Source organism: Melozone crissalis, unplaced genomic scaffold (assembly GCF_028551555.1).
Source record: "Melozone crissalis strain CALT ecotype California unplaced genomic scaffold, PUWL_Pcris_2 ptg000005l_1, whole genome shotgun sequence".
In the NCBI taxonomy this organism is placed as follows: domain Eukaryota; kingdom Metazoa; phylum Chordata; class Aves; order Passeriformes; family Passerellidae; genus Melozone; species Melozone crissalis.
In genome coordinates, this window is record NW_026535783.1 from 1908993 (window position 1) to 2197350 (window position 288358).

The following is a 288358-nucleotide window of genomic DNA, read 5'->3' on the forward strand; positions in this document are numbered from 1 at the left end:
CAGCCACAAAATCTGCGGGCATTTGTTTTTTGTGATTAATTTAATAATCTTTTTGTGTTTTAACATGTTTCCTCCACTGAGAGAAAGAAAACTGCAGAAGATAAATGCTTGCAGCAGTATCAGCCCTAAGCAGCCCCCTGGCTCTTACAGCAGTGCCATAATTGTGCATTTTTAGGTCTGTAATTATTTTCCCCTGTTACAAATAGCCTGTTGTACATATTTGTACTTTAGCTCTAACACTCAAAGGTTCAGCAGTGGGTAGAAAGATAATTTTGCTCAGCCTAAAAGCATGTAAGTGGAAGCATTGTGCAAGGTAAATTAGTGAAGAGCAAAGTTGTATATTTTACCTGAAAGCTCTTCTGCTGAGTGCTTTTATATTTCTTTTTGAACAGAAAATTAGGTACACACATGCCATTGACATGTTGTTGTGTATTTAAAATACCTTTAAAAAAAAAAAAGAATCCAGGTGAGAAAGGCCAAGTTAAACCTTGACTGAAGCATCCACACTCAATGGATTTTCAGAGGATGTGGTAATTTACAGTTGGAGTTTGGCGTGAGAAAATCTACAAGGAAGTTGCCACCAAAATAGTCAAACTGGTCAGAAAAGTGTCTCAACATGTACGTATTTCTCTATAATCTTATTTTTTAATCTTTTTATGCTTGTAGGTCTGCAAAATGCTTTAACCTAAGACCAGTGTCCCACTCATATTTTGCAGTTAGAAAAATAATTAATAGTATTGAAAATGCCAGAAATTAGTCAGTGATAGTTACCAGTGGAAAAAAATATTTAGGAGACATCATCAAACACAAGCATGTGCTGTTTGCAGCACGCTCACACTTTGAGCAGTTTGCAGCTCAAATGGGTATTTGTGTTTGACAGGTCTGCACTTGCTTTTCTGGGGCTTGGATTGGTTTTTGAACATTCAGAAAGCTTCATGTGCACAAAACTGGACAAGCAAGAAGTTCCATGCCGAAACTAAGGGAAAACCATGCCAGGTGTGCTTTACTTAATCCATCTGCCACAAAATTACCCCAAAATACACAAGTACAGTGGAAACAGCTTTTATTCAGGCTCCACATATCTCCTGCTTCGATGTGGGACATTATTTGCCGCACAGAAATTGTGCAGGTTCTCCCCACTGCATTCCCTGCAGAGGGGGTAGCCTGCCAAGCCCTATTTTTAACTCATTTTAATCTTCAAATCTCTTCTTCCATTAAAAGTGCAGCTTCCTCTATGTTCAAATTAAATCAGAAGAGGGCAGCATTTCATTTATTTTGACAAATTTTTTCTGGGGACACTCAGAACATTCTCTCTTTAGCTTCCAGAGCATGATTTAATCAGTTTTACAAGTATTGAACACATTTTCCCTGTAGCTTACTGAAAATAATAACTTCACCACATCACCTCGAATTGAAAGAAAAGATAATATCCTGGAGGATTTTTACTGGGTTCTGGGGGAACTTTACAAGACCACTTTCTATCTGCACTTAAAATTTCCTGAAGTGGCATCATTTTATGCAATTGCATAGAAATATATCTCATTTACAAGCCTTCCATCTTTAGGGCTGTAAAATAGGTAGGGATAAGAAGAGATAAGAGTTTAATTTGTAAAAGCTGTAGTGCTGTGCTTATTTTTTTCCTCACTGTTGTTTCATCTTTATATCCCTTTATATATATTTGTGTGTGTGTGTATATATATATGTATACATGTATGTATGTATATATATGTAAATATATATATAGGTATATAACTGAAAAGTTGCCTTTCAAGTCTCTCATTACTGATAATTTATCACATTTTCTGAAGGAATGTGCCTCTGGCAAAGAAAAATAAAGTAGGTACAAGAGCCTTGGAGTAGCTATTTCACACAGCAGGTTTAAATGGAAGGTGTAGGTGAGGTTTACCCCAAACCTGTTTCATGTCAGATTGGTTTGTAAAGGGCTTTGTGAAACTGACATCCCATAGGGGAACACGCTAGGCTAGCTCCAAAAGGAGGGATTTTGACTTTCTGAGATGAAAGTATTGTTAATTAACTAAATAAGAGCACAAAGGAATGCTTGAGTTATAAAGAGATGCTAATTTTTTAATATAATGAAACTCTTTCAGGTGGGAGAAATAGTTGAATTGCTTCATGAATGGGACAAAGTGGCCAAGCTTTGGGAAGAGGTATCACAAATGCTGAGAGATTAATCAGCATCTTACACTAAGATTACCAGGAAATCTTTCTGTCACTTAACAAATCACTTGGGAGCATTCATCTCTACAAGGATTTTCATTAAAGTACTGATTAACGAGATCTAGGGAAATTTCATGTTGAGTGTTCTGGCTTCTGATGCTGTTGTAAAGGGAAATTTAAATACTGAAGTTCACAATCCTGCCCCAGGGAGACGGGGAGGAGGTGATGCAGAGAGGAGGAGAGGCTGTGCTCTGGTAAGGTCTGAGGGCTGCTGTTTTTCTGCCCTGGTGGGTGGGGGTGAGGAGTTGAATTTTGTCATTAGATTTTCCTTTATCAAAAGAGCAGTTCTCCCCACTTGTTTGGGTTTTTTGGTTTTTTGGTTTTTTTTCTTTTCCCCTTTGATTCTGCAGTTTCTGTGTTTGTAAACAGAAATAACTCCAACATCACCCACTTTTAATTTCGCCGCTGTTGATTTCTTTCAGCATCTATTTCAGCCTAATTGTATCTGTGCTCTACAGAAAGCACACAGCACACTCAGAGAAATCAGAGGAAACTCTTTCACCTCGAGCATCATGGCAAGAAACAGACAGACAGTGAGGTAGAGCTAAAAAGGGCACAAGGAGGCACAGAGATAATTAATTACTTCACTTCCAGAGGAGAGATTCACCTGATCAGATTGCTGACCCTGTATAGCCTGCAGTAGGTGAGTCCAAAAAAAAAAAATGTGGGATGCTTAACAACTCCTAAAAGATGCCCAGCTGTAATTTATGGCAAGGTGTTTTGAAGCAAAAGAGCTGCAGAGAGATCTTTGTGGAGGTGTATTCTGTATCTGTACCTTGAAAATATTCTGCTTTGTGATCACTTTCGAAACACTGCAGCTGCTGTTGCATGCACAGGGTACCACACATTCAAATACAAAGGGTGTGCTTAAAGGTTTTGTGTCCAACAGTTATGTAATGGTAGTTCCTGAAAGAAAGAATCCAACACGGAAAAAAACCCCAAGAATTAGGAAGGGAAAAATTTATCTCGTTTCCAGGGAGTCCAAAGTGAGCAGCAACAAAGACAACACAAAACCCACAATAAAAGAATTGCAGAAATGTGTGACCCTTGCCTAGAGCACATATTCCAGATGAGCTTTTTCTGATGTAATTTGAATTCTTTATCAATTTCTTTATCTCAAATCAAGGCCAGTGTCTCTCACACCCCTTGCTGAGTGCTCCACAGCAAGAAAAATAATCTCCTAGATTATTAAAAATAATCTTCACAGCTTTAGGTCCAGTTAGCAGATGGAGTGAATCTCACTGTCTTTGAATCCAGGTGCCTGAAGTGTCTTTTATTGATGACTAGAGTGCTCCTAATAAACTGAGACATGGGTTTATGAAATTCTTTCAAGGTACAGCATTTTAGAAACTGGAAAAAAAATAGGTGCTGGAGTCCCTAGGGCAAAGATTGTAAGATATAATCCTTACATAGAGAGGCATTACTGTAACTTCCCACTGACTTGAAGACACACAGGAACTGGAATGCTCATAAACAAAGACATTTTTACAGCCCCTTCTCTGACTGTAACAATAATACAAGATCAACAGTTTAAAAGTGCACTGGGATGTTAATTTTTCACTGATGTGTAGTGTAATAACTAAAATATTCCTCATATAAATACACATGTGTAAAATAAACAGATGGACTAACAGACCCCAGCAGCATATTCCTAATTTTTATACAAGAATGTATACACATGTACATTAAGCACATTAAAACACTGTATGAAATATTTGGGGATGAAAAAAAACCCAATTCTGGGGTCAGATGACTGTTTGTACTAAATGAACAAACCAATTAAACTACTTTGTAAAAAAAAAGATTTTTCGCATAGTGTATTTTTTCTTGCTAATAAACTTTATTTCAAAGAGGGATTGCAGCACTGGGTTTATTGTTTGGGTTTGACTAATGGTTAGTTTAAAGGGTCTCAGTTTTAACAAAATTCAGTAACTACTTTATACTGTCACCATTACAAGGCTGTTTAGCCTGATTTTCCAACAAAGTTCAGCCATGGAAGAGAAATATTTGGCTCAGTTAAGCTGTAATGAATGTAGAGATGGAGAAAGAATAAGTACAAATACACCGGTGGCTTAACACTTAGCTAATTTTGCAGGCAGATAAACCTTGGGGTGAGGCTGAAAATCACTCGAGAAAATTTTCCCTTTTGTAAATTATTTTTTTCTGCTTTCCTACTATTGCTTTCTGGTAGTAATTTTCAGTCATACTACCTGCTGTGTAAGCACACACCAGGTGTATGGGACTCCAGCTGGTAGCTCTTGTAATCACTGAAATGGAATTATCAGCACACAAATTTAGTTGCAGCAGTCCTTTTCTGCTTCATGCTTTCTTGAAAGCACAGAATATGAAAAGAGGGGGGGAAAAGTGCTAGATTTGCTTCTTGCAGCAGCAGAAAAGAAAGAAATTTAAAATTTTATTCCTTTTAACATTGAAATTAATCAGCTGATGAAGTGAGTCCTGTATGAGCATTACCTGTTTTAAGTGGTGTTTTGAGCCTCACAGGGAGGCAGCATTTGCTCTGTATCATTTCATATTTCACCTGCTCCTGATTCACCTGCTACTGCTTTACTTTATATTTAAGATTAATTTATTATATTTATTATATTTATTATTATTATTTATTATATTTAAGATTAATTATATTTAAGATTTATATTTAAGATTACTCCTATAGTCAGAAAATACTCCATTACTCAGAAAAGCACTTTATGTGTGAGAGGTTCAGTTAGAAATGAGAAAATAATAGCAGGGTTTTTTTGAGGGATAACCCTGTGATGCCAATGAATGTAAACACAAATCCAGATGTTTTGGCAGGCCAATATGAAGAAAATCTCTTTGGTCTTCATTTACATTTTAAAGCAAATATTTTACTAGGAGAAAGTGAAGAATGTTGACATTCCACCACTTAGACCCTAGTCAAGGCCGTGTTCTCAATGCCAAAATGTCAATATTTGTTGCAGTTTGCTTCACATTAACATGCTATAAACACATCTGGCACATTTATTTCTCTTTTTCCCCCCTTTTTCCCTCCACTGTCTGTTGTAGACAGGAAAGTGGGAAGGCAAGATAATTGTCATTTCTCTCAGACAGCCATCTGCACTCAGCTGTTTTGAAAAAAGAATAAAACCCAAACAAAACAACCCAAAAAAGCAGAAGGCAGCCATCTCAGGTGCACATCTTGTGCACAGAGATCCATATTTATTACCTGTAATCTATAATACTTACATCCCTTTTAGGATATATATTTACTTATTATAATTCCCACTCTTTATTAGGGTTTTTAATTCCTAGGGCACCCATGACAATTGCTGTAGATTACAGGCAAATTAATTTCATCTGTTTTCGTCTGCCTGGTACTGTCAGCAGAGTTTATTTCACGGCTGGACTGCATCCTCCAAAGCTCTCAGGGAAACTCTTTGGTTTTGGCCCAATTCCTCTTCAACCATTCCCCTCTTCCAGACACACCCAGTAGCAAATTGAGGCTTTTTTCTCCACCCACATCTCTTCTGTTTTGGAGAGCATTTGGCTTTCCTGGCTTGCCCTGATTCTGCACCTTTTTTCTGAACAAAAGATTTTGTCACTGATTCTTCTCCTCATCAGAAGGGGAAAAAAAGAAACTTCCAGCTTCAGGAGCCATGAAGTGCAGACACAAGGCTTGGTGTCCTTGCCCAGCTTTTCATTCTGAATTTATAAAGGATTTCATAATTTCATTATGAACTTGTCCATATTGTCCCTTACAATCTGACTGCCTGAAGAACCACTCTCTAGTATCTGTGTTCCTGATATTTCATCCTTCCATTTGCCAACGGAAGTAAAAAAAGTCCCACAGAATCCACAGTTGTGCTTATATTAATTATTGTGAATTGGCTTTTGTCGTTTTCCAACTGCAGGAAATCTCCAGGAAGAAAAGGAGATCCAGCTGTGACAGTCAGACTTATTTATAACATTCTAGAAACAGAAAGTGCTGCGGGAAATATTTAAATTTTTCTCCTTCAAAATTTCATTAACACTTGTTTTGCTTTGTGTGTCTGTGCTTTTAAAAAAAATTTACAATATAAGCTACTCTCTCACGTGCAGGAATTTCTGTGTGAACTAACAAAAAACCCCCCAAAAATGCACCACCAAAAAACCCAACCAAAACCAAACCAAAAACAAAAAAAACCCCACCAAAAAACAAAGCACAAAATTTAAAAACAACAACAAAAAACACCCAAAACCCACCAAAACACTCAAAAAACCCCATTAAAAATAACCACACCATACCAAAGGCAGCATCTTGATTTGCATTTTCTGATTTGGCCTAGAAGACAATTGTGTCAATGACGAGTGGTAAAAGCAGACAGGGGATCTCCAGTGAAAATAATGAAATTGTTTTTTTATTTCCTTTCAATACAAACTGTCTGGATGCTGAAGGATGATGTGTCCCATCCAACAGTTTCCCAGTTTACCTGGGCCACACTGTACTGAAATTGTGCAGTGGTTGGGTGTTTTCAATTGGAGGCAAATTTCCATAGAAGTTTCCATTTATTTATGAATTTTTGTTACTTGAGGGCTCCAAAACTACAACCACAGCACCTGAGAAGGTCACAGGCTCATTTAAAAAGGCCGAAATGTGAATTATCAGAAAAAGTCATGAGAGCTACTAAATTCAGTCACAAGTCCTGGAGAAAATTCTCACTGGATTCATTAAGATTTCACAAAAGAAATTGAAATTCAACTGCAATTCCTTCATTTTTTTTTTCCCTCACATTCCCTGTTTGCCAGAGCTAGCAGAAGGACAAGAAATTTTGAGAGCTTTTTTAAACTTGTATTTGATATAACTATTGCTATTTTCCTATTCCATTGGTGATGTTCACAAAGTATTTTTTATTTGCAGGATTTTATTAAGGTCTTAGCAAACTGGACATTTAAAAGCTCAAGGACCTGCTTCAAACCTTCAGCTCTGCTTACTTTGTCTTCTAGAAGAAAGCAAAGTCAGGCTTCCCCCACTTCCCTATAATATATTTATATTTTTCAAAATTTCAGGTATGATTGTTTTCCAAATACAGATTGGGCCTTTAATTCCCATCTTGTAGATAAAAAAAACAAAGCAAAATCACATAAAATCTCTAGAGGTGTAGAATGAAACCTCTCCCACTTCTGTAATGGAGAGATATGTTACATATATCTGTTTAGGAGAATGGCTACAGTGGCCCTTTTGTTTGCAATTTTTCCCTCTCCCGTGTTCCTATTTTCGAGTGCAACAGGGATAGAAGTGAAATGCAGGAAGAGTTATCCCTGCCAGCCAGGCTGGTTTGGAATCACGCACTAGAATCTCTCAGAAGTTTACTGAGGAGTTTATTTGAGGAATTTACCGATGTTTACCCAATGAAACACACACACTTTCCATGGCCCCAGACCCAGATATGGCAATGAATTCCCCTCGCAACTCCTTAGGGTGTCTTGGATTCTTTTAATCCATTTTTCCATCCCAAAGACACCACCACTCCCCCCCCCCCCCCCCCCAGTTTTTTTTTAATGTCACTTTAAGTCTTTTTGATCAATAAAGGGTTCAGTTATTTTTTCCTATCCTCTCCAAACAAGAAAAAGAAAGTAGAAGAATAAGAAGGTATCTCTGGAATGGCTATCCCACTTGATCCTTTCTTTTTCCTTGGAAAAAGATACCCAGTCCTGAAGGAATGCAGAGAGCAGTAGGGTTCTCCCATTTAGCTATGAGCAAATCTGGGAAGGAACTCGATAAATCTGTGGCCTGCTCAAAAAAAAAAAAAAAAAAAAAAAAAAAAAAAGGGCAGAATTTGTACATTTGCAGTTTTCAGTGTGTGTTCTATCAATTGAAATTAATGTGTCATTTTCTCTTCTGCCACCACAAAAGTCACTTGAAAAGGAGCTCTAAACAAAAAAAAAAAAAGGCAAAACAAACAAAAAACCACCAGAAACACAAACCACACTTCTAGAATTTTGTTCCAAAACACAGAAAAGGGTTTTTTTCCCCCCCTTTCTGTGAATAGAAAATTGAAAGGTCACATCATCCTGAAGGCCAGCACAGCGAACCCGACCAATTCTGACACCAGCCCTGTTGGCAACTGCTTCAGCAGCTTTGGCAGCCAAAGGTGGGGCCAGCCTGGAGCATGAGGAGATCCAGGCAGGCAGAGAGCCACAGTCCCACACACCAGTCCTGGAAAAAGCATCCCAGGGCTTGGCATCTGTGCTGCAGTGCCTGGGGAGCACAGCCCAGCACCGGCCACACGTGTGCTGGCGTCCGCAGCACAGAAACAAAAGGCAAGCAGGGAACACGCCAGAGCCCATTCCCTTCTTCCAGGAAAAAGAAGATTCTCTGAGAAGCCAAAAGTGAGGCTGCACATATTTTGTCTAAGCTACAGAAGGAGTTTTACTTCTTATTTACCTCCATAAGTTTTGTCCTCTGTTTCTGCTCAAACTGTTTTCACCCTCTGTTATTTACAGGGCATTATCTCACAACGCTTCTCGGTTATCCCAAGTCATTCACAAGGAAATTAGGATGAAAATCCACACCTGACAACCCACAGCATGCAGACAGCATTCCAAATCTCCCCGTTCTGTGCCATTAACAGGATTCTGACTTTTTCCATTTTTTTTGTTGTTGCTTTTTTGTTTTGTTTTGTTTTTGGTTGGGTTTTTTTGTGTGTGTTTTTTTTTTTGTTTGTTTATTTGTTTTGGGTTTTTTTGGTGTTGTTTTGTTTTGTTTGGGTTCTTTTCCTGTATATGGGCCAAAGATTCTTCCATTACATGATGAGCTCTTGGGAAGACAGGAATTGTACTGACTCAGACTCAGGAGGGTTCCAGTGTTTGGGCTGAGGCTGGCTCTGAGCTTCCCCCTGCCAAAGGGAAGGCCACCAGATGTCCTGGGAAGACATCCTGGGCACAAATGGACAGAAATACATCCTAACACCAACTGCAATCCGTGATTTCCACGTTGGCTGGGATCAGAGGCTGCACAATTGTGTGGTGCAGTAGGAATTCCAAGTGTTTCAGATATCCTTAGGGAGGCTGCTCCAGCCTTGATGATCCCTCACCCAGCGGTAAACTGCAGGACTCACCCAGGAATGCAAAGGCATAATAATGCTGACTTAGAGGAAAACTGTCCTCACCTTTTTTGGGTTACAGCTGCTGGCTGGAGCTGTGAGAGACACCAATGTCACAGTGGTCACAAGGGTCTTCAGGGAGAGAGAGAGACGAGAATGTTGACCTCATGTTCAGAAGGCTTGATTTATTATTTTATGATATATATTACATTATTACTATACTAAAAGAAATAGAAGAGAAAGTTCTCAGAAGGCTAGCTAAGCTAAGAACAGAAAAGGAATGAATAACAAAGGTCTGTGTCTCAGCAGAGAGCGAGACCCAGCTCTGCCGTGAGTGGTCAGTAAATCCAAACATCCACATGAGACCAATCACAGATGCACCTGTCGCATTCCACAGCAGCAGATAACCATGGTTTGCATCTTGTTGCTGAGGCCACAGCTTTTCAGAAGGGGGAAAAATCCTAAAGAAAGGATTTTTATAAAAAGATGTCCGTGACACACCAACAGCAGGTGATCGTGGCAAAAGCAGTGTGATCCCAGGGAAACAGAGACACCACACGCTTCTGACAGCCAGCCTGTGAAATCTGGGGATGAGTTTGGCGATTTTGTGAGACCAGCCCATGAAATCTGACCATTTCCTGGAGATGAATGTGCTGGTTTCATGAAGATTATTTCTGGCTGTTTTATTGTTTCAATAACATTCAACCATTACTTCGTTTTCATGGGGCTCTCTGTGGAACCAGTACTGGAAATTTCCAGTAAAGTACTGGAAAACCTGTAATTGCTAATTTTAGACCAGTTTCCTCATTTTCATAGACTTAGCTAATTAAAGCATGTCACTTCCATGTATGGTCAGCTGCATGCCTTGGTCAATTATTCCACTGGGGGCTACACACCAGATTGTCAGGATTGTTATTAATAACATTATTAATATGGAATTTCATCATTATCAAGGCTGTTTCACTGAATTTATGGACTCTGAAATCTTATTCTGTGTATTTCTCATTGCCTGAGATCCCCAAACACTGAAGATATGACATGAAATTCCCACCACAAAACCAGGATATAATTCATCCCTAATTTTATGTGTTCTACTGAACACTTTATGCCACAACAAGTGGAGTTCTAGTCTTGAAAAGGAGTTTTCAGAAATGGCAAATAAAAAAAAAACAAAACCAGAAGATAGATCTTTACACATTTCCTAGAAAAATTCTCAACCTGCTCAATTTCCAGAGGCCTTTTTACTCACAATGGCACTTCAAGTGGCTCTGAATTTGTTTCCTGCAAATGCAGGAATAGTAATTTTTCTTAAAAATGTCCTTCCTGAAGCTGAATTTATAGTCCTTTAACATTGGATGTATCCTGGGATATAAAGTGGATCTCCCACCTGAAAAAACAATGCATTTTTAATTATGTAGAAGCAGCTGGAGATTTTGAAACCTTTGCTTTAGTCTGCTAAATTTTAAAACATTTAATTTTTAGAATTCATTAGTAGAGAGTGCTAAGTAGAGGCTCTCAGGACCTATTATGCTAAAGAAATTTGACTTTTCTGCTAGCAGACAGGTATGAGTTATTCTGCCATTTATATTTCAAGCAAATGCTGATAAACCTTAATCAGAAATAGGTGAAGACGGGATCTATCATTTCAATTGCAGTGCACTGAATTTTATACCAGTTTTACTGTGAAGCAGAAATGGCTGCATGTGAAGAATTATGCTAACAGTCCTAAATTTATGACCATTGATGACAACATTGGTGACAATTTTGTGGTTTTGTAAGTGATAAATATTTGGTGGGAGATGGTCACACGAATCCTGAAAATTGACCCCACCCCAGCCTTGCACCACTAACACTGACAACCTGTAAAATTTAAATTTCTCTTGACTAATAAGAGATGCCTTTTAACAAGATGACACTCACTGGCACGAGTGATCACCCCTCCCAAATTATTATGCCTATTTTAATTGAAATATTTTTAATATTTTGACTGCTACATGCAATAACAAGTGTAAAATACTGTCTGTCCTCAAGAAATCATCACTTCAGGATCTCCTGTCAAATGAACTGTGAGCCAACAATTCTGGCAGATGTCTGGCGCCTTTTCCCTGACTTCCCAAAAGCCAGCAGGTAGGGAAAGCCTCTGCACATATTTGAGAGCTATAAATTAATTTTACATGTGTCTATAAAAGCAAAATGTGTAAACAGAGCATGCCAGCACAAGAAACCAGTGTAAGTTGAGTGAGTGACAATTGTGGGGTACAAAATCACATTCTGATAATTTTCACAGAGGTTTTTATGGTAACAGCTGGATTTGGCAGCCAGGTTGAAGAATTGGCACTTGGAGTTTACATTAATCAAGTTTCTAGAGTGTCAATTGTGGTGAAGGTGATACCCACACAAGCTTTCTTTCCAGCCTTATAGTCACTAACAACATACAGGAAAATCCTCATATCTAAAGCTCCCTATAGGATAAGTTAGTATTTCATTGCTTTAACAAATCCAATTTTAAAAGACTATAAATTCAGCTTGAGGAAGGACATTAAAAAAAAAAAAATCACCATTCCTACCTTTGCAGGAAACAAATTCAGGGCCACTTAAAGAATGTACAGAACTTCCTGCAGTTTATTTCGATTCACATTTCTCTGCTTCAGCCCACTACAGCATTAGTGCACATAGCTTCCACATTCAACACCCAATTATGTGCAGAGGGGATAAAGTCATGTACACAAACACCACCACTGCCCACCTGTTTGGGTCATTTATTTTCTTCATGTTGGCCATAAACAAGGCGCTGTTTCTCCAGATTTCTGCAGCAAGACCAGTTCCCATGAAGAAAGTGAGACTCAGCCTGTGGTTTATTGGAGAATTCCAGCTTAGGCTTCACTTTTTTGTTGCTTTCAAGTTTTGATTAATTATTCCAGCATTTTCTTGTTAGAAAGAAAGAAAATTACAGTAAATTATTATTTTTTTTAACAGATGAAACAGAATATTTTCAGTAGTATTAATTTACATACATACATACATATATATATATATATATATATATATATATATATATATATATAAACAACATGTTTCAGTTTTGGGCTTGCTTAACTTACGAATTCCAGGTTTATTTATTCAATCCTGGAATATTTTATCAAAAGGAATATGGATTTACAGAACTGTTGGTGATGGAATTGGTTGCTTGTGAGATAACAGAAGGAATGGGTAGGGCTGTGTTATGCAGTTTGATATGTTTGCTATGGTATGTCTCAGCTAGGCAGATTAACTTTAAATTACGTTTTTATCGGGGGACTGATTTTTATCACAGGGGTTTAAATTCTTAAAGACACAGTATTACATTGTAGTTTTTAAATTCTATTTTAACTTCAGAAGAATACAGGAAAGGAAACAGATAAATAAATAAATAGTGAAATAAATTGTAGGTTTATGGTAAACTCTTTTCGGTGCAAATTGAGAGCTGTACCAGTCCTTGTCACTGTGCTGTATAAGTAATCTGAATGGCAGAAGTAATTTGCTCACAAAGACAGGCTAAATGCCATGAATAATTTGTTTATTTGCTTCTGACAAAATTATTTCCCTGATTCCACATCCTACATGATATCAAATTCAGGTTATGTGACCCTGCTTTGTAAGAATCTTTCAGTTGCTGCTCTTGAGATGAAGAGAATCCCTTTTACCGGCCTGTGGAACCAACTCTCACAGATGAGGATGTGTAAAATCTTTATAAATCTCTGCCTTCTTCTTTTTTCTCTTCTGGAAAGTATCTGCAAAGCATCTTTTTCCCCCCCTCATCCATATAGCTCTAGAATTTCAAGTACCTATGCATCAAATGCACAATGAATCCACCTGCCAAGCTTACCAGCATCTCTTCTGTGCAGTCCCTGATAGACAATTCCCTCCTCTTTTATATTGATCATAATATTTTGTGATCGAGAAATTCAATGTTCGTCCCATGAAACAAGAAAACAGCCCCAATGCATGAACAAAACCCCTAGATGTCAGTACAATAACACACACAAAAAAAAAAGAGTAGCAGCTGCAAATAGCAGCAGAATTCTTTTAAAGTTAAGATGGTCCTGAATGACATTCAAGGAACTTGATAAAGAGATTTCAATCTAGGATTTAGGGAGAAAAGAAAACATTTTTTCTTCACATTCGCATGTATTTTCCTCCAGGTTCTGTGCCAGTGGAAGTCAGTGGAGAACATGCCTTGGTTTTAGCTGCTGCTCTGGAAAGCTCTAGCATGGAAGCCTTATTTTGTGCAGAGAACCTTCTGGGCTATGTAAGAACAGCCACATTTTATGTCAGGTTTGGGTGTTTTAGTTCTCCTGGGCCAAGTCCTTCGGAAAAATATTAATGTTACATATATAAAACCATATTTGTTCACTTGCACACCTATAAAAATACAAATATATGCTCTTTTCCTAAACAAAGGAAGACATCTAAGAGAACAAAAATATTCCTTTTCTTTGTGTTTGCATGTTGGGAAAAAACCCATCTTAACCCCAAAAGCTAGTTTTTTAAATTGTGGGGGAAATGAATATATAAAATAGATAAATAAATACACAGGTATGAAATCTACGTGAATATCTTTGTATGAAATAAATATGACACTTGAATTAGCAGAGATCTGTTTTTCTCTGCGTGCAAGACACACATGCAATCTGTGAAATGTCCTACCGTAGGCTGAAGGGGAAGGGGGTGTAACCAGCATTTCCTTTTCCGTCTGAAAATTTACAGGACTGCAGCAGGACATCTGTATGGAATTAGCGTGGCTTCTGCCCCTCAAAAATTGAGATTCATGTGTCTGCAAACTGAGACTTTGCAATCTCGAGTCCCAGTTTGTTCTACCTAATAAAAACATCAGGACTGATTGCACCTTAGGGTGTAATATTTAGAAAGGCTGAAATGAAGTTTTTAAGGAAGTAAAAATAAAAGCAGACAGTTTCATGTTGCTTTAAAGTCTTTTAATCTTTAGATATCTTTAGATGTGTGTAAGGGGTTGTGTGCAGCAGCCTATATATACACCAAACCCTATCCCTATATTTGCAGGCAATATTTGGGAGCTGAATTTGGGAGCTTCAAAGGTACTCAAAAAATCCTTATTTCTGGAAAGCCACGTGACAAACAATTCTGCCAGTTTTCTTATGGAATTTGCACTGGTGCATGACCTCTTATTTTTCCTTCCTATAGTGTATAGGAAGGGCATGCTGTACATAACATTTCATAATTACAACATGCTGGCCTAGAGCTGCTGAAATACATTAATGCAAACTTCTAACTGTTCTTAGTGTATGCAGTTCCATCACAGATGTTTTAAACATTCCATAATGATATTATAACATATTATACACCAGAATTTTATACAAGACACGGAATAGATTTTATTTCTCCCCTTGAACAGTGAGATGGGACCAGCTGTGTGGTCCCTTGCCTGAACCATTCTGGGATTCCATGAACTCAGCATTTGCACAGCCCTTACTGCCCTGGTTTAGGGGAAATTTGGGAGAGAATCTCCAAAGGGGCCCTTTCAGAAAGCAAACCCACACGGCCCCTCCCCACAACTGGATCGGGAAGGATTCCTTGGAGAGAAGTGGAAAGAACCTGTTTATTGAACAGGCACAGCAGCCCCAGCACACAGAATGAACAATACCAGTGACACCGCTCTGTCACCGCTCTGACAAAGGTGACAAATTCAGAAAGTCTCCCCGGGGGTGGTTGCTCTTTTCTCAGCCCCTCCGGCGCTGGGGCAGCTGCTGCAGCCACACGGTGCGAACTCTTGGTGTTCCCAGGGCCCTGTCCGGAGCAGGTTCCAGTAGGTACAAAAACGGGAAAGGAAAAACAGTCCAGGGGAAAATTTGGACTGCTTAGCTAAACTAGCTAATGAGCCGAAGCAAAAGCAAAAAGCCAAGCACAAAGCAAAAGCAGCACCATGCACTGCCCCATCTCTGAGTCCCGCCAGCCATGGGGAAGCGGCTGATAACAAAACCAAAACAAAACTTTCACTCTTCTGTTGGAGAATTTTGCTCAGAAATGTCTTATAGAGTTTTGTTCAGACATGCCATAATCATATACAGCTGATGGAAAAGTAACAGGCAGCTGTGAGGAGCAAACTCTCACAGCCTGTTTCTGTAAACAACAAGGTTCTCAGGCACATTTATGTAAACAGCAGAAGTTCTCAGGTTGTTTTTTAATAACAAGTAAATATCTTGTCCTTGGATAAGTTTTGGGAAAGCAAAAGTGACAAACATGGAGGCCTTGAGAACCGTTCATACCAGGGTGAGAAAACAAATCTTGGTCTCAATAACAAACCACAGGTATTGAAAACAAAAGGAGGGGTTGATGTTTAATCTGCAGCCTATGATGAGCTCGGGTTTTGCAATATGTATGAGCTTAATTAACACTGTTATAAAATGTGCCTGGTAGACCAATAAATTGGAGTTCGATGCTGATCAGAGGATGGGTCGTCTCCCTTCGCTTCTACACTCTTCAGAGCCAGTCTTGAAGGCACAGAGCATCATATCCTGCATAAACAGAACACACAAATGGGGATACAAGCATCCTAGGACAAGCATGAAATGAATCAAAGTCTACCTTTACTTATATTCCATGAACCTGTTTTAATTTGGCAAAAAAATGAAGTTTTGTTCTAGTTTTGCAAAACCAATCATGGAATCACAGAGCTGTGAAGGTTGGAAAAGGCCTCTAAGATCAATGGGTTCACTGGACAGGAAAAACACAAGATGATCACCACAGAAAACTGTTACTACTTCTTTTGTTTGGGATTATTTATATAAAACATAAATAACCACATATATAGATATATCAAGATATTACATATATAGATGTATCAGGATATTTATATTGCTTAATTCAGGGGTGATGAGAGAACATGTCATCTCAGTGAGTTTTAGAACAGCTGAATCCTATCTTTCTAAATATGTTATTTAAGAGAAGCTGAGTCAGAAAATGATGCTTGCAGAAACGTGTAAAATGACTGCTACATCCAGCTATAAAATTATTAATGTGTTTAAACAACTTAAAATATGTTGACTGAGTTTAATGCCAGATGAATTTTCTCCTGAGTAATTGAGCCCTTTTATCTGCTCCACCTACAGACTCCCAAGGGAAGAGCTTCCTAATAAGATAAATCAAATTAATTATTAATTATAGACATATTCTTAACCTGGGAATTACTCTTGCAGCTATGTTGGGGTTTTCTTGCCAAAAATAAAAACAGAATATCCAATAATTTCTACTGGGGTTTTTATCTTGTTTAACTTGAATAATTTCAAGATAGACACTGAAGTGTTTGAGGTCTAACTTACAACCTCCTGTTTAATTTTACCTCTTATTTATATTCATAATTTTGCAAATACAATTTGGTTACCTTTTTCTAGAAGAAAAGAGAATGCTTTTGTTTTTTAAACTCTTTCAACTCCTTCATTTTGATGACAGATTTCAGACCTCAAAGTAGGATTTGCTTGGTGGTAGTTAAAATGTCTAAATTAGGAACATTTCACTTCTGTTTGCTAGCACTTAAAAAAAAAGAAAAATCAGTAGAGTGGTCCACCCTACTTCTACTATGCTAAAAAAAAAAATCCCAAATCATAATGAGGTCTTACAGGCAGAACACACAAATCAGCTCCGGAATGATGTGCTAAAATATCTTGCCTTGTTCACATTTTTATTTGTGTCGCAAAGGTAAAGAATCAGACATTCCAAGCTGGGTAATCCTTTTGTAGATGATGCTTTGCATCGTTGAGAGATCTTTTGTTTAATTGCATGGAACAGTTCCCTCATGACATCTTTCACCCCTTTTTTTTTGGCTTTTTTCAAATTGTCTTGTGTCTTAAGTTCCTTTCTCTTCTGTTTTTTAAGCCTCACTTAATGTGTTGCTCCTTTTCAATATGCCTCAGGCAACATATACATTTTTTTCCTTCTACAGTGAAAGCATGGCTTTGAAACCACTATTGAAATATTTTTGAATTTTATAGGTTATAAAACCGAAACTGTGGAATAATTGATCTATTTGTTGCATATGCAAGGGACTTTATGTTGAATAATATATTCACTTATATAGGTATGAAAATTAATTAATACAAAAATGTGAATCAAAATTGTTTCTTAAATGGCTGTAATACCCTTCATATGCATTGAAGTTTTACAAACAAGCACACAGAGAGGGGAGATCATAACTCTTTACTTATTTCTTTTTTATTGAGAATAAACTTACAGTGGGAGCAAATTAGTTTTAGCTCTTTTTCCTTACTAGTTTTTATTTTTTGTTTGCTGAATTATGGCATATACCAAATCAATGCCTATATTTAAAGGGTGGGAGAAAGGAAGTTAGACCAACTAATCTCATTTCCTGGCCTGAAATAATGCTGAAAATTGAAATAATTCAAGTTTCTATGTGAAAACAAGAAAATCAAAGCTAATCAGAAGATACTCCTCTAAAGCAAGGAAAGAACAGGCAGAGAATGAAGCAGACAGGCTGAATAATAAAAAAAAAAAAAAAAAAAAAAAAAAAAAAAAAAAATTGATTACCTAATCTCAGCAATGCTTTTGAAACAGTCTCAAATTACATCCTCTAAGTAAGAAAAGCATCACAGTCTAAAGTATTTCATTTCATATTATTTATTCCATTTCCAGATTAACGACGATCTGGAGATAGCACAATTACTTTGGAGGAAAGGATTGGAAATCAAAATGATTGGTCAGATATGTGGTCAGAAATAGTACACAAATGGTAAAAAGAAAAGAAAGCACAGGTAAAAATCAACCAAACAAGCAAAAAGAGGATGCAGCTCAATCCTTCTTTATGGTGAAACCACTTTAATCTACAGCAGATCACCTACAGCTGTGCAGAATTCCTGTGCTTGAGGTACAGGCTAAATGGTCTATTTTATTTTTGCTTTAGAGCACAGAGGTTTAATCAAATGAGTTTCCAAGGTCTTTGCCAAAAATACTTTTAAAAAAGATCTATGGTAAAGATACCAGAGATATCAAACAATATTAACAAATTATATTTAACAAATATTTAACAAATGAAGTTCAGGCCCTCACTGAACATGCAGATGTGTGAATTCGGTCCACTGGGGAAAAGGGAAAAGCTGAAAAAAAATTTTTAGTCCTGACATTGTCTTGTCACTTCTACTTTCAATATCTGTACTGGGTCTAGACATCCACCACTGGGTGTTCTTGGTGATTCAAGCAATTAAAGGCTGAGAATGCTTTTACTTGTCAAATCAATGTGGCCATTGAGAAACATCATTTTCAGAACTGTAAGAAATTATTTACAACCACTGAGTCTAGTTTAGTTAGATCCTACATTAGCAAAATGATGGCCTATGTTTTTACCCTGTTTCAAAGTGTCAAAATAATATGATTGGTTTTACTGAAATTTATCTCTCACCCTTGTTTGGGAAGAAATTTAATCACTTGGGAAAATTTCAGATCAAAAAATAATCCCATGAAGCATTATGAGCTTTTCTCTGGAAAAAAATTTATTTATGCAGAAGTACACTTGCATGCTTCCTGAATATTCACAATAAATAACATTTTGAACGATTGTTATTGGAATTGGCCAGACTTGAGGTGGAAGTTCAAGTAGAGCAAAAGAGGCATCACTCATCCTTCTGCATCAGCTACATGATGCCAATATATCACGGCATCGTCTGTGAAAGAAGCTTTTATATTTTATAACACTCAGGGAATATAGAATCTGGATCAGCAGATCCGAATGTGTCCTAGGCTGATAAGAAGTGAGTTTTTTTGGATGCTGTGGTCAGACCAATCAGTGCTCAGATTTGAATATTGGCACCTGGTGTGGCCGCTGCAGACAGGGACACAGCTCTGAGAACACAGGGGGTTAAAAAGCAGCAGAGCACTCCCAGGGCAATTCTCTCTTGGTTCCAGCTGTGAAAGATGTCAGCCTTCCCCTGCCCAGCTGCAGGATGGAAGGGTGGAGGAGCACTGAGAGGCACTGGGCAGCCTCTCGGGGTCTCTGCTGCTCACAGTGACCCCGAGAAAAGTTCCAAAGTCTCTTTTCCCAGCCCAGCACTTGAAGAAGGAGTCAGGGCTCTTCATTTCTCGGTCTCAAGGTTGTTTATTGTTCCTTATCTATAAAATTCTCTCTCCTGTCCTGGCCAGGTCAGCTCAGCAGGACAGTTCCAGACACTCTCCCAGCCCCCAGGGCAGTGCTGTGTCTTTAAACTAAAAACTTTGTATACAATATTTACAGTTACTTCCCAATACCTATCACCTATGTTAGACAGTGAGCTTCTACTCTAAACCAATCCAGAAGTGCCAACACCACAGCAGGAGATGGAGGCCAAGAAGGAGAAGGAGAAAGGCTGGACACACTCAGATCTCTCTGTCTTGCCCCCTGAACCCCCATACCAAAAACCCCAAAATCTATTTTTCCACCCCACGATAACTTCACTATCATTCTACCTAAACTGTTGTGGCTTGCAGATCTTCATCTGAGGTTGGTAATTTGCTCCATGGGTCATATTCAAACCCACAGGGGCATCTTGGGCTCCGTGCAAGGCTCTCTGAGCCCCTGGCAGGGGTCCTGGCCATCCTGGACAGCCAGAGGGATGTCCTGGGTTCCTACAGCAGCCACCCAACTCCCCCCCGGGAGAGAGAGAGAGAGAGAGCCTGTGCTTGTGCTTGTGCCGTCTTGAACTTTGATGTCATGTGCTGGCAGCACAGGGGGGCTGTGGTGAGAAAGTGCTCGACATTTTACGTGTTTTCTTGGACAGGGGAAACTTTTCAAAACACGAGTCCACCTTGGTTTGAACGAGAAGAGAGACAGACATGAAATAGGAGGAAATGGGCAAGTGTGGTGAAAGCCAGAGCAGGTGAAGGATGTCAGAAGAAGGTGAGGAAGAATCCTAGGTGGAAGAAGATGACGGAGTGGCCTTTGGCTGGACTTTTTTCTTGCATAGCCATGGATTGAACCAATTTTTCCTGTAACACAGAGACTACATTTTAGGGGGATGCAATGGCTTGAGCCAAGACAGTGACCTGCCTCAGTGACTGCCAGCGCAGGAGTGAACAGAAAAAGCTGAGGAGAGTGTGGTGGTGCCCTCTCTCTTCAGGGAAGAAGAACATCTCTATTCTCAAGACCCTCAGCCCTAGAGGAGGTGAGAATGGGGGAACTGTTGTCCCAAAAATGAGAAACTGTTGGTTTTTGGTACTTATAGGAGCCTTATAATGAGTTTTCGTCCATGGATGGTGGTGAGAGCACTGTACATGGAAGGAGGATGTCAGGATGGCAGTGCCATGCGTGACATGGAAAACAAGATGTTTCAACTGTGTTTCCTGGGGAACTATGGTACAAGAGAGGCTGCTGCCTCCCTTGATGAACTGAGAGTTGATTATCTGAGAGGTGGTAACTCGATTGAGAATCTAAGATGATATTTCATGTGCTGGTGGAAATTGGGGGGAGGAGGAGGAGGAGGAATGCTTTTGGAAAGCTTTCATTCTGAGTCCTGTGTGCTCCTTTTTTCATACTGTAAGTTAATAAAGTCCTTTTCCTTATTCCGAAGCTGGAGCCTGTTCTGCTCTATTTTTGGTCACATCTCACAGCAGTCACTGGGGAGAACATATTTTCATGGGGCACGCTGGCATTCCGGAAGCATGGAACCATAAAAAAATGCTTTCCAAAAGCTGTGGGAGACAGGATCAGGGCTGGGATGCCTTGGAAGAACATCCTGGTTTAATTCAGGGTGAAGAAGTGAAACACTTTCCTACGGCTCCCTGCGCCTCCACGAAATACCGCCAACTGTTGCTCACCTTCCAGTTCTGGAAGGTTCTACGCTCCGAGTTTCCCCATTGGCTCTCCACAGAAGGCCACTCCCTCCCTTCTCTCTGATTGGTCCAGCCTGTGTCACTCCACTCTGGCTCCTCCCCTGGACTCTTTCCCTGTTGGACTGTGGGAACCCACAAAACCAGAGGGTTTTGGGAAAGCTGCAAAGGGCAGGCCCCAGAGACAGCGGGACTGTGATGGGAGCTAAGCAGCAGCCATGAGATTGGTCAGCAGAAAAAATATTTAAACTGTAGAAAAGCAAGGACAAATAGAACAATGGTGTGTGTATTAACGCTTGTCTGAATAACTCCCTAAGCTACAAAAAAGTTTATCTAGCAAGATATTAGGAAGTTTGAAGCTTAATAATGGAGCTCTGTGCATTCTGTTTGAAGGCTCACAAGCAGGTATTGTATTTGAAATAAGCAAGCATTGTTTAACCAAAGGTACGTGTGCTTATAGTGGTTGGATAGAACTACTGTCAATGTGCTTTTGCTTTGTGTGATTGGTCAAAAATCTTATAAAGTGATTTGTGACATTGAGTTCTGTGTCTGCTGCCTGGGATGTGAGCTGCTGGCATCTTCCCATTGCCATAGCCATGTATTGAGAGTGATGCTGGAAAATCAAACAGCTCGAAGCAGTTCCTCAGCAGCCCCGTCCCATTTGTGATTTGTACAGAGACCCCCAGCTGATGATAAAGGGGAGCCACCTGCAGCAGAGGTATAATATTTGTCCTAAAAAAATCTAGTTTCATCTCACAAGTAGTTGTAGTCTTGCGTTCTGCTCTTTGAAACGCAGAGCTGTGTTCCTGTCTTATCCAAGCAGCTCTCAGTTGTAGTACTGATTTATCATGTTGTGCTTTTTATTCTATGAATTTTCTTCTGTATTTTTAAGAGAGCTGCTGCTAGCTAAAGAACCCAAGCCTTCTGGCAGTGAATTTTCTCTCCTTTACCACAGCAGTGGCTTTTCTGGGCAGCTATTGGAAATTTAACATGCGTAGTTCTAAGAGAAATGATCAGAACATAATCATTATTTTAAATCATGTCTGGTCTTTTACCCATAGAGTATTTGTGATGTCCATTCTAACAAAGACAGCTTTCTTGGGAAGCATTAATTTCTATTCATATTTACAAGACCGGACTTATAAAAAGTAAGACATCTTGCCCAGTGAATGTTTTATAATTTTGTGTGCTAGCGCTTTCTTGAGTGCAAGAAGGTGTCTTGAGTCTTACAACCACTTTACAAATAGTTGGTAGCTGCTGACTTTGCTTTTGATACTCTACACATTATTTCCAGTTTGAAATTATATCTCTCTTGGCTTTAAATTGTAACTTTCCTATGCTCTAATTTCTAGCCCACCCTTGCTGTGTAATCGCCAAACATTTTTGGGGTGTTGTTTCACTGTTTGGGGTTTTTTCCCCTTCAGGATTTTCTAGTGTTGTCTTTTTCCAGATGTGCTGTGTTTACCTTCTGAATTGCTTTTTTATTGCTGTGTTTCCTGATATCCAAGACCCTGAGCTTATCTCAAATCAGTTCTTTCCTTTTGATTTCTTGTGTCCTATCTATTTGTTCCATGTGTTTTCTGGAGGTAGTTATTCACACGAAGTGGCATGGAATCTTCCTCTTTCCTCAGCTGCACTTCATTCACGACAGGTTTAACAGCTTCTGCTTGAAAGAAATTCCAAATCTCACCCACAATCAGGAGGTTGCTGAACTCTCCAAACCCAGTTGCCTTCATAAATACTTTTAGTTTCTTAAGGTCTTTAAAGACTGAGGTTCTCTCATGCAAAATTGGTTCTGCTAAATTTACAAATTTAAACAAAATCAGCTTCTGCTCTGTCAGAACATGGGTCAATAAATGGAGCTTCTGTCAGAACCACTGATGGTCTGTCAGGACCATCAGTGCAGGGCAGTAAATGGAAAAAGAGAGTTGGCTGCTTGGGTTTTATTTCAGAGATAACAAAATCTGGCTCCTGCTTCTCACCCCTAGAAGTGACAGATAAAATGCATGTGGAGGTAAATGAAGCTGTGACATGTCCCAGTTTTGTTGCAAAAGACAAAAACCCTAAAGTTTCCAGGTTGCCACACTATAACCATGGGCTGTAGAACATGAGGTGTTCACCCCTAGAGGCACAGCTCAAAGGGATAAAAATCTCAGACGACAAAACCAGATTGTGCCGTGTTATCGCAATGACAAGCACCCAACACTTGCGCACTGTCAGCAGGGCCGCGGTTTTGTTCTCACTTCTTTTATTTGTTCCTCACGGATGGCTAACTATTCGGCACATCTAGCTAAATGCATGCTCTCGGCCTTAAAAAGCAAGCAGGAAAATCCCTAAGCCAGAGGCTTTTTTTGGGATGGTTATGTAGGGAGAAACAGCAAGCAGAGAACAAGCAAAAATTTTGCTTGTTCCTGAAGGGAACTGCTCCTGAAGGTAAGCGCCAGCTCTTCCAGCACCACACATTCCTGTTCTTGATAGCAGAAGCGCCGTAAGACGCTCGATGCTGAGGCGATAGGAACGGGGAAGGAGCTCTCGGAGGAGCCCAGCGCTCCTGTGCCAGACGCAGCTGGCGGGGCAGGTGTGGGGCTCCGGCTCCCTCCCCTGCTGGCTCATCCTTGCGACCAGAACCTTTTGGGGAGAACGGAAGGAATGCGCAGAACCCGCTTTGGGACCAGCTCTACCCGCACCGCTGGCTCTCCGAGAGCCCCGTTCCCTCCAGCAGCCGCCAGCCCTCACTCCCTCCTCCTCTCCCACTCCCTCCTGCCATCCCCTCTTCCCGGCCCCGTCCCTCCCTTCCTCTCCCCCTCCCCAGCCCCTCACCGGCACCGGCTCCTCCTCCGGCTCCTTTCACTGTAAATCCGCCCCTGGCGCTGGGCAGGGGCTTCTCACTTCCCCCCTCTCTCTCTGCCCCAGCACGTTTATTTAGCCGCGGTTAATTAGCGTCTGGTTCTTTTTTTTTTTCTTTCTTCCTTTTTTTTTTTTTTTAAGGGAAAATTCAGCGCGGTTCCCTTAGATTTCCTATTGCGGCGGAGTGGGCGGGGAGGGGGAGAGAAAATCCAACTCTGCTTTTATTCACCTCTCTTTTCCCCCCTCTCCGCAGAGGGCTGTCTGCGAGCACAGTGGAGCCCGGGCTTTGATGGCACCGGCCGGGCAGGCTGGGAAGGACACACGGCGCATTTCCCGCGGCTGAAGGTTCTCCCCGCCCGGGGGCCGCCCCGTGCCCGCTGAGGGCGGTGCGGGACCCGCGCTCCCGCCCGCGGCTGCCGGCCCGCTTCCCGCCGGAATAGCCGCAGCATGGGCAGGCGGCGGCGGCTCTGGGCACAGCGCTGGTGCTTCTTATCGCTGTGCCTGGGCTGCCTGGTGCTGTGTGCGCAAGGAGCGGCCGGGAGGCAGCAGCGACAGCAGCAGCAGCATCGGCCGGCGCTCCGCGCTCCCTCAGGAGCGGGCGGCCCCTTGGCCGCTACCGCTGCGCAACGGGAGGACGGGGCCGGGGGCGCCTCCGGTCGGGTCCGCAGGCGAGGACAGCACGACGGGCTCCGAGGGTAGGGACAAGGCTGAAACCCCCTTCCCCGCCGTGTGCGTGCTCCCCAGGGCATGTCCCCAGCCAGAGCCCCTTGCCGGTGGCGCCGGTGTGTGTGCCCCCGGTGCCGCTCTCCCTCCCGCCTCTCTGAGGCTGGGGACTCGCCGTTCGATAAGCTGGGAGTTTGGTGCTTGCCTGTGGAATCTGGCTTCCTAATTAGTGCGATTTAATTAAACGCTGACCTTGTGGGGGGCCTAGATTACAGCTAATGAATTGACACCATTGGGCTCCTTGGTGAAGCGTCTTCCGATATTGAGACGCTTAGACGCTCACTGTTTTGGAGGGTTTCTACAAAGAAATGATGCAGAGTCGGTTTGGTTTTCTTCTGATGTTTCAGGGACTTCTCGGTATTAGCTTATCCTTATGAGAGGGCATCCCTTCTGTCTAGTGTCAGATGACAGCAAGAAGCTCGTTTTTATGGCAGTGCTTCTCAGACTTTGAATGGAAGCAGAATCAAACTCATCCCTTCCATGTCCTCAGTTACTGCAAGAAGGATGAATGTTACCCACCCTTGCCTCATCTATCTCTCCTCTTTTGTATTAATCAGTTGAACTAACCCAAAAATAAAATCTCTTGGAGGAAGATTTTTTTTCCCCCTTTGGGGAGGATATTTTTGTAGACAACTTCGCTATGCAGTTTTTTGTTTGTTTTATGCAGCTATATTCTTCCCCTGTGTGTATGTAAAACATTAAATTCTCTTTGGAGTGCTTCCTATTTTCCTGTACACATTTATTGATTTGTCTGTGTTGCAGGCCAAATGTGTGTGGTTCTAGATTTCGCTCCTACTGTTGCCCTGGGTGGAGGACCCTTGCTGGAGGGAATCAGTGCATTGTTCGTAAGTGTCTGGCTGCTTCTACTGCTCAGGGCTTAATAAGGAGAGTAAATATTCTTCTACGAGTCACACTTATCCTTCAGCACAAGAAAAGTTACTTCCAGTTCTGTGTTTCACGTTGTTTTTAGACAATAATTTAATTTTTTTAGGAAAAATAAACCAAGATGGAATTGCAGGTCCACATTCCTTGTAGCTGAAAGGGGCTGTATGTTGATAAGAGACATGTCTCCACCTAGTTTTTAAGGAAAACCCGTGACAGCTCGGGAAAAAAGTCCGAAACTTTGTCAAATCAAATGCTGAACTGTAGTAACAGGGGACAAAAAAAGCCAAAAGGTTTTGATATAGGCAAATCAGATCTTGAAGTTCTCTGAAGCTTGGAATTACAATCAGATAGAAAGCTCCTTTACATCTGGGATGCTTACTGTCTTGGCTGTTATTTTTAGTTGTGTTTTGATGGCTGTCAGGCATGTAGACTGGCTGCTGGCTGGTGCTGTGCTGACAGATGTGACTTTTGACATACACGGTATGGCAAAAAAATAAAAAGGAAAAAAGTTGTGTGTCAGGGGAATGTGCTCAGAACTCTGGTGGGATGATGTCTTTGGGGGTGTTTACCGTGAAACAGAAAATGAAGTTGAGATTTCTCTGTGTTAGGTAACGGCTGATAGCAGACAATGCCTCCTTCACCTTAAATTTTTAATCTGTTGCCATTACATTTAGCCTGTCGCTGTCTGTTTTGTTAATAAGTATGCCCAGCTTCAGTGTGGAGGTCTTTGTCATTCTCCATCTGACTAACTGCAGGTATGCAGGACAAAACTGGGCAAGGGAAGGGTGATAAGTCAAGGTCTGCCAAACTCTTGCCCTTTGGTGGCCTTTTTTTATGATTCCAGGCCTCCCTCACCTGCTCACATCTATTGGTTTTACATGGTTAGACTTGACTGGCTAATATTGGGGATAACTGTGCCATGTAACACTTATTTTCACCTCAAGCTGACCCAGAATTTTCCAGCAAAGGATTATGGTGCCATTCAGAGGAAGATCCTTTTATTGATGTTGCTGTGGAATAAAAGGAGTTCCTCAGAATGTTCTTTTCGCGTTTATCAAATCTTTCAATACTGGCTGCTTTGCTTTAATGTAAAGTAGAGATTTTAAGAAGGGTTTGGGCTGCCTATTATGTTGTTGATAGGCTTTTCAGATTCAGCTGTGTGTCTGGCTCAAATGTGTTTAGGGGCTTTCAACAATCCCTTTCAACAATCAAGATATCCTTTAAATTGTCTCTCAATGCCTCTTAAAGGCCTTGCTCTCAGGTCTGCCCACACCCAGAATAATCTGATTTATTTTTAATTTATGTGCACAAGAGACATCTTTTAGCTCCTGCCTGCTTACTGCACTCTAATTGCAGTTAGCAATTGGAAAGAAAATTGCACTTTGTAACATGTTTATAGGGTGAATGATTTTGGCAGAGCAGTATTGCCTGTGACACTTTTCTGTTCTGCTTTTGGTGGAGGTTTAGGTGTACACATTTCTGTGCTGACATTTAATGTCTGTGGAGATGACATTCCCTTTAGCTAGAGTTTTTCACCTAGAAAAAACCTCCTGCACAGGATGCTGGACAAGGTATCAAACTTCTTATTGGAGATGTACTGATTATAATTGATGCATACTTTAACTGGTGATTTTAAAGTGGTATTTCAATGAGGAGAAATCTATGAGCCAGTGGTAGGTGAAAAAGAAACCATTCTGACCTGACAGCGTTTCAAGCTGGTGATGTGGTGGTGGTTGTTGGTGGCCTGTGGCACATTTATGATTAAAAATGATCTTTTGTCTAAAAACCAAGATTTTAGACCTTGGTCTAAAAGGTCTACTTACTTTTACTCTTTTGTTACACAGAGTAAACTGTTCTGATGAAGGCATATTTAGGATATGGCCTTAAAGTCTAGGGCTTTCAGTTGGTAAAAAAATTACTCCTTAGCGGATAGAAAATTAAGAAATGGACTAAATGTAAACCTTACTTAATCAAGAGGTTGACATTGTTGTAGTATATAAAGATGGACTGAACAGGAATATTAAAAAACAACCCCATTTCCTGTGCTCGCCAAGTGCTCTAAATCCACATCCTGGCTCGTGGAATCGTATTTTAAGTCAGCCCATGGCTCGTCTCTAATTCCAGTTAAACAGAAAAATCCCATAAACTCCTTGACTTCTCATGCCTTCACATTTGGGACATTATTGTAGCGTGTAGATGATGCATTTTGCATCTTTTTGATGCCCAAAGAGTGGCGTGTGATCTTCTCAAGGTATTTGTTTCGTTGTAGTCCTTCAGTGGAGATGTGCTGCCAGATTATTTGGTTCTCACAGAACTCTAGGCCAATTTACAAAGAAATTGTGATTCTCAGGGATTTTTTGGTGGTGGTGTTTGCTTGTTTTTGAGGGTTTTTTACTAAACAAGCTATCTGTTGCCCAATATATGTCTTTCTGAAGTCCTCTGTGGTGCTGTAGTGACTCTGACTGTTTCAGGCTCTTTTGATTCACTTGCTGCTTGAGCAGATGGATTTGATGTATTAATTTGCATCTGCTTTAGAATAATTTATACTTCTAGCTCTTTTTTTTTTTTGTGGTTCTGTCACTCCTTGCTCCTTTGGAGCTGTGCTGGATGGTGAGTGAGAAGGAAAAGCAGGAACTTGGGGGTCATCATAGGGATGGCACAAGGTCAGGCATGCGACACGCAGGTGTGGGCTCAACAGGCTTTCCTGGGCTTTTTATGGTTTTTAAATAAAAGTGTGGGAGCTACCTGAGTGCAGGAAACTATATTTAGGGAAACACTACAAAGTTGCAAAGTCCAGCATTTGCACATTGACTTCCCGCCAAGCTTCTTTGGGCAAAGGATGGATAATCGTGGGAATAGGAAAAAAAAAAAAAAAGACCCTAAAATGCTTTTAAAATGGTGATTGTAAGAGTGAAGCCCATAGCGCAAATTGGCATTGTTTATATTTCTTCAAATCTTGGGTTCTTGGTAATGTTTTCTCACAGGTCTTGTGGTCTAAAAGACATGTTTCTAATGATTTTACATTGCTTGCATAATTGGCTGATACTTCTAACTGGGCAAAGAACTGATTACATGATTTCAGTGGTCAGGTCAGTGTTTGAATATGCCTGATTTAATTCTGATTGTCTTCAAATTTGTCAAGAGATACTAATTATGTCAAAATTCAGTTCACTTTATTTAACTTAAAATTACTTTTGCGTGCGTAATTGCTGTCCCAATGAAGGGAGTTTTCAAGAGTTGGTTTGTTGTTTTTTTGTTTTTTTTTTTTTAAAGTCTCAGGTTTCTGTTAATCCCTGTCACCTTCTTTCTGTGTTCTTCCTCAGCAATTTGCAGAAATAGCTGTGGTGATGGATTTTGCTCCCGTCCCAACATGTGCACTTGTGCCAGTGGGCAGATATCACCCACCTGTGGATCAAGACCTGGTAAGGACTTAAGTGTGTTTGCATTACAGATTTCATTGAAAGTCATTCTCTTCAAGTTTCAGTGACAAAAATGCCAACTTCCTTAAAAATAAGTTCTCATTACTGCATATGCAAGTGTAAATTATGCTTAGGTAAGACACCTCGAGTTTGTTATTCCACACGTGCCTGTTCATTCTGTGTGACAAATCTAAACAAAATATGCTTAAAGAGAGAAGGAAGTTTACAAATGAATGTGTGTGGTGTTCACATTTTCACTGAGTCCATTCTGGTAAGAAATCAAGATTGTACAGTTTTCAATGCAATTAAAAGTTCCGAGTTGCAACATAATCGTGGAAAACTGTAGAAAACCCCTCCATGAGTACACACCTGAAATATGCAGCATAGGTGGTGCAAAGCCCACCATTCAGGTCTCATCTCAAAGGCTGTGAAAGGCCATTCCTTGGTGGTGTTTTTGGCTGATTTTGGGTCTCTCCCAGCAGCACAGCAGTGCAGCATCAGCTGCAGGAACGGCGGGACGTGCGTGGACGAGCGGTGCCAGTGCCAGAAGGGCTTCTCTGGTGCCCACTGTGAGCAGCGTAAGTCGCAGCCGGTTTGCTTGAGGCACAGTGAAACCCCTGAAGGAGATGCTTGTTTTGGGGTATGGTGTTCAGCTGACAGTCATTTCCTGCATGAGCTGCTTTTGCGTTCTCTAAAATTCAAGTTACAGTTTGGAATCACAGAGCAATTTTGGGGAGCAGCATGACTGTGCATCCCCCTCTTCATACCAGATGTTCGCCAGTTTTTCATTCTCCCTTAACAAAGTTTTCTCTGCCTCAGAGCAGTAGTCTCACTGCTGAGTTGGAGAATGTTCTTCTGTTTTCTACTTAGTCTAAGGGAAAAAGGATTGAATATGGTTCAAGCTATTGGATACCTTTTTGGGTTGGCAGACAAACTAGAAAGTGAATTATTTGCCAGCTTTACCTTATAACAGCACACTGTTTACAAGCTGCAGCAATTTAGCAAACAATAAAAATCCCTAAAGGCTGCAGAGATGAAGAAAGACTCAAAAGTGTATTCTGAGGCCAGCTGACTACTAATTAGGAGATAAATTAATTCCATAAAGCAGGCTGAAAGAACTAGAGACAGACAGAGGGCAGCTCTGCAAAAAACAGATGGGCTGAATAGTGTGGAAGATAATTTGTTTTGCCCTAGTCATTTTTATAAATGCTGGAAAAACAGTCTTGTTCCTGCTTTAACTGGACAAAACTCTCTAAAATTTTAGCAAATAGTTGTAATCCTCACCTGTGACCCCAGTGAAGTTTTGTATTCAGGGTTGCTGGTCCCTTCCTGCTTTTGTTAAAATATATTAAAACATATTGTTAATATATTCAACACCTGAATGTTCTCAGACAAGGCAAGTTTCCAGTGAATAAATAAAAAGATGATTGAATTTTCAAGTGGTGACCCTGAAGCTGTCCAGAAAATCTGAACAAACCCTGGAGATTGGTTTCACTGTATCATGTAGTTAAAATTTCAAGCAGGATTATGAATATGTGTCTTCTAGACAGTCTTAAAAATGTAAATATGTTTTAATTTCTATTTAGAAAAATTTAATTGTATATAATCGAGTTGTCTTGCTGAAGTGCCATCCATTAATTCAGTAATGTAACACATGCAGCAAAATATCTTCATTTTAGGTGTGCATTTTCAGGAAAAGGTAATTCTGATTGGTGGTTCTTGGTAAGAAGTAAGGCTTTATCACATTTCCACCCAGCAGTTATGCTCTCCACTATGATACAGCAGTCATGTGTACCTTTTTTCAGTTTGAAATTATTACCTTCTCTAGGTTTCTGAGGTTCTTTTGACCTGGATACTCAAATGTGCTACAAATACCACATCCAAACTGAGGAGACACATTTAGGAAGGCAGCCTACTGACTTTGAGACCAAAAATGGAAAAGTTTAAAAATATTATGATTGTCCTGTAAGCTGAAATATTTTGATTTGGAAACATTTCATGTGCAAATTCATTGGACAATTTTGAAGCAAAGACCCGAAGCGATGAGTCAGAAAGTAGCTAAAGTGATGGTTAGTTAAGGCACTCTTTTAATGGCATTTTTCAGCCTCTCTGAAGAGCTCTTCCTCTTCCTCTCCTCCTTTTGAACTGAGAAATTTCAGTGGTCTGGCAGGAAGCTTTGTTCTTGATTTAGACCATTGGTAAAGAGTATGAGTGGGTGCTCTGAAGTTCCATGACAGTAAAATAGCTTTCTCATCTAAATGTGCTGTGGATTTATAACCCTTTCACCCCACTCTGCTTCCTCCTTCACCACAAAAAATTTTATTTTTTTCGGGATCTTTTAAGAAACACAGGAGTTTTTTAGGTAAAACGTGATGACTTAAACAGGTAATTCTTTACCTTTGCTTTTAAACATCACTCCTCCTTCCAGCAGCATCGACTCTGAGAGATGCTTATCTCTCTCTTGGACTCCTTTCTCTTCTCAAAAGGTTTGTTGCTGTTGTGACTGAACAACACAATATGCCCAAAAAATACTTGAGGTTTGATAGATAGGTAACTTCAGTGAGGGATAATAAGTTCCTACATAGTTCTTATGAGTGGCTGGAGCTGCGCAGCTGATTGAAACGCACTGAAGTTGGACATGTGCTGTTAATCTGTGCTGAGCAGCTGTTTGCAGTTAATACCCGCAGGTGCTGATGGAATTTGGTGTGCACAGTCATTGCTGGTGGAGGTGGCAGGAGGGAGATCAGCTCCATCCTCAGGCCTGGAGAGGCTTGGAGCAGCGGGAGGAAAAATGAGAATTTTTTAAATGGCGCATGTGTCGCTCTGCAGATGCCATTGCCGTGGCATCATTAACCTTTCTGTCTGTTTTGTTAATTGAAGCTGTCTGTGAGAGTGGCTGTCAGAACGGAGGGAGGTGTGTCGGGCCCAACCGCTGCGCCTGTGTCTACGGCTTCACTGGCCCTCAGTGCCAAAGAGGTAAAGGGAATTTAAGGAAGGAAACTGTGAGTAGTTGTATACCAAAAAATGCTCTGTGTGCATGTCTATCTGTAATTTTAGAAAGTGTCTTCTTTTTATTTCTTGCTTTTTTTTTTTTTTTTTTAGTTTGGCAGACACATTGAGCATTGACATGTACAAAGCCTAATTGGTAGGAATTTCAGCTCATTTAGGCTGCATGTTTTGTCACGCAGTAGTTAAAAGATTAGATGCCTTTTGCTCTCTGCTACATAAAATTACAATCCAGCAGCATTGGTTGGTGGTGTTGGGATTGTGTAAGGTCTAGATAATTGAACATTTTTTTCCTGTGTAACATCTCTTTCATAAGAGGAACTTTGGAAGTAATTTGCTCTGGTTAGTTGGGAAGAAGTCAGAGAAGGACTGAAAAAAATAACCAATTACCATAGTACAGGGTTCAGTTCCTAAACCCATTCTTATTCTAGAATGCATCTCAGAGATGGCTTCTGAAAGGAGTCCTGTGGAAATCCCTTTTTCAAATTCAGCTGTGAAATGCTCAGTGCTGCGTATAAATTTGGGGAAATACCTTGAAAATATATCTTGCACCTTTTTATGTTTTTAAAATTTTTTTTAGCATTTGTTTACTGGGAAATGGGAATAAATTCCATGGAGGTAAAGGAACTAGAAAGCCACACACTGAAAAAGCAGGAGTTTCTATTTGCTATTCCAGGCTAGTTTATGGATCCACTAGGTATCACAAGAGAAAGAGGAATGTAAAGGATCAGTTTTTTTGTCTCTAGCTTGTCGTTGTTTGCATTCTTAAACCTGATTTGCAGTTTTCCGTTTATCCCATTTCCTGTAGTTATTTCTTCTGAAACAGGCACAAGGACCCAAATCTTGCATAGTTTGGTTAGTGGAGAAATAGGAAGTAGTATTTTGTTAAAAATGTATTAATACTTACAGCCGTTTTGTAGCCATTCAGAGGTATGTCTGTGCACAGTGTATACGTGTCTAAAATAAGAGGTTACCAAGTCTTTCTGTTTGGAGTGGATTTTCAAGGGCTTGGACAAGGTTAGGGTAATTTGTAGTTTGAGCCTTGCTTCTAATGGATCTTAACACTGCAAATTCTGCAGTCTGGGCTGAGTATCTAAGGTGGATTATAGTTCTAGCTGAACTATGGCATGATTAAATTGCAATATTCAAAATGGTTCCTTTTTAATTTAGTTGATTGCACTCAGAAATGCTTTCTATTTATTGCCAGACAACTTGGTAAGCTTGCTTTTTATCCTAGAAAAAAGAAATCATTCCTAGTTAAGATTTGCTTCTGTTCCCTGACTACATTCAGGGCTGTGGAATCATATTGATGCATATGACAGACTCCAGCTGTGATGATGGCTCAGAGTTTTTAGTAATGATTTTTATACTTTAAATTGTTTGACCTTCAAAGCTTAAAAGATTCTACTTCACTTGGGTGTTGCAGCCTAACTTTTGTGATGTTGAAAGGGTTCAGGTTTGCTTTCTTGCCACTCACTGTGAAATCTTTAGCTGCAGAATTCAAGCCCTGTACAGGAATTTAAACATCAGTGTTTTGGCATCCATATTTCCCTTGAAAGTCCTAGGTTTTCAATTTTGTGTGGAGTACTCTTGTTCTGCGAGAGTTCATCTGCCTTATGTGGGTATTTGAAAATTGAGTTATTTCAATTCAAGGTTTGCATTTTATTGCTTGAAATTGGAGGTAGTAACACCAATTTCCTTCTGTCACTGTCAATAAAATATAGCATATGTAATTGCATATATAATAGCTATCTAACCTAATATCTAATATAGCATGCTTTTACAGCTTTGATAGGGCTAAGTACAATTTGCCTAACCTTGGTATTGCATAGACCTTCTCATACTCAAATAAAGAAGTTACTAATTTATTTTTCTATTATTGAGTTAAGGAAAGGTGACTCCTATAGTATATCTTGATAATAACTATAAAAAGTATCTCAGTGGTCATTTTGTTTATGCATTACATGAGATGGAGTATGTGAAAGCATTGTAAAAGATGCCTTAGATGCCTATTTAGTTCAACAGTAATTTGTAATTTATGCTTTTAATGTAATAGTTTATTCTTTCCAGTAAATAGCAGAATGCAGTGGTTTCTTCATCTGTGGGTTGCCATAGTTGCCTGAAATATTTTACAGCAAGAAGTGTCTCAGTGGTTTATTTTTAAACTGAATTTAGCAGCAGTTCATAACTCTGAGTAAAATTTTATAGTTTAAGGATATGTGAACTTCCCTTGCAAATCACCTCAAAGTTATAAGAGACGTTGTTTTGTAAGTTTTATTTACATCAGTGTGTTTTAAATGCACGCTTTTTATGGTTCTGTAAATTAGGTTCTTTAATATTGGGTATTTTCTTCCTAACACAGAACATGTGTGTGTTTCCTTCAGCTTGGCCTCCCAGCCTAAGCTGTAGATAAAATGTGGTTGGTTTTTCAGCTATCTGGGCTCTGAGCAGACCAATTTCCGGGCTGGAGACAGGAGGCTGAGCAGTAACTGATGACTGGCATGGTCAGAGGATTTAACTTGAGGCTTTCTGCTGGGTTAAAAAGAGAGAAAAACCTGTTTGGGAGTTCCTGCTTTTTCTGATGTGTATGCTGACCTCTTATATTTCCTGTCAAATCTGGTCTCTGGTCAGCAAGCACCCAAGATCCAAGTTTTTTGTGTGGTGTCTTTAAAGGGAAAAAAAAAAAAAAAAAAAAAAAAAAAGATGTTGAAATTTCTGCAGTTGAGTTTTCCCAGACAAAAGAATGGAAAAAAAGAAAGAGCAACAGAAAAGGAGGCCTCATTCTCAGTTGTTCATGTAAGGACAATTTTTTTCCTGGCATCACCAGTTCTCTGGTTTCTCAACACTGTAAATGATAGTTGTGTCACTGCTCATGGTTTGTGTGCATTTTTTAAAATTGATAATCTTCAGAGATACGAAGCTGTGGAAAAGCAAGGATGTTTTCTTCCTTCTTTGTCATGGGATAAAGGAAAGAAGTAGTGAGAAAAGCAAATCTTGTCACTGATGTAACTTTGCCTCCATCCCATACAGAGGGAGGAAGAGCAGTTCTATGAGCCCCATATTAAGTGGCTCATAATGGGAAGCAAAAGGGTTTGGAATGAGTAGAAATGCATAGCTTAGGAAGAGCATCCTTTTCAAGAGGGACGAGAATTTCAGATAAAGCTATCAAGCTTTGACAGGTAAGAAATGGGGAAAAATAAGGAAGTACAGTGTTTGAATAGCAACTTTCCAGTAGCTAAAGGGAGCCTAAAACAGATCTGGAGAGGAATTTTTTACAAGGACAGGTAGGGTTAGGACAATGGTGATGGCTTTCAGCTGCCAGAGGGCAGGGCTGGCTGGGATCTTGGCAATGAGGAATTGTTCCCTGGCAGGGTGGGCAGGCCCTGGCACAGGGTGCCCAGAGCAGCTGGGGCTGCCCCTGCATCCCTGGCACTGCCCGAGGCCAGGCTGGACACTGGGACAGTGGGAGGTGTCCCTGCCATGGCAGGGTGACACTGGATGGGCTTTGGGGTCCCTTCCCACCCAAACCATTCTAGGAGACTAAAAGTCTATTAATATAACATGAGATAAAGAGTTTTTCTTTAAGCTGGGCAGTGGATAAAAAAGCTGTCAACAGCACAGAGAAGCAAGTAGGACAAAGCAAAAAGCATCCTCAGTTAAAGTGTTGTTAGTAATTGAGGCAGAAGAGTAAAGAATAATACAGAACTGAAGTGGACACACAGTGAGGCAGCTGATGGGCACAGGGGTTATAGAGATGTTTGGGGATAATGCATGTGTTTAAAATTAAGCTAGCGTAGCAAACTGACACAGATTTGTATAGTAGTCAATACTTCTCAAATACAGTTTTATTATAAAGAAGAAATAAAATATATATTTAATCTGTAGTGGTGCTGAAGATCTATGTGCTTTAGTGACAGTCTAAATGAAGCAACAGAAAATGCAGTTCCTTAAGAAACGTTTTCTTCTGACAAGTATTTAGAAGGCTTCTTAACTTGACACAGCTTTTCCTGGCTGTTGATGCTAGCAGTACCATGAGGTGCTCAACAGCAAAAATGTTTTTTGATCAGCAAGCTCTTCTCTTTTTGTGGGAGTCTTGGGAAGATAGTTTTTTAACTTTGCTGTGAGGTTGTTGGGTTTTTTTTTTTTTCCCTTTATTAATGGCTGCTATCATCCTGAGCCAGAGTAGAGGTTTTTTTATGGTCTTCCTGCTTCTTTTCTTTCAGTGTACAATAAATGAAAGAGTGACCTGCTAAACATCAGTTTAATTCATCTTCAGTCTAATTTTAGCCTTTGGGAAGTGCAGCATGTGGTCCTGGGTTATTTTGTACAGGTTCATAAAGAAGTTGTGCAAGGCCTGTTGAGTGAAGGAAAAAGTAATTAGTTTACTGTAGCATGCTCAAAACTACATGGCCCAGTTCACAGGGGATGTTCCTCCTCCCTAAGGGAAATAAAAGTGTTAAATCATCAACTTGAAGCCTAATTTAACTACAATAAATTAGGTTCCGTTTAATAAAATCAGCTAAAAATAAGTCAGCAGTAGTTTAAAACTCCAGAATGTGAAAATCTTCCTACAATTTGCAACTTTCACCATTCTTGTCTACTTTTATCTTAAATTTTTTTAAGAAAGCATTTCTGTCAGCTTTTTCAATGCTTAGCTGAAGGCTGATTGCAAGCAAAATGCTGCAATGGTCATGTTTTGTTAGAGCAAAAGAAGCTTCAGTTTAGACTAATAAAAAACCAATGCTTCTATTTCTGTTGGAAATAGTAGAGATAAGAATTGCAAATACCTGCAGCAGTAAGAGGCAAAGCTTCATCTGACAGGTGAGTACCTGAGACAAGAAATATAGTGAGATATGGGGGAAAAAAATAAGTACAGTATTTGAATAGGTTCTTCTGTGTTGGAAGGACTTGTTAGATATTTTGGAGGGGTTTTTTTGAGGCTAGAGGTGCTGTCAGGTGTTAATAACACACACGTTTAAGTGCAGTCCCTGCTCACCAAGCTCCTTTTTGTGCCGCAGGTTCTGGCGTGTAGATATTGGCCCACATCATCCCCTGATGGATCCCAGCAGGGCAGATTCAAAAAGCTGCTTTCCTGCTCACAGATGTCAATACTTAGTTGTTGGAGATTTTTGCTCAGACATGGCTTGAAGGAAAAAGGCCATGAAAAAATACAGCTGATGGAAAAGTAACAGGCAGCTGTGAGGAGCAAATTCTCACAGCCTGTTTCTGTAAACAACAAGATTCTCAGGCATGTCTATGTAAACAGCAAAAGTTCTCAGGTTGTTTTTAATAACAAGCAAATATCTTGTCCTTGGATAAGGTATGGGAAAGCAAAAGTGACAAACATGGAGGCCTTGAGAACCGTTCATACCAGGGTTCTCAGGCAGTTTTCTCATAACAGGTGGACATTCTATCTTTGGCTGTTTTGGGAAAGTAAAAGTAAGTTTTGAGAACACAAATCTTGGTATTGAAAACAAAAGGAGGGGTTGATGTGTAATCTCTGACCTATGGTGAGCTCGAATTTTGCAATATGATGCTGATCAACAAAGATGGGTTGGCTCCCTTTGCTTTCAACACCTAGTGATGTTACAGGGCTCTGGCAATGCCTTCCCTGCTTTTGTTGTCCATCATTATCCCCAGAAACGAGGTTTTCAAAGGGAAACATCCAGAAAAAGCTGCACAGAGTGTGTGTTTGCTTGTTGTTAGCTGGCACTGGAAAATGTCTCCCTTCTAGGTCTGCATTTAGAGAAGGTACAACATTTAGCAGTTTTAAAAATGACACAGGTAATGCTGATCATTGTCGTAGGAAGGGGACCAGGACACCAGGTGGTTCATCACAGGTCCAGTTTATTAAAGAAAGCATCAAACACTTACACAGCAAATAATAAGCTCATGAATATTCTGTAAGCCAAGCAATCTATTGGTTAAACTATACCATCAACTCATCCACATTCCTTTGGGCCTACGTTCTCTACTTCTCACACCTCGCTGTCCATTTCTTTATCATCCTCCACTAGGCCCAAGGAGACGTTATCTGTGCAGGTGCAAGACTTGGAATTAACCACTGTCTTGTACTTTTCCATTCTCTAGTCTCCTAAATTTCCCAACAGATCATGCTGATTGCAGTAGTGATGAAGGAAGTACTGTGATTCCAGTCAGTGTCTCTCCCTTACTCCCTTCTTTTAGTTTTCAATGAAATCCCGGTATTTGAATGACTCTTTGTTTGGCAAAAAGGTAAAAACCCTTAAATGCAGCAGTTTTTCTGCTTTTGAAGCGCTTGAAATCTTCAAAACTTCTCAGTTTGTTCAAGCATAGCACAGGAAAGTGTGATAGACGTGGGGTTGTTGCACTTTGTATTAGGATTAAAAGCAGAGGTTTTATGCCTTTAAAGTAGCTATACAACAGTAAAATAAAAATATGGATTGAAATTACTTCTTGCAAAGGCTTGAGAGTTTTCACCAGAGTGCAGCAGCTCAGGCACAGGGAATGTTTCACTGGTTTAAATAATTTAAAAGGCAAGCTCTGTAGCTGTGCTGCCCTAAACTGTGAAAAGAGAGAAAGAAAGAACTGCCAGAACTGTTACACCTTATACTTAGAGCCAATATTTGTATTTTTTTCATATATCTACTTTTTAAAATCTGCACTTGAAAAGTAATTTTTTTTCCTCTTACCTATAAGAGGAACAAGTCTAGGGCAGCATAAAAAAATTGTGTTTTTTATGTGTTAGGTAGGACTTAGACCAGCTTATGCTCTGCATCTAAGGATTGTTCACTGAAAAGTGAAACGAGGGTCTGATAATAGGGAGCAGTGAAGCAAAATAATGAGTGAGAAACGTTGCAGAGGAGAGGGAAGATGATGCCTTTGAAAAATTCTGTCTGGTCTTATCTTTTCCCTTCCTCAGTGAAAATTTTGCTGTTGGTCAGTAGCACTAAAATGTCACCTTCTTTTTTTTGTTTTACTTGGGAAAGAGAAAATACAAGAGCTGAGCAAGGCCATGATGGCTTTGTTAGAGTTTCAGAAGAAAAGATTATTCTGAAAACTAAAAAAAATTATGAATCTTATTAAACTATTTAATTTGTAAGATATCCAGGAAAAAAAAAAATCTTGATCTATTTTCAGGTTATCTAGGAAAGTTAGAGATCAGAAGAAATTGAGACACTTGCCCACAGGGAGTGTCTTTAACAAAGAAAATGCAAAAATATCTGAAATACTCATGTAAACACTAAAACTTTCTGTCAAATTCAGCAAGTACTAATGTAATATATTGCTTATGTGGGTGTTCTAGGAAAAATTGGAAAAAGCAGAAATAAGCTGAAGAATCCAGTTTTGAAGTTCTGGAAAGAGGAAGAAATAATCAAATTTTTCACATTTTTTGACTGTAAAATATATTAGAATAAGTTAGACAAGTTTCCTCTTAAGTTTACAGGTATTGTGTAGAGGAGGCTTGAGAGATTATCTGGGGAACTTAGGAACCTTGGAAGCTTATTTCTGTAATGGTTATGAATGCCTGAAATTGTTTTTTTTTTGTCCTTGATTACATGTTCTGTGTACACAAAGGTTCCATATTAGATCTGAGAGAGAGAGTGAAAGAAGGGTTTTGGATATTTCTTTGAATATTGCAGTGTTGGAGCAAGAAATAGGAGAGGGAAAGTGCATATTAATCGATAACACCTGCACAGTTGTTTGTGAAACATTGAAAAATAAGAAGTGGGAAGATTTTGTTGTTGTTGTTGTTTTGCTTGCTTTTCTCTCAAAGGGCATTGTCATTCACCTTAGGCTTGTTTTGATTAGTAAGAAAGGAGTTTGATAAAACTGTCTCAATGTTGAGCCAGGAGGATGAGCGTGGAGACCCCAAAACTCTGTGTGGCTTTGGTTGAAGGTTAGAAAGATGACAGATATTTGGAAGGAATTGTCTTTCCTGTATTTTCTCCCCCTGATATTTTTCATTGTGTCTGTTATGCTTTGAGCTCCCTTACGGTGAATTAAATGGTAAGGCCTAAAGTTATGTAAAGTGGATCTTCTTTAAATTTTCAATCATATCTGTCTTCATAAGCATTAATCATTTATTATGCAGTATCTTAAAAGCTGTAGTTGCTATAGTAAAATATGTATTGAAAAGAGTAATCCAGGTATTACCAGGAGTAGTTTACTGAAGCCAGTCAAGAGCACATTGCATCCAGGGTTGCAAAATCATGGAGTGCCAAAAGTAAACTGGTTTATTTCACCTCAGACTAATAGCTTGCTATATGAGAAACATGATTAAATTATTTCTGTATTGAGAGGATATATAAATGATCTTCCTTCCTATATTTTGGTTGTGAAAAGATACTCAGCTTTATAATGTCTCCCTGAAAGTCCTGTATGAGCCCAAGAGGGAAATTTCTAAAGCCCTTTGGTTTTGCTGAACACACCCAAAAGATCTGAAGAACAGAAGCTGTGTTTCTGCCTCTACACAGACAGAACTCCAGTAAATAGTAGCAGGCTGGGTTTTAGCTTATTCTGAACTTAAATTGTCACATCAGTCTAGACAGTCATCTGAGGAAATGTTTCTTGCAGTTTAAATAGACATATATATGTTTAATTTTTTCTCCAAGGGCAATGTGTGAAACAGTTATTTTTCCTACTTAGGTTAATAATTAAGGAGATTGTTTTCAGCTCCAGTGTCTGTGGTTTTATTAGTGTTTCTGGTCCACTGAGAATGCCTTGTGCCTTTTTCCATGCCTTTGTAATTTACACAGAAGTTGGTTATGAAATATTTTCCCTCCTCACTTTGTGAGTGTGGGTGCATTCTGCAAGCCTTGGCTTTTGCTGTGGGGAATTACTCTGAGCTCCAGAATGGGAGGGGAGGGTGGAATGTGCTCTTTTTCAGGAATACTCTAAAAAAGATATCCTGTCTTAAAATGTAAGTCCTCCTCTTTGCTGATTCTGGGGTTCTGTTCCTTTGAGGTTGAACTGGGTCGCACTGGCTGCGTGGAGCAGGGAACCAAAAGCCTGTGGACAGTGGAATTCAAGTTTGCATCTTAAAAAGTCAAGGAAATTAGCATATTTTTGCATGCACAGATTGAACTGTTGGCATCTTAATTCCTGGGATGTGAAAGGATTAATTAAGAGTTTAATGTGCATCTACCTGCCTTTCCAGCATCCAAGCTTTGAGGAGTAAGGTATTTTTGGAGGAGAAGCATGAGAGGAAGGAGCAGCAGGCAGCATGAAGGAGTTCCTTCACTGCTTTAGATATTGTAAAGCAAACATGTACAAACATCATATTAGGGTAGTTGTCATAGACTGCTGAATCTTAGAAAAACCCAAAAGAGATTATTTTTCTCTTTTTTGTCTGTTATTTGCCCAGGGGTGATTCGGCCTGTAACTTCCTGCAATGACTGATGATTATTATTCCATTGTGTGCCAGGCTGTGTGCTAGGTGTTGGGATTTGATTGAGTCCCACCTCAGGACATCTTTATATAGTAGCAGGCCCTGTGGAAGCATAAGGAAATATGTACATTTACAAGGAGCTCCAACCAGACCAAAATTGGGTGTCTTGCTGAAACCAAAATTCGGGAGTACTTCTCTCTCCCAGCTTTTATTCTGTGCTTGAAGTTTTCTGTCAGTCAGTGTATGATACTTCAGTTACACGTGGAAACGTTTTGTTCCAAGAAGTTTTTAAGGAAATACTTCAATTCTGGAAGGTGCTGAATTCCATAAATGACAAAAGTGAAGTATTTCCCTGTTTCTCTGTTTCTGTGCTTTTTTTTTTTTTTGTGTGTTTGTGTGCGTGTACTTTTCAAAATGTTTTGTGTCCTGAAGTAATAGGAGCATTCTCTTCAATGTTCAGATCATTTAGACAAAATTGCATTTTATTTCAGAAATACTGTTATCTGCTACTTTGCCATTCCCCCCCCCCCCGCCCCCAGGTGCTTAGGTGTGCAAGAACGAATTACTTTTTAATTAATAAGAGTATTAAGATACAAAGTTATTACTACGCTAAGACTTTATCTGCTTAAAACTGTCATAATGCCAATTATATCAAACTGTCTGTCAGTGAACCATGGAGTTGTTGCTTTTGGAAAAGAGCTGCTGCTGCTTCTGTTCCAGCCAGAGGAAAACGAGAATATGCTTAGAATGGACGTGACAGAAATATTGGTGGAACCTGGAATTTTGCTAAAAGCTGCTAAGCTCGCACAGATTCCTGCATTGAACCTGTGGCTTTTCCTTCTTTCATTTACAGGTGCCCTCCACTTCCTTTTCAGCTGTCAAGTGTGTGTTTTTGCAGGAGATTGTGTGATGGGAAGTTTTGCATCACAGGAGCTGGGCAGAAAAGGTCATGTGGGACCACTAGAACAGTAATAAAATTTCAGCCTGAAAATGAAAGCTGTCAGCTGTATGAAAACATCCAAACCTTCATGATGTGTTTAACATCAATTTTCCACTAAGCTGCTTTTCTTCTCTGTTACATGTGGGAATAAACTTTATAGACCCCTTCAGGTAATGACTAAAGAACCAGCTGGGGATGTGTCCCAGCTTCGTGTTAGCGGCAATTTTAAATGTTTGAAAGGCTATTGTCATCATTATTTATGTTAACGATAAATGTGATGCTATTAGATACTTAATTGAGACATTTACACACAAGCTTCTTAGGAAAAGTCAAGAAATGGAGGCTTTGATTTTACTATTCAGGTTTGTAAGGAAACCTCAGTCTAAATAGCAGTGCTGCCCACAGATTATTTTCTCCAAGAAAATTAATAGCATTGCCAACTCCCTTTCATATTCCAGGAGACTCATTGTTCATTTCCAGCCAGCAGTCTCTTTTACCATAACTTTTTGGATGTCACCTTTGAAAAAATTGTTTTCGTTTATATCAAGTACAATTCACCTACCTTCTTGTTACCTTTGAAATGTCCCTCATTGTGTACTCTGTGCTGGCAGCTAAGCATTTGCTGTGAAAATGCCCCCCAAATTTCCATATAAAGTTGATCAGAACATTAAAGGAAGATAAATTTTAGATAACATTTAATAAACATACGCACTTTAAAATGTTTAAATAGCTTTTTGCATTACTGTGACTTATGATCTGCAGATGTTGGAGTTGAGTAAGAAGAATAATATTTACATATGCATAAATTTCAGATTTGTGCTCTGAACCCAAGGATGGTTATGAGTATTGCCAGCCATTTCATACTCACATGAAAAGTTTGTCAAGGAAAGCCCCGATTTCCTTTTCTTTGGAAGGTTTGGGCAATGCTGTAATTTATCCAGAATCAGTGGGATAACTGGGCATGCCTTGCTCCTCCAGTCGTTTGTAGGAATCCTTGGAATACCATGGAATTTCCCCTTGCAGGAAGATGAAGCTTGACTAGACTTCCATTTATCAAAACATGAAGATTGCACACTGCAAACTGGAAAACTGTGAGAGTTCCATTGAAAAATCTCTTCAGTACTCAACTAGCAGGTTCTGCTGCGAGCAGCCAAAAAGAATTTCCGATGTCTGGAGACCTCTGAGTGTTCGCAGAAACTATGGGGAAATTTGCCACCTATCAGAGTTGTAATAAAGACAGTTGTTTCTCCATCTTGCTTCCTGTTGGAACAACTTTTAGCAAGGTGAATTCAGCCTCAGGTCTTTGCCAGGACAGATTTAATGTGTCCACCCTGAAGGTTCCCTGACATAGAGTGCAGTCTCTTGGGCTTTCTCTCACTGTGCTGGTTTTTCTTTCAGGAGAAAGTGAAGTTCCTGATAATGCTGGCAGCATTTATTTCCTTCCAGCATTCAGGTCCCATGCATTAGATTATTAATTTTAATAATGCTGCTGTATGAAATGGATTTTTCAGATAACAACAACAACAACAACAACAATAATAATATGTTTGCTGACCTTGAGTCTGCAAATGAGGTGATGAAAGTTGAACTTACTTATTTTCTCAACTATTCCTTAATATTTCCTAAACCTTGCTTAGGAGAGTGAGGTTCTGTAAAAAGTCCAGTGAAAGGCAAATTTGCTTTGTAAGGGAGTGAAACACATTAATTATTAGGTCTCGTTCTTTAATTGACAGGGGCTGTGAAGGCCTATCTCAGACACTCACTCCTGATGTGATTTTGATGAACATGCTTAATGTTTTCAGAATTTGATTTTAGTAATAGAAAGATCAGTCGTCTAAGTAGCTTCTAGTTAAAAAATGCTTGTTTCCAGATGCACTTCCTTACGAGGATATGGTTGTGTGGTTTTTTTTAAGTAAAAAAGGTGGAAGATACTTCACTGTTCCTTCCTGCTAAATCTTCCTAGTGCTCACAAACATGAAATACAGTGTTTGAGATAATGTACTTTTTCCCTTCTGCAGGCTGGGTGCAGGAGACTGGCGCTGCACCCCTGCTGGATTTCTCATAGGAACTGTATTTTGGCATTGGGAGCTTTCATTTAAAATTTCAGTCTCTGCTTTCCCATGAAAGAAAACTCAACTTTTAGTGTCCTTCTGGATAGCTTGCAGTGGACATTCCAACATTCTTTACGCCTCGCTTTTTCTCTTTCATATTGCCTGGGAAGAGGTGAAAATTTTAAGGGCAGGAGTTGTGACAAAATTCAGTTAGAAACTGGATCCTTACATGTGTACCACAATATTTTAATGTTTTGTCCTGAGTGACAGTAGGTGGTATTTGGGATGTTAAACACTGTGTTTCAGGTTTTTAGCTAGTGGGTGTTAGACACAGAGGACACGTGGCAGACAGACTATCTATTCCATATCTGCTTACAGTGGTTTTTTACACCTTCATCTGTATCATTTGTTTGGCCGGAGGAACAGGAAGAAAACTAAAATAGATGGATACTGAACCAAGATTAGAAATCTGAATGTTGCAGCTCCTTGTCTCAGGCTCCTGTAAACTAGACTTCTTAAATTACAGGTAGAGTTAGAATTTTGGGAAGGAACTAATGGAAAAAAAAATCCAAGAACTGAAATTTGAATAGTTGAATGGTTCCATTTGAGAATACAAAATACACACTTTTATGACAAAATAGAAATGTTGCAGCATAGTTAAATACTGAAGTCCATGGTATGATTTTTTTTTTCTTGATGCCAGGAAAAAATATTCCTCATTAAATTTAATTATATTAACAACTTGAATTGTTGATAAAGGTTGTCGTTCTTCAGGTCACTGTGCATATTGAATATAATTTTTGAAGTTAAAAAATAAAACTGTATAACACATGTGCTGAAGATCATCTCATCTCACCAAAGCAGTTACTCTTTCTGGAGTAACAAATTATTTATAACTTATGTTCAACATATGTTCTTTCTGGCAAAATTATTCTGTCAGCAGTGCTGGCAAAGGAACAAATGAAGAACCACCTAAGAATTAAGACAAGCAAACCCATATGGAAAAGATGACTGATTCATAAGTGAGGGTTTTTAAGGTCTGATCAGCCATTATAATAATGTAATTTGACTGGCCGTGTGAAACAAATCCACAGCTTCATTTGAAGCTATCAAGTATCTTCAGAGTTGCATCTACTTTTATTGCATTTGTTTCCCACATGTAAAATTTACTGTGTGACTACAGATCTTTGTGTAAACAGCTGAACTTTGCCGTTAACCTGAACGTGCTTGCCTTCACTTTGTATTTTAAAATCTTGTATTTTCCTCGTGGTATGGAAGAGCAGCCACTAATCAGTCTCTTTACCTTTGGGCTTCATGCTGGATAAACCAAATAAGTAAAGATTTTTGAAATGAGTGCACTTTTAAAGAATAATATGTTAAATTACAGTAATATTTTAAAATACTAATGTTATTATAAAACATATATCTGAGTAGACATGCAGCAGGTTTGTGCTGATAAAAACTGCTCGGTTACAGAATCTGAATATTAGATTAATGCATATTCTGTTCATTAGGCCATGGGTAGGCACCTATGCATAGGTGGTTTCCAGAGCATGTATTTCTATTTGATAGGATACAGTAAGCAGTAGGTGTATTGGCATCACTCCTTCTTGTACCTGACTCGTTCATATTCTCTTGAAACAAACATGCTTTGGTGTCTGGTTATATTCTCTAATCTCTCTACTGAGCACACTCTCTAAACTGAACTTTTCATTGCTAGTTTTGACAGAGTTTACCCAATCATTTTGTGTCTTATTGGATGGTAGTGGAACTCAGAAACAATTCACAACTCTAGTCTGAGTTTCAAGGTTAATTTTCCTCTGATTGAATTCCAAGCTTCTAAATGCAGAATGTCTTTGGCCAGGGTATTCCTGTGGGTCACCAGCTGTTAAAGGGAGAAATACATGGTTTGGATTTCTACTCCTACTCTGATTCCTTCCTGATATCCAGAGATTGCTCCTACAAAAAATTGTGTCTCAGGGAATTGCTGCTGTAAAAATACAGCACTGCCAGCAGCACTACTTATTTCCTGAATAGGAATTGCTAGGTGAGCTGGGATTGCTAAGGAATTCAGACCTGCTGAATGCAAGTTTTGGGAATTTGAAGATGTGTAGTAAGTCATTATTTGATTTCACTGTAGAGGGCATTCACCCATGGAGAGCTGAACTCTCAGTGTGTGGAGCAAGGACAGGATTTTCTTTTTATCATGTATTTATTTTACTAGAAGTGCCGTTTTTGTGGCTTGGTGGTCACAGGGGAAGCTGGGAGTGTAACTTTGAAGAATGTTTTGTATTGATAATCAAGAAATAGTAAAGTTCACAGGCCTTACTGAGTATGTAAGATCTTTTAATCTTCTTTTATCATCAGTCAGTTTGGTACTTGTGTACTTGGTTGACTTTATTTAAAGTAAAAATCCCAGCTGAAATTGACTACCAGTGTGCATCAATAACTGCATAAGTCTTTCCTAGACTGGTACCTGAGTGACTCTTTCCAACGAGAGGGAGCAGAACATTTATTTCTGTTTGAGCTTTCATTTTAAGAGCCCGGGAAGCTTAGCATAAAATCTCACTGGGAAGACCATTTTTTTGCTTTCCAAAGATGTCAAAGCTCTTATTTTTTGGGGGGTGAAAGAATCAAGTTATAGAAAACATGGGTTATCCCTTTTGCATGTGGGACCAGCTACACCCTAATGAAAGTGTGGAAGACAGTGTGTTATCCACATATTGGTGTTGGAGCCCTGCTTTTGATAGGAAAAAAAGAGGATGGAATAGCAGCTTCAGCAGCCATAACCCCACTGTTGTGCCTTCCTTCATGTGACTGAGTCTGAGTAAAAACTTTGCATTTTCTTCTTTTTTTCACCCCTCACTCTTTTTAAGAGTTTCCATAAGGATGTGAAATCTGGCTTAGAGCAACAAGCTGTTTCTTATTTATTCCTAGAGAATTTCAGTTAATTGTTGATCCCAGTTGATGTTGACTCATAACTTAAAAAAACCCTCTCTTTATACAGATTCAGTGTTAATGAACTGAATTTTCCCAGGAATTCTACTAGAAGTGTATTTTCTATGCTTTATTCAGTGTACTGCATACAGCTTGGATTGGTTGTGTTGTCTCATGGCTTCCTTCTGAAAATAAGTGGTGGCTTGCCAATCAGTCCTCTGTCAGTAGCACTACTTTGCAACAGGAATTGCAGCTGGAATGATGATTCTGTGACTCTCTCTGGCATGCATCTTGATCAGTGTGGAGTGAAAAAAATGTGCGGCTCCTGTGGCCTGTAGCTCCTTCCTATAAATCACCATGAAGTAGCTTAGAAGCACGAAAATCAGTTTCCGGTCATTGCTTAATCTCGTCTTCTATTTGCTTGCTTGTTTGTTGTTAAAATTCTTTTGCTTACTACGGATTTTGCTGGATACGTTGTCAATGCTCAAGAGCAACTTTGTGTCCAGCTGCCTTTCATTTAGCTGTGTCTTTTTGAAAGAAATAAAATGAATGATAACCTCGTGAAAGTCACTACCTTCAATGGAAGGTGTCATGCGACTTCTGTAAGCAGTAATATAGCTTAAATTTCCATGGAATATTCTTAATATATTAATTTTCTCTAATATATTAATTTTCTTAATATTTCCATGGAATTTTCTTAATATATTCTTATATTTCTTTTCTTGATTCAAAAACAGTTCCTTCTACAGCTACAAGTACAGCGTCATGTATAACACAGCGAAGCTTTCCTTTTTTTTTTCCCCTCCAGATTACAGGACAGGCCCGTGTTTCACCCAGGTGAGCAAGCAGATGTGCCAGGGCCAGCTGACGGGGATCGTGTGCACCAAGTCCCTGTGCTGTGCCACCGTGGGACGGGCCTGGGGCCACCCGTGCGAGATGTGCCCTGCGCAGCCCCGGCCCTGCCGCCGCGGCTTCGTCCCGAACATCCGCACCGGGGCCTGCCAAGGTGAGCTCTGCCTGCACTTCTCCGTGTGGCAGCCCTCGCCTCTGACAGTCGCCCTGGAAACCTTGGCAGGGAGTGAGGTCGCTGTTTTCCCCGTGAGTGGTCTGTGTTTGAAACCCGGGTGTGCTTTGCTGCCTGTGGCCGTGTTCACAGGGGTCCCAGGATGAGGGTAGAGATGAGGATATGACTCCATGTTTCAGAAGGTTTGATTTATGATATATATTTATATATATATTATATATATTATATATAATATATATATTATATATATATTATATATATATAAAATATTATATACATATAATAGATATTATATATATTATATATATTATATATAATATATTATATATAAAATATATATTATATATATAATTATATATATTATATATTATATATAAAATATATATTATATATATTTATTATATATATATATTTATGATATATATTACATTGAAACTATACTAAAAGAATAGAAGAATATATATATATATATATAAAAATATATATACTATACTAAAAGAATAGCCTTCATCAGCAGGCTAGCTAAGAATCAAAAAAGAAAGAATGATAACAAAGGTTTGTGGCTCTCTCTCTCTCTCCAAGCCAGCTGACTGTGATTGGCCGTTAATCAGAAACAACCACATGAGACCAATCCCAGATGCACCTGTTGCATTCCACAGCAGCAGATAACCACTGTTTGCATTTTGTTTCTGAGGCCTCTCAGCTTCTCAGGAGGAAAAAATCCTAAGGAAAGGGTTTTTCATAAAAAGATGTCTGTGACAACTGCCTCCAGAATTTTGCTGCTGGACCCAGAGAACAAAGCTTAAGTGTCTGGAAAAAGTGATTATTAATCAATACTAAGGAAAAAAATACTTGATGTTGTTTTTCCTTCTGTGTCAGAGCTAGGCCTCTGCCTGCGTGCGGCAGTTCATGTTTTGCCATTTGTCTTGAAGTGCTTAATATGTTTTAGGCACTCTTTTCATAACAGTGTCAGGAGCAGAAACAGTGCAGCCCAGAAGGGGTGCATGTTGCAATAATCTCCAAGTCAAGCTCCATTGTATGACTTGGCCACAAACAAAGGATCCTTGAAGCTGCTCTGCCAGGCTGGCTGTGGCATAGCTTCTGGGGCTTCATTTGAATTATGTGAGAGATCAGTGGTGCTCTTCAGCACCCATGCCCACAATGATTGTGTTTTCTTTTTCTGGCAGTATATTCCCTGGGGCGAATAGTTTTGAGTTACCCATGGTCAAATTCCTCTGGGGAGCATAGAAACAATCTGGTAGTCTACTTTGTGTGATGGGTAAACAAAGGAGGATTGAACAGCTGTAATTTTTGCTACATTTTTGACATAAAATTGCTAAATAGGAAGCTTGGATTGTATTTCTGTCAGCTGGGTTAGCATACAATGTTACAAGGTGCTGGGAAGGCGTAGATGAGAAATGCTTGGCCTTTCTTTGGGGAAAAGGGAGAGACAGAATTTCTTTATTTCACAGAATCTTTGCCTTCCAGCAGTTGGGACATTTCCTTCTGAGCTCTGAGTATTGGTTACTCCTCCCAACCTGAGCTCTGTGCTGTGAGCAGGTTGGTAGCACCATGTCTGCTCTGTTATGAATTACCAGCCCACTTTGACGCAGGAAGGGGCTGGATGTGGCACTTTGTGCCTTTCCCGACTCCACATTGCAGTGCAGAGTCTGCTGAAATAGGATCACAGAATCTCAGAATGGCTGGGACTGGAAAGGACCTCTGGACATCATCCAGTCCAAGCCCCTGCCAGGGCAGAGTCACCCAGAGCACACAGAGACACAGGAGTGTGTCCATGTGGGGCTGAAATGCCTCCAGACCTGCCTGGGCAGCCTGTTCTGGTGCTCTGGCACCCTCAGTAGGAAGCTCAGGAGAAACCAGATGTCTTCTCTGAGGGTTTTAGAAGCAAACAGAGGGATCTGTCCTGCCTTTCAGTGCTCTTCTTTCTGTTGAGGACATCAGATTTGCAGAGACTTTGATATAAGGAACACAAACCCCTTTGGTATTCAGTAAAACTACTTTTGTCATGTGTCAGGGAGACCAGACTCGCTCAGTCCACACTTGAGATGTTTGGTAGTTTTGAAGTGAGTGCTTGCATCAGTAGATAGCTGGGTTTGGGAGCTGATATGAACAGCTCAAAACAGTGGAAGTTGCAAGCTTTGCTGCTGGAAAGTGAGTTAGGATTTCAGTATCTGCTAGAGGTCTGAATTTGACAAGATGTCACTCCCAAGTAGAAAGTTGCTCTGCCAAGGATTTGCATGATTCAGTCTTAAATGGGTCTTCAGGACCTTTTGAGGCTTAATTATGTTTTCTGGGCAATGTTCTTGTATTAGTAGATTACTACCACTACTACATTGTAGTAGTACTGTTAGCTTCATTATTACCATGAACAGGTTTAAAAAATCTAAGAGAAGAAGCAAAACCAATCCAAAATTGTTTGGTTGTGTTTCTTTCTTTTTTTTTTTTTTTTTTTTTTTCCCTGGAAGTTTATATTCAGTCATGCCTTAAAAAGGGATTTTACTGTTCAGACATCCCTCATTCCAAGAATTCAGGCAGGAGGAACTTCAGTGTTCTGCTTGAATGAGCTTTATTGCCACTGCTGCATGGCCTTGGGAGAAGCATAATGGCAGAAATCCTGTGCTGGATGTTCTCTCAGTTCCTCCCTGCATTCCTCAAAAGTCCCATTTCCCACCTACACCCTTTCCCTGCAGACAGTTAACTTTTTGCTCCATGGAGAGAAGAGTGGTCATGGCTGAGCAGATTTTGAAAATAGGAAGGTTCTTCTCCCTGCCTCTGCTGCTGACATGGTTGTGTGCATGTATCCATGACAGGAGATAAAATGCAAGAGAATCTGTTCTGTAGTAGGATGTTAAAGGCACTGAGTTGAACTGGACAAGAGAGAGAAGACAGAGGAAGGTTCAAAATCATAATGAAAAGTGTTGATTTCTTTTTGTAACCTGGTGCTTGGTATTAATGTGTCTGAGTTACTGAAAATTTTGACAGTGTTTTCTAGGGTCACGTTCCTGTTGTGGTGAAAATAATTACTAAAACAGGGAAAAAAATAGCATGGCGTTATTTCTGTTGTGTGCAGTATTTCTGCTTTCTGGGATGCAGAGGAGGAACCAACAGTTTCCCATTGTATTCATGACCAATTCAATTTTTATTTCCACATGCCAGATCAATTACAGAGAAACTCCCCATGCATATTCCAGGTAGAACTAAAGAGAGTTTCTTTAATTTGGATAAATTTTGTCACTACTATAATAAATACAAAACTCTGCAGAATTTGTGTCTAACATCTGCGTGGATTTATTTTTCCTGAGTTTCTTTGGTTTATCAGAGTTTTTTGAGGAAACAGCCCACAGATCAGAAAGGGAAGGTGCATGTTTAAAGTTAGCTGTGCAAATCCCACAGGCATTTTGCAGAGAAAAGTCTGCAAAAGCACAAAATCTTTTTTCCCTCATCAAATATTAGACTATGAACACATGGAAACATTCTGCTTAATCTGTAACATATTGAACTTTTCTATGTAGAACTGTATCTGCAGAGTTATTAATCAAATTTGCTGTTTATGGTAAAAAGTTTCTTGTGTTAATGTGCTTGAGGTTTAAAAGTGTGAGTAAGTGGATAATTAAGAACTCTGGAACTTCTGTGTGGTTTAGCAACTGTAAATGATTCTAAAAAAAAAAAAAAAAGCTTCATTTCAGTTTGCTTGTATTTTGAGAAAAAAATATATCCTAAAAGAGCATTTAGGAAGCAATTGATAAAATACACCCTTTTAATAAAATACTTTTGTTCTTCTTGACTTTTCTCAGTCCCAAAACACCAATAATATATTAAAACAAACTTAGGTTTTCAGCAAGAGATAGTACTGGCAAAAAAACCCCATCAGTCTTCTAGCATTAAGTTAGGATGACAGTTGAATCTGCTTGCTTTCTTATCAATTAAATATGATGTAAATACACTTAAATATGATGCATTGCATCATTGGGATTGGCTCCTCAGGCTTCAGCAAGGCTCAACATCTATTTTCCATCTTAAAAGAACTGAAAGAAATTAATGGAATTGATAGAGATTAAAATTTAGTTCCCCTCAGGCCTCCAGTGGTATTTTCCTGTTTCTGGGAGGTGTTTATTGCCTGCTGCTACTGCTATTAATTCACTATTCCTTGTTACCTTCAGCTCCTAAAACTGCATCACACACAGAGTGGATTTTAACAACTGATCTGCTGACACAGGGAACTTAAATTAAGTGTTAATAAGTGACAAAAGGCACAGGCACACTGTGTGTGATAAATGCATTTTGGGGCCCCAGGGTCAGAAGACAAACACCACATGTTTTACTCAGTAGGGAGCTCCAGGGTGGGATGTGCATTAGTAAATGCTGGAACCATCTTCTCTCTAGATGCTGCTAAGCCATGTCAAGAATAGTTGGGATTGGAAGGAATCTCTGGAGAGCAACCAGTCCAGCCCCCTGACTCTTTAAAATACTTCTGACATGAAATGTTTGATTTCCAAGTAAACAGGCAGCAAACACTCGATGTTACTATTATTATTTAGGGAAAAAAAATCAAATTAAACAAATAAATAATGAAGAAATTCTATGCGTTTGATAAAGTCCTTAATCCATTTGCAGTCTGACTGTTTCATTTTGGGCATGACAGTATGCTGTGTAAATCAGCATGGACTCAGGAGCTGAATGCAGAATTCTCAGCAAATGTACTTAAACCCAAGTCCAATAGTTACCAAAAAAACCCCCAAATCTGCAAAAAATGCTTCCCTTCTTCCTGAGCTGTGAGAAATTATACTTGCTTAAATTTAAAAGCAAGTGGCTGGGCAAGGCAAATACCACAGGTTTATCTATAGCACAAGCACCAGGAGGAATAAAAAACTGGAGAAGCACTGTAATCCACAAACACAGGTGATCATCCATCTGAAAAAGAGTTCATATTCTTGCCAGATGTTACCTGGGGGCACCACAACAGCTGGTCCAAAAGATTCTTGGAACACCTGGATGGTAACTCCATGGTACAGGTACTAAGGGAGCCAGCCAGGAAAAATCTCCTGTTGGACAGTTTTGTGTAAAAAGGTGGAGAAACATGAAGGGGGGGGGTTATGTGTAACCAAATTACAGCTGGGAAGAAAAAAATCTGAACAAACGGAAAAACAACAAAACAAAAACAAAAAAACCCCCAAAAATGAACAAAAAAGAAAAAAACAAAACCCAACAAAACCCAAATCACCCCAAAAATTTGAAGTGAAAATAGAACTTACTGAAATGAGACGGGAAGCTACTGAAAGTAACTTCTGTATCTTGTGTAGGTAATCAGATCTGGGTCTTTTTTCTGTGTTTGCAGATGTTGATGAGTGCCAGGCTATCCCTGGAGTCTGCCAAGGAGGAAACTGCATTAATTCAGTAGGTTCATACGAGTGCAAGTGTCCTGTGGGCCACAAACAGAATGAGGCAACTCAAAAATGTGATGGTAAGTGATTCTGTAGGAGAACACACCTAAAAAGGGGTTTTGCAGAGCATTACAGCACTTTGGGAATTAACATTATTAAGTAGTTGGATAGTAGAGGTGTCTGATCTGGGCATAGCATCACTGAACTTTGCTTTTATATTTATTTGCAGCATCCCATCTTTTCTACTTGGCTGTTCCTATTTTACATTAGATATTTTTTTTTCTGTGTGACTTTTGTGGGTATTTTCAATCAAGTGTTTATTTTCTTTGAAAATTTAGCACTTGATTAAAACTCTTATGTGTGAGTATAACTGCTGCTGAGTTAGTAGGATTTTCTTTGTTTTCTAAAAGGTATATTCTAGTTCAGGTAGGTATTTTTGGCCTAGTGACTACAGAGTAAAGAAAAATGTCTGGATGAGTCTGGGTCAGTGAAAAATACCAAGGAAATTCCCTTCTCTTTTGGATGAAAAATACACAGCCCATCTTTGTTATGTGTAGTTTAATAAACATAGGCCATATTTACTCAGTAAATGCGTTGATGGAATTAAGGGTAGGAATTCCATATAATTTAAAACAATGTGGGAGAAAATTGCTGAGTTTTTGTGAGTTTGCTGAAGACTTCACTGATTTTAGTAACTTTTTCATGCCTTTGAAAGGAATCAGAACTGTCAGAGTTCATCCTAACCAGTGGGTGCTTTCACATTTAAGTTATGCTGATAAGAGGATTTTGTCCTTAAAGGCTTTGACTTGTTATTTGCTGGCAGTTTAATTATGGTGCCAAATTACATTATGCTCAGTATTCAGTTACAAACAAATACATTGTTTGTTGCCAATTTTAGACATCCCCTCAGAGTTTTCTTGATTTGCATACAGTACAACAGTCACAGAAAAATTAAGTAATATAATCAGTTTAAAAATCGTGTCTTTTCAGTGAAAATCTTGCTTCTGGTGTTGTTGCAAGTAATATCTAAGTAAAAAATTTAAAAAACTGCAGAGATTTTCTTTTCTGGTCCTGCTCTGCACATTCTTCTGTTTTTCTGTGGTTTTGTTTATTTTGTGTTGACTAATTTTTACTCAGCACCTGAAAGGGGAGGGAGCAGGCAGGTACGTAGATGCTTGTGGTTGGAAAGGAACAACGAAAGTCAAAAGGTCCCTGAACACTTTAAAAATTGTATTAGGAAATTACACATTTGCTGTGGGAATTGGAATGTTTGTCCCTGATCTCCAGGTGTCAGAGATGGGGGTTGGATTTGAAATAAAGGGTAGGGTGAAAGACAAGAGAGGGGGGAAGGAAGGGAGGGAGAAAGAGAAAAAGAAAAAGAAGTCAGAAAGGAAAGAAAGAGGGGAAAAAAGTTCCTTGCATTGGCTTTTTACACAGATTAGTACAAGAGGTCCTTTATTGGTCTAGTCCTTGATTTTTAGCCACAGAATCTTTACCTGGTTGTGACTGTTTCTTACAGGCAGCTCTTGTCTATCTGTCCATGCCTGTAATCCATTCTTTTTTGTTAGAGGTGCACTTGGTTTCTTTTTTTTTATTCTTTTGATGCCAAAAGATGCATTCAGAGACATGTTCCCTTTCTTCTGAAAACAGTACTTAGAGCATTCTTTGCATTCTGTTTTAACAATCTAAATCTTTAAAAATGTTATTTTCCTTGATAGTTACCACTTGAAAAAGTGAATTTATTTTTAACACGGATCATCTTTAAAAGCTGTGGTGCTTATGGGACTATGCATAATCATCTGCTGTCTGATTTTGCTGTTACTTCATGGTTTACTAATCAGCAGCTCTTCATTTCCTGTTGGAAATGAACAGGTCATATGTTCTGGCTTTTTTTGTCTTTTAAGCCCTGCCACTTGTGTCGGTGGCAAAAGTTAAATACTAATCAGTCCCTGGTCACAGCTTCCCCAGTCAGATAATTCCCCACAGGGAATGGGGCAAATAACAGCCCTCTCCTCACAGTTTGTACCAGCTTTTTTGGGGAGGAACGACATTGTGAAGCTTCACAGCCAAGGAGGTAATGCCAAAATTATAGCAGGATAATGTGAAAGATAAGCCATGGTTCCGTTCTGGCTTTTTTACTTGTGTGCTTAATTAAATATTTGCAACCTCTCAGGGTTAAATTTATAGGAAAGGACCATAGCCAGTCCTTCAAACAATTGCACTTTCAGTTAGTAGGGCTGGTAATTGGAATGAAGTAACATATTTTTTACATATATCTAGGAATCTGTGGATGTGGTTTGGACCATTGGGAAGGATGTAAGGAGCTGGTGTCCTGTGAGTTAACAGAACCTGTGTACAGAGAAATCATTTAGTAGAAACTGCATTATTTTAAGGAGTTTTGGGTTTTTTTGTCACAAACATTGTGTAGAAATGATGGTATGGAGTATTCTGCTCACTCCTTTCCCTCTCTTAGGTATGGAAAAGCAGATCAAATGTTACTTACTGGCTGCAAGGGACAAAATCCAAGTTGGAGTCAGCAACAGTCAAGGCTCCAGTGTTCACAGGCTGGAGCCTTGCCATAATTATTCAGACCTTCTTTACTATAACAGCAATTCTCCTACCTGGGAGGGAGAGGTTTGAGGTCCCCTTGTACCCTCCTACCCTGAGCATCCAGAGGTATTTTGTGGGTTAGGGTTTTTTTTTGCTCCTGTTGCTCCTCCTGGAAACAACAGCACTTGTTAGAAAAAGTAGGAATGTCCATGTTGTGCTTTTTGTACCCATAATGGTTGAAAAAATATGCAAGAGACCAATATAGGGATTGTACCAAATTCCAGATATCCTGTCCACCAATGTGCTGTCTTAGCTAAACAAAAGAAAACCCCAAACCCTTCACATTTTTTTCCCCTAAAAATTCTGGTCTACAACACACTGAGTTTTCACTATCTTTTTAGGAATTAAATGCTGTTAATTTGTAGGATGTTGTTATCTCCCAGAGTTAATGGAACTTGGGTTATTCAGAAAATGAATTAAACGTAGAGAAACTTTCACTTATGATTGCTGCTTTACAAAAGGTGTGGAGTATTACTTACTGTGTTCCAGGGTTCTAATAAATGTGTTCTACTTACTCTTCTCAAATAGCATCATCATACTTGTTAAATAGATGTGGTTAGTTATGACACCCTTTGCAATTGAAGGTGTTCTAAAGAGGTAGGATGCCTCTGCTGCTTTTCCAAAAAGATATCCTACTACCTACTGTTGATATCAAAAGGTTAAGACTTTTGAAATAATATGAAACAGATTAAGGCCTTAAAAAAAAAAGTCCCACCAAAATAGAAAGTTCTATTTCACATTTTCTGGCTTCAGTGTATAACTTCATTAGACTGTATGCTATTCAGACTTGGTCCTACCAGGTATTACTACTTTCTAATATTATTTTCTAGACTAAAACTGCTTTTAGGTAGCCCTTTCCTAAAGTTTGGCAGTCGAGAGCCCCACTTCTCTGGTACTTGTAATTCAGTAATTTAAAAAACCCTGCTTTCCCTGGCAGTAAAAGTCAAACATTCTGAACTGCAGGCAGCTGGGCTGGGTCTTTTAGGCAGAAACTCACTTGGTACTAAAAAATCTGCAGCATTTTTGTCATACATATACATTCTTTCTCACATTGAGACTGGATGTCCCATCCTGCATGCAGCACTGGAACCATTCATGCCTCCAGTCTTCCTCTCCCTTAATATAGCATTTCCTGTTGCTTGTATTTGGAGCATTTTCCCTGAGACCATTAATTTTATGTACTTTGGAGGGGAGAAGGGAAGAAAACTAGTAAAATATTCAATCAGCCTTACTGAAAGTAGCCCTCCCTGAGATGAAGTCTCAGAATTTCCTGTCAGAGGAAATAGCAATATTTTGAAATAATTACACGTGCAAGAACCAGGGGGGTGGAAGGAGAGACAGAGATTTGGCTCAAAAACCAGTGAAACAAAAAACCAATTACTCATTACTGCTCCAGTAAGTTAAATTTATTTTTAAATTTAACCACCAGGGTTCTCCATGTTAATTGTTTTTTCTGTCCACATGGAGAAGACTGTGGAGTCTTCCTGCCACTCTGATCACTGCCTGGGTTTCAGGAAGGTGCTTTTTTACCTTCCCACCTTCCTGTCATTCTTGGACAAGCCCCCTGGACAGTGCCAAACTGCCTTGGGTGTAGCCACTTGGGAAGGATGGTCTGCATCCTGCAGCTTTGCAGAGGTGCTGAAAAACTTCCTTCATCTGCCCTTAACTTGCCAGCCACAAATGGGCTTTGCAGTGCTGCACCACTGGTTTGGCATCTGGCAGCCCCTGGTTGGACACAGCAGCTCCTTTATCAGCGTGGTCACGCCTCACTTTATACATATTTATTTACACACAAAATTGCCTTGCTGCTCCAGTAGGACCTCTGCTCTCAGTCAGCAGAAACATTTGAATGCATCAAAAGGTTCGTTTGCATTTGCAAGGGTTGGCCAAAATTCTTTCTTACAGCTGGGGTGTCAGGGGGCCAGAGAGCAGTCAGAATCTCATGAGCCATGAGTTTGTGTGGTCTCAGGAAGCGCAGAGATGTCCTGGCTGGCTGCTGTGCCATCCTCCTCCCTGCATCCTGGAGGCAGGATGTGTATTCTGGCATTCCATTCCACACTGCTCCGTGTTCCTCCTCGGAGGTGGCACTGAGTCATTCGGGAGGGAGGAAATCTCAGCCTGCTCTCTTGGAAGTGCTAAACACCCCGTGCACGTACAAGGAAAACCTCCAACAGGTGGCAAACAAAACCGTTTCCAGCAAGCAAGCAAGCACCAGCACTATTTTATTCAGAGTTGAATAACAACTTCATTTCAGAAAAGCTCTCTTTTCCCCTCCTTTTAATGCAGTGTGCTAATTATCCCGTGTCCTTTCCTTTTTGGGTAGATATTGATGAATGCAGCGTCGTCCCAGGGATTTGTGAGGGCGGTGTTTGCTCCAACACTGTGGGGAGTTATTTCTGCGTCTGCCCACTGGGTTTTGTCGCATCTGTGGATGGATCCTGCACTCCTGGTAGGTGCTCCAGCCACCTGGCACTTCCCCCTGCCCCAGGGCCTCGCTCTGTTGTCCAGGCAAACATAGGAATTGCTAATTTTGTTTCTTTCTCAAATCTGCATCTGATGAGCCCAAAAGTTAAGCTCACTTTGGTTTTAAAGGAGCAAACATTTATCCCTGCTTGGTGCTTCAAATCCCATTTCACACGGGTTAATTTAGTCTTTAGTGGTCAACATAGGGCACAGAAATAAACTCAAAAGACGTTAAGATGTGCCACTAATTTGTCAGAATCAGATGAAGCAAACCAAGTGCTGGGTTTAATTAGATTTCACCTTTTACAGGACAGTTTATTTAATAGCTATCCCTACATTAAAAAAACCTATTTTGTTTATTTCCACGTGTTGATTTCTTATATATAGGTGCATGTGTCAAGTATGCGATTTAAACATTTTGACCAATTAACTATAAATACTGCATGCCACATGTAAAAAGCCTTAACAATTGCTAACAGTAGTGTATTTTCTAGATCTCATGTAGTTCTTCTTACTTCAGATATCTCAAAGCTGCTTGTTCTCATATTGGGGAAGGGGTAGGAATTCTGAAAGAGTTTCTGACTTGCAGATAAATGATGTAAGCAAGCAGCAGCACATAACCTGCAAGTGATTTAAAATTAATAATTTTTTAAAGAATGTAGCCACCTTCTGTTATTCAGGTTCATCTGAGGGGTGCCAGCTACAAATACATTGTGGCTAGCCTCAGGAATACTGAAACCCTATGATTTCCAATGTGACCAACATTTCTGTGGATTTTGGCGTGTTTTACAATTTGATTTTTAAAGTCAGCTCCCAAAACCTGAGTCCTGCAGAAAAATCACATGCTCTAATCTGACAATAAAAGATCATCTGCCTTTGAAAGAGAGTAATTTTCACATGGCATTACTAAATACTCTGTTGTACTTTCTGTCAACTGAATAGCATTTTTCCAGTTAGATACATCTAAGCTAAGGGGAAAAAAATATCACTAAATTAATTTATTTACGCTGCTATTGCTACATGAAGTATCTCAGGTTTTGCCATAGTAGGGTTTATATATATAAATAGATATAGGGTTTTTTTTGTATTGCTTTGTGTTTTTCACATCATCCATATTTCTTTGTTGGATTGAGCAGACTCTAGGATTGCATGGTGGATTAATGCAAAGCAGATGCCACTGCACCTGTGTGATCCTGCAGTAAATCCAGTGTGGAATACATGGGTCAGATAATTATTGGGTGCAGTTTGGGTATTGTGGGGGTTTTTGTTTGTTTGTTTGGTTGGTTTTGCTTTTGTTCTTTTTAATACAACTTGTAAAGCATTTTCATCCTTACCTCAGCTGAACAAGGGAAGGTACCTTTGAGAGCTCATGTTGATGCCTTTTTCCCTGACCCTAAAAATATGTGTCAGACACAATTAGGGTGATAAAAAGGGTACCTTTTATGTGAGGGTCCTCAAGTACACAAATTCATCGGGTAGAAAAGGCCAAAGATGCTCCCACTGTGTAATGCATGTACAATTTTTATAGATCCTGCAAATTATCATATCTGACAAACCCCCTCACTCAGGAACCTGCCTGGTGAAGTAATTCCCTCAGTTCTAGTACCTTTGGGATTCTCCTCCCTTAGGATGAGATCCAAGCCCCGTTTACAAAAGTCGGTCTTGGAAAGCTGGTTTCAGCCTTGGTTCCTAAGGAGGACCAAGACAGCACAGGGATCCAGAATTTTTTTTTTTGTCTTCTTGCTGAGGAAAATGTTGAAACTAAGCTACAAGTGTATGTGTAAAGGATACAGAGAATGTGGAAACTCAGGGCACTGGGAATGTTTCTCTGTCTGCTCTGGGATGCCCTGACCCCCAGGGCAGCACTGACTTTGACCCTCATTCATGGAGAAAGTTTCCCAGACTTCAGCACAGACTGGGACCCACAAAAGTGTGAAATAGATTATAGAGAGCAGTGTAGGTGTATCGCTTGATGTGAAATTTAGTGTTTGGGATTTTTAGTGTGCTGTGGGTGACAGCAAGGTGGAGGGCACAGGGTGTCATCCTGGGATTCTTCTTCATGCTGCTTCTTCCTCCTTCTTCATGGGTTTGGGTGGCATTTTGTAATTGGGCAGAAAAGTCCCCATTGCAGCTCTTTGGGACCAGTTATTGGGTTAAAGGGAAAATAATCCAGGTGTCAGTTCTTAATTGGATGGTTTAGTCTTAAAAGACCTTGTAACAAGAAATTGTTGGCCATTTTGTGCCTTGTTAATGAAAAGCTGCAGAACTCATAGTGATGAGACTGTTTTACTGATCAGAAATAATAAACACCTGAGTCTGAACTTGAACTGCCGTCCCAAGTGCCTTCAATCCAGGCCCAGAGAAACCGACAGCTGGAACCCCCACAAGAGACTGCATAAAAGAAAGGTGAAACCAAACCAGCATCAAGGTCACCGTTTTTGGTGTTTGTCTTTTCCTTGGCTGCCAGATCAGCGAGCAGGCAGCTGTTTCTCCAGCTCTGCGAGCGGCCGCTGCGCCCAGGAGCTGCCCGGCAGGTTCAGCAGAAGGCAGTGCTGCTGTGAGTCTGGCCACTGCTGGGCCGCTGCCTCTGGCCCAGAGGTGTGTCCTGCCAGAGGATCTGGTGAGTGCCCTCTTGGTTTGGCTTTCAGTTTGGCTATTTAGCTATTGTTTTGGCTGTTATTTTCGTCTTGGTGTTCGTTCTGCTCTGGGTGGAGGTCACCGGGGTGCTTTAAATTGCTTTAAAATGTAGGCTAAACAGAAGAAAATAAGGTCATGGATTGCGTAATTATTAATTTCCGTGGTTTTAGTACTGACATTGCCATCTGTTAACCATTTTTCTTTTTGGTCTGTAGTTGTTTGGCACTTGGTTTTTTTAATGTCCTTTTGTTGGCTTTGGAAATAGGTTTTGGGAAATGGGAAAGACTTTGTGGTCAGGCTTGAAGAGGAAACAACTCTTAGGGTCCATAGTTAATTAAAGGAATAGTTCCTTTCTTGTTCCATTGTATTTTGGGTAACTTCGAGCTAGAATGCATCAATTTTAAGTTGTTCTTTCAGTTCTGCTCAGAGAGGAATAGTGCGCATCCCTAATGAAAGGTATTTTCTGTTACTGGGCTTGCAAGGGTCTTCAGGGTGAGAGAGAGACGAGAATGTTGACTCCATGTTCAGAAGGCTTGATTTATTATTTTATGATATATATTACATTATAACTATACTAAAAGAAATAGAAGAGACAGTTCTCAGAAGGCTAGCTAAGCTAAGAACAGAAAAGGAATGAATAACAAAGGTCTGTGTCTCAGCAGAGAGAGAGACCCAGCTCTGCCGTGAGTGGTCAGTAAATCCAAACATCCACAGGAGACCAATCACGGATCCACGTGCTGCATTCTACAGCAGCAGATAACCATGGTTTACATCTTATTGCTGAGGCCACAGCTTCTCAGAAGGGAGAAAAATCCTAAAGAAAGGATTTTTCACAAAAAATGTCTGTGACAATTTTCTTTACCAAACGAGAAGGTATTTTCTTCTCCTCCGAGAAACCAGGGAGTTACAGCGCTGCTGTCAACACACCAAGAAGACAGTTTCAACAAACACTTGAACAAATATTCCTAAATTACAGCATTCCTTTGCATTATTATTTCCTCGAGCAACACCTGCCACGACCAAGGGATGCTCAGAGCGGCAGGGGGAAGACGCGACATCGCGGAGAGGAGGAGCTGCCATCCTGGTTTTAGCGGGACACTGTGGGGAGAGCTGTGCCTGTCCTTGGGGCTGGCTGTGCGAGGCTGACCCCGTGTGCTGTGTGTCCCCTGTGTGACAGATGAGCACCGCAGGCTGTGCGTGGACGGGGCCCTTGCCCGAGGCGGCGCCCGGCGCGGCGGCGGAGCAGGAGGGAACGGCTTCCATCCCCATCCCAATGGCAACGGGTTCGGACCCAGAGGAGCTGGCTTCATCCCCATCCCGGGAAGCAACGGATTCTCCCCAGCTCTGGGCGGAGCAGGGGCAGGAGCAGGTGGTCACAGCCCCGCTGGAAGCGGCCCGATCATTACAGGGCTGAGTAAGTGCTCGTGTTCTGACTTGTTTGCTTTTTTTTTTTTTACGCTATTCCTTCTGTTTTTCCTTTATTTTTACTGCTCAGCCTGGATATGGTATGGTGTTCTTAACACTTAAAAATTATTTTGCCGTTCAAGCGTGTTTTAAACGCCTCAGGAAGGTCAGGAGCCCTTCCTGTTGTAGGAAGAGGTTTTTGCATGACTTCAGTTACAGAGTCCCTGAGCCCATGTTGTCCTTGTTGAGGTGTCTTTGTCAGCACTAATAAAACTCTAGCTTTCTAGTATTTTCCAAAAACTACCGAGGTAGTAGTTTAAAAATAAACATCTTCTGTATTTTCTCTTCCAACTGTAAAAGCTACTTACTCTGCAGAAACACTGCCTTGGCTGAAAGCCCAAACTGAATAATTTTCTGGCAGAAGTCTCCTGGATGTAAACATTGCTCATGACATGTGTAAACACACCCCTGACATCAGAACCACAGAGATCATAAAATGTAAGAAGCATTATTAAGACAGGTACACCAAAAATTGCTTTGACTTTCACACAAATTGTGGTTTATCCCCGAGTTCACTGACAGGCTCATCAGGCTATAGACAGAAATGGTAAATCATAAGAAGGTTTGCCTAATGCAGTTTTTTTATTTCCAAGAGCTGTTTGTTGTTGTTAGTTTACTGTCAGGTCAACAGATAGCGCCTTGGAAAAGGTTTTTTTAATGTGTTTGTGCACCTCACAACATCCTTTATGAAGCCAAGTACAATATTCACATTTACTTCCATATAAAAATCTGAATATTTGTCTCTCATTCTGATTTTTTTATATTAGCAATACTCAATCAGACAGTAGACAACTGCAAGCACCATCCCAACCTTTGTTTGAATGGACGTTGTATACCAACCCCCTCTAGCTACAGATGTGAATGCAACATGGGATATAAGCAGGATGAAAATGGGGATTGCATTGGTGAGTGCACATTTCAAAGTCCATTATTCTAATATTCTTCAACCTAAAATTTTTTTTACAAAAATAAATCATATTAATTTTAATGATGCTGCTCTTCAGAGAGAGTGCAAAGACCATGGTATTAGTTACACTAGAAAAATTTCAGTTTTCTATGAGAGCTACCTGTTTTCTTACCAAGAAAAAAAAATCTTGAGTTGCAAATATTGGTATTGAGTATTCCTACTCCTGTAGTTAAAGGCTATTGAGCATTTTTGTCACACTCAATAAAGCTCTGCTTCATTTTCTCTTCCATTAGGCTGACAAAGCTTGACTTTTGGGATGTAGTATTGTTATGATCAAGATGATGAAGGGTAGAATTTATGTTTTGCCTCCTCGTAAGGATTAATGGCAATTTGAAAGATATAAAATAATTCAAAAATTGCATTAATTAACTTCTGGTTAAATTTGCATTTCAGATGAAAATTGGGATCCTATACTTTGATTCAATTCCTGTGGACTTCACTCTTGCAGTGTCCAAAACTCATCAGTTATTTCAGAGGAAATACAGGATTTGGGCGTTCTTGTGGGGTGGTTGTGTGGAGAGGAACCCCCTATGCAGGACACACTGATTAATGTATAGGATCCTAAATAAAAACTCCTGGTTATGTTTTGGATTGAACCCTTTTTACTGAGTCTTTATGAAGAGATTGAGATCTGTGAATGAAAAATACCACACAAGAGCTTGTTAGCAATAGGTTTGCATCACAGCAAGTGTGGGTTGAGAATCAATTTCTAATGTGTCTGAGGATTGCAGGTCCCCTCTTAGTTCAGCTGTGCTCTTGCATCACAGAGCTTGGTACCTGCACCATTCCTGGCCGCTGCACTCCCTCGTTTTAAGAAAACTCAGTTAAAAGGGACGCCACCACTTCCCCAAGCACTTGCACTGCTCCCATTGTCGGATATCCAGAAAGTTTTCAGAACACCTAATTTAAACACTACATTTGCAAAAGATTCAGCTTCTCTGATTTCTCTTCTTATCCTCACTATACAAAGAAAGCAGCTCAGTACCTTCTTCATTTCACTTTTTTGTACTTGAAGGTTGATATAGTTCTTCTTCCAAGCTGTCCTTTATGATATAGGGAGCCTGAATCTTTTATACCTTTTTTATTTGGGGGAGAGTTTCCTGTACCTCTGACCTGTGACTGGGAAGTTCAAAGGGCTTTATCTCTTGCTGCATCCTTGGGTCTCAGGAGCCATAATCACATTGTGAGAGGGGAGCAGGAGTTCTGTGATGTTTGTTTGCTGTTCTTTATAGAAGATGGCTTGATGGTTCTTGATGGCTGTTCTTTAGAAAAGGAGTATGGAGAACCCTGGCTCCTTTGTTACAGCACTAGATTTTGCATCACTGAAATCAGTACTATTTTTAATTCTGATGGACCTTGACACTCAAGGACTAGCTGGTGTCTTGGAGTATTTGACCTTTTTGAAATATAGTTTATGTCTTGTATCCATATTTTTGTTACTCAGGGGTCAAGTTGAAAATAACATCTGAAGCACATAGGTTGTAGCAAGTAGAGCTGTATGAACTTCAGTTTTTTTAGCTTTTCAGGTGTCATTGGAGCATGGCAATAATCTGTGGTTTGAAAGGCTCTTCAGCTTTACTTAGCTGGGAGCTGGGACAGAAAAAGACAGTGTGTTCTTGATAACGTGGCTGTCATTCTGTCTCTGACTCCTCTCTGGGGTCACCGTGCAGGACACTTGCTTGGCAGCTCCCCTTCTACTCCAGGCTTGTGATAATCAGTGAAGTTGTATCTAAGTTTCAGCTTGGGGTCCCAGTAGGTTGATGGGTGCATTGAGGGAAAGAAAAAATTGACCTGGTTAATTATGTGGCTTACAGGTATGCGCCCAGTGAAAACGTGTCTTCACTTAAAGAACTTAATCTTGACTTTGCAATGCTTACCTCAGCATAAAAGAGTAAACTGAAAGCAGAGGAAATTTTGGATGCACTGGGATCAAAACAGAAATTTCAATTGGTTTCACGAAAGCTGAAGGTGCAGTGCCAGCTACAGTGCTGTCCCACATGGAAAGCATGGGAAGAGACCCCCAAAATGGCTTCAAGAAAGTTTAAGTGTCATTTTGCCCATTTTTTTTGTGGCATGAAATAAATCAGCCATTACTAATTTCAGCTCTGCAGTGGTTTGCCTTTTCAGTAGCTGCTTGAATTCAGATGTTTCATAAGAGAGTGAACTCAATGAATTATAAATAACTCTGTGAGCTCTATAAATAATACAGCTTTGTCTCACAGTTATTTTCTAATTGTGTTATAAAGAAGTAGCCAAAGTTCCTCCCTGAATCTGGGATTTGTGAACAGTAGTTGCTGCAAATTACACATAAAGTTTCTTGGAAATATAGGCAGGACATATATTCTAATTTTTATATATATGTATGAATTATAGTAGATGTCTATATTATAGTTCGAATATTTTATCTTTTTACTGACAGAACAATCTTGGGGCATTGGTAATGGGGTTAATGGCACATAAGTGAACACTATTTCTGTACTTCTCTGCCTGCTTCCAAAGCAATAAATTAAATCCAGAAATGGTTACATATTTTTCTATAGAGTTAAAGAAAAGCCCCGATTCAAGATTTATCCTGCCATACCAAAAAACTGTGGTGTTACTTACTTGTCTCTGACCTGAAGTTGCATTATGCTGTTCTCACAACAGAACGTGTCCAAGGACCATGAGTGTCCTAAGTGGTCTGACTCCAAATGGTCAGTCCTTTTCTCCAAAATAGACAGCTTTAATTTTATTACCTTTCTTTGTTCACTTCTGTTTAAAAAAAATCTGGATAAAACTGTAGAGACTTTTTAAAAAGTGGGAGCAAACCTGTAGGTGTGCTGTGTTGAATTTTAGTTGTCTTGTCAATACAAATAGGCGTATTTAAAATTTTAAAATTTGTCTCCAGACTCATTGCAGTAAGTCTTTCAAGGGGATTTTGGAAGTCTCCTACTGTGCCTGAGAGAATTCTGCCAGTTGTTAGAGATGAAAAACTGAAAAGTGGAGATGTGTGTGAGGCAAGTGCTGAAAAGCAAACATTTGACCTTGAAGGGGGCATGCTGGAGACAGAATGAATGGGTTAAATATCTCTGACTTAAATGTTTCCTGTTTATACTGCTGGAATATGCATGCTTTCAATGCAAAATCAAAGCCAGCAACTCCTTTATATTGACATACATTTGCCATTTCCCTCAGTTATCAAGAGCTTATAAAAGTAAGACCATCTTAAGAAGCATATTTCATGTGGAAGTCATGTGCATGAAGGATGCACATGTCTTTGGAAGGATTTTTGAAGCTTAAGTCAGCTGCTTGATAGAGAACCTCTGCATTCCTGCTGTAGAGTTTATAAACTTACAGACAGATCCTTTGGAGCATGAACATGGGCTTTTATTGAAGCAAGTTGGAGCCTGTAATGGTGAAGATCCTAAATGTCATTCTCTTCAGGAAAACTCAACAAAACAGTTGAGCACTGTTTCAACTATTTATAAGTTCCCTCTGTGCTCCCTTATAATAGGGCAAAATATAAATACAGTAAATTCATTTGAATTAGGGCACTTGACAAAAAAATTATTGTCAAGATGGGATTCAGAGGGGTGGTGTTCAATCCTCCTTCACCCCTTCCTATATCAGCTGAGCACTGAGGAAAAATCACCCCTGGTGAAAAATCACCCCACTCATGACAAAGAGCATCCCAACATCCAGGTATGGCAGAAAAGCTTGAGGACAGGAAACTACTACAGTGACACAGACTGGCATGTAAAAATTCATGGTTAAATACCTCTGTATTTAACACCCTGAATTCCTCTTTTCTTTATCTCCTCTCAGTTCCTGTGGTTTTACTGCAGTGATCAGTGGGCGTGCAAATGTGAATGAGCTAGTTACTTGTGAGGGGAGGTGTTTGATTCTTCCATTTGCTTTTCCTTTATCCATTTAGCTGTTTACACAGATTGTATCTGGGCACCAAGAGTGCTGTAACCAGGCAATTATATCAGTGACTTGTGTAGACACAGGTTCTTTTTGTATGGTGATGCTCTGGGTTTAAACTTTGTGTTCATTACCTCATTCATTCCTGTTAAAGATGGGGGTCTTATTTATGATGAAATTAGAACAAAAGGAACCTTTTGCCATCTTTTATAGTGATTTTAGAAGTTGTTAGTGAAACAGCACTTTCTAGAAAGTACACATAAACATCCTTATGATTTCAATTTTTTGTTGCATCCCAGTATTCTCAAGATGTTATGAGCTAAGCTCTAGGACCAGATTTGATAAGGAGTGAGTGGAAATGATCACGAAAATTGCCCTGGGGTTTTCCTGGTATTTCTGGAAGCATGCACTGCAAAATGCTTGGGAAAATCATCATTGTTAGGAACTGATCAGCTTCAGAGTTTCTTACGGCAGCTTTCAGCCAGATGCCAGAAACTCCTGCAAATCACTGCTGGCTTTCTGCTGTTAAAAGCCTGCCTGAATAAAGAGATGAGTAATTACAAGAGCGTTGTAAGTAAGTGAAGGGCCTAGCTGGAGGAAAAAGTCAAAGTAGCAAAAATTGCTGATTAAGAAATGGGGGATTTCATCAAGGGATCTATTTGTCACCTGTAAATTGAGCTCTAACAGAGAGCATCTGCCTAGGTCATCCTTTAGCTGCTGCTATGGGGACTGATCCAGCATTCCTGCCTTACCAGTGGGATACACCCACTCTGCTCCAGTGGATTACAGGGTTCTGGAGGGTTTACAGAAGAACAATTGTTATCTTAGATCTGGGAATAGCTATCGTGACCAAAGACACCTCTGACTCACTGGTAACTACTGGATATCAAATTTGGGAAAGGGCTCTTGAAAAGAACTGTGGAAGTTTTCAGAGCCCCATGTCAAATAAGAGCTGTTTCTGACATTTCAGCTGGTTAAAATGTGTTTGGTTGCACCCAAAGACCCAAAACTTTTGGAAAGGAGAGTAAGGTACATTACAGAAGAGGGTTAGGTTAAATCTGGCATTACTCAGTGCAAAGACTGGGGTTGAGGGTGCAGTGGGGCATAAATGTTTGAGATGTGGTGCACAGACTGTGGTCTCATTAAGAATCCCTCCTGCTGGTGTGCAGCTCCTCCTCAGTTTTTTACAGCAAACCTGTAAAATAATAGGGGTGGGTTTTGGATGCCGTGGCTTGCTCTCATTTAAAGTGCCTGTTTTGATTAGTATTGTTTTTTCCTTGTGAAGGAGCATAAATGACCATTGAGTTAAACGAAACTGGGTTGTATTAAATCAACCATAAAGGCAACCATCAGGTCTCGAAATCCTCAAGAAGATTCTTTTTCTGTTGTCCCTCAAGATGCTTACAAATGATGCAGTGCCACTTCAGTTCTTACAAATGCCTGCCTAGCTGAACCAGGAACGGCCCCGTGTTCCTGGCAAAGCAGTGATTTTGCACCAAGAACTGGCTTTAGTAATTAGCATTTGGCTGCTAGTTACCCTCTTTTTCACTCAGAAGCTTCCAGATTGGGCGGAAAAAAAAAATTGTAGATTTTGTGAAGTCACTAATGCCTCTCTGTGCTGCCAGCAGATGTTGATGAGTGCACATCAAACCCCTGCTCCAACGGGGACTGTGTCAACACACCTGGTTCCTATTACTGCAAGTGCCACGCAGGTTTCCAGAGAACTCCCACCAAGCAAGCCTGCATTGGTAAGGAAACTGCTCCATGGCTGCTGGCATTGCAGGTGTTCTGACCCCTTGCATCAGACTCCATTTGAATTGGGATTTGAAAGATAGGAGTGCAGTTTCAGTACATCCCAATGTTAAATCAGTTCTAGATTTGGGCTGCCGCCTCATTTGTTTTGTTGTTGTTTTTTAATATTTATCCATTATTCTGGAATATCCATTCGGGGAATTTCCCAGACAGGAGTTCTAAAAAAAAAAATGACAGGTGCTTTTTTGTGTGTGCATGCAGATGAAAGTATTAATCATATTTTAAAAGTATTCATGAAGAAATTGCAAAGCTTCACAAAATGTAGCATTTGCTGTACATGTCTGTAAAAATATTATTTTTCCCTGAAGTAAGCAGACTAAATTCTTAACTTACTTTTGAACTTTTTTCTAAGTAATGTTTGAGTGACATGCCAGTATTTTTCAAAGCACTAATTGCCTCTGAATGCATTTTTATCTTAACTGTAGTTCTCTGTTTGTGTAGGATTTCATTTGTTTGGCTTGCTTTGTTTTTTCTTCCCCTTAGATATCGATGAGTGTGTTCAGAATGGTGTTCTTTGTAAAAATGGGAGGTGTGTGAACACTGAGGGAAGCTTCCAGTGCATTTGCAATGCTGGGTTTGAGCTGACTGCAAACGGACGAAACTGTGTGGGTAAGGACCCTTCTAAAGAATGGGGCAGGCATTAGCTTGGTGGTTCTGGAAATTGTGCTTCATACTAGAGCTGAGGATCACTAAAGATTACCTTTTTTGAAATACTGTGAACTTACAGGCCTTTGATTCAAATAGTTATTGTACAGAATCATATGATCTCAAAGAAAATTTGAGATAAGTTTTGTTTTTGAAGCTGCACCTCTCCTCAAGAGTCCTAAGAATAATGTTTTTCCATAAAGCTTCACAGCAAATGATCCATAAATCAGCATTGCTGAAGAAAACATCTGTTTTTAAATTTGGCTGCACGGTGTGAAGAAAAACCCTTGCTAGATGAACCACAAGCTCAGTTCTCTCAGGCAATGGAAACTATTTATCCTCTCATGTATGAAAGAAAGACGCACCCTGTCCTTTCGTACACAGCCTGCTGAAATATGCAAAGCAACTGATCAGAACATGAAAAAAAAAAATTGCTGCTTTTTATGTGGAGTGAAAACTCTTGAGATACTTTATCACAGTTATGATCAGAAATTAATCTTCAAGTGAAGGAATATGCCACACCTGTCCTGAGTGATTATTTTCACTCTGTTGTCTTCTGGAGGGTGAGAAACTAAAATCAGTTTTCTTTGCAATATTTTGTAGACCACGATGAGTGTGCCACCACAAACATGTGCCTGAATGGGATGTGCATAAATGAGGATGGGAGTTTTAAATGCATCTGTAAACCGGGATTTGTCTTGGCTCCGGATGGACGTTACTGTACTGGTATGTGAAATTTGGGGGGGATACTGATGGAAAATGGCTTTTCCTGTCTGTTCATCCCTGCAGGAATGGCAGTCTGGTAACATGGATTGATTCAAAGCCATATAACACCTTGCTGCTCGCTAAAGTAGATTTCTTTAGCTGCCTGCAAACAGATCTGTAATTTACTGAAAGAAGTATTTCATAGTGTTAGGAAAGCCACAGTGATCAATAAACTAGCTTCTGAAAAATACTGAAGCGTTGTAAATACATAAAAATATTCAGGCCTTTTGTGAAATGGTAAAGTGAGCAGCAGTGTGGTAAATTTAAGAGGTTTGAAAGATTTTACATTGATGAGCCCCACACACACACACATATTTTCCACATCATTTTTCTAATAATTCAGAGCGCATAGCACTTGAGTCATTTTACGGGTCACACAGCATTGTAAATTTCTTAAAGTACCATCACTAAAAACTTCTATTAAACATTTTAAGAATACATTAAGTCTGATTTAGCTCCAGTTTCAGCAAACTAATTGAAAATACCTGTTGCTGCCCACAGAGGTGTATTTGGACTTAAGCCACTTCTAGTAAATAATCTAAATTGTAAGTCTTCTGATTCGAATTTTAACCATTTCTACAGTTGTGCTTTTCTTAATAACATGCAGTTGTGCTTAGAAATTGATGACCCCTTAATAGTTCTTTGAAATTAAAATTAACCATCATAAGGATATTTTGTGTCTGGTGCTCTTTAGCCATACTTTAAAGCAAAATTAAAATATGGGATGGACAAAGGGGAAAATTTATCATTGATTTTGCTTAATGTAGAATATGAAGTACCTCTAATCCTAAAGTTCTTCTGCATGTTTTGGGGTTATTTTATTTTTTTGTGCAGCTGGAATTTTGATTATTCCAAGATTAAATTTTTATTAGAAATAGAACAAAGATGCTGTTATCTATTATCATAAAGTAATTTGATAATGTTCTGAAACTATTAGCTGTAATCTTGCTTAAAAACAGATTGATTGCTGAAGTGTCTTGCCTCCTCTTAGATATTGATGAATGCCAGACATCAGGAATTTGCATGAACGGCCATTGCATAAATACTGAAGGCTCATTTCGGTGTGATTGTCCACCTGGCTTGGTTGTTGGAGTTGATGGTCGTGTGTGTGTAGGTAAGTCAGTTTTATTCTTTTCTCTTCATGGAAAAACAAGCAGAATTATTGGGTTAATTAATTATCAAATGCATCAAATTATTTACTGCTAAATAATGTTGACATCAAACCACAAACAAGAGGCAATCCCATAATCCTGTTGTTAAAAGACAAGAAATTAATTTTCTCTCTCCAATGAGGCAGTACCTCTTGTTTACCTGTTACTCATATAAATGTGTACTCATTAAAGTGCCTGCTCTGCCTGGCATCTTCTTTTGGTTTTGAGACATTCCCTTTCTAGTCTGATGAAAAACAGTATTTTGCCATGTAATCAGCCTCTTATCCTCGCAAATGGTACTGGTTGGAATTTCAGAGATTGTTTACTAAGCTCTGCTCGGAGCTCTAGCATATCTTCAGGAAGCTCGTGGGACAAAAAATAGATAATTTTCAAGCTGATGAATTAAATAAGTATAGAAGGCAAGAAGCATTCAATCCCTTCTTCTGTGTGCTGATTGCTGGTGAGGAGGGAGGAGAGGAATAAATATTTGACAGGGATTTCTGAGAATTATGATACTGTGTGTACTTTGCAAAGTTCCTTAATTTAATCCACGGGATTTTCCCTGTGTGTCTCAGAACATCAATTCTGTATCCCCAAAATGTCTCCTTCCCCAGCTCCTGCATGTGTCTGTCATCAGGCACGTCACTGAACAGAGACTCCACAAGAATCATATTTATTAATTGGTAATTAACAATTAATGACTGTTCTTGCTGATGGACTTACGGATGTTGTATCTGCCTTTGTCTTGTCAGCATATTTCCAGGTGAAGGAAAACCAGCATCACAATGCTTTGGAGGTTCTCACACCCAAGGGATGGGACATACTAAATCCTCATGCTGCTCATTTCAGATAACATTTCAGATGGTGCTGAAGTTCAAAAGTCTTCAAAACAGAATCTAGGACAAGTGTTTCTACCAAGTGCCAGCACAAGCTAGCCCCTTCTGTTACCACTTTAGCTTTAAAAATGCGTGATAAAAAATGAGGGCTGTCTTAAAAACATAGGCTCAAATAAAGCCACAACACATTCTCAGTCTCTCAGTTGGAACACAAATTTTGTTGTTTTAAGTAAATTAAATGTTTTAGTAAGCAAAGCTGTACTGAAGGTTGAACCAACAAAAGCAAGTTGTGTTCCCTCCTGTGTGGTAGCTGAGTTGTTTTCTTGTGGTTTATTAAAAGTTTGGAGAAAAGCAGTGAGAAGTAAAACAATGAGAAGAGGCCTGTAGTACTGTTTTAAATATTGGAATTTCACTGCTCAGTGGCACACCAACAAAAACAGATTTGAGTACAGGCTGTTCAGTACCTTTTTTGTGTTCCAAGTTGGCCTCATCTTTACCCCTGTCAGTGATACAGCTGCAAAGAATCAATACAGTACTCAATTTTCTGTGCTTTCATTTACCTAATGTTGCCCCAGTGCTAGCAGCAAAAGGCTTGACAGGTTGGCCATCATCTGTGAATACCATTTATTTAGAAGTTACGTGTTACACAGCTTTAAGGCTTACCATAAATGCTTACATTTTCAACAGGAAGTTCCCTTCACAGGACAAAAAAATCTTAAAGCAGAATAATGATCTAGTTGGAAAATTCATTAAAAAAAGATGATGTAATTATTCCAGCCATAAAGTAACATAGCAAAGTTCAAATAATGCATAACAAAATATCCTCACACATGACTTGAGAGCAGAATTTCCAAGCCAGTCCACTGTTCAGAATTGTGTATGTGTGTTTATATATAATCCACATGCTGTGTTAACTACAGGAATTCTGTGTCTGGCTATTCTATTCCATATATTGCATGACCTAAATAGTACTTTTCAGACATTCTGGCTGCTAGAAGATCATTGGTAGTTTGAAAATTAAGAACTTAAATTGGAAATCTTGTAAGAACATTCCCACAAGTCTGCTAGGTAACCAGCAAGGAACATAAAATCTGAGAGCCCACAGTCCAGCTGCCCCTTCTTTCTCTGAGCTCTATTTTACTTCTAAATAATGACCTTGATCCTGGTGGGAGTGCACACAGAAAGGAAATGCTGTTTTACTTAGTATTTATAAGTATGGTTGAGTCAATCACAGAATGTTATACAAGCTTGAAAAAGGTACAGTAAAGGGGAACAAATGCTTGGAAGAGGAACAGTTACAGAGTCATGGAACAGCTAGATAAATACTTGGAGCCAAACTTCCAATATTTGAATATTTGGAGGCTTTTTAGGTTTGGCTGTACTTCCAGCTGCAGCCCCATGCTTGGACACCTCAGCTGGCTCTGTGTGTGAGTGTGTATCACCTCAGAACTTGTGCTGAGCTGTGGCTCCAGCTTCACACAGTGCTGTTTGTTCTCTGCTGAGACACTTCTAATTACCTCTGCCCAGAGCCATCCAGGACAGAGTAACCAAGCTTTGTTTTACCCTGGTAATTTTGTAGAGCCAAATGGGTAAGTGTTTGTCATAAGCCTGATTTGTCCTTCTAAGGCTCCTGGGTAGGTGCAATGACTTTCCCTGAGTGTGGGTCAGGCACTTGTCCACCTGATACTGACCACAAATGTGGTGATCATCATTTTTGTAGGGGTTGAAGTGCTACACTGCCAAATTTAAGAGTGTAGAAGTGCTGTGCCGTGCAACAGAGTGGAGAGGCCCATAAACAGGTACACAGGTACAGCAGCAGCAATGCTAGTCTCTGATCCACGGCAAAAAATAAATTCTTGGTGCTCTGGAATGTGTAGCCAAAGGCTAATCAAACTAAACATGGGGAGAAGCAGAGCTTCATCAGTAAGTGCAGACTCAAAACTGTTGTGGAATGGAGAACTGAGCTTCATGAGGTGCCTGCAGCAATTGAACCATCCACAAAGAGGTTCCTGTCCTCATTCTTGCTCGTAGCACAGCCCAAGGGGAACATTCTCCTTGTCACACAGTTGCTGGGGGAGAGGCAGCTTGGTTCTTCATCTCTCACAGGCTTGGTGAATCACTGACTGTGTAGATCAGACTGTTTTCCTGTAACTAGGCATGACATTGTCCCCAGTTTCTCTGTAAAAGCACTGGTGTGCCCTGAGAGCACTTGCTCTCTTGTGCAGAGCAGTTGCTCAGTACGTCTGTAGCTTCCTTCAGCTACTTCCCATACTCCACATCTTTGAAAACCTTCCTCCAGAGTATGTCTTCCACACTTTCCAGCCTCCTGTCCTTCTGCAGTTTCCCTTGGTGCCATTTCCTTCCCTTGACTTGCTTCTCCATTCCCTCACAGGCCCATAACTAGGGGGAAGCCTCCCCATCTGTGACAGGGCAGTGATTGAAGTCCCTTTGTTCATAGCAGAACTTGTGGATGGCAACTGGACTTGTCTGAGATGGAGGGAAAGCATGTGATGCCACTAATTATTTTGCCAAGTAAATGAACAGAGATTTCTTGTGCAAAAGTCCTCGACTATTTTCAGGCATCATAATCTTTTCCTGATGTCAAGTGCAAGCAAGTTGTACTGGCTTCACCTAGATTCTTGGCAGGGAAAAAAACCTCTAAAATCTAGGACATATGTAGCTGTGCTCCAGAACTATGTGTTCCATGCGATACCAAAGGCAAGAGAAAACATTTATGTGCAGGCAGCACTGTTATACAGGAGCCAGCTTACAACACTCAAAGGGCCGACAGAACGCATAAGGAATTGCCAGTTCTTATTTAGATTGGCCCTGGATGTTCAACATTCACTGTAAAGCTTCTCATGCAACTTTCCTTTGTTGTTTTGGGGTCATACTTCAAGCAAGGAGCTGTCTGGATTCCCTCAAACTTGTTTCAGTTCCTGAGTCCACTCAGGCTCGTGTCCAGGCCACAGTGCATGGTGGTTTTACTGCGGGACTGTCAAGCAGCATGAATTAAAGCTGTGTTCTGTTCTGGCCCATAAAGATACCTGAAAAAAAGAGTATTTCTGCAGCTCCTGAAGAATTTTAGGAGTCAAAAGTAAAGGCTGATTATCTGTATCCTGCAGTTCTCAGCTACACGTCTTTAGAAGGACTGTCCAATTACATGCTTGTTCAAAGATCTCTGATACTATCCTGTAAGCAAACATGGGGAAAAGCATTCAAGTTTAGAAGGACCAAAACCAGAAAAGTACAACAAAACCCCAAAGAAATGTACACAAAGCAGTCTCAGAGACATTCTCATAGTTCTTGGATAAGTAGGGGAGATTAATATTCCTGTAAAGGTAAGTATTGAGGTATGTCTTGTAAGACATTTCTTGCATCTTACTGGCCAAGGCTGTCAAATTGATTTATGTGATTAAATCAGCTGTAAGACTGGCAGTGTGTACATGGTGAATCTTACACGTGTATGGTTGGCTTGTATAATTTTTCTGCTGTCTTTTTTTGGACTGGTTTTCAGGGTTGAAGAACCTTTCAGGTGTTCTGTGTTTTGCTTGTGTGACAAGTGGTGGTTTATCCGGCCCACCATTTCCAGGCCTCTTCCCAAGGATGGCACTTTAACTTCCAGAGTGTGTTTTTAATCACAAACCCCCTGAAGGTGCTTATAGTCTGGACAGTATCACTGCTTTCCTCACTGCCTAGTGTGTGTAAAATTTGTTAGATTGCTGTTCCCAGCTAGATTTTGGGGCTTCTTTGATGTGCTAAACCAGCACTGGTGCCTGTTTATGTATAAACCTATTAAGATGGTCATGTCACATAAATGCTTGTCTGCACAATCTGCTAAAATTGCACTTCTATTCATGATTTTGTAAATACAGCTGGAGACCATGCTCCTCCTTCCAGAAGCTGGTATAATATCCCATATTATAATATAATATGTATATCTCAATATATATATATATTTACATTATTTTGGGATATTATGGGTAATGTGGGATATATATTGGGATATATATATATATATCCCAATACACTATCCCATATTACCAGCCCTGTGCTGCTGATGGGTTATCCTACCTGAGGAACCATTCTGGAACTCAGAGATGTCTGTGGTACTTCCCAAAGGGAAGAATCAGCCACCCCATGCTGATCCAGGCTGTTCTGTGTTCCTTACGTCGGGACGTTTGTTGATGGATTTACAGAGCTGCTTTGGGGTGTGGGCCTTTGCTGGGTCCTTTGGAATGCCTTTGAATGTGGTCACAAAATCCTAGTTTAGGTGGTTTGAAAGTGCTTTGGGGAAAGCTCCAGGAGGCAACCACGCTGAGAATTGGCCTTGGTCTCATCAGGATTTTTAAGGCAGCGCAGATGTAGCCAGTGTGGCCTTTTTATTGACCAAAAATAAGGGATAATATGCATACATTTAATTTTCAGCCTAAGGAAATAATTATTTCTCCCCTTGTCCTTTATCTCTAGATACTCACGTGCGCAGCACATGCTATGGGGGCATCAGGAGAGGGCTGTGTGTCCGTCCCTTCCCTGGGGCTGTGACAAAGTCTGAATGCTGCTGTGCCAACCCTGACTATGGCTTTGGAGAGCCGTGCCATCCCTGCCCTGCTAGAAACTCAGGTACAAGTTTTGTGTTTCCCTGAGCGCTGCAGTGAACATACAGATTTTAAACAAAATTGTTGAAATCGCATTGTTGATTTTTATTTCATGCCCGAAAGAAGAGTGAACAGGGTGAGTTTGGGTTCCTGAATTAAGTGTTTGCTCTAAGTAATAATTGTTGCAAGAGAATAAGCAGAATTCTTCAATGAATCTGTAAATTTCCTGCTCCAGTCAATCCAGAATAAAAGAGCAGCCCATATTATTTCTAGAAATATGTATTTCATTTTATAAGAATCAATTCTTTAAGTAAACCTGGGAATTGATTGTAAAAAAAAAATCTCTTGGCTACAGAGCTGAGGTGGTGCATCTTGGACAGAATTTCCATTTAGTATTAATAGTATAGCAGAAAACTATTAAAAAAAAACAAAACAAACAAGTAAAATTGACAGTGTGATTATAAGCAGTAACTTGAGACCTTGAGACCACAATTGTGTCAAGATTGTAAAGAAATCACCTAAGTTTCTAACTCTGGTCATATATATATATATATATATATATATATATATATATATATTAAAAACTATATATAAAACCAAACTTTTATAGATCTATATATACATATAGATATATATATACAAAACCAAACTTAGATGACCAGAGTTAAATAAATAAATAAATAAATAAATTTTCACATATATATATATATATATGAAAGCTCAGGATGGAGTGCTACCTTACATAGATTTAACTAAATTATCTGTAAATGGTTATTTCATGTGAACATTGGCATTTCATCAGTTACATGGTAGAAAAATTACTTTGGGAAAAAAAAAAAAACATGTGGGTTTAGTTTAGAATGAAAGAAGGTGAAATACTGGAAATGACATTTTCTTTTCCCCAACATCTCCACTTCAACTGAGCAGCTGAGTTCCATGGCCTGTGTAGCAGTGGAATAGGTATTACTGTTGATGGAAGAGGTATGTTGCATATTTTTTTTAATATATACGATTGTCCTGGTTTAGGGCAAATTTTGGGAGGAAATTTCTCAAGTATTTGTTTCTAGAAGGCAGATGTAAGCAGCCCCTCCCCCAGGAAATTCAGGAGGTAAATTTCTTTCAAGAAAAGTGGATAAAATTGTTTATTTAACAACATTTTGTTGTTAACATTGAAATGTTGTTACATTGAAATTTTAACAACTGATTAACAATTTAATAATTCAGCATCATAAAATCACCCCAGGACAATGATTCAAAGTTTAAAAAAAAAATCCTCAGAATTATTTTTTTGATAACATACTAGAGTGGAGTTTTAACTTCAAGATTAATATGTTAATTTTAGTATTTTAATTCTCAGACTGCAGTATTTCAATGTTGTCTGGAGAAAAGGGTGGAATTAATTCTCTAGAACAGTGGATTTTGCCTGACCCTCTCAAGAAAAAAAAGTAATCTGTTTCAGGGTTCTGACCTACGATTTTTTTGTTGTTGTTGTTTGAGATCAGAAATTTTTTCAGATTAGGCATAAAACAGTTCTCTCTCATCTGACAGGAGTCACTTGCATTTGCAGTTGATTTTCAGTCAGCTGGGATAGTAATAGAGCAGTTTTTCACTCCAGATTCAGTGTTCACTCATGGACCGTTTCCATGGACAGACTGTTATCTCTGGAGAGTTAAAAGTCGGAAGGGAGCTTAACTGAAAAAAACATATCCTTATGAAAAAAAGTCCTGAAACTGACCACTTGCATTTAGTATTGGGAACTGTAAAGCTCCACATCCTTTTCCTAGTGCCACAGAGACAGGGATTTTCAGAAACAATGGCTGAGCCAGGTCTGAGGAAGGGGCAAAGCATGCTGCAGCTGCCAGACAAGTCAAATGGGTTGAAGAAGGAATAGGAGGATATAGGAGCATAAAATTTATTGCTCTGTATTTGTCTGGTGTGTTAATAATTATCCTTGTCAGCATTAAAGCTCCTATTCTATACAGCAGAAACAGAATAAGAGCTCCCATCATTACATTTAGCAATAGCCTAAATAAATTTTAAAAATAGCTCTTAAATAAAAGAAATTCTGGTTTTGTTCAGTACTGTAAGTATCTGCATATTTTTTTCTTCCTTGCTTAACATGCTGTAAGCTTGTATGAGTGATGTGAAATCCATGGAATTTATGAATTCTCTCAGTTTACTTTTCAGTGAATTATATAGGGTCCATGGAAGAATCTCTAAATCTCAGAGAAGTAATGTCAGCATTCATTAGTACTTAAAACAAGCAGCATCCTACCATAAGAATTTGCATGCAGCCTGGTGGAGAGGTTCATGTGTCCTTTTGGACACGTGGAAAATGCAGTTTCTCACTAAAACATTGAAACAACTGCGCTGTCTACCAAGTGCATGACAAAGATCATTCATGTCTCAGCTGAAGTTCTCTTTTGTTCAGGTTTCCAGAGCAAACACAGGGTTTTCTGTGCCTCTTGTACAGCAGCATTGCAGCCAATTTTCATGCTTCTGCTCCTGTCACTGCCTATACACTCCTTGTGTGGCTTGTCCTCAAGACCCAGACACGTCTAGTGAGCTACAGAATCCATTTTGCTCTAAAGAAAACACAAACTTGAAGTGGCATGCCAAATCGTATTTTCTTACAAAGTTTTTCGGGCGTCTCGTAGCATTGAGTTTTATCCAGGGGTAGCATGGTTTTTTTCCAAATGCATATGTGATTAAATGTATTAAATCAGTATCTAAACTGCACTGTGATTAAAGAGGAAATGTTCTTTACGAAAAGTTGGGCCCTACAAGTATAAAACAAGCCTTTCTTGAAGTCACAGCTAGGCCAGCACCCTTTCTTTCCAGGGTTTGGGAAAGGAGCTATTTAAAGTAATGGGCTTACCATATGAGAAGAAGGAAAATATTGAAAAACTCTCTTTTCCTCAGAGGCAAGAAGCATTAAAATTAGTCTGTTCCTCTTCTTACAGTTCATATGAATATATTGGACTTTTCCAACTACAGCAGAAATTTCATATGGAACTGTAAATTCAGGGTATATAACTCATCCATCATCCTGTCCTGTCTGTCTGAGAAAAAAATTTAAATTTCCAGCAAGTACTTACAGGACTTAATTTGCTGTAGTTTTGACCTATGTTTTACTTATGTATTAGGAAAATTTATGTGTCAACTAGTAATTTATAACTTCTTACCTAGATCCCTAAACTAGAGGCACTGGGTCCACAGACTGGGTATTTTGCATCAAGCTTTTTGTTACAAACATGTAGTTCCCTGTCAGTTTAGGTTGGAAAGGATATCTGGAGATGATCCAACTTAACCTTCTGCTCAGAGCAAGGGTATATTCAAAGTTGAACCATTTCTCAAAGCATTGCCTGGGGGAATTTGGAAAATCTCCAAGGACAAAGTTCCTACAGCCTCTTTGGGCAGCTTCCTCCACTGCTTAGCCACACTCAAGGTGAAGAATTGTTTTCCTGGTGTTTAATTTAAATTTCCACTGTTGCATCTTGCAAGTGTTGTCAGCTGTGCACCTCAGAGAGGTGGCTCCATCTTGTTTGTAATCATCTGTTAAAATCAGGCTAATGCTGTTAGGGGTCCCTCTGATATTCCCTCTTTTCAGCTGACCAAATCCAGTCCCTTCAGCCTCTTCTTGTACCACAGGCTGCTGAGGGCATTTAGCCACACTGACATGAGCTGCGTGTAGTCCAGGAGACACTTGGAGCACTCTGAGGGGAAAATTTCTTAATCCAGGTGATAGTTTAAACAGAGCAGAGGCATTACTGCACCTGTGATTATCAGCACAGATGAAATAATGAGTAATGAATCAATTAGTGATGTCCATACTGGTGGCAGCCTGAACTGCACTGGTCGTGCCCTGTTGGAACTGACGCTGAGTTGAGGGGTGTGGGCCAGGTGGAGAGTAAAGAGAGCACCCTGAATTTCATGAGCATGAACTTCCAGTTGCTTAAGGCATCCCAAGTGAATGGCATTCCCTGGAAACTGCCCTCAGGTTTGTAGGAGCAGAACAGAGCTTTGAGGATGTTTTCATGAGATCGCAAGAGCTCTCTGATCGCACATAAGAAATCAGGCAAAGAAGGGAAAGACCAGCGTGGCTGCGTAAGGATCAAACTGAAGTGTGAGAAGGAAGTGCAGTGTCAGTGCAGCCAGGGAGGAATGCTGTGAGGAACAGAGGAAAGCTGCCCAGATGTGTAGGCATGGGACTGGGAAAGCTGGAGCACTCTGGGGCTGAGTTTAGCACAGAGTACCAAGAGTTCGACAGGCTTCTGCAGGTGCATGGGAGGCTTGAGGAGTGGGCCCATGTAAAGTGGCCCAAATCTGGGGGCAGTGTTCCAGATTTGGCCCTCTAGAGTCAAATAAAGGAGAATAATCACCTCTTTCAGCCTTTGGGCTGCACCTGTGCTGTGCCTTGGCTCTGGCAGGGAGTCAGGTGTCGCCCACACCTCTCACAGGAGCAGGTTTGGGATACCTGGCAGTGCCTGACTGTCCTGTGTTGCTGTGCTGATGCAGATATTAATGAGTGTGCTTTGGATCCTGATATTTGCTCCAATGGGATTTGTGAAAACCTGCGTGGCAGCTATCGCTGTAACTGCAACAGTGGCTACCAGCCTGATCCTGCTGGAACCAATTGTGTGGGTAAGTTTTGGTTGGTTTTTTTATTGTGGATTAATTATTTATCATTTCGTTGATGCTGGTTTGACCTGACAGGATGTAGGTTGCAAGGCATCTGCTTCTTCAAGCTACAGTAAAAATGCAAAAAACTCGGGATGATGCTTTTCTCAATCTCGGCATAATTTTTATTCTTATTGTATATTTTGCATACTGTATATTTTTGCGTACTTTATATTTTACTGTGTTGCTGTTTGGGAGGTAACATTGCAGGTTTCACTCTCCATCTAACTAATTTTACTATTCATGACCATACATGAAATCCAGTGGGGTTTTGTTTTTTTCTTTTGGAAATTCTTACATCCAGAAAAAGTGTGCTACACCACAAGTGCATTGTATGATCATGTTGCTTATAGCCTTGTAATTTTAAGCAGAAAGGCGAAATTTGTTTAAACTAAAAGCTAATAGAAATCTCTCAGGAACCATCAGATGTCCAAAGTATTGTCCCTAAGTACTGTGTTTATTTTGGTAAATTATTGCTCTCTGCACTTAAAGATTTCCTGACCTGTTTGCTGGCAAAACTCCAGTTTTGCTGGGGAAAACCTGGTCTATAGCTGCAGTATAGTTTTCATATCAAACATTCCTTCCTGGTGATGCAAAGGAAACACAAAGTAAAGAAAGTGTCTCCTTTCATCTGCTTGAATAAAGGAAATTTATTTACATCTAGTCACTTCCTAAAGCCCTAAATATGACCTTCTGGCAGGAAAAGCACTGGTGTTTTTATTTTTAAAATTCTTCATGTATTCATTCTCCAAGTGGATTTTATTGGAAGGGGTTTTATTTAGCTAGTTACTCTTGGGATTAGGTAAGTGCTAGTATAATCTATGTATTTACTTAAATTAAAGATAAAGCTGACTGAATGTGAGGATGTGTTTATTCTTGGGTAGAATTTTTCCATAAAAGAATTTAAGTGTGAACACTCAGATAAAAAGTTGAAAGTTTATAATTAATGGCACAATTTATGAGATGCCAGGAAATAAAAATGGTCATCAGTCAGAATGCAGACAGAATTTTTGTCAGGTCTAAGTGGGTTTGAAGCATGAGCTGCATTGTTCAGTGTTTTTACAGAGCTTATCCCAACAGATTACAGTCCAAATCTGAAGTTATTCTGTGAGATTCTAATGAAATAATGCATTCATCACACTGCACAGTTTGGGCTAAAGCATTGCATGACAACAAGCTCAGAATCGCTCTTGAAAAAGTCAGTTTACAAATTTGTCCTCCTTTCCTTGGTTGAAATCAGATGAAGTTAGATTTAGGACAGGTTAGGAAAGAAGAGCTTTTTTTTTTTTAATTTATGACTGCCAGACTTAAATCTTGGATTCATCATCTGGGGAAATTTAGGCTTTTTTGTCTGAATCCTACAGGAATAAGCACACCTTGGAAAATCTGAAGAGGTTGGGGAAACCAAAATTCACCAGATTGTAGTTATATTGCATTCTCACTTTTCTTCTATATTTTTACACTTAAAAACTCTCTAAAAATCTGTTTGATGTAAGACTTCACTTGCAGTATTAGGTTTGGGAAATCAAGCAGTCAATAAAGAGGAGACAACCTGAAGCAGGATAAAATGTCATGTTTATCCTGACTTATCAATATTATTTATAAACATAGCTTATTTTGACATGTGATGGCCATTAAAGGAGGAGGCTTAAAATTATATTTTTTTTCTTCTTTCACAGAATAAGTAGTAGGGCAGTGAAGAAGACACATTACATTTTATTAGTATTATTTTCAGTTAGTTTAAAGGGAGTTCAGGGAATTATGTTACTGTACCTAGTCAATGTACTTGATATCCTGGTCTTAATCCTGTTTTCTTTAAATTCAGTGTTCCTCTGGAGGGGACGTGTATGTGTACTCTTGAGATGGCTGCCATGCACGAACTGTAGAGGACAGATTTTAATGCACTTCATTGATAACAAAAACAATTTTAGCCTATAAAAGAGAGTTAGAACAGAGTGACAGTGTTTGCAGGGGTCTTAGGATGGGGGAAGAGACGAGGATCTCACTCCATGTTTTAGAAGGGTTGATTTATTATTTTATGATATGTATTACATTAAAACTATACTAAAAGAATAGAAGAAAGGATCTCATCAGAAGGCTAGCTAAGAATAGAAAAAGAAAGAATGATAACAAAGGGTTGTGGCTTGGACAGAGAGCCGAGCCAGCTCACTGTGATTGGCCATTAATTAGAAACAACCACATGAGACCAATCCCAGATGCACCTGTTGCATTCCACAGCAGCAGATAACCACTGTTTGCATTTTGTTCCTGAGGCTTTTCAGCTTCTCAGGAGGAAAAACACCAAGGAAAGGATTTTTCAGAAAACATGTCTGTGACAGAACAGTAATTAACACACTGCTGTTTCTGTGCTTAAATAACAGAAATAATTGAAATACTGTTTTCAGACCAAGTAAACCTCCATTAGTTTTTATGGTGTGGTCATAGAAATGACAAAGATCATTGTCATTTGACCAAGGTCAAGGTCATTGACCAAACTCAAATGAACAGGGTCATTGCAGGAAAACATAATTATTCTTTTAAACCTAACCGTGAACTAATTTTTGTGTTTGCTAGTGGAAAGAACAAAACAACTTTAAAGGCAGAACAGAAATCTTTGCAGCAGAAACCTGAAAGTGAGTGAGAGCTTTGCAGGCCAGAGCTGTCGCTCTCGGTGATGGTGTGTGTGTGTGTGTGTCCCTGCAGACATTGACGAGTGCTCTGTGAACGGGCTGCTGTGTGACAACGGGCTCTGCCGCAACACCCCGGGCAGCTACAGCTGCTCCTGCCCCCGGGGCTACCTGTTCAGCGCCGAGACAGACACCTGTGAAGGTGAGCAGCCTGCGCCTCCTGTCACACCTGTTCTGCGTTCTGCCGCGTCACAGCGAAACCGGCACCGGAGCGGTGGCACATACCAGGGGAAAAGAGAGAGCTGTGATGGTGCCTAAATTTTCACATTTCTCTTTTCATTTCCCTGCTTTTTAGTGTGTTTGGTGTTGCTGTTGAATTTCTTTCAAAGTAATAATTTAATTTGATGTGATGATGTTTTCCTTTGCTTAGCTACAACATTTTTAACCTACAATACGTGGTTGCCTTTGATCACATAGCAGGAGCACCACATCTGCCATTTAGGGAAGTGCATCTGTCTTGATCACAGAGTCTCCTTTTTCTTTTCTCCCTTCTTCTCTCCCTTCAGTCTGGGGTGATAGTTAATTCTAGATCAATCCTATTATCTGTGATGCATTCCAGGACCTGGGTATTACTGCCCAGTAATACTAAAACTGTCCTTCATTTTTTCAGTATAATCAAAATTGATTTCTTCATAAATATAAATATTTATAAATACTAATATTTATAAATAGTAATATTTAAAAATAGTCTTTCTAAATAGTAATATTGCTATTAATGTTAGTTAGTACTTTAATGTTAGTTAATACATTACTACAGATGTTAAAGCAGCAAAAATGTCGTATAGCAGAAATTAATGAGCAATTTTAGTTACTAAAAGGAATACATGGAAAACTGTACCAAAAAAAGTAAAATTGGAAGTGTTAGCTTATGTGCTAACTCTTAATTAGTATTAGAAGTTGAACAATTTTTTTGGTCTTCTCCTTTTTGTTTAGTTCCACAGTAAATCTCAGTATTTATAATCATTAGGAAGTTTTTATAGTAAATGGTTTTGCATTTCTTTGAGTGATGGGGAAGCTGTAATTCTTTGTCGCAAAACACTTGTTATGTGAACCAGATTTTTCTGAAGTGGTGGAAGATTTTACTATCCTCAGCTCATTATTATTGATCAGGTAGAAGTTACTGCCATACAGCTAAGCAAACACATAGAAAGGGAAGTGGCAAGGTTTTAAATTCTGGCAGTATAAAATCATTCACATGTTCCATACAAAACGTCTTCACCCCTTCTATTCAGAAGAAATTACATTCCTTTATATTTTAATACTTGTGGGTTTCAGAGGACGCCTTTAGAAGTCAGTTCTTGCTCCTTTGGCATGTTCCAGATTGGTACCACTTGTTCAGAGTGGGGCTTTTCTCGTGCCAGCCCTCGTGGATTTACAAGACTTTCTGTGCCAAGCTGTCTCAGTGCCTACCTGCCCACAGTGCTCAGTAATCTGTTCTGCAGGGTTTCTCTCTGTGATTCGTGTCTGTGCACCGCAAGATTTCTGTCTGTGAAAACAGTGTACTGTGTGCACTTAATGCACATGTTTCTTGGGGAATCTTCCAGACAGAGAAACTGCTGTGGTGTGGTGAGGGGAGGTGCTCACTACCAAGAACTTCAGAGCATAAAACACTGACCTAAAGCTGGGTGGTGGGTGAGGAGCCAGAATGCAGACAGCCCAGCCAGTCCTGTTGAAATAAAACGTATCTGCATTTTCAAACAGTAAACTTGGATTTATTTCTTAATGGTAATGGTACTATTATTGCTAATATATCTTGAGTCTTGTCCTTGGATTGATGTCTAAATTTAGCCAATGAGGTAAAAAAGCTGGTCAGGAAGGGTTTTGTGTAAAAGTGTCTGTAAAAATATTTAATGTTGCGTTTTTACTCACGTTGGCTAGGCAGTAGTAATGCTGGGTTGGCAGCAGAGAAAGAAATTACTCTCTTTCTGCCCAAATCCTGTTTCTCATAATTCGTTTTGGAGTTGTAAGGTCACTGGTTGTAAAAACCTGCTGTAGTCAGGAGCTCTGCGTTGAGCACGGAAAATGCTCTGATGCTTATTAGTTACCAAGAAATTGTTCATATGAATCTCATCAGCAACTCGGAGGAAACAACAAAACTCTTGTTTTCTTTGTAGTTCAATTGAAATGTTATCAGTTTGTTGCACGGAGTAGATTTGTTTGAGGCACCAGAGTCTGTGAAAGTTGAGATTTTTATGACAAGCTCCATGGTTTAGTTTGTGTTTCCAGTGACATAACTAGTTAAATGTAAACCAGATGTGCTTTGAAGTTCATTTCCAGGAGTGTACAGTGGACTGTTTCAGCTTTTCTTTCTCTGACGTTTACAATGTACACTCACTTCACTTAGGAGAAAAAAAATTTAAAACACACCTCAATAAATATCTTCATACATAGCAGGTTTTATTTTACCATACAAAATAGTGTATGGTATAATATATAAAATATTATATAAAATATTTATTTATAAAATAAAATCCATTTGGTTTGTTGCTTGCTCAAATTTAAAAAATTTAAAAATTACCATTTTAGTATTATCATGAGAAGCTGTAGGGAAACAATTTTCGGAGTTTGTTTACATTGTGCATGGTATACTTTTTCACTTGATTCAGCAGTGCACTTAATATCATCTTTTAATTTTATTTTTCTTTCCTGGATGGCAATTTTGGGATGTAGTCAATGCAGTATTCTCAGCCTATTGCTATCGAAATTTATTTGGCTTGGGGTTTTGTTTCTTTGTTTTCTTCTTACTTAGTGTAGGGCTAAAGTATATCAAATGCAGAAAGGCCTGGAGCATGGCCCATGAAGCCAAGAGAGCTGACTCTACTCTTCAAAAGGTGATGAAAGGTTTTGTCTCTATCTCCACTTACTCCCTTCTTTGGTTGTAGTTTTGGGGACATTGGCTTCCACGTGTGGCCCTCAGTTATTTTTGTCAGATTTTCATTTAAACTCTAAAAATTTGAAACAAAAAGATGTCTTTTCTTAGAAGAAAATTGGTTGTAATCCTGCCTTGCTAAATGCCAGGGAAAAAATCAAAGGTAGGCATGATGACCTCATATTACTCCCATAAATGTGAAGGAGTTTAACTTTCATGTATCTTCTTGAAGCGATGATTTGGACAGTGACACCTGTCTGCTTTTCACTTTGTCTTGCACATTGGTTGTGTCTGTGCAAACCTCTGTGTGAGGGCAGCTGAAGCTCTTAAAGCAGTGTGACACCTCACATGAAAATCACCCATTTTCAGCTTTAAGTGCCTTCACAGATGAGGCCTGGTCCCTCATGGAAATTTCTCTCCGGTTGCAACTTATTTAAAGAAGGGAGTAACAGTTGTGATTGTTTGGATGGAGAATACATCACTTCTGTTTTGTTAGTTTGTCCTGTCTTTTCAATTTTTTCTCACTTTTTTTTAAAGCTAGACAAACTTCTGAAAGCAAGATGGCAGCGGGAGAGGGAGCAAAAGTGTCTTTGTCTCAGAGCATTTATATTCAGAGGATTATTTGACATAAAATAGATACTTAGATTGCTTTTTTTTCCTGAGTCAGAGTGATTTATGATTTTCAGAACCACTTTGGTTTCTCTGCAAAAGCAGCAGAGACCACTCTCCACCAATACCTATTGCTGGCTGGGGGAAGACAGAGAGTGGGAAGCAACAGAGGCAGGGAGCACTCCTGGGTACTAAAAATTGAGGTAATAGAGTATAAAATATATCCACAGGGAGGAGAAGGCCTTGGTGCAGAGCAGATAATTGCTGGTGAGGACTCCAAATTGCCAGCTTGGATGCAGAGGGACTTGGAGCTTTTTCTGTCAGAATTAGCAATGAGGCACATTGTCCTGACCTGATAAAGCCTCTTAGATCTTACATCCCTGTATCTGTGTGTGATTAATCTGGAAAATGGGCAATCCACAGTTTAAAATCAGGCTTCAGTAGTGTAAAGCTCAGTTGTTGATCAGAAAGTTGGTGACAGCCAAAGCCAAATCCTGTTTGCTCTTTGTAGATAAGTCCATTAAGTAAAAGATATGTGAAAGCTGGCTTTTAAATTAAGTGCTTGCTTTTGGCATGAAAAGAGATATCACAGTTTCCAAAGTGTACTGATTCTGGGCATTTTTATCTCTCTCTCTTGCTTTCTTTTTTTTTTTTTTAATTAATACATTCATATTATTATATATGTGTTAATACCTGTTGCTTCCTTCACCATGCACACCTCTGGTGAAAGGAAGGCTTGATGCATCATAACAAAATAGCAAATTGTATCTCTTAGAAAACTTAAAAAAAAATACAGAGGGCATTTCAGTTTGTCTTGAAAATGATCTCTACATGCTGCTAATATCTCTAGTGCTTAGCTAGATACTACATTAGGTTATAATTAATTTAAATTAAGATAGTTTAATTTATAGATATCACAAGATACTGCTGAAGCACTGCTAGCAAATATAAGCAAGCACTAAACATTTTTAACTTCAAGCCTGCCAAAGGGAACTGGTTGCATTAGAATGTATGGCTTGATTCAGGATACATATTAAAAAAAATCAGATTAGTTGAGTTGAGAGGGAAATGGTGGATATGCATCAACAGTCTTCTTGGAGAGAATGAAATGTGTATTGTTTCAACCTTAAAACTGATTCCACTTAAAAGAAAAACATCAGCAAATAATGCTGTCTGCAGGGGTCCTATTCTTGCATGTGAACAAGCTTAAAAACCTCACAGCGATGATAAACAGGATTTTGGGGCTAAAGAGTAGTACCATTTACAGTATTCCAATTGCAACTGCTGTTTCTCCGGCGTTTCCATAACTGGGGAATTGCACCCAGCATTGCGATCTTTTGCTTCTGACAGGGTTTTCTTAATTCTTCTCATGGGGCCATAAATGGCAGAAACAGTGAGGGCTTTGTTTGTTCTCTGCATGGTGTGGGTGGGAATGCATTTGCATTCTGTGAACAAAGAGTTGTGTTTTCTCACGGGACAGTTGTAATTGATGCTGGAGAACTTTATGGCCCATGCTGTTGGAAATTAATTGTCCTTGTAGAAAAGGGCCGTTTAATAAACACCTCCAAAATATGGGTACTTCAAAATACAGCCTACCTGTCTGTCCCTGTATCTCTTGATACAAAACTTCTGGGAGGAGAGGAGGGGCAAACACTTCAGGCAGTCTTGGCCCCTCACAGTCTACAACAGCATTTAGAGAATATAAATTACCGTGGAGTACTTCCCAGAGTCACTCTTTAGTCCTAATAATGCCTTTTGTTTCTGGATTACAGATATAAACGAATGTGAAAGCAGCCCATGTGTCAATGGTGCCTGCAGGAACAACCTTGGGTCGTTCCACTGTGAGTGTTCATCTGGCAGCAAGTTGGACCCTACAGGACTGATTTGTATTGGTGGGTGTTTCCTCCTTTCATTTTCCCTTTTTATTAAAAAAATTTATATATATATATAGATACATATTCTCCATGTATGTAAAAATGTTAGTATCCTTTGAGGATTCTTTTGGAAAAAAAGCAGAATGCTGCAGAGGTTTTATTGGAGTAAGCAGCAACAGTTGTCTGCAGGGTGTCGTTGCCATTGTCTTTGAAAGCCATTCATTAGTGTGGGGTTTTTTTTCCTTGGTTTTCTAAGACAATTCAGAAGGGTTGTAGTCTGCTGTACTTTGCAGGTGTTTATAAGCTGCCATTGTTTCATATCATTTGTGTAGCATAACTGAAATTATTGTAAGATATGTGTGCTGCTCCAACTAGTAAATGGTCATTAATAAGTGGGTGTCATTATTAAGTGGGTGATGCTAATCTTAAATGTTACTTTTGTTTTCATATGGATTTGTTTGGCATTTTTCATTCAAATTTTCTTGTCAGGATTTTCTTAAGGAGAAAAAATGAATGCAAAGACTCAACTCCTATTTAATTATGGTATTCTTCCATGCCTTAATGTGTTTTTTAAGTGAATGTTACCTTTTGTGCCTAAGCTTTCTCTTACATTTCCTTGTAGCGTACTGGCTGGTGAGGTTTATTATTGTTTTTCTAATTTTCATGTTGTGCTAATTTCTTGATATAACCATGCTAACATATGCTTGTTGTACCTCTTATTTTTAATCTTGTGTTCTTGCATCCAAAGGGGCCACGTGTTCACAAGGAGCCCAATTATAACAGTGTTCTGGATTTACTTTGCAAATGGTTTTTTTTGATTGTTTACAGTACGAGGTCCCATTTGGCCTGAAAAGCAGTGACAAATAACATAAAATATAAACAAAAAAATTAGCTGAGTAGTCAGATAAAAACTGAAGAATAGGATCCAGCTACACACTGAGAGCCTAATCATTAGTTTTTCATGTTAACAAAAACAGTCCCAGGAACAATGTTTTTCCACTAAAAGTGTGAATATGTTAAGACAGAAGGGTCAGAAGTAGAGCTGGTGCAAGACATACAGATTTTTACTGCTAGAGCCAAGTTTTTCCACCTTGGCCAAAATTTCATTGGCATTGGAAGCAATGAGAGGAGGGCAGGCTGGGTTACTGAAAAGTAAGTGAGGGGCTGGAGATTACAGATGACTTACTGTGTGGAAAAACTTAAAAGTGTTCTTATCAAATGTATGCCATTTTAAATCTCAAGCTGATTTTCCTCCATTACCCCTGTAGAGAAAAACTTGAATATATTTGTCCTGTTTTTTTTTAGCTGATTGCTTCTGTCAAGCACTGCTGTAGCAACAGATACCTTATTCCTAAATATAAATGAAGGGCTAAAATAATATTGAAGTTTAGGATTTTTTGTGTTCTGCACAGGAATGATCAAAATAAGGTAATGTCCGATTCTGACAAGTTTATTTTTTTTCCTTTCAAATTTGCTCTCCTGTCAGAACCAGAATCAGTACCACATTATTCAGCATAGATGTGAGCCATTTGTCTCTTTCTGTGAGCTTTCCTGGGCAGATAGAGAAAAATCCATTGCTCAAATTACAGTGATTTGCACTCAGATTTAAACTCAAGCCTTCAGCGAATGAGGGCTGTAAGTTCAGCAGTTGCAATAAAAACTTTCAGCAATGATATTGACATACTTTGCTTGCCCATGGGCAGCTTTTGCAATATTAAGACCATGCTCATGGAGGCAAAAAAAGAGTTGTTGTTTTTGAAGCATATTTGAAGTATACAAGTGTTTCACTGCTATTTTGGGAATTGCCCATAATTCAGATACAGCCATTTGTGCTTTTTGAAATACACACTTTTACATGCTTTTTGCACATATTTTAGTTAAGATTTTTGAAGTTCGTACAGTGCACAATAAGTAGGATGCCATCTGCCTGTATTATGCATATATTCTTCTTCAAGTCAGAATCAAAGAGATAAGAGCAGCAGAAGGAATGCTTTGATGTTGGATAATAACTCTTTCACAAAAGATTTTTGTCTGGACAAAAGAGATGATGCAAAATAAAGGAATAGCCTGAAAAGGATAAGACAAGCAGACTTTGGCAGAATAGCATGGTGTGAGCAGAAGCACCTGCTAATTTGTAGAATATAAATAATTTCTGAGGTATTGGTATTGATTTTTCGCTCCTATAAAGGCAAGGTGGCAAGTAAAAGGAAATAACGTTGAGCTCTGTATTTATGCACTTGTTCAAGTGTGGAGCTCAGTCCCACATGTTTGAGACCAATGTTAACCTAAATAATACAACTGTTTTACACTTAGCTGTTAATGAAATACCCTGCCCAGTTTCTGGGGCTGATTGCACTCACATTCTTGGGTGATGTTTTTTTCCTGTTGCTTCAACCTAAGAAAAGTCGTGCTCCTTGTGGTCTGCATCATTTTTAATATGACAACTTGGTAGAAAATGTGAAGCTGTTTGGAAGAAAATAAGTTGGAATGATTCTGTTTTGAGCAAGTTGTTCCTGAGCATGAGGTATTGGTAAAAAGTCCGGCTTTTTGCACATACAATGCATGTAAATCTTAAAGCCAAATCCTATTTTCCTTTCATTATTGATCAAACTAAATTTGTCTGGGTCACTTTGAACTGTTGAGTATGCACCTACTTCTAAACCCTGCCCAGCCTGAGCTTCCATTTTAGGTCTGACCTTACAGGCTGCTTTTGCTGTCTGATCACCAATCCTTAAGACAGGATTGCTTGTCCCAATAAATGTTGTACCATTTGAGGGTAACCTTGGTAAGGTAAGAAAGTGTAAAGGTGTTGAAGGTAAAACTTACAAAAGTATGTGCCTGATTTGATATCTGACTGACTTTCCAAAGTGTAGCTAATGCAGCAGCAGAACCAGACCCCTAAAATAGTACAGAACACTCTTACCCACCGTGTTTTTATTTTATTTTTAAACTTCCTTACAACCTTGAAGGCTTCCCTTCGAGACAGACAAGAACATCTGCATTTCAGAAAGGGTTCAGGCAGACACCCAGGAAAGGGAGTTCCACGTTGGGATCTCTGCTTTTGTATATTTTATATGGATCAGCCACTAGCTGAAAGAAATTAATAAAACCACTACAGTCTCTGGAAGACCTCTGCCAGCTGTGGGACCTGGATTGTAAAATGCCTCAGGCAGTGTAGTTTGTTGGTCACTTTCAGTGATAGTGCTATCCCTTTACACTAAAAGAAAAGATTTAGTTTAGATAAATAGCACTATTTATCTGAACTAAACTGTGTACAAAATCACTCTAATGAAAGTTTTTTCTTTTTAAAGAGAGCCTGTGCTCCCTTGGTACTCTGCCTGCTGGTGTGGCATGCCAGCTCTTCTGGCTGTGACAATTCTGTGTTGTTTTTGCTTTCTGTTCTGCTGCAGACAGCCTGAAGGGGACTTGTTGGCTTACTGTCCGAGACAGCCACTGTGAAGTCAACATCAACGGTGCCACGCTGAAATCTGAGTGCTGTGCCACCTTGGGAGCAGCGTGGGGCAGCCCATGTGAACGCTGTGAACTGGGTATGCTCCACCATCCTGCATCTTTTGGGAGAAAGGAATAAGTATCATTAGTAGATTCTTGTTGTCTCTCTGTATAAAAAAACCCCAAACAGAAAAACACCCCCAACAAAAAAAACAAAAAAACCAACCAACTGAACTAAACAAAAACCACCAAAACCAGCTCCCGTCCCAAAAACCTAAGAAAAGAAGTTGTCTTCTTTAGAAGTTATCTATTTTAGACTTGTAATCTGCACCATCAGGGATCATTCTAATAACTTTGAAGCATACCAGGAAATAACATGTGAATAGACCTCTTAATGGCTACAGTATGTTTCATCTCCACAAGGACTATGTATTGACTGGGATAGGGAGGTAAAGGACTAAAACAGTAAAGTGAAATATCTGGCAAAATTCATTTTTATGATGTGGGCTGTTAACACTTTTTTCCCAGCTCTTTTCAAACTTGTAGCTCGTGTACCATTATTGACTGCAGAAATAGTGCTGCTATTAGATTTCAGGGCTACTTACAGAAGCTGGGAGCAGCAATGCTCACTGTACTCTAGTTTATGGCAAAAATACTGATCCCCTTAAGGCTGGAAAAGTGCCACTGGCAGCTGAACTGGTGTCAAGATGTTTTAGCTTCTCATTTTTAATTGGAACAGTAACTGTGGGCACATGTATGCCTCCTAACAAGCAGAGTGCAAGCAGCATCCAGCAGAGCTCTTAACTGTGCAGTGCAACAAAGATATTCCTTTGGACTTCAGGAAGCAGATGGTCAGGTTAGACTGGTAAAACTGATCAAAATCTATTTAATCTAGACAGATAATCTGCTCAGATTGGGTGAGTTTGGCCTCTGAATTTCCTATTCTGCAACTAATTAAATTGCAGCAAGCTCTGAAATCATTATATGATGCTACATTTTACATGTATCTCCTCAAGTAAGCTCATTGCTCAGATCCATTATTCAGCTTTGGTGGGGGAAAAAAAAGCTGATAATTGACATGACTACAGTTTTAAATCTTCAGGCCTCTTGAAGGAATTTTACCTTTCAGTTACATGTCAGTGCAGGGACTGAATCTGATTAGGTGCTGATCATTTCAGTAAGGAAAGCACATGAGAAAGTAACAGTCTAAGATTAATTTCCTCAACTATTCACTTAGTTTAAACATGAGTCAGTAGGTTAAATATGAGTCAGTACTTTTCTTTATTGAGGCTAGCGCACTCCCCACCTTACAGAGTGAAATTATTAGCAAATTCTGAAGATACATGTATTTTTAAATTTTCTGCTCCTGCCTTACTGTCACTCTGAAGCAGTAACAATATCTCTCTGGCTTGATTCCAGACACAGCTTGCTCAAGAGGATTTGCCAGAGTGAAGGGTGTTACCTGTGAAGGTGAAGTTTTTGCTTCTTACTCAGTGTTATATGTAATAAATGAAAAAACCGAATTAATAATAACAAAAGATTTTATTTTCATGGCTGAAAATGCAGTCCTCGATAGCCACAGTCAGAGACAGAGGTGCTGGGTGAACCCTGATCCAACCTCTATCACACCAGATATCTCTCTGTTCACAAATGCTGTTTTATACAGTTTTTTCTGCCTGAGGCAGAGGTGATTTCTTTTGTCACCCCGCATATGCATGAAGTCTCTTTTCTCCGTGCAGGGCTGGACAATGCTGTTTCTGGGAGGTGGCTGGTGTTTGATCGAGTTATGGGAACCCGGTATTCAGATGTGTGTTCCTGAGACTAGTTCTCTTGGTTGAAGATATTTATCAAGTGTTCATCGCTCTTGGAGTGTTCCCCATAGTCCCTGGAAAGGCTCATCACTGCACTGGCCACGTCCTTTTGCTTGCTAATTAGGCTTTCTTTCCTTGCTGCCACCTGGAGTTTGACAATTTCGCTGTGGCAATCTGAGTGTCAGTGGTCTCAGGCTTTTGGATTTTTGTTTACAACTTTATGTTATACATTTTTCATACAAGCATGAATTACCTCACATCACGTATCACACTCAGTATGTCCCTTTCCCCCCCCCCCATTTGAAAATGTGATGAAAGGGGATTCACTGTGTCATTTCTTTCCTGTCACCTAAAATTCTCCATGAAGCTGAAGCTCTGCCCCCGGAGCGTGCCGGTAACCAAACCCTTTGTGTCCCCGGCAGACGTGAACGAGTGCGAGGTGTTCCCGGGGGTTTGTCCCAATGGGCGGTGCATCAACAGCAGAGGCTCCTTCCGCTGCGAGTGCCCCGAGGGGCTCACCCTGGACGGCACAGGCCGGGTGTGCTTAGGTAAGAGCACACCCCACTCTCTCAGCTGTGTCCCACAGCCCTCCAAAACCCTTCTCCAAGGGGCTGGAAAGAAAGCCTGGTTTGTTTCTGAACTGTCCCAGATGACGTGCCTGCTTAGATGTGGAATATCTGTGCCAGTTCAGAGAAGAGCTGTTGATTCCTTCGAGGATTGAGTTTGTTTTGAGGCTTGTTTTGCCCTCAGTGCAGTCAGTAGGCTGTGCTAAAGTGCTGTCCCTGCTCTGACTCCTGTTCAGGAGCAGCGGTGTCCTGGGTGATGGATGGTGAGCACAAATATGCTGGTGCAAATTAGTCTTTTTTTTTTTCAGTGCACAGGCCAGTGTGTGGTTCTTTTCCTGAAATTTGGGTACACAAGTACAAGATTTTGCCTGCACACTTTGTTGATTTGTCTTCTGGCTGACCTGCTTTGCTGCTAATGGGATGGACCCTGGAGTATAATAAGCATAATTAACTGTTCTAGAAACCTTATTGTATTTTCCTGGTGTTACAGTAAGCCTAACAACAGTCAGTTTTTTTGATTTTAATCTGTATTCACTGCACTATTAAATTAATTCACTAACATAAATATAGAGAGGATTTTTTAAAGAATTTTTTTACCATTTCTTTTTTTTTTCTTTTTTAACCACAAGAGCCACAAAAGGGTCATTTCATAAGTCAGAATGCCTGGTACAATAAAGAAACAGATGTGGCTGTCCCATCAAATAAAAGGGTCATTTTATAAGTGAGAATACTTGGTACAGTAAAGAAATACATGTGTCTGTCCTGTCAAATACACACAGAATCCTAAGAAGCACTGATGTGAGGGTAAGGATTTATCTTGATATGGGGAGACAACAAAATAAATTCTTGTACTTTTATGTGGCACAAGAAAGATCCAGAAATTTAACTATAGTGCAACATCAGCAACTTCAAATGGCTGAACATTGTGCAGAAATGCAGAGCCTTGAGCAGGAGCTGAGTGTTAATGTGTGCTTGTTAATGTTCTGCCAATTGACGGGGGTGATTTAAAAAACACAGACACCGATGAAAAGAACGGTGTCATTTTACTAAGAATATAAAGGCAATACAAAGGTAAAATAATGCATTCAATAAAACTACACACTTGGCTTTAGCAACAAGCAAAAGTAAGCAAGGTAGTGCACCTAATCATTACTGTGTGAGAGAAAGGATAGTGATGGAAAAAGATTAATCCCCAGTTGCCTAAATACTTTAGCATCATCCAGATCCTCATTCACAGCAAGGACCTGGACAACCCTTCCCAGCAATCCTGGAAAATCCTACACAGTGTATCCACCTGTAACTGGGGTCTCCAAATTCACCCCAAAAGTGAGTCCAGCTTTTATAGGCCCAAATCACCAAGTCAAACCAACTTGAATGTATTTTTGGCACAGAAACTCCTGGATCTGGTGGCACACATCCCATCCAGCAAGGGCTGGGGCTTGGCCAGGGCCCAGGCCTCAGCTTGGAGGGTTTCACCTAAAATACCCCACAAACAGGCCTCTATTCATGAAGAAACTGATGCCTTTTCCAGGGCTACCTAAAAGCAGAGGCCTGACAAAATTAAGGGAATAAAAAGTGGTTATATTTATTGAAGAGCCTTCAGGTACACTTCCTGAAGACAGACAAAGCCCCGCCAGGGGCTGCACCCAAAATGGATGACAGGTCCTGGGTTTTTATACTTTTCTAAGTTTGGTCCAGTTGTATACTGGGGGTTAATCTTCCAATTACATTTACAATTCCATTATAGCTTCAGGTAATGAAGTAATTTACCCTAAGTTTGCTCCCCCCCAACTCACTTCTGTTTACATTTCTTGGGGTCTGAGGCAGTGAGATTGCCAGTGAGACTGCCTTGATTCCCAGGCCTAGAGAGGAATTGTTTTGTCTGACCAAAATCTGAAGACAGTAGCTAGCACTGTATATAGAGTTTAGAGTTATACACTAAAGAACTTCAGGATGATATAAAATACATAAATGCATAAAAAATATACAAGGTAAAATCCTTAGGTGTCAATGGCGCTTAGGAAAGTTTCTTAAATTGATACATTCTTTGTAGATAACTACACAGCTAGCATAAGCACCTTTATAATCTGTTTTTAGCTAAATAACACTGGTGGTTTTAATCACAGAGTGCCCAGGATTCATCTCTTAAGTCAAGCTCAGCTGAGGCCTCAGGCCTCAGCATGTATGTGAAAAATGCCAATCACTTGTTATTAAAATTTTAAAAGTTTAATAGTAATAAAATGGTTATAAAAATAGCAATATAATCAGAGTAATAAAAATTTTGGACAGTTTGGATTAGGACAACATGAGACAATAATGACAATATGAGACAACAGAAACAAAGAGTTACGGATGTCCAGGTACCATTTTCTGGGCAGCACGAGCCCGAAAAAGGACCCATGTTAACAGAGGATTAACCCTTAAAAACAATAAGCTGTTGCATATTCATACATCTCATACATGATGGATAAATTCAATTCAGACACAGAATTTTGTCTGGGCAGTGTCAGCTTCTTCCTCTTAATACTAACGGGCGTGAGCGAGGTGGGAAGAAGTTAGTTTCTTCTGATAATGGGGCAATAAATTCTCTTTCTCTGAAAGATTCAGGCGTCCTGTGGCTGCTATCTCGGTGCAAGTCCTTTCTTTTGGAGAAAAGTATAGCATAGTTTCTATTTTAACATTTTGCTATAACCTAAAAATGCATAAGAGAATTCATACAGCATAACTCTGTAACGCATCACACATAATACTCATTTTAATATTTGCGAAAATATCATAAAATACGCATTTTTCACAACGTAACAGCCGAGAAGACGGATAAAAGCCTTGAAAAGCCCGTCGTAAAATACACCTTTTCCACAATGTAAGAGCCGGGGGGAGGGATAAATGCCTGTTTGCTGTTGCTGTGGAAAAGGAAGAGGGATGAAAGCCTGTTTGTTGTTGCTGTGTAACGCAGATATCCGCACGGAGCAGTGCTACCTGCGGTGGGAGGAGGAGGAATGCGTGCAGGCCGTGCCCGGCAGGCTCCGCATGGATTCCTGCTGCTGTGGCCTGGGCGCCGCCTGGGGCTCCGGCTGCCAGCGCTGCCCCGCTCCCGGCTCCCCGGAACACCGGGCCCTGTGCCCCCGCGGCCCCGGCTTCTCCAACAGGGGCGATCTCCTCACGGGCAGGCCCTTCTACAAAGGTGAGCCTTCCTCCCTCTGCCTGTCGGGTAAGTGAGGGTGCATCCCAGAGGGTATCCCGCGGGAATTCCTGCTTGAGAGGTGGATGAAGGCCTGAAAGAGTTGGTGGTGTTAATGGCTTGGAGTGTGTTGTGGGAATCTCTAATATTAGAGGGTTTTGAAAAAGCTGCAAAAGACAGGCAGAAAAGCTGTGGAAAGGTTTATTTAGCAAGATATTAGGAAAAAGCTACAGAAAAGTTTATCTAGCCAGATACTAGGAAGTTTTAAGCTTAATAATGGAGCTCTGTGCATTGTGTTTTAAGACTCACAAGCAGGTATTGTGTTTGAAATAAGCAAGCATTGTTTAACCAAAGGTACCTGTGCTTATAGTGGTTGGATAGAACTACTGTCATTGTGCTTTTGCTTTGTGTGATTGGTCAAAACCTTTTAAAGTGAGTTGTGACATTGAGTTCTGTGTCTGCTGCCTGGGATGTGAGCTGCTGGCATCTTCCCATTGCCATAGCCATGGAATGAGACTGATGCTGGAAAATCAAACAGCTCGAGGCAGTTCCTCAGCAGCCCCATCCCGTTTGTGATTTGTACAGAGACCCTTGTGGGCGATATGTGTTCCTAGAACAGAGGCTAGACAAGATTAAAAGGATTAAAGTGAGTTTTTTTTGAAGGCCTTCAACAGCTTGTCAAAATCGTCAGAAGCCTCCGAGAGAGGCTACACCCAAGATGAAAAACTGTTGCAGTGTTGTGAGGGTCCCCAGGACGAGGTGAAGGATGAGAATTTGACTCCAAGTTCTCAGAAGGCTGATTTATTACATTATGATATTAAAAGAAAATTATATATTAAAATTTCACTAAAGAAAGAGAAAGGAGACATCAGAAGGCTAGACAAGGATGAATAATAAAAACTCGTGACAGACCAGTTTTAACTTAATGACCAATCCCTGTTCCCAGCACAGCTGAACGGGGATTGGTCATTAAGTTAAAATAATTCACATGCTGGGTAAACAATTCTCCAACTCACATTCCAGAGGAGCAAAACATGGGGAGGCTGAGGTTTCTCATCTTCCCAGGAGAAGAAATCCTGGCAGAGGGATTTTTCAGAAAATATCAGGGTGACAGAAAGCGATCATGAGTTTTTCACCCAGTTAAAGTTTGGTCCATTTACATGTCAGGGGTTAATCCTCCAATTACAGCTTCAGGTAATGAAGTAATTTCCTTTAAGTTTGCCCCCCCCCCCCAATTTTGACATTTGTTTATGTCTCTCAGGGCCTGAGACAGTAAGGTGTCCTTCAGTTTCATGCCTAGAGAAGTATTGTTTTGCCTGAATAAAATGGGAGAACAGTAGATGACAGGCTATGGGGTTTTAGGGTTACACACTAAAGCAGTACAGGATCTGAAAAATATAAAACCTGAATCCTAAGGCATCAATTCTGGTGTCTGAGGATTAAATGTGGATGCATCTGAGAGGGTATCCTGAGGAAATTCCTGGGTTTGGAGCTGCTTGTTAAGTGTGCTTGAGAGATGGGATAAAGGTATTTGCCTGAAGGAGCTGATGGTACAGGTGGGGGATTCTCTGCTTTCATGGGTGCTTGAGAGCAAAAGCTGCAAAGTCTGAATTGGGTAAGGAGGAGAAGGAAATTCCTGAAGGGAGAAGAGCTCAGAAGTACAGGAATAGTGCAAAATGTGCATGTTTTTTAGGATAGTGCTTTGCAGGGAATGAGCCAAGCATCATACGGTATGAGAAATAAGTTATTTTAGATGTAAACATAAAATATTACTAAATTTTGACGAGGGCTCTCTGGGAGACTGAAGAAGGGTGGATTCTTTCTCTGGTTTGCAAAATCAGTAAGTGATTAAAAGGAGAGGGTGTCTCTTGTGTTATGATTGTGAGAGCAGTGACAAAAAGGATCTGCAGTGATAAAGGAGTAAATAAAAGTATTTTGTCCAGTTCTTGCTACCTTCACCTCTTGGAGGGCAACAACAAAACAGAGTAGGCTGGAAAGTGTTAACAAACCAGACCCAAGTTACTTCAGATGGCTAAAATCTGAGAAGAAAAACTAGTTTTCTGTGTCCAGAAGCTCAGGTGATCCAAAAATTTGTTAGGGTTTTTATTTTTCTTTAAGGATATATTCTGAAGCATTTTTCTTGGAATATTTTGAGTTGCTTTAGAAAGCTATAACAGGTGGGACCTCTGCTTCACCATAAATAAGCTCTGCTTTTTAGGAGTCATTACTCTCAGGCAAAGCTCTTGATTTTCGTTGGTGGTTTACCGAAGAAGTAAGGAAAATATAACCACAACAATAGCAACAATAATTTAACCAACATTTGTTTAATTTAAATAGTTAATTATTTCATAAATCTTGTCTAGGCTGAGATTTTCTGAGGTTTGGCTTCCTGTTTCTGTTTCTTAATGTGGACCACTGTTGTGTTCCATTCACAGAAATTGTTTTGTTGAAGATGATCCTCAGTTAGGGACATTGCCTCAGCAAATTATTTCACAGAGTGTAGGAGAGGTCATTCAGCCTTGTCCTGTGCAAGATCCTTTAACAGTTTGTGTTACTCAGCATTGAGGAGAGGTGAAACATTTCACTTGATGCTCTACAAAACAAAAAAAAATAAAATTTTCAGAACAGCTCCAGATAAAACTCTGGCAGTCTCAATTTGAAAACCAAACCAAATCAACCAGGTAATGGTTGCATATTTTACAAACTGGCTCAGGAGTGCCAGGAATATTGATTGTGGCACAAAGCAAACTTGAGCACCATAGATACATCAGAGTTTCAGCTCAGAGTATCCTGAATTTCTTTGACTCCTGATTAGTATAAACTTTTAATTATTGCTTAGGGTGTTGTGAAGCAAAGAAACCCAAAAATAGGCAAAAGATTGGGAAATGTTTCACCTGCAGTCAGGTCTCCAAGGATGTCCCATCTAACCCAGAGCCTGCCTTTTATGCTCAATGCAGTTGGTAAGAAATTCCTGTTCCTGGAAATTCCTGTTGATTCCATTTATCTTTGTGCTTAAGAATTTCTTAATTCTTAATTACTTCCTTTTTTTTTATTCCTAGATATCAATGAATGTAAAGTGTTCCCTGGCATGTGCATGAATGGTAAATGTAGAAACACAATTGGAAGTTTCAAATGCAGGTGTAACAGTGGGTTCACTTTAGATATGGATGAAAGAAACTGTACAGGTGAGTAAGCCTTGCATTTTCCACAGTTTTGCCTAGAATAATGGAATAGTCCTGCTTGAAAAAGACCTGGAAAGACCAACCTGTTCCTCCAAACTATTGTGGGGAAAGGGAGCCCAGCTGAGGTTATCTAGCACCCTGTCCCCCTTGGAAAGATCCAGTGATGGGGACTCTGCCACATCCCTGGGGCTTTTTAAATTGGCTTGCTCTTGTGGCATAGCTTGGTGATCTGGAGACCCAATGCCATTCATTTCCTTCAGTTTCTAAGAGCTTAATCTTTGGAGGGAATGGCAAACAGTCTCAAGTTTTCCTTTCAGAAACTGATTGGTTAATAAATGCAACACTTTCATATTTTTATCATTGGTGCTTAAGGTGCTCAGGTCATGCTGTATCTGTACAACCTGAAAAATCAATAAGGATCGCCAGCAAAGCCAAGTTTAATGCTCTAACACAGAGATTATCTTATGTTCCTTACTTTCTGGTCATTGTATGAATTTAGAGACTGCAAGTTAATTATATTCAGATTTGATGGCTGAGAACACACAAGGGCACCTCAGCAATTCTGACTCAAGTGCAATGTTAACTCAGGAAGACACAGACACGTGTGTTTAATTTACGAGTTCAGGATTTTGTTCTTTACTGTCTGGAAAATCTGAAGATAGGCTTGACAGTTGTGTGGCTGTGGGAACTCGGGTGCCAGCGTTGTGGGTGGCTGGCTCTGTGCTGAAAATGAAGGAGGTTTTGTTACAATATGCAGGCGTCCATGAGTGTGTCTGAGTAATAACCATGAAGTGTGGGTGGTAAGGCATGCTCACTGAGGTTGGTCTGGATGCTAATGTTGCCCTAACTGGTGATTTCCTTGTTTTTATAGTGATTGCATTGACAAAGAATGTATTTTACAAACTTTATTTCTAAACTAACCAGAATAGGTCAGAAAACTTGCAAAAACTTTTTTTTTTCCCCCTTCTGTTCTGTAATGACGAAATTTCTCCACTGAGCAGCTGCGGAGAAACAAGTTTTCTAAAATAGATTACTTTTTTGCTTGTTTTAAATCAGCAAGAAATTGTTTCATGAAGTGTGTAAGAGCCCAGATATTCATTAATGTGACAGATCTGCCATGTGGGTCTGACACCTCCACACGTCTGTGAGGAATCACTCAGCAGAAACCCATCATGGGAGGCGGCACAAAGTCCTCTCCTGCAACACTTACCTGTTTCACTGGCTCATATCTACATTAAAATTCCCCTTTAGATTTCTGACTTGCTACCAGTGTGATTTAAAAAGAGCTCGTCTGTCTTTTCTGCTGTTGTTTTCTGCAGTAGGTGTCATTCAAACGTAACTAACAAGACAGCCAGTGAACTGTAAATCTAGCTTTGATAGGAGCTAATTCCTAATGGAAAGGGTGTATGTAAACTTATAATGCTATTACTGGATAAGTATATTTATAATAATCAAATTAAAATCAATAGTATTGTAGTCATGAAGTCAGTTGATACCTCTGTAAGAATGGTATCTTGGAATGTCTTACACTTAGTAATTTCCTTAAGAATCTAACCTTAAATTACACTTAATAGAAGCAAACTTGTTGCATAGTTTGCTATAGCCTGAGAGCTCTGAAGACTCAGCAGACAAATCTTTCATTGTCTGCTTCACATAATCAGATGTTTCTATAAGTAATTATTTTTTCTCTGTTGATTTGCATACTGTATATGGTTTCTGTAGTCTTCATTTACAGTGACCTTTTTTTTCTGTGAAAGGCAGGATAACATTGAACCCAGTTTGATTTTCCTAACCTCTCCACTGCTTTGCAACAGACATTGACGAGTGCAGGATCTCCCCAGACCTGTGTGGAAGTGGCACTTGTGTCAACACTCCTGGCAGCTTTGAGTGTGAGTGCTTTGATGGCTACGAAAGTGGATTTATGATGATGAAGAACTGCATGGGTAAGCGTTGCCAGGATCCCCTGGAGTCTCCATTTGCTGTGCACAGCCTGGCTGTGGTCTGAGCTGAGCACTTCAGATGTGTCATTATTGTGGCTTCATGAGCAAATGAGTCAGATATGCAGTTTATAGAGGCAGATAACTGAATTAAGTATATAGCCTTGCTTGTTCTTTATACTAATTACTGATACCCTTAAGAGACACTTATTCTGTACAGATATATTTTAGGATGGCAGCAGCTCTTCACACAAGTCATTTAAAAACTGCTAGTGGGGTTCCCAAATATTTGGAATAGAAAGCTGGAGTTTCAAAAACAGTGTCAGTCCCTTTTCTTTGCTTCTTCTAGGACTGAAGAAATTCTCGCATCATTTCCTGAAAAAAATGACATCTCTGTAACCTGTTTAAAGTTGTAAGAATAGGTCTGGAGACACCAAAAGGTGTCTAGCCACCCTAAAAAAAATGACAGTTTGGCTTCAGTCACCTTTTCTTGTTTTCCTGCAAATTGTGATGCTTTTAGACTTTCCTGAGAGTCCAGAAGTGTGAGTGAATCCTCCACCTTGAACATCTTCTGTTTGTATTTCTCTCCATCCACACCTGTAGTGTTAGCTGGTTTTTTCAGTTTTGTGAGTCAAATATTGTTTGCCTTTATGAGCTGTAGCCAGAATATTTCCCAGCCACACCATGGCATACACAGGAGTTACCAAACTGAGGAGCCATTTAGGTAAAAACTGATACACAAACATCCACCATAACTGCATCCACAGGCAGGAATTTCAGTGCATATGTGAACAGGTGTTTGATTGCGTTAATCAATTTGAAAATATATATACATCACATTAATGCATTGTTCTAAAGGGCAGTATCCAAAAATTTGCTGCCTTTGCTTGTGTTCCACGTTTTCTTGAATATCTAATGATAAATTATGAATTTCTGGTTTTCTTGAGAGGAAAAATACCCATCTTTAGAGTTAATAATGATACATAGTTTTTGGTTTGGTCTGTTGTGCAGCATGAGTGGAGGAGCAACACCATGAAACAATTCTTTCATTTTGTCACTTGTAGACCCTGGAATTGCTTTTCTCTTTGTTGCCCCTTATTATGTGCCCATTTTATATCTGCAGATATAGATGAGTGTGAACGCAACCCTCTGCTGTGCAGAGGTGGCACCTGTGTGAACACTGAGGGGAGCTTTCGCTGTGACTGTCCCCTGGGGCATGAGCTGTCACCATCCCAGGAGGAATGCTTGGGTGAGTTTCAACTCAGGAAAATAACCTTTAGTTGGAGGAGTGGTCAGTCCCTGGCAAAGGTGGGGTCTCCGGGATCTCTTAAACAAATTAATGCTCTCTTAAACAAATTAATGCTCCTCCTTTATATCAAAAAATGTATGTTGAAATAAAAAACTAGAAGCCTGTAAAATCCTCAGTGCCAGTAATGCTGTTGATTCCAAAGAGAATTGTTTTATCAGGCCTCTCAGGGGTTATTTAGCTGTTGAAAGGACTGTACCACTCATGGGAGCAACTTTATTCAGTCACGAAAAGGTGTTGTCCTGTGTTACAATGCATCTCTCCTTTTGGCCCATAATCCACCAAAACAAGGAAGGGAAAAAAAAGCCAAAGAAAGAAAAAGTAAAAAAATAAGCACATTATCTCTTTAGCTTATTGTCTTGATGGAAAATAACAGACTTGGTAATTAATGCCCACCCCAGACTCTGTAATTCATTCTCACAGACCTGAGTAAGAGAAGATAAATCTTTTGACATTAATTAAAACGTGGTGTGCAGAACTCCATTCCTTGAACTGGAGCATGCCAAGAACAAGAAAGAAATTTAACAAACCTGAAAGCCACCAGTTTGCAATTTACCTCTCATTCTGCCTGGAACATGACCTGTTTAAGCTATTAAATATCCTGAGTTGCAACTGACCTGACCAATTCTTCCCCAGACGTAAACGAGTGCTCGTTGAGTGACAGCCTCTGCAGAAATGGCAAGTGTGTGAACATGGTTGGGACCTACCAGTGCTTCTGTGACTCTGGGTACCAGCCCACTCCTGACAGACAGGGATGCACAGGCAAGTGTTGGGCACCTGCACCTGGGGTTTTGTGCTTCAGCTGCGTTGTTCCATCTGTCCTTGCTTTTATTTAACTTCACACCTTCCTTTTGAAAACCAGCAGGGCTGTTTTCTCATGTGCTTTGAGGCTTATCATGAGCTGTTGTGGGAGTACAGAAGTATAAAGGAATATAAAGAAGGTATAAAAATGTGGTTGTTGTGGTGAACTCTGCAGAATACTTTTAAATTATACTTCCTGTACTGCGCCATTAAAATCAGAGGTTTGAGGCCAACAACAAGAAAATGCACCTAGGTTTCTTGATCAAGCAAGAAAAGCTCTATGCATTGATGGTCCATCTTTCACTTTTTTTCTCCTTGTCATATGCATCTCTTTAATTCTTCCCTATAATAATACTGAATGATGTAGTGCCCAGCACATCACCTCCTTGCAAAGGAGAGCAGCAGTACTGAGAGGGTTTTCTATTTGCTTGTTATGGTTGTTTTTTTACAAAATTGCAAATTTGTGCCACATTTCAAGCTCTTAAGTTTCTCAGCATTTCCCTTTTTTTCCTTTCCAAACTTTTTTTCTTGAGCTTTTTTTACACAGCCCTAGCAATACACAGGAGCAAAACCAACATTTAACTCAGCAGCTTGCTCCCACAGATGAAAAAGCGGTTAAAAGAGGGAAAAAAGAACCAAATATAAATCAGAAACAGTAGAATGAGAATGAAAATTCAGAATGAAGCCACTGATGAACTTCTTTATGTAAAATGTAAAGGGAATATGATGTTTTTCTTAAAGAAGTGGACTTACTGCCACCAATGTTGCTTCCCCAGATATTGATGAGTGTATGATAATGAATGGAGGCTGTGACACCCACTGCACTAACTCAGAGGGCAGCTATGAGTGCAGCTGCAGTGATGGCTATGCTCTGATGCCAGATGTCAGGACATGTGCAGGTAGGATTTTACACCTGAAAAACCCCAGCATCATTATCTTTTCAGCCAAAATCAAGGTGGTGTTCCAGCCCATCCGTGCCAGTGACAGAATTATTGCCTGGTTGTTTTTTTCCCCTCCTCAGATATTGATGAATGTGAAAACAATCCAGATATTTGTGATGGTGGGCAGTGTACCAATATCCCAGGGGAATATCGCTGTCTCTGTTATGATGGATTTATGGTTTCTATAGACATGAAAGCTTGTGTTGGTAAGTAGCTGTGTGCACCAAATTTAGTGTAAGCCTTGAAGATTCTGCAGCTTTTTCTTTCTGTTCTTCCTGCTGCATCCTTGAAAGTGAATATTGAAATGATGCATATTATGAAAAAAATAATCTGTATGCCTATTGGGAACTCCTTAACAATGAACAAGATCCCATAGCTAAAAAAAAATTGGTGTGATTTTACTATAATGGAACGTGTGTACTGAGAAGGGATCAAATGAGGGGCTCAGAAAGGGGCACTTCAAAAATTGTTCATTGGAAGAAAATTATTATGATCGCAGATATGTTTGACAAAAATGATTTTAAGTGATTCTTGTAAGAAGAAGTTTGCTTCATATTCCTTTAATTAGCATTCCAAAAAAAAGATGAAAACAAATGGTATTTGTTTTACCACAAAACAGTGGTATTTGGAACACACATTTATCCTTACTTGTTATAGGGAGTTTGCAGAGTAGAACAGCTGAAATATATTACAACCTCATATAGCAGGTATTTTCACCTGAAATAAAGTGTTCCAAAACGACAGTAATGTCCAACTAATAATTAATTTATAATCACCTACAGATGTGAATGAATGTGATTTGAATTCCAACATCTGCATGTTTGGGGAGTGTGAAAACACCAAAGGCTCCTTCATTTGTCACTGTCAAGTTGGATATTCAGTCAAGAAAGGAACCACAGGGTGCACAGGTAAAACAGATTTCCAGTGAATATGTTACATACCTTGGTTAGCTTCCAGGTAAAATAAATGCACAAGTGTTCACACACAAGAGAGAGATTGGTGTCTGTATATATTTGTATATATATGAGTGTTTCACATCTGCTAGCATGTGCCAGAGTTTTAAAGGGAGTGTTCCTTCACCAGTATCAATGCTGGAGGCCCATTGCAAACTGATTTTAAAGATTTTGGCAGCACAGGTTATGTGAACACCCCTGTTACAGAGCTGGGCTTCGGGTGGCAAGGCTGCAGTTGTGTTGGAAGTTTTTTATCAGTGCTCATTTTTCACATGTACCTGGAGGATGAACTCATCTCAACTCAAGCTCCAGGAAATGGCCATGTGGTCTAAGGAAAGAACAAGAGGGGAAAAAAAAAGTTACAAAATCCTTCAACCTCTGCCAACAATTTTTAAAGTTCACTCATAATCACTCCACAAATTCTGTGATATTTGAGCAGTACCTTTTCTTCCACATGCTCTCCATGGCTCATCCAAAAGAAGCTGACAGAATTTCTCCTACAATTTTGTGTTTAGGAATCTGTTCTATAACTACTACAGCCATGGGTGTATAATTATTTTTATGACTGAAAGGTGTCTTTGCACCCAAAGACCTCTTCCCAGTTTTAGACGTAAAAAGATCAGCATATTTCATATTTCTGGAAAAGAGTGTTAATTTCTTGCTGAAAAGCAGTTGTAGGAAAGTGGAGTGATTGTCATGTTTGCAAACAAAAAGCAAAAATGAAATGCAATTGTCACTCCTTTTTACTAATTCAGAATATGAAATAGCTTGCTTGAATTTTTCGAAGTTCTTAAACATTTGTTTTTTAAAGGGCTGCAAACCCTCACAGTGGAAATATGGAAAAGGAGCAGAATTTTTAATATTCTGATGTAAATACTGATAGTTTGTTTTGTGCTTGTAGATGTGAATGAGTGTGAAATTGCAGCTCACAACTGTGACATGCATGCCTCGTGTGTCAATGTGCCAGGAAGTTTTAAATGCAGCTGCAGAGAAGGTTGGGTTGGAAATGGCATTAAGTGTATTGGTAAGTACATGGAAAACAAAGATTTTTTTCTCTCTCTTTCCCCACTCTTTTTTTCTGAAAGCATGTAATGTGACTGTGTGATTAGTCCATTGGAAACAAAGAATTATTCTTCTATCTGCTGTTGCCTGTGGGTATGAAAGATGCTTATGTTTCACAGATTTGGTTTTCTAAGAAAAAAAAAAGATTTGCTATCTCTGAAACTTGATGCTGTAACATCTTTCCAAATTCACTTCATATTTTACAAAGTTTATATAAAACTGCTACTCGAATGTGCAAAAAAAAAAAAAACCAAACCCAGAAATTAAATAGATTTCGTTTTATCGTTTCTAGTCAGTCAGATATTTCCAGTCCTTCAAAGATTTTTTTGTAAATGTCTTGTAATTTATCTGATTTGTAGACCCTGATGTAAACCAGATTGGGACTGGAGGGGTGGGAAACTGTATCTGCATTTGCTGGGCTGCTGTCATTGTGTATGTCCCCTTGCCTTCCTGTTTCAGTTTGATGGGTAAAAGATTGTAATACTTGCTTTTTGTTTTCAGAACTTTTTGGATCTGTGGAAGATAAGGCTTTATTGATGTGATCTGCTAAAAAAATTACCTTATTATGAGATTTCTTGTTTTTTCTTCTTTTTTTCTTCTTTTTTTCTTCTTTTTTCTTCTTCTTTCTTCTTTTTTCTTCTTTTTGCTTCTTTTCTTTTTTCTTTTTTTTTCTTCTTTCTTTTTTTTTTTTTCATACATATTAACATGCAAGTGAATAACTTGCCTCAACTCTCATGGAGCTGCATTGTTTTCACTTTCTTCTGTTACTTGAGGAGACTTCCTAAATAAGTGGCAGTTTTTTACCTCACCGCATTTCTTTGGTTCAGTTTCTTTTTTTTAAAAACTAATTTTAACTTTAGGCTCATTAACAGGACATTAACATCCAAGTAATGAGCCAGCTGAATTGCATCTGTTGCTCAAAAATATTTTTCCCAGTCCCACCTGCTGTAATTTAAAGGAAGGCGTATTAAAGTGGAGTCACTATAGATTAACCCTGTATCATCGAATATTAATATGTGTATTTATGGAGATATAAATCAAGTTTGCAGTGCTGCTGGTTATCTTGGCAGTCAATTACCAGCCAGTGTACTAATTGCTGTGCTGCTGCCTGCAGATGTTGATGAATGCTCCAACGGGACGCAGCGGTGCAGCGCCCACGCCCAGTGTGTGAACAGCCCAGGCTCCTACCACTGTGCCTGTGCAGAGGGATTCACTGGAGATGGCTTCACCTGCTCTGGTAAGGGCTTTGGGGACACCTGACTTGTCCCTGGTGCTTCTTCTCTTGTGTGGAACCTTTGTGAGTTAGACCTAAGCCCACAGTGCAAGACGATGAACGTGAAAATGTAATTTAGGATCAAGATGCTCCCTGTCTGTCCTGTATGAGAAATGGTGTGTCAGAGGCACCTGATTGTTCTTTGATTTGTGTCCCAGTTGGATTCACCAGGTCCATTTTTAGGGGAAATTCCTGCTGCTTCTTCCTCCTCCTTATCTTCATGCCAATTATTTTGAACACGCATGTCCTGCTTCCAGCAGTGCCTCTAGTCAAGAACACCAAATGCCAGCTCTGTTACAGTTCTCTGGCATAGTCTATTTTCCTATCACTCTTTTATTAGAACAGGATGTGATTATTAAATAGGACTTTTTAAAAAGAAAAACAAAATGTGGTTTAAAAACATTGCCCATGCAATTAAATTTGTAGGTGAGAGTGGACATTGTTATTCACACAGCAAGTGACTCAAAATAAACTGATATTTATTATATCAAGTGTAAAGATTTTATATTAAGTATTAATTACTGTGTCTTGGGTTACTCTGATCTTTATCACTTACAGGGTGGAGATAGACCATTATCTCTGCTCTCAACTTTTAACACAGCCTCTATTTGGTCACCATATTTAAAGGGCTGAAGAATTGCATCCTAATGATAGTAAAATACCTAGAAAACTACTGTGAATATATTCATTATTGGCTAACTGGCTAATTACAAGCAAAAATTAATTTAAAGCTTAGAAACAAGGTTTTCTGATTAGTCATGTGAGGTTTTTTTATTTGAGAATAAAGACCTTCAAATATGACTTGGTTTTGTATTTCAGGTTTTTGGTTCATGAGCACAATGTTTTATCCCTAGATTGAGCTTCTGGGTTTCTCTAAAAATCAGATGTAATATTAATTATGGACTAATAAAATGAAGAAAGCATGTAAAATCTTTTTTGGACAATCATAACAATACCTGACAAAATTATCACTTCTTATGATGACTGCAATGGTGAATGCCCTCCCTTGCCATTCTCTTTCTTTATAGCTCTTTTGGGTCATACTAGGAGAATTTCTGGTGTGCAAGCAGTACTTGTAATGTTCCTCACCCTCAAAGAATATTTTCTGAAATGAATATGATTATAATTTTCTACGTATTATTTAGGAAAATTTGCCTTTTGAACATTTTTTCTGACAAAATAGCAGTGCAATATGTACCAAGAGGCAAAATTTTGACATTTTAAGCAAGGTATTTAACTTCTTTGTCAAGATTATTCAAAACTGAATCTTAAAAGCCTACATTATTTAAAAAATTTTCATCTGTTAATGAAAAACAAGGAGTAAGGAACCGTGGCAAGGTGAAAGGAATAATTTTGTAAACTGTGTTTGCTTTTCTGCATTCTTTCAATTTACTTCAGGATACAAGTGTTCTGTTTTATACCTTCGGCGCTCACCAGCGCTGTTACTTTGAACACCAGGACATATTTATGTGCGTTTCTGCTGGTGAAGCCTGTGGTTCCAGAGATGTTTTCCTGTCTTCCACAGATGTTGATGAGTGTGCAGAGGATGTGGAGCTGTGTGAGAACGGGCAGTGCCTGAACGCGCCCGGCGCGTTCCGCTGCGAGTGCGAGATGGGCTTCACCCCTGCCTCCGACAGCAGGTCTTGCCAAGGTGAGCTCCTGCTGCTGCTGCTCCTGCTGCTGCTGCTGCCTCAGCTCTGCCCTCTGGGCTGCTCTGAAGCAAAGAGCAACCAACAGAGCCTCAGCCTGGAAGCAGAGAAAGCAGCACATGTTTCGTGTGCAAGGGATTTCTCCGGTGTGTGTGGCGGTGTTCACAGGGGTGTTGTGTTGAGGGAAGAGACGAGGATTTGACTTTATGTTTCAGAAGGGTTGATTTATTATTTTACGATATATATTACATTAAAACTATACTAAAAGAATAGAAGAAAAGGTTTCATCAGAAGGCTGGCTAAGAATAGAATAGGAAAGAATGAATAACAAAGGCTCTGTCTCGGACAGAGAGTCCGAGCCAGCTGACTGTGATTGGCCATTAATTAGAAACAACCACATTGAGACCAATCCCAGATGCACCTGTTGCATTCCACAGCAGCAGATAACCATTGTTTACATTTTGTTCCTGAGGCCTCACAGCTTCTCAGGAGGAAAAATCCTAAGGAAAGGATTTTTCATAAAAGATGTCTGCGACAGGTGTGGATTATGTTGGGAGGTTGCTTTCATCTTTATTGTGATGTTTTCCTGGCTTTCACCCATAAATCCCGGAGCAGAGGTTTGCTTCAGCAATTTTTGTAGGTTTTTTTTTTAATTCCTTTTTGTCACTATTGGATAGTGTATGGAAAATACTCTGCTATCTTTCTAATCCAGTTCAGCTTCTATTCCCTATTGTGTTCTTTTACCTTTTGTTTTTGTTGTTCAATATGGCTGTATAGTAAATGAAAACATTTTAGCTGGTGCCCCAAAGCTTTTAACTTACTTCATATTTAATGGTGAAAACCACATATCATCTTTGGAAGTGAAAATTCTCGGTGAGATATGATAAACAGGTTTCAAAATTTAATCTCTAAGATTCAGTCCAGAGCGTGGCATGTTCCGGCATTCAGGTGTACATGTATGAATCAGGTTTCAGAATAATTCAGGTGCTTCTGAGGAATTACCTGTGCCACAGTCAGGTTTGTTAATCATTATCAAGTATTGTCAGTCATCTTTACTGAATTTCTTTGTGCAGCTGATTTGTATTACATGGTGCCAGTGGTCTAATAAAAATCTTCTAATAGATCCAATCTATTCCAGCCAACCAATAAAGTGTTCCAAACTGACAATAATGTCCAAAAGCAATGTAATTCTAAATTCTGGGTCAATGTGTTGGAGAATTTGGGTCCAACAATTGAAGGATTTTGGAGAAATGCTTAATAAGTTACTGCGATTACAGCAGAGATCTGAAATCATTCCACTGATTAAATTGTGCTGTTGGAGAACTAAAATATCTGGGTGCTGAATTCTTAAAAGAAGTTAGCTTTTTTTCTATCATTTTGAGGTTGATATATTAATCTGTACTATGGTAAGAAGAGTCCTTTGCTGATTTCTACAATCAAGAGGCAAAATTCAGTCTTGATTTAGTGAAATAATGGTAATAAAATTATTAATCCACTTTCTTCAGAAGTCTCTTGAGATGTCGGTGCATTAGTTTCTCAATGACCTGATTTGGAGGTTCATTCCATGGCTGTACTCCAGGGTATTTAGAAATTTTATTTTCCAGAGGAAATTGACTCAGCACTTTTGGATGTTAGCCATTTATTTTCCCCAAAAAACGTATCTCTCAAATGGTTTCCAGAATTTACCCTTTCTCATATATTACTATGAAGAGTCATTTTATCACTTCTTAGCCTCTGGCTGAGGTAATCCAGCCAGGTTAAAAGTAGATATTTTATTACTGTAATAATTTTAATACCCCTTTTTCACATCTTGTGCAATATTAGTTCTTCCACAGAGCACTGTACTCAGGATTTCAAATTAAGATTTGGCTGTGCTTTTTAAAATGATATTAATGCTTTCCACTTCCCTGACTGTGCTAAAAATAATTCACTAATACTTGCCAGGACAGCATTTGCCTTTTCCACAGCTGCTTTATTCTGGCAACTTAAAAAGTCCTGCTGTCTGACAGTACATGGAGGGGGTTTTTTTCCACTCCTATCCTGCTTACTTTCAGCTCAGAAGTCTTTTACAGTTTGTGCCTAAAGCCATGGCTCTGCAGTCGGTGGTGTCAGTGTTCATCTCCTTTCCACACTGCAGCTGACAAAATCATCCAATTTTCTGTCAGTGTCTTTCAGCTTGATTTCATCTTCAATTTAGATGAGCGTGCAGTCCTTTAGATGCATTTTAGCTCATCTGTATGTAGTTACTACATAACTATTTCAATGTGGGCTTGAGAAAATCATAGATAATTCTTATACTTCCTGTATTCCTATTTTCCCTGTGTTTGTCCTCCAAGGAGATAGGACTTTTGATGCCTACACACTCTCTTTCTTCTTTTTACACTTTCTGTACAGTTACAAATTCACAAATAGAAATTTTATGTAGTATTCTACAAACTTAAAAATGTTAGTTTTTTAAATATTTTGCATGTGTCTCCTTTTGCTTTTATGGTGTTGTGACACGTAACAACAACAACAGCAATAATAATAACAATAATGTGGTAAAGCTGTGTAACTTTCTGATTTTAATACTTTCCTTCAGACACAGATGAATGCTCCTTCCAGAATATTTGCGTGTTTGGCACCTGCAATAATCTCCCAGGAATGTTTCGTTGTATCTGTGATGATGGCTATGAACTGGATAGAACTGGGGGAAATTGCACAGGTAAGTCATTGCTTTTCAGAAATACATCAGCAAAAAGGGGGGCTTCTTAAATATGAAGATGAACAAGGTTTATTTGTAGTCATTTCGCGAATTATTTTTAAGACTGTACTTCCGTTTCAGCTGAAATGCACTTGCATTTGAAAGTAAAATCATTATTTTCTGTCCAATGAGCAGATTTATGAATGTGGATTTTCCTGTTTTAGATATTGATGAATGTGCTGATCCCATTAATTGTGTTAATGGTCTTTGTGTAAACACTCCTGGAAGATATGAGTGTAATTGTCCTCCAGACTTCCAGCTGAATCCTACTGGAGTGGGTTGTGTGGGTAAGTGAAAAGCTTCCTCAACTATCACTTCAAAAATCACTGCTTTTATGCAAATAAGATAGAAAAATAGCAATTCCACCATTCTGCATATCCTGTTACATAGTTTTTTAGCGTTGTCTCTCTCAACATCAATAACTATCAATGTTCTTGAAGTGCCAATGGCTTCAAGAGCACAATGTTACCTGAATTCCTCCTCCTGGGTATGAAATTGCTGATGAATGCCTGCGGTTCTTTGCCTGGATCTTGGTGTGCAGCTGTAACCACGTGTGTTTCTTGCACAGATAACCGTGTGGGCAGCTGCTACCTGAAGTTTGGGCCGAGAGGCGACGGGGGCCTGTCCTGCAGCACAGAGATTGGGGTCGGAGTCACTCGCTCCTCGTGCTGCTGCTCGCTGGGAAAGGCCTGGGGGAACCCCTGTGAGACCTGTCCCCCTGTCAACAGCAGTAAGGAAATGTCCTCACCTTCCCCTGGTGCTGCCTTATTTCACAAGGGGTGGAAAAGGAATGTGCAGTCTCTGACGTTGGTCATTCAAGTCAAATGTCACGTTAGAGGGACCAGGGGTGTGGGCCTGAGCATCACAGATCTGACCTTCAGTCTGGTGTAACTGACTTGGTGCCTGTTCTCACACTAATAAATCACCTTTAGAAGGCACTTCCCACCAGGCCAGGTGATACTTTGGGTAGTTTTGGGCACTTTATTTTGCTCTTACTTTTCTCCCATTAAAAAAAAAAAAAAAAGAAAGAAAAAATTTGCAGATAAGAGGATAAGAGTGAAATAGAATGCATACATCTGCTGGGCATTTTTGCTCAGCAGCTCCAAGCTGGTAAGGAAATAAATTAATTATGCTTAGAACTCAAATCATGGCTTTGATTTGGAGGGCTTCATTATTCTCCAAAGCAGAATATTGATAACTGTTGTTGTGTATGTATAAGTCGCTCTTGAATACTTTAGAAACTCTTACTTAATAATAGTTGTCAGCTTTGAAGGTCTCTAGTGAATAATGCAACACAAATGTCAAGTGTGTTGTTCTTTACATAAGAATAGGAATTACAAGTTTGACACCTTTATCAGTGGCATACTGACATTTCATATTAAAGAACTAATCAAAACAGAAAATATGTGCTTCTGTAAGGACACGGTATGGAAAAATCAATATTGTGCCTGCCTCAAGAGTGTCTGAATTATGGTAATAAAAGAAAGCAGAAGTGCTCATTTTACATTGGTTTTCTGTTAATCTAATGCACATGTTTTATTTACTGTGAATAGGTCATAAAGTAGAAACTAAATGACTGTAGGGAAGAACAGCCATTAAAAACACAAGTGATATTTTATGATTCTGTTGCATAATTTTATTTTTTATGGGACTGACATGTCTCTTGTTATATTTTACTTCAGCTGAATACAATACTCTCTGTCCAGGGGGAGAAGGATTCAGACCAAATCCCATCACTATTATTTTAGAAGGTGAGTTTCTTATGGATGACTGTGATGATTGATATTGACAATAATAGTAAAAAAGGGGTCATCTTTGAAGAGGAACTGGATTTTTTCAAAAATCAGTATATTTTTGAAAATATACTAAAGCTAAAGCTATACGAAGCTAAAACAACTGTTTATGTGAATTGGGAAACAACATGAAAAGACACACAGCAAAAGAATATTGAAGAAGTCCAACACCATTTCAGTAGGAGAACAGTCTGGTGCATACCTTTTGTGTGCTTCCTTACTTTAACTGGATTTCAAAATTGGGCCCTGAAGGATAAGTCATTTATGAAAATTACAGCTCGTCAGCAGAAAGTGCAAATGTCAGGAAATATTCATCAGGCAAAGCAGCTCTGGTTCCAATAAGTGGGCAGAAGTGAGGAATTAGATGCCAAAATCCTGTAAACAGCAATAGAACATTGGGCTTAACAAGCTGAAACTGCTCCTTAAGGGCTGTTTGAATGGAAGACAATGAGCATCTTATCCATGCATTCCTGGAGGGCAATTTAGAAGAAAAAAAAAAAACAAAAAAAAACCCCAAAAAAGCCACACATGTCAGTTCAAAGCTACTAGCTCGCAAAATTTCAGGGCAGTACTTAAATTCTCATCTTTCTTTTCATTGTGGAATGAAAATATGGTGAGTGGGTTTTTTATTTTCCCTTCTGTTTTCAGACATTGATGAATGTCAGGAGCTGCCAGGCCTCTGCCAAGGTGGAAATTGCATCAACACTTTTGGCAGCTTCCAGTGTGAGTGCCCAAAAGGTTACTACCTCAGTGAAGAGACAAGAATCTGTGAAGGTTGGGTCCTTTAAAGCCTCTTTCTCTGTCACAGTGCAGTTATTATGGAACCACTACTTTTTAGCCTTAAATCCATAGGTGGGCATGGTACACCCCACCCTTACCTAGAGTATTCCCTAAAATCATTATCTTTGGCACCAGTGATACAATTAGTACAAAGCCTGGAATAGAACACTTGGATATATTGATGTTTATTTTAGATATTAGACCTCAGCCATGTGTATTCAGCAAACTAAGGGGTTATTAATGATTTCTGGCTTCTCACCCTGCAAGTTTTATGACGCTCTCTGCATTTTGGATGTGAGAGTACCAGTTTAATTTACTCAATATGAAGTAAAGTTCATACTGGTTTTCCTTTTGTGTTTGAGGTTTTTTGTAACTGTTAAAACCAAAATTGTAAATTGACCCTCAACAGTGACTAACCCTGCTCTGAGAAGAAGGTGTGAATGTCTTTTGTGAAGTTGATTTCAGTGGCAAGTTAGGAACTTGGAGTTTATTCAGTATGTTGTCTTGCACTTGAGAGAGCTAAGGCTAAACTTAGAGGTTAAAATCAGAGCTGTATTTTTCATGCTATTCTTTAAATGAAGGATTTTTGTTATCTTGGCATGGTTAATTATGGTTGTGTTCCTCAGAAATATTTGCTTGGCCTTGGACCTCCTCTCCCTCATTAACTGGAGTGTTTTTTCTTGTTTTCTAGATATTGATGAGTGTGTTGCACACCCTGGTGTCTGTGGTCCTGGCACCTGCTACAACACCTTGGGGAACTACACCTGCATTTGCCCCCCTGAATATATGCAGGTGAACGGAGGACACAACTGCATGGGTATGCAAAATGTCATCTTTACTAGAACTGCAAGATTATCAGGCTGTTTGAGGCCCAGACCCTGTGCTTTGTGTTTATTTTGACTGTTTTTAGCTCCCAGCTGGTGTCATACTGTCAGTAAAGAGATCCCTGTGATTGGCCTGCAACATTTAGGGGCTCTTGCTCCCTAACAGGGCTCACTGCTGTTCACTGGTTTATTTCAGCTGATCATTTCCAAATGGTGGGGTTTACCATACAAATGGATCTGTTGAGTATCTGCACTGTGTTTATGGTTTCTTAGGAGTTTGTCTTTTTCCCCCTTGTGTCTTTAAATCAAAACAGAAAATATGTCACACAAGCCTAAAGCAAAGACTGTGGATTACATCAATCCTTAAATTATTTTTTAATGCCTGTGTTCATGTTGCATTCAGAAAACTGAGTTAATGAATCTTGGTTTGGTAGGGGGTTGATGTTTACATAATATCACAATTATCGTCATGTTGGTTACTTCATAAGTGCTTCTTTTCTCACATCCAGACATGAGGAAAAGCTTTTGCTACAGAGGCTATAATGGAACCTCCTGTGAGAATGAGCTGCCCTTCAATGTGACCAAAAGGATGTGCTGCTGCACATACAATATTGGGAAAGCCTGGAACAAACCTTGTGAGCCGTGTCCAACTCCAGGAACAGGTAAAGCCTTCTGTGGTCACCCCATTTTGTTACTTTTTATGCTCATCTGCTGCTTTGACCTATTAACTAAAGTTAACATTTCATCCCAAGGGAACTTTTACTGAGCAGTTTCATAAAAGGGAACTTTTATTGAGCAGTAATACTGGTGTTGAAGGTACTGGCTGACCAGAGATACCTCCTGTCTAGTCTGTCCTCCAGCATAATTAATTTAGAACAGTGTAATTTAGTTCTTGATAGTTGGAGACACCTTTATCCTGGTAGTCCTAGTCTGTCAAAACATCAAAAATGGGTTTTGTACTAAATGTAGGAAGCCTTTCTAGGTTTTTCAGCTGTCTCACGTTTGATCTATGATCTGCTTGGTTGCATTTACATTTCCTCTACTGAAGGTGACTGTACTTGCAAAAATTGCCCAGTAAGTATGGCATTGCAACAGGAATTAAAAAATTCTATTCTGTAAATGGAGGTGAAAATAATAAAGGACAGTTCATTTTCAATCAGTCTTTATGGAATTGTTTTGCTGGAATAAGACGTCCCTGAAAGCTCAACTCGGAACAGTCATTGGTGGGAGAATCACCAACTCAGAGGGAAACCTGACATCCACTGAAAAGTTCTTTACATTTGAAAAAAGGAAAAAAGGTGCTTAGATAAAACTGAAAAACTCATGTGCCTGTTTTGTGCAAACACAGTTTATTGTTTAATATACTTGCCCCAGGTTTACTGGTTTAGTGACACTTAATCTATGCCTCGGGTGCTGTGATTTTAATATCATTTATCATTTTAGTGTAAAGAATTTATTACTTCATTCAAAGTGGTTTATCCTGGTGATTTGAGGTAAAAACCAGATAATTTAAGAAAGATTTTCCCTCACAGTAAGGAGGAGGAAAATGGCACTGAAAAGAAGAGGAAACTGCCTTTTCCTTCTTAAACAGGAGGAGGGAGAATGAAGGAATGCTCCTAGCAGTCAGGAATGGGAAATAGAAATGAACTGGAGAGAGGAAATACATGTTTCCTACCACAGAGAGCTCATGAAATTTTTTCCCATAGTCATTTATCTAAATGTTATAAAATTGTCACCATGGTGACAACATGACGAGAAGATTACAGCAAGCTGCTAGCAGGGATTCATACAATTAATGCTCTTGGGTGGAAGAAAGAATTCTCCTTTTAGATTTCTGACACTCAAATTCTCAAAAACTCCTGCAGCTTTTAATGATTTGTTAAAACCAGAATTGCTTGGTATTGTGCAAGCAGTTATGGGGTTGAAATATTTCCTGAAATATTTCAGTGTTGCATTGTTAGCTTTTCTAAATGGCTGTACTGTTTTTGCAGGCATGGTTGAACCTTTTTCACCATGAAAAGGGATTGTGTGGGGGATCAAACACAGCTTCCAAGTGGAAATGGTTGAATAGCTGCACTTGTGTTCTGTAATCAGTTGTTTTGCAATCTGGGTGAGGGCTGCACATCACAGACAGGGGTTGGGGTACACTGGCCTTACCCACGTCACCAGACTGAGCCCAGTGGCTCATTGGGGGCATTATTCTGCCCTGATGAGGATTGCAAGTGAACTTCACATGCCCATGCGTTTGTCTTTTTTCCCTTGGTGAAGAGAGCTCTTTCTTCCTTTTTTCTCTGTTTATTCTTAGCAATCAGTCTGTGTTTGATGACTTTAAGTAGTAAAGACTGTTTTGTTTGGTTTTACGCATTATGCGGATCATAACTGTTAGCATACAGACTTTAACCAGAAATAATAGTCCTTTTTTGTTTGGTTTTTTACCCAAAGAAGTGTAGAAAGCTGCTTCACTGTTACAAGGTAATGAAGAATGTACAGAACTCTTCCATGGTTTGGTAATTTCAGGAGTGCCTGATCTCAGGTTTTTTTCCTGTTATGTGACAGATCTTTTTGTCTTAAAAAATAATGTAGTTACAAGTATATGGGGTTTTGAAATATTTTTAAAGTCACTGATGCAAAGCCAGGCTTCCAGAAGGTAAATGTCTGGCATGCTTTTATGTGGATATTTTGGCAATTTGTATAAAGACATTTTCATACAATCCTTACCTAATTATATACCCTTTCTCTACACAGTAAAGACTGGGGAGAAAAATTGTGAAAAACTGAATTCACTGAAATTCATGAAACATGGAGGCAGCATAATAGAACTAAAGAGGTTCTGCAATACTTGAAGGATCCTTCCTCAAACTCCCAGACCTGATGTGTCTTATCATGGAAGCAGGTGATCACACAGGTGATCCTAGTGTCCCATGGGACAGGGTAGTGAGCACAGGGCTCTGTTTTTGTCTGGGTTATTTACTCACAGGCTTACTAACAGCAGTAAATGGCATAAATCTCCTTGCAGAAAAGAGCTAAGTTGCTAAGCCTCAAATCTTACACATAAGTAGTGTGTAAAATATTTTAGTGTATTATTATAGTAGCATGTATTAAAGATGTATCTATGAAAGGGCAGTAAATTGCTGGATGGTAAAGCACTGTGGGAGACAGTTCTGTAGCCCTTTACCCTACACTGCAAAAAATAACCTGGGTGAACATTAAGCAGACATTAAAGAGTAGGGCAGAAGAAAGTCGAAAATGCTGACGTTCAGATACACTGGATCCTGCTTGGCCTAGAGAAATGACCAAATATAATGAGGGAAAAAGATTTTTGCCAAATATCATTCTGAGCAGCGATTACCTAAATTTGCCCAAAATGGGGATGTTTGGTGTAAAGGAGGCAAGAATTATTCAATTTATAATGGTAGTTAAACTTTTCAGAATCATGAGCTGCTGAGGAGCTTCCATTAAAATGCAGATGGTAAATAACTCAAACTACAGCCAGTAAAGACTATAACTGCTCCAGATTAAAGAGCATTACTTGCAAGAATACAGAAGGAGCTCTTTGTTTTTCATGTTTGGTGCTAGAATAATTTGTCAGCATTTCAGGTTTAGAGACAAATCAAATGCAGGCTTTATACCCTTCTTTCTGTTGGGTAAAGAGGTTTCCTGTAGGTCCTCAGCAGCACCAACAGTGGACCAAGCACTCATGGAGGTCTCCAGATATTAAACTTCCAGAAACCCTTTGAATTTTATGTCAATCAGATGTTTTTGTAAATGTTGCTCACTTTTTTGAAGGATATTTCACTTTAACCTAATGCCCTGAATGTAGAAATAACCTGCCACACACCTTGAAATGCTTCCTTGGCAGTAGTTTGGAAACTGAATATTGAAACATGCTTTTTCTGGATAGCATGAATGCTGATAGGATCTAAAAACGTGCATGGTTATTGTTTGCAAACTGTTCATTCAAACTGGTTGTGTCTTCACACTGGCATTCCTTCATTTCCCTTAAACAGGTACACATTCCTCTGGTGGTATTATGCAGTTTTGACATGCTTATAGTTGTAGGCCTCTCATTTTTTATATTTCTACCTAGATAAAAAATTATTGCTGTAAATGTGTAATAACTTTTTGCCTGGAGAGCACTGTTCTGCCGCTAAAACCTCATGTGCAAAAATTAGTAGAATCCATGCTAGAAATTTTTCTCTGTATGTTGCAAACCCAAATTTCAAACATCCTTCCTAGAAAACTGTAGGTTAATTTATTTTACACACCAAGCATTTCCCACTCTCAAAATGCCAAAAGAGGATATAGAAGGAGCATATTAAAAAATGTGGGGCTTTTGGAGCATCTCTTTTTAAAGCACAGTCTCCATTCTGCTGAACAGTTCAGAGGAACTGATCTGAAGTAATGCCACAGAAAATAAAATAGATAGTATTGTGAAAGAAGCACAGGTACTGGTAAATTACTGGTAAATGTAAGCATCTGACTACAGATGCTTAGAAAACAGGAATAAACCTTAAGGACTTTTATTAAAAAAAACAACCAAACAAACAAAATCAAACCAAAACCTGATTGTATGACTGTGTATGACTGCATTCTCAAATTAAACATTTACTCATGTGCCAAAAACTGCAAAGATTTGGGGAAAGTATGTTGCTTTTTCAATTTGCATTAATATTTTGGCAGTCTGAATTTTCAGTAGAAGCTATAGAAGAACAATTGCTCTCCTGAGTAGATTTGGCTTGAAACAGCTCTGGAGTAGCTGGGAAGACTACAAGTAATTCTTGGGAGATGTATGCATTCCCTGAAAATGCATTGCTCTATATTTTCCTCTAGTTGAATTCAAGAGCCTATGTGGAAATATTCCTGGCTTCACTTTTGACATCCATACTGGAAAAGCTGTTGGTAAGTTTCACCACTCTTATTTTGTCCTAAAATTGTTTGGCATAATGTTTTTGTGCCTGCATAATGTTAACTAAAATAAGCATTTCATATATAAAGTTGTCAAATTTCATTTTGGAGTTCTAGTGGTGACACAAATTGTGACCAATTTTTACGTAAAATGTTTCCTTCTTGTTTTTAATACCACAACATTTTGTTGTGGTATTTTGTTCACCTGCCACCATTCGAGTTCATGATTTTGAGTTTTAGTCAATAAGTTAAAAAGCTTTGCCTTCAGAAATACTGTGGAACTTCTCTGCAGGATTGTGAGTTTTGCATCTTGGCCAATAATTAAGTGTAGCTCTGTTTTGATCAGTTCCTGAACTTCATGTGCCATTTTCTGTCACAATGGGCATGTGTGTGGTTTTGTAAGCTGTGGATTAAAGGGAACGTCTCAACTCAGTTTTAAACGCAGTGAAAATGAGAATCCTTGCAGTGTGTAAAGACATGATGAGCTGTACTTAAAAGTATCTCCTCTGCCTTTCAGACATTGATGAATGTAAGGAAATCCCAGGAATCTGTGCCAATGGAGTTTGCATCAATCAGATTGGCAGCTTCCGCTGTGAGTGCCCCACTGGATTCAGTTACAATGACCTGCTCCTCGTCTGTGAAGGTGACTTGAAATTTGGTTATTTTCTCCTTAGCCCCCTTACGCTTATCCTAAAGGGTGGGGGAACATTTAATTAATGTGGTTTTCAAAATCTAAGAGACAGACTCTGAGCTTTTGTAGGGCTTGAGTTTATAAATCAGTTTAGGTGCCTGTCTTTATTACGGATGCACATGCACTGTATAAAATTTGTAAATGTTTTCTGTAAAACCTCTAAATAGGTAGTCATTGCTTTTGTTTTGTTTTATTTTCGGGAGAAAATTTAATTCTTGTTCTTAGAATTTCTCAAAAAAAAGAATCTTGGATTCTTTTTTCCAACTTGTGTCTCTTCTGCTGCAGTTTTAGAGGCAGAGATATTCATAGAAGCTGATAAAGTTTTTTGTTTTGTAAAGCCAGTAGGAGATTTGTCATTTGTTCAAGAATTTTGTGCTAACATGTGCAACCTAAAAAGTTGCGAACTGTGCTACTTACATTTTCAGCCTAAAGGCAAAGAGGAAGTTTTTTTAAATACAAAAATTTCTTTAGGCAGATGTTGCAGATTTCCAATGTGACTTTGATGCGTGGTAAGTTGGATTCATGGGATCCTCTTTCATCCAAAAGGTGACATGGGTGAATGGTTTTGATTTTGCTTTTTGTGTGCATTCCCAGCACGCAGGGCTGGAGGTCAGGCTGCTTGAGCTTTATGTAGGACTGAGTTTTCCTCTTCCACAGACAGACAGTGAGTAAATCTGAGGCAGGAGTGGTTTCTGATGCCTGAACTCTTGGTTTTCCAGATATTGATGAGTGCAGCAATGGGGACAACCTGTGCCAGAGAAATGCTGACTGTATCAACAGCCCTGGGAGCTACCGCTGTGAATGTGCTGCTGGCTTTAAACTGTCACCCAACGGTGCCTGCATTGGTAAGAAATCAGATTACTTCTACTTTCTGTTACCTTGTGCATGCTGCTGTTTTGATTTATAGCCACATTTCTCAGTGAAAAGAAAGAAAAAGACAGAGTGATGTTTTTAAAGGACATTTTCTCGGTATCAGCCAAATCCTGACAGTAGTTTTATCCTCAAGGTGTGTAGGGAAGCACTTCCTGTAAAATGAAGTTCTCTTACGATTCAGATTTGCTTGCAGATAATTTTGCACCTGGTTTTAATCGTAACAACGGATTGTAAAAACATTATTTGTGTAAAACGAGGATATAATGGAGGTCGATGGCGTGCACCATCTGTTTTGTGTTTTTGTTATAGATCGCAATGAATGTCTGGAAATTCCTAACGTTTGCAGTCATGGCTTGTGTGTGGACATGCAGGGAAGCTACCAGTGCATATGTCACAATGGCTTCAAGGCATCCCAAGATCAGACTATGTGCATGGGTATGGAGAGAAATTACTCTTTCTTGTGTGTGGTTTTTTTTGGTTGTCCCCCCCTTTGCAGCAGGGAAGGTGAATCTGATTTTTTCAGTAGGTTATACTGACATTAAAAAACTGATCCAGGCATTTCTGGGGTATGTTTTTGTGAATAAAGTCTATGAAGTTGTCCTTGGAGGGGAAAAGTTAATTTGAAAAAAAACCCTCAGAACAAAACAGTGTCTTCTGAGATAGCTCCACATTACTGGAGAAACATTTCCACAGAAATACATCATAGTGGCTTATAAGATATAGAGTTTTATAGGATGTATCAGAGAGTGATAGAGCTTGGAGCTAAAACCACATATTTTCCAATTATTTAAATCTATTGAGTTCATGTGTCATTTAAAAAATCAGAATCCCCCTTTTAATGTAACTTTATACTCAATTCATGTGAAGATGATGACATGATAGAGATGATGCAAGAAATAAGATTGAACAGTAAGAATGTTCCTGCTCTTTTAGTTCATAATCTTAGTTCTACAGGGTTTTAAAATGAAAAGGTGATGCATTTCAACTTTAAACAGATATTTAAAACCTATTAATGTTGTAATATATATTCATATTTGCCTAGAATCTTCTTGTATTTAAACTAAATCACATTTGTCAGACGATTAGAGGAGGATATTTGGAAAAGTGACCTGTTTTGACAATGCAAAATTTTGAAGAACTAGCAGGACAAAATCTCAATAGCTTCCAGATCCCCATGAAACTCCAGGAATTACTGTAACACACAGGAGACATTGAACTTGTAGTGCCTTTTAAAAATGGATGTTTGCAAAAGTTTTTAAGCAGTCTTTGTAATTCTCGATGTGATACTGACATTGTCTATGTACTTAACATAAATTGAGTTGCATTTTCAAAAGCTTTTCATGAGCTCTGAGGTACAGTATGTACATAACAATTGATCATTTCAGGGCTGTGATGCCTTCATGTTCAGTCCTGATCACTTGTATATGTTAAAGAAATTAAGAAATGTTAGAATGGAAAACAAAAAGATGGAATGCCTTCAGATAATTGCACACACATTTATTTTTAAATATGAAATACCTTTTATTTTAAAACACATACATAAATTACATCCTGTAGTGTTTTTCTCTGTGTACTGAGAAGCTGTAAAAATCTGTAGCATAAACACAAAATGTGACAGATGAAACGAGGGACCAAAGTTCAGAATACTACAATTGTGCACAGACAGCACATCACCCATACCTGGGAAAACCTGTTCCCACCTGCAGTTTGTCTCTCCTTGCAGATGTTGATGAGTGTGAGCAGTATCCATGTGGAAATGGAACGTGCAAGAACACAGTTGGATCATACAACTGCCTGTGCTATCCAGGATTTGAATTAACTCGTAATAATGATTGTGTGGGTAAGAGACCTCAATCCAAGCTCTTATTGTCATTGCTGCTAGCTTGGCATGCCGAGGAGGACTGTGTGCAGTTAAAAAGAAGAGATGCCAGGGTGTGAATAAAGTTAATTGAATGCAGTAGCTTCTGCTGTAACCAGCCCTAGAGATTAATCCTTTCTGTTATGTCTTAAAATAATTAAAAGTGTTTTTTAATTACAGACAATTGAAACAATATAATATAATCCTAAATATCTGGACTGCTAGGGCAGCTTTCAGTTCACTGATGTTTTAATGCATCTCTGAACTCCTTTAGATTACCTTGGTATTTACAGCACATCTCTGGCTACAGGCACAGTCCACAGGCATCTCTTGTTCTATCCCACCACCAGTGCTGCCTCATGAATTTAAAATAATTCCTTTATTTCACTGTTTTGCTTGACTCTTGCACAGGGTGAGAAAGAAGACCAGCAGTAAGAAAGCCAGGACAGCTGATCTATAACCTAACAGCCAGATCTGCTCTCCTAAAATGAGCAAAATCATGCAGAGCCGACACAGGCATTGCTATTTCACATTCATAAAGTACAGGGTACCAAAATATCTGATGAGTTTGGACTGCTTTAATTCCTGGGTTCTTGTGATGAAGTAACCTGGGCTGATAAACAGGCTCAGAAACCTGAAGATCTCCCTTGTGCCGAGCATAAGCAAAGAAAAGAGGGAGGCTTTAGACTCCATCCTGCTACAGAAGGAAGACACAGCAAAGTTTTCAGCTTCAGGATAGAGCTAATACATCTTTAAAAAAGCATTTTAAATCCTCTTCTTGTCCAGGAAAGAAAAAAACTGAAGTAACAAGAATGTGCTGCAAAGTACAAGTTTTTCTCACAACTTGATGGTTATCCAAAATCCTTTTCATTTATTCTTCCTCATGCATATTTTTTCCTTATGCAGTGCTCCTTTAAGTCTGCATTACTGAAGTAACCCTACAAAATAACAAGAATTTGAAAACATCATTTCCAGAACTGCTACTAAGGAGAAAATCATCCTGTGGAAAGCAAATTACAAAGTGCAAAACTTGAGATTGGCAGGGACAGGTTTTTAGGAGGAAACTCAAGTGAATATCCATCCAGATAAAATCTAGAACACCCCATGTAACATTTTCTCCTCTGTTGGTAGACTTGGTGTCATGCAGTCCCTTACTAGTAATTGAATATCTCCAGCAGTAACTGAGGCAATGCTAGAAGCCTGGAAATTGTAATACTCTATAAAAAATTGTGGTTTAATTAGAATGTGCATCTTAATGCTCAAGTGAGAGTTACGTTCCTCCGGCTGTCAGCTGATTTCTTGTTGCTACAAAATGCATCTTTTCCACAGAAATACTAAGCATTGAAACTTGAGTGTGTTCATAACGTACTCTATGTAGTATGCTGGGACTCAACTCTCTCTTCTTGGGTTCAATTTTGAAATTTACAATTTTTTTTTTTATCAGATATTGATGAGTGCAGTTCCTTTGGTCAGGTGTGCAGAAATGGGCGGTGTTTCAATGAAATTGGGTCTTTCAAGTGTTTGTGTAACGAAGGATATGAGCTTACTCTGGATGGCAAGAATTGTGTTGGTAAGTATGAAACCACATGATGTTCAAGTACTGCTGAGCTGAAATAAACTGAAATAGGCTGAAATTAGCTGAAATAGCTACCATGTAGAGGGAAGCAACACAGTCTGAATAGCTAAATATCAAAAGAGAATGATGGTAACTGATATGCAAACACATTTTTTTTTAATAGTTGTTGATCCTCAAGCAGTTAATTGCCTTAGAAAAAGAAAATTAGTACAGAATCCTTCAGTGTTTTTCATGCTTTGTTATCATAATAATTACTAGATTCTAAACCTTTCTTGATTTCCTCCATTCCTCAAAGATACCAACGAGTGTGTGGCACTGCCTGGCTCGTGCTCTCCTGGTACCTGCCAGAATTTGGAAGGCTCATTCAGGTGCATCTGTCCACCAGGATACGAAGTAAAAAGTGAAAGTTGTATTGGTAAGGCAAGTTGTAACTGTTGCTCCTGAACAATTTAAGAATTTGTATGTAGTTCTAATTGGGTGGAAAGCAGTTGTACACCCTAATGGTTGTTAATGTCTCCTGACTTAAGCTGACAGGGAATAGGCATGAAAAGTCTTCAGGAAGAGATGTTAAAAAGGAAGGCAGAAGAATATTTTGTACTGTATAGTACTCTATTTTGAACATTGATGTCTTCATTAATGCAAAGAAAAATGCTTTTAAAAAAAGAAGTATTTTATCTTTCAGTGACTTTTGAAAAAATATAATTCATATAACAGGTGTTCTCATGGTATTTATGTAATTTTTTACAGAAGGTAATTATTGGTAATCAATGCATGAACTAAACATTTGGTTTCAGAGGGAAATGAAGTTTAAAAATCTTGATAAAAGTTATGGTGCTTATAGGAACAAGCAGTTAAGTCAGTTTCTTCTAGCAACAGTTTTCTGATTTTAATGTTATTATTTATATAACGTCTCTAAATTGCTGAGATTCCTAAGAGGAGAAAGAGGATACAGCAGACCAGTCATAAATTTTTATGTTCTAGCTTGTTCATACAGGTCTCACTTATAGCCTTGAATGCCATTCAGGAGCTGAATATCACACACTGAACTAAGATTTGCTGTGGCAGAGAGCAAAAATAAATCCAAATTACAAATCACTTTTCCAACAGAGCAAAGCAGGGGATCCTGTGAATTTATTGGGCATTTAAGATTTTTCTTACTGCCACCTAATCTGTGTGGCTGCAGAAACAGGAACCATTTTGCACTTTCTGTCTTGAACAACAGGATTTATTTTTCTAAGCCCCAGAGTTCTCTCAGCCACTTGTATCATGCCACCAATATTCAGTTTGCCTGCCAACTTCATGATTTCTTTTGGCAGCTGCTGGCTCCATATTAGCAGTTATGTTTGAGATGAATTCAAATCACCTGCAGTTCTAAAGTCATGAACGTAAAATAAAGGAAGCTTTTGGTTTTCAAGGAATGTTACTGTTTATGGCCACTTAGTACCTTCTCAGAATCCATGTTTTTGAGAGCATCACTGACTGCCAGTCAGATTTTTGCCCAAACTGAATGAAAGGGCCTTGCTTGCATTCTTTTGTCATTCTGCCACGTGTCCAGAAAATCTGAAGCAAGATCTAGGAAATGCCCAGATTATCACATGTGATTGCACTAAAACGTAGATTAATATTTTGACAGCCCTTGCAGCAGATGTTCCCCATTACTCTCCACTGATGTTGTATGCAAACAGCTTTATGAGAATCCATCAATGTCTGTGATGTGAGGGTTGGCAGTGGCTGATTGCTTTGTGAGGTCAGGGTGATTATTTGCAGAAAAAACAGAACTGGGGCCATAGAAAAATTCTTAGCTTTCACCTACCCATGTGATATATTCCCTTCCATTGTACAGGAATAAAAGGGAAAGGACTTGTTCAGTTCCACCGTCTGGCTAGCCGCCTCTCCATCATGGCCACAGAAAGAGCCTCAGCACCAAACCATTCACTGCAGTCATAATGAGCACTTCAAAAGAGCAACTTTCCTGTGCAGCTGAATTGCTGAGCTTTGTATATTAACAGCTATCACTGAAAATTATTTACCATTAGGAAATAATGGGAAATTATTTACCATTTTCTCTGAAATAAGCTGACTTAAAATGCTTCACACAGAAAGTAGCCTGGGAAGCTACTGCAGAGTTCAGCCAGATGCCAGATTGTGCTGCAGTGGTTTGTCCATGTGCTGTACCTAAAAGCAATTTCTGAAAGTGGGAGTCGAGGTAGTATTTCTCAGAAATTACATCACAGACTCTACTCCACCTGATTTCTTCCTTCACTCCACTTACATTTCCCAAATAATGAAGATTGTATTTCCATTGTTTTCTTACGTGCTGAAAACAGGGTGGTTTTCTAAAATTCAGAACAGCAGAGAATTCAGTAAATATGGGCAAAAATGGCGCTACAAGTCTGAGTATTCAACATCCATGGAGCTAATTTTCATGGAGAGGGCCTTGTTCCTGCCCATGCTTTGGCCGAGCTCTGTGTGGCTTTTGTTGTAGAACGCTTATATAGCCACAGGCTTCTGTGTTGGTTCTTCCAATATTCCTTACTGAAAGACTCAAATACCATTGTACTTTGAAGATTATTAAAATACATCTCACAATTTATCAGATTATAATTACCTTTAAAAATTACATTAGCAAGGCATTTCATATATTATTTTAGTATTTGCAGAATAGGATAAGTCAAAATATAGTTTTGAATAATAGATATGAAAAATTAAGTGTCTCTTAATATATTATTTTCCTGGTTTGCCTGTACAGTGAGGGATTTACACCTGATACTGTTGGAGCTGCACAATTTTACAGGCACTTAGAGATTTACTAAATACTTAGAGATTTGCTAAATACTAATACTTTGGCTTATGCCTTTAATAATTATTTAAAATAGTATTTCATTATATGCTGCTATTAAAAAATAAATCTTAACTGCCTTCTTACAATAATAGTAATAGATGATAGATTATTTAATAGAACAGGAATACATTTTAAATAGCACAATGAAAGTGGCAGTTAAAGACTGCTAAATATAAATCTGGGCATGTAAATACAAGTAAAGGTGTCACTCTACTAATAAGTAGCTATAGTTTCAGTCCCCGAATCTGACTGTATATGAGAAAAGTATACCTTTAATTAAAAAGAACTCCCAATGTACAGATTTTAAAAAATAATCTTTGGGTGTTTTATGGATACATTTCTGTTGACATAAAAATAGTGTTCCTATGGGAAATATAATCTGAAAGCATTTGTTTCATGTTTATATTTTGAGTATAATGAAGAGCAGAGAGTGGTGTTTGGAAAAGAAGGTGCATGCCAGTGAAAAACTCTTGATTTGAAGGAGTCAGTGAAACCTACAGCCTTTAATATTTCAATTACTTAATTAATTTTGAGTCTAATGAAGAGCAGAGAATGATGTTTGGAAAAGAAGGTGCATGCCAGTGAGAAAATCTGATTTGAAGGAGTCAGTGAAACCTAGAGCTTTAACTCTTGGTCAGTTTATTGGAAACTTGCTTTAGTTAATCAGTCAGTCAATAAACAAACAATCTTCCTTGACCACAGCAAGTGAGATTGTGGTGAGGTTTCTCTGTTGCTTTACAGATATTAATGAGTGTAATGAGGATCCCAACATCTGCCTCTTCGGGTCCTGCACCAACACCCCGGGAGGTTTCCAGTGCATCTGTCCCACAGGTTTTGTCCTGTCTGATAATGGGAGGAGGTGCTTTGGTGAGTTCATGGACAAGGAATGCAATAACTCAGTCTAAAAGATGACAGATACTCTGTGGAAACCCCTCCCAGTTTATATCTTTATGAGGATTGCTAACTGATTTTTTAAAAGTATGAAAAATACAGGTCTTACGTTATTTCTCTCAGGGCAGATGGTCATCTGTTGTGGTGTTGTGAGGGTCCCCAGGATGAGGTGAGGGATGAGAATTGACTCCAGGTTCTCAGAAGGCTGATTTATTATATAATGATATTATATTAAAAGAAAATTATATACTAAAACTACACTAAAGAAAGAGAAAGGAGACATCAGAAGGCTAAAACAAGAATGATAATAAAACCCTGTGACAGAGTCAGAGGTCTGACACAGTTGGCTGTGATTGGCCATTAATTAATAACAATTCACATGCTGGGTAAACAGTTCTCCAAATCACATTCCTCTCAGGGAGAAGCTGAAGCTGAAGCTTCCCAGCTTCCCAGGAGAAGAAATCCTGGTGAAGGAATTTTTCAGAAAATATCACAGTGACAGTCATCATCTGATTTGGGAGAAGGTTCTGTCTCTGCCTAACTGTATTTTCTTCTCCTAGACACTCGTCAGAGCTTCTGTTTCACCAACTTTGAGAATGGGAAGTGCTCAGTGCCAAAGGCTTTCAACACCACAAAGGCCAAGTGTTGCTGCAGCAAAATGCCAGGAGAAGGATGGGGTGATCCTTGTGAGCTCTGTCCAAAGGAAGAGGAAGGTGCACATTTAAAGTTTAAAATTTGTTGCTGGGGGAAAAGGAGGAGCACATTCGTGTTGTACTTTTCGTTCATTAGAAGGAGAGATCTTTCTGGCATTTGCTCTCAGTGGCTTTTGCTAGAATGATTTTGCAATTATTCAGCAAAAGGAGTAAAATTAAATGGAAGAAACGACAGGTGAAGAAAAATACTAATTTCTTGGTTTTGCCCTGTAAAGACCTGAACTTTGGTCCTTTTTGGATGACTTTAACCATTTGTCATGATTCTGTCTCTCACTTGCTCTGTTTTGTAAAGAAAATGTATCTCTGCAGTTGCTTTTCAGGACCTGTGCCCATATGGTCATGGAACTATTCCTGGAATTGATGATACACGTGAAGGTAGCTATTCTTCTAAACATAAAAAGTAATATTAATACTTAAAGCTACACTTGGATATTGTAGCATGTGACAGTTTATTCTTCACAGCTCCTGGTGACAAGAGGCTGACCTGTAAAATATGTTAAAAGAACACTTCTGGAAGTGCATGCCTCGAGACAAACATAACAGGGTGCTGAGGTTTTTTTAAATGCTTTTTTTGAGACTTGAAATGCATCAGCTGTGTGGCTGTTAATATCTTCCTGCTTTTTAGATGTCAATGAATGTCTTGAAAGCCCAGGGATTTGCTCCAATGGTCACTGCATCAATACTGATGGATCGTTCCGCTGCGAGTGCCCCATGGGGTACAACTTGGATTTCACAGGAGTGCATTGCGTAGGTGGGTGCAGTTACAGGAATTGGAGCTCTTGAATTTAAAGCACAACTTGTCCCCGTTCTCTTCACTCTGCATTTGTTCATTATGAGCAGATACAGATGAATGTTCCATTGGCAACCCCTGTGGAAACGGAACATGCTCCAACGTGGTTGGCAGCTTTGAGTGCAGCTGTCACGAAGGATTTGAGCCAGGCCCAATGATGAATTGTGAAGGTAACCTGTCCTCTTCTTTTTTTTTTTTTTTCCTTTGGCTTTTGTCCAGCTTTTGTCAGCATTCAAATTACTTCATTAGCCATGTTTTTCATGCTGTAGTAACTCAGAGGAAAAAAAAGTTTCTATGCTTTGAAATATGTCATTGGAAAAGAAATCTGAATTGCTTTATGCAGAACTTTGAGTTTATCACAGGACTTCCCACACTCAATGGGAATGCCCCATGTGGGGCATTCTCAAAAATGTTATATTTTATGAATCATAATTAGTTTGCTTTCTGAAGCTGACATTTCTCACCACACAAAAGTACATTAAATATGAGCATATAATAAAAATCTGAAATAGGCCTGCCCTAACTTGCCATACTAAGCTCAAGTAGTTCTATGTATATACTATGCCATTATTCTTAAGCAGAGCATTGTTGAGTTTTCTCTAGTTACTCAAAAGCTAATGGTTTGAAATACCTTTCAGATAATTTTAGCTGACAAGAGAAACATAGGTGTAAGAAAACCTTCTTGGTGATTATTTTGCTACATGGTGGAGAATGCCTGTTGTGTTTCTCTCTGCTCAGATATCAATGAGTGTGCTCAGAACCCCCTGCTCTGTGCTTTTCGTTGTATCAACACTTACGGTTTCTATGAGTGCACCTGCCCAGTGGGATATGAGCTGAGGGAAGACCAAAAGATGTGCAAAGGTAATGACTGATGTATGAACTTATCCCCACCTTCCATCACCAGCCCATAATCCAAATATTTCTGTGCATCTTGCATTCATCCCCTACAGTGGAATGTAGCCAGCAGCCCAGCAGGTGATGATTTGCTCTTTCAGAGCTCACAAAAAAGCAGTATTTAGTGTTTTTGTCAGCAGGTATAACCCTTGATGGGGAGTGCAAAGCCAAGAAGTGTCACAGTGGGGAATTTCATCTTTAACAGGACAAGATGATACAGCTCACAAGGATCAAGATAACTCCGTATAATCATACATTTTGGACTTTTCCTTCAGTGCTTTTACTTAGGGAAGCCTGTACGTCTTTTCTCTTGAAGGAGCTGAAGCGACTGGAAGAAAGTTCAAACACAAAATCTGTATTTTTTTCCCAGATCTAGATGAGTGTGCTGAAGGTCTCCATGACTGTGAATCAAGAGGCATGATTTGCAAAAATCTGATTGGTACCTTTGTGTGCATTTGTCCTCCTGGGATGACCCAGAGACCTGATGGAGAAGGATGCACAGGTAAAGCTTAGAAGGGGAAGGAGGCATCTAATGGAATATACGAAAGCAAAACTAAATTAAAAATCTTTTATATAGGTGTATATGTATACATACACACACATCTATATATGCACATTTATATATAAATTTATATAATTTTTTCTGATTTTATGCACATAATTTTTTTCTGATTTTTTATATATATACATATATATATATTTTCTGATTTTACATATATATAAAATCAGAAAATAAAATTTCGTGAAGGACATTTAAGATATCTAATGATGCCAAGCATCTTAAACTTTTAATTTTGTTTCAGTGTGAGTTCTAATTGACTAATAAGAACAAAAACTTAATTACTGTAAAGCTAAATCCCGACGTTTTTTAGTTAGTTGTTGCATCTAAAAAATTAATTTGCCAAAAAAATGAGACCTTGGTTTATGGGTAGGAGGCAAGACTTTCATAAATAAAAAGCAACATTTCCTTTAGTGTTAGTATAAATAATGTGTCACTTCTTTAAACAAGACTCCTAGGATTCTGAAACCACCTATAAATGCCATAAAGGATGAAAGATATGGAAACTTTCAAACTTTTGAACTAGTTCCAAACAATTCCCCATCCTGGAAGTAAACAAACACTTTTTCTCTGTCATTTACTCAATTAGTTGAGTGGGAGACAGTACCTGTATTTTAGCAAATTGTACTTTCTTCTGGTATATAGAGGAAAAAAACAGGGCCATTGCAAAATTCTCTGGGCAAAAAAAAAAATTAAATACCCATCTTAGTGAAGGTTTTTAATAAAAGTATTTTATAAAAATGTACTTTCAGCAAGAGAATGACTGTTCTCTTTTGGAGAGCTTTATGATTTCTTTTTATATTTTACAGAAAATAGTCTTTATTAACATTTCTTTTGGCATATAATTCTGCCTTTAAAGAACCTGATATTTTCCTGAGATTTATTGTAAGCATCTAAAAAATTTGTGTAATTGCTTACAGTATGTGTGCCATTAGCTATGGAAGAAAATACATGACAACTATAAACTTTCAGGAAAATATCATGTGGACTGAATAATGACTTATTGTGGGAGAGATCAAATGTATTCAGAGACTTGATAATTATAGAGTGAAGATTTGTCACTCAAATCATGCATGTGTTCCAATTTTATTTAAATTTTACTTACCAGCTAAATGTTGTGACTGCATCTTGCTCTGCTGCGTTTTCTGCTTCTTGTTACAAGCTGTGAAGCATTAAAGCTTTTGTCCTGTGATGAAGTACAGAAGGAATGGAATAGGAAAATGCTCATTTGAAAGCCATTTCCAGGCTTAATCAGTTGATTTTTCCACTTCTGGAAAATATTTTTCAAATGCTATATGGAATAGTTAATGTATTCTAGAAATTCTGATTTATTTTCTTGTAACGAATTGCCGTGGTTGTTGTCAGTGTAATTATATTTTATTTTTGTTCTTACTGTTTTCTGTTACTGTTATAATTTTATTGATGTTATTATATTTTTTAATGAAATTTTAAATTATAAAGATGAAAACGAGTGCCGCTCCAAGCCAGGTGTCTGTGAAAATGGACGTTGTGTGAATATTGTTGGCAGCTACAGATGTGAATGCAACGAAGGATTCCTGTCCAGCCCCTCAGGCATTGAGTGCCTAGGTAAATGTCTCTCTTGTACACATTTCATCTCACATTACAGTGTAAATGTTGGGAGAAAATTACGCTTCTGAAAACCTATCAGCTCTCATATCTTCAGAAATTAAATAATTACACTTCTCAGGTAAATAATGGTACAATATTAAATAATATTATTAAATATTATTAGATAATTTTAGGAATTAATAGCTTGTAGCAATCAGGCTGCACATAGAAGTGTCTTAATTCCGTAGGCAAAATACAGGGATTTTTAAAGGAGGAGAATTTAGTCACCTTTAGATAATTCAGAAATGGATGCAGAGTAAAGTTGAGCGTTTGCTTATTCAGAATGTGATTCTAAGCACCATGTGGCAGCTAGGCATCTGAATTTCTCCACTTTTAATTCAGACATAAAATAGTGTGATTTTACCAGAAAATTGCAAGATTTTTTTTTTTTTTGAGGCAGGCCTGCAAGATAAATGCTCCTGAAGGGTTTTTGTTCATCAACCTGTATTTTCTTTTTAATACATCCATATTTATCATTTGCACCACAAAATTCATCATTCCCTTTTTTTGGAGTCAAACAGAACAGCAAAAATTTACTTTTTCTTGACCAGTGTTCAGGGTGTGTTTATTTATTTATGTATTCTTGCATGAAAAAAAACATAATTATCTTATGCCATTACTGTAAAACCAGCTCCCTCTAAATTGTCATGAACAGTGTGCTGACTTCATGGCTAAACAATAACATTGAAGTGCAGAGTATTTCCTGAGGATTAGAACCAGATGGGAAGAGAAAACTGCAGTCTGTTAACCCCAGCCAGTCATTAATGCCTAGGAAATACCCTGTTTGGAGGTCATTATTGCTTTATATATTTAATATGTAATTTTCCTATTATTTTCTGCCTTGGGAAGGTTTGCTTTTTGCTGCTTTTCCTTTTGGGTTTCCTGGGTTAGAAATTACAATGAAAAATGGATTTGGCAGAAACACAGAATTTCTTCTGAATTATAGCACGAGCATTAAGTCACAGATTACATTTTTCTAAATACATTGTGGAAACCTTTACATTCCACTCACCTTAAAATTCATTCCCCATCTCAAAGTGGGGACAAAGTGTTTATGTGTTCTTCGGGTCATAATGTCTCTAAAACCTACACAGTGTCCCTGTCCCCAGAGTCTTGCAAATTACTACAGCAAATATTGTGTTTCACAGAACTGACACTTTCAGTGAGAACAGCTTTATTTGGTGTAAAAAGTTAAGTTGGCAGGTGGACAAATTAAGTCTTTCATAAAGGCAAAGTTTGCTTTTTGCCTAATTCTTGTAAGACATGTACAGATTCTTTTAATCTGTAAAAGACAAGGTCAGCTGAGCATTGATACATTTACACATTTTGAGGGATCGCTATTGGCTTTGAGAGGAAAAAAAAGAAAATCTTTTATATAAGAAACATAAGGATTCTCAGATCAGTAATTGACGGTGTCTCCATTTTAATCAAGAAAAGAGACAGATGACATAGAAGAGAGAAGAAATTTTATTTTCTATATAGGAGATAAAATCTCTGCAAGATTTGGAGTTTCTAGTAGCACTGGAAACTGGGATTTCTTTTCTCCTCAGCTGCCTGTTTGAAGGTAACCTGTAGGAGCCCCATGACTTTAAAACTTTGCTCCCCTTTCATTATTGATAGGCATTAACCGAAAAGGTTAAAAATTAAAATAGACTTTGACAGGACCATACCAACAATGAGGCCATACAATTCTATTTTATTCCCCAACAAAATTCTCGGAGTACTACTGAAAAAGTAATGAGTTGCATATACACTTTTGAGTTGTAAGGATTTTTTATTTAAACCACAGCAGGATAATTACAGATGATCAAACATGTTATTTTGGCCAGTTAAACAAAACAAACTTCTAACCTCACTCCAAATAAATCATTGAAATACAAACACAACATAGGCAGCTGAAGTGGAAGCTCAGTTTTACTCTCAGACTTTATCTTATTTTACCAAGAGCGCAGCTTTCCTAGAAGCAAAACTCTTACCCAGCTCATGCAGACACTGAACATTAGGGGTGTCTTGGATATATTTGGAATGGCAGCATATTACCACACAACAATTCTGAAATGCCAAATCAAGATGGACCTGATGGTAGCTAATCACCTTCTGCTGCTTGCCTGTCGTGACAGAGAGCCGCAATAATACGGCAGATGCTGAACGGAGCAGATCTTTCTCTCCTTCCCTACTGCAGCCTGTGTCCTTCTCCCTCTCAGATAACCGGCGGGGGTTTTGCTTTGCTGAGGTCCTGCAGACCATGTGCCAGATGGCTTCCAGCAGCCAGAGCCTTGTCACCAGGTCCGAGTGCTGCTGCGACGGCGGCCGCGGCTGGGGGAACCAGTGCCGGCTCTGCCCCCTGCCCGGAACCACCCAGTACAAGAAACTCTGCCCGCACGGGCCCGGCTACGCCACAGATGGAAGAGGTATTTGCAGGGATGAAAAGAGGAGGAAAAGGGGAAAAGCATGTGCTCACATGCCTAAGGAAAATGCAAGAATTCTCTTTGAAGTTCCTTCGGAGGATTTCCTGTTAAACAACCGAGTTTGATTTTTCAAATAGTGCCGAGAGAGCAGAAATTAAAAACACATTTGGCAAACAGATCAACTGGGCGCAATTTTCAGAATTAAGATCTGGTTGGAAGTACCAACCAGCAACTAAAACCTAGAAATGATCCCAAAGCTTTTGCATTGCTGAAAACTTGGACACATGGCAAAGGCAGCAACCTTTAACAATGATCTCATAATGCTCTGCAGGTACTATTTCCACACAGAAAGAGGCAAATGTGTATTTTTTAATGTTGGTGATAATTTTTGACGTGGAAGTAGTCGTAAGAAAATTCTCTTGTATGGGCTGTTATTTGGAGTTGGCAAAACTGGAATCTCAGTACACAGTGAAACAGCAGGAAGGTGTTGGGACAAAGAACAGAAATGAGATTTGAAACATGTTTGGCTTTGGAGTAAGATCCATTTTTAAAGAGGGAGAAGGGAGAAGTTCCTGTCAGAAGCATGATGATGAGGAACTGCAAAAATGGAAAAGAATAAAAAAGTAGAATTGAATACTGAGACATGACATATTTAATAATTTCTATACAGATATTGATGAGTGTAAGGTCCTGCCAAACCTGTGCAGGAATGGACAGTGCATTAACACCATGGGCTCCTTCCGGTGCTTTTGCAAAGCTGGCTATACCACTGACATAACTGGCACATCTTGTAATGGTAAGATTCATTAATTAATCATCAGTTGAAGTAATTATCCATTTTGGTTTTTTTTAGTTGTTACACAGTGATGTACCAACCTTTGTAAACACTTGTTGCAAACCTTTTTTTTTGGTCTCTTTTAGCTCACACCCTTTATTTCTTTCCCTAATACGCATTTCTGGTTTTGTGTTTCATTTGGGGAAATGGAGGAACAAGCTCTGCTGGCAGAATTCCTGCAGTAGAATGATCACTGAAGTTGTTTAAAGCTCTGCAACCACTTTAAGTGGCAAACCAGCTCATTACTTCATTTCTACATTTGTTCCACTTTTTTGTTGGTTTGCTGGTACAAGTATACCATAGTATACCAAAAAGGAAATATTTGTTGCTTAGATGCAAATACCAATGCCACTCTCCCTCTAGTGTTTTTCTCCTTCAAGACAGTTTGTTGTGGTAGTAGCAGCCCCACATAAATTCCACAGCAACACATTCACAGAGAAGAGAATAGGAACCCTGAACAAATGTAAATGGGGGGCTTTCTTCTTCGAGCATTTTTCTCTAAAAGCTTGTGCTGTGTAGCAAACATCTTTCTGTCAGAGAGATGAGGACAAAAGATAACCTCATATTTTCCTCTCGTTAGATCTTGATGAGTGCTCCCAGTCCCCCAGACCATGCAATTTTATCTGCAAGAATTCAGAAGGGAGCTATCAGTGCTCATGCCCCAGGGGCTATGTCCTTCAGGAAGATGCAAAGACATGTAAAGGTAAGAATGTTATACACAGTACCTTTTGATTTGGTTACAACTTAACTTTGAAGGAATTGGTTTTGACGTGCAGTATTTTTATCAGATTTGATTAAATGTGCCTCTTTGTTGACTTTTTTAAGACAACAGCATCTCTTCCTTTCAGATCTTGATGAATGTCAAACCAAGCAACACAATTGTCAGTTTCTCTGTGTCAACACCCTTGGAGGCTTCACATGCAAATGTCCACCTGGTTTTACACAACATCACACAGCTTGTATTGGTAAGAAAAACACCGATTTTCTTTCATAAGCTTTTCTGTAAGAACAACATTCTCAACTATCTCTTGTGCTCTTTATGCAGAGCAATAGTGTCAAGAGGGCAGAAAACAGATTTTGAAATGGAGCAATTATAGCTAAAGAGAAAATGAGTCTATCCAGTCTGTCCACTATTTCTGTTTTCTTGGTTAGTAAAGAGTTGTACATGTTTAATACATCTTATTATGTTCTAAGTATAACCACATGGAGACAAAAGGGTGAATTATTAAAATCTCATTTAAAATGTAGTTAACCAAAACCAGACTGCATTTTCTTTTTTTAGTTGATACAGATGTCTTCAGATCTTAAGCATATGTATAAATCTTGCCAACTGAAACTGTTTTAGTTCAGCTAACACAAAAGGGCAGCATTTTACCAATATCAGCAATTACATTCCAGACTCATATCACAACTGAACTACCACTAGCACTTCCAATTTATTAATTACTCATAGCTCTGCATGAGTCTCCAGTTCATCTGGCATTTAAAAATGAAAAGGTACAAAATAAAATGCTGCACCTTTGTGGATTTTGTTTTTGTTTTACATGTACATGTCCAACATGATGCCACAAGGTAAACCGATCTTATCTCTCCTCTGTATTTTGAAGATAACAATGAATGTGGTTCTCATCCATCCCTGTGTGGATCAAAAGGAATTTGCCAAAACACTCCTGGAAGTTTTACCTGTGAATGTCAAAGGGGATTTTCTCTGGATTCTACTGGATTAAACTGTGAAGGTAACTAGGAACAGTCAGATTTTTTTATGGTGTGGATCCTTACTTCAATTTCTAGTGAACCATTTGATGTTAAGGACAGAGAAAACAGAGCACCAGCCACAGTAAAAGTAATTACAAAAAGAAACTGGAAAGTATTAGCCTGATGGTAAGTATAACAAAAGCATATGCAAGAATGTACTGCCTCAAGTAACTTTTACAGAAATTAGGATAAAAAGGTGACTGTATAGTTGAACTCCTAAACAGTTGCTTTCAGCTTCACATAGGTTTATGCATCTAAAAGTGTAGTAGTTGTGGGGCTTTTTTACATTTATGTCTTCATATGTCTAAAGAGAATCTCTCTACAATTTTCATTTTGGCTAATTCTAATTAGATTAGATTCTAAATTCTGTATTGAACTCTTCTACCACAGAGTTACAATCTGAGAAGGCCAATTCACTGCATTCAGAAAGATAATTATTACAGTTAAAATGCAGGTTATATTGATGAGCTTTATCTCTCTCTGTTGGCCCAAGGGGAAGCCTCAGTCATGAAATCTCTATTTGAGAGCTCCAGACTTCTCAGTGGGCCTCAGGTATTGAGCAAAGAGGAAAATAAAAGGCAGTACAGGGCCACCTGGCTGCTGAGAATTAAAAATGCAAGAGCCTGCATGAAGAAATTTATGGTCTCTCAAAATACCAACAACTCTGATAGAGCATTTAAAACAGGAATTGATATTTAGAGCCTGTTTCTAGAACAGCAGTGCAGAATATATGCAGCTGTAAGTTTTACTAAGATTTATCTCCTGTCAGTTTACTTTGTTCTCATAAAGTGCATATGTCCTGGTGTCCTATAAAACAAAGATTTTTTTTTCTACTTGACTTGCATACTTTAAAAATTAGGTTGCTTACAATCTACTTTTTTTCCTATGGCAGATACAATGTAAGATGTCTGAAGTTTTAGAATTTGAAGGGTGGGATGGTTGTGGCTGACACCTTTTATTTAACACTTGTCTTAGAGACTTTTTATGTGGCTTTTTATTTTCAGTTGCAAAGACATCAAAATTTGACATTGAAACACTAAAATATATCTCAGGAAATGGAAAGCTTATCCCTAAGTGATTGGTTTAAAACTGAAATTACAAAACCTCTCAAATTGTAAGCGTTATGCTAAAGCAGCAACATGGGATTGTTGGGAGTAGTGTTTATTCTCCAAAATTGAGTACCGAAAAGGCTCAAGAGCTAAAATCAGATTATTGATGGAAAGAACTGGACATTAGTCGACTTCCAGCCTTTCCAAAAGAAAAACTTTCATGGTCCGTCTATCTTATCTCAGTGCTCCTCGGTCATAAATCATAGAACCACAAAATGGCTGGAATTGGAAGGGACCCCAAAGCCCATCCAGTGCCACCATGGCAGGGACACCTCCCACTGTCCCAGTGTCCAGCCTGGCCTCGGGCAGTGCCAGGGATGCAGGGGCAGCCCCAGCTGCTCCGGGCACCCTGTGCCAGGGCCTGCCCGCCCTGCCAGGGAACAATTCCTCATTGCCAAGATCCCGGCCAGCCCTGCCCTCTGGCACCGGGAGCCGTTCCCCGGCCGCCGTCCCCGCGGCCCTCGGCAATCGTCCGTGTCCGTCTTTGCCGCGGCCCCTCCGGGCCCCGCGAGGCCGCCCCGAGCTCAGGCCAAAGCTTCTGGTGCCCAGGTGAGCGACGGCGGCCGCGGCAGCCTTTGGTGCCGGCAGAGCCGCTCCATCCCTGTGCCCGTGCCGGAGCCTCCTCTGGCCCGGCTGCAGCAGCTGCAGCTCCTTGCTGGGCCGGGCCGGGGCTGGGGCAGCTCTGCAGGTGGGCTCTGCCTGAGGGGCAGAGGGGCAGAATGGCCCCTGCCCTGCTGCCCCCGCTGGGCTGCGCCCGGCACGGGGCTCTGGGCTCTGGGCTCAGCACGGGGCTCTGGGCTCTGGGCTCTGGGCCCGGCACGGGGCTTTGGGGTTCCGGCCCAGCACAGAGCTTTGGGCTCTGGTCTCAGCTCAGCACAGATTTGGCTTCTTGGGCTGCCGGACCACATGACTAGGTCATAACAAACTTCTGATCCAGGCGTGTTTGGCAGAGGGAGTAACCCTGTGTCATGCTCTGCTTCCCTCCTGAACACACAGATGTGGACGAATGTGATGGAAACCACAGGTGCCAGCATGGCTGTGAGAACATCCTGGGTGGATACAGATGTGGGTGCCCACAAGGATTTATCCAGCACTACCAGTGGAACCAGTGTGTTGGTAAGGAAACAAACAGCACAGAATTTAAACAGCAAATGTGTCATAGTGGTTTGTTTGTTTGTTTGTTTGTTTGTTTATTTGTTTACTTATCGGGACAACACCAAGCAAGGGCAAGAATGAGCAGAACTAGGAGTGTTCAACAAAAATCTTTTTATCTGTCTCCCACTCTTTCAATACACGTACTGCAGGCAAGAATGGCAAAGCATTCACTAGCGGCCTTGGTGAGGAAAACTGAGCTGAGGAAAACTTTGTGAGGAAAACCTACAGGTTTTAGAGAAATACCCTTGGTGAGAGAAATAAAATAACTGTGATTCCAGCTACCAAAACAACTTTCCATACCACAACATTCCTTTTTTTTTTCAAGTCACGCTGACTGGAGATGTCATCTTTGCTATGTTTTAACACCCACAAGTGAAGATGATACTCCTTTTGTCTTTCAGAAACCAAGTGTCCATGGGATGATGAGGTCAGGGATGCAGCAGAGCCCTGGGACTTGCAGATGTTCTGATTTCTTAGTTGCATCATGCTGACCTGTTGTCTCTCAGACTAGAAAACACCAACATTTTTGTGTTTGCTTGCCAGATGAAAACGAATGCTCCAATCCTCACATGTGTGGCTCTGCTTCTTGCTACAACACCCTGGGGAGTTACAGGTGTGTGTGCCCATCGGGGTTCTCCTATGACCAGTTCTCCCATGCCTGCCATGATGTGAATGAGTGCTCCTCTGCCAAGAACCCCTGCAATTATGGCTGCTCCAACACCGAGGGCGGTTATCTCTGTGGCTGCCCGCCTGGCTATTACAGAGTTGGACAGGGGTGAGTTTCTCCACACAGCTTTTCACCAAAGACACATTCAGAAGGTGCAGATGTGCAAATTAAGGACAAGCTGCTAAGCCCTTTCTAGTTTCAGGCTAAATATCCAGGAACTAGGAAAAAAAAAAAAAATATCTGTACATGCAACACGACATTAATTTTAAATGTAGCATATAAATAACGTTAAACAAGTTCTGCTTTCTCCCCCAGTATCAGCACATGAACTCCTTCACAGACCTTCTGAGTGGGGATTGACGATGCATAAGGATAGGTACTATGTGTACTGAGATAATTAAGGGGTTTAAGTATCACTGATCAATCCAGAACATTAAACACAAATTAACATTGTTCTGGTACAGGGCAGGCTGGCTTTGTTTGGTTTCTCTGTAGAACTTTTCTCTGTAAATGAAAATTAGATCAGGCTAAAAGCCTTCAGCCAGCATTTGCATTTCCCTCTGTAAACCACTCTAGTGTGAGGGAAATTATTGCATAGCCCTCCTGCTGGGGATAGGGCAAGGAAGGGGATGCAGACACTGTGGCACAGATTACCCACACTCCATTAAGCAGGGACAGCTCATAAAACTGCAAGGAGTGACTAAAACACACATTTTCATTCCACAGACACTGTGTCTCAGGGATGGGATTTAACAAAGGCCAGTACCTGCCACTGGATGGAGATGCTGATGGAGAGAATGCTTTGTCCCCTGAAGTGTGTTATGAGTGCAAAATCAATGGCTACTCCAAAAAAGACAGCAGGAGGAAGAGAAGTGCTAACACTGTATGTACCAGGATAAAAAACCACTGTAATGTTTCTCGAGGTATTTTCAGAGATATGACACTAGTAGTAAATAGGGGAAATCTTTTAAACAGGTCACCTTCAAAAATCTCTTTTCTCCCCCTGCCTCACCTAGGTCCTGCTTGCAGTAATAATTTGACAATAAGACACACATCAAGAGTTGTGGAAGGATGAAGTTTTTGAAGCTTGCAAAGATTCCTTTGTAGTGTGAGATGTGATCTAGTTCCTCAGAGTACATTCAGGGGAATAATTCTCCTTTAATTACAGAGACCTGGGGAATTTGACATGTCTCCGGCATGTTCTGCTGCCAGGAGGAGGTTGGACACATTTATAGTCTGGGGCAGCTAAACAGATATTGCAAAAGATCATTTTAGTCTTGGTGTCTGTTCACAGTTGCTCATAGAGGTGGGGGATTAGACCTGGCTGATGGAAGTCAAATATTCACAGAATTGATGAAGTTTTATTTAGAGAATTACACATTTAATTTTTTTTGTGCTGCATTTTGTGGGCTTATAAAGGTAAGTTACAGGAAATCATATCTAGTTTGTAATTGTTACATCTTGTTATTACAATTTTTAAATAACAATAACCTTCTCAGTTTCTAGAACTCTCTAGCCAGTAAAAGTGACAACCATAAATTATGCGAAAAAAGAAACATTTTTTAGTCACTACATCTTCTATGGGGTTCAAGTATTTAAAGCACTGTATTGCTTGCTTCTGTCCTAAAATTTTGCTTATTTTCACTATGCTTTTTTAGTTGCTTTACATAGTGTTGCAGTATGGAATTTTCAGTGAAGGTGTCAGGGAATTTCCATGCAGTGTTGTGAAATGCATTTCTCTATTATTTCTGTTGGTCATAAGAACATTACATTGTGTGTAAACACAGTGAACAGGTTTCTCCTTTGGTGGTGCATCCTCCCCTATCCCTTTCCAGACTGCAATGCAATCTGAGAAATCCTCATCTTGCCTCGGCCTTGCAAATTAAATCTGACTTTTGCTGATACTCTGATAGTTTGTTGGGTGATCTCAAACACTTGCTCATAACACTCCTTTACATGGCCTCTTTGCAAGCATGATGTTAAACAAGTTCTCAAAATCATCTGAAATCAGAGCCTTCAGAGGCTCTGCAAGGCCTGCTTGAGGCCTTTAGGCTTTACAGGCCATGTCGCAGGGAATGGAGGCAGGAGCTGTTTAATTATCCTTGCAATTCCTGCTCTAAACAGTCTTCCCTCCTGCAGCAGGGGCAGGTGAGCTGGGGGAGCCTGGACACGGAGAGTCCCCTGAAGGTGCGGGTGGCCATGTCCAGGCTGGGCAGCCAGGAGCCCATCCTGGAGCTGCTGCCGGCCCTCAGGCACCGCACGCGCTACGCCATCGCCCGCGGCAACGGGCGCGGAACCTTCCGGATGCTCCTGAGGGACGGCGCCAGCCGCCTGCATGCCGTCAGGGGCAGGGCAGCACCCGGGCTGCACGCCCTGGACATCACCAGCGTGGCCCTGCCCAAGGAGAGGGAGATGGAGCAGCTGGAGAGCGGCCATGAGGATGGCGGCCTGCAAGGGGAGAAGGGAGAGGCCCTCAGGCTGAGGCTGTGGGTGCGCCTCTATTAGCCGTGGTGCTGTTCTTCAGCCACTTCTTTTTGTGTCTACACACCCCAGAACATATTTCAAAGCAAATCTGCTTTGGAAAAATGTATTTTGGGGGAGGAGGGCAGAGGGGAAGAGCCCTTCCTTTCCATCCTGCCAAGACTGCAGAACTGCCCTTTCAGGAGGGCGACTTAAAAAACTCTGCCACTGCCAAAACTTCTATTTACAAGGGCAAATCATGGTTACTGTATCCTTTATATAACCTCGATTTAAAATATATTTAAAAAGCTAAAGTTCAAGAAGTCATCCCATGGCACTAAATGGCACAAATACGTGAGCTAATTTTTTTTTTTTTTTTACCTGTTAGCAGTCTGTAACACTTTGGGGTATTTTGCTATAATTCCTAATGAAAAAAAATTATAAAAGTTTATTTATTTTTAATGCAGTAATATATGGAGAAAATAGCAAATTATGTAAACAAAAAGGGAAACTTGCTTGTTTTTCTGTAGTTTTATAAATTTGAGGTATAACATTTTAGGGGTACTTTTGTAATCAAGGAAAAAAGAAGTAGATTTGAAAGGTGTTTTCTTTTTTTACTTGGACCAGCATCCAAACAGTAGATAAGTAATTCCGAAATATGTCAGAGCTGAAAGATCAGTGTAGTAGGATATCCTGAACTGGGAGATTGTAAACTGTTCACGTGGTAGGATATACTAAAGTTCTCTTGCAGATGAGAACTGGGAAAAAAAGGGGGGGAAAAAGTCATAGAAGACGCGTATCAGAATATAAGTCTGTGCAGAGATCGTATTTCACAGCAGCTCAATGGGTTTGTGTCCTATATCACCCATAAATGGTGGAGGAGGCACAAGCCCTGTAGCAAAATACCTGGACTGTTTTTTAATCCCCTTGAAGCTGCAGAACCAAACTGTGCTGCCCTTCCCTCAGTGACCTCATGAGCCAAGACAGGCAGCCACTCCTCATGCTCTCAGAAAGGGTGCTCCACAAACTGGCATTAATTCCTGCAGGCAGCTGAAGAAAATGTCTCTCAGAAGAGAATGCTTCACCCTGTTTGGTGCTGGCTCGAAACCAGGCTGCATTTCCTGAGCCCTGAGTGCTGTGTCAGGACTGCCACACCTGCAAACTCAGTTATTGCAGAGCAGGTGAGGAAAGTTATGTATTTGAAGTTTCGTTTGCTAGAGATCTCATTAATGCTGTAGTTATACACGCCTCATTTTATCATAGCTTGTTCTGTAAGAAAGATGATGGTACAATGACTTGAGTTTTAGTTTAGTGATTTTTTTTTTCTTTTTACATTTTGTACTGTATTGTGTTAATTGTATGTCTCAGTGGTGCTTTCTGTGGCAGCTGGTGCCTGTCACTGGCCATGCAACAGAATCTCACGTGTGAAAATAGCCAAAGCACATCCAGGATTATTCCAGTTGCATGTAGGTGCTGACCAAAGACTTTATACTAAGTTAAACTCAGTGATTTTTCTTCTCTTTTGTTGAGTTTGGGGATTTTGAAAAGAGATGTTTTAAGAAAAAAAGCTTTCTCTTGAACATTTGTATCAGTAAGACAACACTTTTCTTGCAATAAAGCTTATTTTGGATTTTTTTTTTTTGGTCCTTTTTTCTATTCAGAGTCAAACTGGTGATTGATTTAAAGCAATAGCCAATACTAAAGTCTGGAATCACATTATTTGACATTGCTTTCAGATATGGTTGCGCAAGTTTCAAAGGATTCAGAGCTGTTTCTGGGTGAAGTAACTGACATTACAGAAATAAAGAGACCTCTAGGGGTCTGATAAATACATACAGCACTGGCTTAAAGGCTGAGCAACTGCAATAGGTGGTTTAGAAAAAGGCTTCTCTTGTTACAAATGGGAATTTTCCAGGAAACCCTGCGGGAAAAGCCATCAGAGTTGCACACAGCAGAGCATTTTGTCCTTTTTTGTCAGACTCTCAGGAGAGAAAGTAACAGCAGCACTCACCCATGACTTCTCTGAGGCTACAAATTCTGGAGGATTTTCTTGTAGCTTTTTTTTTTAAAGAAACCATCATCAGATCATTTCACCTGCATTACCTAATCACACAGTAAGTACAAGGTACAAAAAAAGTGTTACGTCTTTTCTAGAAAGGCAGCATTACCACCAGAATTGGCAAATTCCACAAGGATAAGTCACTTCAGCTTCAAATCCAGATGAAAAAATAACTACAACTAAAAGAAAAAAATAATCCCAAGGAAGAAGTCCAAAACCTCTTTGCCATCCAGCCTGTCACAGTATATATTTCTATACCCTTTTTTCAAAATTCTACCTTTTTACAGCTTCTAATATTTTAAAGAGAAATCTGACTGGATGTGCACAGCCATGGTGTCCCAGGAAGCTACAGAGCCCCCACATCTTTTCTTTAAAAGTAAAATGAAAATCTTGCTATTTAAGAGAGCCTCCAGTATCTCATGGCAACTCCAACCAAGATTTTAGGGACTCTCTGTAAGACCTAAGGCAGACCTAAGACCTATTTGTAAGACCTTGGCCTAGGCAGCAGGGACTTTAATTATAATTGTCCAATCTGTGTAGTACAGACACAGGTTTGATTAAACTCAATACGGCCAAAATCTCACTGCCCCGGCTCTGCTTCTTAATTCTTACCACGTGTAACAAACTAAGATTACACACCTAAACCAAACTGAAGCTGCAGAGCAGGCACGCCTTAAATCCAAGAAGAGGGCTGGGTTTATGAACTCCACTCTGTGGAGGTGGATATTCGCACTTCATAAAACAGGCGGGTGTCACTGTGATACTTTATGAAAATCCCCTCACCAGGAGTTCTCCTCCTGAGGAGCTGGGAAGCTTCAGCTTCTCCCTGTTTGGCTTCTCTGGAATGTGATTTGGAGAGGTGTTTATCCAGCATGTGAATTGGTTTTAATTAATGGCCAATCACAGACCAACTGTGTCAGGACTCTGGTCAGTCACAGGGTTTTAATATTAATTCTTGTCCAATCCTTCTGATGTCTCCTTTCTCTTTCTTTAGTATAGTTTTAGTATATAATTTCATATAATATAATATATTATATGAAATTATATACTATTTTATATTCTATATATATTTCATACTATTATATGAAATTATATACTATTATATTTAGTATATAATTTCATATAATATAATATATATAATATAACGTCATATATTAGATCATATATCATATCATATCATCTATCATATATCATATATTCATATATATCATATATCATATATCATATCATATCATGCAATAATAATTCAGCCTTCTGAGAACATGGATTCAAATCCTCATCTCTCAGCTCATCCTGGGGTGACAACACCCCAAGAGGAGGGAATCAAAACCTGAGAGGGAAGGACTACATTTCATAGCTGAGATGAAATCCTGGGTCCCTGTTGTGGCTGTTGGTAGGTTTGACACCAAATGGCTGTGTCAGAGCTAGGAAATGAGTTCTTTGGTGGAGGAGGTGGTTTCTCACACGTTCCAAGAAGCCAGCCCCATCTCAGCATGGGTGGTTGCAGAGGTGGCTGACCTATGTGTTTGGGCATGGGTTTAGCACGAGCTAAACCCTCCCAAGGCCTTCTCCCTGCCTGGGCTTGTCAAAAATGAGGTGGCTACCCAAATCCTGTGAAAATAGGAGGGAAAATACGACCCTCTCCAACACTGTCTTTCTTGTGTTAGCAAGTCAGGCTTGGCTTTATTCTTAGCCAGGGTTTGTGAGTGTGGTTGTCAGATTTTTCAGCCTCCACACTGAGCCTGATGCAGAGCTTTTCCACTCATTTATGCATTTCTTCCAAACACTGAAATTAGTGTTGGTTCCAAATGAAATAAATCTCTTCATTAATCAGTGCTCTTTCCTGTGGTGATTGATTTTTCACTCCTCATGCTCATTTGGCCCACACTTTCAGTCCTTTTGTCATCTTTTTCTCAGACAGGGAGTTACCAGCTTTCCAGGCCTTCATCTCCTCTCTATCTTCTGGTTACTCCAACATCGTTGAGGTGCCATGAATTTAGGATCCTGGATGTCCAATCTTCAGCTCCTTTTGGCTTTGTTTATTGAAGCTTGTCAGGGTTAGTTTTAGCAAAATTAAGTTTTCAGTGATTTAATGATTGAAGTAACAACAAGAGTCTGTGAAGAAACCTGACTGGTGCTGGCTAAAAGTGTTTTCTCTTTACAATTAATTAAAGCAATTAATTAATTAAAAGGTAGTTAGGAAAGTTACGGCATTTCAATTTCCACTCCAAAACCAGACCTCCAGACACAGAGAATGCCAGCAGGAGCTGCTCTTGGTGTGCCATCCCTTTGCTGCCTCAAAAAGTCCTTGTTACACAAGCAGGGGTGTTTTGGTACATTTTAAAATCCTGTGACTAACAATGTTTTTATTTGAAGTAAATATGCAATGCTTTTCTGCATTTTTGTCCTACTCTGGTATTTCTGTATTGCTCATGTACTTACAGAAATACTTGGTATTTTTCTGCTTCAGCCTCTAGCATTTCCTGAGCAATGTAGGCTCAAAAACCCCTGTCAGCTGCCCCTGAGATTCGACCCTGGGCAGGGTTACTAAGAAAAAAAAATTCAAAACCAAACCAACACAAATATGCACGTGGCTAGACAGACACCTCCTCTTCTCTGCAATGATGAGAACTGAGGAATTCCTGTCACCACTACACCTGAATTATGGGAATACTTGGAATTTTAGGTCAGATCACCAAGCTCACAGCTGAAAATGAGCGTGTGGTTTTGAATCCAAAGAATAAATACGCATTGAAGAAAACAGGATCTGATCTCCAGTTTATGTATTTAGCAAAAAGAATTCTTTATGTACCTAAGTGAGGGAAATACAAAGGCCTCTTGGCATTCTGGAAAATAATTTCCCTCTCTCCAGGCCTTGCTGCCCACACAGGATGGGGAGGGAGAATATCAAATAACCATCTGACCTAGCATTCAGATTAACATGCAGTTTTTTGGAAAAAACATTAGCTTTAAGGTAAAAATCAACATACAGAGCAACTGTAACACCCAAAGGCAAAAATTTCACCGTTGTTCTGTCTGTTCCAGAAAAATCATCCAGCAGAAGGCTGAAGGGAACTGACTAAGAACTTACCAGTTCAATAGAAACCCTGGAGAGTAGTTCACTCCCAAGGTTAAAAGGTAATGGAACTGTTTTCCCCAAACCATATCCCATTTCTGAAAACCACAAATGCGTAAAGATCAGAAATAAAAGCAGTTTTGGAGCATGTGAGGTTGACATTTGAGAAGAGCTGCTCCCACACGACACTGGCAGGCACAAATGGGTCTGAGTCAGGCGTAAGCACTTAACATCGACCAGGAAAAGTTGTGTGGTACAAATACAACACATCTGCTGTGTAATTGGGTAGCAACCTGAGATGGGAATTTTGTGCACACATTTTTACCTGCGTGTATGCACAGCCAGAGAGAAGCAATGTCAAAAAGCAGTCAGATCTGGTAATTCTGAGGCAAACTGGCAAAATCCAGCAGTTCCCCCTTCTTCCAGATGGGCTTTTTAACTTTTAACTTATTCTGGATTTCTTAAAACTAAGATTGGAATGTCTCCTGCTATTGAATCCAAGTTGCCCTCGCTCGCAGGCCCTAGTTTTAGGGATAATCACAATCTTCAGCTCTAGAATGAAGTCTGCAATCCCACACCATCTGATAACCACAGAATTCCTTTCCCCGCCTCGTCTAAATTACTCATAAATTATCCAGACACTAGCTTAACAATTTCTGTGTCACAGTTTTACATTTTGTACTGCAAAATGACAGCCAGCGCTTGCCTGGATGCCTTCTTCTCATGGCATTGTTTCTAACACACAGCTGGGAGACTGAAACCCCATAGTTAAGAATGGAGATTGAGCTTGAAATGCCTGTTGTTAAATCTATCAAGTGTCTCACAGAGCTTAGATAAGATACATTAAAACAAAACAAAAAAACCCCTAATTACAGTATTTTAAGGCCAAACTTACTGCTGAGATACCTCAGCTCCCTGTCCCTCAATCTTGATCAGTAAAATTGATCACCAGGCAGCTCTGCCAGCAGCACCCACACTTCTGAAAAGTGCAGTGTTTCTCCACAGGCCTCTGAAATTGGTAGAAAAATCCTTTTCTGAATCATTCATTGAATCCTTAGGCACAGCATTTCAGGCTTTTTTTTTTTTTTATTTCAGCGTGCCTGAAACTTAGTGAAATCCCCACATTGTATACTATTTCTGCATGGATTAAGATCAGGGTGATGGTCTCAAATAGCTGCCCTTGGACTAGAGCTGAGATCCACTGGGATGGCTCCTGGTGCAGCTCATCTATTAATATCACTCCATGGAAAATACCAAGTGTGCCAGACGTGCCACTGATTAAACAGATTGAAATTCCTCTTCTTTCCTATCACATGATACAAATAAATGCTGTTTCTAAGTGTTCCATCCAGCCCCAAAACAGCTGTTTTTTTGGCTAAACAGCAGCTGTCAGGGAACCCAAGATTCAAAGCCAAAATGGAAGCAGAAGATTTATTCTAAAATAAATTTTATTGTTACAAGCAACTTCTCAGCTGCTGACAACACAGATGTAGATTTTATAAAGACAGACACACACACACACACTCTTCAAATTATGAGAGTTTTTGGGGAAGATGGAGCTAATCACAGATTTTTTTTCCACAGAACATGGAAAATGTTACAGTCACAGTACCAGGTCTGCCTTCTCCATTGTCCAGACAACACTTTCCAAAATTAATAAAGTATAAATTTCTTCTGTACATGAGATGAAATCACTCTTCGTTGCCAAGTTCTTTGTCTCCAGACTAAATACTGAAAGTATTTATGTCTCATATAAATACTTTTGGTTTTTGTGAAATAACCACCACCTTCCTAGGAAAACTCCTTAGATTTTCTTTTGTTTAGTGTTGCTACTTAATTTTAAAAAAACACTTGTTTTCCTAATTTTTCCCTTTCAGCCATGCAGTACCGTACAAAGAACTGTGCACTCAGGTGTAGAATGCAGTCTGCACCAAACAAACTGGTTATGGTGGCAACCAAGAACAAATATGATAAAGTGACCCAGAGAAAAACCAAGATCTGCTAAAAATAAGAGGAAGTAGAATCTAGAGTATGGCCCACACAAGCTGTGAAAACCCCAGATTTTCAGTGATCAAATATCAAGCATTCCGTAACTAAATGGTTTATGTTGAAATAAAGGGAGAGGCAAAAAAAAAACCAGTGAGAAAAAAAAAGGAAAACCACTTTAAGACCTTCCACAGTACAAAGTGCTTTAAAAAATGGAATTTAGTATGCAGAGAAGGCATTCCTGCACCCTCCCCGTCCTGATGTGTCCTTACAGCGCTTTGGATGTTGCTCCAGAGCAGAGCTGGGAACCGCAGGATCTCATTCTCAAGGGTTCATCTTTGCCAGGTCCCTCCAACAGATCCTCTCACAGAAATTGTCACAGCTCTCAGCTCCTCAGCTGAGACCCGAGATGCCTCCAGCACTTCTGCAGGTGACTGTTCCTGTTCTGTTCCTTTCTGTTCTGGCAGGAGAGTTTGAGTGCCCCAGAACACACCTGAAATGTGTGTGCTCCCTCCCACAAGTGGGGAAAGTGGACAAATTTCTCCTACGTCTCTTAAGAAACAGGAATATTTCTGTTCCTTAAAACAAGAAGCCTCCTAGAAAACTGCAGCCTGTGCCCCAAAAACTGCTGGAAGGGGCTCACAAACAGCACCAGTTTCCTAAAGCTGTCAGACAATGTGGCCTGAGCAGCCTCACTTCTACTGAAACCATCATGAAAATCTGAGATCTTAGGCGGAGCATTGTTATTCCTCCGAGCTGCACACAGCACAGGCCAGTTCAAAAGGACTGTGCCGATATTGCAGAGAAGCCAGTGAAACCACACACACCTTTGCCTGCTTTTGTTTGGGTTTGGGAAGTACCTTCACTTAGGGACAGAAGGAACAAGCTGGTTTATGTATTTGATTTTTTTTTTCTTTACCAGAAACTATTAGTTATCCCACACGAATGTTTTGAAGTAGATTACAAAGAGTAATTTTAAAGCGTTATTTTAAAGAAATGACAAAAAAAAAATGTTAGGTGTTTCCCACTAAAAGAAAGAGAAATAGTAATAGTAGTAGTAGTAGTAGTAGTAGTAGTAATAATAATAATAATAAATTAAAATAGAAATTATTTATATATCTATATATAGAAAAATAGAAACAAATATATAAAAATATTAAAATATATAAATATATGCATCAGATTATTATTGTTATTATTATTATTATTATTATTATTATTATTATTATTATTATTATTATTATTATTGTTATTATTAAAAAACCAACAAACAAAAAACCCCCCAAAACCCCCACTCAAAGTTAAAAAAAAAAAGGATTTTATCCTTTAGGATGAAAGGAATTCCAAATCTACCACTAAGCTGTTTCCTGGCATAAAAGCTGCCATAGAATATGGTTAATTACTATCAGAACAATGACAAAACTACCAGGTCAGAGCTTACAGCCTTTTATTTCGAGACTGACTACATCCAGCCAAAGCTTCAGTAGGAGAGGATTGGTTTTATTACCACCCTTGTTTAATCCTGGGAGAAGTGAAAACTTCTTGACTGTGATGCATTTGGAGTGATGGCGCACGGGTGCATTTCCAAACCCACAAATTGATGCTGGAATGTTTTGTGTCCCGGGCAGGGTGCGTTTTCTGGAATGCCTGATGGGTCTGAGGGTTGGCCAACAGGATGGAAAAAGTGAGATCTGTGCTCTGGCTGGAGAGGGAATCGTAACCTTGCACTTCCAAGTCTCACTGAGAGTCAAACCTCATTTTTCTAGATCCATGCAAACATGGCAAGAGCATGAAAGCTACCCCCGAGCCCTGCAAGACAATGAAAATAAAAATACCATGAATCAAGAGCGCTCAGTAAGGTTTGCCATGCATTTGCCAAAGGCTGAACGTTTCCCTCGTAAATCCTGCCGTGCCTGAGTTACTGCTGTTAATGCTGGAAGGATACAGAAGGATTGTGATGAGAACAAAGACTCTCAACAGCGCCCCATAAAATGAAATCCGCGCGAGGTTAGCCAAACGTGGAAGGCCACGCCAGTGCGTGGTTAGCCCAGATTTCACCTGTTAATTCTGCAAAGAGCTGTCCTTGGTTGACTCTGCTCCCCTTGGCAGGCCCTGTGCTTTGGCCTGCCACGCTTTCCAGGTGCTTAAACTGCAAGCCTGACCTTTGTGCTGGCATTTCTGCACCTTACCAAGTGGTTTGGATTCAGTTTTTCTTCAGCACTGCTACCCATGAGGGAGGAGCTGCATTAAATCACCCCCAAGGGTTTACAAATTTTCTTTTTTGCACAGGTGTCCCACCCCTTACTTGATGTGCAATTATATTTAATGCTGCTGTAAATGTTGTTTTATGCAATTGGCAACAGCAGTGCAGTGGAGTTGTTCAGGAGTCCCCTGTAATTTGCAATGCTGTGGTGAAACCATCTGAATGAAAAAAAAAAAAGAGTAACCTCAGAGGGAGGATGTTTCAAGGCTAATCCCAGCTCTTTGATTTTCAGCCAGAGCCTGTGGAAATACTTTGCTCGTGGCTGACTCCATCTGCTTTTACACAGACAAATTTAATTGCAGAGATGTTCCAAGGTTTAGTAGCTGTAAAACTGTTCAACAAGGTGACACAGTTATTTTCAAGCTAAATTGACTTGAAAATGTGTCTCATGCTTCAGGATTCAGTTTCCTTCAGTACTTTGAACAGCCAGTAGTACCTGAATATTTCAGGATGACGCAAAGCAATTTCTTTTGCCCAGTTTTTTTGGTTTGGGGTTTTTTTTAAGAAGTTGGAAGTGGCAGACAGTTGTCATTTGTTACTTATGAAGTAAAAAGCCTTATTGGAATGTCATGGATCACTCTGGAACCAGATGGGACATGCCAGTGTGTTCTAACATCTCCTCTCCCTCTGCCTGCAGCATTTCTCCTTCTGCCCTCTCAGGTTAACACAGCTGGGAAGAGCCACTGAGAAAAGCAGAGTTGGTGAAAAGGATGTTTGAGCTCATCAGGCAGCTTCTGCTTGAAGGTTCCTGCATCTCTCAGGAGCAAAACCACAGCATTTTCCCCCACAGGACCTGGCAGAATTAATATTAAACACTTCCAATCCAGTCAAAATTATAAAAAAACAAAATACGTAAAACAATGTTAATATGCCGATATTTGTTGTTAATTCAAAGTACTAAGTTGTTTAAAGAATGAATCCAATGGCATAGGGCAGGAAGAGTGCATTTGGCAGAGCAGCTTCAGGCTGTACACGAAATGCTGAAAGGCAGCGGTGCCACCTGGTGATGGGATTTCAGCTGGGACTCCTAGAGACGGTACGGGAAGAGGATTTCCCTGGCTAAGAGCGATGCTGCATCAGCAGGAGTTTTATCATCCCTGCGGATGGATCTGCGGGGCTGCCGGGGACGCACCTGGACACGGAGCCTCACGCTGGAGTTTCCTTGGGCTGCAGCTCAGCAGGGTCCCCAGGTCCCAGGGAGAAGGATTGTGACAAAAATACCTCAGAGCCAGGGGCCACTGCCTTTAATTGCTGTCAGCAGGGGTGAGAGGGCTGTGAGGGCCACAGCACAGGCTGCTTTACTTTTATTTTTGCGTCACTGTCAGCAAGGCAGGGCAGGCTGACATTTCCCTGCAGGCCTTCGCCGTTTTCTCTCTGTAGATTGGCTCACTACTGAGAAATCTTTAGAGGAAGATGTGTTGAAAAGTTTAATTTAACACGGTCTGACAGTTTAAATCCTCAGGGATTCCCTTTCCCTGCTCCCTGTTGTGTTGTGAGCTGCAGTTAAAGCTGGCTGCGCAGGCAGGGTGCAGAGAGGGGATGGAAAGTCAATGTTGTCACAGACATCTTTTCATAAAAATCCTTTCTTTAGGATTTTTCTCCCTTCTGAGAAGCTGTGGCCTCAGCAATAAGATGTAAACAATGGTTATCTGCTGCTGTGGAATGCAGCACGTGGATCCGTGATTGGTCTCCTGTGGATGTTTGGATTTACTGACCACTCACGGCAGAGCTGGGTCTCGCTCTCTGCTGAGACACAGACCTTTGTTATTCATTCCTTTTCTGTTCTTAGCTTAGCTAGCCTTCTGAGAACTTTCTCTCTATTCTTTTTAGTATAGTTATAATGTAATATATATCATAAAATAATAACTCAAGCCTTCTGAACATGAGGTCAACATTCTCATCTCTCTCTCACCCTGCAAACCCTTGCAAGCCCTGTGACACAATGTTTTCTGGAAGAGACAGCAGGCAGATCACAGGAGGGACAAAGAGATTGCTCTCAGGTCTGTAAGGACAGGGGTGCCACAGCCAGCACAGGCTCCTTGGTGACTTCTGTGGGTGCAGCTGTGCAGAGGAGCCCCAGGGATGGAGCACAGCCTGTCAGCACCAGAGGCTCCTCTGGGTGTAGGAAGCCTCCTGTGCTTCAGGAGAAACATCTTCCCCGGGGCTGTTTGCAGAATGAAACATTTCCCTGCTCCTGCTTCACCGTTTCCTCCTTCCATGTTGCTATGTTTGCCCAATTATCCCATCATAAAAAAAACCCCAAACAATATTAAAAGTAGTAGCAATTTTAATTGAATAGTTAAAATTAAAAAATATATAAAATTGGTTACAATATCATTTGATTAAAATAAGGGATAATTTGGTTCCAATAATAGCGCATAAGCAAAAGATAACCGCGGGGTTCAGAGTGCAGGGCTCATGGACCCTTGCCAAATCTCGTACGAGCTTGCCAAGTGAAGATTGCCCCCTTTTATGCCGTGTGTCAATGCCATCTCCTCCATTTTCGGTTCGTCATATCTCCATCTCATCACCACCTTTACCACGCAAGTGCCATCACTCATTTCAGTGGTCGCACGAGTCTTTGGGGGTCTTCTGATGAAGATTTCATAATCTTCCTCTGTGTCCTTTAATTCACCTTTGGGTTCCACATTCAGTGTACAGTACAATGTAGGCCATGACTAAGGTATCACTGCATCTACATATCAAGGCAATAAATCCCTTATAATTAGTATGTTCTGGGACCCATCCAGGTTTTGCTTCCTTTGTGCTCATTTTTAGCAACTGTATCTTCAGCTTCTTTCCTCCTGTCCTTGTGAACATCTGCGGGGAGGGGGGGGTGGAGCCCCTCCTCTCCCTCTCTTCTTTGGCATTACAACTTTTAACTGTTTTATTATTCCCAAAAATTGATTACTGTATCAATATTGATTACTGTTTCAATTTTATCAGCACGAATCATACCTATTTACCACAACGTTAACCCTCAAAGCTTTGGATCAGCTCTCCTGTCCAGCCTCCATCACCCCTAAGTCAGAGTTAACTCTGGAGAGCTGCTCAGCAGCACACAAAGGCAGAACAGCAGGAAGGGTTTGAGGTGCTCCGCTCGCTGCCTGTGTGGCTCCCAGCCCAGCTGAACACAAGCCAGGGTTTGGGATTTACACTGGGGCTGTGTGAGATTTGTTAGAGAGGCTGGTTAAGAACAAGCACCAGGCTGAGGGTTGTGCTGCTTCCTTGCTTTGAACCAAAATCACAGCATTCATTCTCTGCACTGCACCCCTTCACTCTTCTGCAAAGTGATGGGGTCGACCTTGATCAAATCCTTATTTTTTACCCTCAAACGCATGCTTGAGGTCACTAAGGTGTGAACTCAGCACAATGCAAGGTCATCACTCAGACCCACCTCTTCACACTGCTCCCAGCAAACAGGAGGATGCAGGAGAAGCTGCTGCAAACCTTCTCTGCCTCTTCACAGAATACACCAGGGTGGAGCAATGCCACGGGAGCTGGCAGGGAATTCTGAACAAGCTTTCCCTTCCCAGTGGCCTCCAAACCTCACTCCTGAGGTTTAAACACGACTGACAGTGGACACACAAAACAGCTCTGACTGTAGCAGGGATCAAGTACCAAAATTGACAAGATTATGAAGTATTATGAAGATTTTCAGTGTTCTGTAGGATTCTAACAACAGAACCCACCCTTCTTTATGCTTTTAAACTTCAAATTTTCAGTACTTCTTAGTGGAGTGTACTGAATTGGGGGACAAACATGTCTTGCTTACAAAGCAACCTTGCAACAGTCTGAGCAGCTCTTTTTGCAACACACTCCATGTCCCAGTGGACTTTTATTTTAATGGGAGAAAGAGGAGTTAACAGAGTCCTTGTGTGTATTCAGGGGCAAAACGAACTGGAGCAGGTTTTCAGATACCACCACTGCAGCTGAGACACACCAGGGGCTGAGGATGGGTCAGCCATGGCAAACTTCACAAGGTTTTACAATTTTACATGGTTAGTTTCTTATTTTCTTCTAGACCTATGAGAGGCAAACATTCCTCCCCAAAAAACAACAGAGTTTTGGTCTTATACCAGCCACATGAACTGCTTTAAGCTCCACTGGTCCTGTGCAAATTCCACTACAAAGGTAATTTTTAGATGGAAGCAATTTTTTGATGGAAGCGATAAGCACATTCATGTCAGGAACCAAATTCAGCTTTAACCTGTTGAATTATGAACATTATTCCCATCCCGTTAAAAAAAAAAAAAAAAAGAAAAGAAAAAAAGAAAAAAAAAAGCTTTGTTAGACAAGAGATTTGTATTGAATTCACTTCTTTTATTGCAGTGACATCCCCCTGGTACAAAGTATTAACTGCAATAATTACGTTAAAACATTAGAAAAGCATTTGTGTGGGACAGTTACAGTACAGTGTCAAATCTTACATCCTCAAACCAAGTGGGCCACAACCCACTAACGCTCAAATCTTTTAAATTATTTTTAGTTATTTTTTTAAATATGCAATGTCAGAAAAAAAAGCATAGAAAAAGAATGTATGTAAAAGGAAACCTAAATACAAGTGAACAAATAAATAATTGATTTTCACCAGCTATTATTGTCTTTCTAAACCCATATGAAGGAACCTAATCTATAAGAAGGTATGAATTGCCATGTGTAAGTGATTTAATTTTCCACTTAATTAATGATGATTGGAACGTAAGTAAAATTTGGCTTCAAAATCAAAGCAGGAGTTGGAGTGACTGCCACTAACTGACATTGGTTGCAGACAATTACCATTAACTGTTCAAATTTAAGTGAGCAAATAATGTTGGACCTTGCCCTCATTCCTAGCATTAGTGGACTCCTGAGAGTGCGTGTGAAAAAGCATCCTATGGTATTTCACAGACATGACCTTAACTATCCCCATTATGCATATTTAGATATACTTTATATAATTTTATACACATATATGCATGTATACACACACTTCATTTGGTTTCTGTGTTGTGTTTACAGATCACAAGCAATGGTTTCCTGAATGGGCAAATAAACCTTTTTTAAATAAGTGTACCTGTGCATGTTTTGTTTCTGTATTTTTTTTTAAGATAGCAGCACTAAGTCCATGCCGTACTGTCCATCTGCTCAAAAGAATGTTACCCACAAAACGAGGAGAAACGTGGCAATGATTCCATATGCACAATGTGACCACCTTATCCCCTACAAAACACTGTAAAACCGGTGATATTTATGTTGGTACTTTTGATCCACATCCCCTCAACCTGGAAGGAAACATCACTCTGCCCCCACACTGTCTGTCTGGTCTTACAATGTTTTATCACAACAAGCTGGGTTCATGCTGGCATCAGTTATCTCACACTTAGCAGCAAGACATGCATGTTTGTTTTTCTTTAGAAGTTTTGAAAAAGTGAAATGATTCCACAGTCTCAAATCAAATTGACAGAAACGGCAAAAATTAAAAATAAAAAATAAAAAGAGAGAGGAAAAAAAGAAGGATTTTTAGCAGTTTACCAAGAACTTGACAACAGTGTACACTGCACAGTGTATTTTTATCTTTAATCACAAGAAGTTGAAGCTCTACCTTGCCACGCAATGATTACACTTTGTCCTTCAAAAGGAACAGTTACATTTCAATTTGATCCTGTATTTAACAAAAAAAAAAAAACAAAAAAAAAAATCCAAAAAAGAAAAAAACCTCAAACCAAACAAATGAACAACAAAAAAAAAAAAAAAAAAAAAAAAGGAAAAAAAGAACAAAAAACCAAACCAACCAAAAAACCTTTTCTGTGCATCCTTAAATGAAAGTCACTCACCCACTGGTAAACTGATCCAGTAGCATGTCCAATACTAACATCAAAAGCTTGTGAAATGTTTTTAGGCAATCCTTTCTATCCAAAAAAATACTAGGAATTTAAAAAACAGTTCACATTACTAACCTTTATACAAAGGCTCAAGTGAAATTTCTTTTGCAGGTGTTTGCAGTAGACTAAATTATGAAGTTTCCCAAATATACAATGAAAGGGCACACAAGACTGGCAGTTTCTTTATTGAACATAGAAAATGTATAAAGTAGGATGTATGGAATAGAGCAAAACTGCTAGACGATAAAACCTGAGTATTATTTAATAAGACTAATTCATTTTCTGACAACTGAATGAATTGACCTAAAAACATCTCCCCTAAGAACTTAGTGGTCCGTTTAACCATTTGTTGAAAAATGCGAGAGAACTGCAGCTTTTACATTTCATACTGGATAGCACAATTCCACATAGTGTTTACTGTTTTCTGTTAGATAGCATCACATTGCTTATATTATCCCCATTCAAGCCTTAAGTCGAGTTTTGTTTCAAAAACAAGTTTGAAAGTGACACTAAAACATAAGAGGCCAAGAACTAGGACAGGTCTTTTATTTTCTTCCAATCTGTATTAAGGTAGGAAGCCTCAGCCAGCAAGATGAGCCTGATTTCACAGCAGAGCTAAGACCAAGAGGACACTACCCTCTGCCAAGGTAGATAAAATCAGCGCTCTGTCTCAGACTACTGCCAAAGGAGTACACACTGTCAAATTTGAGAAAAAAGGACCCTCTCTACAAGCAGAATTCGTTTTAACTGTTACAAAACTTAGTGGCAGTAACATCAAGGATTTGCTTTAGTTCAATTGACCTGCCCCAATTCTCACCTTTAAATCTAACAGATATAATAATTAAAAAAAAAGAAACCAAAAAATCAAAAAACCAAAACACTTTCTGACGATAGAAAACATACAGTACTAAGAACTAATAGCTCAATGGAAGACTGAAAAGCAGCATTCATTTTTATTGTAATATGGAATAGACTAAAAACTAAAGGAAGTCTGATCGAAACTCTTAGTTGAAGGCAGATTTTGACATTCTATATAAATTTACAAAATAGGATGTATGGGTGAGATTTGGTTAATTTCAGAAGGCACCTCAAGGCTAAAAGGCTTTTATAAATCTATAATCCTTTCATTGATCAAAAATACAACATTTTATTGCTGCTATTCAAATAGCAAACAAAAAGCTCGTCTTGTTCTTCAGTCTAACAAGGAATCCTCCCCCATTAAGCAAGATTAAATTACAGAAAATATAGAATAAAACTGAAGATGTCACAACTTTTAGAAATACAGTGACTTTCCTTGTGTGCTTTCAAGTCAGTGAACAGTGAAAGAAGAGTCACTTTTTGCCTTTGTGATGTCGATGAGCTGTAGAGCACGCAGCCACTCTCCCTGGGCACTGCAGTACCATTCCACCAGAGCTGAGCCACGGCAGCGCTCTAGGAGTAGAAGGTGAGGACGCTCTGGTGGTTGCCACGCACCAGCAGGATTGGAGGCAGGTCCTTGGAGAGCACTTCCAGCCAGGCCATGTACAGGGCGCTGGAAACTGCCCCTTTCCGTGCCACGGGCAAGCTCCTGCAGGCCACAGGGGAAACACACTGCACTCAGCACAAACACCTGGCCAGCCACAGCATCATCATGAATATGACAGATGATTCTAGAAAGATCTAATTGTTAAGTCAAATTTCCTAATATTTTTAATTTATTTTTTTACCCTCCTTAGAATTAATGAGTTGAAAGTTTGTGTCTGAAACATCACAGGCATTTCCATCTATTTCCCCCCTCAGTTTTGGCCTGTTAACACCATTTAATATTCAGGCAGCTTCATGCAGAATCCTCCTAAGCTGAGGACATTTACTCATCCTCAGCATTTTAAAATACAGCAGTAAGAAATCTACAACCCACCAAAAAATCTGCCTCTTGCTTGTTCACACCGAAAGTAATCCCCCAAAAATCTATGAGCAAGATAATGACTCAATTTTATACAGAGAGATCCTCTAGAAAAGGAATTCAAAGGAAGGACTTGAGAAAGAGGGGAGTAACTGCACACAGGAGTAGAAAGAATTTGAGAGTCCTGAGCTGCACCACAAATGTGAATGTGATCAACTAAAGCAGCAAAATCAAAAGCACAACATTAAAAAGAACATTTTTTTCTTCAGCAGAATGGTGGCTCCATACTTATAATAAATAAATATAGTCAGAACTGAAATCTTGAATACGCCAAGGCAAAGACCTGTTCCTGATCTATATTTCCATTTATATTGTGAATTACTGCTCCATATCTATTCAGGTAGCACCACAAGTTAAAATAATTTACTTACATGACAATTATGTTAGCTGTACTTGAATGTTCTTTCAGCAACTCGTTTAACCTAATCTGTCGGTAAGTCTGTAAAAAAAATCCAACTTGTTAGGAACAGCTTTTGTTTAAAAACTACAAAGAATTCTTTAAAAAAATAAAGACAGGGAAAACACTATCACCACCTGGAATGAAATAAAAAGCAGGTATTTCCATCTCAATGTGGAAACTCCTCATTATTGAAAACCAATGGTTGTAAGGTTGGGAAAAAAGCAAGCAGCAGCTCAGAATGTGTAAGTGAGCCAAGTGCTTCCCTGCTACAGGATGTCATTTATTTTCTCATGCAAAGAAACACCTGAGAAGAAATACTTTTGTGCTTTTGTCTCTGTGCTGCACAATAGCTTGGAAAAGATGTCAAACCTTCAACTGCTCCTCTGCACCACAAAGTGTTGCTTGGTTTTAGTGCTGTTTTTTAAAAATAATAATTATTAGCTTGGTAAAAAAAAAAAAAAAAAGACAAACACCTGTCTGGAGACGAAATGATTCTAAACTAAATGTGGAAATACTGTAGGAAAGCAGCCTGGGCCCTGCTCATACTCAAATACAGAACCTTTTTGCCTTTGTGAACCATCTAAATGGTTTTAGATGCTACTTTTTATCTGCTATTCATTAAAAAACTGCTATGGAAAAGAGAGCATAACAGGAATTAACTCATCACGACCATAAATGAAGTAGGAGAAGGAAGATTTAGCTGAGGTAACATTCTAAAAAAAGCCAGAACCTTTGTTTTGTAAAGCTCCAGCTCATTATCTGTTATCCTCCATGGTTCATCCTCCTTCATTTTATCTGCAACTTCTTGTTCTTTATCATCCTCATGGAGTCGGAAGGGCTCTATCATTTCCTCAAAAGCTGCAATACTGGAAAGATCAAATGAACAAAAATTAGAGCAGACAGGAGATTTTACATCAATAATTATTTTCATAATACCAGAAATTAGGTTTTACTGGTATGTAAAAATCAACAAAAGGGTTTTTTTTGCCTGCCTGTTGCAGTTAGAACATCAAATCAGCTTTTTGCACACACAGATGTTGTGATTCAGCAAACAATTCACCACACAATTAAAGCTTTACTCAGTTCAGAAATTTACCTCTAATTTTAAAAGCTCAACAGTACCATCCTTAAAAAAGGTACAAAACTGGGAGCACATTCTTCAGAACTAACTTGGAAGGAGAAGGAATTTCCATGTTCCAGTAAAAATCAGCTATGAGGTCTCATGTCTTTCTGTTTGGATTCTGGCTTTGATCTTTTTACTTTGTTTCTTTTATCTCTTTCCAGTACAGTCCAAGAGCCACATTCAAATGAAAAAAACCACAGATATCTAAGTTAGTCTTCCTGCTGCACTTGTAAGAATAGGAATACTGTGATTTATCAGGACTTTAGAGCAAGAATTTCAGAATAAAACCTCTGAAGGTCAAGGAGGAATTAATTTCTGCTGGAAAGAAGAAGCCACATTACCTTACTTTTTTTACCTACATTTCCTCCAGGAAACACCCACATCACAAACAAAATATCTTTATATCTACCCTTCGTGGTCTTTACTGTACAATGACTTCATCTTAATCCAAAGAAAGAAACAAAAATGTGATTTGCTATTCTTTGGCTGAGGAAAAAGCAGATCTAATAATAACATTATTATACAGCACAGCACCTGTTGAAAATTAATCTTCCTCCACTTGGTTCCCAGCTGTTGTTAATACCTAAATGGTATTTAGGAATATTTTGGACATGTTGTGGGGATGTATCCACAGAGACAGAAAAATGCTCTCAGAAGTAATCCATGGATTACTTCTAATAAACAAAAATAATTCCACATGGTTCCAGGATCTCAGCTGTGATGCATAAATGAGTTTACACCTTTCACAGCAGCAGGCTCCTGGAAACTGCATATCCAAAAGCATCAGAGTGCCAGAAATATTTTGTTTTCCTTTATTTTACTTGCTCAATGTATTCTATACACTTAAGAAAAAACTACTAAAAAGGGTACAAAAGAACTCACATTAACTTTAGCATTTAGCCAAGTTCTAAAATAACACTTTCCAATTTCCACGGTGTATCAAGACTTTCAGATAAAAGCATGCCCAAATAAAAGATATTTTTACAACTTCAGCATACTCAAGAAGGCCTGAAGGGAAAGGAAGATAATGGCAAAGGAAGGTATTTTTAGATCATACACATTCTGTTCTAAATTTGTGCTGAAAGCCATCTACAATTAATGCTTTTTTGAACTTGAAACTATGAAGTATCATATGTGTGATCATTCCTGTGTACACTGAAAGTCCAACCAAGTTAAAAAATGAGAAGGAAAAAAAAAGAAAAATCCAAATCAGGCTATTTCAAGACCAAGCTTTGTTACCTGAACTAAGACATTAAGAGATTCAGATCATTTAAAGTTTTGGTGAATATCTCTTAAAGAAGATTGCTCAGACAATTCAGAGTTGTGTTTTTTTAAAAACTTCATTTTTCTGAATTTATTATTACAATCTAAGGGCCAGAGATTTAAAAAATAAAGATTTCTATATTCTTGGACATGGGAGTTACTGTTAATTAATTTTCCACATTTTTGTGAAACACTGAGTAACACAGGATCTTCTGTACCATCACATATGTAGGAAAGAATTACGTGTTCTAAATTAAAAGAAATCACAAATTCAATGAACAAACAAGATGCGTTTTGAGACTCACTTTTCTTTCTTTGGCTTAGTATTAATATCCCCAAGGACCATAATATCTGAGAAGTCTATCCGAAATTTGCTGAGCAAAGTGGCCATCCTGCATCAGAAAACACAAGCTTTTATACATGATCATAATTTTAATTTTTTCACAGGTTAAACAGATAGTTGCTTGGTAATAAAAACCGATGGTTTAAGAAAGAAACAAAAAACAAACAAGCAAAAAAACAACAACAAAAACAAAAAAACCCCAAAAAACCACCAACCAAACAAAAAAAAAACCAAAAAAAAAAAAACCAAACCAAACCAACCAACCAACTAAACAAACCAAACCAAAAAAACACCTCACCCCACCCCCAAAAAAGGCACCTTAAATATAACAAGGATAAAAATCAAATTGACTTAGCATATGACTATAAATCAACAACATGCTTTGGAAAAAAAAAAAAAAAAACCCAAACAGTTTTATGGCTTTAGAATAAGAGAAGAGCTCTCTCTTGAAGATAATCTCAGAAAATATTTGGAAACAGTGTCAGATAGTATTGCAGAAAAATTAGTTTGAGGTAACTCATCCAAAGACAATCTGGGGGAAACAAAACCTTTTTCTTTAGAAAGGCAACAGAATATGATCACACCTCCAGCAAAGAACAACTGAAATAAGGCAGGCAGGAAGAGAAGTAATCCAATGGGTAACATGCTGTATTAGCATTTGAAATGCAATTTTTGAGGCAAACTTACGCTCTTCTGTCATGATCAATCCTGTTTATTTTTCCACCAATGAACACCCTGATCTTGCAGTCCTTCCACTTCTTCTTGGTTGTGATAAGGTAAGGAATCAACAGTGTCAAACCTGTGTTTTGAACAGAATTTCAGACAAATTTAGAAAATTGTAGAGTTTTTTTTACACAGTTTTACAGTGTAAAATTACACAGTACAGATTTTATATGAACTGACTTACAGATATATATTAACAACTAATCCAGAATACTCCAGTATTTTTTTTTTTATCAGCAATTAAAGGTTTTAAATTATGAAACACATTACCTCCATCATCAAACAGCCACCAGACATCAATATTGCTCTTGCCTTGTTTCTTCTGGAACTGAGAACTGGCATCAAGAAGTCTTTGGTCGGTCACATTTAAAGGAGAGGAGGAGCTCTTTGAATCTGGAAAAAACATATAGTGAAATTTTTGTTTTGAAGTGTTTTGCCTAATCACATTGAAAATCATCAAATGCAACTCTTAACATTTTGTGATATACCTACTTTTAAATGAAAATTTTCCTTTACACCTCCCAACCCAACTCCAAATTTTGATGGATTGGATATAAACTGAACTGGCTGTATTTAGGGGGTCTAGAAACTCGTAATTTCAGCAGCTGAAGTCTTTTAGCAGGCATCTGAGAAATAAAGGATGTGTGAGGCCTCCATGCAGACTTTTGCCTGGACAATTTAATTAGCTTTGCCCCAGAGCTTTAGGCCACACACTCTACCTCTTGCAAATGACAGAACTTCCCTAAAAATATGTAGGCAACTGATTTTATAAGTAAATGTCTTGTCCTAAGTAATTCTCTCCTTAAATCCAGATTTCTTTAAGCATGTGGTAAAATTAAAAGCTATTTGTGCATATTGGGCCCTTTTGCAAATAGTACTGCTTTGCATAACAAAGTTATTCGATTTACTGAGGACAAGACAATAATAGCATTTTCAGTTAGAATAATACAGATCCCATTTTTGAATTGCAGGAAAAAATCCCTGACCTCTTTCTCTTAATTAAAACCTCAGTCTGAGCAAGAGCCAGGAGTCTGACATTTGCCTCTGTCCTTATTTTATTAGGAATTTTTTAAATTTAGAGCACATCTGTGACTGATTTACATTAATGTACTACTTTATTGCATACTGGGACTTCTTCCAAACTGCCATCCTGTGCTTCAAGATATAATCTCACTCTCCATTATTAAAACACAGAAGCTCCTAGCTGCTGAAATTACGAAGACAATGTCCAAACAGCTCAGATTAATTGCAGTTAGGGCAAAAATACCTGATTAACTCAGAAGAAGTTAGTGAAAACTGCTCAGTTAATTCCTCAAAATGCTGATTTGAAAGAACACTTTGCATTATTTCAACATGTTCACCTCACTGGGTAGCTGTACTAAGCCTTGGTTTGGAGGCTATTGAACTATTTGCAAATAACAGAGCAACAACCATGGCTCTGGAAGGTACACTGAATAAACTGAGAGCACTTCCACTGCACCATCAGATGCTGTTTCCTGAACCAAGCAAGGACCCAGACCTGAGACACACAGCTGAGAAAGCAGAAAGGCCATAAATACATTTCAAATGTTACCTTACCAAATGAGCTTTTTAACTTTCATTGTTTTTTTTTTTTAATTCCTACACTTATGCACAATCCTGTCTCAATAGCAACCTCTTCTGGGAATCTCCACAATGTTGCCTTTTTTTTTTTCCACAGCCTAGGCCCTAAGGATGAAGCACATTCTAAAGCAGATATGAAGAAACAAATAAACATTGCATGGTTGGTATTTTCCTCTCTGGTGCTTAGGTGTAGAAAGAATTACAAAAGGAAAACTAAAATCAACAATATGAAAGAATGATTTAACACAAAAAGATGGAAAATGCCTGCCTTTATTCAACAGTGGTTGTGTTGGAGTCTTTCCATCCTCATCCTCCTCTGGAAGGTTTTTAAAGATACAAAATAAAAAGGTTAATTTCCTTTGTGATATTAATGAACATAATACAAATGTAAATTAAAAAAAAAAATAGAAAGTAAAGACGTGAAATGCAGCAGGGTTTTTTTTTGCACAGAGAAAAGCACATAAATGCAGTCTACCAAATCATAAGATTCATTTCTACTTCAAAAAAATTATATCTACCTCCACTACCCATCTAACTATTAAGGCTTTTGCTTTGTAAGAAAATAATAAAGCTGTTTATTGTCATATCAAAGTACCTTGAATGATTTGTATCTGCTAATATGCACATAATATTCTATTCTGAGATTTAAAAACCTCCATAAATTTAGCAGCCTTCCCATCACTTGTAAGATGTGGGGCACAATCCTCAAGCACTTTTGACTGTCTCTCAAACTCAGTTACAAAAAAAAAATCTGTTTTAGGTCATTGGGTACCTCCTGGTTTATTCAGGGGACTTCAAACAAATATTTATTCCTCATACTGGTAAGATCTGACACTAAGTACTTAAAAGATTAGACATCAACATCTATAAAAGCATAACTCTTCTATTCCACACACACACACACAAAAATCCCCTAAATAATCTGTGGGCAGAGAGAGAGAGGCACAGAGGAGGAATGAGAGAGAGAAAGAATGAGAATTCCAGGTTCACTGCTCACTAGCAGTTACCTTTGTGTGAGGTGGGAGCTCTTTCACTGGCTGATGGAGCAAAAGCTATGGAAGTGTCTGTCTCAGACTTCTTGCTGTAATCCACTTTCACTATGACATCCTTGGCACAGGGAGACTTCTCTTGCGATGACAGCAAATCTTTGTGAAAGCAAAAAGCCTATTAGAAACCACTGAAGTGCTACAAATTGTATCAACAGAGGTATTTGCCTGTTCTGAGTCGGTTTGAAATTAACTACACGCTGCTGCAACAGTTAGACCACAGCAAAGAGGGCAGGAGGGGGGAAAACCAACACAAAAATATTCTGTGAACTTCTTCAGAGCATAAAGAGGCTCCCCCTGAGCAGAGCTGTCATTTTCTGCTCCTTTCCCAGGTTGTGGTCGCTGATTGCAACCACACCACCTAAAACCAGGGCTAGGTAACACTCTGGAACTACAACTAGAAAGTGAAAAAGAAAGAAATCGCTGGGTGAAATGTTTTTTTGTTTCTGCTTTTAACTCCGAGAGGAAGATGAGCCTCAGGCACAGCACACACCAATGTGTCTGTCTCACTGTCAAGCCTTTTTTCCCAGGTTTGGCTTCTGTGAGCAGCTGTCAGAGCTGAGGCAAAGTCACCGAGTCCCCAGTGGGCACCAAGATCCTGCTGACAGCCTGGGGTTACATTCCCAGCCTTCTCAGCAGTGTTGTTTCCACACTGCAGGTTCACTCCCTGCCATTTCTCACACTCCCCTGCCCTCCTGCACATGCCGACAGGCTCCTTGACTCTCTCCAATACCAAAACATTACTCTTTGGGACTAAAAATACTAAAGCATTAATCTTTGCCAGCAAAGGATCCTCCTCTTTCAGGGGGATGCTCCTGCTTTTGTCATTTCTCCTCATGGCTGCAGCAGTGCAAGCCACGAATAAATTACTCATGATCAAATCAAAGCTCACAGGCTTGGAATTTAACTAAAATTTCACCACTCCACTTAAGAACTCTACTCAGAAAGCACAACCAAGTCTTCTACATAGAAAACCTTTCCAAATTTGAATCAGAGTCCCTAAAATAGTCTGTAGGGGTTGGCAACCCACACCAAACTCAATGGCATCCCTGCACAGTGCAGTATTTGTTGTGATTTTAAACCTCTGGGCCTGAGCCCCAAATATTTGATGCCAACTTGCCAGCAGCACTAATTAGTTTCAGGAAAGCAGCAGTTCTTCTGGAAGCAGTTGTATAAAATGTGCAAATACAAAAATGTGAAACACAGAAAATCCAAGTTCTGCTGCTGATCATGGGTTACTACCTTACAGTTCAGACTTAACTGAATTTTACTGTACCACAGTAGTGATGTTTTGTTGATTTTTTAACTGAACTTCAATATTTTCAGAATGCAGTTTTAGAAAGGAATTAGAACAGCAAATTCACCACATGGAACAAAGTCATACCTTGGGCCTGAAGGTGAGAAATGTCCAGGCCCTCCTTGAGGCGAATGACGACTACACCATACTGAACATCAAAGGCATCACTAAACAAAAGCGATAAAAATAAAATATTTTAAAGCTTTTTCTTTTCCAAATGAAAAATGCACCTTCCCTGAACAAATTCCAGTGATTGAGCACTGCCTTTGGAAGTCTCAAATTATAAACTTGCTTTAGCTTCAAATCCAAAATATTACCTGAACATCATTTTAGGAAAAATAGTATTTAGAAAGGATACCTATTCCTTCTACTCCCTCTCTCCGTTATGTAAACAGTGATTAAATAAAATGATCATGAATAGGTCACTCAAGTTTCGCACAGGTAGTAAGATCCATCAAGAAATTTAGATTTTTATCTCCATCCATCAAGAAAGGGGTTCGAGTAGATCTTTTTGATCTGAGGACTAAAGATTTCTGACATCTTTCCAAAACGTTTGGGTATTGAAAACACCTAAGATGATGCAATTTAATATCAAAATAGCTGTAAGTTAGCATTACATGTGAAAAAACTGAAACTCACTCCAGTCACATATGAAGTGGCAGAACTTCATTACTGTAGAAAAGAGCAAAAACCCTGAAAAAACTGCTGAGTAAAGGTGGAGTAAAATTAGCAACAACCCAAAATATAAGACAAGACAAAGATGAACTTAACCATATCACGCAGTTTGCATTAGTCATTAATCACCATCCTTTACATATAAATACCTTGTTCAGTGCAAACAACCATAAATCAGAGAACTCCCTCCCACATCATTTCCACAGACAGAAATTTCTCAGGATTTCACTAATTAAACACTGTGCTTTAGAGATGGCAGGACTTGATTAGAAATGTTTGACGTATCAATATATTCTACAATAAGTGCAAGAAAAATTGAGGTTGATTTGAGATTTGTTTTGTCTATTAGTGAACATTTTAATTTCATTATTTAATGTGTTAGATTTGTAGAGATTAGATGTGTTTCTATTTTGTGTGCTTCAGAAACTTTTAGTTTTCCAGAAAGACATTTGACCTGCAGTTATTACCTCCTGAGGTTTCTTTAGGGATGTGGGGAACCACATGACTCGCTGACCTTGACAGATCTTCCTGCAAAAGCCATCCCAAAATAAAATAGGAAAAAAAAAGAAAAACTAACCAATGTGTTTCCTTATTTTTCCACTGTATTTGGTGCCCCTGCTTTTCTCGTAGAGACCTAGGTGAGATGACTTTTTTTGGTCCTTTCCTAATATCTGCCTGTAAAGCTTAAAGCCCCATCCCCTCTCTCTTTCAAAAGCACAGAAAATGAGAAATACAAAGCACACAGGAAGTGGGTTAACCAGCACTTCAGCTGAACACAAAAACCTCTAAGTAAAATAAGCATTGTTTTTTTCCTTAAGTGTTTGGGTAGCAGCACAAGTTACTCTTAAAGTCTCCAGCCACAACTGGTCTGCCTTTCAACACTGTCAAGTCACTCTGGGATTTCCTTTCTCCCTTCTGTATTAGCCTGTGTGTCAGTGCTGTGCATCTTGTGAGCAAAGCGATTCTCCTCCTTTTCAGACAGTAGCTCTCAAACCTCAGACCTCTGCCACAACTCTTTTTTGATGCAGAAAGTTATTATGGAGATTTCTAATCTGCTTAAACTATATAGATTTGCTTGTTAACTTTCATATCAGAAAGGTCCCAAGGTGTTCAAGATTGCTGAATGGAAAACCCAGGTCCACTTGAAAGAGACTTCATGTAACTGAGAACTTTCTTACTACCAAGCATACTGAAATGGAATGTAGCAGCTAAACTTTGTATTTTCTACTTACTGGAATAAATTGATGTAGGTCTCAACATCTCTCATATCACCTTGTCTCCAGTTTTTCTTAAATCCAACAACAAGGGTGTTAGGTCTCATTCTACCCAAACCAGCAGCCTAAGAAGAACAAGAAGTATTTTACAAAGTAACAGGTTACTGACACAACTAAAGGTTCTGTTTTCTGCTTAAGAGAATAACATTTTCAAAGCTTGAAGATAATTTTGCAAAAGGAATGTATTTCTAAGTATAAAGCCCCTTCTGATTTTGATGTGCATCTTCGGCACTTTAACATTTTTTTTTAAATACCTGCATTAAGTATTGTCCTCCATCCCTCAAGTCCTCTGCATGCACTGGTGCATAGAAAGCTTTCATCTTGTTTTTAATTAGCCATCGCTGATATTTGGCCAAATCAGTTGACAGCTCCTTCATGGCTTGCCTCCGAGGACCCTTTCAAAAGAAGGAAATAATAACAGGGATGGGGAACAAGAACTAGGAATAGGAGTAATGGGAGTAAAAAAGCCCCTCCCAATTTTTAGTCATTGCTAGAAACAAATTCAGACTCAGAGAACCTCAAAACACGCTTGAACACTATCAACAACACCCCAAACCACAAAATAGCAGGCACTGTCAGCAGCAAAAAGTGAAAAACTTTTACCATCTTTAATAACAGGGTTGCTCAAACTTTATCAACCTTTTTCCTGCTGAGCACAACCCTCTTCCCCAGGGGGTGGGAATCAGCTTGTCCTCCAAAGCATTAACATGGTTTTAAAAGAAAAGGGCTTTGTAAAAAAATACACACAAATGCAGGATGACTTAATACTACACTTTATGGGAGTCTTTGTATCCTGCAGTCAAAGTCACCTCCTCTTTAAATAGTTCCTTTATGTTATTTCTGTTGGGGTGAAACTTTTGTGTTCCTCCTGGACATGAAAATGCAGAATACAGGACAAGGAATAATCAAGAACACAGCAGCCCAGTTTTTGCAGGAGGACACAGACTCAACCAAATGGTCAAAGCTACTGAAGAATGAGACAGTGCCACCCTTCCTTTAAGAAAGTCATTTTAAATAGGGAAAGACACAATTCCCAAGGAATCTTCAGAGTTGCTTTCCTGCAAGAAGTATGACACCAGCTTATTCTTTCCTGTACAGCCCTACTTTTAAATGGCAGTGATTACATCTGTGATATCGTATCTCCCTAGCAGCCCTCAGTTTCTCCTTTCATATTCACTGAAATATGAAGTTTATATAGACAGAAATTAAAAGCTTTTCAAGACAGAGTATCTGTATGTGGACTGCATTAACTTGATTTGCTTTAATCTGTTCGTTAGATTACTCACACTTGGTAAGTGTAATAAATTTAAAAACATTTAAGAGCAATCCATGTTTTTATTCAGTGTCTTCCAGGTGTGTCCTGAGCTTGGTGTGAGCTGCAAACCTTTTGAGGGTGGCCCTGCTCTCCCTGTCCATGTCACCTATGAAGGATGTCCCAGTCCCAGACCAAAGCCTGAGGGACACCCCGCATCACCAGGCTCCAGCTGGACATGGAATCACTGACCACAACTCCCTGCCTGTGTCCTTCCAGCCAACTCCCTCATCTACTCAATCCCACACCCTTCAAACCCAGGTCGCCTCATCCTGGACATGTCAATTGTCACACAGGGCTGGGCTGAAGGCCTTGCACAAGTCTGGGTAGGTGACATGTGCCAGTCCTGCATTACATCTCTTAGTCACGCACTTGCTAAAGTGCTCCTAGTGATGTGACAGAAGTGTGGCCTTAAGATATGAAGCAAAACTACACAATTCCAGTGTGGTAAAATGCATTTATCTAAGCTTATCAGAGATGCCAGAGCCTCTCCGTAGCTAAATGGAAGTTTTGGTACAGATCACTGTATGACAGCAACCCTTATCTCAATCAACACAACTCATGACAAGCTGATTCTGAAGAAAAGTTACTTGAAAATTGCTTCCTTCCCACCATCAAAAAACCACTCCAGTTTGCCACGTAAGACACTAAGTAGTAAGAGCTGTCAGAATTATATCCTTGCAGAACCTCTGCAAACACATCCTCACTTGGTATTCTGACCAAAACATCCAAGGATACTTAGTGAAATATCAAGGGCTGGCCAGAAAGGGAAGAGAAAACACTTTACAATTAAATTAATCTGATAACTGAAGGAATAAAAAGCTATTCGGAAGGTTAAAAGCAATTTTTAGCTATTGATAATTAGTAACTAAACTGATATTGAGTTCCCGCTCAAGAAGGTTTCTTTTCTGTCAGGCTTTTTGTCAGAACTCTACAAAGGAATCAATCTCCCAATGTTCACTTCAATTAGAAGTAAAAGGTCCTTCAGCATTTAAGTATCAATTTATCAAAGGTACTGATTTTTTACAAATTTTCCCTGTAGTACACCTAACTGGCATAGTGATGACCCATTAGCAAAACTTACCAGTAAATCTCTTCATGCATTTTTTAATGCCTAATGATGCTTCCATTAAAAAAAAAACAAAACCAAAAACCCAAATAAACAAACCAAAACTTAAACATGAGCCACAAACGAAGTCAAACAAGTTAAAAAACCCAAACCAAACAAGAAATCTGAGAGAAGAAAAACACCACCAAAGTAACTTTATAAAGACAGAATAAACTTACCATATGTACATGGCCACAGATCATCAAGCCCACATTCTTGGTGAAAGCATGGACAAGGTGAAGCAAAGCAGGACGTGCATTTGGAGCACCTGTCATAATTAAGCACTGAGGTCTAGAATTATGAGGGGAAAAAAAAGAAGATTGGAATTAGAATTCATTTGGAGTTCTGGGGGTTTTCAATAACAGAAAAGGTTCTTCCAAATATTAGCTGCAACAACATATTCATCACTGCAAATGTAATAAACTCATCCACTTTTACAAGACTATGTTAAATTAAGGAAAAATTCAGTTGTTACCCGGCTGTCAGCAGATCTATGACTAATTGCATAAAAATTCAGTAATCCCATTAAATCTGAAAATCTACACATTTAAAAAGTTCAAGAACAGATTTTAGACAAGACTAGGTAAGAGGGATTAAGTTTTTCTTCCCCACTAGTAAGTCGCATCCCTTGCATTCTGTAGCTTATATTTTTTGTGTCCAGCAGAAATCCTGGAATCATCTGCTCATTTTTTACATTACCTTCCTTCAGAAGGCAGAGCCAACCCAGTGCAAGTAAGTCAAAGGCAAATTTTAAATCAATTTTAAAAGAGGAAGTGTCCAAACTTCCGAAGTCATTACAGGAGATCACTTTTCAACATCATCATAATTAATAGGTGATAGCATATGAATCCCCAAAGTAATCTCTCTCCATCTCCTTAGCTGCTCCATTTCATTTTCATGGGTGCTTTGTTGAAAACTGTGCTGCTGCCAGGATCCTCATAACCTCAGAGGATGGCACCTGTACTCATAATCCCACTCAATCTGTAATTCCGTTTACTTGGATGAATCACAGGAGATGAACAATGGCTGGAAACCCCGACAGCAAACCTTGTGACAGCAGCCTAGAGAACAGAATTTCCCATCCTTCAGCGTTACCTGAAGTTTTTCACGTGATCCTCCACTCCTGAGAGCCGAATGGAATGCTGCAGAGCATTCAGGTAAGTCAAGGCTTGAGTCGAGGATCCCCAGTTCACATCTGTTCAAAGATGTGAGGTTCCAATGTGTTATTTACAGTTGTCCATTGTAAAGCTTCATGATCACAAAATAAATGCTGGACATTGACTAAACCCACAGATTTAAGCTACACCTTGCTACACTTTATACAACACTAGTCAACAAACCCTACAGCTTAACAGGCAATTATATCTAAAGATAACATTTCTGTAGAAGTTTAAGCAAAATAGTTAAGGAAGGGAGTAGCTTTTTTTGTCTCCACATTTCAAAGACCACAACAACTTCATAGAAGTTACAACTTCACAAAAGAACACCACTTGAGGAAAAAATGCTGTGCTGAGTTATTTTATACCACAGCAAAGAAAAACCTGAATCTCAAAACATTGCCTAAACAAAGTCAGATACTTTCAGTGGAAAACTGCTAGATTAGGCAGATCCTTTCAGATTACTATTTTTATGAGGAAAAGTAAGACTCCACTATCATCTTCTTCCTCCCATACACATCTCTTGATAGGCACAATGAATTTACCATTTTCCATATGCACCTTTTCATCCTATTACCATTCAGACATTTATGCCTACGTGGGATCTTCATAATTTGGGAGGAGGGGGAACAGCAGTGACTATGCAGGAAAAATTCCATTTAATTACAACTAAAAAGGCTGAAACAGAAATTTAATCTAGTGGTCCAAACAGAAAAAAGTTGCTGGGGTTTTTCCCTGCCAAGGCCATATTTTTTCCTTTCTTTCCCCTCTCTACAACCAAAAGAAGCCCCTGTACATACCTGGCTTCTTGTAAGTGACATAGATGTAAAGCCCAAGGACTATAACATAGGTTAAAAGTGCTGCCCACCAATTAATGACAAACATTACAATGCAGCACAGAATAGCTCCAATGAGAGAAATCCACATATTGTAGTATTTGAAAGCAGGCCGCCAACCTAGTCAAAATAAAATTTAGGAGGGTAGAAAAAAGAGGGGGAAAATTAATTTAAATTTAAAATGTAAAAGAAGGAAGGCACTGCACTTTTTTCCCTTCTCCTCCCTGGTACTCCACATCCATTGCATGTGAACATCTGAGTTTCAGTGATGTAAATGCAGACTGGCACATTTATGCTCTCCACTTTCCAACACCTTTCAAATGAATTTCCAGCTTTCTCACACAGATATGTAAATGCTCCTAATTTTTCCCCCTAAGAGCACAGCTCAGATGGAAGTTCGAGGATGCTTGTGCTATATGTCTATTGAACCAGGTTGTCTGACATTAGATTTTTCCTTTCAAAGGTAGAAGAGCATAAATCATCCTCTCATACCTCAGTTTCTTACATACTACTGTCTTTAGTTGTGCATTTTGACTGTTTTCACTTAGGAGTTCTCACTACATGAAAAGAACAGGTATATCCAAACCAAACTTGGGTACATCCAAGTACTAAACTGCCAGTTTTACATTATTTGCCACAAGTTTATCCTAAAATCAGGTATACACACCTCCATGAACACATCCAAGATTAACAAGTGTATTAGAGTTACTAAAGTTAGAACTGTTGTGCAAACAGTTATACCCACCCTCTGAGAAGAAAAAATCCAAATCTACCCATTCAGTAACTTAAGCTCTTAGGGGAGTTATTCCAGTACAACTGCATGTGGATTGGGTATAATGTACATCTGTTCTGCAGGTACCAGGTTTTGGCTTATTCTAACCCACACTATGGACTATAAAAATGGGGCAATACCACCAGCAATTCCTGTTTTTTCTTGTCTGGAATATGAAACATCAACAAAAACTGAAGACGACAAAAGGTGGTTTTGCCAGCACCAGCTACTGAATTAGCAAAAATGTTTTCTTCCTGAGTTTATGAATCAATTCTGAATTATCTTGTAGCCCCCAAGCCCTACTGGATCACTCAGCTCTCAAAACTTCAGAAGACCCATGAATACAACATATTACGCTTTTAATGCCATGAGTAGTTCCTACCTGGAGATTTTGCAAGAGAAGCATGGAATACAGAGAAGTTAATCAAGGCATATGAGGCCAAGAAGAAATTAGAAATAATTGGAGCAATGACATTCAGTTCAGCTGTAAAATGAAAAACAAAAAAAAAAGAAAGCAAGGAGTTATCAAAGATATCACTCAATGGTTTTGAAGATTACAGTGAAAAAATTCTGCTGTAAAGAATCTTATTTTTTGATATATTCTAAGGAAATGCAGTTTACCCTTTTGCTGACAGAATTTATATCAATGATCTCCTATTTACTAAGTTTTCTTTTAACAGTTAAGAAGTGTAGCTTTCAGCTTCAAAAACATAAGCACTACCAAGTGTTCTAGAAGCACTCTGGAAGCACTGCATACTTTCTCAAGATCATTAATTGAGAAAATTTCATTCCCAGCAGGGCTTGGATCAAACAGTGCACTAACACACTGTGTTCTGAAGAATTCCAGAAGATCTAAATATTACAGACCAACACCATCACAACAGTGGTGCTTACACCCCCTTCAGTGAGAGGGAAAAACCTGATGCTCTCTCCTTTCCTTGAGGCATCATGGTACAAAATATTTTTTATGCATATTCTCACCATCATTTAAAAAAAAAGTGATCAAAATGCAGAATGTGCCATCCTAGTCTGCAAGTTTCTAGCTGCAATCAAGCTTCCAGTGTCAGCATGGCTCAGCAGGGACCCCAAGGGTGTATCTCTGCCTGAAGCAGATGTGAAGGAAGGAGGACAGAGCAAACTGGGAAAAGAAGTTAAACACACTGGCACAGGACTTGTAGATGGACACAGCACAATTAGTTTGCCACCTACAGAGAACATGTGCAATTAATTATAACCTAGAGAACCTTTAGCAACAGCAGTGTCAGCTCTCAGCTCTGCCATTTGTAACTTAACAGAAAAGTACGTTTTAAATAACACTGCTCATGCAAGTTTGCATTTTACTGAAGCTGCCATTATTAAAAATCTGAAATAAACTTTCATATTTACAGGATGTTAACACTGTCTCAAGCAAAGGATGTATTTCTATTGACTGGCAGCACCTTAAGACAGACACCTATGATTAAAAAGAGAAGTGCAGTTAAAATTTACTGCAGCTCTTGACAGAGTTGTATCTAGAAGACAGGAGAAAGTAAGCCCCAAAATAACCAGATTTAGAATGCTGACTTAGAATTAAGCTGTGCATTAGATCTCTAGGACCCTGTCATCAAGTTCACAGCACGCTTTATAAAGGACAAGTTAAAATTCACAACTGGAATGCTTTCTAAAGGACAACAGGGGATTGAGATTTACTAAAATTTCAAACTAACCGATTAGTATGAATCCAAGAGCAATTAAAAATGTTAGAATATATCCTCTCAGTGGCTCATTGTTCTTCCCATAGCCTTTAGCAAACATCTGAAATCCTGGATAAATGCTGTCCTTGCACAAAGCCTAAGGGAAAAAATTTAAAAAAAATAATCAAGAGTCAACATGCATTTTGCTCATGCCATGTTCCACTACATAGTATCTTTCTGAACACTTCTGGATTGTTTATAATCACCATAGCCTAACTGTATTCTCAACTGTCATTGCATCTCGACATTTTGCAGTTCCACTTTTCTATCCTTAGGTAATGTCCACCTGCAAGAAGCAAATTCACTGTTCTGTAACTGTCTATTTTACTTGACTACTGTCTTAAAATCACAAAGTCTTTTTTTACATATTTTATTTTCTCAGAAAGTGGAAACTTTGCCCAATATACACACTAGTTCTCTGCATCAATACAACTGACTCCCCACTTAACTTCTTTTAATCCAAAGTAAGACTCCGGGTTAAGAGAAGGAAACTCAATAGTTAAAAAGACAACAGAGCAAAATACACTCAGGAACCCCAACAAACAGTAACAAACTGTTCTCCCATTCTAAACAACAGGTAAATATTAGAACAATCCACTGATGTCATCTGGTATGGATAATGATGGCAGTATCTCACAGCCCCCTTCCAAAAATCATGACTCAAAATTAATTATTCTTCAAAATATTACTGTTTTCTTCCCTTACTTACCTGGAAGATCTTAGGGGCACTCACAAGAGAAGCTAATGCAGATGACAGTGTGGCTGAGAAAATACCTGCAGTAATCAGTGGTGCAAACCCTGATACCATGCTCATGACCTGAAAACCAAAATAAATTTTTTTTTTTAATATGTAAAAAAGTACACTAAACAAACAGATGGCACCATAACTACACAAACAGAAGTAAAAAATACTACACACTCTTCACTTAAAAGCGGTCTTTAATATTACGCATTCATATAAATGAGCTAGAGATAGCTCAGGGAATATAAATGCATCCTGATTTCAGGACAAGAGGTGGTGGCTTTTCATACAATATAATTTGAAGCTCAAATTATCAAGGGCAAAAGTCTTCATGGGCACATAGGAAGATCAGAAGGAAGCAATGGAAGAAGAAATACTTTGGAATGTATAACATATTCCAACTAACCTACAGCTGACTAACATGGTCTCAGAAACCCCAAGTGATAAAACATGTGAAAACCACATTCCTCACAATCTCTGTCATTTTAAGTTAGGCTTTTTTCCCCCAGTCAAAACCTGAAGGTCAAGACAAACTTGCTTCCTATCTCCCCAAGATCAAATCCCAGCACATGTCTGTAATCTCAGCGACAGAAGTCAAATGTAAGCTGGATGAGTAATGAGCTGGCACCTTCCAGTACCTCAAGGGACCTTAAAAAAGGAGGGAGATTATAAAAAGTGAGTGCCACCCCTGTCCATGCCATGTGGATTGGAAGATCATCTTCAAGGTCCCTTCCAACCTAAACCACTCTGTGACTCCACTTTTCTACAGATTATATCTGTACCATAGCTACATGCAGTTTTGCGTCTATCATGTGATTTAGGATACACAACAGTGTAATTAAAAAATGTTCATGGTTTCATAGAATACTTTCCTTTAAAGAAAAAAAGCTGAAGTTGCTCTAAGACAGCCAGTGCTGAAGAATTTTAGTCAACAGACCAAACTCATCAGGGTGCTTTTCAAGCACAATGTGGTTCTGCATCATTTGCACTGCTTCCTTGCCTTTTTCACCCAGGCAATCTCATTTAAATTATCAAGAGAGCAACCAAAGGAAGGCAAGAAAAAAGCACGCAGAAGTCTCCTGTTTTAAAGTTATTGTCACTTGAAATGGTAAAATCTTGCTGTCTAAATAATCTTACTAGGTCAGATGTTCTCAGATATAATGTATAGATGACTGATGAAGTTTTGTTCACTAAATTAATGGTAAAATTTACTGGATTTCTCCAGACCAGACTGACAATGACAGCTGGGCCTCTCAGTCAGCTGAATCTGTGCACTACATCAGGTTTCACAGGTCAGTCCAAGGCATGCCTCGCTTGAAAAGACAAATTTAATAAAAAATGAGACTAAAGTGTCTGTCAGAGTAGTGTAACAAATGAAGGAGAGAACTTCCTGAAGCCTACTTGCAAGTTTATAACAAAAAAAAAAAAGGCATGCCAGGCCTATAATCATAGAGGAGTAAGACTAACAACACATCTATTAAGCTATCTCTTTATAAGCAACAGAAATTTAATTTTATAAGCAACAGAAAAATTTACAGTTTTAAATGGTAGTTTAAATGGTAGTTTTAATTTTATAAGCAATAGAAAAATTTACAGTTTTAAATGGTAGTTTCTAATAACCCTACATTATGTTAAAGAATAAAATATAAGAGGTATAAATGCTGTACTAATATTGTAGAAAGAAACTTTTGCTATAGCAACATAATTAACAAATGCACATTAATTTTTACAGAAGCAGAATGTAAATTTTTTTTCCCTGCAAGGATGGCGTAATCAATCTTCCCTCATTATAGAGGGAATCTGTGTACAAGTTTCCCTCACTTTTCTTCTCACATGTAAAATATTTTGATGCCTTTACTTTACTACACTTGCCTCAACCTGCTATTTGCTTCTGACAACCGACTCATATTTTACATTCTCTTGCTAGGTTCTGTCCAATGCCTCCAATTATTGACACTCTCTATTTCTGACTATTACCCTGTTTTATGAATTTGAGAGATATCCCAGCAAAGCCTATGCAATTAACGTTTGGCATTTTAAAAGCTACCAAGTTATGCCTTAGGTTAGTCAAGTGACTTTAGGAAGCTCCTCTAAGCCAGGAGAACACAGGGGGAACCAGATCCAGCAGAATCAGTGTGCCATGGCGTTGAACTCCCCTCCCTCCATCCCAACACAATCCAGACCTCCTGACCACGAACCAAGGAGCCCACAAAGGCAGCTGAAATAGCACTGAGATTTTCATCCCTGCAGAGTAAAAGGGAAGAGTGGCCCTGCAACCACTGGTGTGCTGACACAGACATACAGTTCCTGCTGATAAGGGCCTCATTATGTTTGCCTGGCATTTACAGTTAAGCCAGTTTCCTAAATTTCAAACATTTGGGATCACGAAATACCATATTTTGATACAATTCAATTCCTTGGTCCAGCACTCGGGAGCAAAACAAAAATGCTGTATTAAAACAACTGAGTTTCATCCTCCTTTCAACTTTCATCCAAAGTTGAAAAAAAAAAACTGCACATTTATTATCCAAAGCCGTAACTTTTTGTTGGGAAGCTCTAGGCTGAGGCTATAGAGCCCAGAACAAATTTTTGCAAATACTCTTCTACCAGGTGACAGCCTGGGCACAGAATAACCACTGAACAGAAATATCAGAAGCCTGTGAGGAGCTGTAATTCACTGTAACAGAAACTAAAGATGGTCTTTCTAGGCAGGTCTGACAGCCTGTCTCACCTCCTGTGCTCATTCAGAGTTCCTAATCTAAGATTTCCACAGGTAAATCATACTACAGGTCATCCATGTGCTGCCTGAACAGACCCACACCCTGAGCTGACCCAGCAGAACTTCAGATCAATTCTTTGCCAAAAGAACTGACTGCAGCAGAGTGTCCTGAAGTGATGAAGTCATTACACTGTGAACACAAACTGGCACTTTCTGCCCCAGAACCTGCCTGCTTTTCAAGCTGAAAGAGAAATACAACAATCTTCCCTCACCTCAGGGATTAATTTCAGTTTGTGCAGTATTTTTCTCACTTATTTACCATGTAGAAAAGAATCTGAGACGTGCACAAGTGTGGACACCTCCCTTCCCACACACACCCTGCACTGCATATGAAAAAACAGTATCTCTCCTTAGAGCTAACAGTCAGAGATACAAAATTGTGAGCAGCTCAGTTATGAAATGGACAAGTGTCTCATTAGACAAACAGCCTCTCTCACAAACGTTTTCCTTCTGACACCTTCTGAGAAGGCAGAATCAGACTCTTCTCAGAGAAGCACAGCAAGAGCTGGGAGGGTGAGAGAAAAAACAGCAAGGGGAAGTCCCACTGGGTACTACAAAAATGAAATTTCAGAGAAGGTTCTCAAAACTGCAACAAAGCAGGGGGGTGTGAGGGGCACCACATTCTCTGTGCTGCCTCTGACCTTCAAAGTGACTTTTCCTCATTGACAGAAACTCTTTTTTCCACAGAGAGAGGCAAGAATAATCTGGGAGACAGAAATACCCTGAAGTACAAGTAACATTTATGATAAGAACCTTGCAATAGTCATGACTTAAAGACACAGACGAAAACCATTTGCAGGCTATTCACAGCTGTATATTTGACAATATGTTGGTTCTTTTGAGCTTAAAACAAACAATGAAAGTCATCAGATTTTGCAAATTTGTCAATCCCACAACAGCAATTCTGACTTCCCTGAACAAGAACAAAGTTAACCCCACGGATGATACTCACATTATTACACTATAACAATTTCATTAGTGGATTTCAGCTCAATCTCTGGCCAACATTTTGTACACATGTTAGAAAAACTTTGGGTAAAGATGGGACTGCCATAAACTGAACTGCAATCAGTGAGCAGTAAATTCATTTTCCCTTGGATTCTTTCAAACCCTTACCAGTAGCTCATGAACAACCCAGCTGGCTGTGGTGAAAGACTGTGAATTACCCCATAACTTGCAGAGGATTTTAAAATACTGTAACATCATGTTTAATGAAAATTCATGACCTTGTTACCATTAAAGGGGAAGCTGTGACAAAAAAGTAAAAACAGTCTTTAAAAAAAAAATCACTGTATTTTCTAAAAAACCTTAAAAATTTATCAAGCAAATTACTGACAGAGGCCACCTATGATTAATCAGCACCATTACTGAAAAATCAGTACATTTACCCTCACTGGTGAATGATGACATTCAGGTACCTAAAGCAAGCTGCAGCACCACCACCTATATCCAAACAATTTGCTCAGAAAAAGACTAAATATTTATGCCACCTGTGTATAAACACCTAAGAGTTTTCAAAAGGTATTCATTATTTTGCATACCAGCTGAAGTGTACCACACATCTATTCCAGATTAAATTTGTATTTATGGAGGTCAGTATGTATAGCTTATGACTTTACCTAACAAGCAACTAAAAAAAACACAAGCCAACAAATCCAAGGAAAAAACAAACAAGACCTGCCAAAACAACAGGCAACAAAAAACCCCAACCAACCCAAAAAAACAACCAAGAAACCCCAAAACCAGCAAAAAAAGCCTTTGCACAGCTCCCCCAAAACAACAAACAAACAAACAATCAACAAAATCACACAAAAAAATTCAGCCAAAAACAACCAAAAAAACCCCCCCAAAAACGAAAAAAAAAAACCACCAAGACACCAAATCAACAAAAAAAGCCAAAAAACCCCCACCAAATAAACAAAAACACCAAAAAACCAAACCAAAATTAAAAAAAAGAAAAAAAAATCCCCCCCGAAAAAATCAAAAAAAATCTGAACACAGAACCCGATATACAGATTAAGGAGGAAGTTTTATACCTGGAAATTGTTCATCAGCCCATAGTGACACCCTGCCTGAGACTGACAGGATGAGAAGTCATAATTGAGTTTGCAGGCTGCACTAGTGCAGTTTGCCAGCTCGCTGACAATGGTGTCATTAACATTCCCTGTGGCATCTCGAACTACACAGGAACCTGCAATGGACACAACAGTAACAAAAAAGCATTAACAAACAGAACCTGAAGTTAAGGATAGGTGTTAATTCCTTTTTATGTAAGCATTATCTAACGGAGCAACATTAAAATACCACATTTAGTTTTTTAAGATGCTACAGTACTAAGCTCATCCTCACTACGCAAAACAAACACAAACAGAGCAACTACTCCCTTGGCTGAAACAATCTTTAGTTTTTTCAATATATCTGATTGTAGGAAGAAACAAAGTTTTAGCACGGAAGAAAAGCATGCCAATAGGCTTGCAGGAATTTAAGAGCACAATCCCTGGCATGCCCAGGCTGGACACTGGGTGATCTTCAAGGTCCCTTCCCACCTAAGCCATTTTATAGTTTTATGACTTTATACTTTCTCTTGTAGTCATTTTTCCTAGAGGAGTGCAGATTTGTTTTGTGTGTACAGATGTCTGCAGACAGGTGTAAATTCTGTTGCAGCTGGTTTTTTTCCAGTCACTATGACTCAGCCATTAAAAATAAAGTTTCATGAAAGGCTGTTGCAAGCCATTTCCCAATGTTTAAGTAAGCCATCTCCTATGTGACCATGGTATTTTTCAGGTGGTTTCTTGGTGAAAAACAGACACAGAGTATCATTTCTCCCACGTTCTTTTATAATCATCACCTTAACTACTGTCTTTTGTTCATCTATGATTACTTTTAATTTTGCTGGTCAAGAAAATGCTGGAGAGACAGTATTTCTGCCTGTAAGTATTAAGAAAAACTAATGGGTACTAAAATACCATTAAGTCTCCTATTTCAAGGGGGTTTTGTCTCATATATGACAACAAGTAGATAAGACTAAGTGTTATTTAACATTCTGTAGTCTAATAGTAGAGGTAATCAAACTGTATGAACACTAGGAAATACTCTGGGGACTGGAATTAAATAAGAAGTGGGGAAAAGTCCACAGAGTCAATAAAACTCCTTTACTTTAATCTTTCAGGAATCTGAATGACAAGAACTCCCTTGCAACAAAACCCCATGACAGATAAGGACCTAAATTAACTATTTGCAAAAATTAAGAAGGCAAAGATCTGCTGCAAGTGTAAGTTTATTCAGTAATATTCCTAGGCATCTATGTATGTTGTCGCTCTTCCACGGGGAAAATTAATTCCTGATTAGTTATACCATATTTAAATTCTTGTGAGACATCAGAACTTGATTAACAGCCCACCACAACACCTGGTCCCAGTAGGTGGACATTAATTAATCCTTCCACTCCTCATTTCTTTTTTAGTTACTTATTATGCCTAACTGGTGAAATTACAATAAGTTTCCTACACCACACACCTGCCTTGTGCTTTTCTTGTGAGTATGTGGAGGAGCTGAGGTTTTTTTAATTGTTTTCTTGTTTAACTGGGAGTAAGAGCTTTGTAAGAGGAAAATGTTTCCCTTTCTTCACTATTCAGGTATCTGCCCCAGCCACTCAAGCAGCATAAAATGGATTTGACAACACCCTTCTCAGCTGAACTATTTGTAAACAGCATTTTTTTGGTGACAAGATTGCAGTGGCAGGCCAATTATACTGAACAACTCATTAAATACCTACAGTGCACTATCACAGCCCTCCTCTTCCTCATTCTGTCAAAGTTCAAACTCAGCTTTGCCAGGACTTTCACCCATGCAATCAAAATGTGGCAGAAAGAGACATGGCAGTAGGAACAAACTTAATGTGGGCCTTACTGAGAGAGAATGTAGAACAGGCAGGCACCCTCTGTTCTCAGCAGAACACACTTAGATAAAGTAACAATAGTAAATGTTACTTTCTGTAAGACTCATTCACAGAAAGTTGTATTTATTTATATGATTCTGGCAGTTTTTTCCCCAAAGTCTTTAGGTTTTCCCTCCTGTGAAAATAAGATTTCACCTTTTCACTGGCATTTACAAGCATATTCCTGCCAAATGGAAACAGAGCTTTGCCAGGTTTTAAGCATGAGAAAGTTTACAGCCATCTCTATCAAATTATCCCCTTAATATATGAATTCCAGAATTACTACAGAGTGCAGTTCAGAGTGTTTAATTTTACTAGTGCTGCAAACAATTACAGTTTGGCTCTTGTGAATTAGTTTTACTTTCATAACTACAGGAAGCAGGTCATAATGCTACTCAGAACTTTGGCTTTTTTTTTTTTGTTAGAGCTTCCCTTGCTCTTAAAGTGATAAACGTAGTTCTTTGAAATGTATCTTCCAGGATTTTTAAAGCAAATTTGCCTGTGAAATCTGCCTCCTCATGCCACCTGCTTGTCTGCCTCAGTCCTTTGCTGAATTATGAAACTGAATTATGCATACCAAGGTCTCAGTTATCCTTCTGAAATAGCTGCCTAGCTCTAGCAGCAGGATCAGTAGTTTTCCTTCTTTCTTTTCTACTCAGTTTAGCCTTCTTACTTACTACAGAGCATACAAATAGTAAGTTAAGTTCAGAACATCTTCCTCCTCTTCAGATATGACTACTCTGCAACACTTACTAGCCCCTTCACATCTCTAGTGACTTGCTTACACCACTCTCTGGGAAAGGAATAGAAGTGTTTTTGTTTGTCCAATACTCCTGATCCAACACCTCAAAAGGAGCTGAATTTCACCCATGATCTCTGACTCCTGCTGCCTTTTTCTAATGAGCAGAATTCAAAGTGTAAGTCACTACACGGCAGAACATTTCTGATGAATCAATTTCACGTCCAGTTGGTTTTGCAAACTGCTTCTTTTGTCAGTTTTTATACTGCACTTTTCACGTTTGGAAGCTGATCAAAGTATTCCATTAATAAGCAAGTATTAACGATAATTTGAGTCTTGTGTGGATTGAGATTCCAAAGGATTCAAATTTGGTAGCAAGAGGTCTACGCAGTCAATCTAATTAGGAAATGAGGGTAGCTCATTATGCTGCATAAAGCACAATCACTACAGAGCAACTGTTTGGCAGAGCTACACTCCCACGTTAGCCAACAAAGGCAGACTAGCAAGATTGGTATCTTTGAAAGGAAGTATCATTAGTGGTAAGATCAATGGTCCTCTTAGAAATGAGAATTTTATTCAAAAGGCACCACAGCTATGATAAAACAAGGTCTTTCACGTAAGAAAAATTATTATTGCTGTCAGAAACTAGTTTATGTGACATGACTAAAAAATGTTTCCAATCACAGGCAAGAAATGTGCATGATTCAATTACAATCCTGTAATCTTAAGGTTACTAGAATTATTTTATACATGGGGAAAACATAGTAAACCACTGGTACTCTACAGCTAGACTGGTACCAACCCCAGGGCAACTTCTACAGAGGACTTCAAACAACTGTAGGCTGGGAAAGACTGAGAAGAGAAGACTCAGATCAGTCTCTGATTATTTCTCCTCTTTACAGCAGAACACGACACTTCCAAAAGTGGGCTGATGAGAACTCAAGGCCTTTCTTGGTCTCCTCCCTCAGCTGGGGAATTACTGCTCAAACATGCTCACCACAGTGCTGTCTGATCATCCCACAGCTCCCTGCGGGTGTGTGGCTGATTACCATAATCCTCAAAACAACACAGGTGTTTTTTCAGTGGGTATTTCCTGAAAACACGCTTTTCTAATCCAGGGATTATCCCACTGCTAAACCGTAAATCCTTTAATGTAAATAACTGCAACAATGAGGCAACACCGATAGAAGTCTACTGTGATCTTCTGCCTGAAGCAGTCACTTTTCTTAGAAAACCATCAGTTATTTCACGAAATTATAAAACCAGCTGAAAACTGAATCTCCCAACAGCAAAAACAAGAAACCTTTGGCTATTACTCTCCCGTGCAGGAAAGTCAATTACGTAACGACTCTGCATAACAAATTACATAAAACCAAATCAAAACACATCCTCAGAACAAGCGTGAAAGGATAAAGTTAAAAACATTCTCTATTTACCTACAGACACTGCAATTCCTGCGTAAACCAATGTAGTGATTAAGATGGCCAAGAGTGTTCCTTTAGGTATGGCTGACTGAGGATCCTGAAAGAAAAACGTCAGTGGACAGTGATGACAGAGGTCAATGCACACTTGAGTGGTCAGGGAAAATGTCTTTAATTCACTACTCACCGCAAGGTCCCCCGAGATATTTGCACCAGCAAGTATGCCAGTTGCAGCAGGGAAGAAAATAGCAAACACAGAAAAGAAGGTTTCCTCTTGTCGGAAATCTGGCCCAAAATTCTCCATGAATATGTCGGCTGCGGGGGAAGATTTAAGTCTGTGAATATTCACATGGAAGCTGAAGTATGAACCCATTCCAGCCACTATCAGACCAGTAAAAAAGCTGACAGTTACAGGACCTTCTTAAAACTAAATGTAGAACATTTAAGCCCTAATTCATCACTTCAACTCAAAGTCAACACAGTGAACTTAAGCAGATTTAAATGTAGAAAAAATACTTACAGTATAATCCAGCTTTTTAAAATTTAATATATATTCAATATTAAGTAATACTCAAGTTTTGACCCAACTGCAGAAGTCACAAGCAATCAGGAAAAGTCTCCATAGTTAAACAAGACTATAAGATATACTAGATGTTTTATTTAATAATAGCAGCTTATTTTGGAAAGGAAGGAATTGTTTACCATACTGTAAACTGTTCCAACATACCATTGTAACCAAAGAAACCTTTGGGCTTCTTGCTCTCCAGAGGAATAAATGTTCCTATGACAAAGTCTCCAATAGCAAGAATGAGGATCACCAGCAGGACTATCTGTGCCTGAAACACAATGACTGCTGTCAGACAGGAGAATTTGTTCTTTTCATAGTATCAAGTGCTGTGCTATAAAATGTAAATGTTTACTTGATTCCAAATTCAGCTTCACCTTCTCAACATGTTCTCTGCAAAAAAATCAGGAAAGCTGGAGAGAACTTGTACAAGGATTTTTAATTATGAAATAGGAATAATTTCCAAGTTCTATGCCTAATCAAAAAGATTATTACTAAATGCCTCAAAAATATACTTGTAGAGACAAAATGCTTAAAAGGACTAATTTCTTTATATATAAGCCTTCCAGAAGGAAAGTATTTGAGGAGATTCAAGAAATTTACATGAAAATAGCCAAATGCCAAACAAATGCTACTACTGCATTACTAGCCATGGCCATCCTTTGTCTTATACTTTAGTATATGGTATTTTCTAAAAAATTTATTTCATCCAGAATGAAACAGGTCTTGTTTCCTATTTTATGCAAGGAAATAGTTTATTTTGCTACATTCTCATGTTATCAATCCTTAATAAGGAAATTAAATTGAAAACTGCAACAATTACTTGTTAATTCCTAGTTTTGACACTTCTTTTATTACAACCTCGATTTTTAGTCACTTTTCTGCAGAACTATTATAAACCCTGTAAGTTGAACAAGAAGTATTTTAAACCATCCCACACCTCTAAAATGTGTGCAAAGATAAATCCAGGCACTGTAGGGATGGTTCAGGTCTTCCATTAAAATAAGCAATCACACTGCTGCTATCTTTTGGGTGATTTGATTCCTTAGAAAGGAATGCCAGTAGCTTGGGGAAAGGTATTAACAGACCTTTTTCAGGCCTAGGATCAGGAGCTAATATGCAATATCACTGCGGCATTGTTCATGCCTTCAAAATAAAGTTTTCAGTTCACTCAGCCTCTCAGGAAAAAAGGGTGGAACTGTGATAAACAGAGCAAAATAGCCTGCAGCAGATTGAAAAGTCCACCTGAAGAAAAACAGTTTGCGTCCTGTATTTAAATCTTCGTAAAGCCTCAAGAATAGGTGAGGGGTGTGAGGATACAGCTGGGTGCTTACAGAAGTCTTCAGTAAGACAGAAACATAAACATGAAGTTATCACAGAGCAATTGCCACAAGTGGATTTTTCCAGTAACTAAGGAAGCTTCTCCCTGAAGCTAGGGATGTTTGCTGAATATCTTACTCAAATTCCCAAGTCTGAAAGAATGGGCTTCTAAGACTTCAACACAAGGAGCTGAGAAGTGAACACCACAAACTCTAAAAAGCCATTTTTTAAAGCAAACTTCCCTGGAATCAATCCCAGTCTCTCCTCACTTTTAGATCTGGTTCAAAGGCATTATTACAGATTTCCCTGCTCCATTTTCTCTAAGACCTGGCTAAGGCATAGGAGAACACCACAGATCAAGATGGAGACACTGATGCTTTGCTATGCTGAGTTCTGGCAGCCCACATGAAATGCCTGTTGGACAGGTTCCGTTGCCAATCATTGCTCCCACTTGCCTCCTGCCATGACAGAGAAACCAAATCTTGACTTTTACATTGAGGGCAGGACTTTTAAAACCTACCCCTAAAATAAGGATGGCACTGCAGTAATACCACATTTCAGGTTTGATGTAGAAACATTAAACAGGGGTATTTTAATGCAAACTATTGTTATATAAATGCTCATGCTACACAGCAAAATGAAGATACTACTTGGCGACTTCAAGTGGCAGCAGTCAGAAGACCATTAACAAAAAATTCTTTCAAAACAGTTCAGAATAAGGAGGTCAGCACTGTTTGCAGTTGGGTGCATAAAGAGAGCATCACAAATTCAAGTTATAGAGAGTGAAGGGCTACTTGAGAAAGGTAAAGAGTTTCTACAGAAGTTCATGACCAAGTCAATTTCTGTAAGTTTTTTTCTCCCCAGTAGATCAAAGCAATGCACTCGATCTTCACTCACTTCTTCTGGGAGTCCTATTTCTTGGAAGCAACAATGATAAAAACAATCCTGTCATTTTTATTATAAATAGCATCATCTTCTTGATGAAGGAGCACAAGAAACTTACAGTACTTCATGAGGAGGCTCCTTCAGCTGCCTCTCAATCAAGAAAATAGGAGCTATTGTGATATAAATATACATTGGGAAGGAAGGCCAAGTGAGAGGCTCTTCTCATTTTTTTTTTTTTTTTGAGCAAATTAAGGACAGATATTCATAAAAAGCCTACAAAGTGCAGGAAACAGAGAGCAAGCTACAGTGCCTCATAATGCCAAGCAGAAAACTGGTAAGGCAGAAGAGCTTCTCTGTTAAGACCTCTTCAGTCAGAGCTGACCTAAGAGTGAGGTTTTCCCTCCCACAGATTCATCACCACCAATGCTCAAAACCCTTCTCCGTGCTGGGTCTAGTGAGTGCATCCCACTATCTGGCTGTTTCCAGGTGAAAATCAAACCAGAAGAGAGTGAAAGAGAAGGGACACCAGCCCATTGTTTTTCATCCTCAGAGCCTGCCTGAAGTTCATAGTAAGGGAAAATTCCCATGCTGAAGTTCTTACCCTCTCTTGTGCTGTAACTGCCCAGAAGAGGGAAATGCCATTAATCTATTTGACAATACCACTAAGAGTGGATTATGCTGGAGTTTAGGTTCTCATAGATGCTTAAGCTTCCAGTGAAGTGGTTTAAGATTTGAAATGCTGTTCAGAGCTGCACATGCTAGAGCCAGATCAAGAGCTACTGCATAAAAGCCAACTCAGTTCTAATGTACTATCATGCAATACCGAATACACTGAATACACTAAAAATAAATCAGACAGCTAAGGTACAAAAATGGAAGCAAAATAATGAAGCAGAGAATAAATTAAAAAAAAAGGGAATTCCTTACTTTTGCTTCCCACTCCATTCCTGCAATGGAAATACCCAGCAGTATAACCACTGTGATAGCCCCTATGATTCTGATATCATTCATTTCATCGATCATCAACGTTCCATTTTCCTAACAAAACAAAACAAAAAATACACAGTCATACACTTCATCAGGTAAATACCTTCCCTAAAGAACAACATTCTATTCACTATAATTTATTAGTAGTTTACCTGCACACCACAAATTTACTGATTGTAAATTCCCTTTAAGGATACAGGTAATTTGGGTTTTGCCTTGTTTTTAAATCAATGAATCTTCCAAATGGAAACAATAGGGGCTGTTCAGCCTGGAGAAAAGGGAGCTCAGGGAGACCTTACTGCCATCACTTAATATTTAAAGGGGGCTTACAAGAAATATGGGAACAGACTTTTGGATAGGGCTTGTGGTGACAGAACAAGGAATAATGGTTTCAAACTTAAAGATGGCAGATTTAGGTTAGATGTAAGAAAGAAATATTTTACAGTGAGGGTGGGCAGGCCCTGGCACAGAGCAGCTGCGGCTACCCCTGGATCCCTGGAAATGTGCAAGGCCAGGCTCATGGGGCTTGGAGCACCCTGGGACAGTGAAAGGTGCCCCTGCCCATGGCAGGGGATGGCACTGGGTGGTCTTTAGGGTCCCTTTCAACCCAAACCATTCTGTGATTCTACTTGGATGGGGGATGAACTAGGTGACCTTGAAATGTCTCTTCCAAACCACACCGTTTTGTGATCAGGTGAATCAAAAAAACAGTAAGTATATACTTTATATACTCAAACATTCTATATGAGGTGTAAAACTTTATCTATAAAGTATAATCAATATAAGCAGTGTCATCCACGTACCTTGAGTAACTCGACAACAGTCTCTGCAAAACCAACAACATACATTGCCACTGCCACAGCATTGGCAAATGCAAAAATCAGCCCTATGGCACCACCAAACTCTGGCCCCAGACTTCTGGAAATTAAGTAATATGCTCCTCCTGAAAGAAAAAAATACAAATGACAAAGAAGTCCTCTACATGATAAAGCTTGCAACAGGCAGTCATCAGCCCTTCAACATTTACACAAGCCAGAATCTACTCACTCTTTATTCCCTGATGTATTAGAAAATAACCCTTAAGTCAGTATTTTAGGGACAGAAGTGCTGAAGTTTCAGGAATGTATTTCAAGTTCTTACGAAACAGACCAGGTGGAAATAACTATAAATGATGCACCAAATCATATTATTGCATATTAAGTATGCAACTAGTTCTATGGTTAAAAACTGTAGAACACAAGCTGCAGTATAACTGGGTTTTTTACTTCAAACTGCCCAAAGCACTTGTGCAGTCAAGATCAAGCAAAGCAGACTGCAATTAATCCACTAAAGTTCCAAACTTCCAAGACTTGTTCTTAAAAGCTCTGTTGTTAAATGAATTTTCTGCCCTCCAATGGGACTCTCAAGAGCCTGTTCTTTGTACTTTTGAACGGAACGAAAACAACAAATCCCACATGACAAATGAAAATCTGAGTATCTGGAGTATTACAGGAAGGTAAAGTTTAGAAAATGTAGCAAAGGCTTATTCCTCAAATTTAAGGTTAAGCTTTCGAGAAGCAACAAAACTCTCCAGCTCCAGTCTGAAACAACTGAGTGCATGTAAAAAATCCGCAACAGAAAATATTTAATTTCACTGCATTGGACTTTTTGCAGAAATCCTGTATATGTACCCAGCTTTGCCATCTTCTGTATTTCTTACGTAACATTAAAAAAAAATTTACTGTAATATAATATTTTCATAGGAAAAAATGTTCCTATGAAATCTTACAGTTCTTCCCATTCAAGACTTCAAATTTCCTAATGAAGTACTGTTTTTCAAGAATGACTTAAAAGAAAAAGCTCCTATACAAATGGAAAAACCTGATATACATCATATAATTAAAGACCAGAAAGGCATTCAGAAACTTAAGCTTGACATAATGCTAACAGTCATAGCTGACTTTTCCCATTGGGTCTGTTTACTTTGTGATAGTGAGGCTTTTCTCTTCATTCTTAGTATTAATGAAGATAGTTTTATAACCTCCTACTTTAATCCCACCACATTTTTTTCCTAGCAGCAGTCTTGCAATGTCATGAAGCAGTCTGATCGTGTCAGAGGCACCAACCATTCCCAAAAATAGCTGACAACACCACATAAACCATGGGAGAGAATGAAAACCATCACCCTCAGGAAAGCTGGAGCTAACAGAGTGTGCAGAGTTACTTGTGTGAAGGTTTATTTCAGGACATGAACACATACAAACATAATATTCTCCTGAGCTGCAGGGGTTGGTTAAGAGTAAGACCCTACTCATAGCTGGATATGTAGCCTTAAAAACATCTGTATTACAAAAATTTACACCAATAAAGTTCCTTTTACAGTATAAGAGCAGGGTTAAATCTAAACTAGTTTAGATTTAAGCTAGTTTAAACTAATTAGATTTAAACTAGTTTAAATCTAAATAGTAGGCTACCTATTGACTTTCTGTTAATTACATGACTGTTCAATCACACACAGAACACAAGGAAGGCTTTGCTCCTCAGCAACATTGAAGTGTGCACTCCAGAGTGAGGAAAGCTTTAAAAGCCTCATGAAAATAGCATTACCTCCTCTTACAAACCCATTTGTGGCTATTGCTGAAGTAGACAGCCCTGTAATAGTTGTCACAACAGTGGCCATTCCAATAACCAAGACAGAGAGACCTTTTGGGAAAAGAGATGAAAACACTGTAAGCCCTGCAGTACTAAAGAGTACAAACCTTCAACCTAATTTCATTTAAATACTCAAGTCTTGCAAGTAGAACACAAATTTACTTTCAAGAAAAAGGCTTCCTCTTTCCCCATAGGGATAAAAATAAAATTGGGCAAAGATTCTCTTTAATCAGCAAGGTAAGAACTCTATTCTACAGATCAATCCAACATTTAAGTTAAGACTTTGGAAAGATTTGCTTATATACTACACAGTCCATATGCAGAGTTTAATAATAAGAGATCAAAAGTTTATCTCTACAGTTTACTGAAGACTTACAAATGTAATTTTTAAAGTACTTGCCTTGTACCTAAATAAAAAGGTCTAAGTAACTGGTTGAAGTTTTTGATAAGATAAATTACCATAAAAATTGGCAATATTAAGGTAATTTCCTATTCCTGTTTGAAGTAAAAGTTCAGGATCAATATCTCTTGTGGATCACATTTGAAAGTCACTGAAATAAAATTACAGCATTAGTATCCATACCTATCCCAGCTTGTCCTACAATCCATGAGAGTCTGATGAAGAGCATCACACCCCAAATATTTAACATACATCGTACCTAGGATGAAGCAGAAATGTAACATAGATTAGAAATATAACACAGATTGCATCTGCAGTAATTTCCATTAATTCTTCCTCTCAGTTTTTAATGTTCTTGAGATTATCTTGCTGTATTTCCTTACTTTTCAAATTATTTCACAAGAATATGATGTTATCATAAAAGTTTAGGACTGGTTTAAAAAAAAGGACTTAAAATATTATTAAAAAGTTACTACCTTAAACACAGAGTTAAGAGTAGTTCAATATCTACACTTGCAGTATGCTACAAGCAAACAATAATAATAATTTAGATTCTAACCTTTAGGATCCAAAATTCACACTACAGAATACATGACTTAAAATATACAGGAGTGTCTATAATATCGTGAGGTCTAAAACCCCAGTCTGCATCTCCCACAAACCTCTCTCCCAAAAAAAAAACCAAACCATGCACTAAAGCAACACCCTACTAAATAACTTACTCTTCTTAAAAGAACAAAAACCCTACTGCAAGTCAGCATTTCTGTACCTTTTGTATCTTAAAAAGCATATGCACAATAAAAGGATGGAGAGGTGTGCATTTTTTTTTTTAATTCTTGTATTTACAACTCTTAGATCTCAATAAAAATAGAGTTTGCTTTGTTCAGAATTTAGACAGGAGACTAAAAACAGATCTTGGGTCTCTCTCTTCCCTAAAGAGTAATATATCAATCCTACAGAAAAGGAGATAACCTCTCCAAACCACAGAAGTACAGCATGCATTTTTCTCCTACAGTATCTTTTTCCTTCTTGGAAATCATGCAATGTAAAAACTCTTAAAAGTTGTGTTAAGAAACCATAAACCCTTAAGAGCTTAAAGCCCTGAAGTACTTATTGCCTTAAAATTCAGTTGAAATAGGAGCAACCCTTCATAAAATTATGGCATTTATCACACCTCTCACGCACGTAATCTTTATACTGCACTATCACAATGCCTGTCAACAAAGAAGGTTGGTTGGAAAGATTTGTAAGAATAGATCAGCACCTGTAAAAAACTCAAGAACCATCTATCAAACTTACCAGCACACCTTTTATCCAGCCAAATTTGACCACCCCTTTGCTGTCAGGTGTGTAAGCAGCAGCTGCATCCCCAGCTGGTGTGCCCTCCTCACCATTTGCGTAGCCATCCTCAAAGGGCTCCTTTGAAAACACAAAAAAAGTTTTTGTGTCACTGACAGAGCAAGAGTGGGCATGTGAAACTTATCTTGTAAAAAAAAAAACCCATATTTTACAGAAAAATAAAAAGAAAGATATGTCAGAAGTTTTGAGCTGCTCCTTTATGCTCCTTGCATGATGCGTATCTCGGATTTAAAGGAACATACAACAAACTTACAAGAGCAAACTGTTAACAGCCAATGTGGTAAGTATATTCAAGAATTAGCTCCAGATCCCCAAAAAACTCAAACACCTGGTCTGTAGAAAAAGAGGTGGAAGATTTCAAATGCACAAGAAATTTTACTTCTTACGCGAAAGCACAGACTGCTCTACCACAAGTTACTGGTCTCTGCTGTAGCATTTCCTGCAGTTCAGACGTAGCTGTCATTTGATCAATTTTTCAGGAAATAAATTATTCATTTCCCTGCAAACTATTCTACTACTCTTTGTAAGGTGATGCTGCCAGAATGAAGGATGGGAGATTGGCATGTCAGGGAAAAGGAGGGAAGAGAAGTCTCTTCCCAAATACTGCTCTCCATTTAAATGGCAAGGATCACAGATGGAGACAACACCAGCCCCATGGACAAAGGCGAACTTATGTCTTTTATTTACAATTCAACTCTCAACTTCAAAGATGCAGAAAACCTCAATTTTAAACATAAATTGAAAATATACGTGTATACACACACATATATGCTTGCTTTAAAGGCAATTTTGCTTTACCAAGCCAGGCAAGCACCAGAACATTTGAACTCAAACATTTCCTACACTTGCTATAAGAAAGCAAGAAGCACTCTAAGTAGTTTATCCAAGGAAACAAGTATTAAGAATGGATACAGTAGAAAGACCCTGAACACCATTCAACAAACCAGCTCAAGCAGCATACTGCAAAGCAGCCTGCATCCCAGGGCTCAGAAAACATTTTAACAATTAGAGATTCAATCCCAACACGGTAAAGAGCAAAACCCACATTTGCTAAGTAAGACACAAAACAGAATGGACACAAATAAAGCTTTTAAGTGTATGCAGGGCAAGACTAATAAAGATTAGGGTGAGGTATTTTACCAAATTCTTTCTACTCTTGATATATTAGTACCAGATACATCCTCAGCACAGGGTTCAGAGGAAATATTTCTACACCTGTCAATTATGGTGTCCTCATATACTCTTATCACCAGCAGTAAACATACAAACCAGATTTTTAAAAACAGATTATGTCAACCTTATCCAAAGGTCAGTAGCACAGGCTCATGCCAGTGCTTCTCTCACTGATGTGGAATTATGAAGTTCCCATAGAAACAGATACACCTGCAACACATCTGGTCATCCTGTAAGGCACAAGCTTCCACTGTTAGGCAGAATCAAGATCAGTTTCCAGATCATTACCTTTAACAATTTACTCTCTTAAAGAGTACATTATATTGCATCCTGAAGGGATTACAATTTAAAGAAAAAAGACACCTTATGTGTTATATATATAAAAAATATTGTGTGCGTGTGTGTATTATATACACTAAACAGAGGACAAATAGAAACCTGACCAGGAGTTACCCAGTCTGCTGAACTGCAGCTTTCCTGCTGTAATGGTTCTAATTCTTGAGAGATTTGCACAGCCTTTGACCAGATGAATCTATTGATTGCTGATTATTTGTATTCAGGCACTCAAGCCAAATCAAGTAGTGGCACGTAATCACTTAGAGTGGTAAGAAGAACAGTGAGGACTAAAAGGAGAATTACAATGCTGCTGCATTTCAGAAATGCTGACCTGCCTGAACCAGAACTAAGAAAACATCTCCTACTCAAGCCTGAGGTTCATGCCAGAAGAGGATGAGCCAACCACCTACCCTGCTCCAATAGCTTAGAAGTGCAAAACAAAATGTAAAAATCCCTCTAAGCATTAATATATCCCTTTATGACTTCTTTCAGGAGTGGGGAGGAAACAGAGAGAAAGAAGATGCATTAAAACAAGGGGCAGATTATAAACACGTTCATCAGTATGCCAGAACCTCCAATCAAGCATGAGACAGTACAACCACTTGCTCATATAAAACCTATTCTTATTCCTCACAGAAAATCACCACATTATACTTGGAACAAACTCTATTTTAAACCATTACATAAAAGGAGTCACATTCAAATTATCTAAACAATTTTTAAGCTTTGGCCAAAAAAACTTGCCAACATTAGATAACATCTTCTGCTATTACAACAACACGCATCATGTCTGTAATAAGAAATAACAAAATTATTCTCTGAGAAGACTGGTCAGGGAGGATCAAGGAACGGTAGGAAGAATCTTTATCTTCATGTCTTAAAATAGTGAAATGTGAATAAAGTGGTTAATGCCTTGGTTTTTTGTTTTTGTTTTTTTTTTGAACAAGCTTGGAGTTTGTTTGCTGCAAGGTCAGGTTTGGTAAGAAGGTAGACAAATATTTGCATCTAGTCTAAGAAAGGATCACATACTTCATCATGTGAGCATGGTGGGCCAAGTATTGGTAAAACCTGCACACATCGCCAATGTGATCCCCAAATGTCACCCCAAAACCTCAACCACCATGTGGCAGCCACACATTTTCCCGCAGTGCTCAAACAAGCCCACAGCTCAGCCTGTTGTGCGCTGGGGAGGAGATAATGGATCACAACTGGTATTCTGAGTTATCAGTTACCAGATCAGCTCCAGGATACTGCACACTGTGAACACAGGCCAGTTTTGTTCTGTATGTCTCGTCTCTCCACACCGTGCAATATTTCTTAGGAAAATATTTTGAGGCACAAGCAAAATGTAATAACTGAAAGGTTATTCCTGGTTATCATCGCTGGTGGGTGCCCAATAAAGCAGCACTGAGAACAGTATTACAGAGTGTGGGCACAAAGGAATTTCACTCCAGAAGGCTCCAAGTTCAGCCCTCTAAGGCGACCTTAAGAAAGAACCACTGTGGTCTCAGCTGTAAATCAAGCAGACGTAGTATTTTTCATGCTCGTGTTCATGAGGAAACAATGCTTCTACTCAAGTCAGACACTGAATGGAAAAAACTGCCCCAGCACTACTTTAGAACAGCCAATACATGCACGATAAGATCTTCATAAACAGTAAAAAACACTAACACACTGTGGGTTTGGAGGGGGTGTAACAGAAGGGGAAAGAAAAGGGGGTTTAGCATTTCAGACCATAAACAGTCTTATTAACACAATTCTTAAAACAAAATAATCAGTCCAAAAAGAGTAATGGTGTTCATGTACGTTATGGGAAAAATAAGGTATGTTTACAAGCTGACAATTCTGTCACACACTGACAGGACTTCAGACAAGCAACAGTTAATTTCTGCTCCTACACAGATAATCTACTATTTCATCTCCAGTGTTGGATGATAACAGTAAGTTATTTGTGACAACTGTGAATAGCCTTCACATCTATTAGACGTAGATTAGTACTGAGAAAATACTTGATATTTTGATAGAGGAGATCTGAGATTTTTCACAAACAGCCTGTAATACACTGGTCCATCAAAAAGTTCAGTAAAAATTGCTTCATTTATGAGTTCTTGATAGTGGTCTATGTCATGCAGCATTTTTTTTTTTTTTTTTTGTGGTGAACTTATCTAAATCCCATCTTAATGGCAACATACTTGGGCCATGTTGTACCATATGAGGTAATACCAGAATAAACACACATGAAGTCTTGTTTCTTTTCAAGAATCACAACTTGGAAGCCACAAGTAAAGGGCAGGACCACCAGCAAGTTTGTATGTAAGACTATTTTCTGGATCTCCAGGCAGACTGCTGTCACTGTGAACTGCCTGATTTGGCATGTTCCAAGTAGTCACTGACTTCTTTAGCTAATCCCTCCCACTGTTATTAGTCCTGTGCAAAAACAGGAGGCCAGAGAAGCACCTCAGACTACAGCATTTAACTGCTTTTCCCATTCCCCACATTTGGCCAGCTACAGATTTAGCACAAGCCATGTAATATGGCATGGTTCTTCTCACAGAATCTCCCTGGAAAGGCTTCACAAAAGCAGTTTCTTCTCATCTTGGCAGGATACAGCACTGAAGCTGTTTTAATAGTTTATATTATCATAATGCTAAAAATCAAGAGCCTAAACTTTTCAAGCTGCACCTTCTGCAAAGAAACATAAAAATGGCCTTCCACTACATCTAGTCAAGCTGCTTACACTCGAAACTGCTTTGTACCTGCATTCTAAATTCTGATACTATATCCTGATACATACTTCATTCTGATTACATACCTATATTCTGTTAACGAGCATAGCTCTCTCATGCTTACAGAGAACAGAAAAAAGAATAAAGGAAGCTACCCTGAGAGCCATCTTTGCCCAGGGAGTACTGACAGAACAATTCCATGCTCTCACACGTCTCCTGCAGTCCCTCACTGCGGCTCAGCTCCACTGCAACCTGTTCACGAGCCCTTACAACCACAATTTCTTGTTTCCATCTCCCAAAGGTTAATTTTGTAGGCACTGCCATTTTAAGATGCTCCTTGTTCTGTGGAAAGGAAAAAAGCAGTAAAATGTATTGATCCAGATGCAGCTGACCATCTGTCTCAGAGGAAGAATAATTATTTGAAGAGATTATACTCCCATATATCCCAACTCCAGTCCTGCACACTATTAAGACTACGGCTACAAAACATTTTTTTTTTCAGAATTAACACAGTTCAAAACATACATGAAAAAAGAGTTTATAAACATTTGCTTTGGTTTTTTTGGTTTCTAGCTAAAGGAAACCAAAGCTTTAGCCAGAGCACAGACACAGTAAAAATGACAGAAGAGAGAAAGCTATCAAGTTACATAAGAATTACTAGACATTTTGCCTCAAATGATGGTAACATTTCAAAGGATTTTAAAACACTACCAAAGATCATTTCCTTCAAAGAGCAAATGAACTTTCGGACTCTAGCTCCAACCACCTGTGACACTTCCAAGGAGCTGAATAAAAGACTTTAGAAGTGCTAAATGTATTTCATGCATAGAATAACTATGAATAATAGAATAATCCTGCTGCTATGGTGTTTACCTCTTACATAACAGAACTTTTGAAAACAGTCTGTACTGGTACAAGTGCGATGCTGTCTGATAAAGAATAAATAACAAGCTAGGTATTAAATGCTGTCTGGAGGAAACCAAGCCATACCAAAGGTATCTGTTCTTTAAACATTTCTTTTGCAGCGTGTTATTGTTTGTAATCATAAAACTCCTAGTTTTTGTCTACAAGTCAGCTTGATAAGCTGTTTTTATCTTTTACTGCTTTATCTGCACAGTTGTGAGAAAGATCAAGAGGACTGAGCTTCCTTTCCAAAACATCTAAATCTCCACTGAATGGTTTTAATCATACTGTTGCCCAGGGACACCAGTCAGTCTTATAAGTCCTTTATCAATAAAAGACTTGAGTTTGGTTGCCTGAGATTCCAGAGTATTTCAGTACTTAAATACACAGGAGGGAATAGAAGTTTTCACCAGTCTTTGACTCAAGCTGGTGACACCAGCTACTGCTTGTAACCATTTTTTCAGCAAATCACTTCTCAAGAGAGGTTGGGATACTATTTCTAACTTTGCTCGTAAACTACAAATCACACAGAGTTTTTAACACTAAACTTGGACAACAGCTCTGCCAAGTCTGACAGTTTTCAAGTGGTTTTTATTCCTGTAAGGGAAACAAACAACTCCAAAGGGAGGAAGTATCACAGGTAATGACTTTTAAAAAAATCTTACTCTATGAAACATTCTCTTAAAGAACAACCTGACTGGTCAGTATTTTGTAAACTAGTCCTGGTCTGCTGGAAGAAGGATGGCGACAAGTATGGAAACTAAGAACAAGCATGCACAACTCTCAACTAACGCTTTGTAACTGGCCTCAGACTGATGAAAGAGCAATGAAAGTGTAAATTCTCAAAGATGTAACAATCTGAATCTCTGGCACTTAAGACAGGGTTATCCCTCACTTAGAAATTGCTACTCAGAAAGCCAGTATCTTCCAGAGAACACGTGGCGCAACTGACAGATTTCTGATTATTTATTAGTTAAAAACAGTAAACCAAGCTAATGAGAAAGACTCAGATGCTCAGGTTTTTCAGGAGTTAATGGAAAGCTTGACTGATCATCATTGCTCCCGGGGGGAGGAAAACCCAGTCAGGTAGCACACAGAAAGAAAACATGGCACAAAGACACGTTCAAGACACCTCAGTCTGCCTAACACATTCTTAGCATTTTCTTTAAAGAACTAACTCAAAAAATTAATACTATCAGGGAACAATGACTAGTCATTGCTGTTGACAGCAGTTTAGAAATTTCAGCAGTCATATTAGATATTTCACTACTTGGTTATAAAACAGGAATGAATTATGAATTCTATTAGCAAAAGTGCCCTAATTCCCGCCCTGGTGTCTTTACAGTTGTAACTTCAGAAAAGCCTACTAAGCCATTAAATGGCATCCAGAAGTTACCTAGAACAGCAGGAGACAAACTGCCCAGAAAAAACACAGTCAGTTCTTAAAACTTGGGATTCCGTGGATTCAAACATGAACAGCTTACAATCATTGGTTACTCACCTCAATCAAAGGAAATCCTTTGTAGGTTTGCAGCCAAGAGACCAAAACTTAAGTGCTTTGACTATATTACCTTCTCTACAATTATACATTAAAATATAGTAGCAAATGCCTTTGGCATCCACTTCCAGAGATTTTAAAAGAGATTGCATCAAACTGAACATTAATGTTATCTTAAGCTGAAATTAAAGAGTGTTGTACTGTGATTGCAGCAGAGCAATTTTAAACAGAAGAAATTTATAGTTGCAATTAACATGTCAACTGAAGGATTAGCTACGTGTCTCTGCCATCAGCTTGTATTTCTGTCTTGCACACTGCTTTTAATAGAGAAACATTAAACAGTGTGGGTTTTTATGTTTGTGCATATATATATTGTATATATAATGATTTAAAAAGCCATTTTTACTTTAATTCTTCTAAAGGGATAATCATGCACTCATCCCCCAGCTCTTCCATGTAGTATGATGTATTAACTAATTTAGCAAGACTTAATCAGGAAACTTACTCAGGCAATTGATTTCAGCTTAGTTGTAAATCCTTTCTTTCAAGGTGGTATACTTACAAATAAAGAGATTTGTTGATGAAGATTAGCACTACTTTAATGTCTTACTTGAACACAGTTTTCCTGACAAATCTCTAAGCTTATTACATGAAGGCTGCATCTCTCTGAAGCAGTTTTGACATGTGATAAAGCAGCAAAGTTTTGTTGACACCTACAGGTAGGCAAGACCAGTATCCTATCAGAAATATAAATAATATTCGCTTTTCCCCCCTAGCATAAACATTAATTAAAGAATGAGAGCACTCTGCAAAATAAAGAAAACTTCCCCACATCTTTACATCTTTATTCATACATCCCTCCTAAGCACAGGAGGGTATGAAAATTCTGGGCTGATCATGAAAATTGCAAAGAAATGAGAAAATGCCTTTGTTCAGTAGCTTTGCAGGGTGGAAAACCCAAATGCTTATGGTCTGCACTCCCAGAAATTTTGTAGCTAAAATAAGGCCTTCCTGCCAAAAAACCAAACTTCCCCTGCAAAAAAAAAAAAACGCCCAAATTTCCTTTTCCAGTCTCTGCAGTTCTGGTTAGCAGAAAGCTGCAGGAGGCACAACTTCCTCACAAGTGTAGGGGAACCATCCCCTTCAGTGTAAGGGAAAGAAAGGGATGCAGTCTCCTCCACACTTCAAAAATGCACCCTCATTTCTCCACCGACGTGTACCACCCTTCCCAGAACCACCACGCTGCACTGATTGATCTACAGAAGCAATTATTCCTTACTGTGCACTGACTGCAATATTCCTTTGGATATCCTGGAAGGAGTAACCACACTTCACAGGAAAAGTGGATCCAGGCTCTGAACACGGGTGGTTTTCACATGGGTATCTGAAACACAGAAGCCTGAAACACTCCAGAATGAAGCAGATGCAGCACTTGATTGCATAAGAGCTGAAGTAAATCCAATTAGGAAGCCTCCTGCAGAGAAGTTTAGCATACTCAAGTGTAGTCCAAGAAATACAATGTTCTGCTATTAAGTATAAAAGAGAATCCATTTCAGTCTTGTCAAGAAGTTGTTTTGGACACATCAGATTTCCAAGTCACCATAGTTTAACTCCAGCAGCCCAGCCCCAAGCAGCCACCCGCTCATTCCTCCACCAGCAGGACTGGGGAGAGAACTGAAGGGTAAAAAATTCACAGGTCGAGATGAACACAGTTCAACCGGGAAAGCAAAAGCCACACACACAAGCAAAGCAAAACAAGGAATTAATGCCCTGCTTCCCATGGCTGGGCAGCCCCCTCCAGAGCAGGGTCTCATCACATCACGGAGACTTGGGAAGATAAACACACCATCACTCCCCAGGTCCCCTTCCTCCTTCTCCCCCCAGTTTTTATACTGAGAACGTTGTCACCTGGTCTGGAACACCCCTTGGGTCAGCCTGGGTCACTGTCCTGGCTGTGTCCCCTCCCATGCACCCCCAGCCTCCTCCCCAGCGTGGCCACAGGAGGAGCAGCAAAGGCCTTGGCTCTCTGCAGATCATGCCCAGCAAAAAGAAAGACATTTCTGCATTATCGACCCTGTGTCCAGCACAGACCCAAAACAGAACCCCACACCAGCTACTGGGAAGGAAATAAACTCAACCTCAGCCAAAACCACACACAAGGCATCTATTCTCCACCCCAAAAATAAAGGTTAATTTGAGGCATTCTTGCTCTTAACAGCTTTTGGTTTTCATCTACTTCTGCAAAACATGGTGCACTTTCTATTCAAGAAGTAGGAAACAGGGGCAGCAATATGCAGCAATAGTAAAACCCTAAGAAAATATCCCATTGCTATTAAAAGTCTAGCTCCAATGTAGAAAGTTCAGGAAAAATTGCATTTTACCTGCTGGCTTTCAACAGACTAAAAGCCCATTGAAGTAATCCTAAAAAAATAATTTAAAGTACCACCTGAATTTTTAATGTCATCTTCTGAAATGCTGAATGCAGCTACAGCACAGCCCTGAGCCAGAAGTGAGCAGGGCTGGTACGTTCACACAGAAAAGCACTCGCTGGCACTGGCACAGCACCACATTTCAGCCAAAGTTGCCAAACTGCTTACAGTTCAAAAGCAGTATTACTCAGAATACTCTTAGGAGCCTCTGCCATGCAGACTGACAGACCAAGTTGAGCAGCATCACAGCTCCTTCACAGCTGAAACAGACAGAGCTACTTTCTTTGAATTTAAAAAAAAACCCAAACAACTGAATCATCTGAAGTAGGAGCAGTGGATTCAATTAAGGGAAGTTAGCTAACAAAATGCAGATGTAAGAGAAAATCCCTCTTATTAAAATGGAACTTTAATTTTTTTAGAATTTCTTTACTCTTTTTGTCACCTTATCCTTAAATCAGTCATGTTTACAAGGCACAGACCATATATCCAAGGTTATTTTTTATGCATAAATGAAATGTCAGTAAGTCTGTCTGGTATAATCAATAAAGTGAAGTGCAGAAATAAATCAAAGATCATTCTGGATGTAAACTGCAAAAACTGGATAGCTCCCAAAACTCTGAAAGGCAAATAATTTGAAGTCAACTAATTTTAAAAAAATTTAATAGAGATCAATGACCATAGTGTAATTGCTATTATCTATACCAAGAAGTGGGGAAAATGGGTTTGGGGTTGCTCATGAATGAATATTATATGAGGCTTTAGGAAAAAATCTCAAGAATTCAATAGAAGATGTAGTACAGTGATTTAAAATTACTCCAAGATACTGATCTTGCCAAGCTCCTCCTCTGCAAGAATGCTCTTCAAGAATGAAAATCATTTGACATCTAATCAAGCACAGTACCAAAAGAGAAAAAAAGTTAATCTGAAGGTTAAAGAGGCAGCCTTCCTCTTTAACCAGCTCTGAAACAGTCCACTGGGAGTGTGACACTTTTTTTGTAATGGTAATAAGAGAAAAAAAGGAAGTGTGAATTTCATCTTTATATCACTATTGAAGTTTTACTCTGTGCTATACACATTATTTGTACAGCATATATAATTTATATTTGTATAGCACATGTATATAAAATTTTAAAGCAAATTAATATATTTATATTAGGAGTGCACACTCAAACGTTTTTATTGATGCCTGTGTGCAGTGAAAAGACTGAGGAGAACCCTTAAGTATTGGATCAGGGAACTGAATCACCACATGCAGTACAAGATTTTGCAGCAGAGGGGGTGTAGGCTTTCTGTAAACCAGATCAGATCTGTATCAGATCCAACTAAGATCTGTGACAGCAAAAAGTTCACTCCTTTCAGCAGCAGTCCACACTTGTGCTGTGAGCTATATAAGTTGCTAAAGGTCCAGTTATTTCCAGCTTCCCTGGGACATGGGGGGGAGGAAAAAAAGGAGTAAGGACAATATTAGCAGTTTGCTGAACACAGGTCATGTTTTTTAGCATTCCATGGGTGTTCTGGACTAAAGACTTATCAAATATTCAAGAGAAACAAGCATCAAGCAACATAAACATGCAAACTATACAAGGTCTTTATAAAATACAACCCCTGGAATGCTAATATTATTCACTGCCGCAAACAGAGCGGTACACTCATTTTTTCCTTGATAAAAACGGTTGGGCATAAGTGGGGTATCAGTGTAAGCAAAATGAGGATTCCTGACACAGGCTGAAAAAGCATAAAAACATTCTTCTGCACGGTACAAGTAAAGCCTCACTGAGTACAGGTGCATTAAGGTCACTGCTGTTTAAAAGTGATGAAAGAACAGTTACCAATTATAGGCTTCTGGGACACACAACAGCACTGGGACCAAGACTAAGAGAGCTTCCCTTGTTTAATTTCAGTACACTGAACTTCAGAAAGAAGATTCAAATTCTGCTCACATATATGAGGGACAGAACGAAGGAAATGTAATTTAAAATAAAAATAACCCGAACTGAAAAAACAAAGAAACCTCCAGACTGCAGACAAGACTCAGCAAGGTGGTTCAATAAAAACCATCTGCAAGAGGGTCTCAATCTTCTGTGAGAGGGAAGAAAGGAGCTCTTACAAGACAGGGTCAGCTACCTTGATATCCTACAATCATCTTTTAGCCTTCTATGCATCTTTAGCTGAGTTCTGCTTTTATTTCAGGCTAAGCAAACATAAACCACGAATTGAAAGAAAATACAACTAAACAATTATTACAGATGCAGCAATTGTTCAGCATTCTCAAGACAGAATGCAATTTTGTTAGAAAGCAGTGCCATACACAGACCTTTTTACTGTGCTTATGTTAAACATTTGAAGTCATCGGGTCAGAGAAAAAACTGCAGTGTTTGAGAAAATACTTAACAAAGCCCAAAAGACAACTGAAAACAATTACAGTCATCCAACTTGAGTAAAAACAAACAAACAAAAACCCCTCAATTTGTATCAGGACTACCAGTAATTGCCTTTTTTCTCACACCTGTCTCCAAATTCAAATGACAGGTGCACAGATTTTTGTGCGGGAGGAAGCAAAGCACACTTGTGTTTTTAAATACCTTGGGATTTCTTTTTGTTTTCATTAATAATTTGACGCTGATGGGGATGGGGCGGAGGTGGTGTAAGGATCCTGCTCTGAGATCAGCTCCCGGTGGGTGTTTAACAAGCAGCAGAGCAGAGCTGCCAGCAGAGGGCTTGGTTCGCACCACATACTCACCACAGCTGCGAGCGACTGCAGAGATCAAATCAGAACCACTCACACACAGTGAGATCTAGTCTTAAACGAAAAAAAACATAATCTCCCCAAACCACTCAATGCTATACAGAAAAATACGAAATTATTTCAGTGGGTTACAGTGTGCAGGTCTGAATACCCTAACAGTACACACTTGTCAGAACAATAATGTCTGTGATATTGTGACGTGGTATTGATAAACTGAGGGGCACAAAGGCATGCGTGCAGTATTTCTACAGGCTGTATCTTGAACTACAGATGTAGCTGAGCCAAGAAAAGCTGTAGGACAGGCAAAAAATTAACAAAAGAACACTTTTAATCTTCCCATGGTCTGAAGACAGATCCCCCTCAAGAGGGCAAGGGACACCACTGCAAGAAAAACCTGCACGTCATGGTAGGCTGACTTCCCTCCCGCTTTTTTGCTAATAAACACCCTCTCACCTCAACATCTCCGGAGACCAGAGCTCCTGCCACACATTCTCTTGACAAGACAGCAACTGCAACAGCATCACCAAATTCTCTCTCTCATCTCTCTAAAGCAGAGAGAAATCAACACATACCAACTGGGTAAGGAGCAGGCTGATCACCTTAGTTATCGGCAGTCAATGACATACTAATGCAAGACCCCTCACGTGGAGGTGATCATTTAATATGATCAACCAAGGGCAGTGTTATGCAGTTCATCCAGCTCAGAGTACTGCAGCATCACCCAGCTGTGTTTCCACAGCCAGTTTCCACAACAATCCCTTTCCTATGAGAAGAGCCACTGTTGGAATGAGCACACAAACACCCATCCCACCAGGACTGCAGGACAAACCCTTTGGAAATGGGACCCCTCCGGTACAAGTGTGCGTCTTCCCCAAACAGTCACTCCTCTTCCAACACTGCTTTTCTGCGAGAACAGAATCAACAGAAGAGTTAGACAGATGAAGCTTCTAAACAAAGCTAAAGGAAAAAAAAAAATCTGTTCTATATTGGGCACTGGCATCAACAATGCTCAACGCTGCCTCACATTTATCTACTTATTAAAAGCAAACAGAATAGCAGGAACTCTAACTGCTGGATAAAATAGCTGCATTCAAAGCAGCGAACCATACCGCTGGTAAACAGCCCTGGGTCGCTCTTTTACACAAAGTATCTGCCACTCCTGATGCACTGGGTCAAGCACAGAGGCACAACAATAGGCTGTGCAAACTTTATTGTGAGGGTGCTGGGATGTACCAGCTGCCTTGCACAGACATGCTGTACCCGATAAATCGGTACAGAACCCACAGCTAAAGAGCAAGGTCAATTCTTCAAGCCACTTTCCCAAATGCACAGCACTACTCAACAGCACGGACCCACCTGTCAGCAGGAACTGAAGTCACTTTGAGAACAAACACAAAAAGCCCCCTGGCAACAGTAAAAAAAAAAAAAAAAAAGAAAAGCACAACATCTTTGAGAACATCTTCCACATAAAAGTACAGCATCATCTTGATTTAAAAGTTATCAGGGCTCCAGGGCTCCGTGTTTGCGTGTTGCAAACCAAGCACACAATCAGAGATGGGATGTGCTTGATAGTCCCGTGAGATTGACATGAGATTGCCACGAATGTAGGTATCCAATGCTATTAGCATGCGCAACACACCCTTATTAAAAGCTTTTGTGTCCACAGCTTTATCTGGAAAGTGTTTTGCGAAGTTGGAAGCAAAAATAATGGCTTCCCTTCTTCTTATAAGCCTAAGTAGCTGCTAACACCTTAATTGCTTTGGACATTAAACATCCTGAGACAGAAAACTTGGGTTACTCCACTGAACTTCAGCTTATAATTCTGAAGTTTATATTGTGACCTTTTAAAAAAATTAATACTTAATATCAAATGCAACCAAAATTCCATATTCCACCCCAACATTTATTTAATGGGAGGAGGGGCCCAAGTAGACACGGCATGGCTTTAAAAAAAGAAGTATCTTCACATGCACATCTATCCACACTGCAGAACGAATTAATGACATTCAAGAAATTAATAATTTGACTTAATTAATGCTCACTATGGGACTGTTTTGATAATGATTCTGTAATTAGGTTGTCTACCACTCCTCTGTGCCACAGACTACAAAGAAATTTCCTTGCCATTAATTTCTTCTTAATAAAGAAATTACAATTTTAGAAATTGTAATTCCAGAATATGTTCTATCCTGCACTGAAATGTCTTAATGGTATCAAAGAGCTTTCCACAGTGCTGGAATATGAACACACTGAAAATGCCATCTGCCAGCCTTAGAAATGTAAGAAATGTTCTGCTTACAATGCTGAGTATCCAACACCTGGTCATCCCATCATGGACCAGGAGTCAGAAATTTGGAGGAGCAGGAGGACAGAAAACCAGCGTGGTTTCACACACACTACGAGCACACACACATGTGTTTTATTTATAGTTTACCCAAGTCCAAACACATGGCAATAACTATCAATTTCGATTTCATACTAACTTAGAATCAGACCACAGATCATCATTTAGCTCCATCAAAAGGGGACCTGGAAGGCATGAGTAATTTGCAGCGATGGTTAGTAATTAAAATCTGACATCTTATCTCAGATGTCACAAACAAGTATCTTTGCAACACACCAACCAGTTACTTCTATTGGAACACTTCCACAGTCAGTGTCAAAAATACACTTAAACGATCACCAACACTCCCTAAAAAAACCCCAAACCTCACATATCAGTGCTGATGCACTGAGCAGCCCCATAATGGTGAGAAACGATTAAATCTGGAAAGAACACACCTTTCCTCAAGGAACTCCACCTATAACGAGTGAAAAGTGGGATGCAAAAAAAAGTTCTGGAAACAAAATATTCGCTTCCTTGGAATGTGACCTATGCATTTCTTTATTTCCCTAAACCCAGCAGAAAGACCTCACTCAAAACACAGGCTCCTGAGCACAGCCATATATCCATTTTCAAACTGTGAGGAAAACAGCACTGCCAGAGGTTAATCTTTATGTGGAGTTTAGTGATGATAGTTTAAAAAAAAAAGAAAAAAAGTCTAGGAAATTAATTCTACGTTCAGCTAAAGCTGGTCTTCTAACCAAGGCAGCCTGCAATGCAAAGAAGGCTCTCACTGTCAACCCGTCTCAAATAACACACGGACTCGTAGTCCAAAATAGAAAAAAGCTTCAGACGCACAGCTCCGAAATGTTTCAAGCCTTGACGGCGGCCGGGAGGCACGGAGCAGCGCCGGGAGGGCTCGCTCAGGCTCCGTGCCCGTGCAGATCCAGCAGCATCCGACCCGGATCCCATCGGATCCAGCGGGCTCTGCCTCGGCGCCGCACACACAAACCTCCGGCCGATACCAAAGCGAGCGCATCCTTATTTATTTACCTTTTTTTTTTTTTTGGCGTCTCTACCCAATGTTTTCACGTCCCTTCCCAGACTGATTCCCACGGCGAGCCCCCGAATTAATACCCTATCCGAATCAATACCCTATCCGCTGGAGGCGATTTGGAAGTGGAAAACCTGTAAGAGATCCCCGCTCAGTGACGGGGAGAACAGACCTACAGCTCTAAATACCTCTTGCACTGGGGGACCATCTCCCAAAAGCACGTGTGTGTGGGGGGATGGATACCACTGCGTCACGAAAAGACAAAAAAAAAATATATATATATAACAGAACTGAGACGCAAGCTATGCACCCGCGCTATTTGCGCCTGCTCGAGGCTCGGCGAGCTTTCGGCTTTTTTCTTTTTTTTTAAGCTTTTCTGCCGAAAAGCCGCCGCACCCCCGGCGCCGGGGGAGCCCGAGGGCCGCTCTCACCTTGTCCAGCTCATCGTGCAGCTCGGCCAGGCTGGGCCGGAGCAGCTTCTCGCCCAGGTCGGCGGCCGTGTGCCGGTAGTGGTCGATGCGGGGCACGGCGTCCATGGTGTTGTGGCCGAAGGTGCGCAGGTAGTAGGTGTTGGTATGGGTATCATAGTAGTAGTGGTGGTGCCCGCCCGAGTGCAGGCTGCCCTCGCTCATCACCGTGTCGCCGCCGTTCTGGACGCCGCTCACGTTGCCGCCCTCCGAGCTGCCTCCCCCGGGCTCGCCGGGGCTCTCGCCGCCGGCCGACGGGTCCACGAAGTTCACCCGAAACCTGCCCTTGGCTTCCTCGCCTCCCTTACCCGCCGCGCCGATGTCCCCGCACGACTTGCGGGGCCCCTCGGCCACCAGGTCCACCTGGAAGCGGCTCTGGCTCGGCGTGGGACCCAGCGGCTTGCCCAGCGCATCCTTGGAGCCCTCATCCCCCGCGGACCCGGCTGCCAGATCCTTGCCCTCCATGCCTTCCCCTCGCTCTGCGGCCGCCACTGCTCCGAACGCCCCTCCCGGCCGGCGGCTCCGCTGCTTTAAGCGGCCGAGCAGCGCCCCGGGGCTGCCGCAGACACAGCGCCGCGCCCCGCCCCCGCCGCAGCGCCAGGTGACGGTGCCTCCGGTCCCTCCGCCCGATCCCGCTCTGCCCAGGCAGGAGCGCGGTCGCTTCCTCGGCTGGCGCGGTGGGAGGGATGCGGGGGGGAAAAAACCGGCGGCGCCGCGCAGGCTCCGCCCGCTCCCGGCTGCGGCGGAGGGGGCGGAGGGGGCGGCGGGAGCGCGTCCCCGGCCGGGCGGCGGCGGCTCCTCCCGCCCGCACTATGGCGGCCCCGCCGCATCCGCCCCGCGGCGCCGCTGGGAGGAGCGGGGGGGGCCGCACCGCGATCCCGCCCGGCACAGCCCCGCCGGCCGCCGCCACGTCTCGCGAGAGGAGCGGGGGGGCGCTCGGAGCCGCGCGGTGCCTCACAGAGCCCCGACCCCTCGGGAGCCTCCGAGACCCCTCAGGGACCCGCCCGGCCCCTCATGCAGCCCCGGACTTCCCATGCGCACCCCCAGATCCCCTCAGACACCCCCGGAGCCCTCACGCACCCCTGACCTCCCATGCACACCCCCAGATGCCCTCAGTTCCCCATCCAGTCCCTCACACGCACTGTCGGACTCATATACGCCCCCAGATCTCCTCAGAAACCCCTTGCTCCATTACACACACCCACACCCAGACCTCTCACACACTCCCTGGGCCCCTCATAGACACCTCCAGTTCCCCTCACACACACACCCAGAGCTCTCACATGCTTTGGTGCCTCATACAGCTCCTCGGACCCCTCATATACCCCTAGATCGCCTCACATCCCTCCTGTTGCTCACACACACACCCTGGTCCCTCACATACACCCAGTTCCCCTAACAAACCCCCAGTTCTTCACACACCCCTCGAACCCCCTCACACCCCCCAGTTCCTCAGCCAGCCCACAGAACCACAGGACTGGGTTAGGCTGGAAGGGACCACAGGAGGTCATCTGGTCCAGTCTCCCTGCTCCTCCGGCAGGGTCATCCCAAAGCACATGGCACCGGATTGTGACCATACGGCTCTGGAGTGTCTCCAGAGACAGAGACTCCACACCCTCCCTGGACAATCTGTTCCCGTGCTCGGTCACTGCACAGGGGAGAAGTTCTTCATGCTCAGGTGGAATGTTCCTGTCCATCAGTTCCTGCTCTTTCTTTCGCCCTGCTGCTTGACCATCACCAAACCGAGCCTCGCTCCATCTCCCTGGCACCCCCTCTCATAAACAAGGATGAGGTTTTTTTCTCAGCTGCCTCTTCTCCGGGCTGAACAGGCCCAGCTCACTCACCTGTCCTCATCAGAGAAGCTGCAGTGCCCCCATCATCCTCATTGCCCGTGGACCTGCTCACACATTCCTTGGTTCTTCACACACCCCCTGGGCCCCTTCACACACCCCCTGGTTCCTCAGACACCCCCTGAACCCCTCACCTCACCCTGGACTCCTTCACACCCCATCCTGCATCCCCCTTTCTTACCTTCCAGCCCCTGAATCTCTGCCAATTGCACCGTAAAAACCACTTGCATAATAGATCTAATGTCAGTAATGCCTTTTTCTATCTCCTCTGCTGCAGCTTTTTGTCTCTGTTTTCTTAAAGTTATTCTTTCTCCAAAAGCATATATGGTTCTTTCATTTGAAAACTGAAGTCATTCTGCCTCCTCGCTCTCGCTGGAACATAAGTGCCTGGATAATCCATTAAAGCATATGAAGTTGGCTCTTTGTGAAAAGGAACCTGAGATGGGAGTAAAATACTTCAGCTTCCATAGTCAGAATTTAAACAAGGGCTCACCAGTGATTTTTCATTGTTTATTTCTGTTGTCTTTATACTTGAAGGTAGCAGCTCACAGAGGAGGTGGGCTATGTCTCCAAAACAGTTTCACCTTATTTAGGTTGGTGCAAATCATCAAGCAAACATTCACTTCAGCCAGGCCTCTTGAGCAATGTCACCACTTTATGTCAGTGACATTTTAGCTGGTACTTCTGGGTTCCAAATCTTTTATTTTTTCCTCTGACGTGAAGTCCTGTATGTTTTCCCCCTCTGCCTAGCAAACTCTGAGTGCCAACAGCCATTTTTTTAGCTCACCACATCTCTACTGTTTTATTTCAATTAACAACAAACCTAGTGACGTCATCCAACAGAAAATGACTGGAACTATAAAACAAAGCTCGCTTTTCCATAACAATTAGAGGAAGAAGTATTTCAATTCTGGGGATGTGTACATGCCTAAAAAAGCTAAAGATGCCTCAGTAAGTTAAAAAGATGGGTACACTGATCCTTCTTTGTTTAAACACTGTTGTGGAAGAACAACTTCAAAATAGCTTGAGACATCATTTGATAGACTCTCAAATTTTAAAAGAAAAAAAGAGAAAATATTTGAAACATTTGGCAAGTTTTCAGAGTGTAAAGAAAAAAAATCTCTGTACAAGCTAGAAAATAAAAGAATAGGCCATGGTGAAGTTTTTTTTACTTTTGTCAGGGTGCAAAGACTTGTAAAACAGCGGATGATGAAGGGAACTACTCAAGTTAAAAGATTTCTGTCCAGAACTGAAAGTAAGCAGCACCTAAACAACAGATGATGTGCAAAGAAAATCCACCGTACATTTTTCATAGGCAGACATAAACAGTTCTTGATCAACATCTGCATAGAATGTCATGTGATAAGGTGTTTGGAAACAGTTTAGACTCGGAAATGGCAATTTCTGTCAGTTCCCTATATAAATAAGTGAAAGCAGCAGAGAGAAGCAGCTCGTGAAATCCCATGGATGTTACACAGTTGATGCTGGTGGGATGGTACTGCAATACTTAGATATTTTAAAGGACACTCTTCATGGATGAGTGGAGGTGTGTTGGCTATGTTGGGCAAGGCCCATGGCCTGCCTGGCGTCAGTTCTTAACATTTCTGTGATTCCATGGTTTTGTGAATGTGAGATAACGCTAAATACTGGCTTTGAAGAAAACAAAAAGTTGAGGATGCTACCTCAGCCCCCAAGAAAGACAAGGGAATGGAGGACTTGAGGAAAAGATGGATGAGGAAAATTGAAGCCTCTCAGAATTAAAAGAGTCAAAAAGATGAGGAATTACCACAGTATGAGAAGTGGCAACAACAGCAAGAGGAAAATGAACCAAGATTTCATCAGGGTTCTGGGACTTCCTGTAACCCATGAGAAGGGTGAGAGACTCTGTAGGAGGGAAGAATAAAGGGCACACAAATTCCCATTAACTGCCAATTAAAATGTCATCAATAGTAAGAAATACACTTTGAGGGGAAAAATGAAAGAATATTCACTTTAAGCTCATAATTAAATGGTTTCTGACATACCACTGCTTAAAATAGCACTGCAGTGGAGTTTGGGTGTTATTGGTAAAGGAAATAGCATAACACACTAAATAATTACTTCTATTCTGGCCAAGATTGTTTACCACAGAACATTAGTAATTGGTTTTTTTTTTCTTTAGAAAGGGAGGAGGGAGGAGCTGTGGAGGTTTTCGGTATCTTTTGACAAACTTTTTCTGCTTTGAGCTTGCTATTTCCAGATACTTCATAGGGCTTTTTTGATAATTAATGTGAAACACTGGAAAATGCAAACAGTTTATGCCATTATGATTGTTCTGGTCATTTAGACTAGATCTCACTCCTGTGTGCCTCTTTGCCAGGCAGAAGAAATGTAATTTTAAGTCTTTCTCTTCCAAGGTGCAAGCATATGACAGCAACTCATTTTGCCAACTGGATAGGACCTTTTCTTCTCCAAGGGCCCTTTATATCATCATCATCATCATCATCATCATTGTCCACTGGCCTTAAGCTCTTGGTGGGCTTGCTGTTCCATATTTATATACTAATTTAATTTTTTTCTGTATATTTTTCTGTATTGCAGCACTCATCTCATGCTCATGATCTGTTTTGACTTGGTTTTAATACATTTCAGCTTTTGCACATACAAGGTTTTCTCTAGTAACTTGCCTTATTCCTGCTGTTTGTTTGTGTCAACTTCCTCTCAACCTTTCTCAAGACATTCTTTTTTGAGGATACAAATTTGTCATCTCTCATCTCTCCGTAATTTTTTTTTTCCCAGCAATTGGCACCCGTAAGAATTCAACTCCTTTTAGTCTCTGCATGAGCTTTGTCTTAGATCAGTTTCCTCATTTTGTTTTTTTGGGGTTTTTTTGTTTTTTTTTTTTTTTTTTTTAGTGAGCATAGGTGTATTTGGGGACTTTTTTTTGTGTGTGCGTTTTGGTCCTGTAGAGTAAGCTCAAGCCACTGCTTCTATGCAGTTCTTCAGTGCTAAAATTGTAGAGCAGGCTCTGTGCATGTGCTACTTGGACCATAACGAGGGTATTTGGGTATTTGCCCTCTTGGATTGTCATCTACCTAGCTGTTCCTTTATGCAGAACCTTAATGCAGAACCTTAGGATCTAAAAGGGTTGTTTTCTTCATTTCTTCAGCTCATACACAACCTGATTCTTTGTTCTGCTTTTTCCTTCATTTCCTTTATATCATTTCTTTCCTTCTATTTTTCCTTACTGCTCATTAGAAAATAGAGGCAGAGTTAACATTTGTGTTCTCCTACTCTACTGTTTATTGTGTCCTTTATAATTATTACAGGTGTTCATCCAAATCAGGTTTAAGTAATAATTTATTTTCCAAGAAATCTGGATGAAGTCCTAACAAATACGGTATTGTCATGTGGTAACTTACCTGTATTTGTATTACACTAATCCTAGCTTACAAGAAAAAAAGGGTAATTGCAGCAACACTTTTGAAAGGCTGCCAGATAAATCCTATGATTAAGACACTTAGAAATGAAATCCGTTTGCTGGCAGCCGGATGTGGTGCTGGAAAATCTCTTCCAGGGGCCTTTTTTGTTCTGTTCATGCCTTGGATGTGTCCCTGTGTGTCTTCAGTATTTCATTGTCCTTGCTTTTATGGAGCTGGCGGGAGTGAGACCACCACCACAATTATGCTAGTCCTAAAATTTTAGTGTTTTTAACATTCTCTGAAGACTGACGTGCAAGATAACACTTTGTATAGCTTCTTCAATACTCTGCCACTAATGCATTTGCTTAGGAGAGAAGTGCAGGGTACATCTCCTCTCCATCCAGATATGTAAGTTTCTGCAAGATGCTGTGTGATCTTGGTAGCTGGGGGAAGGATATTCAGCACCTGCTCTCTGCCCTGAGCGTGAGCTCCCATGTCTAGTTTTAGGGTACTGGTTTATCTTTAAAGTTCTGGTTGTCTTGGTACCCAAGAAACTGCCTTTTATCCCGTGCCCGTAACAGTCTGGTTGAGACCAGCAGAGCCCACAGGCTCTAGAAACCACTGCCAAGGTGTGCATGTGACACAGGGAGATTAAATGCAAAGACAGACCTTATAATTACGAACTTCAATTACCGCATATCATTCAGAGCACTTACTGTCTGACTCACTCCGCTTTTTGCCCAGCATTTTAAAATTGCATTGTGTACGTACATGTGTTAGGAAGAAGAAATTATTCAAAGGGAGATGGAATTAATTATTTTAAAGTGCTGTCGCCATAGGCAGATGCATCAGGAATGATTTGAGAATATAGATGAACTTACTGCAACAATTCTGGAAATAAGACAACACACAGGCCTTTTGTGCAGTATAATATATTTTCAAAATACGATTATGTTCTTTGTGATTTTGGTTTTTTTGTTGTGTTTCTTTCGTTGTAAAGTTTTAGTATTTTCTATGTCTCTATTTAAGGAATTTTATCACAGATGAAGCTGCAGGCAATCACTGAGGTGCTGCTGAAATGTAAAGTGGGCAGCCTGAATACTCAGTAACTTCAGTCCAGACTACAGAGCACTAATTTTGATTCCAAATCAAAAGAAACTGAGCTGCTCAGGACTGAGCTCATACAGTCTATCTCACCAGAGAGCCTCCTATTTTATTTGTCTGTGAGCTAGGAACCTGTTCTGATAGTTTCTTTCTGACACCTCTGTGTGAGCAAAGTCCATGGCATATTTCAGTTCCTTCCTCAGTTCATCTCTTTGCTCTCTAAAACTACAAACAAGAAGTTGCTCTCACATAAAACTTCTGGAGACTGTAGCCTGTAGTCATGAGATGGCCAGAGCACAGGGATAAGGAAATGTGTTACCCTTCAGGGATATAGCCAAAAGATTTCTGTTTATCATTTTTCCTATTCAAAGTTTTTAGTTGTTGTTGCTGTTTTTTGGGGTTTTTTGGTTGGTTGGGCCTTTTTTTTTATTTAGTTACTTCATTATGTTTCCAGAAGATAAAATAGCTTCTATGTCTTTGTGTCCTGTTCATTATCTGCTGAAACGCATGTCCTGTGGAGCAAATACCTGTTTTGTAAAGAAGCCAAAGGAGACAGGTTGGCCAGCAGCCCACCAGTATCCACAGATATCTATATTTCCAGAAGCTCAAGCCAGCCAACCACATTCTACTAATACAATTAATTTTCAGTCCTTTTCATTCTTCTTGTACTATGACAGTAGGTCCATTAATTTTTTTTTCATATTCTATAAACACTCATTATCAAAATTGAGTGGAAGTTACCAATAATTTATGCTACAGTCATCCTTTTGGTTTTGTTTTTTTTCACTTTGACTACTTAATTGTTTAGAAAATTCCTTGTTTTTGTCCTGCCTTGTAACACCTTAAAACTGAGTGGTCTGGGTGGAGGGAAAAGTCCAATTGTTTGAATGGAAATCTTGATACCCTCCTCTGATATGATGAACAAAATGTGTTCCATATACCATCAGCAGCAAGTGTAGTTAATCCAGTTTTATAGATTTTTTTTTCATGTTAATGTACGGGTTTGTAGAGTTTACATGTTCAGGAAGTTAAGATTATGGGAAACGAGGATTGCACTACTTCCATCGTGTGTCACCAAAGTAATCTTTTACTCCTTAACTTCATTTCATGTTCAGATCTTCGGGAAGTATGGTGTATGATTGTGATGTGCATGTTACATATTTGGCATCAGAGGATGAGATCCTTGGGGACCAGGCAGGGAAGATGAACCTTTACCACATCCCTGAGGATGTCTGCGCAAGGAGCATGTGTCCAGCCTTTGGAGTGCAGCCACTGGGAGCAAATCAAGGAAGCTTGTTCATAATCATTTTTAATAACTCTTCTCTCCTCTCGTCTCCAGAACAGGAAATTAGTGTGGGAGCACAAAGGAACCAAGGTGTGAGAAGATACAGTGGTAAAAGAACATATTCTGACTTGAACCATTTCACAGATGGGAAAACTGAGGCATAGAGAGATGACAGCCCAAATCGACTCTACTGTGTGAGAGTGGAGGTGGATTATTTTGAACACACAATACCCTCTCAGTTTTCATTTCCACATTTTTGTTCCACCCACGGATTCATTGGAGAAATTGCTAATACAGAAGGCAGTCAAATCCATTCTAATCTTATAAGCAGTGGAAGCTGAAAACGCAGTTTTGTAGCAATGAGCTTGTTTTTCCCTTGCTTTCAGGGTAAGAAATACAGATTGCATTACAGATACTAGTTGTAAAGTCCTTTGTGTAACTTTTAAAGATATGTTGGCAGGATAAGTTGCTGTATATTGTATTCCTGAACAATGCTAAGCATTTTGGTCAAGTATTCTTTTTTCTTGGGGTATTTTTGTATTTGCTATTGAAGCCTTTGAATGCTCTGATAGTGACTCACCTGCATCCTTTCAAAGAGTTTATCACTAATCTCTGAAAATCATTACACCAACGTTTTATTAAAAAAAAAAAAAAAAAAAAAAAAAAAAAGTAGCCCCATGTCTTTTTATAGGGCTAGAATCCAAATGCTTTTCTTCTTATCATTAAAAATGTCTTTGAACTCTTTCCCTAGGATAAGTTCAGGGTGACCTGAATGAATGGTCCCTGGGAATGCTAAGGAAATCTAATGTTTATGAAAATTAATTGAAAAAGATAGCATGTAGCTGACATGTATATGACACTTCCAAGTAAACATGATTGTTTCAAAGGAAAAAAAAAAGAAAACCCCATCATGGTGCAAAAAGGTGAAAAAGGGATGAAACCTGTGAGGGTGGTGAGGCCATGGAACAGGGTGCCCAGAGGAACTGTGGCTGCTCCAACCCTGGAGCAACCTAGGATAGTGGAAGGTGTCCCTGTCCATGCCAGGGCGTTGAGTGAGATTATCCTTAAGGTCCCTCTCAACTGAAGCCATTCTATGATTCTGTTACTTTATTATTCTATGAAATTGTTATAATAATATCCAGTCAGCCACTCATCTCCATTTGAAATCATACAGTTTGATTAGTCTGCATTTTAAAAAAAACACAATAGACAAAAATTTCCAGAAAATAGAAATAAAAGTGCTTAGAAGTGGAAAAATGAGAGACTGAAAAAGACTGTGGTTCCTATGATGGGTCAAATAGGAAGGAACTTAATACATGTGTGCAAAATGCTGTAAGGCACTGGAAGAGGGGAAAATAGGGAGCTACAGTCCATCTTTCAACTGTAATAGAACTATCAATTAAGTTAAAAAATGATGACATGCAGCATAATAAGCTTGCAAATGCCATAGACTTAGGTGGGTGTGAAGAAGGGACTAGCCATTCAAATGACCAATAAAACATCAGCAGTTTTCAGGCAGAGGAAGATATTAGAGCTCTTAATCTTTTTCTGTCAAAATAAATGTGAACTCTTAGCAAGGATTAGACAGAATTCCTCCTCAAAATCAGTGCATAAGTTGCCATCTGAATTTCCTCATGCTTGCAACTGGCACTGGTCCCTTCAGAGACTGGATTTCCAGATGATGTTTGCATTAATTTACCTCATGTGGTGCTCCTGCTCCTAGGAAATCACCCCTATCCAGAGGCATCTGGTGGAGAAAGTGGACGTCAGGTACCTTTATAAATGCTGGGAAACCGAACTGGCAGCACAAAATATGATACAAATGCTGGTAGAAATGTTCAAAAGAGAATCTTCTTTTATAATTTGCTTTTCCCTTGATGAAAGGTACCTAAAGCACCACTGAAACAGACAGTGACTTGCTGCTGCTTTGATTGATTTACTGGTTCATATTTTCAAAACATCCTTTAGGCAGATCCTTCAGACCAAGAGGGAGAAGTTCTGCTGTAACTATAGCTCATTCCCATCCCGCATGTCATATTGTAAAATCTGTTTTATCCAGTTTCAGAAATAACTCCTTCAACAGTGTCAAAAAACATATGGCAAACATCACCCCCACACATCACATTCTATTGTCATCACCCATTTATGTCAAAGGGAATTAATATCCTAGGCACTCTCTAATCTTCAGGATGGACTGGAAGAAAATGCAGTAGAAATACTGTCCTGCAGTATTTCTCTCTGCACATCCTCTACTTTTGAAAATCCTCTGCTTTTGAAATCTGATTATCCTTCTCAACTAGAACATCAAAATGCAAAAATAACTAATTTTGTCTTTTGGCAGTGCTTTTTCTTATCTCTTTACTCTGTCAGCAAGCAGCAGTTTTTCCTCCTGTCCCTTTATGGTAAGATCTCTTCCAAGAATATTTTTGTTCTGTTTTGTAATGGAAATGATAACTGATTCTTCGTTCCATTTGTGCTTCTATTTGCCCTGTAGAGACAAACCTTGCTCCTTGTGTGACCAGCTACCTGCCACAGCCAAGACTCATCTTTGACAAGGATTTGCCTCCATTCTGCCACTGCCTTGTCTCATTTATGTGAGAAATTTTGAATACCTATCTGCTTGTTTCTCCTAAAGATATTGCTACTATCCTGTTTCATATTCCTTGTCCTGTTCTCTGCTGTCTTTCCTCTCAGCCTTCTTCAGCAGTAGATCTTGAGCTTTAGGAGGTTGAAAGATATCTGATCCCAGATTAAAGTTTTCAGTACTCTAGATCACTGAATTTTAAAGCAATCTTAATGATCTGTACTGTATTGAAACAAATATTCAGTTGAATAGCTGTTTTATATATATAGCTAGACACCCAACTTGGGAAATTATGTAAGCATGAGTTTGTCTCCTGTGCTATTCAGCAAGGCACTGAAGAATGAATTTAGCATTAAACTTGCTGAGGTCCACTAAGGTCAAGCAGTTTGTTTGAGAGACATGCCAAACAGAGGTGGGTTGCTGAAAGGAATCCTTCATTTTGCAGTTTGGAGCATAGGGGGAAAAAAAAAGAAAGAGGTAAAAAATACAGACACTAACAAGGAGGTTGGAGTTCTAGATTGAATACCTCCCCTCTCATCAGATATATTTAAATATTGTCACTGAAGTTATTAATGTGGTTGCTTTTTTATTCTTTTTTTAAAGGAAGTGTATTTCATAAAAAATAGATATAAAACTGAGTAATGATATTTACATTGAATTTACCTGGATTTAGTTTTCTAGCAACTGAGCCTAGTTGAGAGGCACGGGCAGTGACCCCCAGAAAACATTCTCTTATGGTTCATATTGTGTTTTTCCATTTGACCCCACTAATCCTGCTCCTTGGGTGAGCACACACTGTCATCCACCCATAGCATTGTAACATGCTCTTGCATTAAATATAAGGGAGAATTCTGCATGCTGTTTGGGGGAAACTTTTGCAGGAAGTAACACACAGCATATTTAATGGGAAGCGAAGTATACGTTTCAGAAATGTAATTGTAGACAGAAAAATGTGGGCATTTTTTCAAAGTTCCTACTTTTATTACAATATTGTCGGCACCTTTCCTCTGCTAAGCTCACAATTGTGTTTGTTTAGATACAATAGTGACATATATATTTTTATGTTCCAACAGGAGAGCAGGTCTTCTCTTTTTTAAATGAGCAAAATAGGTAAATGCTGAAACTGGCATTTTGGAAGGCTTGTTGCTCCACTCATTCCTTAATTCTCTGTCAACAGGTTGAAGTGTTGACATGTCAAGCATTTGGCAGCTAGATACAAATAAATTGTCTTGTCAATTTGCAAAATATTACTGTTTTATCTTCATACTAAAGTGCAGACATTATTAAATATCATTTAAGACACCAGAAAGGCTTTCCCTAATAAGGCTTCCTTACACTTAGCAGTGCTCTGTGAAAACTGCAAGTTTGACTTCATAATCTAATAATTTTGCTTGTGTTTTCATCTTCTCTTCAGTCAGATTTCTGATATTTCAGCTTTTTTACCAAAATTGAAAAACTGCAATAAATAATTTTTTTCCCAAAGAGAAGGAATTACTTTTCTCAAAGAAACCAGGATGACTTCAAAACATGATGTAATACAATAATTTTACCACCTTGAACAATGAAATGAAGAAATAAAATTAAATAAAATTACTGCTATAAATAAAATTAAATAATATTAAAACTGCTATGTTAGCTCTGAATTCTTCACATAATGTAGTTTTTAGAGTTCTGGAAAAGAATTACTTGTTTGATAAATAATATTTTAGTGGACTAATGACGTTAGGATAACTGAATCATAAATACAAATATGATTCCCTGAAAGTCCACAGTAAAAAATTTGTTTTCTGTTTATCCAGTATGCACAGGAAGGAAAGGTCAGGGCTAAAGGCAGAAAGTTTAAAAATCCAGGACAAAAAGTTATGATACATAGTATGTTTTAAATTTGTGCAGCTGTTGCTATCCCTCTTTCTGTACTATCCAGATGTACCAAAATTCTTGGTTTTAATCTGGCTAATGTCAGATTGAACACTAAATATTTCACACACACAATTGAAGTCACTCTTGATTTCTTCACCTTCATTCTGACTTGGACATGGGTCAAATTCAAGACCTGTTTTTTCCCAGTTGACTTATTCTGCAGATATCATGGCCAAACAAAATACTAAGAAAAAACTTAGGTTCTTCTGGATATTTTTCCCATTGTTCTGCAGAGAGAGATTGTATAGCTACTTTGAATGTCAAATTATTGCCAAAGATTCCAGGACGCAAACAACCTTCAGAGAACTAAATCAGATGCTTCCTCAGTGGTATTCCTACTTGGGAAAGTATGCAGGGGAAATTCTTTCCTCTCCTTCTCGCCATTCTTCTCCTGCCAGGGTAAAGCTGTTCTTTTTCCTCCTCTGCTTTCTCCCTCTCCCTCCCCACCTAGAGCCAGGTCTTTCTTTTGCTCCCCATGTTTCAGAGCCACCACCATAAACATGACTTTTAGCCAGCAAAAATCCACCCTCTGCGAACAAATTTGCTGCTTTTGTTCCTCATTTCTCTTTTGCAGGACTGGCCTGGGTGGGAATTGCCTGAAGACAGCAATAGAACACCCTCTTCCAGAGCTCCCACAAGAATTGTCTCCCAGTGCCAGCATCCTACAATCTGTCTGTGCCAAAGCACCTTGTCCTCCCCTTCTGATGGGAACACTGGGAACTTGCCTGCCCTCAGTAGACAGAGCACTGGGTTAGCCATTCCAGTTAAAGGTTAACTCTGAGAGCCCTTCAGTTTTGCAATCCTATTCTCTGAGGGAAATAATTTGTTTTACTGCACGGAAGCCTCAGTTCACATGAAGTGAATTATTCTGTTCAGCTGAGGAACCTCATCTTCCCAGAGCCAGCCTGGAACTGGTGTGCACAGGGGAGAGCTTGTAGGAGGCAGTCAGCCCAACTGGTTGCTCCAGCCCTCCCTGCAGAGGGTCCTGCCTCCTTCTGCTGGCTGTGCAGAGCAGATTGCCCAGACAGGTTCTTAAACTGTGCAAAATTAGGCAGCTGGCATGCAACCCAAGAGGTTTGCACCAAAGCTCAGGATTGCTGATGCTGCCAGGCAAGGAGAGGAGAGGGCACGATTTTGTCACCTCTCGCAGACATCTTTTCATTAAAAACCCTTCTTTAGGATTTTTCCTCCTGAGAGGCCTCAGGAACAAAATGCAAACAATGGTTATCTGCTGCTGTGGAATGCAACATGTGCATCTGGGATTGGTCTCCTGTGGATGTTTGGAATTAGTGACCACTCATGGCAGAGCTGGGTCTCGCTCTCTGCTGAGACACAGACCTTTGTTTTCATTCTTTTCCATTCTATTCTTAGCTAGCCTTCTGAGATGAAACTTTTTCTTCTATTCTTTTTAGTATAGTTATAATGTAATATATGTATCATAAAATAATAAATCAAGCCTTCTGAACATGGAGTCAACATTCTTGTCTCTTCCATCACCTGAAAACCCCTGTGAACACCATCACAGGCACCTGTTCTGTGAGGAGAGATCTGCTTCACACAGGATTCTGCCACTGGACAGTAGAACTTCTCCTTCTGGATCCAGTGTGTGCATTCTTCTTCTTGATTTTTTCCCCCTCTTGAAAAGAAGCAGTAGGGTTATTACACCCCAAGGTGATGTAGAGAGGCAGATTTGACCAAGAAAAATGTGCAAGGGACTCAGATCATGAGAGAACAATAATGGCCAGGGTGAGGAGGAAGGAAAACAGATGTTTCAGAAGGTGTGTAACTGTAGCTTTGGGGTAAGACAAATCGACTGTCCCAATGCCATTCAGAATATTTGCTTGTCCAATAAAAGCCATGACAGTAGATTTCCTACTGCCTCTCTCTCATCTGGAGTTTAAGCAGCTTTGATTCTCTGCCTTTGGAGAGGTTTTGAGCAGACATTTGTGTCTGCCCTACCCTCACACCACAACGTTCTCCAGCCTCTCGCATGCAGGCCTCATTGTTGGTGTTTGTTCTGCTTTTTCATATCTAGGCAATCTTTCACCTAGCCAGGGTAGGTGTAATGTCAGGCTCATTCCATGCCAAAAGGAGCAGATACATGTTCCTGGATCAGTCTTTGCATTCTTATCCAACTTGTCAATACCTACGTAATATGTTTTCATGGAATTTTTTTTTTTATCTGTACCACGAGCTGCAACATGTAAATGTTTGTGTCTGCAGTCAGTAGGTACTTTTCAGGGACATTTTTGGAAAAACGGGGTAGTACTTATTAAAAGACTGTCTCCTTGTTAAACAAAAAGAGCAATTAATTTAATTGTGTTACTGCCACCATAGTTATAATATTTTATTAATAAATACTGAAAATTTTAGAAGATCTGGTTTTGTTGCTGCACTATTACATCTCCTGAGGAGGTCATTCCATGGCATTTTCAGGATAAAATCATGTTGCCCTCTTTACGACTTCTGACTTTTAAAAAGAAATCTTTCATTTTCTATATGAAGCACTCATGTCGAAGCAGGTAATTCACAATCTATCTTTCTGCCTTATGGGTGTAGAAACAGAAGGGGATTTAACAGTGATGGTGGGACTGATTATTTGTTCTCCTGTAATGTGGACTAGCAGTTAGATTTGCAGGGTCCCAAAACTGGGGAGAAAACTTACCTTCTTTAGATTCAGTCAGTTCAATAAAGCTGAAAAGCTAAATTGCAGACATGAGTTTTTGTCAGAACTTTCTGAAACTCAACAGTTGTTACCAAAACATTGTGTAAACTTCATAGCTCCACAGTACCAGGTTTTGGCTTGGGCTCTGATTGCACTTGAATTGTTTCCGACTGATCAAAAGAGAAATTAATAGATGCCTAGTAAGAAAGTTCACTTTATTCTATTTACAGTGGAGCCTAATCTCAATACATTTAGATAACTGCGATAAACATCCCTTTGAACTGAACCTCACCTATTCCTGAAGGATTGCAGAGTGCTGGAGTCCGTGACAGCATTAAATACAACTGCTGGCTCAGATTAATTAAACTTCTGCATTTAAGGGCTCACAAAGGGCTTCACAGAACCTACAGACCTGCACCTTGTGCATCCACGAGGATATTCCTGATTTATTATGGGATTGTTTTAATAAGCAGATTGTTTTATTTTATGGAGAATAGGTGGTCTAAAAGATGGGGACTTGCTGTCCTTAGCCCTGGAGAGGTTGGATAGGACAGAGGGAGGTTTGTGCTTTCCAAAGCAGGCATCTATTAATAGAAATCAGAGCCTGGAATATATCCTCTGGTGTAGCCATAAGCAATTCAAAAACACAATTAACAAATATTCAGCGGATGTCGTTTGTGTTCTGGGTTGTTAATGCCAGAAAGCTATTATTAGAACTATGAAGTACTTTGACAACTTGCACTTTGAGGAATACAACATTTTCCATTGTTTGCAGTGTGCTGCTTACTAAGTTTTGGTGGAATTTAGACTTAAACAGTATCCTCTATATTGTTAAAAGCTAGAAATCTGCATTAGAAACTAGCATTACCTGTGGATTGAAATATGTTTTTGGTTGGGATTTTTTCAAAGTTAAAATTTAAATCTAACCCTCATGATAACAAAACTTAATTTCAGTAGAATAACCTCAAAGTGTTGCATGAGCAAGGTTAAAATTAAAAGTGAATGACGTCAGCTTCAGTTTAATTTATGGTATTTACATTTATGTGACATAAAATTATTTCTCAGAAGAGCAGCCAGTTTGAGCCACACACTTAAACTTACAATTTTTATACAAATCTAAACTCTGTCAAAGTTGACTAGATGCTTTGTTGATCAGGAATATAATTTGTTGGTGCCTAAATGCTGGCATTTGCTGAAGAAGTTTGTTGCACAGGAGGCTAAATGGTTCTCTGCAGAAACAGTGATTTTAATAACAGTAAAGCCAAAGATGGTGACATCTTTTCCACACTGTCATGAAATTGTAGGCTTTCACATTTCTTTTCACCTTGTTTTCTACTGAAAATGTTAAACATGGAACAAGCTGTCCCACATCCAAACAAACTACTTCTTTACAAATATCTCTCAGGTAGAATTGCTGAGATTTTATATGCATTCTGCTGTGTTTTGAACCTTGAGTTATATTTGCTGTATTGCTGTGATGCAGATATGAACAGTTTACTTGACATCTCTTCACAAAATCTTGCATACTATAGCAGAGCTTGGAGTTACAATGCAGTGTAGGGATTTTCATGCATTGTTATATTCCAAAATGCAGGAATATATTTTCTCTAAGTCCGATTTCTATAAATTAGATCTCTGAATTTTAAGAGGGTTTTCTAAAAAGTATTTTTCTTATGGAATACATTTGCAGTATTATTAAATTAAATTTTAACTACCAAGCATTATTAGTTTATGTATGGATTTTCTCATATCTTTGTGAAAATACCCAGTATGATGCATGGTGATTTTTACATGGTACATAATGTTAAAAAAAAAAAAAAGGCATGATACACACAAATATTGTGTGACTGTAAGGTAATGGAAATGTAGACACCAGGATGTGTGCATGCTTATGTCAACTGGGTATTGTGCTTGTAGCCAGTAATTAAATATTTACAGAGGGAGACAAAAGAATGTCCCTTAGGCTGAGAGCTCACAGAGCTGTGTGTGAGCAATATTGAGGGTACTAAACTATTCTGGAGATGCCCAGTAGTCAGGGAGTTGGAAACAACTCCCATACTTTCACAGCAATAATGACAATAAAATGTTCTCGGAGCCTTGTCCCCTTGGTCAGGTGATTCCCTGGGAAACCTTTGCCAGGATCAGTTCTCCTGTGCCTGTGCCACTGCTTTTGCTTTGCAAGCACCACATGTTCCTTCCCACCCCATGGGCAGGGCCACCCCAATGCCTGTGATCCTGATATGAACAATTTACTCGACATGTCTTCATAAAAATGTCTCTATAATACAAAATAATGGGTGAAAGCAGAGATAGAAGCAAATATCCTGAAAATTTTCCTAAGCAGCAGTGAGAAGGTTTTTTAATCCTGTCGCAGGATTAAAATTCAAGTGTTTTAAGTGTTAAAGCTCAAGTGCAGGATGATCATTCAAGTGTTGATATGGACAAGGTGGATCTGAAGCATCACATCACACGAGGTGCTACAGAGCATTTTTAAACCTGAAGTTTACTTGGATTAAGCTGATCTCTGTTAAACAGACTGATTCTGGTCATTTAGAGTTTATCCTAATCATCCTATCACTTCACTCCCACATTAACAAGTAAGATCTTTCTTATTTGATGATAGGCAGGTTTGTACTCTGGTAAATTGCTTTCAGGCTAATGTTGAGGAGGTGCAATGTTCTCAGAATGTCAGTTTTGCATTGCACAGAATGCTTGATCTCCTTACTGGCTGTCTGGCTGCAAGCAGGACATCATGTACCTCAGAGAGGCTCCAAAAATACTTCAGATATAAAGCACTAAAAAAAGCAACAATATATATTTCTACATATTGAATTTTATACAACGATAAGGACCTGTTCCTGCTGACTTTATAGTCATTACTGGAGCAAAAAAAATTAATAAATAGATGAGGAGAAACTGACATGCAAGTTATGATAGCAATTTCATGGGGTTTTTCCCATCTTGGCCCAGCACAGAACCTCAGAATTACTTAGATGATTCTCCCCTACCATTCTTCTTTCTACCTTTTAATATTTAGAAACCACAGTGTGCCTCCCCAGCACTAAAACACTATGGAAAACCCAACTGTAAATGTCCCAAGAACCCCAAAGTGGATTGTTTAGTTAGGCTGAAAGGGCAGAATTCATTAAACCAACCTTCCAGTTGTCACGAACCATCTCTCAAAGGATTCACAAAGGCTGGAGCCCAGAACACAGATGGAGAGGCTAAAAGCAAAGAGCTCAGTGGGGTCAGAGGTAGATGACACAAGTTTCCAGTGGATTTAGCCTGGGTGTTGGCTGGGCTGGATGTTGCTGACATCCAGGAGCTGGCTCTCAGGATAACCTTGTTACCGGGGTGAGGATTAGGAGTTCTCAGTCCAGCCACATGTGAGGTGGACTGTCGTGGGTGCCACAGCTGAAATGGCCACAACAGCAGCCCCAGGCAGCCCTTCCTCATGGCTGGCTCTCTCACAACATGCCTGATAACTATTACTTAACAGCCATCAGGGAGGACAGGTCCAGAACAGTGAGAGACAGCTGGGGACTGGTGCAGAAAGCGCTTGGAATTTAAGGAATACGCAAGAGGAAGCCAGTGCAGTGAATGACAAGGACAGGTGTTTAGCAGGTCCAAACTAAGCTTCTTGAATGATTACTACCACCAGGAAAGGACTGAAGGCTGATTAGCTTGAGAAAGAGACATGACTATCAGCTGGCTGAATCAGATTAGTCATAAGCTCCTCTCCTAAGCTTTTCTTTCAAGCTTGTGCTCACTTTATCTTCTGAAAGGCCATTCCTTTGAGAAACAGCTTTCCCAAATACTGTACGCAGCTCCAAGAGAAATATCAAAATGCCAGTGCCCGAGATGGTGCTTTGGGCTTGGGTTATTCTGAACTACAACCTGGAACATAAAGGGATGGATTTACAAAGTGGTGTCTGAATATCTGTTGCCAGGATCTTGAATAATAAAAGACTAAACCTGTACTTACACGGATTAACTACAAATAAAGACCTACTGAATGTTAGTGTTCTAATTTCTGAAAACAGGCACCATGAGATTGCCATATACATATTATCCTTTTTACAGGCTGTATTGATGTGCAATATATCAACAAAAAACTGCCTAGTGTCCAATCCCATAACACTTAATGCTTCTCATTGGGATGTGGCCATATTTACACAGTTCATATACCTAACTTATTGATTTGGGCCTGTTTCCCAATTCTGTAAGTCATGGGAAACATAAGCAAGAAACTATCAAACTTTATACTAATCTACAAGTGTTTGAAGTTACACACATCCTCCAATTAACACTCCTCTCCATAATGTTCCAGACAGAAAAAAGAAAAAATTACAAAAAATTATTCTGACAAGGATATGGCAATGTGTAAATTGATGTGGAAACAGAATTGCTTGTGAAATCTCGTTAAAGCTGAAAAGCAGAAGAGGGAAAGTACAAGATTACAAGATAAGAATAGCTGGGGCACTGCTCCTCAGATGGGAGTTCTGCTTTTTCCACAGCATCTGAACCTCTTCGTATGTTGGAATAGAAATTCTGTTTTAAAACACCAAGTAAATATTAAACTTCCACACTCTCTGCCTTACTGTTTGCATTCTTTGACACTTGGCTGTGAGGGGTTGCAAGTTTCTGGGATGAAGTCACTTTGTACCAAGATGGCAGATAGCTCCAAATAACACAAACAAACAAATTTGGGGAAGACAGGCATTTCCTGGATGCTGCAATGTTTCTCTCTGTGCAGGGATCAAGCCATGGAAGTTTTCTGTTCCTTGAGTCCACAGTGGTGTAGCCCCAAGATTTCACTTTGCTGCCTGGACAAGGTCATGAGTGAAGGTCCTGATCAAATAAAGTTTGCTCTTTTTTAGTTATGGGTAAGAAAATAATGCTTTCAGTTAATGATTCACAGGCAAAAAAAATGAAAATAAAGGAGAAAATATGTAAAGTATGGGAGCTAACCAAATATTACGCTGGCGTGTGAATGCCTTTGGGAATTTCATCCATGCATCCAGGGCTGCCTTCAAGACGTGCTGCACAAGGTGTTGGTATTCTGTGATTATAATTCTCCAATTTTGTGGTAGAAAACTAATCCTAGAAAACAGGGAAAAAACCCTCATATTTTAAACAGCAAGTTGAGAATGAATAGGCTTTGTTATTAGGTTTGCTGTTGTCTTTGGGGATCACCTCGAATTATCATTCAAAGGATCATTCAGGGGATTTCAAAAGCGTCCCCTGATCCTGAAAAGCCAAGTCAAGATATCTAGAAACTGTTATTCCTGTGATAGTCAAGGCTCCTGTACATTTCAGCAGAGTATCAGAATTCAGCATAATTCAACACAGCACCCTAGGATAGAAACATAAGGACATGGGAATGTAGTATCAGAACTCAACATAGCAAAATTAATCTCATGCATCTGAAATGGAGCACTGCCAATAAACAGGGCTTTGATTTAAAAATTATTACATTCCTCTTTCCAACTCTTGCCAACATAGGCAGAATGGTCTTAATATGGACCAGAAAAAGAAAATGGTCTAGTCCATGTACTCTGAATATATTCTGGACACTAATGGGTTAATGATAAATTCTTTTAATAAAGATTGTTTGTCCACAATGGTTTTGTTTTTTTTTTAATCTATTGACTAACAGACTGATTTATTTGAATTTTAACCATCTAAATTTAAACATCAATTTTAAATTACCTGCCTATTCTCACAGGGCACTAATGGAGAGAGATAAGCATCTCCAGTGAATGATTCAGCCACCTGAAGATAAAAATGTAAGATAGATGGGAAGTGCCTGTCTTTCCATTGGAGAAGCTGCCTAAATCTTATGGAGGACACCTAACTTTCAAACAGGTAAAATTAGCTGAGAGAAAGCCCACAAAATTACATACTCCAGAACAGGAAAACTTCAGAAGAATTTGTCAGGGATTACAGAGAATTACTGTCACCTGATTATGAGAGTACTGCTAAACTTAGCAAAAAACCAAATCCTAAGGCTTGAGGAAACAAGAAACAATAAGATTTTTTCCCTTGTTTTACAGTGATTTTAGTGTCTAACAATGAAATGCTGGAAGGAACTGTATTCCTGATAATTTTGCTGTCACTTTACTGCATTTATTCTTGCTTTGAATTTTTTAGGTATTCGGTGAGTGGCTAGAGACAAAACGCAGTGAGCTGCTGTCAGCCACCTGCCTGGGGCTTCTGGGCCACATGGAGACAGAGCCATGCTGGAAAGGGATTCACACAAGGCTAAAATGTCCTGCATTGCCTGGAAAAGGAACAAGTCAGCTGCTCGAGTGGCAAGACTGACACAGGAGCTCGGCACTGGAGCTAAAAGGAGAAAGGGGGTGCTGAAGTACTGCTTCAGTTAATTTCCTCACAAAAAATGGGACGTAAGATCTATGAAGTTGTTAGCTCTGGCATGGAAAGGATGGGGATAACAATAGAAGCATTATATAATTTGAAGATATATTAGCTTGTCTTTCTCTTTCTGTGCCTTCTCAGTTTCTAACTTCTGTCTCTCCAAAGAGGCTTTTGGATCTAGACAGGCTCCCCACAGCTTCTTCTGCTTGTTTCCTGCCTCTGACTTTTTCTGAGATCCTGGCTTGTAATCTGCTCTCCTCCTACAGTTCCTTATGGCACTGTCTTAGTGCTATCCAAAAATACACGTATTCCATAACGAAACCGCCTTTTTTCTGCTTGGAACTGATACTGGTATCCTGGGTCTTGCTAGATTGTACCTTCAGCTCATTAATTTCCTTCCAGAAGAGCTCTTTTCCAATGTAATGATCCAGGTTCAATGAGTCATTCTGGCAGCCAATTTAACCCAAACTGTGCTGAACTGCACAGTCCAGGTAGAGCTGCATCTCTAAGTGATCTGCTGGGTTTTTTGTTACATTAATTGTAACACATGGATGGTCATTTGATTAAAACACCCAATAAAATGATAAGAAAATTACTTCAGACGGAGGATATACTAAGAATGTATGTTTTGGAGTCAATCTAATATGCACAAGTATCAAATTCTTGCCCTCCTTACCCAGTTTTGGCAATGTTTGGGGCTCAGAGCCACAGTTGGTTGGTTGTGCACAATTTGTACCCCACTGCATTCCCTATTTGCCAGTGTTTCATGATGTGAAGAAGTCCAAAAGATGACCAGAAGATGTACAGAAATTTGGAGTTATAGAGAAGCTTGAAGCCTTTTAATTTTTCCTCCTGTTTCAGCCACAATTCTCCCTTTCCTCTGGCACTATGCACACAGACAGGCACGCTAATACCTTTATTACATAACTGTTCAGAAATGCTCCCATTTCACAGGAAAGATGCATCTCATTCACACACCTTATGCAAACAAGATATAAATTGCTACACAAGTGAGGACACGCAGCATTATGCCTGAAAAGGCTACTCAGCTGCAGTCGTCATGGCCCTTCCCTGTGCCAGAGAGCGAAACCCTCCCTCTGGCTTGCGCTCCTCTCTTTTTTGGGGCTGACAAAACTCTGCTTCTTCATCACTAACGGGGGAGAAGCTGTGCAGTGAAAAACACCCCTCTCCCCTGTCCCAGCTCCACGTTCAAGGCCGGGCTGACCCCCACTGACCGCGTGTGCGGCAGATTTGGTGCCAACAGGGCAGTTTTTAGGAACGCCAGCCCAAATTACGCGAACGGCATGATTAAGCGTGTGGGTGAGCTTAAGCTCTTGTAAACCTTTATCATCACCTTTGCCACAGTCTGATGCAGCTGTGGAAGCGTGGACTGCTCGGCGGGGTGAGCCACGGTCGAGGGATGGTTCTGATATTTGCAGAGATGCGTGTTCCTCCAGCTGGAGGCTTCACACAGCTGCGGCTCATAAGCTGTTGGCCGCAGCTGCAGATCTGCAGTCAAATCACAGAATTTTTTTTTTCCCTCATCTGAGGTTTCTGTCCTCTCGAAAACCCCTTCACGATGACTTTGAGAAATAAGTGATTGAAAGACCTCTGCTGACTGGTAGATTTGTGCAAAAAGGCAGATGATATGATTATGTTTTGACAAGAGACTGACCTGTGATAATTCAAGAAGGTTTGCTTTTATTAATACCTAGAGGAGAGGAGCTGAAAGGAAATTATTTTTTTGGGATTTTCAGATACTAAAATACTGTAACCTTTCATTACAGTTTCATAAACACTATTCTCCAGGAGAGTGCTAAAACAATAATAATTGTCTCATCCATCAGTAGTAAACTATTAATATTGGTTTAAGCAATGAATAAGCAAATTGAGAAAAGAGCTATCTTCATTAGTAGCTCACTATTCTTAGCAGTTCATTATTTCTGAGTTCCTTAAATTCATTATTCTAAGGAAGTTTCTATATGCAGCAGAGGATGTACTAATACTCCGTAACTCGATTTAATTAAACTTTGCATTAAATTTCAGTCAATTAAATACATTTCTTGAAAGAAAAGAGGAAGTACAGTGAAGTAAGAACAGGGAATACACACAGCAGGTAAGATGCTGACAGCTGCATTTCCCTATTCCTTAGCTTTTCCCCCCTCCCCCTGTCTAGCTGGTACTTTTCCTGTAATGCTCCTCACTGCAGGGCAGCTTAGGAGTGTTTTGGCAGGGAGCAGTCTGCTTATTCTCCCTGGAGACTGCACAGGGATCATAAATCCCGTTGGAGTTCTTAACCCTTATATGTAACTGACAGCTTTAATCTTCTTCATTACTAAATTCAAGCAAGAGGCAGCGCAGGCACGCGGAGAGGAGGACACATGTTGGAACTGCTGGGCAGCCAGCCACACACTTGCCAATATTGTTCTTTAATGGGTGTTTCAGGCAGAGCCCACGGTGCACTGCAAGTGTTTTTGAGACACACCAGTGTCCTAACAGATGCTTGTGACAGAAGCAGGCCCTTGACCTTTCTTGGGTTGAGGAATTCTTTGGTTTAATCACGTTGGCGACTTCCGCCGCCTTTTCCCTGAGTTATACTTTGTGTTGCACTCCTTCCCCTCATTCTTTCCCTCCTGGCATGACTGGCACCTCCTTGGTGCCTTCTGCTGCCAGAGGAGCCAGGTGCCAGTAGTGATGGTGACCCCAGGGTGATCTGTGAGCGCTGGTGACCTCCTCGCAGGAGGAAAAGAATGATGACCCATTAAGGCAACCAAGTCAACTGTTTAGATGACTCTGTGCAAACAGTTTTTCCAGATGTCTAAATACAGCAGAGAAATCTACCCTGGCATACCTCACTCCTCACTTATCACTATTATGATGCTAAACCAATGAGGTTTTTCCACTGGCACAGCACTGTAACGTGTGCATTTCAGAGCATTTTAGTGCATGCAGAAAACATTTCCTGCACGTGAGACAGAAAAGATGAATTACATGTCCCAAGTGGCATATTATTTTATTGTTGCGGATAGGGAGAAGATTGATGTCTTGTGTCTTCTTGTCACAAAGCTGCAAGAATCATTTGTGAAGGACGCTGGAATGCTGACATACAATGCTTGGGGTTTTTCCACTGTTTTAGCATGGTTGGTGTTATTGTTTGACTGACTGTATGTTTCTGAAGATGACAGAACATTGTCTCCTCTTCAGTTTACAGGGTTTTTGCACCCCTTTTACATAAGGATTGCTTTCACAGCACCGATTGCTTGAGGCAAGTGCTATCCAAATCTGTTTGAATGTATGCAATCATCAGAGACATGTTTTGCAACTCTTTGTCAGAATCCAATAAATGCACAGCAATTAAAAGGGAGGTTATGACAAGGTAGTAGGTGAGCAAACAAGTTTCTAAAAAGGACACTTTCCCCCCTTAAATATTTGCCAGCATAATTTTTAGAAGAATCCAGCAGTTCATAAGCTGCTGCGAGGATTATTTGTGTGTTAGATACTATAAAAGCACGTTTTATTCAGAGTTTGAAGACCCAGAAACAACGTGAGAAAATCGGTACACTGCTGATAAGGTTGGATGTTAGTGTTTTACCAAGGTCCCATATTTCATTTGAGCACAGAACGCCCTCTGAATGTCAACAAAACAAACACAAACTTCAGGATGTTTAAACAACCCAAATTCCTTCAGTGGCAAGCTGGGCTGGCAGTGAGTGGTACCTGATGAGGGAGCAAAAAGGGATATAAAGCTCACACTGTTAGGTCCTGTAGAGGTCAGATCTCAGATGATTTCAAGTGACAAATTTATTGTCTGTGGTATGTACCAGGGAAACACAAAAAGCTTCTATTTCTGATTTTAAATAACATCTAGTAAAGCAATGTTCCCAAGAATGGTAGAGAGATAGCAAAAGACAGATTCCTCCAGCTTTGATCCAAAAACTAAATTCTGCCTTTTTAATATCGTTCAACGTCTGCTACAGCTGTTAAAATGTCAATACTGGGTGCTCTTTAGGGTTCTGAGAGTTTGATTTGCTTCTGGTTCCCACTTTTCATGTGGAGTCACTGATGGGAAATTGCTCAGGAGGTCCAGTGCTCGATGGCAGAGCTGGGCTGTTTTAAGTACTTTGAGAATATTTCTTTCATATTCACTCAGTGCTTATATAAAAAGTTGAATTCCAGTCTACAGGAATGTCTGAGGCACCATGTACCAGAATAGCAGTGACTTCCTAATAATTTCTTGGTTTTCTCAGTCGTGTGTATGTCATTAGGAAGCTGACTCCTACCTGTTTCAAGGATTTTAAGGTCTTACTAGGAAAACAGTAAGAAATTATGTATTATTTGCCATGCATAAGGCTCTTACAACACAAAGACAACAGAATATCAAACAGTCACTCCAGAAAATGGGTAGCATATTTCAGATATATATTTATAAAGGACCATTTTTTACAGGTTGTATGTAGGAGATTTGGATGCCATCCAGGATGACTCAAATTTGTAAAGCTTTTCTGAGTCTGTGACAACTGAAGTGACACAAATTTGAATTATAATCACAACAAGCCAATGCTGCTTTTCAAAGTCTCTATTGTGCCTTACAACACTTGCTTTACCTTAAGCAACACAAGTGTCCTTAAGATACCATTTTTTATTGGTAAAAAATAACAAAGCTGCCAAGCAGCTTTCCTGGTATGACAGTCTTCAGTTAGAAAGCTTGTTTGCACATTGACAACATCATTGTAAGTGATTAAATCAGAACTATTTCTTCTCCCAGAATCCAAGCACTCCAGTTGGCTGAGCCTTCTGAAGGTGGAAACGTTGCTCTCAGCTCTTAAGGATCTTTAAGGAAAAAAAAAAACCAACAAAAAAACCAAAAAACCAAAAAAACCCACAAAAAGCACAAGCAACAAAAGAAACAACTTCTCTGTAAGTGCTCCTCCATCCGTACAATCAGAATGAGAGGGGAAAACCATTCTGAGAAGTATTCCAACCCACATCCAGCACTTATGGTGCTCCAGAGGAAAAAAGTGTGTGGAGTAAAGGAGTAGTTGCAGCAGGATGCTCTGCCTGGAGCGGGGGTAAAACAACTCTGACAACACCCGGTCAGCGGTGGATGGAGAAGGAGGTGTCTCCGTGCTTTTGGTGTTGAACAATGCTGAGACTCGCCCGACTCATCATTGGCAAATTCAAACGTCCTCAGAGCGAGGTGAGGATGTGGCAGGCGTGGTGAAGCGCCTGATAAGGGAACAGCAAGTGATACCACTGATAACTTATCTGAGGCTGCTGTGCTGGGGACAGCTGGCCCGGGGACATCTGGCTGACAGTCCATCCCCTGATACTGTAAAAGCCCAGGTCCATTTTTCAAAGGCAGGATATTATCACACACCCCTCCTTGGAGCATGTGTGGAGACTCCTCCCTGGAGAGGGGACTCCCGTCCAGGTTATCTCTTGAGGCTAAAGGCAGACATTTACCCCCATCTGGGTGTGGATGAGCAACACCAAACTCTAGTTAAAAACTGATTTTTCTAGCTTCACTACAACTGCTTGGATATTATTTCAAAAATAGTGCACTAAGCTATACAGTAGCCATAGCTACCTGTATTGTGTAGTAAAGAATTCTGATTGAGATGTTGTAGTCCAATCATTATCATAATCTTACAAAAATAGGTAAAAATAAAAACTCCTTAACGCCAATGTAGAATTAAGAAGCAGCCATTCTTTATTCAGCAGGATGCACAAAATCTCCTCTGAAATACTGAGCCTGCTGAGTGCAGGAAAATCTCCTGTTTATACACTGTATTTTACATACATATTCATAGGTTTTCCCAGGAAAAACATACAAATGATAATAATTTCCCTGAAATCATTGGTATGGAGGTGTTCCCTCCCCTGTGCTCATGCATTCTTCTGTCCTGGGGGTCTCTGTGGCGGTCCCTGGCGAGTGACCCCAAGTCACACCTGACTGCCCAGTGAACTGGTGAAACTTGGCACAGCTGGGCTGGTTGCCTTCCATTCCTTCTTCCTACAGAATGAGCATTGTGTGGTTCCATAGGCCAGTGATTTTTGAAGAATAAGCATTGTACTTACCCACCAGGTGCAAACAATTACTCACCTGGCAACTGTAATAAATAACTTACTTTCACATACATATGTCTGGTGTGCCATCCTTAACCCAAAGGTTCAGTTACACCCATACAATCGTTCAGACACAAGCTGTTGGCTGAGTCTGGGGTTAGGATTGGTTCCAGACTCACTCTGAGAAGGAGTTTAGAAATCCAGGGGGTCCCTTCCACACCTGCTGACCCAGTGGAAGGTTCTCCCTGAAAAACCCTTTCTGCAGCTCCCAGTCTGCCCTGGGCAGTAATATCGGTTATGTCTTTCAACCTTGACCCATGGGATGCTCTGATTTAAAACAATGTCAGTGCACAGTATTATTATTCCCAGGATCCATGCCCTGCTGTCAGGAGATAAAATTTCGATAAATGTTTTTAGCCTTCTAGGCTGTGGTATGCTGACATCACAGAGGAGCAATTTCTTTATCATCACCCTACAGATAATTGCCCCACCTGAACTGGCAAAAATTAAATGCCTTTTATCATTTTATTAAACACTGGGTCTGATAGCATTATAAAATTCAATTCCTGAAATTACAATGCAAGCATTTTTTAAAAATTTGAGTTTAATACTAAATTTCCACTCAGTCTTTCAAAGAATTTTGAAAATCCCTGCCAGAAGGGTTTAGATTGAAAGTTGTGTTCCTTCATAGTTGTCATATGTCTCACAGATTTAAAGGACCTTGGAAATGGTCCATCTCAGAGTGTACCTGTGAAACTGCAAAACTATTTTGTGAAGCAAATGCCGAAACGAGTTGATCTCTTCTGTGCTGCTGCAGAAATAACTATGTTCCAGGCCAGATCCACAACAAATGCTCATGTGGATTTGAGACAGACTGTAAAACACAAAATTCAACCTCACCCTTCCTCCCTCTGCTTTGTTTCAGGCAGGGACGTTTCTGGTGTACTCCCTGGGCTGGAAGGAAACTGCAGTTTGTTTTTAGAGCTTTTGCCTCGAAATCTTTCTGTCCTTCCCCAGCTCCCTTTCCTCCTTCTCCCTGCCATGTCTGCAGCAGGATCAGGAGAGTGCAAGGCTGGCAGTGCCTGGAGCAGGTGGTGTCCATGGCAAAGGCCTGGCACTTTGTTTTCTCTCTGCTCTACCAGCAGTCAGCATCATGCCTGGAGTCACACCTGCAACTGCTCTCAATATTCCAGGTTAAAAAAACCCAAATCCTGTGATGGTCTTCTGCATGTAAGGGCTTCAAAGGAATGCGAAAGAAACATAAGGCTGTTCAGCATGTGTGAAACATGAGTCTAAGGCATCTGATGGGCTTTCCTGTAAGTTCATTAGGATGTTAATGGAGCAGCGGTATTTATCTTTTCAACACTCTGGCATATTCTGAACATCAGGATTCCAGCTCCTCCTTTGTTAGAGAAAAAATGATTTGTAACCATGTGTCTACTCAAAATACCAAATAATGCCAAGTAAAAGAACTTTTTCTGGCCCTGGAAGTGGAAATCTGTGTGGAATGCCGTAGAAATGGCAGTTTTCTGGAGAGGAAATTAAAAAAAAAAACTTTAGGAAACATATGATGTTTTCTTTGCTCTTCTAATCTTGCCACAAAAACAGTTAAAAAAAGGTACACTGTGGATTTCCCAGGGAGAATACGCTCACATTTTGAAGGAATTGCTTGGACATGTGCTTGTACCATGGGGTGGAAGAAGCTCTGATGAGAAAATCTGTTCTTTGACCAAGGGAGGACATTCTGGAGAACAGCTCAGGAGCTTGGAGGCTCCTGCTTGGTCATTTGGAGCCATTTCCAGAATAAAGAAAATAACAGTTCTGTCACCAACCTCATACCAAATGGGGACAGCAGTAGGTGCTACATGTGTACAGCGATCCGGGCATATTTCCTGAATGGCAATTATCGACAAATTTTAGCTTTTTTTCAGAAGTTTTGGGGTTTTCTTCTCCGAACAGAACAAAAATTTAGAAAATCACTGAAAGCAGAAACATAACATAAGACAAATAATTTTTAGATAAAAAAGCAGGGGGGAAAAAGCAAAACCAAGGAGCTAATTAAAAACAATGTTGATGGTGTTATCCAACATGTTCTTTAAAAAAGAGTTTATGCAGCAGTGGGGGAAGATGTTGGAAAATTCTTTTAACTTTAGCGCAATAATGTTTTGGACCTACATCAGTGATTAATATGTGATAAAATGTAGTAGCAGACTTCTTAGTTTTGGGATTGTGTGTCAGAGCAAAGAATGGTAACAGAAGTACATCTTCACCTGCTCATACTTGAGATATTCTAAGAAGAAAAGATTCATTAGATGATCTGGAACCATAAAAGGGAAATTTGGGGAATGGCATGTTCCTAAATGATCACCAAAGATCCTCAAAAGACCCCTACTCATATCCAAATAGGTCCATTGAATTTGCATATATGCATATATTCAGGAAATGTAATGAATATCCAGCTCAGTGTGGCAGAGTAGGTCACTCACAAACTATAAAAATATGAAAATGGAAGGAAAATATTACAAGTCTTATATACTGTGTCTTTTATCAATCTGCCCTCACTTTGAAAAGTATTCAAATGGAAACAGGAAAAACAAGCTGTAAATACTATGTTGTCTTCAGTGGGAAGAAGAGAGTTCTGGGGTGAGAGAGGAGAAAGAGAGAAGGGAAATGTATCTGACAATTCTTTTCCAGTCAATTTTCAAATATCTCCATTTTGTCAGTGAAAGACATTTTTGTCAGACCATCCAATTCCTCTAAAACTACCGAAACCACACCTCCCTGTTTCCTCCTGTGGCCTGGATCACCTTTTGCCTGTCAATTTGCCACAGCAGCACCCCTTCTAAAGCCAGAGGACACCCAGCCTGTCCTCTCCACTTCGTGCTGCAAGACAGAGAGGTCAGACTGAGTGCCAGCCGTGAGTCAGGGCCTTCAGATGTGCCCTCCTCTTCCCCTCTGCAGCGCTCCTGCATTGAGGGAGCACTCTGTTAATTCCAGGATGCTGGATGCTTCTCACTCTGCCACCTGCGATCACCTCCCTGCAATGGAGCACGCAGCCATGATAATTAAAAGTTAATACGTCGCAGCAGCGAATCCATTGATGCCCATCCAAGAGTTTAATCGGCGGGACACGTTTTCTTCAACTGCGGTGTCTCATTAATTAATTACTGCAATTCAAGGTTCTTATGTGTTGAAAAATGTGCTTGGTTACTGACAGGGTAAAGCAGAACACTTTCAGCTGGGAGAGGTGATTTGCCCTGCTAATCTGGGCCATGGTTAACCCAGGGTTTAGTCACTGAAAATAAATACCATTCTAGTAACTTCCTGAGCAGGAGGTCAGGAAGAATATCTCATTTTCTTTTTTGAGTCTAGTATCCTAATTCCAGAAGCACAATGCCTTGCAGTCCTGAGGGAAAATGCGAGCATAATAAAAGATTAAGTACAACTTCCATGATTCATACATTCCCTTATTTTGCAGTCCTAATTTTGTGGAAAATTTATATTGCTGGACTCACTTTCTCCTTAAGAGGCAGAAGGCCAAAATGAACCTGAGGGTTTTTTACATCTCCTAATTTTTATAATTTTTCCAGCTGCACAGGTCTGTCTGGTTTACCTTTCATGAGAAATGAAATTGTCATGCTCCACTGAATATGCTGCAGTAATGTGAGACTTCACTGATGACGGATGTTACAGAAATCACATAAAACCTTAGTAAGACAAGGTTTTAAACCTGCCCTCAACGTTCCCAGGTTTGTGGGGGGTTTGTGTGGGGTTTTTTTTGGTTGTTTGGTTGGGTTTTGATTTTTTTGGGGTTTTTTTTTGGGTTTTGGGGTTTGTTTGTGACGAGCATGAATATGGATCTTTAAATTAGTTATCTGTAAAATAGTTTACTTTATTTGATAGCTCTGTGCAGGTTGTTATACTGGGAAAATCTTCTCAGACATGGTTATTATAGATGGACAATACATATAACCATACATAAAGGGAAAAAAAAATAACAAGAAAGCTAATATGAAATATATAAACACATTAAGATCATCAACAGGTGGTTATATAGCAACTAGATATCACATTTTTTCTGTGACTTTCCATGTTCTCTCCATGGTTTTCCTGTTATCTCAGAGGTCAGACTGTTTTTTACTGTGTTTGCAGTAACAGAATAAGAACTCAGTCCTTCTTGAAATTTTGAAGTGGTGCTATAATATTGAAAAACCTCCATTGGTACAAGCCAAGATGATTCAAAAAGCTTTATTCATACCATTAAAACTAGCTGTTCTCCCCCCTCACCACCATATTTAAGCTGTATCCAGATTTTGGGATGGTCAGCAGTCTTAAACAACTTTCTGGCCTTTAAATCAAACTGGTGAAACAGAACATGCTCTTGATTCAAAGCTGAAAAGAGAAGTCTGGCACTTGTAGGATCTTTGGGCTGAAATACCATTATAGATGACAATTACTCCATTTCAGAGCAGCTTCAGAGAAATTTTTCTAATCCTTGCAGATTTTCTCAGCGAAAAAGGCAAAAATGTTGTAACACCAGGAGCCTAGAATCAGATATTTTAACTGAATTTGGTTGACAAGTTTCACCTTGTGAGAAACTGGAGGGTAAAACAAATTCTCTTCCGTGTGGAAGAGAAATTTCAACAGCATCTGACCTTTATAAAGAAAGCTGTGCCTATTTGGCTCAGTCCTGTATACTGAAAGGCCACATGGTGATAAGAGCACCTTATTATGACTAAACTGTTGAATGTATTTGTGATAAGCTGGTTCTTTTCTTTCTTACCCTTCTCATTAACTAATTAATGAGAGCTATTGTTGTTTCAGCCTACATGGCTGAAAGAACAGCGTAATCCTTGACATTAATTTAAGGAGGAAAACTTATGAAGTGCTTGCCTTAGACAGATTTTTCAGAGACCAGGACTTTGGCTCCACACACTTGCATTGGCTTCCAGACTTAGATACAAATATATCTTAAATATTTTTCAGGATATTGAAATAAGTTGTAAGTACCTCAAAATGAAATAGACATTTTAAAAACTTGCAAAAGCAAATAGACAGAGGACCTTGGAGAGCAATGAAATAATATTAAAAATCATATTGAAATCATGTGTCCTAAAATAATGAGACTACTAGAAAAAATCTAGGAGGAAATTAATCTTTCTCTGTGTGTAGTGTAGTATCAATGATGGACAGTAAATAATGCAAATGATTGCTTAAGTATACTGGCTGAATATTCATTTTGTCATAATCATCCATTCTGAGAACTACAAAAGAAGGGATTGAGCTGTTCTCTATAAAAATATACTAAACATTTCTTTTCAATTAATGATACTTACAAAACAGCATGGACTACCTAAAATACAGGTTACATAACTAAAATACTTTTCTGCACTTTTGGAAATAAGTAATCTAAGCTGAACTAAACTAAAAAGCAACCTAACCTGGAATAACATATATGTATAAGAAGAGTGCAGAAAATAAATTATGTGATTTTCTGCCTGTTTTGCCAAATCATAACCTGAGACCATCATACAAGAGAAGATGTGTCTCTCGCAGTCAAAACTGGAGGTATTTTTATGCCGGAGCAGTCCTGAATTTAAACATGCACTTTGGGGAACAACAGCAAATATAATCATAAGAATTTAACATAAGCATGTCTGTGTTAAACAAGAACAACCAACCAAAAAAACCAACCCAAATCCAACCCAAACCAATCAAACAAACAAACAAACAAATGACCAACAAAACACCAACTAAACTTCATTAATCATCTGCATATGCTTTTTCTTAGTATATCGAAATTTATTTCTCTTTAAAGCCTCTTGGCCTGCGTTTTTACTGCTGAATTATGTGTACCTGTGGATTGTAATAAACTAAGTTATGGGCACTATAAAAAAAGGCCTCAGTCAGTGAGATTTGATTGGCATGTACTTATTTTTCCAGGGAATCACCACCTTATTTTCAAAGAGCTTGAGAACAATGATTTAGAGTTGTGGAAGTTGGGGCTCTCCTGGGACTAAGAGAAGGAGATGTTCTCCAGTTGATTTAAGTGAGTGGTTTTGTGGGCTGTGGGGCTATAATCTGACCTTCTAAAACGGAAATAAAAATGACAGACTGGATCTGGTTAATCTCAAAAAGTGAATTTTTAAAGCAAATGACAACAGTTTACTTGAAAAAGACCCAGATTTTCCAAATCTGGGAAAAGGCCTTGGAAGCAGCTGCTCTGTGCAGTATCGAAGCTCCTCTACACAGAGATCCTGACTCACTTTCCTTTGCTCAGTGACCACTTTTACTGCCACTATGTCAGTAAAACCATTTGAACAGTGTGCTGTTCCTTAAACTTAATTAGACTACCTGGAAAAGCGAACTCTTTCTCCCTGGGTTCATGTTTTTGGAAACATAGAATCAGTTAGGCTGGGAAAAACCCTTAAAAACACTGAGTCCAATCAGCGACCCAGCACTGTCAAGGCCAGCAGTAATTCATGTCCCCAGGCGCCACATCCGCAGGTTTTTTTTTCAAATCCCTCCAGGGATGGTGACTCAACCACTTCTCTGGGCAGCCTGTGCCAAGGCCTGACAACCCTTTGGGTGAAGAGAAGTTTCCTAAATTCCAATCTAAACGTGCCCTGGCCCAGCCTGAGGCCGTTCCAAACTCTGCTGCTGTCCCTGTTCCCTGGAGCACAGCCCGATCCCCCCGTTGTGCTGTTGTGAGGGCCCCAGGACGAGGTGAGGGATGAGAATGGACTCCATGTTCTCAGAAGGCTGATTTAATTATATAATGATGTTATATTATGTTAAAAGAAAATTATATACTAAAACTATACTGAAGAAAGAGAAAGGAGACATCAGAAAGCTAGAAAAGAATGAATAATAAAAACCTGTGACAGATTCAGAGTCCGACACAGTTGGACTGGGATTGGCCATTAATTAAAAACAATCCACATGCTGGGTAAACAACTCTCCAAATCACATTCCAGAGAAGCACAACTCGGAGAAGCTGAAGCTTCTCAGCTTCTCAGGAGAAAAGATCCTGGTGAGGGGATTTTTCAGAGAATATCACGGCAACACCCCCCGGCTGTGCCCTCCTGGCAGGAGCTGTGCAGAGCCACAAGGGCCCCCCGAGCCTCCTCTGCTCCAGGCTGAGCCCCTTCCCGGCTCCCTCAGCCTCTCCTGGGGCTCCATTCCCTTCCCAGCTCCGTTCCCTGCCCCGGCCACGCCGCAGCCCCTCCATTGCCCGTGTGAGGGCCCGGAGGTGCCGCAGCCCTCGAGGTGCGGCCTCAGCAGGGCCGGCCCAGGGACGGGCCCTGCCCCGCTCCTGCTGCCGCCGCACGGCCGGCACAGCCCCGGGGCCATCGGCCTCTGGGCCCCGGGCACCCCTGGGCTGTGTCCGGCTGCTGGCACAGCACCCCCGGGACTTTTTCCTGTGGGAACCCACAAAATCAGAGGGTTTGCGGAAAGCTGCAAAGGTAGGCCCCAGAGACAGCGGGACTGTGATTGGAGCTAAGCAGTAGCCATGAGATAGGTCAGCAGAAAAATTATGTAAGAATAAAAGTAAGACAAAGAAATGAAAGGACAAATTGAACAATGGTGTGTGTATTAACACTTGTCTAGAAAAACTCCCTAAGCTACAGAAAAGTTTATCTACCAAGATACTAGGAAGTTTTAAGCTTAATAATGGAGCTCTGTGCATTGTATTTTAAGGCTTACAGCCAGGTATTGTATTTGAAATAAGCAAGCATTGCTTAACCAAAGGTACGTGTGCTTACAGTGGTTGGATCGAATTACTGTCCATGTGCTTTTGCTGTGTGTGATTGGTCAAAAAACTCATAAAGTGAGTTGTGACATTGAGTTCTGTGTCTGCTGCCTGGGATGTGAGCTGCTGGCATCTTCCCATTGTCATACCCATGTAATGAGACTGATGCTGGAAAATCAAACAGCTCGAGGCCTGTTCCTCAGCATTCTCATCCCATTTGTGATTTGTACAGAGACCCTGGTCGGTGATATTTTCCAGCCCCTTTTCCCCAGCCTGGAGCTCCATGGGGTTGTTGTGAGCCGAGGACAGGACCCAGCACTGCCCCTGGTTGTCCCTCATCCCGTGGATACGGCCTGTCCAGACCCCTCTGCAACAGATCTACGCTCAGTGACACCTTCAAACTCATGTTTTACAAACGGGGATTCTTCTCAATTGCCCAGCAAAATAAAAAGTATCCACAGTATTCCCCCGCCCTTCATTCACCTCAAATTTCTGACTGGAATGCGCTCATTTGGTCCTAGAGAGAGTCTTACAAACTCTTCAGTATTTTTGGGTAGCAAGGCAAGGAAGAGAGTTGAGCATGCAGAAAGACATCCACCTCATGTGCTGCTGCATGGAAATGGCAAGTCATCCACAAAGAATGTAATGCATGACGCTATTGAAATCTTATTTTCCTCAACCAGAAAGCCTTTTTTTTTTTTTAAATACCAAAGTTTAAATAATGTCACTTAGCGATTGTTTGCTCTGATACGTTCCTTATTCTCTCCATGAACATTTTGGATTCTTCTGAGCATGCAAAACTATAGACACCACATACTAATTATTCTGTTATTCTGCTTAGCATATGAAAATGCATTCTGCATTGCATATCAAAAGCTCCTGAAGCAGCTTTCAGAAACCTTTTCTGTGCAGTGCTATTGATATTTCGAAAGAATTTCAGAAGCAGAGCAAATTACTTATTCAAGTTCTATTTGTTGCCTGCATCAAGGAGTCCTTAATATACAGAATAAAGCCAACAATCTTTCTCTTTTGCCCATTGGTGCCTAGCACTAGAAGTTTAAGACAAAACTTAAGACAAAGTTGGTATGCAGCTAAGAAGGAAGCTAGGAATTTGTGATTTGTAACTCCTATTGATACATTTCCCTTTCCTTTCTCCATCTAAAAAAACCCTTTGGACATTTTTTCAGATGCCTGTAAGATAGCTATTTTTTCCTGAGAATCCTGACTCATTTCCTATCTTCCTGTAAATAATTTTACCCAAGAATTTGTCATCCAGTATTCTCCCTATTAACAAACCTTCAGTCTGTTTACATTCGGAAATATTGCAATATGTTAAGTCCTGAAAGCAAAGAGATAATTAGCTCCGACATCCTTTCTGAAGTGTTTTATTCCATATGCTTTTCTGAAACCGGATGATTTGTCCTCAGCAAAGTAATGCCCTTAATTATTTCTTTATACATCAAGATAGGGATTCTCTCTTGCTCCCTTGGATTGGTGTCAGCTCTGTCAGAAAGGAAATGATGGAAAATAAGAGCGTGCCCTGTAAGGTTTAACTGAGGTCATGGATGCATTTAAGAACACGTATTGCATGACTGTCCACATGAAATGGGAGATAAGCACAGTTTCAATTATATGTGTGTATATACATAATTTTTTTTTTTTTAAAGGAAGTAGATGTTTGGAGACCACTCAAATTTCATCTAGAGATGCGAAGCGCTGTGTTTTACACCATTTTTGAAAGGAAAATACAGAAGCAAGGAAAGTTTCCTGTAGGGAAATACAAGTCTTGGCAATATTTCACTTTTGTGATGAGTACCTGAATAACCATTGTTATCCATTGTACAGGGCTACACTTGAAAAGGGGCTTTAAAAAACAGAAAGTAAATAAAAAGCAAAATATTACCTGTTGTGCCTTTTGTATTTTAGCTCTCTGCGTTTTGCTAAGGTAAAGCTACCCAGAAGAATTAGTCTGGGATCCAGAATCACACCATATCACATTTACTGCTTCGGCTTCTGCTCTGCATCAAAGCCCTGCTACATTGCTGCTGCAATTTTGATCTGCATTTAGTCACTTAAGGAAGTTATTCCAGTTCATACACAATAAAGCAATTTGGGATCTGTTTTAAATTACTTTAGCAGTTGGGTTTATCTCTGTTTTTGCCTGAAAAAAAACTCAAGAAAAAGGCTCTGGACCAGCTTCTTGCATACTGTGGTGTGGTTTCACCATGCTTGGAAGTGACCCTACATATAGAAGTCTCATTTAAAGATTTTTTTATAATCCAGGTACTTAGAAATAACTTATTTAAATAGAAATATCCACAAAAATAACCAAATCCAACCTAGCAGTTATAAAGAGAGGGGACCTTATTTTTTACATCATGTCTCCTTGTTGATCTTGTTTTTGAAGTTGCTTGTGAGTGACTGATACTAAATCCACAGAGAATAAATCTGATAAATCTGATTAATTCAGAGGATAATACGACTTAAATAAAGCACAAGTGCGGATTGCCAGCAATGTCATTAGTTTCAGAAAATGCATCTGCAAAATGTCAAAGTTTGCAAGCATGCAGACTTAACTCACTACTGTAACTACCGCTTTATTTCAAGCTCTTCATGTGAACTTACTCTGATACCCCTTTTTGTGGTGCAGCACAATTAGGTGTGTTATTCTGTGTTTAAAGCGTGGAGAAAATGGAGATCAGACATTACACCACAGAGAAGACAGAAATACCAGCATGACACACCTGAATTAGAAAAATCCTACATTTCATATCTGCCTCAAACACGATTTAATTTCCCTGATATGCAACAGCTGTTGATTAAAAAAAAAAAAAAAAAGAAAACCTAAAAAAAAAACTCAACCAAAAAAAAAAAACAACCAAAAAAACAAAACCAAAAAACCCAGGCTCAGCTGCAATCATAACAAACAATGACCTTGGCTTATATCTTGTAGCCATGGCAGCAACTGAAAGGACTCTTCCCACACTGTGTTAGGAGGAGGATTTTAATCGCCCCTTTCCCATGACTGGATGTCTCAAGGAGGCAGCAGGGCTGAAACAAAGAGTTGTGCAGCAAAAGGGGTTATTCTGAGGAGTGACACAATTTGTGATCACACCGTAGGGATTTGGTTCCAGTACTCCAGGGAATGTGCCTGCCCCACAAGGTCTGCGTGCAGCTGCAGCTACGGCCGGTGGTGACATTTTTGTGTATTTATGTATATGAGGGTTTATCAAAGGAAAAGAAGGTTGGTGAGAAGGTTTTTCAGTGTTTCCTGTTAGTTTGAGCAAGGTTGCCAAGTCAAAGTCAAAACAGGAGGTTGGTCTCAGTCTAACCTTTGGATATTTCTTTGTGCCCATTTCATTAAATACAGGAGTACTACCATTCTCAGTTTACAGGAATGGGAAAAAATATAAATAATTTATCCCTTTCAAAGCTAAAATAAAGTGTGAGGAGACTTTTCTGTCTTCGTCCCTGGCAGGTAAAATGAATGGCTCATTCTTTTAAGTGGTAAGCTGGTGCATTTTTCCTTGGATCCTTAGGCAATACCAAAAGCACAAACACAATGTGAAAAACTCTATTACTACGTTCACAGCAGATGAAAAAAATATTTTTAAATGGGAAAATAGCTATTGGGGAGTTGATTGGGAGTTAACATAACATTAAATGTGGGATTTCTTTATTTCTGTACTTTTCTTCAGGCAAGAAATCTTTCAGATCAGTCTATAGCTGGGCACCAATACTCCACATTCCACAGGTTAGCACAGAGGAGGGAGTGCATGTGTTGTGCTGAAAAAAACAGACCCTCTCTACTCACTTTGGACACAGTTCCAGAAGTCTTTCCTTAGTTTTTGCAGGGACGCTCAGAAAAAATCTGCAGTTTTTTCCTCTCAGACCTTGCAGTCAATAGTTTTTGGTGTGTGGGTATAAGCAGTGCTGAAGGCTCTACTGTGTAAGACACCTAACTTGCTTAGTTTTCCACCTAATTTGCTTATTTTGCCACTCTGTTTAATCCTCTTGGGGCTTTCCTCTTTCCATTGGATCCAAGGCTCCACTCAGCAGAAGTCACCACCACCACCAGGCAGATTTATTTATTTTTTTCTGACAGCTCCTCAGTCATACAGCTCTTTGTAAAGTTTCTCACTTGACCTTCCTGGCACTGTAAATTAGTAGGATCACATTAAATACCGAGTTTGATTGGAGTGGCTTCCATGGTAGCCCCTCAATCTGCTTTTTTCCAGACTCTGGGAAGTGGAAGCTGCCCAAGGAGCAAGGGGATGAGTTCTGCCTACACTCTACCTGCAAATAGGAGGAAATGGGCTGTGTACGGTGTACAAAGAGATAGCTGCTTGCATGGAGTCTTTAATAAGCCCCAAAATGTGTAAGAATGAATATGCTCAAGAAATACAGTGATTTGTTGCGAAGGGAAGCTGTTCCATGACTGGCAGTTCTTGTCTGTGGGGTTTGCTTCACTGAGTTTGCCACATAAGCACAAAGAAGTGAGATATAAAGTATGACCAGTGTAGCAAAATGGAGGAGAGAGACTGGGAGTTCCCAGTTATCCAGAGGGACAAAGAAGGTTGTTGCCAAAGGACCTGAGTGAATTAAACCTGCAGTGCTGGGAGTCCCTTGTTTTTGGGAAAGAGTGTGGTACCATGTCTGCAGTGACAGGGCAGCAATCACCATGATAGATGCCGTGATACTTGTGGAAATTAAAAAAAAAAATTATGACAGCAGCAAACAGTGTCAGCGTTGTGTTTTCAAAATCTGCAGAAAAGCCCAAAAATAACTGGAGTAATAAAGGAAATGGCCCTCAACACTGGATACCTAAAATAACAACCGAGGACAAGTACTTTCCCAGAAAAGTCACAGTCTCCAGTAATTGCCCCTCCAAAGTCTTCTCCACTATATTTAATAGCTCTTGCTGGATTGTTCTTCCATTAAGTTTTTATGGTCACTTTTGGACAATTTTCATGTTTCCCTTTTTGCTTTAGCTGAACCTGCAAGGCTGTAGTTCTGTTTGGTGTGTTGCTGGATGTTTCCTAACTCTTTTATTTGAAGAAGCAATCAAGTCATTGCCTACCTGCATGTTCCCTGTGATTTTTGTGACCTGCTGCCTGAGGAGCTTCAGTGTGTATGTTCCCAGTTCCCTGCCACTCCTGTTCATGGATCTTTTCCTTTATCTGGACTATGTCAGCCTTTTATCATCCTGCTGGTTTTCAATATGAAGCACTCAGAGCTGCATGCAGAATTCAGGATGTGGCAGCTCCTGGCTTCACATTGTGGCACCACGATGCTTTTGGTGGACACAGAGGAGATGGAGGGCAGGGGAGAACAGGACAATAATCCCAATTGTTTATTTTTAACTCGTAACTGTGATACTCAGTTCCTGGATTCTGGCTGTTTGAGAAGTTAATGAGCGAGCAAGCAATGCCACCTGTAAACACCCACCCTTAAAACTGGTTTTACGGCCAGTCTTGCAGAACCCAGCTAGGCAGGACCGTGCATTGTAAGTGGAACAGAGCTGCTGTGAGAGCAAAATGAAAGGTCAAAGAATGTGGCTTCATTCCTCTTTGGGAAATGCACAGTATCTAGTAAATGTTGTCAGCAGCTGGGGATGGGGGGTCCCTTGGGGATGGAAGCTGTGTGGAAATTCCCATGCCTTGGGCTGAGAAGGGAAAGAGAGAGGGACCTATTGCCTTGGTGCGGGCAAGAGGGAATACAAGAGGGAAGTGTCTTTACTGACCTACAGCTGTGTGACACCAGTGGCTGCCTGAAGTGAAAATAATCTCACAGGTATTGGAGGTGAAGAGGGAAATGGTCGCTGGTCCCAGGTGCTGTGGTGCTTGCAGGTTTGGAACACAATCAGTAACAATCCCACCACTCACTGGACCTCATGTGGGGAGAGATTTTCAGAGAGAGAGAGAGAAGATATCCTGAGAGCTGCAAGACCCACAAAGATTGCAAGCAGGACTAAAGTTCTCAGTGGATGGGAGCTGCTTGCTTATTCTTATTTATTATCCCATTCCACCCTACATCTGGCAAAAACATCTGCCTGAGCCCCTCTTCTTGCAAGGGTTAAAAAATAAAACTCAATCCGTATGTTCTCCATGCATTGCTTTAATTTGAACGAATGGCAGTATACATATTTCAATAATTTACATTTGATAGTAGGGCTTAAGTGCTTAGAAGTTTAATCATCTCTGAAATATGTTTTGATTTCCTACCTAATCTGTGCAGCAATCCTACAAACTTCTTTGTTTTTCCCAGTTTGTAGCCTGAAATAACCCATTTCTTTAAACCAGTGACCATGTGCAGTAAATGTCAGATAGAAATTAATTTTGTTCTACAAGGAGAGCTTATTACTTCCTGGAAGGATGTTCCTGAAAACTGATACTGGTATTTATCAAGGTGCTGGTATTTAGGGGTTTTAGGAGTATCTAAATTTATACACCTACACACAATTTGCAACCCCTCCTGCACATCTAATTAATTTAAAGATAAATGTCAGCTATTGAAAGTCACACTGAGATTTCTGTCCACATCTTGAGTTCTTTCAGTGACTTAAAAACAAAACTGCAACGTGCTTAGGTGATAGCTGCCTTCAAAGGAAAACAGCAATAAAGATGGCTACAGCATGGGTAATTGAAGGCACTGTATTTTGGTTTTTCCATTGTGAGTTCTGCAAGAAATGCACTTTTGTACACACAACAGTGAGGAAACTACACTTCCAGAAATCTACTGCTAACCCTTGCCTCCAGAAGAGCATGCAAAATTCCAAAATAAGTTGAAAAGGGTCTGGGAGAGAGCCCATAACCAAGGCTTTTCCCCCCCTTATCTGTTCTTCTACCCTCCATAAGATGAATCCAGTGAGCACAAAACAAAAGGGGAAGACTTTGCAAATTTATTCCAAAATTTGCAATTATTTCAAAATTCCTAAGATCAGACCCCATTTTCTTTAATTTAAACACATAAATATGAGTAAATATGGGTAATACCATTGGTGGTCAGCAGAGATCCACCCATGCGAATCTGGTGTTTCCAAGGGATCATGTAATGGCTTGGGTTGGAAAAGGCCTTAAAGCTCCTGTGGTTCCACAGGGGGACATTCCCCTGTCCCAGTGTCCAACCTGCCCTTGGGCACTGCCAGGGATGCAGGGGCAGCCCCAGCTGTGCCAGGGGCCTCAGCAATCCCACAGGGAACAATTTCCTCCTGATCTTCTAATATCCAACCTAAATCTACGCTCTCTCTGTGTGAAGCCATTCCCTGTGTCCTGTCCCCCCATGCCTTGTCCCCAGTCCCTCTCCAGCTCTCCTGGAGCACATTTTAGGCCCTGCCAGGGTCTCTGAGTTTTTCCTGGAGCCTTCTCCTCTCCAGGCTGGACACCCCAAGCTCTCCCAGCCTGTTCCCCCAGCCCTCTGATCCCCTTTGTGGTCCTTCTCTGGACTTGCTTTCATTTGTTATACAAACAGATGATTTTACACACATCAAAGCAATTTTTAGGTCTCTTCTTCCTTCCTATATTGCTTTTTTTCCCTGTTTTCTCACAATGGACATATACTTTCTTCAGAGGAAACAAAACAAAACAAAACAAAAGCAAAGTGTAAAGCTCTTTGTCCCCTTGTGCAAACATATCCTTTCAGGGACATATTCTTGAAAAATGAACAGTTCTTTTATTCAAGGCTCAGGGAAAGCTTAATAATTTACTTTCTACGTGGTTCTCACACTGATCTGGCAAACTTACTTAGGACTTCAGTATTAATGACAACACTAATTTTTCAACTCTAGACAGCGCTTTCTAAGTTTTGCAAAGTCGTTTATATTTGCATGTGTATTTCAGCTGCCTTTCCCATATACCCCCTCTGCACACCATTTATTTGGCTACATCTTTGGGAATTGGGACTTTTCCATCGTGATTAAGTAGAAAGAAATAGTTGTCAAGTTCATGAGTTATCTTATTTTCCAAGGTTACTGATAGAACTCGACCATTCTCACTGTTGCTCTCACTGCCTTGTAAACCTGTAGGAATGAAATCAATGAGAAAAACATTCAAATCATTAGCCAAATATGATTAAAAGGGTTTTTCTTCCCCCAAAATTATGTTCATAGCTGCATTGCTGTGGTTCAGACCTACTGCCAAAGTCTCTTTGTGCAATGCTTTCATTTGAGCTTTTCTTCCTTCAAGTGTTGAAATGAGTCATTAGCATGTCTGTATGTATGGGATGATCTCATTTCACACTGAACAAAGAGGAAAAAATTATTAAGAGTAGGGTACAATCAGAACAATTGTTTATTCTAAACAGAGAAAACCTCATATTTTGTGTTCAGCTGGTTGTGACTGTGAAATAAAATTGTGGTAGATCTGCAGAAATGCTCAACTTAACATTTATATGTCTTATTAATTCTTTTTGAAGATATTTTCTAGATGTCCTACACAGGGACTATACAGACAGAGGGATGGTTTTGCGTGGTTTTGTTTTGTTGTTTTTTAACCATCTGACTCTACTAAACATTTAGATTAACCTGCTGAATTTTTTCCTCAATGAGCAAATATTACACTGGAGTCTATTACACTGGAGTCTGCTGATGAAGCAGTCCCAGTCACAAACCTACACATTATTTTTTAAAATCACAGGAAAATCAGAATGAACATTTTTTTGTTTAGGCAGGATGTTTCTTTTGTGTAGTTGCTCCGAAGAGATTTCAGAGGGTAAGCGATGCTCTAAAGAGTAAGGGAAGTTTTAGAGCACCAAATTCCTGGCAGGAATCACATTTCCACGTATATTATGCTGTGTAAAAGGGATGCTGGCCAATAAGGAGTGTGATATGGTGCTGCTTTGGAATCTTTGGGCAGGTTCCCTGCTTCAGGATTTGGTAGCTAACCATATGAAACAACAACCACAGCATTTGTATGCAAGTAGGCAGTACAACCAACTTGGGCTCTGCTTTGCATCAGAAAACACTTACAATAAAGGGTATGAACACAAAAAAGCAACTGACTCAAAGCTCATTCAAGGCAGAGGGATTAGATTATGCTTAAGCTCTGTGCTTCATCAGGGCCCAGGCGATAAGCAGCAATAATCCATGCTAAAAATGTTAAATATTGCGCTTTGGGGTTGTTGTGGGGCTGCTGTACCAAACCCATGCAGGCTGTTCTGGGCTGTTCCTCAGCTGTACTTTTTTCTGTTGGGATGTCAGGGCTTTCAGAGCAGCTCCTCCCCGAGGAGCAGCTCTCAGACTTGCTGAAGTCACATCCCTTGTGTCTGTCAAACAGCAACATTAATGCTTGCTCGCCTCTAAAATACACAGAAATCTAAAGGTCTCTTTGTGCTGTACATTTCATCTGCTTTGGGCCTCAGTTTTTCCAGACTCAAGGTGGAATCAATGCAAGACCCATCAATGAAGTTGTAGTTCACAGCCTTTTGTGACTATCACCATTTGAGCATGACCTGATGGTGTTGGCTTTGAAAATGATGATTTTTCACTCCAGGAGGGCTGACTCTGAAATAGCTCTTACTTTCCTGTAAAAGTAAACTTGTTTTGAACATACTTTACTGTGAATTTACTAAATTTTTACATGGCTACAGGGTATTTGTTCTTTGACTAACTGAAGTGACTCACAGCTTTATGTGAGATTACTGATCTTGCTAATTATTATATTATTATATATTAATTCATATTTTCTGCCATAGTCTTAGTTATGTCTTGTCAGAAAATTGATTTTTAAGCTCATGAATACATTCACATGTCTGGAAAGACCAAACTGAATCCACATAAGTATTTTACTTTAATAAAAGCAAAACATTTTATTTGGAATTCAAATTCCTTTGAAACCTTGTAAGAAAATCCAAAAGCAAATAGTTATTTTGAAATTATCAATAAAACATACATTTAAAATATAAAAATGAGCCTCTGGATACTTTTTAACATTTTCCAATATTTATTTTTACAAAAAAAACAAAAGATCAAAAGTGCTATGATTTGTTTAACAAAGAAGTTTCTGTCACAGCAGCTTTCTTTAGTGGAAAATCAATTACATCATTTTTCTACCAACCTTCAATTTGATGCTATACAGTCTCAGCTGCCTCCTAAAGTCCAGAGGGGGCCAATTGGATATATCATTTCATGGCATGTGACAAAATTAAACTGTCACTTGAATGGGGTCCATTCAGTGTTTTAATATCTCATAACATCCTTCTTCACGCAACTGAATTTCTGTGTCCTAAAATGATACAAAGTCTACCTAGATTTTCCTCACCAAACTGTGTGACTAAATGAAATAAATTATGGATCTTAAAAAGCTTGTAGGTCAGTAAAAAAGATTTAAATATGATCACAAATAGGAGTTGGGAGACACAAATTCAGTCTCTAGGAGAGACTGTGGAGTCTGTGGGAGAGTTTAAATTAAGTGTACAGCAGAAAGACTGCAGCTGTGATGAGGAAGGATTGCTCTCCTGCAGATAAAAGTTGTCCTTAGAGACTGCAGAGAATGAATGAGATTTCATGTTGTAATAAGTTTTATACTCAGCCATGAAATGGCAGAAACAACAATCAAAATTTTTCCCTGAGCCCACAAAAAAAATTCTGTTGATTTGCAAGGAGAAACATCCCTCCCCTTTTTTCCTGCTGATGAGCTGCGGTCAGGACCATACCTCTGTCCATCCTGTGGGATTTAAATCACCTGAAAAAAAAAAGGAAAGTGCTCAGACAGCAGCTCTGACTGATCCATCACATTTGTGAGACTCTTGGTCAGCTCAGTGGCTCAGTTCTGCACCAGGGTCACACGCAGTGTGGTTCTGGATTTATTGAAATTCCTCCTTCAAAAAATCCTCCCCCTCCCCAGGTATTACTCCCACCACACTGTCTGAGCAAGGTAGAGCAGTAATTGGTATTTCCATTTCCTTTTTTTTGGCCAGCGAGAGACATGAGAGAAAGTACAGATCTTGTGTGCTTTTTCATGCACCACTGTAGTCTTCACATCCTTCCCACATTCCTTAGGGAATTTGCCTACTTGACTGGAATTACCACACCACAGTTTGCATAGGCTGTCTTTTTTAAATGTCATAAACATTTACAAAGTGTTAATGAAATGCATTCCAGGCAAATAAAAAGCATTGGGAATAAAATTGAGATAATACCTGAGAAATTTCCCGGGTTAGTTTATTGCTTAGCAATAACTTTGCAGTGAATTCAATAAGTAGGACAAACAAGAATAAATGCATAGTCTAATAATTCATCCTTTAAGGCAGTTGCTTAGTAACTTTGAGCTCCAGAATTTCTGTTTGTTTTTCAGTGCTTTCCCTAATGAGTGTGGTGCCTGAATTTCTTCCAGTTTAACTGATGCCGTGTCTCCCTCACCCAAGGTTATTCATACCTTGCTAATTGCATGAATAAACTTATCCTTAAGCCTCAGCTTCCTGATTTGGCTTTGACATTTGCCCATTTTCTATTTCTAAATTATCCAATTGAGCAGAACAACTCCTGTTTATTGCTGAATGCAGCATACAATAAATACCGAATATTTTGCTCCTGAGAGCTATGTGGACATTATCTGGCTTGGTACCACATTATAAACTGGGTACTTTCAGGTACGAAACCTCCATTTCCGAGAAGTTTCAGTGAGATTTATCCTGACCTTATTACCATTTGGTACGTCTGATAAATATTTCCAAAAGATTTTAGCAAGGTGAACAGCCTTGGACTCCAGATCTGCTACCAGCTGCTGCATCTTCTTTTCACTTTCCTCTGAAGTTTGTTCCAGTTGCTTTCTGTTCTAAAGCTACAGCGAAACCTGAGTAAAATGACAGCAGAAGGAAACAAAGTCTGATGTCTCTCCCTGCCCAGTCTGAGATCTCTACAGACCTATTCTGGCAGGCTTTCCTTTAAAATAAACTTAAAAAAAACAGGTCTGTTCCATTTCACTTGGCGTAAGTGAGAAATTTCCTTTTCCTCTGGTGACCTTGCTACTCATATTCCTAGAAAAGTTAAAAAAGAAAATCCCAGCCCAGGTTAAAGAGCTGCAATTGAAGCTGACAAGTGTGGGTTCCTGCTGGAAAACTGAAGTTAAAACTTGGAGCAGCTGTGTCTGAAGAGTTCGAATTATCTTTTATCCATAATTTTTATGTGAAGACAGATTGTTATCACTGCTGCAAACAGCTGACAATTATGATACTGAGAGAGAGGAATTTGGAAGAGATCTTGAACCTTTAAAGTCTACCATAGAATGAGGTTGAATATTTGATGATTTATTGGCTTCTTAAACAATGAAAAGGGTGAAGCTCTTTAAATCCAGTATCCAACTTTATTTTTTCCATACTCTTTTCCTAGAAGAAAGTTAAGGAACAAAAAGGGGAAGCCCAGCAGGAAGGAAAACGTATGAAATTCGGTCAGTATAGGGTTCACAGAAATGATGCATTCAAAAAAACTTCGCAAACAAAATGGGAATTATAAAAGAATCACTGCCAGTGTTCTGATGTCTAAGTACAATAAATGTGGGTGAAAGCCATATTTTTAAAGGGACTTAAACGCCTAAACCAGTGAGGGAAACACAATTTTTTAGCTGCCACCTTGACCTGAATCACCTTGAAGAATGGTCCCTTATCATGGCAGGTTTTGTGAGTTCCTTTATTGGTTGGTGCTTGGGATTTCTAAAGTTTTGACTTCCCCGCTTGTTCTAAAACAAGTTTGTTGCCTGAAAAAAAAAAACCAAAAAGGTGAAGAAACCAGTTCTGACTCGGAGTCTCTTCAGAGCAGCCTTGTGTCTGAGCACAAGAATGCTGTGGATCTAGTGGAACTAGTTGGGGCTGAAGGGTCCCATGAACCTGCCACATCAATGTGAGATCAGAGTTTGTTTTAGCCAGGACAGGGCTGGATAATCCACAGCAGTGCTGATAGATTTGAACTAGTCACAGGTTTCACACACCTAGGGCAGAAATGCAAAATGCTTGGGGGAGCTTAAAACCAGAAAACCACAACAAGAGGAAAACGTAACCCAGATTACTACCCATTTTTTGAAGTCACATGGGAATAAGGGAAAGTGTCTTCAACTCTCTATAGAAGTACAGTTTCCCTCAGTGTACCAGAGATTTTATTTCTATATTTCTATATGCAATTACTTCTATAATTCAATTATGGTAGACTTCATCATTTAACAATGTGGTTAACTAATCCTTTGGGTTTTGTAATAGTTGAAGCAGAGCTTCAGATAAGACATGCTGAACGTTTCAGCACACAGGATACAAGGCCACAAACCATAAATAAAGGTCAGTGCTATAAAATCTCCTCCTAGAAAGCTCCAGGCCCTGCCAGAAGGAACTGGCTTTCCCCAGGCTGCAAACCTGTGTCCTTCCCACCATATGCACTGAGAATTTTATAGTAAACATATCAACATGCCACCTTCCCTATGTTTACATGGAATTAAATTTGTGTAGCAATAAACTGTTCTAGAGGCTTTCTTCTTTGTGTGCAATTTCCCCTCTTAGCAACAAGTTCAAAAGAAGGTTGCAGCAATATCATGTTTCAGTACAATCTCAAAGTCAAATGCATGTTTTATTTTACCTGTGCAATTCAGCATTCTTTGGGGGCCAGGGAAGAAAAAAAAAAGTTCAATAGACATTTTATTTTATTTTGAGATCTGTGATAAGTTTTGTTAGAAGGCAAGGAAACCTCAGGTGGTGTTTTACATTGGAAATGTACTCAGTGTTCCTATTGTTCAACACTGTTGGGTGAGCACCTGATTGCTTCAGCCTGCTCATGAATCAATCAATGGAATAAATACAAAAATGCACCTTCATGCAGCACGGCGTGGCAAACCACCTTGTTCCTCAGCAGCAATGATTCACCTGAGCCTTCCAGGTCAACGCATTTTCCCAAAGTTATGGGGGAGCAAAGAGGGGACCAGAACTGGAGGGTGCTGGATCTTGTGAATGGAGAGTCAGGGAGCTGTCGTAGGAAAAGAAAGTGAATTTATGTTATGCCTTAGTTTATGTTGTGGCTCAGTTTAGAGGGGATTTTTGGAGATCATTGGGCATGGGCAGGGATGTTTTTCAGCAGGTCATGGACGGCCACTCCATCCTGACACTGAGCACATCCAGTGATGGAGCTTCCATCCACAGCTTCCCTGGGATCCTGTCCCGGTGCCTCACCGCCCTCACCCCACCAAAATGCATTCCTCCCACCCAGCCTAAAACTCTCAGCTTCAAACCGTGCCACTTTCCCTGTCACTGCAGCCCTGGCAAAGAGGCTTTCTCCATCTTCCTCATGTGGTTTGGCGTGATAAAGCTGTTTATTTACAGCCTTTCATCCCTTTCCCCCTCTTGTAAGACAAATGAGAGAATTACTGCTCCACTATATTGTTATTTACATTACTAGAGCACCTGGGAGTTCTAAGGTAACAAAAAACCCCAGTTTTTCATTGAAGATGTTAGAATGCAAACATGAGGAAAAAGAAAAGGTTGGAGTCCAAATTAAAGAGGTAATATAAGGAATTCTCTTTCTGGCACAGCCACACAGTGCTTGGGAAGCAAAGCAGTGTGTCACAAACTCCTGCGGGTCTGCTGGTGGTGAAAAAGCAAAATGTGGTGTTTCATTGAGGTTTCCAGAAGTGTTAAACAAGTGTTTGGACCCCCATCACAGCTTGCTCAGCACACAGAGGTCATTTGCACCTCCTCCAGCTTAATTCATGGCTAACCTCAGCAGTCCCTCCAGACCAGATTTAATAAACACTTATAATGTTTAATATATTAAATGAATTTAAAAATGAATTTAAAATTTAATAATAAACACTGTAAAAATGTCATTGCTGTAGGCAACTCTGAAGTAAATTACTGACACACACACTCTGCCTTTGAAAAAAAAAGATGTATCTTTAGAGGTCTAGTATTCATGCTGGCTCCTTTTAATAAAATTATTAATTCCTATAGTGCAAAATCTTTTGTTATTAAAGGCATCATTTTTTTTCTTACCACACTGTGAAGCCTTTAATTGACTGGTATTTGGATTTTATTGTCTGCACTAAGAAAAACAACAGAAAATATTTTTGTAAAAGTATTTATCTCACATCTATCTGTTTCATGAAAATATTCCATGAAACGGCTTAGGATGGTGTTATATTGATCCACAAATCATGCAATACTTTTTGAGGAAAGTTGCAAATGAGGGGCCATTCATTTCCTATGGTAAAGATAATCAATTGGTTGATCACTTGCAATGCTTTTGATAAATGCAATGCATTTGGTAAAAGCTTGAAAATAAAGTAATAGTTATGTGTCCTAGAAATTGACTTGTGGCCTACAAAAGAGAGTGACAACAGTGAGTCCTAAAAATGACAGAACCCTTCTTCTAAGAATCTTTCATTCATCTAAACAAAAACAAAAACAAAAACAAAAACAAAAAACAAAGCAAAACCAAAAACAAACAAACAAAACCCCCAAAAAACAAACAAAAAACCCCCCAAAACCAAACCATGTTCCAAACTGTGCTGTCAGAGGGGCTGTTATTGTAATGCCTAGCCTAAATCCAGCTCCTTTGGCCATCCAAGTATTTACTCTTCAGTCAGAAAATAAAGACCTTCCCAGCTTTGTCCTGTGTAACAGCTCCATTTTACCTTCCCAAAAGAAACTCCTGCTCTCTGAATCCCCCTCTCTGTGCACTTCTGAGCCTGCTTCCTCAGTGGAAGCTGCAAGCAAAGTTCAGTTTTGGGGTGCATATTGCCATCACAAGGCTGTGGAATTTATAGATTTTTTTCATAATGGATTTTAAAAAATCTGTAGCAATTTTACCCTTGCAGCTGCATTCCCTGTTAGCACCTTTTCAGGTCCTTGCACACCTACAAAGGGATTTTAAACTGATTTTGTGTTCCCTGTAGCCCCTCAGCTTCACAGACACATAAGAAGTAGTTTTGAAGCCCAGTCTTTCAGGAGCAAGAAATGAAATGAATCCTGAACTGGACAGGATTTTGTGGTGGCAGATTATCCTGCTTAAAACAGGAACACCCTAAAATCCTATGGGAGTTCCTCTGACTTTCAAAACACACATTTTTCCATCACCCATAGTGGAAAAAAATCTCCTTTGTAGCTCCTACTCCAAGATGTTTCCATCTGCACCTGCAGATGTGCAACTGCAGAAAGACAATTCCTGTTTAAAGTCCTTGGGGATCCTTGGCTCTGCAAGAAGTTGGCTTTCCTGTTATTTTACCGTTGTCTACATAAAAGTGGGGGTTTTTTGGTTTTTTGTTTTTTTGGTTTTTTTTTCACTACTCAGCATGCTAAGTCCCATATCCTGTTTCCCAGGGCTGATTCTGGAAGGGCTGGGGGCTTTGAAGTGTTTACTGCTGCCTGGATTTGGAATGCTGTGAACAAAAAAACCCCAAACCTCGTGTTCTTTACCAAAATTTCCGCCAGTGGAACAAACCCACGGAGCTTTTTCACACCAGGGATTTCACAGCATGCTTTGGGTGATGCATGAGTGGTGGTCTTGCACCTGAAAAGCCCTGAGAGTGCACAATGGCACACAATTGATCCACAGGGGGTGCCTGCCCAGAGCGTTTTTTGCACTTATTAAGTGTAAAAACATTATTTAGGGCCACATACCATGGCAGTTGGAACCTGCCACCACTTGCCAAGGTGTAATTGATCTGCAGGTGACAGATTGTTCCACTCTGGCACAGCACACAGGGGAAAACAATTTGGAGTTACTTATTCACCCCGCCTGTCGTTCCCCCTCTTGCCTTTGATGCAGCAATAAATTAATTTCTCACAATTTCTTGTAAAAGAAGAAAAAAACCCCAACTCAAACCACAACCCAAAAAACACCCACCCAAAGAAAGCCATCCAAATCCCTACATGCCCCCTGTGGCATTAAATTCTCATTTTGTCCTGATTTTCCTGGCTGTGTGTGTGTAATGATAGGGTAGCATAGGGTAGGGGAAAAGGGGGTAGCTTTCAACTTGTAGTATAACCCATTGAAAATCCAGAATTCAGTGTCAGAAATCCAGAAATCCAGCCAGAAATCCACCCCAAAAGCTGTGGAAATGTGTGGTTGATTAGACAATGCTGCAACAGGTAAAATACCAGAGAGAATAGCTCAGCTCTGGAGGGCTTTGCACCCCCACCACCAAGAAATGCAACTTACAGTGGAGAGAGTTTTTTGACATCACTATATTCTACAACTTGTGTAGAGATGGAGCTGTAAAAATGCCAGCAAACTCATTTTCTGGGGTAGGTAAGTACTTTGCAGGCTACAATTGCTCCCACCCAGAAGGAAGACTTTTGCAAACTGGATAAAGGCTGACCTGAAAATATAAATATAGTCCAAACAGTAAAAGAAATAAGTGTCTAAGGTTATCCCACGTGTGCACATGAATACATGCTTAATTTGCAAATATAGCTGTAATGACTGCATGTGCAAATGAAACCACAGCTTGAACAAATTACACAATGTCTTGCTACAAGCACCTAAAAGAAAACTCATCAGGGTATTACTAATTGGTCCATGTAACACACACACGAAATGCAAATGCAGTCCCGAAAACCTGCTGCAACAAGAGCATAGCAGACCTTTTATCCAGAGTACTCAATGGCCACTTTTTATTTCTGGGCTTTATTTTCAAGAATTTGGGACTTCCTCAGAGACAGATAGGTGAGAAATGCAGTCTTTGGAGAGAAGTGTTTAATCTAAGACATTACCATTGGTGGAAAACAAAATATAATGTTTAAAATACCAGTCTTTTTAAGAACTGTGCTGCTTCTTTTAGCCAGAGCATAAAATTATCTGCCTGCAGAAAGTGCAGAATTGCAGTGGAACATGTTCCATGGAAAACAGGACATTATTTTTTGAAGGTTTCAGAATTTTGGAGTTTATATCAGTATGATTTAGTCTCAGAGAAAAAACTTAAGGTTTTTCGAGGACTGTGGTTGTGCCATCCTACGAAGACTTGGAGTGCTGTGACTCGGAGAGCTATCACTGAAATATTATTCTGGTAAGAGTAAAAATACATTTAGAACCTTATTTTAGTAACTCTGTTAGAGAACCTAGACGTGGAAGCATAATTTTTCATAGGATTCTTTTTTTTGCCACATGGCCATTCACTGGTACCTCTTTTACAGCAGATTTTGCTGCTCTGAACAGGATGGGTTTCAGAGAGATTTACTTGGAGAACAAACAACTTCCTCATGGGAATCCTGAAGGCACAATCTGGCCCCTAGGGGTTATTTCAGCTTGCTTCTGAGGTAGGTGAGCTACACCTGGAGGTTTGAGTTAATGGTTTCAAATTCAAATTTCTCTAATTGCTTTGTAGGCTTTGCAGTGCTTGGAATTGAGATCTTAGGAGCTCAGTTATTGGTATGCTTGGTTAACCCACCTCCCTGTTTTGGTGTGATCCACCATGCAGGTGACAATAACCCTACAAAAACCACGGAGGGCCCCCTCAGAACCACATCTGATGTTCTTTTCACAGCCCCAAGCCCTCAATATGAATCACAGCAGCACAGCCTGGCTCTGCCCAGCCCATCTCAGACCCACCTTGCTCTGCTTCCATCTCACAGGAATCCTCTGTGCTTGTTTTGGGAATCCAGGCCTTTGTTTTAGGTGGGATCCTGCCATTTAGCTGTGCAAAAAGAAAAAAAAAAAAAAAAAAAGGTCATTAAAATTTTATTCAGGCCAGTCTGAAGCTTTTCCAAGCAGTTTCTTCTGCCCAAAAAATATACAGAGGCAGCTTTCTGGTGGAGAGTGAAGACAAAAGGCAATGGCATTCCTGAAGCCCATCTGGGAGTTTGTGGAAAAGTTTTAACAGGCTAAACTGTTCTTGCACAGCTCTTGCTTAGGCATTAGACATTTCCCCTGTTTTTCTTTCCTTATTGTACATTATTGAGGATATTTACATGAAGACAGAGCCTTTGTTTAAGCATTCATCTTTCTTTTTTAACTTATTAAGAGTCTGAAATCCTAATCCTCTGCTTGTGACATCCCAGCAGGACTGCTGTGGAAATTATTACACCGCCAAGGCTCAGAGAACTGTGACACCAGGTAGAGAATAAACAGGAGAGGCGGATGAACTGTTAGGAAATAAGGACCCCTTTTTTATCTAAATATTTTTGTTAATAAAGAACAAGGGAAGGGAAGGGAAGGGAAGTACATGATATGTTTCTGAGGCCCAGCTACTCTTTTAACCAGGATTTCAGGAGGATAAAGTGTGAAAGGGCCCTGTCACTCATAAGAGAAAGGCTTTATTATATTGTACAATGTTTTTTTTTTAATCTAAACCCTTGGCTCCTGCGATTTATTTACATACCTTGATATTTTTTTTCTTTGAGGTCCTCAGTGTCAGGAACGGTCACAGACAAGATTTGCTGTGCTTGAGTTGCCAGGTGACCTCCAGAAGCCTCTGTCAAGGACAAAGGTATTGTCAAATGCCTTCAGAAACAGAGCTCTCAACCCCAAAGTTTTAACAAAAATCACAGTCTTTACACTTCTGCAACAGCCTTCATGTTCAATGCTTCTCTTTCCTAACTGTGAACATGCAGCAGGTGCGCATTTTTATCTGTCATTTAGCCCCAGAGAATGGGGGCTTTAGTGAAAAAACTGGATGTAAAGTGTAAATGGACAGGTTTCAATCCCTCAGAAGCTGTATGACAGTGGCTGTACCAGGCTCCCACTGCATATTCATCCTTTTGATAGAAAAGTCACCAAAAAGGAAAACTGTCTGGGCTGACAGCCATCAAGAGTGGTGTGGAACGAGGATATGCAATGACAAAAATGTAGAAAATATCATTTAATGTACTTAAAGGTCTGAGTGGGAATGGCAGAAAGCTCCAAACCAAATTCCCAACCCCAAATCAAGCAGAGAGGCAGAAAGAAGGAACAGAGAAAAGAAGCACATGGCCAATACTTTTATTTTAAAAGCAAGGAAGGAAAAAGGAAGACTGTAAGGTAAATGACACAAGAGATTGTAAAACATTTTTGCTAGAGCTGTGCAAAGAGTGTGAAAGAGAAAAAGGATGGTGAGAGGGACATATGTCCAAGGTGTAGATTCCATGGCCAGGCATCAAACATTAATCATGCAGTGGATGCAGCTGGGGAGGAGTGCATGGCAGATTTCACAGCGAGGGAGAGCAGCTGCCCTGCAAGAGATATCTCCAGAGTAAGAGATCTCTATCACTGTCTGTGGTCCAGACAGAGCAGTAAAGAAATTTGATGGTTTACTCACCATTGCTCATGAAGCAAAGGTTGGAAATTCAGATAAAAATCAGTTCTACACCAGAGTGTGGGGTAGGGAGAAAACTTTCTAGAAGAAAATACAAAGAAAAAAAAAAAACGAAAAAACCAACAAAACCAAATGTTCAAAATATAAGCCTTGCTTTAATTCCTTGTCATGCTGGGGTACATTCCAATGGAATCCCTGCTCTGTACCTTGGAAATCAACCATATCATGTTCATCAGATCGTTCAGCAGTGATGAAACTCTCTAAAATGCTGAGGAAGGCAATAATGTTCCAAACACAAATGCCCAGATGTAATCTAGATCTGCACTGGTGACTGAGCTTCCCCCACTCTGCCTCTCTCCATCGTCTCAGGTGTGAGTGAGTGTGGGGACACAACTGTGAGGTTTGCTTGAGTCAGCTCCATTTGTGACTCACAAATCACCGATCTGATGGGGAAAGCCGAGCGCAGCAGAACTCACCAGGACTGAGCAATCTGAATCAGCCAGAGCTGCCAGGCCAGGGCTGCGGCCTGCCTGGAGCTCTCTGCAGGCCCTGTCAGGCCCGGGTGCCACAGGGCCTGAGGGCCACAGGGCCACAGGGCCAGGCCGCGCTCAGCTCTGTGCCGCAGCAAACGAGACAAAATCCCTTCCCTCAGCCACAGAATGCCTGGTCAATAGCTATTCCAACTCAGAACCCAAATGGCCCCCAGTCCTTGTGAAAGCCCCCAAAGCAGGGGATTTAAGGAGCATAACTCAAAACTTTATGTCCCTTCCCCAATATGAGGTGTGAGAAGTGCAGAGACCACGTGTGGGTGTTCCAGCCAGGCACATTTGTGTGCACAGATTAAAGATTTAACATTAGTGTGGTGTCATGGCTATGTCCTAGTCACAGGAGCATGGGATACGTCTTGTAAGCATTGCCTGCTGGTATTCTGCCTTGAAAAGTCTCCAAACAAAGCCCCCAAACCAGGCTTAGGGTTGCTGTCTGCATTATTTCTCTTTAACCTGTCTCAGAAAGGCTTGGTTCATGAATGAAAAGTGTTTTAGTTTCCTCTCCAGTGCCCTTCACCTGCCCCTGTGTGACCCTTGGGAGGACAGGTAAGGATATCTCTTCTCAAACAGGCTAATCTATGAAACAGAGATTGCAATGTTCTCTCAAAGGTATGGGACTAACATTTACACTGATGGCTGCAGGATGCACAGAATTTGTGAGACCAAATGGACCAAAATGAAGAAACTTTCACACATTCTCCCCAAATTGCCTTTGTTTAGCAGTGCTGATGGAAATAATAATATCTGTGAGATGATTAGGTGGGAGCAGGACAGGGTGAGCCTCTCTGCTTCCCCATTTCTCTGCAGTGAAAATCTCCAGTTTGGGCTGGAAAACTCCAAAGCAGGCTTTTCCAGTGTTCCACACAGTATTTTGACCTCAGAGGCTGAACTTTCCCACATCTCTCCCTAGAGACAACTTGAGTTTCATCTGTGAATCCTCACTTTGGTTTTTCCTCTTGGGGAAAAGGTTCTGGTGGTCTCAAGGTTAGGAAGCCCAGCCAGGGAGAAGATCAAGATGATTATGGAAGGTGAAACTCAGGCACTTGCCAGGAGCTTCCCTCTGTGACCTTCTGCAGTTTGATACTGGAATGTTTTCACGAGTAGCAGGATTTAAAAAAAAAAAAACAAATCAAAAATCCTTTTTCCATGGAGAAACTGGAAAATTCGTGGAAGATTTTTCATCCAATCATAATAGGAAAGAACATTACTGGTGAAAAGCACACAGTACATGCAAATATCAGCCCAATTAAATGAGAGTCACTTTTCAAAGACACAACAGAGGTGAAGCTGCAGTGCTGAAGACAAGGGTGCTATTCTCTGGTTTTGGCTAGGAAAATCCCAGAGTGTTATTTTTACTAGAAACATAGCACAGGAGGTTCAGTCTCAGCAAGCATTTAGGAAGAGAGGGGAGAACATAAGGTATTTGCCCAGAATGTGTGTTCTGAACATCAGGAATGGTTAAAATTATTTTCGTGGATATCCACAGATGAAGCCTTAAACCCCATCACTTCTTAGATGCACTTAGATGTGGGGAAAGAATATTGTAATTAGTAATAAAATAATAAATAGTAAATGGTAAATAAATAATAAATAAATAAATAGTAAATAGTAATCAAATAATGTAATGTTTAGCAGGGTGGAGAATCAGCCTAGTAACTGATTTTAGTTTGTTAAGGGTTTTCTCTCTCCTAATGAAAACCTTTGATTTTAGTATAACATTCTGATCACTAGCAGACTTCTTCATCTATTCCTGTGTCTTTAACAATAAAAACCTAATCTCATTCTCCCCAGAGCTCAGATGTTTGGTCATTTCTCCAGGACCAAGGAATAAATTATGGGGATGTTGGTTCAGTTGTCCTCCCACTGCTGTTCAAAACCACAACAAACAAAAGGCCTGTGAATTCTGGTGTAAAGTTACACCAAGAGTGTTCAGCCTTGAATTACTCTCACACTGCTCTAGTGGAAGACTGTAACCAGACCAAGCTTGTTCCAATAAAGCAGTGCTGACTGAGGAACAAAGCAGCAATGAAGGAAGGCGAGCAGATTTTAATTTTTTAAATTTTTTTTTAAAATTTATTTATAGCATGTGCTATTTGATTTAATTCTGCTCCTGGCGCAGAAGAAAGAAAGAAGAAAATAACACACTACAGGAGTAAAACACTACAGGAGTAAAGCAATACTGTGTAATAAACAGACAAACAAATCGATCAAAATCATCTGTAACTTCTGTTAATAAACCCCTGCAAACTATTGCTTAATGCCAGATTATTTTGAAGCTAAATGAAAGACTGTTCACAGCTGCATATACTTCATCTCATAAATGCAGATTAAAGCAGATTTGAAAGCGTTGTTATGAATTATGCATTATTTTTAAAGAATAAAGTGAATAACGTAGTCAGCCTGTAGGAACCTGGAATAGGGAAATTTTCAATTGGTAACACCCCTCTCAACAAGAAATTACCATGGTGCTGTAAGCATTGTATCTTGCTCTTCCCATTCACACTTAGTAAATATTTGCCATCCATGAAACTCAAAAATTATTTATCTTCACTGTAGAAAAAGTTCTTTTCCTGCTTAGAATAAGCCAGGTTGTATATAAATAAAAGACAACTGGATGAGGCCTTGCATGTGTATGTCTTTAATTTTAAAATATACATGATCTATATGATTTAAATAGAAAATTATGTATAATAATTGCACACTTGTGTGGTTGTGTGCTTTCCAGAGAACCACGTAGTGGTTTGGGCTGGGAAAAACCTCTGGATTCATCAAGTGCAGCCACCAAGCCAGCACTGCTACATCCACACCAAAACACATCCCCAGGTGCCACATCTGCACTTTTTGGAGCCCTCCCAGGAATGGTGACTCAAACACTGCCCTGGGCAGCCTGTTCCCATTCTCAGTGAATATATATTTATGTATTTTCAGTGAATATATGTTTATATATATACATGCTTGTGTGTTTAGGTACACTTACCCCTGCGTGTTTACATGAAACATGTCCATAATCCATACAGTGCCCGGCAAACTTGGGATAAGATTTAGCCCTTGAGGAGATCTCCTGCCATCTCATTCACACAATAAAGCAGTGCAGCTGACGTGAACAACCATTCCTGGTATAAAATCCTGCTCAGAAATAGTTTCCACTGCTTTAAAGATGCAAATCTGCAGACCTGCAGTGCAGGGAATGGAGATCCCTGTTGCCAGACATCTGAAAAAGCAACAATTACACAGCTTTTGCTCCAAAACAAGGTACTCCTTTCCTCTTACAGCCATTACTTTTTGAAAAAAATACCTCTTGAGGCAACTTCACTAAGATTCTGCAACAAGATCCAACATATCATGTGCTGCTGTGATTTAGGGGACAAAGGAAAAAAAAATCCAATTTGTCTCTGATGTCATTGTGTGTTAGTGGAGATGTCCTCAGACCTTTCCTGTGAACTCTGGAATTGATGTTCATTGCGTAACTCCTCAGAGAATACAATAATTGCATACTTTTGTTCAATTATTGTCTGTAACTCGCACATCCAACAAGTTCACTGTCTGTACACCTGAAAAGGCCAAGTCCTGGAGCAGGGCTCAGAAAGAAAAGACACCTTTTCTAGACCTCTGTGAAGGACATGTAATCTTATCACCCCTTCCTTTCCAAGATAAAGGGGTTTTCATGTACACAGAGGTGGTGCTGGGTGGTGTGACACAGCCCAGCCTGCGTGGTCAGGGCCAAATTTGATGAGTTTTGGGAGGATAAAATGTCATAAATTCGGGGGGGGGGGGGGGGGGGGTGGGGGGAAGTTGGTGGAGGTTGGAGTCCAGCAGGGTGTGTCAATGTGAACAAATGAAACATGAACAGTGTTTGAAAAAGTGGAAAATAAATTGTTGAGTACTTTGGGGTTTAATTTTTTTCAGATCTCTCTGCTTCTTTGTCCACCCTTGTATTTAATTTTTTTAAAATTTATTTAATTTTTTACCCTTTTAACATGCCAATGCTTCAATGCATACTTATTTCTGGGGAATAATGAATAAAGAATTTAGGATATGACTCTTCAAAATAAATCTTTTTATTCAAAAGATATTCAAAATACAAAAAAATCAGAATCAGAAATCACTGGTTAATAGCTACCACATCGGAGAATATTCTTTTCATGTATACAAAGAAAAAGCTTTCCCTTAAATTTGTAAAGGTTAATTTTAAGTACTGAACTTTGGGGGGGTATTTTCAGCCTTCACTTCCTTTCTAAAAGAAACCACATGTTATTTAATGACCTCAGTAATAAATTAAATTAATACATTAATTTATTAATAAATTAATAAATTAATCAGTGGACATTAGCCCTTCATCCTCAACAGCTCAGAAGGTAAAAAAATTCTACAGTCAAGATCATCTTTTGTAATTGAGCTCTCCTTGAACTCTCATGCAACAAATATGAGAATTTGCCTGTGATACCTGAATTAATTTTAGCTATTTAGACTAGTGCACATCTTTTCCTGATGTTGTTATCCTGAAAACTCTAGAGAAACATTTATTAAAAAAAATGCAATGTAGTGATTTGAAACTTTGCATTGATAGTAAAATAATAATAATAATAATAATAATAATAATAATAATGTTATCACCCTTTTCAATGGCATCATTTTAGCAACATCTGCAGTGCTCTTTGGACACTTTCAACCATCATAGGGGAGAATATAATCCCTGGCTGCTGTGAGAGCATTTGTGTTTATTTTCTGTCATCCGCTGCCTTCTGATTTTTTAAAATTCATTTATAAAAAGCAGTTCCCAGGAGTGCTTGGACAAACAGTCATTAATTTCTTCTGCTTTGTGAACTTTTTACCCTTAAGTATTTTTGCTTGATGAGACTGTTATTTTTCCTCAAGTTCGGTCCTGAGCAGGATACCTGAAGGATCTTCAGTACCCACAAGTTCACTCAGGAAATCCAGGCAAGGGGAATTTCTGAGAACTTGCCAACTCTCCATTTTGACCGCAGCAAGAATTATTTCTTTACCATGTTCAGGTTACTTTTAAGCCTTGCCTGGCCTGGTTCAAGGCCAGGGCTTGGAGAAAACAAAGTCTGGTGGAAGGTCTTGGACAAGATGGGATTTTCAGGTCCTTTCCCACCCAAACCATTCCATGTCTCTGCGATTTTTGACCAACTAACTAAACACAGAATTCCACACGGAATTCAAAAACATTCAGAAAAATGTCTTTCTTGATAAAATGTTTTTCCTGTTGATGCAAAGGCTGTCCCCATATCACCTACCCACCCCAGACTCCTCCCTGCTCCAGAAATTTCCCACTGCCTGCCTCTAGGGACAAGGTGTTCACAGCTCAGGTTTGGAGAACTTCTAAAGGTCAAGGCAGCCCTAAAGAAATGCAGCCCAGGAGTCCTGGAGCAAATGTTCATGAAACAGCTATTTAAGCCCTTTGCTCAATGTCAGGAGGAAGTTTGCTTTTCCTTTTCCTTTCTCAGAGGTTGCGACAGTGTTCACAGGGGTCTGAGGATGAGGGAGAGACGAGGATCTCACTCCATGTTTCAGAAGGCTGATTTATTATTTTAGGATATATATGACATTAAAACTATACTAAAAGAATAGAAGAAAGGATTTCATCAGAAGGCTGGCTAAGAATAGAAAAAGAAAGAATGGATTACAAAGGTTTGTGGCTCAGACAGAGAGTCCGAGCCAGCTGACTGTGATTGGCCATTCATTACAAACAACCACATGAGCCCAATCACAGATGCACCTGTTGCATTCCACAGCAGCAGATAACCATTGTTCACATTTTGTTCCTGAGGCCTCTCAGCTTCTCAGGAGGAAAAATCCTAAGGAAAGGATTTTCCAGAAAACATGTCTGTGACAAGAGGTGAATGTTTTCTGTCAAAAATGAACTTGCTACCTTCTTCCCCAAACGTTCCTAAAGTAAAGGAACCAAAGTCCCTGGTTTAGGAAACTGCCAGTGCTGAAGAAAACACAGAAGCATCTGTTTAAATGCCACTAAAATAAGTGGAAAATAGAGACATGTCCTGCTAAGTCACACCCACAGTGATTTTCAACACTGCCATGCCCCTTTCCCAGGGCTCTTCTTTGTTCAAAAACTAATTAATATATGCCAGGCCTAAATGCCCCCAGGGCCTCCCTGCCTCAGGCCTGCTCAAATCCCTCCAGCTTTCCTCTTCTCACCTCTTTGCTTATCTCTATCTTGAATTTGGGTTGGGTGAGGTATCATCAGTCTTTGTCAGAAGGAGGAAAATACATTTAATCCTTTCCAAAGTCTCAAAATTGGTTCAGCTAATCAGGTCCAGATTTTGCTGGCTCAAAATAAATCCTGATTGCCAGATATGAACAGAAGATTTATAATATCGGTAATATGACCACTGTCTTTTAGTGTTTGCATTTCACAGCTCCATTTAAGCTGTTCCTGAATCCTGCAGTGAGTCCGGGACTTTGGATATAAGATTTCTGAGCCCATATTTTTCAATTACCATCTTCAAATACAAGTTCAAGACTGACACTGCTTATTCAAGTGACGCTGTGATTCTCTTTAGCCCATTTCTCTACCAAAACAAGGCTATGTTGAGACCTCTTTAGTTAGATGCCTGTTTTATTAAAAAAAAACAAACCATGAAATTCACAATTATTTGTCTATTTTACTGCTGAGATATTGAGATTTAGACAGACAGTTCCCAAAGTTTACTTAGATCATAATTTCTCTCAAAATCTCCTTCTTTGTTTTATTGTAAAAACCTTTCTCCCCTTTTTTTTATGGAATAAAAAAAAATAAATTGTCCTGTCTGTATCTGGCAATCTTATAGGGTTCTAAGAATAATTGTTCTTGGCATTTATCAGGCACCAAAGGTAAAAATACATGATTCTATCAGCTTTTACATTATTATCTGTTATGGTTACCACAGGCCAAGAACCACATTGTTGTGGTTCAACTTCACCTACTTCAGTTACAACCTCATTTACCTCAAAAGCACTGCACCTGTCTGTCTATTCTTTCTTCAACAAAGCAAGTGGGAAGATAGCCAAGCACCTAAATTACATCAAAATCTATACAGTTCTTCCATTAAAAAAAAAAAAAAATCAATTTTCACATGTGACTTCTAGATCTAAAATGTCCGAACAGGGAAAAAATTGTGATTACTTATGTAGGTGGCAGACAGAACTGAGGATTTTCATCAATTCTTTCTTGTGCCAATTCTACAAGGACATTATCTAATTTCTCCTTTCTTCCCGACAGAATTACCTTGGAATAATTTGTGAAATTCAATAAATTATAGAGCTAATAAAATCATGCTGCTTTCTTCTTCTTTGGTGAAAGAGAACCGTTTCAGATGTTGGTGTGATCTACCTATTACACTGATTGGAATATTTTCAAGATTGGAATTGAATTTAAAAAAGAGTAGCAGATCTTTTGAAATGAAAGCCAGCCTGAAGAGGGCTCAATCCAAAAGGCAGAGCATTAATTTAAAGCTCAAAGAAGAGGAAGGTAACCTATTATTTTTTGATAAAATGGGAACATGAAAAAAATTTCTTTCCCGCTTCACATGAAGATAGAAAACCCTGAAAAATCTTAACAAGCTTCTGTCCTTGTCAAGTTTTTAACTCAGATCTCAGATTTTTGAGCATCTGTCAACTGAAACTCCAAACCCTGCCCTGCCTACTCAAATTATGGACTTGAGACTTACATGAAGCAGCCACACTCTGCTTCATTTTCAGCATCAAGAAAATAGAGGTAGCAAAAGATGTTCATAACAATTTTGTACTGCTGAATAGGAGTGATTTAAACCCCACTTTACTTCACCAGGCTCTATAGTAATAGGCACTTGGATGCTATCTGAATTTTTGAAACTTTATTTCAGTAGTAAATACGAAGTGGGTTGAGGTTGTTTGCCTTTGGGGTTTTTATTTTTTGTTTGCTTTTTATTTTTTGGTGTGGTTTTTTTTTGTTTGTTTTTTTGGGGTTTTTTTTTTTTTTTTTTGTGGGGGTTTTGGTGGATTTCTTTTTGTAGTTGTATGTTTGGTTGTTTTGTTTTGTTTTTGGGGGTTTTTTCCCCCCCAAAGAAAATAATGTTTTGGAGAGAGGAGACTTGTGTCTTCTATCTTCAACATTTGCTGTCTTTCCAGGTGCAGGAATCAGCTTCTCCCTCCCCCTCATCCCAATATCTGATGGAAACTGAGACCCAAACTGGATCCCAGTTTCCTGCACTGCTGTCTAGCTCCTCGATGGACAAGATTGCAGCTTAATTCTGGAGCAATTGGCTGGATTGGCAGGATTTCAAATGTCTTCCCCTGGTCCCCTGCTCTGGTCCTGTGTCTGCAGGAAGGTTATCACAGCTGGGGCAGATGGGGATTTGTGCAGCCCACGCTTTTCCTCTGGGAGAGCTCCTAAAAAACTGGAAAAACAAGAATGAGAAATTCAGCTCCTATTAAAAAAAAAAAAAACCAAAAAAAAAAAAAACTAGAAAGAAAAAAAAAACAACAACAAAAAAAAACCCTAGAAAACCAAAAACCCAGGGCTGTAACATTTCTTCTGCTCCAAGGGAATCTGAGGAATAGCAAGCTCTAGAATCTTATATGTCATGCACCCTCACCTGTTCTTTCTCCTATTTCAACAGCTGTTTGCAGTCATTTTAAGAGCATAATTATCACTTCAGGGATTTTGAGCCTGTGTGAAGAATTTCTGCCTTACAACAGGTATAAGACAAGCAGGATTGCCTCAGCAAAAAGAAATCTGAGAGGGGGCAAAAAAAACCCCACAGCACCATCCAGCATTCCAGTTCAGGGGCTGAGGGAATTCTGCTTGTCCAAATTATTAATCTTTAAAGGTACCTCAGGACTCTGAGCTGAGCAGTCAGTCCTCCCTTCTGCCTGAGCTTTCTGTCCAGGTAAATATCTGCACAATATTGTAAATAATTAAGAGATGAGATTTTTATCCCTGAACCAATTAACACTGAACCTAAGAGGAAGCTGTTTATAACACCATCCAACTCTGTGGAAGTCCCAAGGAAAAAATCAGGAAAAATGGGAAGGGGAAAGGGGAAAGGGGAGGGAAGGGAAAGGAAAGGGAAAGGGAAAGGGAAAGGGAAAGGGAAAGGAAAGATAGCAACCACCCCCTTCAAACCCACAAATACCAAAAACCAACCAACAAACCCTCCTAATAAAGCAAAGAACAAAAATCCCAAACCAAAACCAAAATCTGGAGTAAGCATCTTCAAGTATATAATGATGCTTCTGGGCTTTATTTTGACTATATATCAAAAAAAAGTCTGTGTTTTAGAGAGAAAACCCTTCATAACCAGTCATGGAATGATAGTTAAACAGAATAGGTAGGGGACATACAAATATTATAAAATTCAAGGCCTGGCTCAGTGTGGCTTAAGGACAATTCATGGACACAGGAAAGAGCTCGAGTCAAGACTGCAGTTTCAAACCTGGGGAAAGCCTTGTGTGCTCACAAGTTTGTTGTATTTTTCTAAATGTACTGAAGGGCTGGCCTAATGGAATACACTACCTCACAAAGTTTGCTCTGCCTCATATTCTTGCAGTGTCAGGGCCTCTATAGTTGTACTACTAAATAAATGTTATTTGAACCAATTGTTCCACTTGTGCTCAAGGGAGAGCTCCATCTTTCCTCTCAAAAGAAGTGGAGAGAGGTTTGTGCAAACTGACAGTGCAAACACATCTCTGTTTGAGAGTAATCAGCAAATTCTTCTGTCTTGAATTCTTCTTTTTTCTCTCCAAATATTTTCTGTGGTTGCAGTGAAGGGACATGGCAAATCCTCAGTGGGGAAGTCCTGAAATTCTGCTGTTCTTTCTAAGCAGAAAATCAGTGCTGAGATGAGGGAGAAAAGTGCTTTGGATTGCTGATGCTGTTGTCAGATTTGCCAGTCTTCCATGGTGTAGATACAGACAAATATGAAAAAAAAATACCAGCCCACCCAATGTGGCTAATGAAATACTGATGCTGCAGCAGTACTGCAGGAAAAGCACTATGAATGCAGATTCTCCATGATGAAGCCTCTACAGTTTCTACATTATTGAACTAAGAGCGAGCTGGGTTGAGGGCAGAAGAGATGCCTGGTAGATCCTTGTCCAAAATGAAATTTGTAGCTCGTTGGGATCAGTTTTTGGTACTATTTTACTTGCTTGCTTTAGTCTAGATCCTCTCCTAATATAATGCGGCAATTATATATATACAAAGAAAAATTGTTATATACAGTAATAATTATTAAGAAAAGAAAAGGCAGAGTCAAGATAATGCTAGCTCTCATTAAAAAAAAGGTTTTTTGATAGAGGGAAGCTCTGTACAAGATTTAAAAGTGTCTGTGAAAAAAGCCTATATATTTTGAAATATCTACTGTTGTTATAATATTATTATGTTTTATTTATTTATATTTTATGTTTATTTTTTATATTATGTTATATTTATTTTGTATATAATGGTTATCAGCAAGCACCCTGTAGTTTATTAGCTAGTAGCATACAATAGCTGTTTACAGGCAGATATTTAAAAAGATTCTTTGTGCTCTTTGATAACTCAAATTCCGAGTGAAGAATTAAAGATTTTAATCAATGTCTTTCATACCATTTCACCAGGCAGCCCAGCCAGAGGATCTAAAATAATCCCTGCTCCCCTGCATAAATGTCTGTATATAGAAAGGGCCCTCTACCCCTATTAAGTAATATTTCAGTCTCTTCAGTTTTATTGCCTTCTTTCTAGCTGTTTATTCCCTTAGTTAAAGTGTTGAGCCTCCCTTATAGAAATCATGTGGAGTTGCTTTTCAAACAAGTGTCTTGTCATAACAAGAGTAATACTTATTTCAATCACAAAACATGAGAAAGAGGACAGGAAGTTTCAAAACACAAAAGTTTCCTTTCATTTATACTTTCCAAAACCAGACAGTAGGCTATTTTAAAATTTTATATTTAAAAAATACCTCTGAGGTAAATTCAGTGGCTTTTCCAGAATCATGCACTGGGCCAGTTCTGCTCTCAGCTGGATCAGCAGAATCCTCCAGAATTCCATGTAAAGCTGGGATGGGATCTGATGTGGGCCTTCTTGCTCCTTTTGATTGAAATATTACATTACATATATATTCTTTTTATATCCTTCTTCCTTTTTTCCCCCCCTTTTGTTTTAAAACTCAAGTTTCCATTTTCCTCCCTTTCAGCTCATTTTGCCCCAGGCTTCAGTTCAGTTTGGACAGTCTGAATCAAGGAAAAAAAAAAAAAAAGAAAGCAAAACAAACAGTGTTGTTTCCTTTTGAATGTTATTCAGGCACCAGGGGCTAGGTCTTGATTAATGCTCTCTTTTGAAGCCATTGTTATCTAAGATCTTATACAATTTGTTTTGGAATTTTCATTGTTTTCAGAAGTCGTGTTGAAAACTTAATGAAGTTAACACAAAGAACTACTGTAATGAGGTAATGAGATAAGTCCATACCAACACAAGGGACAAAAATTAATTATTTCATATGCTGCCAGCGAGCATCAGTGTTAAGGGAATGTATGAGCAGTGGAAGTCTAATTCAGTTGTCCAAACAAATGCAGCCAGTGACATTAGGGATACCCTAGGATTCCTCACTGGCATTCACATGCACATCCAGAAATCCTTGCTTTCCTGGGGTATCATATCTGACAGGACTCTGCAAATGCTCCAGTGTCTCAAATGGCATGGGGGAGTTTTGTTCAGCGACTTGAATCAAGACCTGTCTGTGTATTCCATCACTTGTCAGCACCAGAAAAAAAAATCAGCTTTATGCTTTGTTGATGAAGGACACACCCTTTAAAAGCTTCAATATACTGGAAAATTGTCTGTATGAATTTTACATGTTCTGCAAAGCATAAACACGAAACCAGTGATCTCCAAGCCCCTCTATGCCACATACTTTCTTCTCTTGGCTTTCAAATTATAGCACATTCCCCTGGGGATAAATACAATTATGTTGTGGATCCTTAGAGAGCCAGGTACAAGCCAGAGCTCCAAATAAACTGCTGCATAATTAGATACAGCCCCTGTGACATCTGCAGAGGTGCTTCTGTTTCATGTCAGAGTGGATTGGTTGGTGGTGAATTAATCTGGGTTTTACACATACAGTCACTGAGTACAGGTATCAACAGGATTTTGTTTCCATCAACATGTTCAAGATTAGTGCACAGCATCAGCAACTGCTTCTCAACCATATGTAGTGTAGAATGTTTATAAATTAAAATGAGACTTTGAACAATTCAGTTTATGCTGTGAAACATATTTTTTTTTTTTTTCTGTTTTGGACAGATCATCTAACATTTATTTCAGCCTTGCTGTAGCATTTTTTACGAGCTTCAGGAGTTTTTAATTCTATTTTTTTGAATGATCACTTCCAAGTGATCTATTCCCATTAAATATATGAGAAAGCCTCTTTGGAGTCAGTGTTTGCAATCCACAGACCAAACACAGTGCCTGCTTTGCAGCTGCCACTGATATGAGGCCTTCACTCCTTTAACATGCATTGCTGGCCCATTGTGCCCAGCAAACTTTGCCATCTTCTCCAAGCCCCTGTGACAAGCACAGCTTCTTCTCCTTCTTCACTTGTTTTCTGTTTTCCCTCTCCCCAGCCAGCCTGCCTTCCCCTCCACACCAAGGACAAGCCCCAGCCCTGCCCTGGGAATTCTGACAATTTGGTGCTGTGGAGGGATGGCCTGCGCTGCCAAACCACGGCCTGTGATCTCCTTGGCTTCGGAGGGGTCGCTTCAGGACAGGCCCGAGATCTGACTGTGAGCTCCTTGCTGTAGATGGCTCGTTCTAATCGTGGCATTACTCAAATCTGGATCTTTTCTGTGAATGTTTATGATTACAGTGACCTCTAGGGGTTTGCTTCCCAGCGCAGAGGCCTTACCTTTGGCTGCAGGATGGCAAGGCCAGTTCTCTGCTCAGCTCTCCCACTGATGACATGTTCTCACTTTTTTTTCTTCCCCACATTTAAATTTCTTTAAAAAAGAAAAAAGAAAGAAAAAAAAAAAAAACCAAACAAACACCCAAAACCCCAACCAACCAAAAACAAAAACCAAAACAACCCCACAAAAATGAACACACAAATGACAAGACAGGGAAGCACACAGGTACAGGTTTCTGGGCACTTGGTGAGATTCAACACACTTCACAGGTGAGGAAAGTCGTGGACAAATCTGGAATAATTTCAAGGCCTGACAGCGAAATGTCTTAAAAATACAGTGAGCAATGTTATTCTTAAATATTTTGCCTTACAGATGCCAAAAGATTGCAATCTAAATTTGGAAAAGCAGACTGGTTTATTCCCCCCACCCCTCCCCCCAAAACACTCAAAATTTCTGCTTTTGCTTATGCATCTGGAATTACCAGATAATTATGAAATCCATAGCTGGAAAATGCAAAATCCTAATTCAATTCATCTGAATTGAAAGTGAATTTCACTGCAAAAACCTGTATCAGCTGTCAACATGTCTAGATATAGTACAGGAAAATAACATATAAGAACCCTAAAGGAACAACTTCAATTGGCAAAATTTAAATAAAGGGCAGAAATGCAACAACCAGGTGGCTCTTAGCTGTCAGCTAAATTTTAATTTACTATGATAGTAAGATAGAACTCCTAGCTGTTTTATAAATTGCATGTCAGACAGCTTCAGGCAGCAACATCAGAAAACATTACACCTGGAGAGGAATGCTGAATTCCAGTCAAGGACTGGACATGTCTTGCTTTGCTCACCAGGTTCAAATTCCTGGTCTTCCTTCTTCAGTTTTTCTGTAAAATTGCTTGTAATTTCGCTTCTGTTTCCCTCAGTCCCATGTAGACTCTGTATACCTAATTTTCTTGTGTAATTTCATTGGAGGCCTGTATTTTCACAGCTTTTTTCTGTGCTGCCCCTGAATCCTCTGGCTGTTTCTGTGTCTGGAATTATTTTGTATTATCCTTGGGGATGGTTCAGGCCCCAGAGCTGCATGGCTGGCAATTCCTTATCTTTTGGTTTTTTTCACTGCAAACAGGCGAGCAAAGCACAAGCAATAATTCCACACAGGCCAGCACCTCTGTGAGAAATATGATTTCTTCTTATCAGACACCTCGGTTTTCATGCATCTGCCTCCATCCATTTTAAACCAAAGCCTTTGAGTTTCAGAATCATTCTCAATCATCCTTTATCTGTTATTACAAGTTCTCAAAACCAGCTCCAGTCCTGTGCATCTTTTTGGCAGAATATCTTACAGAAGAGATGCCCAGAGAAGCAAAGTCTTTCACAGATTCCCCAAATCATCCTATGAGTGGGGTGGATGTTGTTTTTAAGAAAAAGAGAGGCAGTTTCATTCCCAGAAATAGTGGGGCTCCTATGAAATTATAATTATTGGTGTTGTCAAGTTTGGGAGTCTCTGCTAGAGAGCTGCTCTGCAACAGCCTGGCTTCAATGAAGAAAAGGTAAATATCTAAGTACAAAAATTATATTTCCTGAGATGAAAAGTTCTGCAGAAGAAATAATTCTGTTTGGATTCTGCAATACGTTGGACCAACTTAGCAAATTGGGGAAAAAACACCAAAAATACAAACAGCAAACACAAACAAAACCCAAACCTAGATCTGGTGGTGTTACACATGGGCTCAAAGAGACTCATTTGCAGAGTGTCCAGATGATGGATGGGCTGAAGTGCAGCAATATAATTACCACTTCTCCATGGTCAGCAGTAGTAAAAAGTACTCTTCCTGCTAATGTAAGAGGAATTTAGCGAGTGGTTCTAAAAATTAGGTTGCTAGGTGCTGCTTTAAACTAATTCCCTGTGTTGCTGTGGTCCAGATTAGAAGTAATAATAAGCATCATCTATTTAATGAACAGCTTGAAAGCCATTCTCCCTGACAATGCCTCCAGAGCTAAATGAAAAAAATGTGCATTTTCACAGCTTCACATGGTAAAACGAGCTATTATTTTATATAAAACTAAAAGGCAGTTGTCAGTTGATAATGGGATAAAACACAGTAAAGAACAGCGCCTTGTAATTATAACAGACAATAAAACCATTTTAGATATTATTTGTATGCCAAATACATGATGTGATAAATACCAGTTCTGTTTGGTTAGTTAAACTATATTTTCATATGCCACACTGTGCTACGTAAGCAATGTGCTTTGTGGCGAATACTTATTAAACAACTCTTCTAGTTAGTGGCTGTTGACAAATCTGGCTCTGAACAAAGCTGAGCAAATTCATCTCAATGATTTGCACATATAGAACATGAAAATTAGTAGGGGGAAAAAACGCCCAATGACTTAATATTGAGAAATATTTCATTGTATGTGCCATGATCTATAACTATACCTACAGATCAATTTATATATCAAAGGATATTTAAAGTTATGGTGCACTTGAACCAACAGTTGTGCGAAAACCATGTCTTAGCAGGTTTGGATATTTATATAAAATCTAAGATTTGACAAATAAATATATAAAAAAATCAGTATTTAAAATAAAAACATAAAAGCAATATTTGCAATTGATTTTTGCATGGATTTTTTTGAGTTTTCTTGTGCTTATTCATTTTAAAGTGATGTCCAGAATTTGCTAGGACCCTGTTAGACTCAGGGCCAAGTAGAAAACCCAGTGGGCCTTGTATTTGGAAGAAAAATGCCATAGGAAATGTGATCTCTGCACAGTTACACCTCATTAATCTCAGTCTAATTTCGGTGTGATCCGTCATGCCAAGAAGGATTCTCTCACTCTTCTGCTGGAAGAGCTGCAAAATCTTAGCACTGAAAAGGTGTTAAAGACAACGGAGAAAAGCTGCCTATGGTAGTCAGAATGATGCCAAATGTTTAAAATTATTAGAGAGTTAAAACTACCTCCAGTAAATATCATCTAGTATGTGGTGATAATTTGTTTCTTTATTTATGTTTGCAGATGGCCAGGAAATAGGCTGAATCTGCTTGATAGAACTCTCTCCACCAATTTCAGTGGGAAAATATTCCCTTACTCCTTTAAGGTGTTGAATAGCTGTCACACACCTCAGCACGTGCAATTTTGCATTTCACAGTGTTGAAAGGCATTCCTTGTGACCAGTGTGACTCCTGGATCTCATTTATTTTTAAAATTACCTTGTCATGCAAGCTTAATACCCCCTCTCACAGGCTCAGAGACGTGGCTTTTCATCCTTGCACCGCTTGTCACCTTGGTCACCCCCAGAAATATCACATGTGCTGGAGAGAGCTGCATGGAATATGCCCAGTTTGGTATTTAATGTACATGAAATATCAAAAGTCTCAGCTCACTGGGTACCCTGCCTATGGGCATGTTGGAAGGAAAGCCTCCCATCTGAATTCACATTATTGCATTAATAAAAGCAACGATTCTGGGTGTTTTAGAAGCACTGCTCACATCTCAAAAGCTGAGTGGTTAAATTAGTGGCAGGTGAACTCTGGAATGGTTTGGGCAGAGAGCTGAGAAGCAGCAGCACGGCTGTGTGTTCACCATGGAAACTGCAGAGGTACAGAAGTGTCAATAAATTCACTTTGCCATGTCATTCTACTCTTCCAAACAAGTGTAATAGCCATATACAAGTTCCCTTCCTTTCTTCCCAAACTGCTTCAACAGCAGGAACTCAAAAGAAGGTCTAGCAAAAGAAAAAGCAGCATATAATAATTCACTGTTGTAGCTGATGAAATGCTACCATTTATATTATATTAATTATATTGCTATATTATATTATATTATATTATATTATATTATATTATATTATATATCATATAATATCATATCATATAGTATCATATCATATCATATCATATATCATATCATATATTATAATTACAATTATATAGTGTATTACAATTATATTGTATATTCTATTTATAATTATAATACCATAAGTGTGTTGTATAACATTTGATTTATTAATTGAATTAAATCCTGTAAACGTGTACCATCTCAAGCCGAAAACCTTATCACCCTAAGCCCTAAAATTTGCATTTTATATACTCCTACTACTGTACAACGCTTCCAAGCACTCTGAACAGAAGCAATAGCTGGAGCTGTAAACTCCTGTTATTCAGAAACATCTTATGCAATTCACCTTTATAACTTCCTGCCGGTTGCATTTAACCTTTGGTTTCACCACTGAAATATTTTCTGCGATGGCAGCCAAAGAAAACATCACAAGCACCATAGAATCCTTTCCCATACCAGCTTAAATTCCATTCACAGAAACACACAGATGTTATTTTCCCTTTTCATTCTTTTTTTTTGTGTTAACTTTAAAGACGTTTTTCCACTCAGCTGTCAGGACCTGTCACATCTTATTACACGTGCAAAAAACATAAAAGAGAGAGGTCTCAGTTAAGAAAAGTATTATTTATCTAACCTGCTTTGTAGACCAAATCCTTAAAACTAATTATTACATGCTTATATATTCAAACTTCTGACAATTTTTTTTGTAGTTGTTGTTAGAAAGGACCAGCACTGTTTAGGGTTGAAAATCAAGAAAATGAGGCCAAATCCCAATTCTTAGATCCTTACCCTGATAAGCAGCAAGCGATGAGGAGGCTTCCCCACTTTTGCTAAAAGTTACAGTACTAGAAACTTTTAAGTTAGCTTGGTCCATTTTGAAAATGATGGGGATAAAATCTGTAAAGTCTATTTTAAAGTCCAATGGTCTGTTTTAAAATGTGGATGTTCCTCAGCTGAACAAGGTTTCAATGAAATGTGAACTGTCAGCCAACTGAAGATGCCATTTACTGCAAACTGGGCACACCAGGTCCTGACTGAAGTTTCTGTGGTAAATCAGCATCAAGATCAGGATTAATGAGAAGCTTCTTGATGGGGGTGTGCACATGAGGAGGAATTGAGAGACTTTTCTTTCCCTGCTGCAGAATCTCTGCGAGGTCATTTTGTCCTTGTGGAAAAGTTTTCCTGGTCTCTCCTGCTCTTTTTACATTCAGAGTGATTCGCTGTGAGTAACAAATGCTATGGAATGGACTATGATTTTTTTTTTAAGCAGGACTTGTCCCTGTCACTTTCAAGAAATTTCCCAAATAAATCTCGTTTGCTCCTCCACTTCCCTTGCTGTAATTTCTGTGTCAGCAGAGTTGTTTACTGATGCACTGGAAAAATGATGGCAAGCAGAGAGGAAAACCCCAGAACTGCATATTCACCTCGAAGGACTTTCTATTGAAAAA

The 288358-nt window shown here is 39.6% G+C and overlaps 2 protein-coding genes across 4 annotated transcripts; one reads left to right on the forward strand and one right to left on the reverse strand.

Moving 5' to 3' along the window:
• Positions 1 to 24416: 24416 nt before the first annotated feature.
• Positions 24417 to 147203, forward strand: FBN2 (fibrillin 2). 2 transcript variants are annotated; one of them, XM_054282306.1, is made up of 65 exons: positions 24417 to 24664; positions 25455 to 25537; positions 28901 to 28999; positions 29479 to 29574; positions 31877 to 31972; positions 48109 to 48306; positions 53681 to 53806; positions 58660 to 58785; positions 61267 to 61419; positions 62614 to 62850; positions 63668 to 63805; positions 69399 to 69518; positions 70066 to 70191; positions 70831 to 70953; positions 71984 to 72106; positions 77450 to 77602; positions 78505 to 78558; positions 82096 to 82221; positions 84961 to 85086; positions 90195 to 90314; positions 93707 to 93844; positions 95166 to 95216; positions 95980 to 96105; positions 99080 to 99307; positions 102364 to 102489; positions 104301 to 104429; positions 105547 to 105672; positions 106366 to 106491; positions 107307 to 107429; positions 107552 to 107677; positions 108254 to 108379; positions 109326 to 109448; positions 110601 to 110723; positions 112285 to 112410; positions 114990 to 115112; positions 115316 to 115438; positions 115720 to 115881; positions 116834 to 116902; positions 117593 to 117718; positions 118416 to 118541; positions 119058 to 119210; positions 123379 to 123447; positions 123971 to 124096; positions 124864 to 124989; positions 125327 to 125452; positions 126741 to 126857; positions 128320 to 128445; positions 128747 to 128866; positions 132035 to 132160; positions 132745 to 132897; positions 133207 to 133272; positions 133523 to 133648; positions 133738 to 133857; positions 134426 to 134548; positions 134952 to 135083; positions 136602 to 136727; positions 138974 to 139180; positions 139848 to 139973; positions 140593 to 140715; positions 140861 to 140977; positions 141620 to 141748; positions 143873 to 143992; positions 144575 to 144806; positions 145425 to 145581; positions 146823 to 147203. In XM_054282306.1, the coding sequence occupies exons 1-65, from the start codon at positions 24417 to 24419 to the stop codon at positions 147201 to 147203; spliced, it is 8724 nt and encodes a 2907-aa protein (XP_054138281.1). The 2 variants fall into 2 exon arrangements, with proteins under 2 accessions (XP_054138281.1, XP_054138289.1); XM_054282314.1 differs by having other exon boundaries at positions 146838 to 147203.
• Positions 147204 to 160844: 13641 nt separating this feature from the next.
• Positions 160845 to 215032, reverse strand: SLC12A2 (solute carrier family 12 member 2). Of its 2 annotated transcripts, XM_054282895.1 has the most exons (27): positions 214397 to 215032; positions 198718 to 198837; positions 197602 to 197677; positions 196974 to 197069; positions 195191 to 195330; positions 194328 to 194438; positions 191358 to 191466; positions 190818 to 190945; positions 190646 to 190730; positions 186570 to 186724; positions 181722 to 181829; positions 180986 to 181109; positions 179662 to 179763; positions 178472 to 178627; positions 177610 to 177709; positions 176694 to 176805; positions 174349 to 174489; positions 174053 to 174159; positions 172233 to 172312; positions 170810 to 170947; positions 170071 to 170118; positions 168471 to 168593; positions 168165 to 168276; positions 167440 to 167526; positions 165479 to 165614; positions 164720 to 164787; positions 160845 to 163973 (listed from the first exon to the last, which is right to left on the reverse strand). In XM_054282895.1, exons 1-27 carry the CDS (start codon positions 214895 to 214897, stop codon positions 163838 to 163840), a joined length of 3399 nt encoding a protein of 1132 aa, XP_054138870.1. In that variant the 5' UTR covers positions 214898 to 215032; the 3' UTR covers positions 160845 to 163837. The 2 variants fall into 2 exon arrangements, with proteins under 2 accessions (XP_054138870.1, XP_054138879.1); XM_054282904.1 differs by lacking the exon at positions 170071 to 170118.
• Between the last annotated feature and the right edge of the window lie 73326 nt (positions 215033 to 288358).

What these genes read in the sequence shown, in the direction of transcription:
- SLC12A2 (XM_054282895.1), bottom strand. Translation starts at nt 214,897, where the DNA reads ATGGAGGGCAAGGATCTGGCAGCCGGGTCCGCGGGGGATGAGGGCTCC. An exon ending in GATCACGTGAAAAACTTCAG is followed by an intron (nt 176,806 to 177,609) that starts GTAACGCTGAAG and finishes TCATAATTCTAG; the next exon opens with ACCTCAGTGCTTAATTATGA. An exon ending in AGCTCCCACCTCACACAAAG is followed by an intron (nt 170,119 to 170,809) that starts GTAACTGCTAGT and finishes AAAACCTTCCAG; the next exon opens with AGGAGGATGAGGATGGAAAG.
- FBN2 (XM_054282306.1), top strand. Translation starts at nt 24,417, where the DNA reads ATGGGCAGGCGGCGGCGGCTCTGGGCACAGCGCTGGTGCTTCTTATCG. An exon ending in CACCAAGCAAGCCTGCATTG is followed by an intron (nt 69,519 to 70,065) that starts GTAAGGAAACTG and finishes TCTTCCCCTTAG; the next exon opens with ATATCGATGAGTGTGTTCAG. An exon ending in AGACCAAAAGATGTGCAAAG is followed by an intron (nt 134,549 to 134,951) that starts GTAATGACTGAT and finishes TTTTTTTCCCAG; the next exon opens with ATCTAGATGAGTGTGCTGAA.